This window comes from Geotrypetes seraphini, chromosome 3 (genome assembly GCF_902459505.1).
Source record: "Geotrypetes seraphini chromosome 3, aGeoSer1.1, whole genome shotgun sequence".
Taxonomy (NCBI): Eukaryota; Metazoa; Chordata; class Amphibia; order Gymnophiona; family Dermophiidae; genus Geotrypetes; species Geotrypetes seraphini.
The window spans coordinates 218,663,905-218,952,262 of record NC_047086.1 but is presented as its reverse complement, the minus strand read 5'-3'; the positions used below and the strand labels follow the sequence as shown (position 1 = coordinate 218,952,262).

General features: G+C 46.1%; 3 protein-coding genes across 9 annotated transcripts; 2 read left to right on the top strand and 1 right to left on the bottom strand.

Annotated features, from left to right (window-relative positions):
- Positions 1–13,700: 13,700 nt before the first annotated feature.
- PRPH (peripherin) lies at positions 13,701–50,946 on the top strand. 2 transcript variants are annotated; one of them, XM_033939789.1, is made up of 9 exons: positions 13,701–14,278; positions 17,404–17,464; positions 28,374–28,469; positions 31,844–32,017; positions 32,683–32,808; positions 33,074–33,294; positions 33,418–33,467; positions 44,461–44,540; positions 46,954–50,946. In XM_033939789.1, the coding sequence occupies exons 1-9, from the start codon at positions 13,764–13,766 to the stop codon at positions 46,999–47,001; spliced, it is 1,371 nt and encodes a 456-aa protein (XP_033795680.1). In that variant the 5' UTR covers positions 13,701–13,763; the 3' UTR covers positions 47,002–50,946. The 2 variants fall into 2 exon arrangements, 1 of the variants encoding a protein (XP_033795680.1); XR_004538956.1 differs by lacking the exon at positions 33,418–33,467.
- A 24,334-nt stretch (positions 50,947–75,280) lies between these two features.
- Positions 75,281–217,502, top strand: TROAP (trophinin associated protein). 6 transcript variants are annotated; one of them, XM_033937858.1, is made up of 17 exons: positions 75,288–75,516; positions 101,998–102,208; positions 117,337–117,529; positions 118,077–118,213; positions 134,523–134,616; positions 136,434–136,531; positions 144,920–145,062; positions 145,163–145,374; positions 145,646–145,821; positions 146,142–146,226; positions 146,428–146,531; positions 165,320–165,397; positions 189,842–189,943; positions 190,297–190,407; positions 213,922–214,399; positions 214,671–214,888; positions 215,099–217,502. In XM_033937858.1, exons 2-17 carry the CDS (start codon positions 102,023–102,025, stop codon positions 215,129–215,131), a joined length of 2,448 nt encoding a protein of 815 aa, XP_033793749.1. In that variant the 5' UTR covers positions 75,288–75,516; positions 101,998–102,022; the 3' UTR covers positions 215,132–217,502. The 6 variants fall into 6 exon arrangements, with proteins under 6 accessions (XP_033793750.1, XP_033793751.1, XP_033793749.1 ...); XM_033937857.1 differs by having other exon boundaries at positions 75,289–75,516; positions 136,428–136,531; positions 165,323–165,397; XM_033937856.1 differs by having other exon boundaries at positions 75,290–75,569; positions 136,428–136,531.
- A 24,416-nt stretch (positions 217,503–241,918) lies between these two features.
- C1QL4 (complement C1q like 4) lies at positions 241,919–267,697 on the bottom strand. Its single transcript, XM_033938666.1, has 2 exons — positions 266,567–267,697; positions 241,919–242,305 (listed from the first exon to the last, which is right to left on the bottom strand). Exons 1-2 carry the CDS (start codon positions 267,119–267,121, stop codon positions 242,126–242,128), a joined length of 735 nt encoding a protein of 244 aa, XP_033794557.1. The 5' UTR covers positions 267,122–267,697; the 3' UTR covers positions 241,919–242,125.
- Between the last annotated feature and the right edge of the window lie 20,661 nt (positions 267,698–288,358).

Below are 288,358 nucleotides of genomic sequence, written 5' to 3'. Positions count from 1 at the left end.
AAAATTTGGATTATCGCCGATGTTACTAAATCCACTCAAGAGTAGAGGAAATTATTCCTGAGTATGAGGGAAGAGACAACAAAAATGGGAGCAACCTTCTTGTTGAGTTATCCTTGTAAATGTGTGATAAAGTTTGTAGGGAACAAATATATATATTCTATACTGGAACAGCTTCGTAGTTGTCTAGACTCAAAAAAAAAAAATATGACTAATTAATAAAAAGCACCTAGATAGATTATGCCGGGATTACCGTAATCATGTTAAGCCTTTTACCTATGGTTTATCAATATTATTATGAGATCTCCTTATCTTATTATCTTGTCCTCTTAGGAGAGGCTTTAGTGGTCTTAGGAAGAGTATATACAATTACTGGATAATATTGCATAATTTAAAAATTATTTTTACTTATTGTTTTATGTTTATTATTATGTAAACAATCAAGTATTATGCAATATATTATGCAAAGTATTATGCAAGTATCAAGTATTATGCAATATAATATTTTGATTCCTGTTTACTTATCTTTCTGATTTTCAGTAGCAAGAGGATTCTTGTGTTATATGTTGAAATCAATAAATAAATAATTAAAAAAATAATAATAATAATTAGCTGGTGGGTGCCTAACACTTCGAGGAAGGCGTCTACTCTGAGGCACCTACCAGAAAGTAGGCATGGTTAGGAGTAAATTCTGGGCAGATTTAGGCCATGATTTAGGCCAAGAAAACCCTGGCATAAATGGGTGTGCGCCATAGGTTTCAACGCCTACCAGTACTGCTTAGGCGCCACTAGGCGCTGTTCTATAAATGATGTCTAGATTGACAATTACGCTCCTGAGCTACTAGAAGTTAGGCGCTATTCATAGAATCATGGTCTAAGTGTAAAATAGTGTGCAAATATTTATAGAATTAGGATAATGGAATCAAGAGAGTAACCCTGGCTTGGGGAAGGATCAGAAGAAGTGAACTTAGGGCTAGATTCTCAAAACTTTGTGGTAAAAAACGATGGTCTGCTATTGCAGCCGTTATTGTAGCAATTTCAAAAAGCGAGTCATTCTTCAAAAAATGCGCATGCAAATGAGGTTGGCGGCGAGTAGTGAAGGTTCGCTAAATTTGCATGTGCCCATTGCTGGTGATAGTGATCGGCACATGCGCAGAATAAACGCACAAAAAAAAAATTGAAGATCGGCAGGAGGGATGCCCACTCCTTCCCGCCACCAAAGTCAAGCAACCCCCCCCTCACAGCAGCGGGAGAGATGCCCACTCCTTCCTGCCACCGAAGTCAAGCAACCCCCATGGTAGCGGGAGAGGGAGAGATGCCCACTCCCTCCACCGCCATGCAACCCCTCCCCAACACCCCCGTGCCTCCAACAACCCCCCGCCCCTTCCCCCTTACCTTGATGGCTGGCTAGAGGGATGCCTACTCCCCTTGGCCAGCAGGCTCAACTCTTCAAAATGGCAGGCCTTCCCCTCCCTGGTGCACCCTGGGATGCACCAGGGAGGGATCTAAGGCTCTGACTGGCCCAGGTTGTTTAAGGACCCTCCTTAGGTGTCCACAGCTTTGAGAAGTACGGCAGGGAGGAGGGAGCTGGCCAGAGGAGGTAAGACCCACAGGAGTGAAGCACGTGAGGAAGGCAGGAAGAGGGATGCCATGGGGCAGGAAGGGAGGAAGATGGTTGTGTTGGCACATGAAGAGAGAAGCAGGACCCTGGTTCATAAGTACAAGTCCGATGTAAGTCAGGCATTCTTAAACTGGGGACTACCTGTATAATATAATCATGCAAATTTTTAAAGTAATATACTGTGTAAAGTCTTAATGTAAACCACACCGAGCCCTCTTTTGCAAGGATGGTGCGGTATATAAAATGAAGGATTAGATTAAAGTTTCCATTCATGTGTTCAGGTTATTGGTGAGTCCTTTATTATGGTGAATTTCAAAATCAAGGTGAAACTTCTTCTGCTTCCACACTGGTACTGGTGGAACATGTGGTGCTCCTTCAAGAAGGGATTGGACCTAGAAGTCTTTTCTTTATTAAATTACTCCTGAAGGAATGTCCCTCAGTTCAGGTGGGAAAACTCCTCCCCTTCGTAACACAGTGTTTTCTAGCTTCCGGTTATGTTTCATCAAATATGTTTGCTTCTAATATAAATGAAGGGTAATGACTTCAAGTTTTTCTTTATCAAATTGGTCTACTAACTTTCACATGCAGGCTATTGTGACTATACTGTATGTCTTAATGACCTTAAAGTTCAAGATGTTGCAGAGGGTGGAGATGTTTCCTTAAGAGAGATTTGGAAGCTCATTAAGAGAATGGAAGATGTTCTGCAAGGTACTGTTTCACAGCTGTGTGCATATACATCAGAAGCTGTTTCTAAATTTCGTGAAATATATCAGAAATTGGATTTACTTCATAAGGGTTGTGCTACCTTGGACCATCTCTTCAAGCTATTGGGGCTAGAGAATGACACGGTGACAAAATTCATCACCGTTCCCGTTCCCGCTGATAACCGCGGGAAACCATCTTCATGTCATTCTTTAAGGAGAGAGGGTAGAATTAGAGTATAATTGGGCACAACCACTGACCCGCAAGCTTTGCTTTGAAGAATGCTGGTGTAGAAGGACTGAGGTTGAAATAGACACTAGAAAATGACATGGGATTATTTCCCGCGGTTATCCGCGGGGAGGGGGAACGGTGATGAATTTTGTCACCGTGTCATTCTCTAATTGGGGCATCAGCTATCAAGGATAGTTTAAGTGTCCATTATGAATTGGAGAATCTGGAAAATATGGAAACAAGAGATTTTCAAATTGTTCTAAGAGTCATTTGCTCCTTAGATATTACTAAAAAATGTATTTCTGAAACATTGTATGTGCCTGGCTCAGACAAGATTACTTTGAATGGTTAATATTATATTTCTAATCTACTTCATATAGTGTGTGTGTGTGGGGGGGGGGGGGGGGGGGGGGGGGACAGCGAATGGTGGCCTGGAGCATTTAGAAATGACTTCGAATCTGGATTTAACAGCATTCCTTGAGGATTCACAGGATAACATCAAAACCAGATCAATGCTCTTAGAAGTATATTCTATAAACAACGCCGAAACTTAGGTGCCCTACTGTCATCTAAGTTAATTGAGAAACACCATTTACAATGGCAAAATTAATGTGCCTACTGGCACCTAAAAAACAGGCACTGGAATCATGCCTACATAGGCACTTTATGGCACTTAATGCCACTTTGGGCGTGGCTAATGCAGGAAGTGGCTTTAGGCACCGTAATACACCTACATAGGCACAATTCACAACAAAGGTATATGCCGAAAATGTAGGCCCAGAAAACCCAGGCCTACATTTCCGGCATCTATCTTTCTCGGAGACAAAATTAAGGCGCTGTTGCATAATTGACGTGATTGGCAGTGCAAGAGGCACGTCTCGTAAGAGGTCAGCCGGCACCTTTTCTCCTCACCCGAATCTTGGAGCAGTTTGTGATACAATGTTTTAACGGCTTAAGGCCTGGGTAGGCTTGACACCATTTTTCTGAATCCATCTTTGCTGAGCCATAAGGAACTTGAAAGTGAATATTTCAGACTGAAATTCCTGATTTAATTTTGCACAGTTAATATCCAGCCATTGGGTTGGTGCAACAGGAATATGTTGAATCAGAAGAGCAGCTGTGTACCTTTATTTCCCCTTCCTGTGTTGTCTTCCTTTCTGTAGTTGATAATTTGGTGGTAGATATTATTATGATATGTGGTATATCACATAAACCTGAAATGATCACTTTTGCCCCTTCCCCAGCACACTCTATTACACCAGGCATTCTTGTGCTCTCTCCCCTATTTTCTTCTGAGTTCATCTCAACTCCTCACTCCAAAGTGCTGCCTGCTTCTTCTCTCCCCTCCCTCCACCTCTCTCTGGCAAGTGCAGCTTTACTGAGAAGAGAGATGATGACTGGTTATGGATTACAGTTTAAAGACCTTCTTTTTCATTAATACGCTCAGAGAAGTGCGCATTATGAAGATGTCAAATAACAGATCAATGATCACAGAAATAGCAAACAGTCCCATCAAATAAATAAAGGAATGGAAGGCTATGGGCTAACCTTTCCTTCTTTGGTACCAGCAGGAACCCTGGGGTGGGTGGAGGTGGGAGAAAATAGCTGTCGGAGGCAATTTTGGGGGAGAGGTGGGGTGTATAGGGGGCCAGAGGACCAGCGAGAAGAAGGCAGCGATTTAGAAAAGGAGGGATAAGGTTAATTGACAGAGCTGAACTGATGCAAGGTTTTGGTCATCCTCCTGGAGTGGAGGAGTAGCTTAATGGTGAACTAGGTTCGATTCCCACTTCAGCTCCTTGTGACTCTATGCAAATCATTGGATCTTCCATTGCCCCAGGTACAAAACTTATTTATTTATAACACTTTTATTCTGCACTATCAGCAAGTTTCTAGGCAGATCAGGAACTCAAGCATTTTTCCCTATCTGTCCCAGCAGGCTCACACTCTATCTAATATACCTGGGGCAATGGGGGATTAGATGAATTAAGAGGAAACAATAAATCCTGCCACTTTGAAAGAAGATCCCTGTGAAGCAAAAGACATGATTTATAACAACTTTTGAATTTGAAATCTTACTGGGAGTATATCGTTTTCTCGGTATTCTGCGTAATATATAATTTTTGGGATTAAGTGACTTGCCCATGGTCACAAGGAACAGCATAGTGCTTGAACCCACAACCTCAGGGTGCTGAGTCTTTAGCTCTAACCACTAGACCACACATTCCCCACTAGGGCCCCTTTTACTAAACTGTAGTAAAAAGTAGCCTTAGCACACGATAAATGGTCAATTTTCTTCTTTTTTTTAAAAATTATTGGCCACATGATACTTTTTCCCACTAGCACATGGCCTATATTGTAAGTGGTAAGGGCTGATGTAGCTGCGCTAACTGATAAGCACAGTACCAGCCTCAGTGCTAGAAAATAAAATCTATCTAACACGTGAGTAGAGCATGTTGGTGCCGCAATTACCACAGGACTCCTGAGCACACCCTGAAGGCATGTTAATTTTCAGTAAGCACAGTAGCACAGCGAGGATAGGAGGCACCCGGGGTGACGGCGCCCCCTGCGCCACACTTGCGCTCTCCCTTCCCACCCCCATACCTCTTTAAATCTTCATCAGTGCGAGCAGCTTCTCCGGCCTGCTGTTCGCACCAGCATTGGCTTTCCCTCTGATGTCACTTCCTGGCCCCACGACTCGGAAGTGATTTCAGAGGGAGCCAGGCCAGAGTAGTTGCTTACACTGGCGAAGATTTAAATAGGAATGGGGGGGGGGCAGGGAAGGGAATGAGTGAGCATGGCATGGGGGGTGGAGAGGTACCACTGCCTCCACAAAGAAGGCACTCATGTGGTCCCCCCTTACTACGTCACTGAGTATGCACATGTTAGTACTTACTGCAGCTTAGTCAAAGGACCATCTTAGATTGTCAGCCCACTGGGGACAGAGAAAGTATCTGCATATAATATATGTGAACCACTTTGGTTGTACCACAGAAAGGCAGTATATCAAATCTGTGACCCTTTACTTCAAAATTTGCCATTGTCCTACCCCTGGGGTTACCTGATGTCCAGGAAAACCCAGACACATGTCCTCTTTCTAGATGACTGTCTGGGTGCCCAGATGTAGGGTTACCAGATAATCCAGACCCATGGCCCCACCCCCAGGCCTGCCCAGTTCTGCCCGGCCCCGTTCCGCCAGAGTCACGCCCCGTTCTGCCCCAACCCTGTCCCCCTCAATCTGTTTGTCTGGATGGCGTCAAACACATATGCGCATGCACGCGTCGTCACCGCGTTGCATCCGTACATGCGCTGATGTCATCCTGACGTCGCTGCTAACTGGAAGCTTTTCAAAACCCGGACAAAGTGCTGGATTTTGAAAAGACATCCGGACCCCTGGACATGTCCTCAAAAAGGAGAACACCGGGGAAATCCGGACTTCTGGTAACCCTACCCAGATGGACTTTCAAAACCTGGCAGTTTTTCGGGTTTTGGAAGGCCCTGAGCTCAGGGCCGCATCTGAAGGGCCTCCAAGCTGGATGAGACAGGGCTACGTGTCCTTTTTTCTTTTTCATGAAGAAATCAGGTAACCCTACCTACCCCACCGTGACACCATTGTTAATGCCTCCTGCCATTATGCTGATGGTACTAGTTACTCCCTTTTCATCTCCTGATGAGGACAGTCAGGCCTCTAGTGCTGATGATGGGTCTTTTTTCACTCCAAGGACTGCTAATAAATGTGCTCAGCTCCCCAAATATGCCCTGGGCATTTGCCAGGTGCCCATGGCACTACCTCTTCCTCTAATTTTAGAAAGTGTGCAGAAGACAAAGGAGGACACTGCAGAGATTGACAATTCCACCGCTGTGACAAGGGAACATGAGTGAGAAGCTGGGGGAAAGTCTTTGGTGGAGGGGGTGCAACGGGAGACAGCAATTTTGGCACCCATTGAAACTTGTCACTTGGGTTATATCAGCTCTGAGATGGAACTCTCCAACCAGGGCTGGTGTTAGGAATTCATGGGCCCAGGACAGAAACCAGGGAGGGAGCCTGAATGTTGGCCTTTGGCCTATGCCTCCTTCAGCATGAGACAGGCTTGTTTGCCACCCTCTAATGCTGGCCCTGTCTACAACGCATGAATTTAAATCAATACAAATAAGATCATTTAAAACATTTAACTTGGAAAAAAAAACAAAACAATTAAAAACAAAGCATTTTTCCCTCACTTCATACTGTCACTTCTTTCATCTGCTCTTCTTGACTCATTTCCCTGTTTTATTTCCAGAATACAAATGCCGAATTAAATTAAACTGAAATGAAATTACTTGCCTTTCTTTGACCTTTCTTTCTCTCCAAGCTCTCCTCCTCCATTTGCCCTCTGCCTCCAGCTGGCATTTCTTTTCTTACCTGTCACATCTCCCAGTGCTTTTCCTCTACCCAGCAGCACTTGCAACCTTTCATTTTTTTTCACACAGTTCACACCTTTTGTTTTACCATTTAGCCATCTGTCTCTCATCCTTTTCCTCTATCACCCCATCTCAACTGTCTCTTACTTCTCCCGTTCTCTTAACCCTTCTCAGCCTTATGACCCCCTTCACCCTCACTTCTTGTTTTCATACACTTCCCTCTCCCTTTGTTCTTCATTTGTATTCTTCTCTTTTTTCCTTCGTACTGCTCTGTTCTTTTCTTCTTGTGGAACGGTCCAACTTTCCTGCGGAATTCCTGGAGGGTTCACCAATATTTTGAAAGGCCAAGGCCTCTGTTGCCCATACATTGCCTGACACCTGTTGCCCATACATTGCCTGTACCTGTTGCCTGACACCTATGGTTAAGCTCTAGAACTCTGCCAGATCAAGGATAATTCTGCATTTATTCCCTGGAATCCAAGTTTCCAAGTTTATTGTAAATTTGATTGAACGCTTATCAAATACTATGCGTTTTACAACTACAAAAATAGGGGTAAGAACAAAATTTAAAAACAACAATAATGAACAGTCCAAACTTACTCAAACAAACACAAAACACAAGGTAAACGTACTGAGAGCGAGCAGGAACTGAAAATATTGTTGATCTAAGGGTTGATCTGGAATAATCCACTGCTATGCCTTTTTCTTCCCTGCTCTCCAAACCTTTGCTTAATTTTCTACGTCATATTGTAACCAAGAAACCATGCCCAGAAATTGCCAACCTCTGAAAACCTGCTAATTGTGAGTACAATTGCTTATTTATACAATAAAGCATAATTCAGAAGATTATACGAGTATTATGCCAAATAACCCCCCTCCCCCCAGCAGTGGGAGAGATGCCCATTCTTTCCCGCTGCCACACAACACCCCCTTGCCTCCGACCCCTCTACCCCTTACCTTGAATTAGATGGCTGACCAAAGGGATGCCTACTCCCTCCAACCGGCTGGCCTGCCTCTTCAAAATGGGCCTTCCCCTCCCCGGTGTATCCTGGGATGCACTAGGGAGGGGCCTGAGGCTCTGATTGGCCCAGGTGGTTTAACGCTGACTGAATGCATACAGCTTATCGGCATTAAAAAAATTTTTTATAATAACATTGCGAGAATCCCACAGGAGAGGTCTTTATCACTCAGCCAACACTCCGCTTCACTTGTTCTTTATTTATAATTATGTACTGGTTCTATATAAATACTGTTTATTGTACCTGTTGAATATTAAATGAAAATATATGCAAATTGTTCTGTGAGCTCATTTTCTGGAACTATCCGCATTTGGAAAAATGGGAGCCATTTGTACATCTCGGCAGCAAAGTGACACTTCTAGAAGGTCCCGGGGACAGAAAAAAGCAGGCACAACCCCTTTAAGAATCAGTGCTGATGCTATGTCTGAAGGAGCCATGCTCCCTCGTAGACAGGAAAGTGCCCATTAGTGATATTCTGCAGCTGCCTGCAAAACCACATTAGCTGCTAATGGCCTGGTGCTGGCTGGGCAGCTTCTCCAGGGACATGTAATGCAGTTACTATTTCCTGCCTCATATGTTTTATTGTAGCCCATCTTTCTGTCTCATCTCTCTCTGATTCAGATTCAGAAAACTTTATTGGTCTGTCACTTACATATGTGGTGGGCCTAAGGAAAACATGAAATAGCAAAAAGGGTGGAATTACATAGTATGGAAGAGAACAGCAGACAGTTGTTTCTGGTCAGATTATGTTTCTGACCTGTTGGCAGTCTATGACATACTTTGCTACTAAAGCTGCTGCTGGTTCTGTTTCTCTCTGGATTATAGAGTTCTCATTCTTTTGTGTTTTTTGCCTTTTAGTATCTAAGATTCTCAGTGAGTCTGAGCGTGCTCTTTCTCAGGGCCTGAGCTTATACTCTGGGTGTTGTGTGCAAATATGTTAAGAACATAAGAACAGCCATACTGGGTCAGACCAATGGTCCTTCTAGTCCAGTTCCCTGTTTCCAACAGTAGCCAATTCAGGTCAAAGTACCTGGCAGAAACCCAAATAGTAGCAACATTTCATGCTATCGATCCCAGGGCAAGTAGTGGCATCCCTCATGTCTGTTTCAATAACAGACTATGGACTTTTCCTCCAGAAATGTGTCCAAAATATTTCTTAAGCTTAGCTATGCTAACTGCTTTAACCACATCCTCTGGCAACAAGTGCTAGAACTTAACTAAAGAAACTAGAGAAACTGGGCCTCTTCTCACTCGAACAGAGGAGATTGAGAGGGGACATGATCGAAACATTCAAGGCACTGAAGGGGATAGACTTAGTAGATAAGGACAGGTTGTTCACCCTCTCCAAGGTAGAGAGAACAAGAGGGCACTCTCTAAAGTTGAAAGGGGATAGATTCCGTACAAACGTAAGGAAGTTCTTCTTCACCCAGAGAGTGTAGAAAACTGGAACGCTCTTCCGGAGTTGGGGAAAACACCCTCCAGGGATTCAAGACAAAGTGACAAGTTCCTGCTGAACAAGAGCGTACATAGGTAGGGCTAGTCTCAGTTAGGGCACTGGTCTTTGATCTAGGGGCCACCGTGGGAGCGGACTGCTGGGTGCGATAGACCACTGGTCTGACCCAGCAGCGGCAATTCTTATGTTCTTAAGTATCCCCTGTTTTAGTAATTTGGAAAGGATGAAAAATTGATTCACTCTTACCCATTCTACACCACTCAGGATTTTGTAGACCTCCATCATATCCCTCTTTAACCGTCTCCTGCCCATGCTAAAGAGCCCCAACTTCTTTAGTCTTTCCTCGAACGAGAAGAGTTCCATCCCCTTGATCATTTTGGTCGCTCTTCTTTGAACCTTTTCTAATTCCACTATACCCTTTTTGAAATACGGTGACCAAAACTATGCACAGTACTCAGAGGTGGAGCAATACAAAGGCATTATAGTATTCTCAGTCTTATTTACCATCTCTTTCATTTTTTTTGTAGTTCAAAATATTTATTGAATTTTGTAATTTGAACATGAAATATCCATGAAATGATACAATTCCTATCATCCTGTTTACTTTTTTTTGCCGCAGCTGCACACTGGGCAGAAGATTTTAGCATAATGTCCACAATGACACCCAGATCTTTTTCTTGGGTGCTGACTCCTTAGGTGGACCCTAGTATACGGTAACAATGATTGCATCTGCCATTTTGGATGCTTGGTCTTGTATTGTTTAAGAGAAGAAGGACTAGGGTACCAGACGTCCGGATTTCCCCGGACATGTCCTCCTTTCGAGGACATGTCCAAGAGCCCGGTTGGCTTTTCATAACCCGGCACCTCCAGGGTTTTGAAAAGCTTTCCTCCACATTGCATCGGGTGGGAGGGCATCTGCACATGCGCGGATGTCCTGCCCGACGAGGGCAGTCAGCAGGGGGTGGGATTGTGGGCAAGACTGGGGCGTGATGGGGCGGGGATGGGTGAAACTGGGTGGGCCTGGAGGGCGGGTCTAGGGGTCCAGAATTTCCAAATGGAAAATCTGGTAACCCTATGAAGAGCTCAAATGGAATTTTTAAAGCCGAATAGATCCTGGAAAGTATTAATTTAGATCAATGACCAAGGTTCTGCATATCTTGTAGCTAACAAGTCTCTGCAGTGCCCTAGGGACAGGAGCGGTTCAAGGTAATCTGCTGCCTGAGATGAGGGATGAGCTGGCGCCACACCCCCAAGCATCCAAAATTGGGGGAGGGGGGAGTCAAGGGCACAAGGGCTGTACCAACTAGAAGGCTTTCCGCTTTCACCCTTCTCCCCCCAATCGGCATTTTACCCATTCCACCCCTGCCTCCCCGTGTCTACCTTCAATTTGTCGTAAAAGTTGCCAGGTGGCGGTAGAGATTCACAGAGCGTGTGGGGGAGAGTGTGGCGCAGTGGTTAAAGCTACAGCCTCAGCACCCTGAGGTTGTGGGTTCAAGCCCACACTGTTCCTTGTGACCTTGGGCAAGTCACTCAATCCCCCCATTCTCCCACATACATTAGATAGATTGTGAGCCCACTGGGACAGACAGGGAAAAATTGTTGAGTACCTGAATAAATTCAGGTAAACGGTTCCGAGCTCGAGAATAGTATGGAAAATTAAATAAATACCCTGCTGGCCCTGGCATCTTCTCTCCACTGTGGCCCGCCCCAGCAGAAACAGGAAGCTGTCAGAAAAGGCAGGCCACAGTGAAGAAAATACACTGGGTCTGGCAGCAGGTTAGCTCTGTGAATTGCTACCATCGCCTAGTAACTTTTATGACAAATTGAAGGAATGGGAAAATGCCGACTGCGGGGGAGGGTGAAAGCATTAGATGCCAGGAAGGGGTTCAGCAGAGAGCCCATCAGCAAGTAGGCTAGCCGGCAACAAGATGCCGCCTAAGGCCGCCGACTCAGTTGGCTTCATTATAGGGCAGTGGTCTCAAACTTGCGGCCCGCCAGGTACTATTTTGAGGCCCTCGGTATGTTTATCATAATCACAAAAGTAAAATAAAATAGTTTCATGATCATACGTCTCTTTAGCTATAAATTACAATATTATTATTATTATTAAGACTTAGCCAAAAGGAACGATTTATAAACTATAAAGAGTTTTACCTCATGCAAAATTTCTTTAATAAGACAATAACTATTTTTTCTGAGGCCCTCCAAGTACCTACAAATCCAAAATTTGGCCCTGCAAAGGGTTTGAGTTTGAGACCACTGTTATAGGGCCACCCCTGCCTAGGGGTTTAGGAGTCATTCCACATCTCCTCCTGTGCCTTGATCCCCATGGAAGAATTAAATGGCACCCTTGAGCTGACACGAGGCACTTTAAAGCCTTTTCTGTATGCTGTAACTCATGGGAGTCCATGATGTTACATGATTGCCTTAATACTGTGGCCACATGTTATATCCTTCTTCCAGCTACAAGGGAACCATCCTGCTAACAACACCGAGACCCATACATGCAGCTTCTTCAATGCATTCCAGTCCACACCTGCTATTCCAACACTTGGACCTATCCTTTCTCTGCCAAAGTACCTCAGTTCACCCCAGCTCTTCCAATGCACCTTAGTCCTACCTTGCAGCACCCCCTGAGACCCCTCCCTCCATAGCTCTCCCAATGCATTTTGCTTCCAACCTTGCAGCATCCTCTCCTGTTCCACTGCTGAGCTTCCTCTTCTCCCCCCCCCCCCCCCCCCCCCGGCCACCACATAATTGTATAACTATCCAAACTCACCTCGCATGTAAACTTTAAAATCTAGGTTCAGCCGGTGGCCCACTGGCAGCTCTGTATGCCACCATCTGAAGGAAATCTGGGTTTGCTCCCCAAGTGGCTTCTGGGCCGGCTGGAGCTTAGGAGCAGAGATGGGGTAAGAAAGAGAGTCTTGGCTATTATACGAGAGCAATACCTAGTAGCAAAATTCCGAGTAAAGATATGGTGAGCTATGGAAGGAACAACACACTATGGGGCTCATTTTCAAAGCACTTAAACACCTAAAATAACATAGAAACCTGTAGTACAATTGCTTGGAAAATGAGCCCCTAAGCTCCCAGCTGAGAACTTCCACTGCTACGTCTCAGGGAAATGATGGGAGGGGAGAGTGCTATAAAATGGGGAAACACCCCAGATAGCTATAAATGATGGCCTGAGTTGGAGATCCAAAAGGGAGCCTGCGGGCATTAAACCCTAGACTTAGGGTTCCTTTTACTAAGCCGCGTTAGGGCTTTAACCGCGCGCTAGACCTTAACGCCGGCATTGAGCTGGCGTTAGTTCTAGAAGCGTAGCGCGCGGTAATTTCCTGCGTGCGCTAAAAACGCTAGCGCACCTTAGTAAAAGGAACCCTTAGCATTCCTTAACAGAAATAGAATAAATATCTAAGCATTTACGTTATGGAATATAGAAAGCAAACAAAATCAAAATAATACTGTCCCTTGTTTTAAAAAAAATCCCTTTGCAAAACCTTGTTACTAAACAGTCGGATAACAGTTAAAAAGCTTAAAGGAATAAACCATGTTAAACATTCACCTAAACACCACGTAATCCTCTACACCGGTAAATTATTCCATCAGTTTTGGGACTGCTGCCCAATGTGTTCTTTGCCTCATCATTCACAATTGAATCTCTTTTTTTTTTTTTCAGTGGGCATGACAAAAAAAGACCCTGGTAATGAGCACAACTTCTACCCAGGCACAGCCCCAAACTCCTTCTGTCCGGCACAGACCTAAAAGAGGCCTCTTGATGACCCCTGTCCATCATGGGCCCAATGGCAAGGGAGGGCTCTGTATCTCACCGTGGAGATTTAATTTAGCTCTCTGCATCCTCACTCTCTCTATGCAGGCAGGCAATTGCAAAGCTTTTTAAGAGTTTGCTTTATGCCCAGCTGAGAATGGAAAGGAAACAGTACCTGCTAATCAATTCTCTACCCCAAAGGCAGCTAGATTTTAACCCTTATTGCACCCCCTCCACTTTTAGACAGTAAAGTCTACTGTGGTGTTTTTTCCCCCCCCCAGTAGAAGATAGAATCTCTGCTCCAGCTCTTGCTCTCCTGGCTTGCTCAGTTCTCGGATCCAGTCCCAGGCCAGCCTTGTAGCAGGAGAGCCAGACGGCATGCAGTAAGATCTGTGACTTTGGAATGTGTCCTGGGAAGGAGGGGCTTTGCTTGCACAATGGGTGGGGCAGAGCCTGGGCTATAAAGCATGGGCCAGGCAGAATCCAGCTTCTTGCTTCAGCCTCCTAGCTGTCCCCTGGTCCCATTCTCTCTGCCATCCTCCTCTCTGCGAAACAGCGACAGCTTTAATCATGAGTCATTCTGCCTCAAGGACCACATCTACCTCCTATCGGAGAACCTTTGGGGGTCCCCTGCTTTCCCCAGTCTCCTACCCCTCTTCTAGGTACTCTAGTTCCACCAGGCTATTGGGCACCCCCTCACCAGTGTCCTCTGCGCGCTCTACCAGTTACAGAGTGCGATCTAGTACCCCTCTCAGAGCGACCTATGACAAGGTGGACTTTGGGGTAGTGGATACCCTAAACCAGGAGTTTTTAACCACGCGCAGTAATGAGAAGGCGGAGCTGCAGGAGCTAAATGACCGCTTTGCCAGCTTCATCGAGAAAGTGCGCTACCTGGAGCAGCAGAATGCCGTGCTGGTGACCGAGCTCAACCAATCCAAATCCAAGGAACCCACCCGGGCTGCAGACCTCTTCCAGCAAGAGCTGCGTGAGCTGCGTAGGCAACTGGAGCTGCTCGGGAAGGATCGAGACCGCCTCCAGGTAGAGAGAGACAACCTGGCTGAAGACCTGGCAGCTGTGAAACAAAGGTGAGGGATAAAGGCAAGAGGGGGGACAAAAGTGATGGTTCAGGAGTGAGGCAGAAGCAGGGGTAGAATGCTAGGTCATTTCCTCTCTGGCCCTTTCTTGTATCTCTACCTAAACCTTTTCTCTTCTGGCCCCTCCTTAGCATCTGTATTGTGACTAGACAGCTTTTGTGACTTAAATACAAAATTGCTCAGGTGCTGGCAGCAGAGATTGCCCTTGTAAAAATGAGAAGGATATAATGGTTCCTTGTATGTTGCATAGGATGAGTTACAGTGAGCGAGGTGAAAGCCCTCCAGCTGTTGACCTGGGTGTGGCTGGGATTGGGGATGTAGGATGTTGCAGGAACATTAATATGTTGGGTATCAAAGGGAGATTTCCTCATAAACAGAGGGGAATAGAATGTGTGGTGTGACAGGGAAATGAGGGTGTGGTTAGGGAGAAAATAGGGAGTGCAATGACTAGAAGAAAAAGGGCGTGGCTGGGGTGAGGGATAGGGAGTTAGTATGCCTGGAAAATGGGGACACTTACAGGCAAGTGAAGAGATAGGAGGGCTCAGTTGGGATGTGGATACGGAGCACAGGTACTGAAAGATGAGGTTCTGTCAGGGGGAAGGGGTAACAGGGTGTGATAGTTCAGAAAGATAAAGCGTGGAGCAGGGCGTGTAGCGTTTTCATATAAAGATGAGGGTGAGGTGGCAGGCGGCTGGGAAGCAACTCTGGGAGGTTATAACCCACCATTTACCTGTTATTCTCTCCAACCTGAAGTTGGAAAGAATTACCGGTACACAAAAGCAGTCAAAAATGTCTGTCTGCAGGCAAAATAACTGAAAATTTAACAGAATAGTACGAAACTTGGCATGGGGGAGAAACCAGTAAAATCACATATCAAAACAATGGGCCAGTCCAGAAAAATACCCCCACCCAAAAAAAAGGCCAAGCAGATTTCTGCAGGAGCGGTGCCAGCTTCTGTAGCATAGGAAGTTATAGTGAAATACAAGTTAGAGATGAGTCCTCCTTTCAAACTGTTCTCTGCTTCCAACTCCCCCCCCCCTCCCCTCATAACCAGAAAAAAGTGTGGTTTTTTTTTTTTTTTTTTTTAGCTAATTAGCATCTTTAAAGAGAAGTAAAATATTTATCAGCAAACTAGCAGTGCAGTTTCTATTGGTGAGTTCTTTTTCTAGTGGAATTAACTGTATAGGTTTTTGTCATGTAAGATCTGCGAACACAAAAATACTGTAGTTCAAAAGCAGAGTGGAAAAAAGGCAGACAAAAGGAAGGGAGAGAAAGTATAGTACTAGGGAAAGGTTTAACCAATGGACACTTTTATTTACATTGTTTGCACAGGGAGTGTTTAAACAGGGTTGTCCAATGTTGGTCCTCGAGGGCCACAATCCAGTCAGGTTTTCAGGATTTCCCCACATGAATTTGCACGAGATCTATTAGCATGCACTGCTTCCATGGTATGTAAATAGATCTCATACATATTCATTTGTGAAAATCCTGAAAACCCGACCGGGTGAGGGCTAAGGTTGGATACCCCTGATCTAAAAACTAAAAATGGGAAGCCCTGTTTAATTTTTTGAAGCATGGTAAAGGAATGGGGGGGGGGAGGGGGTGCTGTTCTTACAAAGAAGTGCATGAGACATACAGTTGGCAGAAAAGAGACAGCTAGAGAAAGGGATGAGTGGATTAGCAGAGAGTGCGGGAAAGGAAGGAGGCGACAGTGCGAAGCAGGAACAGGGCTCCAGCAGCAGTCTGTGCCCAGGGTTTACTAAATTGATGCAGGGCCACTCCCTTTTTTTACTGCATCCCTGATGCTGCTGAAACGACGCTAACTGTTAGTCGAACCTTGTCCCGAGCCAAAGCTAAAATGTTTATTTTTCTTTCACTAGAAAAAAAAATCAATACTTTCCCCTCTCTTCAGCTTGTCAGGGTGGGGGGGTGGGATGCTCCATTAATCTTGCTTAGTAAGGCAAGTTAAACCAGCATCACGTGGCAGGGGGACAATAGCATCCATGACCCCTTTAGAAACTCAGAACTGAAGTGGTGAGATATCCTTTTCTTGCAAGTGAAAGGCGGAAAAAAAGATGGATGTACTGTGGGTTGCTGGGGTGACCCCCTTCCCCCTCCCCCATTCTGCTGCACCAGTCCACATATGTGCCTGTCGGCTTTCTAGGGTGTCTCTGTTCAGACCAACCTGGACAGAGAGAGAATGCCAGAAACAGAACTAGAGAAGAGATGGGGGAAAATGATAGACAAATGGAGAAAGAGATAAAATGAAAGAAACAGAGAGCAAGACAGGTCAGAAATGTGATACTGAACATGACAAAACCTGGGACTAGTCTTTGTCTCCTTTCTTTTTTCACCATTTTATTTAACTCTTTAGCAACATATGTACAAAGCATTAGGCCAGTAAAAGTTTATTGAAGGGTTTAAGAGAGGCCCTGGAAGGGCTTAAGTCCATGCCTTTATGGGACAATTTTCCGGTTTCTTTCTTTCTTTTTTGTCTGTCCTTGATGTGTCAGAGAAGGACAGAAGCTACCTACTCCCTGCAGAAAATCATAGGCCTTGATGGATAAGGTATTCTTACCTCTCCCTCCCCCATTTCTCCGCTGCGTCCAGCCCTGTATGGAAGCTGCTGACCTGTCTTGGCCTCCTGGCTCCCTGTGGAAAATAGTAGGCCTTGATGGATAAGGTATTCTTTCCTCTCCCTCCCCATCTCTCTGCTGCGTCCAGCCCTGTATGGAAGCTGCTGACCTGTCTTGGCCTCCTGCCGCAGCACCGTGGACAGATTAGAACATTTCTCTGGAGCTCTTCTGGAGTCATATGTGCTGGTGCTCATTGAGGGGGAGTTTGGCTCTATGCTGGGGGGTGGGATGGAGAAGACAGTTAGGAGCACATCCAAACAGAGAACAATTAGAAAGCATCTTCCATTTTGCTGCACTTCTAAACACCCTTTAGCACTGCCAATGGAAATGCCCTGGCTTCATACCTTCCACAAATGGACTCCCAAACTCAGAGCTTTGATGGCTGAGAATTCAACTGCCATGGGTGTAGTGCTGGCAGAGGGCAGCATGGGAACACATTCATTTATCACTAACGCTTTTCATATTTCTTCTGGTGCTCAGGTTGGAGGAGGAAATTCACAAGCGAGCAGATGCTGAGAATAACCTGGTTCTGTTCCGTAAGGTGAGCTATGGGACACATGTGCACAGAACATATTCCTGTTTTTTGTACCATGTATAAGAACTCAGGAGGCCATGCAGAAAGCTTTGTAGTTGGGCCGGCACTCTATGACCAAATTACCACTAAAAAATACTGCGGCATGCTGTAATCAACGAGCATACAGATTACCACTGTGTTAAAATCTCAGCAGTAATGTGTAGCTCATTGATAAATATCAGCATTCCTGTCAGTGTCTGATGGTGATTGCCTCAGCCACCAACAGAAATGGTGACATTGAAGAACAAAAACTGCCAACGCCCCAACCCAGTTTTCTGCAGGACCCCTAGTGGCCTTGCTTGTTCCTTCTCTTCGACCCAATGCGACTCCCATCCCCCAACAGTAATTATCTGGGGTCCAATATTCATCTTGCAGTGATCAGCGTTTTGCTGACTGCTGCTGGCGTTAAACCCAGCTATTCACTGCCAGGTCATGTCCAGGCACCAGCATCGAATTTCCAGATTTGCTGAGCTGATTAATGTATAGTGAAGCTAAATATAATATTCAGCATTTAACGGGCTAAGGGTTACCACTAGGGCTGTACATTTAATGTGTTAATAATGCAATTAACACATTAAATGTTTAACTGTGTTAAAAAAATTTTATGCAATCAACACAATTATCTCTCCTTCCCCTGTGCCTCTCCAGCATTGATCTCTTCCCTCTACCCCGCATTCTAAATTGCGCCATTTTGACTCTCAAAACCAGTTGCCTTGCTATCACTTGCCTATCCCCCCAGAGAGCTGCCCTTACTGCCATTGCCCTCTCTGGAGAGCTGTTTTGCTGCCTTTGCCACTTGCATCCACCTGTAGCTGCCTCTCCCCACCACCACACGAGGTCCTCTATATCCACCCCCACTTTCTCTCTCTCCTTCTTCCCTCCCTCCCCCCATGGTCTGGTCCAATGTGGTTCGGTCTGTTCTCTCTCCTCTCCTCCCTCCCTCCCACTGTGGTCAGCTCTCTCTCCTCCTTCTCTCCCTCTTTCTAACCTTTCATAGCCACTGGCAATGCTAACGATTAAATCAAAGCACTGCCTGCAGACTAGGCAACTCCAGTTTCTTGCAGTCTCTTCAGTCCTTGCTATATTGGCTTTAATTGCTAGCATTGCCGATGGCTATGAAAGGTTAGAGAAAGGGAGGGAAGGAGGAGAGAGAGATGACCAAACTGCACTGGGGGGGGGAGACCTGACCAAACTGCACTGTACTGAACCATGGGGGAAGGGCAAGAGGGAGGAAGAGAGATACCTGACCACAGGTGGGGTGGGGGGAAGGGGAGCAGGGAGAGAGATATCCAACCATGGGGAGGAAGAAGGGGGGAGAGAGAGCAAGAGATCCTATCATGGGGGGTAGGGAGAGGGAGAAAGAGATATTTGACCATGGCAGGGAGGGAAAGGGTAGGAGCATAGAAAGATTTGCTGGGAGAAAGAGGTGCAGGCAGGGGGGGTTAGGGTGATGTTTGAGAGGTCCAGATTATGGAAATAGGATAGACAAAACAGGGATATGGTAATGGAGGAGGGAAAGAGAGAAATGGTGAGCATGAAGTGGTGGGGCGAGGGAGGGGAGGGAAAAATGGTACCCATGGAAGGGAAAGGAAAAGAAGTGAAAGGGAGGGAGATGATGGTGCCCATGAATGGCAGAAAAGAGATGGAAACTAGACAGATTTGAAAAGGAAGAATAAAAATGGAAGAAAAGTTGATCATGAAAGATGGATATAGGGCAGGAAGAGGAGAAAAAAGAAAGAAAGAGTGAATAGACTGAGCACAGGGAAACAGAACCAGAGATGTGGAATGAGATGATTAGAAAAATAAAATCACCAGACAACAATGATAAGATTATTTTAGCTTTAGTTTAGTAAGGGGAGTAATGACAGAGGCATAGTAAGGGTGAGCGGCACTCAGGGTGATGGGGCACCCCGCCCTCCTCACTGCACGCACGCCCCCTTCCCTTTCGCCAGATCTTTTTAACTTCTCCAGTGTCAGCAGCATGCCCACATCGGTGTCAGCTCGCCCTTTGATGTCACTTCCTAGGTGCGGGTCCCAGAAGTGACATTGGGGAGATCGCCGATGCCAACGTGCCGGGGAAGTAAAAAAAAGGTACGGGGGAAGGCAAGGGATGTGTGCACACGGAAAGGAGAGGAGCAGTGGGGTGGGGGATGGAGAGGAAGAAGGGTGCCATACCCTTAGGAAGAACGCACCAGAGTGGACTCCCCCCATTACTATGCCACTGAGTAATGGGATTTGATATGCAGTACTCCCCCAAAATTCATGGGGGTTCCGTTCCAGGAGCCCCTGTGAATTTAAAAAAGCCACAAATGCAATTTTTCGCCTGTCAAAAGGCAGGACAGGCAGGCGAGGGCAGCTGGAGTGCCGGCGGGTGAAGAAAATCACTCGTGGTCTGCTCCGATCGCCTCTTCCTGTAGTAAAGTCAGGCTACACCAATCAGGAGCTGCTTTGACATCAGCTCCTGATTGGTGTAGCCCGACTTTACTACAGGAAGAGGCGGTTGGAGCGGAACGCGAATGAGCAAGTCCACGAACCACGAATTCGCGGGGGAACACTGTACTGCCTTTCTATGGGACAACTGAATTGAAATGTGTTGGTTTTGAGCATTTATGTCTGCTATGTATATATTGCACTATACAGGAGGAAATTTGAGTGGCACTTTATGCAATTATTCATGTGATTAAAAATTGTAATTGATGTACAGCTGTTACTACATAAGGAGGAGGTTGGGCATCCCAAGGGGGGTGGGGTGAGGGGGGTGGAGAGAGATTGTGGCAGTTGGAGGAGAGTTTCAGTTTCAACCAAAATCTGAACCCAGATTTTGGGTCAATTTTGATGCCAAATCCAAAACTGAAATTCGATTGGCCTCTAGTGTACACCTCTGATCTTAGATGCTATTCTTTCACCTGCAACTTCTAGGGTTGTGTGGCCATGAGTGAACATAAGAACATAAATGTAAACCACTTAGGCTATAAGTGGTCTATAAGTACTAAAATAAATAAATAAGAATTGCCATACTGGGACAGACCGAAGGTCCATCAAGTCCAGTATCCTGTTTCCAACAGTGGCCAACCCAGGTCCCAAGCACCTAGCTAGAACCCAAGTAGCAAACCAGACTTTATGCAGTTTATCCTATAAATAAGCAATGTATTTCCTCAAGCCATCTCAATAATGGCCTATGGACTTCTCTTTTAGGAAATTATACAAACCTTTTTTAAACCCTGCTAAGCTAACTGATTTCACCACATTCTCTGGATGGGTCAAGGGGGTAGCTACGAGTTACACACATTTATTATAGAATACTAGGGGTTACATGCCTAATTGCCAATGGCTAGACATGAGCACACAGCAGCTTTTGACATGGTGTAAGTGCATATGTCTAAATTTAGGTGCAAAATTATGAACCTATGCTAGTATTCTATAGCAGTAGCTCTGCACAGAAGTGCCATTATAGGATTCATGCTCAGCTTGCATCATCTCGGTACCGAAGTGGTGCCACTTATAGAATATACCCCATAAAAGTGCATTTACTTCTTTCTGCCATAGAGTAGAGTTGCGGGTAGAGTTACCAGATTTCTGGATTTACCCGGACATGTCCTCTTTTTAAAGGCTTGCCTGTGCGTCCAGACGGGTTTTCAAAACCCAGCAGTTTGTGTGGGTTTTGAAAAGCATTGAGCTTGGAGCCAGGTCTGGAGGGCCTCTCTACATGCAAAGGACCCCCAGCCACAAGAGGACATCCGCTCAAACTCAGGGGCGGGAAATTTCATGGTGACACCAGGAAATATTTCTTCACTGAGAGAGTGGTTGATTCTTGGAACGAGCTCCCGGTGCAGGTGATCGAGGCAAACAGCGTGCAAGAATTTAAGAGCATATGGGATGCCCATGTGGGATCCCTTAGAGCAGGGGTGTCAAAGTCCCTCCTCGAGGGCCGTAATCCAGTCGGGTTTTCAGGATTTCCCCAATGAATATGCATTGAAAGCAGTGCATGCACATAGATCTCATGCATATTCATTGGGGAAATCCTGAAAACCCGACTGGATTCCGGCCCTCGAGGACCGACTTTGACACCTGTGCCTTAGAGGGTTAAGCCAAGGGAACCTGTCACCAGGAGTGGGATCCCTAGGATAGTAGACTTGAGGTGGGTCAGTAGAGTGGGCAGACCTGATGGGCTATGGCCCTTATCTGCCGTCATCTTCTATGTTTCTATGCAAGCGACATCATTGTGTCACATCCACAGAGGCCCATCAGGCGTGGTGGCCCTGAAGAAATGAGGTTTATGTGGGGCTGGGGTTGGGGGGGTGTACAATTACACCCCTTCCCCGATCCAGCAGGGGAGAACACTTTAAAAGAAGCGGTGCCAATGGCTCACCGAGACCAGCAGCAGTATCGGGAGCCCCTCTCCAGCAGGGCACCTGATCACTGTTACACCCTCCCCTGATCCAGCAGGGGAGAACACTTTAAAAGAAGCGGTGCCAATGGCTCACCGAGACCTGCAGCAGTTTTCGGGAGCCCCTCTCTAGCAGGGCACAGTTACACCGCTCCCCCGATCCAGCAGGGGAGAATACTTTAAATATATATTTTTTATTTCTCTTGATATTTATTTTTTATCTCTATTTTTTATTTATTTTACTTATTTATTTTTAATTCTATCTTTAAATTTATTTATTCATTACTTGGTGGAATACTCATTTCTATCTCTATCTCTATCTCTGTCTTTATTTTTATCTTTATTTTTCATAAATTGTCTCTTCAGGTACTTTAGTTAGATTGTGAGCCTTTGGGACAGTTAGGGAATTTCCAAGTACCTATCTTATTTATTTTTATTTATTGCATTTTTTAACGCATTCATTTTTGTAAACCGCTTAGAAACCTCACGGTTATTAGCGGTATATAAGAATTAAATTAAATTAAATCATTGTGTCACATCCACAGAGGCCCACCAGGCGTGGTGGCCCTAAAGAAATGAGGTTTATGTGGGGCTGGGGTTGGGGGGGGGTGACATAGCAGGGCTGTGGGCACAACAGGATGGGGCAGTGTGTGGAATGGGATGGGGCCAGGGCAGAACGGGGCAGGACCACAGGTTTTTTTTTATTAACAAAAAATCTAGTAACCCTAATTTCGGGGTACAGTGGTTCTCAATAGAGAATGACAAGGGGACAAATTTTTTTCCTGTCCTTGCAGGAACTCAATTTCCCCGTGAGTTTTGTCCCTGTCCCTGCCTCATTCCTGTAAGCTCCGCCTTAACCGCACAAGCCTCAAACATTTGTGATTTTCAAGTGTTTGAGGATTGTGCGGATGAGGACGGAGCTTGCAGGAACGGGTCAGGGACAGAGCTTGCGAGGATGGGACGGGAAAATAAGTTCCTGCGGGGACATAGAAAAATGTGTCCCCCTTGTCATTCTCTAGTTCTCAACCCAGTCCTTAGAACACACACCAGTCAGGCTTTCAGGATGTCCACAATGAATATGCATGAGACAGATTTGAATGCAATTTCTCTGTTGTATGCAAATTTATCTCATACCTATTAATTGTAGAAATCCTGAACCCAGCTGGCTGGTGTGTCCTGAGGACTGGGTTAAGAACCTCTGCTCTAGCAACTTCCAGAACCCCATGATCTTGGGCCCCGAATCTAGCCGCTAATCCCCTCATTGTATAAACCTGTGCACATAATTTTATGTTTACTGCTAGGTTAATCCCCTCCCAACCCTGAAATGTCCCGCCTAAATTAGATTGTAAGCTCTTCTGAGCAGGGACTGTCTATTGTATGTTAAAATGTACAGCGCTGCGTACTCCTTTCAGCACTATAGAAATAATAAACAACAGTAGTAGTAGATTCTGTACAGATTGCCCAAAGTCAGGTCATTATAAAGTACAGAATCCTTATTATTGGAAATAGTCTCAGAAATTAGACTGGTTGTAGAGAATGACTCGGGGACAGAATTTGTCCCCGTGGTTAAATGTGGGAAACCATCTCCTTGTCATTCATTAAGGAAAGAGGGAAGAATCAGAGTATGGAATGGGTACAGCCACTGACCCTCAAGAACGCTGAGAGACACTAAAGAATTACACGGGATGGTTTCCCACAGTTATCCACAGGGACGGGGACAAATTCTGCTCCCGTGTCATTCTCTAGCTCAGTGCTCTCAAACGCAAACCCTTTGCAGGGCCATATTTTGGATTTGTAGGTACTTGGAGGGCTTCAGAAAAAACAGTTAATGTCTTATTGAAGAAATGACAATTTTGCATGAGGTAAAACTCTTTATAGTAGGGGTGTCCAACCCACGGCCCAACAAGGAATTTTGTGCAGCACCAGCTTCTCCCTCCCTCCGGCGGGTAGTTTTCTGGCCGGCTCCCTTGCTGTAGTTGTCCGTGGGCGGCGTCGGCTTCTCGTGTGCGATCTGTGGCTGTGTCAGAAGTGTGAATTGCGCGCGAAGACCTGACGCCGCCCGCAGACGATTGCAGCAAGAGAGCCGGCCAGAAAACTACTGGATCCAGGAGACCCTGAGAAGACTGAGGCTGCACCCCAGAGAGAGGCCCAGAATGAACGGCAGTGCTGGCTGCAGGAGGGAAAGCGCTATGGCGAGATGCATGGCAGACACAACGGGGAACAATATGGAGGACTTCAGATAGGATGTTGTGTCTTGCTCAAGAGTCTGAGAGTAACCCAGTGCTTTGGTTGTGATAGGGACAAGAGTCAGACTGAACAGGGCCACCTGACTCTGCTGGGATAGAAGAAGACTCCAGTTGTCCAGGACATATTGTACTTAAACAAGAAACACAGGTTTCAAAGAAAGAGACCTCCACTGATAAATGGAGAAAAGCTAGAGGCATTAGTGAGAGAAGCAAGTAATCGCGTTACGCTCTCATCTATAGAATTACCAGACATCACAGAAATGGGATAGAACCAGGACTCTCCCGCGTGAGGAGCCAGCCACCACCGCCCGCAGCTTTCACCAGAAAAACAATTGCAGCATAGGAGCCAGCCAGAAGGGAGGGAGGGAGAAGGTCGTGTTGGGACTTGACAGGGAAGGAGCATGAACTTTGGACAAACGATGAAAGAAGGAGGGAGGGCGCATGAGCCATAGGATTGAAGAATGGAGGGAGTGAGGGGGAGGGAACAGTAAGAGAGAATTGGGTGTCTGAGAAAGGGAAAGAGATGGTGCACATGGAGAGATGAAGAAAGAGGAGAACTGTTGGGCAGAGAGAGGATGGAGGGAGAGAGAGAGAATTATTGGACATGGCGGTGGGAGAGGAGTGAGGTAGAGATGCATGGGTGCAGAGAGTAGGGGGGAGAACATGCTGGGCCAAGGAAGCCTCCTGGACTGGTTTGGTTTTTTAAAAGTACAGAGGGGGAGGGTATTAAAAGAAGTGCTAGATTGGGCGTGGGGGGGAGAGCTTATGGAACCAGAAACAGAGGACAGAGAGAGAGATGGTGGGCAATGGTCTGAAGGGAGAGAAGTTGGACCTGGGGTGGTGTGGAGGAAGAGGGAAAGAGAGACTTGAAGGGAGAACTGTTGGGAAGAAAAAGGGAGAAATGGTTGACCTGGGGGAGGGAGGCAGGCAGGGGAAGAGATGGGGTGTGGGTAGTTGGGAAGAGAAAGGGAGAGAAGTTGGTTCCGGGGATGGAAGGGAGGTAGGGAGAAAATTTAGGCCTGTGGATGGAAGGCAGAGAGATACAGCATCTCTCTATTTTTTCCTCCATTTCATTGTTCAGCATCAAGGTGGGAGGGAAGAAGAAAAACAGAAAAGATAAGGAGCAAAATGTTGGACCATGGGGATAGAGGAGGAGAGATGGACCAATTGGAGGGTAGGAGGGAAGAGAGCTGGGATAAGAAAGGGACAGGGAGCTATAGCCTGACCAGTGGAGAGAGGGAGGGGAATTCTGAAAGTGGTGAGCCATGTGGATGAGGTCAAAAGGAAGACGACAAGATGAGTGAGAGAGCAGTGAATACAGTGGTAGAAATGTGGTAATGGGGAGTAGATAGCAGGAAAGGAGTGAGATGGGAAATGGGAGAGCTAGGGACTGAAAGAAGATGGAGAATTGAGAGGTAGCTGAACATTTAAAAAGAAGAAGAGTGAGAAAGAAGGCAAGATTTGAGTGGACAGAGGCAAAAAAGAAAAGAAAAAGTTAAGAAAGCTGAAAGGGAAAAATCAATACGTTGGAGACAAGCATAAGGAGGAAATGGAACAAGAGAGGAGAACAAAATGAACAGCAGACACTGGCAAGAGAATTAGTTGAAGATAGACCAAAAGCAGAAAGAGAAACTGGGACCAAGATGATGGAACAACAAAATATCCAGACAACAAGGTAGAAAAAATTGTTTTATTTTGAATTTATTAACTGGAATATGTTAGCTTTGGGATATGTGCATCACAATTATTTTTGTATTCAGTGGCGTAGTCATATACAGCTGATTTAGGGGAGGGACTGGAGCCCAAAATTAGTGGATGGACACCCTTGAGCTATTGGAGATTCCCAATCCCTGCCATCTGAAGACATCTTCCTCTAGTCTGGCAACCCAAAATCTCCAAGATTTGCAGCCAATGGCAATTATCCTCAAGCTGCCACTGCTTTCATGCATGCATGAAAGCCAAGGTGTGTGTGGGGGGGGGGGGGAAGGGAGGAGGGAAGGCAGTAACTCTGCTATATTGCTGCCAGCTCCAGAACTTGGGAAGTTGGAGGGGAGGAGGTGGCCATCAGTTGGTGAGGCTTCGGGATCCCTACTAGCTACAGCAGGGGAGATGTTCATTTTGAGGAAGCCTAAGCTCAAAGTGGGAGGCCCAAAAAAGCAGTAATATTTACCCTGACTGAAAGATCCTCCATGTGCACCGCTGACAGCTGATGCAGCATCACCGCTCTGATGAGGCTCACCTCTGAAGAGGCTCACCGTAGCTGTAATAGAAGTGAATGGGGAAAACCAGGAGGGCGCATCCTTGCTCATCAGAGTGGGGATGCGGAAGCCTGTGGCTGCTCCCACTGTCAGCGGTGTACGTGGAGGATCACTCAGTCAAGGTAAGCATTACTGCTTTTTTGGGTTCCTCTCCACAGAGTCCCTTTAATGAAGGTTTATTATTAGATATGTACATCTTCTATATTAGTGATTGCAAATTTGGGACCCGCTCAGCCTTTTTTTTTTGCTCATCAGCTAGTGTTTGTGTTTGTGCAGCCCCAGAAAAATTTTTTTTTTCGTCCAATGCGGCCCAGGGAAGCCAAAAGGTTGGACACCCCTGGTTTAGATGAATATATTCAGATGCTCAAGCATTTTGCCCTGTCTGTTCCGGCAAGCTCACAATCTATCTAATGTACCTGGGGCAATGGAGGGATTAAGTGACTTGCCCAGGGTCACAAGGAGCAGCGTAGGTTTGAACCCACATCCTCAGGGTGCTGAGGCTGTCGCTTTAACCACTGCGCCACATTCTCTTAATTGGCACTAAGCGGAGTTAATTGAAAGTTAGGCACGTAACTTGGTAGGCGTGGTCCGACAATAGGCACCTAGTGCAAAGCGCACAGTTCAAAGTGGGCATGATTAGGGGTCAGATCGTGAGTGTGTTTTTGAGTGAGGCGCTAATTGGGTGGCTAAGAGACGCAGGCGTTTATGAGGGGGTGCTGAAAAGATCTCAGCTCAACAATAGCGCGCGTGACATTTTGTAATTTTAAAAACTTTCCCTTCCCCTTTCTTTCCTTTTGTCCCATACCCATTGTAATCAAATCTTTGTTTTGATTTCAATCCCTCTATTTTTATTTAGACTTTTTTTGTTGTTGTTATGCATAATTTTAATTTTTAATTATTGTAAACCGACCAGATACTTGTGATGGTCGGTATATCAAAATATTAATAAACTTGAAACTTGTAGTGCTTAGGTTTGGGCGTAGTTCACTAGTTAACAGTTACACATGTAATTGTCCAAATCTGGTATTCTACAGCCTGTGTGTGCAGAATCCAAAGTGTGTAACTACAAGGGGAGGTAGGGGTGTGGGTGGGTCAGGGGGCGTGGCCTGCACTTACATACTCAGGTTACAGAAAACTAGTAGTTACATGCCTCACTGCCAGCAGTCAAGCACAAACTTTTGCACCAGCCATTGTAAGTGCTCAAGCCTCAAGCCCCCACTCCACCCATTGGTCTGCTGAGCATTTTCCGGTGCCTATCTTTCACATAGCCTCAATTCTGTAAATGCCACAACTGCATGATTGTGTTGTGTGTGTGCACTGGTGTATTACGTAGTGTGTATGTCGGTTAATGAATGGGTTCAAGACATTAAGAAGAAAGGGATCACAAAAAGTGCAAAAACAAACAACGTGCAAATAAAGAGCACAAACAGCCTGAAGAATAGAGGGCAAGATTATTTTAATTTAATGGTGACAAGACGTGTTAAGAGCTCTTCAATCGCATGCACTTGATTTTAAAGCTAGCGGATACTTAAGTGTGAGATTTTGCAATTTTCTTTTTTTTTTTTTTAATTCTTTATTGATTTTCAAATATTAACAGTGCAATACACAGGTATATTAACATATAATACATCTTAAGAAAAGTACATTCATCTTACAGACATACATGACTGTTCCATTTTAACCCACCCAATGATTAAAAACACAAATGCATATATTCTTTCAATAACTGTCCCTTATTTAAAATAGTAATGCAATCCCACCCTGGATGTGTGATTTTCTTGAGAAGCAAGAAGGGACTATGTAGCTGTATAGACCCCTGAAGTAGGCTTATTGCTGAAACACAGGCCACGTTCGGTCAATTCAATTGAAATGATCTTGGTCCCTGTTCGTGTGCTCTTTGTTTGCACGTTACTGATTGGGATGAGGAGGAGCAGATTGGTGTTTAATGCTTTGGTCATTCATTTCCTGGGCGTTTCTCCTCCTAGGATGTAGATGATGCTACTCTGGCGCGCCTGGAGCTGGAACGGAAGATTGAATCCCTAATGGATGAAATTGAGTTCCTGAAGAAGCTCCACGAGGAGGTAAAATTCTGAATGTGGAAACAGGGAGGCAGTAAGTACCTGCCTAGGAAGTAGTGGGTGGGAAGGGGGCTGAGGAAGTAGCAAATCCCAATGTAAGAATCTGACCCTCATTGGATAGGTATAAATGTCGGCTTTTCCTTGTTATGACCGGGATAGCCATGCAAATGATTACTCGTAACTGGAAAAATTGGGATCGCCTTAGTTTTTACTTTTTGGTGGGTGAATTTATGCTTAAGTTATAAGTATGAGAAAATGAATGCTGATATGCTAGGGCAGGGGTGCCCACACTTTTTGGGCTTGCGAGCTACTTTTTAAATGACCAAGTCAAAATGATCTACCAACAATAAAATTTTAAAAAAACACAAAGCACACTGTATGCATAGAAAATGTTAATCATCATTCCTATTCCAGGGTTTTTCAAAGAGGTCAAAGCAGATGACTCTAAGCACTATCACCTCAGTAACAACCATACAAAAATAGACAAATATACCCCCTCCCTTTTTACTAAACCACGATAGCAGTTTTTAAGTGCAGGGAGCTGCGCTGAATGCCCAGCGCTGCTCTCGACACTCATAGGCTCCCTGCGCTAAAAACCTCTATTGCGGTTTAGTAAAAGGGGACCTTAGTGTAAAATATAGACAGCAGATATAAATTCAGACACATTTTGATCACTAAATTTAAAATAAAATCATTTTCCCTACCTTGTCTGGTGATTTTCTGGTTGCACTTTCTTCTTCTGACTGTGCATACAATCTTTCTTCCCTTCTTTTAGCCTGTATGCTTCTTTTCCTCCAGACCTCATTCCTTCCCCCCAACTTTTCCTTCCTCTTCCCTGCCCTTTCTTTCTCTCTGCCTCCCTTTCATTTTTTTCTGTTTCTCTTCTTTCCTTCTGTCTCCCTGCCTGCCCTTTTTCTTTCTTTCTCCCTGCCCTCCCCCAAGCCACTGTCACTGCCATTACCATCGGGGACCAGGACCCAAACGCCACCAATAACAGGCCCCAAGCTCTCCCTGCTTCGGCCAACCAGCATTCCTCTCCCCGACGTCAATTCTGCTGTCGGGAAGAGGAAGGCTGATCAGCCCAAGATCGTGATCAACCTATTGGGGGAAATGCTGCCGGGTCCTGCCTTCGCGGAAACAGAAAGTAGGCAGGACCTGGCAGGAACAAGAACAAATGCTTCACTAACCTGTCTCCCGCATTAGCCCGTAGCGAACGCTTGCTTCAGGGCTCTCAACATGTGCGTGCAGGCTTCCCTTCTCCCCCCCCCCCCTCCCCGGACATAACTTCCGGTTTCGGAGGGAAGAGAAGAGAAGCCTGCACGCACACGTTAGAGCCCGGAGCATAAGTTCGCTAGGGGCTGAAATTTCCAAGCCGGTTTTTTGGGTTTTTTTTTTAATGTTCAGCAGCGGCAGATGACAGCTGGGTGGACCGCCCAGCTAAAAGGCCCTAGGGAGAACACTGGAGAGGAAGGCTGATCGGCCCGTAGATCAGGACGGCAACACGAGTGCGATCGACTCGAGTTGCCTTCCTGAGCTACTGGTCGATCGCGATCGACGCGTTGGGCACCCCTGTGCTAGGGCATACTAAGAAATTCAAATTAGTTTGGGGTCCATTCACGTCTTCTGTAGAGTTGTTATAGTTGTCCTTTTCTTTATTTCCTGTTGTTTCAGCTCCCACACATCCAAGGGAGGGTGGGTGGGTGGGAGGAGAGGGGGGTGTATCTTTTGTTCGGTATTATTCTCTGATGGAAAATGTTGGATGGGAGAGGGAGTTTTATTTTTGTATTAATACTGATTGATTATAAGTGCTTATCTGATTATTATTTGTATGTATAATGCATTGCACTTTTTGTTGGATTTGAAAACTAAATAACGAGTTAAAAAAAAAAAAAAGAATCTGACCCCTCACCTCACCATTAAACTTGAACAAGATATAGGATTGTAACTCCTTCAGATGATATATGGTTCCTGGGAAACAAGAGGCCTGATTTTACTCCTTTCCTAGTTGCAAAGATTAAAATCACCTTGAAGGTCCCAGGAACCATATATCATCTGAAGGAGTTACAATCCTATATCTTGTTCAAGTTTAATGGTGAGGTGAGGGGTCAGATTCTTTTTTTTTTTTTTTAACTCGTTATTTAGTTTTCAAATGCCTTTTATGCCTTTTACTTCCACCTTGCTGGTAAGTGCTGGAAGGAAACATGGTTGAGCCAGTTATGAGTTTACCCCATTGTATGCAGAGAGTTGTAGTTCTGATTTTCTAATTTTATTCATAAAAAAAAAGAAAAAAAAGCAAGGCTACAAATCCCTACATACAGTGGGATAAATTCAGGACTGGAACTGTCTTGGGCAAATCTGTAATTCGACAGAAAAAGAAATCTTCCTTTGCCCAGCACAGAGAGAAGCAAAACAAAAGAAAGGCAAAGCCGATATCACAGTACAACACAAGGGATTTTACTGAAAGTTCCTACAGGAAGTCCCAACTAGGAACCTGGTTTCGGTAGAACACTGCCTTCCTCAGGGGACATACCAAACTGATAACAGGATATTAAAGTGGTATCTCTATTTCAGGTAGTCTTAAAAAAGACCTTTAGGAAAGTACTGAAAGAAGTACTGACAGACAAACTTCTAAAAAAAAAAAAAAAAGTTTATTGATTTTGAAAAAAAACTGTAGATACAGATGTTCTAGAGATAATTTATTATACACTGACATATAAAAACATGAAAATTCAATGAAAAAAGTACAATGATAAAAAATACAGTGGTAAAAATCCACTGTATTTTTTATCATTGTATTTTTTTCATTGAATTTTCATGTTTTTATATGTCAGTATATAATAATTTATCTCCAGAACATCTGTATCCACGGTTTTTTGTTTTCATCGGAGGATTGTTTTCACTGTGGATCATTGGGTCTCCCCATTTTTCTTTATTGATTTTGTAAAACATCAATAACATTCCCTAAAAAACACTTATATATTATGTATGAAACACAAAATAACCCCCCCCTTCCCTCCCTCCCTCCCTCTCTGGATTTGTATGTAGAATAAGAAATCTCAGATTTGACAGGTTCGAGAATACCCGTTAAAATTTTTAAAGCTGTTTAACAAAAGAATCTAATGGACCCCAGATCTCTAAAGAAACTTGTCAAGGAACTCTCAGTGAGAACCAAACGTGTGTAGTCAAAATCTGTAGCCGGTTAGCAACTGTAGCAATAACACAGATGCAGCCTATGAGCAGTTTTCCTAATCTTTCTTCTCCTGTTCATTTTGTGGCGTGCGCAACTGTGGATATCCCGATTTTCTTTGTATATATGGGCCCACGCTTCTCTGTGCTTGCACAGTGTGACGCGTTCCTTCTCATTTGCATGTGCTCAGGAGCTTCAGGATGTGCAGGTGACTGTTCAGAGTCAGCCCCTGCAGCTGCAGATGCAGATGGAGGTCCAAGCTGCAAAGCCAGATCTGACAGCCGCTCTTCGAGACATCCGCACCCAGTATGAGAACATTGCAGCAAAGAACCTGCAGGAGTCGGAGGAATGGTATAAATCCAAGGTATCCACAGAGCTGGAGTAAGCAAGGAACATGGGGCAGGGAGACAGAAGTGGGCACTGTAAAGGCGGGAAGACTAGAGGTGAGTACAGCAAGGGCAAGCATGGGAGGCAAACAAGAGATACTTGCAGTTGGGGTGGGGTGGGCTGGACAGCAGGAGTTGGGAACAGATGGGGTTGGGAGAGGGTCACCAGATTTTCCTGAAGGAAAATCCAGACCCATGGCCATGCCCCCCAGGCCTGCCCAGTTCTGCCTGTGTCATGCCCCATTCCCACCCCCGCCCCAGACGGCATCTGCTCATGTGCGGATGCCCCTTCCCGACGTAATTTTGAGGGAAGCTTTTCAAAATCCAGACAAAGTGAAAAGCCGTCCAGACCCCAGACATGTCCTCGAAAGGAGATCATGTCCGGGGAAATCCGGATGTCTGGTAACCCTAGGTTGGGAGAGGGTGGTGGGAAGAAGAGGAGGGTATATATGGGGCAGGGAGCTAGAGGTAGGTATTACTGGGGCAGTGTAGGTGAGCTGCATTGAAGGTGGTAGAAGGAACAGAGTTTAAAGAGTAAAAGTTAAGCTAAGAGGAACTATGAAGAGCAAATGTTACTGGACAAAAGACTCAGAGGGGAGAAGAAAGAGACATATCCCAGTGAAAACATTTTTTTCTTCTGCAGTTTGCTGACTTGTCCGATGCTGCAAGTCGGAACAACGAAGCATTGCGCCAGGCCAAGCAAGAGATGAATGAGTCTCGGCGGCAAATCCAGAGCCTAACCTGTGAACTGGATGGATTAAGGGGAACTGTAAGTAATACCCACATCTTCACCCTCCCTCCAAACAACTCTGAGAGATTGTTACAGTATGTGCTGGCACAGATAAGTAAGCCCATGCTGCAGTCTTTGGAATGGAATTGGAAGACAAAAATTGCTCTCATGGTGATGAAAAGGTGAAACAGGAAGTAAAGTTATCTTTGCTGCTGCTTGAGGCAGGAAGTGATGTCATTGTTGATTGGGCAAGGCAGGATTTTAATATGGCTCACTAAATATGCATATGCTTTTCTTTCACAAGAATGAGGCGCTCTTGCGTCAGATGAGGGAGCTGGAAGATCAGTTTGGCGTGGAGGCCACCAGTTACCAGGATACCATTGGTCGACAAGAGCAGGAGGTGCAGCACCTGAAGGAGGAGATGGCTCGGCACTTGCGCGAGTACCAGGAACTGCTCAATGTCAAGATGGCACTGGACATTGAGATTGCAACATACCGTAAACTTCTGGAGGGTGAAGAAAGCAGGTACAACTTCTGTCTTAGGGCAAAGTTGGGAGATGGGAGATCAGACATTTTGTGTTTCTGGCGGCATGGGGTTGCATTTTGCTTGCTTTTTCTGCTCTCACTGTGCTGTTTACCTCCCCATAGGATTGCTGTCCCAATCCATTCTATGGCTTCCCTGAGCATCAAGAGCCCTAGTAAGTCTGTACTGAGGACAACATGCTTTCCTTTTTTCTCCATTCTGAATACTGAGCTCAATTCTATTATTCTGTGATATTGTCCTTTGGGGAAACAGAAGCACAGTGTTCACCTCAGGCTGCATTCCTGCATCTCCTAACTCAGAGCTTCCCAAACCCCTACCAAGGACCCCACAAACAGTTGGGGGTTTCAAGATGTCGACAATGAATCTGCATGAATTATTTAGGAAATGATTAAAGTATTATTTGTTCCTAATGTAAGATTACATACAGGATTTGATAGATACTGATGCGCTTTATATGTATGCATCTTTCCACTCCAATTTTGATATTGTAATTTATAGCTTAAGATATTATGTAAAACCATGGACAACCCAAAAAGAGAGTACATTTACATTTTTATAAATAAATAGAAGCATATGTAAGCTCCTTGCTTACCTGGCAGCAGGGAAGGGGTTACACAAAGTAGTTCAGTTTAGGGCCACGGGCCAGGACCTACTTCATGCTAGCAGGCCTCAGCAAGTGCACTCCACTCAGTCTTTTACTCCTCCAAAGAAATGCAGACCACACCAAAGGTTGCAACTTCTAACTGAGCTTTACTCTTCTACCACAATCCAATGGCAAATAACAATGAACAATGTCCAGCTTTGTATAAAAATCTCTTGGACGTGTAGAAATCTGTCAGATGGTAATGATCCTCTTGGTTGGATAGATCCTGGACTATTGGGTAGGAGATAAACCCAAAAAGACAAAATTCCCTCCCAAGAACCGATCTTGTCTTCTCTGGAGCGAGGTCATTGGTTACGAATCCCCCCTCCCCTGAAATCTCATGATCTGTCTTGGGCTCAGATGCTCTAAAATTGACATAAAAATCCTGTGGGTTGCTTTAGAGCCGACAAATAGTCCAAATTGAAAATGGCGAGCAATGTTCAAATGACTTTGCTTGCAAATGAGTTTCATGGAGGTCTGCTTTAGTCCTATCCAATCAGTCATTGGAAAAACGACTTTGACACATGTGCAGAGCCGGTAGGGGAAGCCCAAACAGCTAAACGACAGGAGAAGCCCCAAAGCAGCCTCCTCCCACTCAGCTATATGGACACAGATGTGCGTATATTACACTTGCACAATATCTGTCCCCATTAAAAAAAAAAGTTGTGCTGACCTCCCCCCCTCAAAGAAGGCCCCTCCCCTCCAAAAAGAGGCAGGAGAGATGTCCATCCCCTCCTGCCTTGAAAACCTGGATCCCCTACACTCCCAACTCCCCATCCCGCGAAGATCATTGGCAGGAGGGATGTCCACTCACTCATGTCTCAGCCACCTGAACCCCCCTGCATTCTGTCCCCTTCACGAAAATCATAGCCACCCAGATCCCTCCATACTCCCACTCCCATGACGATTGCATCCTGCTGGACCCCACACACACTTCCGACCCCAACAGCAGAGATCATTGGCAGGAAGGATGTCCACTCCCTCCTGCTTCAGCCACCTGGACTCCTTAATACTCCCCCGCCCTGCCCCCATATCTTGTATAAAAGAAGACTGCAGGAGGGATGCCCAGTCCCTCCTGCCGGGAGGCCTGCCTCTTAAAAATGATGGCCTTCCTCTTCCCGGTGCATCCTGGGATACACCGGGCAGAGCATAACGCCCTGATTGGCTCAGGTGCCTAAGGCCCCTCCCCCTGTTGGTAATTTTAGGTCATTAGAAATCGGTGCTAGATTTTGTGCTTGTTTTAATATTAATGATCTTGTTTTAATACTAATGAGCTAATTTGCATAGAAGAGTGGGAGGCTGCAATGACTGCACAGAAAAGCCCACGGGGAACCATTGTGTGCCTCAGTTGGTAAATTACTTTGACGCTAAATCAGTTCAAACTAGTTTAGCGATGATTGTTAAACAGATGGTGAGTTTAGTGCATCTGGGCCTTGGTCTCCTTCCAGTGCTCTGCTGCCTGAAACACCCAGTACTCATCCCCCCCTTGAACAAGGATCCTGACTGTTTACAGGCTCCAGCAAGTCTTCAGGCACTTACTTATCACTTTGGCAACCTCTCACTTCCAGGTGCATATCAATCAAATCCCAACTGTGGGCTAGATTCTCAAAAATCTGCATAAAAAACCAACAGGCCACTGTTGCAGCTGTTATAGTAGCGATTTATATTATATTACATTAGTGATTTCTATTCCGCCAATACCTTGTGGTTCAAGGTGGATTACAAAAGAAGTTATCTGGCCATTTCCAGAGGAATTGAAGAGAAGAGCGAGTTGCTTCAGAGAATTGGGGTGAGTCTTGCAGTGTTAGTTTGTCTTCAAGAATTTCTTGAATAGCATGGTTTTTATTTCTTTTCTGAACGATTTGTAGTCTGGGGTCGTTATCAGTAAATTAGAGAGCTGGTAGTCCAGTTTTGCTGCTTGTGAGGCTAGAGGGCCATCGTACAGTTTTTTTCGTTTGACGTCTCTGATTGGTTGATGCGTGAACGGTTTGTGGGTTCTCCTATGTCTGGTTGAGGTAGTTTGGATTAGGCGGCTGGTAGTTTGTTTAGGTAGGCTGGGCTGTCTCCATTTATGGTTTTATATAGTAGGCAGTAGAATTTGAATTGTACTTTTGCTTGTATTGGGAGCAAGTGTGAGTCAAGGTATGCCGCCATGATGTGGTCGTGTTTCCTCAGTGAATAGATAAGTCTTAGTGCTGTGATTTGAACTGTTTGTAGTTGTTTTTTCATGGTTGCGGGGCAGGGGAGATAGAGTATGTTGCAGTAGTCTAGAAGACCTAGGACTAGGGACTGGACCAAGAACTGGAATTGTGTTCTGTTGAAGAATTTTTGAACTTGCCTCAAGTTTCTCATGACCGCAAATTATTTTTGTATTGTTTTGTTGATTTGTGGTTGCATAGTACAGCATCTATCTATCATCATTCCTAGAAGCTTTAGAGTGGGTTGTATGGGGTATGTGATTGAGGTTTGGTTGTTTTTTTTTTTTTACTATATTTGTTATGGTTGGAGTTTTATTATTTTTGAGGAGAATGAATTTTGTCTTGTCTGGGTTCAGTTTCAGTTTGTGATTTTTCATCCATGTTGCTACTGCTTCAAGTGTCCTGTGTAGTGTGTCTGTCATGGAGGAAGTTGGTTGGTCAAAAGGAAGGAGAATGGTGATGTTGTCTGCATAGCTATAGGAGGTTAAGCCTAAATTGTCCAGGCAGGTGCCAAGGGATGCAATGTAGAGATTGAAGAGAGTTGGGGATAGTGGAGATCCTTGGGGTATGCCGCATTGGTTGGACCATGGTTCTGAATTTTTTTTGTTCAACTTTATTCTGTAAGTTCTGGATTGTAGGAATCCTTGAAACCACGTGTGTACCTTGTCTGTGATTCCTATTATTTCTAGTATTTGTAGTAGGATGTTGTGGTCCACCAGGTCAAATGCTGCAGTGAGATCCAGTTGTATAATCAGCATTTTTCTACCTGTGCTGAGGTGTTGTCTAGCTGTGTCTATGAGGGAACCCAGTAGTGTCTCTGTGCTGTAGTTGGTTCTGAAACCAGATTGTGTAGAGTGGAGTATGTTGTGGTCTTGTAGGCAGTTGGTGAGGAGTTTGGCTACTAGGCCTTCCATTAGTTTGACATAGAATGCTATTGAGGCTATGGGTCTGTAGTTGGATGGTTGATCCGTTGCTCCTTTAGGGTCTTTTAGGATCGGGGTGATGACGATTTTGCTGAGGTCTTGCGGGAAAAGGCAATCTGCGAGCATGGTTTGTATCTATTGTAAGAGGAGAGCGCAGAATTTGGTACTGGAGGATTGTAATAGATATGGAGGACAGTGGTTGAGGTCACAGGCTGCGTGGCTGTATTTTTTGTAGAGTTTATTAAGGTCAGACCATTATATAGTGGGGAAGTGAGACCAAGTTCTGTCTGCCGCAGCTGATTCTTTTTCTGTGGGGGGCATTGTGATCTCTTCTAGATGGGTTAAGAACATAAGAATTGCCGCTGCTGGGTCAAACCAGTGGTCCATCGTGCCCAGCAATCCGCTCACACAGCGGCCCCCAGGTCAAAGACCAGTGCTCTAAATGAGTCCAGCCTCACCTGCATACGTTCCAGTTTAGCAGGAACTTATCCAACTTTGTCTTGAATCCCTGGAGGGTGTTTTCCCCTATAACAGACTCCAGTTGGGGTTCCGGTGAGGGTAGTCCTGGCAATTGTGATTTTGTTTTTAAAGTATTTGGCTAAAAGGGTGGCTGAGGGGGGAAGGGTGTTGTTATTGGCCAGATAGGGTTTGGTGTCTGTGAGTTCTTTTAGTATTAGGAATAGTTTTTTTGTGTCTTGGGTTTCTTTGCCTATTAGGTTGGTGTAGTGTGTCTTTCTTTTAGTTTTAGCTTGTATTGTTGGTTTAGTTTTCTCCATGCTGTTTTCGTGGTTTCATGGTTATTCTTTCTCCATTTTCTTTCTAGTCGTCTGCATTGTCTTTTGAGTAGGAGTAGTTTGTTATCGAACCATTTGTCTGAACGTCTGCTAATTCTGGTTTTTGTTTGTATTGGTGCTAGCTCATCTAGGGTAGCTGTGCTTAGCCTGCACCATTGTGAGATGAAGTCCTTGGGGTTGCATTCTTGGATTGTTGTGTCTGTTGTAAGTTGTCGTTAGTGAATTTCGGTATATAAAAATCTTCAAATTCGGGTCTTGCTGTGTTCCAATTCCCTGGTGTTATATAGCAGAGCATGCAAGTTATGGATCCTTTTAGTGTAGTGTATGAAAGTTGGCAGGCTAGTAGATCCATGTAAAGGGTGGACGTTTTGTCTAGTATATTCAGATTTAGGGAATTTCTGACTAAGATTGCTAGACCTCCTCCTCTTTTTTTTTTTCCCTGAAGACCACTGTTATTTTGTATCTCTTAGGGCAGACTTCCGTTATCCTGGGATCCGAGTCTGATGTGAGCCAGGTTTCTGTGAGGAAGAGGCAATCCAGATTCTCATTTTCTATCCAGTCTTTTATTGTTTTGGGGTAGATGAGTGGTCTTGGGTGAGGGTGTGGTTTGGTCTTAGAGGGGTTTGTTGGTCGTCTTCCCCATGTTGGTGTGATGGTGTGGTGTGTATAGGTCTGGCAATTTATGTTCCTGTCCACTGTGATTCTCCTAGCTGGGTGGTGAATTCTGTTAGTAGTTGAAATAATTGGAATTGGGGAGATGTTGTTTGCTGTTGCCTTCCAGTTGGTTAGGAGCAGGATGATCAGTAGGATAATTTGCGTTTGTTTTTGTGTTGTAGGTTTCATTGTGAAAGATAGGAGGAAGGAGTTGGTGGGAATGCGGTTATAGGTGGTCTTTCGGGGTGGAGAGGTTGTTATTTTTTTGTGTGTATGGGTCTTGGAGGTTGTTGGTGGCAGGTGGTTGGGGTTTTTGTGTACTTGTATGTGTGATCAGTGTTGCAAGGGCCGTTGGGGGTGGAGCTGGTCTCCCACACCCGACCAACTCCTTCCCTTGCGGCTGCTGCAGTTGGGCTGGGTTGGGGCAGCTCCCGATTTAAGTGGAACTGCCCTGAAGAGGAAAATCTTTTGAAGCAAGTCATTCTCTAAAAAATTCTCCAAAAAATGCTCATGTAAATGAGGTTAGCGGAGAGTAGCGAAGATTCGCTAAATTTGCATATGCCCATCACTGGTGATAACGATGGGCACCTGCGCAGAAAAAACACAAACCCCCCTCATGGGGAGGGGTGTCTGATCAGACAGCTCAGACCTGTCGGAAAATTTTTGCTGCAAATGTGACACACCAAGGTTAGAGAATCACTCGGAGTGACCATTTCAGTATTAATGACCTCATTGTGCTACATTTGCATGGCAGTATTGGAGACTGCTAGAAAACTCAGGAAAGACCTCGGTAAGCCATTTTGATAATCTGCCACTAAAATACATGCATGCTAAATCAGTTAGAACCATTTAGCGAGCACATTAAAGACAGATTTTAGTTTTGAGAACTGGTCCTGTATACCTTCTACAACCATAAAACTAGGGATTACATGCAGTAATAATTTTAAACCCACAGTTACCTTGTACCACAGGCAGCCCCAATGTCTAGGGACTGCTACCACCATCTCTGCTCTATTTCTTCACCGCGGCTATTAGCAGTCACGGTGAGCATAATGGTCACCCTGACTACACATAGGAAAATGACAGCAGATAAAGGCCAAATTGCCCGTCCAGTCTGCCCATTCACAGCATCCCCTATCTCCTCCTCTCCCTAAGAGTTCCCATGTGCCTGTCCATTGCTTTCTTGAATTCAGACAGTGTTTGTCTCCACCACCTCTACTGGGAGCCTATTCCACACATCTACCACCCTTTCTGTAAAAAGATATTTCCTTAGATTACTCCTGTACCTGTCACCTCTTAATTTCATCACATGGCCTCTCATTCTGGAGTTTTCCTTTATTTGAAAAAGGCTCACCTCCTATACATTAAAGCCACAGAGATACTTAAACATCTCTATCATATCACTTCTCTCCCGCCTTTCTTCCAGAGAATAGCTATTGAGTTCTATGAGTGTGTCCCCATATGCTTTATGACAAAGGCCACTAGCCAGTTTTATAACAGCCCTCTGGACTGATTCCATCCTATTTATATCTTTTTTGAAGGTGCGATCTCCAGAATTGCACACAGTATTCCAAATTGGGCCTCACCAGAGACTTATATACCTCCTTTTTCCTACTGGTCATTTCTCTCTAGAGAATGACACGGTGGCGGTTTACCCGCGGCCATCGCATTTTAGCCGCGGGTCACCCGCCGAAAACGGGGAAGAAAACTAGCAGTCGCTGCGGCGACGGGGACAAGGCCATTCACCGCCCGCGGGGCGGTGAATGGTCTTGTCCCCGCAGTGAGGCATGAAGGATCGCGCGGTCCCCGCAGCTCACACCCGCCTGCCCAATCGATTCTAGTGTTTAGCCAGCTCTCTCCCTTCTCCTCACCTTAGTTTGTAGATTTTCTTTTTCGGCGACCCGCACGCTATCAGAGAGCCGCGCACCCGCTGCTGCTCAGTTTCGAACTTCTGCTCTGACGCAACCGGAAACAGGAAGTTGCAGCAGAGCAGAAGATTGAACACTGAGCAGCCGCGCGTGCGCGGCTCTTTGGGAAAGCGTGCAGGTCGCCGAAAAAGAAAACCTATAAACTAAGGTGAGGAGAAGGGAGAGAGCTGGCTAAACACTAGGATCGATTGGGCAGGTAGGTAGTGGCTGCGGGGACCGTGCGATCGCTAGTGTTCCCGGCTCAAATTGGAAGGAGGGAGTGAAAGGGAAAAGGATTCTGGGCCAAGAGGATGAAGTCGGAAAGAAAAACCCACAGCAGGAAAGAAAGGGAAGGACTGGCAGGTGAGCCAGATGCTAGAAGCAGGGGGGGGGGAAGAAAGAGGGAAAAAAGCTAGATGGGGTTGAAAAGAAGAGACACACTGGTATGGAAGAGGAAGATAGGGGAAATCTGGACACAGGAAGGTAACAGAAAGAGGGGAAATTATGTGCATGGGGCATAGGGACAGAGACATAAAGGGGACATGCCACGGGGATGGTATATGGACACAGGGGGAGGGGCAATGACAGATACATAGGGGAGATATTAGAAATGGAGAAAATAGGAGCACAGAAGCGAGATGGTTTGTGGGGATGGGACAGGGACCGAGCTCGCAGGCTCCAGTGGCTTGCACAAATTACATTGTAACGTGCCATGAAAATAAGAGGGAGGAAGGTAGATAGATAAGCCACGTGAGAGGAGCTGAAGGGTAGTAGAAAGGAACAGATGGTAAAGGAGGGAGGGAAGGGTGGTGGTGGAAAGGAATAGGACAGACATTGAAGGAGGGTGGAGAGAAACAGACCCCGAAGGGAAATGTGGAAGACAGAGTGGGAAGAAGACAGATGCCAGACTATGGGGGAGCGGAGGGAAGAAGATGGGTGCTAGACCAATTGGGGGGGGGGGTGAAGGGAGAGGCACAGTAACAGCAAATGGAAGACGTAGAGAGAAGACACACAGTGGATGGAAGGAATTGAATGAGAAGATGTGGAAAGCAGAAACCAGACAACAAAGGTAGAAAAAAAAATTATATTTATTTATTTATTTTTTGCTTTAGGATAAAATAGTATATTAATTGTGTTGATAAAAATTTATAAACAAAGCCCTGCCAGCTGAACATCTCTTTCTCTAGTTCAGCAGCAGGAACTTTGATTTATAAGAACGGAATAAGCTAAATATTACAGTACTAAGGCTTATATGGATGCAGCGGGGACGGTGACGGGGCGGTGAATGGGATGGCAGTGGCGGTGACGGGGCGGTGAAAGGGATGGCGGTGACAGTGACGGGGCGGTGAAGGGAACGGCGGTGACGGGGCGGTGCAGAGGATGGTGGGCCGGTGACGGGGCGGTGACGGGGACAGATTTTTTCCCCATGTCATTCTCTATTTCTCTCCCTATGCACCCGAGTATCCTCTTGGCTTTGACTTTCGCCTTTTCTACCTGTTTTGCCACCTTGAAATCATTAGACACAAATTACCCCCAAGTCCTGCTCTTCTTCCACACACAAAAGTACTTTGCCTCGTATACTATACTGTTCTCCTGGGGTGGTAGCCCAAGCCTGCATATTTTAGCATTAAATCTTAGTTGCCAATTAACAGACCGTTCTTCAAGCTTCACTAGATCTCGCCTCACGCTATCCATGCCTTCCGGGGTGTCTACCCTAGTACAGAGTTTGGTATCATTTGGAAAAAAAGACAAACTTTATCAGACAGTCTTTCCACAACATCACTCATGAAGATGCTAAAAAGAGCTGGCCCAAGGATGGATCCCTGTGGCACTCCACTAACAACATCCTTTTCCTCGGAGAAAATTCCTTTTATCGCTACTTTTTGCTTCCTTCCACTTAATCAATTTTTAATCCAGTCCGTCACTTTAGGTCCCATACCAGCTGGAGACCCAGGGCCAGGTTCTCAAAACTTAAGGTTGCCTTTAACGCGGTCACTACACCGATTCCATCCAGTTTAGCATGCATGCATTTTAGCGGTGGTTTATTAAAATGGCTTACCACAGTTTTTTTTCAAGCTTTTTAGCCATCTCCGATTCTGCTATGTAAATGGGCTTATCAATATTTAAACGAGCACTCCGGTAGATTCTTCAACATTGCCAAGTGATTTTCCAGGAGTGGCGTCGGCTTTTGGCGGCCAATAATTAGCAACTGGTCTGGGGATGCTGGTACTGTGCCAGTACTGTGAAAAGCGCATCTCTGGCATTTGTTTTGACTGTGGCTAATGAAACGAAATAAAAGTTACATGATTCACATAAATTATAATCTGTTTTTTTTAGGGGGTGGACAAAAGCACACTTCTTGAACGTGTTTACATTACATTAGTGACTTCTATTCCGCCTGTACCTTGCAGTTCTAAGCGGATTGCAGTATAAGATAGCTGGGCATTTCCAGGAAGTTACAATTTGGGGGACGCTTACACAGTAGATGCAGGGGGATTACAATGTAGGGGACGTTAAATAGAGGAGGCAGAGTGGAGAAATTGAGGAGGGAGGAGAATTGAGGATTACTAGTAGGGAAGATGAAGTTTAGGGTTGGTTACTTTTTAGGGTCGTTGAGGAGGTCTGCTGGTAGTTTGCATGGAGGGGGGGAGGATGCGAGGGGGGGATAGAAGGCTGTATAGTCTTAAGCTTGTGTATTATGGCCGTGTCTTATATGCTTCTGGCTGTGGTTCATGATAAAATTTGACATTAAAAACAAATTACAATAGTTACAGCTGCATGTGTTGTGCGCCTATGTCGTGAGCATATATAATGCTCAAATAAGGCATGTATGCGATATGTGTGCTTACGGCGTTGCTTTTCCTGGCACATGCGCACATTTAGGCCTTTTTCGTGATATATTCAAAACATGTGCTGATCGCTATCACCAGTGGCTCATCTCAGGTAAATTTAGCAAACCTTCGCTACTTTCCGCTAACTTCATTTGCATGTGCGGGTTTTTTTTTATTTTAAAGAATGACTCGCATTTTTGAAATCACTATAATATCGGCTGCGACAGCGGCCCATCGGTTTTTACCACAAAGCTTTGAGAATCTAGCCCCTAGTGCATACAAACTGATTTCAAGCATGTTTATTATTATCCCCCTCTTCTACGAAACTGTGCTAGTAGTTCCTAGCGTGGGGAGCCGTGCTGGATGGCCCGCGCTGCTCCCGACGCTCATAGGAACTCTATGAGCGTCGGGAGCAGCGCGGCCATTCAGCGCGGCTCCCTACACTAGAAACTGCTGGCGCAGTTTCATAGAAGAGGGGGTATGTGTCTCCTGCAAATCTGACTGGTGTGGAGATCCTGAACAGATTTCGGATGCCCTGTTCTAATGTATTAACTAAGCAGCTGAGGACATGGGGGAAAGGGAGATAATAATAATAATAATAACTTTATTCTTCTATACCGCCATAGTCCTGAGACTTCTAGGCGGTTCACACTTAAGATAGCTGGACAGTCAGCGAGTTACAATATGTAGAAATCCGGGATACAGTATGTAGAAAACTTACAAAAAAGCATATAGAATCTTACAAAAGGCAGTGAAATATAGCAAGCAGAATCTTAAACAGAGTCTTAAAAAGGCAGCAAAATTAATGTTAGGCATTTCAGACTTAAAAACAGGAGTGGATATAAGTAGTGTTAGGTGTAGATACTTTTTTAGGTGGTGATTTTGTTGAATAAGGCAGTTTTTATGGCTTTTCTAAAGGCATTATATGTCAGTCTTGCTCCATTTATGTAGCTGGGGAGAACTGTTGGTTAAGGTGAATGTGAAGGAGGTGGATCCTACGTACACTGCCTTCTTTTCCCTCCATCCCCCCTTTTATTCCCTTCTTTTTCCCTTGTCTTTCATCCTCTTGCCTATCTTTCTTCCCTACCCTTGTTGACTTTTCCTCTTTTCTCCCGCTCTATTCTCCCTGTTTTGACTTCCCTGTTCTTTCTTTCTTTTTTTTTAATTCTTTGTCTTTCTTACTGCTTTTCTTTTCAGGTCCAGAAATAGATCATACTCCTGAGATACACACAAGGAAAACGGTTCTAATCAAAACCATAGAGACGCAGGATGGTGAGGTGAGTCCCAAAGTTCGAGCGTTGCGAAGCCTGCATTGAGCTAAAGAGCCAAGCTTGGGGCATGGTGGAGAAAATGAGATTCACATTTTTATTTAACTTGTTAACCGTTGTGATGTTGTTTAAAAAAAATTCTAACCCACTTAAACCTAAGCGGTTTACAGAATACATACATAATCATCAATATATCAGTATAGCAACAGTCAACACATAGTCCTAAACTCTCCCAAATAATATAATGCATAGGCAGCGGAATGCTTTTTTGTTTGGGGGGACCCAAAAGCTCTGCCCTAGCCCCAGCAGGATCCTGCAGCATGATGACTCATTCACCTACCTTCCCCAGGCACTGCAATTTTAAATCTTCAAGCAGCTGCCACTCAGCGTCAACGAGCAGGCTTTCCCCGGAAGTCTTCATTCTACAGTGATGCTGCGTGGCAGCTATGTGGCAGATGCCTGCAGACTTAAAATTACAGCGACCGGGAGGTTGGAGTTGGGTGGGGGAGTAGAGCCATAACTGACTCTTCTGACTGCCAATTTTTGGGGAGGCCATGGCCCCTGTCGCTTCCCCCATTCTGACGCCTATGATATAATGATCATTCAATAAAAAGACTCTGCAAACATCTGAGAGTAACCTAAGTGGTCTTGTCAAATTGTTCCATAGTAATACAAATGAAAAAAAAAGAGAAAAAGAGAGACGATATATGCAAATACAGTGTATATGTATATGAACAAATGCTAGAAAATTATTTATTACGCAGAGGGTGGTAGACACATGGAACGCGCTTCCGGAGGAAGTGATAGGCCAGAACTCTGTACATGGATTCAAGAAGGGTTTGGATAGGTTCCTGGAGGATAAAGGGATAGAGGGGTACAGATAGAACTTGAGGTAGGTTATAGAAGTGGTCAGAAACCACTTCACAGGTCGCAGACCTGATGGGCCGCCGCGGGAGCGGACCGCTGGGCGAGATGGACCTCGGTCTGACCCAGTGGAGGCAACTTCTTATGTTCTTATAATAATTTATTTCATTATTGTTTTGAGTGTATTTTCTCAAAAGCTAAAAATCTATTGCAGTTATCCATAAAATGATCAAAAATTTACACTTAACTTATTGAAATCCAAATGGCTTGCACCTTAATAAAGTCCTTTTGAAGTCCTCAAGTGCATAAGTCCATATCAAGATCAAAAAGACATAAACGGATAGTAATCCAAAAGCTTGTAACTTAGAAATCCAAGGTTTCATTGAAATCCAGTCAAAAGTTAATTGGAAGTCCGACGGTGGCTCTACCGTTTCACAAGTTAATTGCTTCATCAGGGATGAGTTGTTGAAAGTGATAATCGTGCATAATGTGCAAATTGCCAGTAAACTTTATACTCTTCAGTGTTATTTGATATTCCGATCTGCAGGAATATATTGAATAACACTGAAGAGTATGAAGTTTACTGGCAATTTGCACATTATGCAAGATTATCAATTTCAACAACTCGTCCCTGATGAAACAATTAACTTGTGAAACGGTTGAGCCGCTGTCGGACTTCCAATGAACTTTTGACTGGATTTCAATGGAACCTTGGATTTCTAAAGGACTCTAACAAGTTGCTAGCTTTTGAATTACTATCCGTTTATGTCTTTTTGATCATGTTATGGATATATGCAATAGATTTTTGGCTTTTGAGAAAATACACTCAAAACAATAATGAAATAAACTATTATAAGTAACATAGACACTGTATTTGCATATACCGTCTCTCTTTTTCCCTTTTTTCATTTTAATTATTTGTTGAGAAGGTATTTCTTTTCTCGTTTTTTGTTGTCCGTAGTAACACCCCTGCCACCGAAATTATCGAGGCCTTTATATTTACGTAATGTACACTTAACTGCTCATCCCTAACCAATTGTAGCATCTCCTCTTACCTTAATGATCTGAGAGGCTGGTACACTTTCACCACTTGTGTCAAATACCAAGGGATCTTATAATGAATCACTTTAAAAATCAACAAAAGAACTTTGTAAACACTATGAAATTTGATAGGCAAATAGTGATACCATAAAACACAGGGCTTCTCAAAGCTGTCCTGGTGATTGTATAGTGGCTGTATTTGCAGGATATTCATAGCACATATGATGAGGTCTATATGCATACATTGAAGACCCAGTACATGCAAATGTATCTCCTGCATAGTCATTTTGTGCATGTCCTGGAAACCAGTGACTGTGGAGTCACCAGTACTAGACTGGGAAGCCCTGGCATAGACAAGAAAATGTACGATTGTATGAGTACATATTTATACTGTATGAAGAATTGCATAGATTTTTCTTTGTGTATAATGGTAGCACAGGCCAGTGACTTTAAGGAAACAAAGGATTCTGGAGGACGCTGAAGCTTATGTTGTCCTTTTCCTTATGTGATGAGACAGGTGGTCACTGAGTCAAAGAAAGAGAAGTCAGCAGAAGTGGGAAAATGACCCAAGATCCCAACATGGCATTCTGTGACAGAGAAAAAGCAACTGGATAACGCAAATAGAAGGACCTGTAAGGAAAACAGTGACAGTGAAGAAGAAGAAAAAGAACTCAAAGCAGCCTTGTGGTTTGTCCCCTCCAGTGTACATCTCAGCATTAACGCCACTTATCAGTGACGCAGAATCTCTCTCACTGGCCCTTCCTTGAGGTCTCCTGTACTTGTATTCTTTAGAACCTTCTCAAATCTTGATCTCCTTGACAGACTTCTCACATACTGACCTTCCCGTGATGACCTCTCGATGATCCCTGACCTGCCCAAATCTCGGTCTCTTATTGGCTCTCCCATGACACTCTTTTGGCGGTTGTCCCACTAACCTTCCTAACAGCCTTTCCATGTTTTAACCTCCTCCTGCACTCTTAGGCATTTGAATACCTTCAAAATTGAAGAAGCTCCTCAGCTCCCCAGTACTTTTGAAAAGTTGGCCTCTATGCTTGAATTAGGGCAATTTTCCCATACTGCTTGTCATACTTTTTCACTTTTTTCCTATCTGTTTCAGTAAACACTTCCCACTCACCCCTCCATGAAAAAAGGTTACTTTTTAAAAAACCTACAGTATACTGGAAGCATCCTTTGCCCCAGCACTCCGGTCTCAGATCTACACGAGAAGGGGTAATCGCCATGATCGTTTCTGATAAGTAAATGCTAGACCTTAGGAAGAAGGAAGAGCATATCCCCCTCCTCCTGTGCTGACCTTTTCTGTCTCTCTCCTATTACAAATTGTATTTCTCCCCCAATCCTTTTGTTTCAATATGGCACTTACGTCTTATTGTATTAATGTCTTCCCCTTTGATTTTAATAGTTATGGCCCTGTACACCGCTTAGACAATTTTTTTAAGCGGTATATCAAATTTTAAAAAAAACTTGAAAACTTGAAGTGAAGAGAAGTTAGTTGCCAGAGCAGATACTGGCATCTCATGTGACAACAAAAAAAATCTCTGTCCTCTACCTACAGTTGGAAGAGAGCCAGTCATGAACTTCTGCTCCTCTTCAAGTTGTTTTATTTGGCCAGTGCAAATTGAGAGGCCGATTTACTAAGCTGCTGTACAGCAATAATGTGCATTAAAAAGCAATTAACTATAATTTGTATTAAATGTACCTAATACATGTTATTTTACTATAATGCGCAGGGCCAGATTAAGGCAAACTAGGCATGCGCCTAGGGTCTGAATGTTTAGGGGGCCCCATTAGATATGCTCAGGATTCTGGAGGCCAGAATTTCCAACTGTCTGGATGTTTTCAGGATTCTACAGATTTGTAAATTAACTGTTATGAAGGCAGAAGGATGGCTAAGGTGTCTAGACATTTTTCAGAGTTTAACTCTCTATAGCTTTCTTCCCTTTTAGTGAAGAGACTGTAGTAGGATCCAGCCAAGGGGAACGCTGCTCTAATCAAGTTCATGTTCAGTTTATTTAATGTACCACATATATAAAATCAGGGTTAAAATCTAAGCAGTTGGCCAGTTCTGTTTTTGAACTTCCATCCCAATTCATTGTGCTATTTGTATTCCCTGATTTTATCCAATGGCGTTCTAAGGGGGTGGGGCAGGAGGTTGGCAGACTGTCCTGCGTGCCATCTTCACAAGGGCACCGGTGCTAGTGCCCCTCTTCCTCTTCGCCCCTCCCCCCCGGCATACCTCTTGAAATGTTCGCTGGTACAAGCAGCATCTTCCACCTTGATTTGCTTTTGGTTCTTTTAGGTATATGTTTTGTCAGTTAAATACTGGAGATGAAGGGGGGGGATTTGAACCCTTGACCAAACATGATGCAGAGAAAAAGCTTTTATTCCCTGTACAGTCTGACAAACTGCTCATGCACATATACACAAGTTAACTTCACACCAAATCACTCCTCCGGTGCTGAAAGGCAATTATCAGCACTAATTAAGATAAGTGATTAAATTATGAATGTATAAAAATACAAAAAATTAAAACATTGTATATAAAAGATCCAGTGACGATAATGGCTCATGCCTACAATGCATGAATGAAAAGCCAGCTGAGGATCATATAAAAATTCTGTGATAAATTGTGGAGGGGTGATTAGGTGCGAAGGTAACAATGCTAAGCCCCTATATAGAATAGCATGAAGAATAGTGATCTATAATGATTATTCATATACATAAGTTAAACATAAATTAAATATACATCGCCGTGGAGTTGTACACCTCATCTATGCCAGTGACTGGGAGATCCCGGTTGCAGTCAAGCACAGAGAACTCAGCGGGCCAAAACCCTGGATGTCCACAGAAATCTCTGAGTTTGAATGCCACCTGCTCCCGCCTTTTATAGATTATCCAAGCCGATAATTAACTGATATTTAATAAGGCTGGCATTTTGTGGACAGAACATTTACTGTGTTTGGACACACTGACAGGAAATGGCCAGATTTCAGACTGAACCAAAGACAGTGTCATTCCTGTTCCCAGGCTCTAATGTATCAAGTAATTAAGGGAGTTTATTGCACACATGGAATAAATATTGTACGTGTGTTTTCAACTATACTCAAAACTTTGCTTTCCAGAATAGCTTCTTTATGAGGTAATCAAGTTCAAAACTTATAATCAGTACTTTTAATCACTAAAACAGAAACTGTTACTGTCCACCTAACTAATTGTAATTATATTTCCTGCAGTAAGATATCATCAAACAAGCTCTTACTGCTTTTTTATGGCCCCTTTAATTTATCTAAATTGTCCATTTAGCTAACAAGATTTTTAAAATTCTGTATTAATGATGTATTTGAGCACAAAATGTTTGTTTTCAAAACTCCAGACTACACACAAAAATGGCTCCATGCTTTTTGCAATACATCCCACCCTTTAATACAGTTTTATCATCTATTGTAGCCCACCAGCATAAGCTCAAGTTAGGTAGGCATAAATTACAGAAGATAGTTAAGAGTGAAGGGACACACTGTATACAACAATAGAAAGCAATCAGCTTATTATGATTAGAATAATTCCAAGCACATATCTAATATTTTGCCAATTTGAAAGCCATTTAAAAATCCAGTCCCACCACCCTTGATCTTTATCTTGTGTAATATGATTCACCAAGTCATTTAAATAATTAATATATCTGTTAATACTTTGAGAATGATCATTTAGATTAAAACAACACATTCTTTTGAATTCCTGGCATCCATGATTATGTAATAAAAGCAAATAATCAGTAGCTGCTCTGTCTTCTAAAACTGCCTTTTGACTTTCTTGTCCATCTAAGAATAACTCGGTTAATGCTTGACTGGTACTATTAATACTCTTGGCCATCATACAAGCTTAGTTATTAACTGCTGGGCTGTATATACAGACAAACCGAGAACGCGCACAAAGCTAACCCCTAGGGCTACTCTCTCTGACTGTGATAATAAATTTACATCATAATTACAATCTACAGGGAGGTGTAAACTAGCCTCTCTCTTCCTACGTATTTCTTTCGTGGGAAGTAATGGGAACATTATTAAATTTAATCGTGTCAGAGCACATGGTCCACCAGTAATGTTTGCAGGAATGTACATGTAATATTTCCAGAAGACAACAACCATCCTTTGGGGAGTTTAACGTGATTAAAAATTACTTGGTGAGGTAACAGTGACATTACATTTCATAATATTTGAAACATCTTTACAAAGTTAGACTTACGATCACATCACATCGCAGTATCATTTCTAGCAGCTTGTTTTCTCTACTTTAATTGATTGCATTTTCCTATTAAGCTTGAATTACATGTCATATTATAACAGACATCTTCACTAATATTATAAGTAGTAATCTGTGTAAGATTTGACCAATTTTTTGTTGCAGTCTGTTGACAGTGGCAGACAACATAAGAACATAAGAAGTGCCTCTGCTGGGTCAGACCAGAGGTCCATCATGCCCAGCAGTCCGCTCACACAGGGGCCCACCAGGTCCAGGACCTGCATATTAATCCTCTATCTATATCCTTCAATCCCCTTTTCCTTCAGAAAATTGTCCAAACCCTTCTTGAACTCCAATACCGTACCTTGTCCTATCACGCCCTCTGGAAGCGCATTCCAGGTGTCCACCACCCGTTGGATGAAGAAGAACTTCCTAACATTGGTTCTGAATCTGTCCCCTCTTAATTTTTCCGAATGGCCTCTCATTCTTGTAGTTTTCGAAAGTTTGAAGAATCTGTCCCTCTCCACTTTCTCTATGCCCAAGATCTTGTAAGTCTCTATCATGTCCCCTCTAAGTCTCCGTTTCTCCAGAAAAGATTGGTTGAATATCTCATTATCATTGTTCTGAATTTGATATATCATTTTCAGTAAGGCTGTAGGTGTTGGCACTGCAACCAGACAAGTTATTAGAAGATCAGATGTACTCATCCTATTGGATAAACAAAAGTGTTGCTTATTAAGAACTTGGAGGGCAATATATTCCCACATGTTCGGAGGTTGATTCCATATTTTAAGATTTTGTTTACTCTTGTCGTTGACATTTACGTTGTTTTATTGGGTATTATCGCTGCCGAAATATAGTGTTCCTCCCACAACCATGACAAGGACATAACACTGTAAGGTAAAAAATTATGTTATTTATTTACTCTCGACTATAACATTTCTGCCTCTGTGTATATTCCCACTTTTCTATTCCGGGTTGCATGACCAACACAACATTGTCTGTGCCACTAGCTATTTCATCCACAGGAACAGGGGGATCAGTGGGCTGCTCAACCCAGACTTTGGTACCTGTAGCCAAGCCAGTGGAGCCAAATCCATCTTGGTCCCTAGTGGAAAGGACAGTGAGAGGGTCTGAGAAAGCAGGTGCCCCATAGAAAATAGGTATTACCAAAAGCTGCGCAACGTGGTCGCCTGCAGCAAAGGAGACAAGTGTAGAAGAGACATTACATTGTATAATAATGCCTTAATCTCTCTTTGAAAATCTGAGTCGCGCACACCCCCTATAACCTGGAGTTCGCATAATGCAAAGTTGGAACAAAGTGTAATCAGCCCTACATGATGGGGGAGAATTGACATACCTAATCCAGATGCTACCACTCTAATAACCTGGGGAGGAATCACAAGATCAATAGTAGGGCAAAGATCCAATCCGGCAGAGCTCATAGTGGCTCAGAAAGGCAATACGGCAGAGGGATGGATTTACCAACAATGCAACATAGATATAGTGAAACATTGTAAATCTGCAAATTGGGGATGAGCATGCAGCTCAAGGGCGTGTCCCCTGCTGTAAGAGAGCAATTATTAAGGATTTTGGAGAGCCATTTCTACATGGTCCCTCCATTGTGAATAACGAAGGCCAGCAAATTTACACAATTGATCTTTTAAAAGACCATTCATAAGCTCAATGAGGCCTAAGGCTTGAAGATAGTAAGGAATGTGAAAAAGCCATTGAATGTTGTGGTCATTCGTAAAAGCTTGGATGAGCTTGCCTGCAAAGTGAGAACTTTTATCATTTTGAATTTGCAATGGGACCCTATAGTACAAGATAATAAACTATAATGTTCCTATTGTACTCTGCTGAGTGACTTGTTTGCAAGGGTGAACCAGAAAATATCCATAATAAGTATCAATTGCAGTACACATGTATTCACAGCCTCAAGAATTAGGCAGAGGACCTACGAAATCAATTTGCCATACTTGCCCTGGCAATTTGCCTCGTGCAATCTCATCTTTCAATGTAGTGGGTTAGTTTCGCCTGTTAGTATGTTGGCATGGGTTAAGAAAGGATAATTGTTTTAATTATGTCAAGTGGTAAATTGATATCTCTATCTTGAGCCCACCTAAGTGTGGCTTTCTCTCCCATATGCCCACATTTCTGATGTGCCCAACGAGCCATACCCAGCTGGTCTGACGCAAGTTCCTCTTCGTCTTGTGTGTCAGCAAATGCAATTTTTGCATATCTATCTGTAATGGAATTACATTACGTTACATTAATGACTTCTATTCCGCCTGAACCTTGCAGTTCTAAGCGGATTACATCAAAAAGATAACTGGACGTTTCCAGGAAGAGGAATACAATTAAAGACGTTGGGCCTAATACATCAAAACGATAGCTGAACGTTTTCAGGAAGAGGAATACAATTAAAGACGTTGGGCCTAATACATCAAAACGATAGCTGGACGTTTTCAGGAAGAGGAATACAATTAAAGACGTTGGGCCTAATACATCAATACGATAGCTGGACGTTTTCAGGAAGAGGAATACAATTAAAGACGTTGGGCCTAATACATCAAAACGATAGCTGGACGTTTTCAGGAAGAGGAATATAATTAAAGACGTTGGGACTAATACATCAAAACGATAGCTGGACGTTTTCAGGAAGAGGAATACAATTAAAGACGTTGGGACTAATACATCAAAACGATAGCTGGACGTTTTCAGGAAGAGGAATACAATTAAAGACGTTGGGCCTAATACATCAAAACGATAGCTGGACGTTTTCAGGAAGAGGAATACAATTAAAGGCGTTGGGCCTAATACATCAAAACGATAGCTGGACGTTTTCAGGAAGAGGAATACAATTAAAGGCGTTGGGCCTAATACATCAAAACGATAGCTGGACGTTTTCAGGAAGAGGAATATAATTAAAGACGGACCTAATACATCAAAACGATAGCTGGACGTTTTCAGGAAGAGGAATACAATTAAAGGCGTTAGGTCTAAATCAATTACTGTATAAAATCTGCACGGGTATGGGCATCTACATGAAAGACGGTTCTGAACTAAATTATATATTTCTTGCTACAACGCCTTACCCCAAACATCTTTGGAGTGAATCCGCCAATTATTGTGCTGCCATGTGGCCATCCATGTGGTTAGTCCATTTGCCACGGACCATGAATCCGTATACAGGCGACAGGAGCTTGGAAGCTGAGCTTTTAGGGCTTGGTAGACAGCATATAATTCATCATATTGACTACTTTTCCCTTTACCACTGGTTTGTAAGATTTGCTTTGTGATGAGGTTATAAGCAATGACTTTCCATATGTGGGGTAGACCCTACATATTTTGTTGTGCTGTCTGTAAACCAAGCAACTGCACGCATATCTGATGATAATTCCGAAAATGGTTTTCCCCATTGTACTGGGCTGGATTTGGAATCATCATGTCGAGGATCGGGGGGGTTCAGGAAGAACCTCAGCTACCTTCTCATGTAGCATAATGGTTCCACCAAGACCAGATTTAGATCAGACTTGGATAGACCATTTCCACTTAATAATGCTAGACTCTTAGGTGTGAACTATTTTATATGTTTAGGTGCACTGTGAATCCATTGCATCCTTTGGATTTGAGAAAGTAGCAACATTTTATGTCTCAAAGTCATCAATTCTGTTCTCCATATCTCAAGAAAGATATAGCGGCACTAGAAAAGGTTCAAAGAAGAGCGACCAAGATGGTAAAGGCGATGGAACTCCTGTCGTATGAGGAAATACTAAAACGGTTAGGGCTCTTCAGCTTGGAAAAGAGACGGCTGAGGGGGAGATATGATTGAAGTCTACAAAATCCTGAGTGGAGTAGAACGGGTACAAGTGGATCGATTTTTCACTCCGTCAAAAATGACAAAGACTAGGGGGGGGACACTCGATGAAGTTACAGGGAAATACTTTTAAAACTAATAGGAGGAAATATTTTTTCACTCAGAGAATAGTTAAGCTCTGGAACACATTGCCAGAGGGTGTGGTAAGAGCAGATAGGGTAGCTGGTTTTAGGAAAGGTTTGAACAAGTTCCTGGTGGAAAAGTCCATAGTCTGTTATTGAGAAAGACACGGGGGAAGCCACTGCTTACCCTGCATTGGTAGCATGGAATATTGCTACACCTTGGGTTTTGGCCAGGTACTAGTGATCTGGATTGGCCACCTTGAGAACAGGCTACTGGGCTTGATGGACCAGTGGTCTGACCCAGTAAGGCTATTTTTATGTTCTTATTAAAGCCCAATAACATGCTAACAGTTGTTTTTCAAAGGGGGTGTATCGCATGCCAGCACTTGGTAGCATGCGACACCAAAACCCAAGGGGGTACCCCTTTATCTTGTTGTTTCTGCATAAACTCCAATTGGCATACTGGTCATTCACTGTGACATGCAATGCAATAGGCCCTTCCTGCAAGGGCCATAAATCTAAAGCAGTTTGTATATTATATTTGGCTAATTCAAACACTTGCTGCTGCTCGTCTAACCATTCAAACTGGTACTTTTTCCTAGTCACTCTATACAAGGGAGCTAGGATTTGGCTCAGATGGGGAATATGATTGCGCCAAAATCCAAACAATCCAATTAATTTTTGAGCCTCAGTTTTAGTGGTTGGTGTAAGAAATGACATAATTTTATCTTTAGCTTTTGGAAGGATCTCTCGATGTCCTTCATGCCATTGAATTCCCAAAAACTTAACTGTTTGGGCTGGAGTCTGTATTTTCTCTGGATTAATCTCCCATCCATATTGTTTCATATGGCAAATCAAGTTTTGCAGATATTGGTCTACCTGTTCTCGTGTCTGTCCCTGGATCATGATATCATCAATGTAATGGGAGATTTTGACATCTGGAGAGGTTGTAAAGGCATTTAAAGGCTCAGCTACAATTTTGTGATATAGGGTGGGATTATGCACATATCCCTGAGTGAGTCTGCCTTCCCAACCAAGTAAATGCAAATTGTTCCTGATTCTCTTCTGCAATAGGAATAGTAAAAAAGGCATTAGCTAAGTCAATTACAGCATACCAAGTCCCACTATGCTTCTGTATTTGTTCTTTATTGTAATAGTATTTGGTAAGCACCCTTACCTTTTGGACTTTCTTTTTCCAGTAGATTTCCATATTAACATGCATTTGTTCATCTTTTCTACATGTAGATACTGGGACTTGGCCAGTATCCTATTCTGTCTTAGAACGCTCTTGCAACAAATCATTGCGATCGGGGTATAAATGAGAGGTGTCTATTGAGGTCTTCTCTTTCTGGGCCTGCCTTTCACAAATCTCAGAAATGTTTTTTGGGGGAGTCCTGACCCCCTCTCTTTTGGCTAAATCCTGTTTTTTAATACAGTTCCCACATTTCCCGTGTAGTGATTCCATCAATTTCATTCTGAGACACCCCATCTTTAAGTAATGCTAAGAACATATCTCATTGGAATATATAATCATTATCTGTTTTCTTTTCAGGTCTAGACTCCCGTTCTGGTGTCCTACGTACAGTATAGGCATCCCAATCTCCCAACTCGCCTAATTGCATTACTTGGGTGCAAACTGCATTTAGATTTTTGCCATGTAAATTGACCAAGAGAGTCAAAATAATGGCTGTGTAAGTGGGAGGAGCTAATCACACAATTTTACTCCTCATAGGGACCGGGATTATCATTTCCATTAGTTGCCCAGACATCCCAACAGTTGTAGCATATTTCATCCCTTCCTCCTTGAGTTTCTGCACACAATCTTTCAAAGTATACCAAGGTTTATCATCAACTGGTCACTCCCCTGGAGAAGTATATTTTTGGCATAGGGCGTCTCTTGCTAAGGCTAGAAGAGTAACCATTTCCATACCATTAGGTAGTACTAAATGCATCTTGCACCTGTGACTCCTTGCTCAATGTAACAAATTTGCAAGCATCTATAGGGTCTAAATTAATTCCTCCAGCCCCTTGATCATATAACCGAACTGCCCACTTTATAAGAGATTCTCCTGTCCGTTGTGTAAATCTATCTAAATTATATGTCACCTCCTTTTGATTGTTTTTTCTACATGCAATTCTGGTCGCCCCCCCCCCCCCCCCATCCTGTTCAAGTGTCATTTTCTGTCTAGCAATTGGATCAATTTCCGGGGATGTCTTAGGTGGAGGACCATCCTCTGAGTCATCAGTCCCACAGTCCCAGAAGTATCTGATATATTAACATCCCAATATTCGGGATCCCAGTTTTCACTAGTAACTGCAGCTTGTACCTTTTTCAGACTTAGGGCTTTTCCAAAGGCACGCTAGCGGTTTAACATGCGTAATACCGTGCGCTAAACCGCCGGCCGCGCTAGCCGCTACCGCCTCCTCTTGAGCAGGCGGTAGTTTTTAGGCCAGCGCGCAATGGAAAGTCACGTGCGTTAACCCCGCTAGCGCAGCTTGATAAAAGGAGCCCTTATTTTTCCCTTCCTCTTTTTATTTTTATAGCTAGCAATTTTTATAGCTGCCTTCTCTGCATGCTGTTGTTGATAGTTTTCTAATTTATCATTTCAAAATTTTACTTGAATTTGAGCCGTATCAAGGCTTGCTTGCAAATTTACAATTTGTTTCTGTTCTTCAATTTTTTTGATGCATTGTTCTATAGGCAGACAACAGGATCCAGCCTCGCCTGCCTATGTCACTAACGCATAGTGTGAGTTTTAGCAGTGGCAGTAACTGCTCCGATGCTCATCGAATTCCTATTAACGTCGGAGCAGTTACTGCCGGTGCTAAAACCAGCGCTATGCGTTAGTAAAAGAGGGAATAAGTTCCCTTCCTTTCTCTCCTGGAACTTTCTGCAAACAGTCCAGTACGACTGTTGGCTCAGCATTCCCTAAATTCCCCACTCCAGGATTCATACAATCCGGCACGACAGGACCATTCATTTGCCAGCATCCGGTATGGTTGATCAGTCCATCCCGGTACGCTTTGAGAAACTACAGGCTTCTCGTTCCTGCATTTGCAAAACATTAAACATAGAAACATAGAAGATGACGGTAGAAAAGGGCTACAGCCCATCAAGTCTGCCCACTCTGCTTACCCACCCCCTGTCTATGCCCTAATGACCCAATTTCCTTATCTTGACCCTCGTAGGGATCCCATATGGGTATCCCATTTATTCTTAAAGTCTGGCACGCTGTCTGCCTCGATCACCTGCACTGGAAGCTTGTTCCAATGATCAACCACTCTCTCTGTGAAGAAATACTTTCTGGTGTCGCCATGAAATTTTCCGCCCCTGAGTTTGAGCGGGTGCCCTCTTGTGGCCGAGGGTCCCTTGAGAAAGAAAATATCATCTTCCAGTTCGACACGTCCCGTGAGGTACTTAAATGTTTCGATCATGTCTCCCCTCTCCCTACGTTCCTCAAGAGTGTAGAGCTGCAATTTGTTCAGTCTCTCTTCGTACGAGAGACCCTTGAGCCCCGAGATCATCCTGGTGGCCGTCCGTTGAACCGATTCAATTCTGCGCACATCTTTACTGTAATGTGGCCTCCAGAATTGCACACAGTACTCCAGATGAGGTCTCACCATGGCCCTGTACAATGGCATTATGACTTCAGGCGTCACAACTTGCGTCACAACTTAACAAAAGATACCCCACTTCTGGCACCAAATGTTTTGCTTTTGGATCTTTTAGGTATCTGTTTGTCAGTTAAATATGACACCAAACGTGATGCAAAGAACAAGCTTTTATTCCCTGTTCAGTCTGACAAACTGCTCATGCACATAAGTTACCTTCACACCAAATCACCCCTCCGGTGCTGAGAGGCAATTATCAGCACTAATTAAGATAAGTGATTAAATTATGAATGTATAAAAATACAAAAAATTAAAACATTGTATATAAAAGATCCAGTGACGATAATGGCTCATGCCTACAATGCATGAATGAAAAGCCAGCTGAGGATCATATAAAAATTCTGTGATAAATTGTGGAGGGGTGATTAGGTGCGAAGGTAACATTGCTAAGCCCCTATATAGAATAGCATGAAGAATAGTGATCTATAATGATTATTCATATACATAAGTTAAACATAAATTAAATATACATCGCCGCTGGAGTTGTACACCTCATCTATGCCAGTGACTGGGAGATCCCGGTTGCAGTCAAGCACAGAGAACTCAGCGGGCCAAAACCCTGGATGTCCACAGAAAAGATCTCTGAGTTTGAATGCCACCTGCTCCCGCCTTTTATAGATTATCCAAGCCGATAATTAACTGATATTTAATAAGGCTGGCATTTTGTGGACAGAACATTTACTGTGTTTGGACACACTCACAGGAAATGGCCAGATTCCAGACTGAACCAAAGACAGTGTCATTCCTGTTCCCAGGCTCTAATGTATCAAGTAATTAAGTGAGTTTATTGCACACATGGAATAAATATTGTACGTGTGTTTGCAACTATACTCAAAACTTTGCTTTTCAGAGTAGCTTGTATATGAGATAATCAAATTCAAAACTTATAATCAGTACTTTTAATCACTAAAACAGAAACTGTCACTGTCCACCTAACTAATTGTAATTATATTTCCTGCAGTAAGATATCATCAAACAAGCTCTTACTGCTTTATTACGGCCCCTTTAATTGATCTAAATTGTCCATTTAGCTAACAATATTTTTAAAACTCTGTATTAATGATGTATTTGAGCACAAAACTTTTGTTTTCAGAACTCCAGACTCCAGACAAAAATGGCTCCTTGCTTTTTGCAATACACACCTTTTGCTCACGCTGGCCTCAGCTCTCTTGTGACATCACTTCTAGTTGCAGGACCAGGACGTGATGTCAGAAGAGCACTGAGGCCAGTACGAGCAGCAGGTGGAAGATGCTTATGCCAGTGAACATTTCAAGAGATCCGTGGGGGCGGGGGGCACAAGACACCGTGATGCCGAGTGCCAGCACCTCAGGCACCAACCTCCCTTGTTACGCCACTGATTCTACCCACTGAAATCAGTACTATAGAACTGGCCTAACTCCTTCCTCTGGAATTGAATAACTTCCAGCTCTAAGTCCACTCAGTTCAAAGTATGTACTTCCCTAGTGTCCATGCTCACTCACAAACTATTACTGTTGCCACATCCACTGCTAAATAAACCCTGTACATTTTCCCTGCTATTTCTGCAGAAATAAAATATAGGGGGAGGGGGGGAGGAGGAAAGGCCATGAATGAAGATCTGGCAGGGGGAAGGGTGGGAAACGTAAATGCGGTCTTTGATAAGGGGGTTATAAATGTATGCTTGCCTAGGGCCCAAAACAGAGTTAATCTGATCCTAAGGTACAAATATCTGACCCAGTGTGCTACAAATGAGCTACACTGCATGCAAATAACTGCAAAGTAGCTCATTATTACTATGCAAATATATAATGCAGTTCCTGCCCTCATTAGACCCTTGAGATAGGCAGTAGTTGCTGGAAAAAGCAGGGATGAGGGATAGGTGCTGGGGTGGGGGGAGGGGGAGCTGCTGAATTTTGAAAACATGGGAAAGGGCTTCTGGTCAGGTACCACATTTACCTTACCCCCTCCACCCAACTGGTTGTCAAGTTGTTATAGGGATATTTTCTAGAGAATGACATGGGGACAAATTTTTGTTGTCCCTGTCCCTGCCCCATTCCTGGAAGATCTGCCTTAACCGCACAAGCCTCACATACTTATAATTTGAAAGTGTTTAAGGCTTGTGCAGATGAGGACAGAGCTTGCAGGAATGGGGCAGGGATAGGAAAAGAACTTGCCGGGATGGGATGGAAAAATTAGTTTACGCGGAGACGGGGAAAAATTTGTCCACGTATCATTCTCTAATATTTACTCCTTACTTCTGCCCTGACACTGGAAGAGAAGGGTATTTTTAAATCCATGAGTCAGCCCCTTTATAGGATGATAAGTATCATAGCTTAGTGAATCCTACCACAAAATAGTACACAAACTTACTGTTTTACTCCTGGTCTGTAATAGGCCCATCCCTAAATTTGGTGTTTAAAGATTTAAATGTATCCCAGTTGCTTTTCAGGAATCTTGGAAGTTCAGGACCACCGATTGTTCCTCTACATTCTGATTGTTGTGTAACTGTGCCATGTCTGCTTAACCAGCAAATAAAGATCATACTGAGAAATCATGTGTAATGTGTATAGAAAATATGTAATGTTTACTGTATTTGCTTGTTTCAGTGGCTCTTTCTAAACATCTATCCACATGTGCTTTTATTAGTCTAGTTGCATACAAGGAAGCTGACATTATAAAATCATGGTGAGGGGGTGTCTGTCTCTCCCCCAACCCCACCAATAATGTTTTAGCCAATAGCCAATTTCATTTAATTTTTACCCAGAGAGAAAGATGTCCATTGGCCCCCTTCTCACATATTTCATGTGCCCTCAACAAACACAAAACCTGGGGTTACCAGGCGTCCGGATTTCCCCGGATATGTCCTTTTGAGGACATGCCCTTTTGAGGACATGCCTGGAGATCCGCACGGCTTTTCACACCACGACACTTTATCTGGGTTTTGAAAAGCTTCTGGCAACGAGTGACATCGGGAAGGCATTCAAGCATGTGCGAATGCAATGCGATGGCATCGCATCACATCAATGCATGCGCGAATGCCGTCCGACGTCGCTTGTTGCTCATGCGGGTCGAGGGGGTGTGGCGGGGCCTGGGATCGGGGCCATGGGTTCGGATATTCCGTTTGGAAAATCTGGCAACCCTAACAAAACCTAAACTTTTATGGCCTATTGTGAACCATAAGAACATAAATGTTGCGATACTAAGACAGACCGAAGGTCCATCAAGCTGAGCATCCTGTTTCCAATAGTGTTCAACTCAGGTCACAAGTACCTAGCAAGTTCCCAGGGACAGGGCAGGATTAATTCGTCAAGGGCCCCTAAGCACACAAGTACACTGGGCCCCCTGCCCCGCCCCACCCCATCATGTGCCCAGACGGAAACAGGAAGCTGCGTCAAAGGGAAGCTTTGGGCAAGCAGCAACGCTTGCAAAATTACAGTTCCCATTGCCTTTCTTACCCGCGTTGCTTGCTTGTCTTACTTTCCATCGATGGGGAGGGGGGCCCGCGTTGCTGATCGGAGGAGGCCTGCTTTGCCGATCGGTGGGGGGGGGGGGGCCCGCATTGCCGATCGATGCTGGAGGGGCCCATCGCCGTTTTGAAAAAACAATGTTGATGCCCTCCTTCATCGGGCCACCCTGACCATTTCGGGCCCTAGGCACGTGCCTACTGGGCCTATTGGTTAATCCTGCCCTGCCCAGGGAGTACAACAGATTTTGTGCTGCTTATCCTAGGAAAAGCAGTGGATTTTCCCCAAGTCCATCTTAATAATGGCTTATGGACTTCTCTTTTAGGAAATTATCCAAACCTTTATTAAGCCGTGCTAACTGCTTTCACCACATTCTCTGCCAATAAATTCCAGTTTAATTATATATTGAGTAAAGAAATATTTTCTCTGGTTTGTTTTAAATCTACTACTTAGTAGCCTGATTGCATGCTCCCTTGTTCTAAAATTTTTAGAAAGAGTAAACAAGTGATTCACATATATCCATTTCACTCTATTCAGTATTTTATAGACCTCTATTATATCTCCCCTGAGCTCTCTTCTCCAGGCTGAAGAACCCCTAGCCACTTTAACCTTTCCACATAGGGAAGTTGTCCCATCCCCATCACCCCTCTCTGTATCTTTTTGCTAAGGGGCTCATTTAAAAAAAAAAAACATCCAAAAAGTGTCATTAAGGATCAGATGGACGTTTTCTTACCACACCCTCCCAATTTGCAATTTTCTAAACCAGTTTTTTAGACAGATTTTTATGCTGTTCATCTAAATCTCAAGGGAGCTTATGACCTGGATGTTTTTCTGGCATCAAACATTCCAGAATACATTCAGAGCATAATTTGGACATTTGTGGCTAGATCTGTTTTAATAACAAATAAGTGCCAAAGAGGTGCCCAAACTCCCCAGAAGTCTATGACCCCCTCCCACACCCAAATAGATAAATCAGTGAATCACAAACTGTGTGCTACAGCGAGATTACGGGTGTGCTGCCAGGGATTGAGTCACTTCCGGCATTGGTTTCTCTCCTCCGCTCCGCCCCCACACAAATATTGTCTCATTTTCCCTGAGCTCGGGGCTGTGTCTGGAGGGCTTCCAAGCATGCATGGACGTTGACATGATGACGTGTACATGCGTACAACATCTTCGCATCGATGGCCCCAAGCTCAGGGAAAATGAGGTGGGGCAAGGCTGTGAGTGTGCCACAAAAAAGCATTTGCTCCCTTAGTATGCCGGAGCAAAAAATGTTTGCAGGACAGTGATGTAAATGAAACAGTATATACCTGCCTGTATGACCACTTCAGATATTCTAGTGCAGGGGTGTCAAAGTCCCTCCTCGAGGGCCGGAATCCAGTCGGGTTTTCTGGATTTCCCCAATGAATATGCATTGAAAGCAGTGCATGCAAATAGATCTCATGCAGATTCATTGGGGAAATCCTGAAAACCCGACTGGATTCTGGCCCTCGAGGACCGACTTTGACACCTGTGTTCTAGTGTGACGGGCCGAGCGGTCACCTCCTGTCATTTCATCACCAGGCTCCTCTGGTCACATTTTCACTACCAGGCTCCTTTAAAGACAACCAGACTCAACACACTTCTCTGGTCAATTTGACCACCACAGATCTTACCAGTCTCCACCAGTCCCTCTGGTCACCACCGGTCCCTTCAACCATCAGTGGATGTCTGGGTCTTCTGGCTGTTTCCGGTATCAATACAAGTCTCTCAACTGGTTGCCACTGATCCTTCCACCAGTTACTCACCAGTTACCATCAGCCATTGATCACTGGTTCTTTGAGTTGCTTCCTTCTGGGTCTTCTGGCTGCTTCCAGTATCATTACCAGTCTCTCTTCTGGTTGCTACTGGTCCTTCCCCTGGTGACTCACCAGCCACCATCAGCCAGGATATCCCCAGTGCACTGGTCCCTGTGGACCTTCCAGGTACTGGTCAATCAGAGCCACAATACCTCCGGTGCACTGGTCCCTGTGGACCTTCCTACCACTGGTCACTCACTGAGTATACTGGTCAGTCATTCTCTGGTGACTCTCTGGTCACTCAGTCTCTCTGTGACCACAATGGCCTCTTGGTCTCCAGGGACTCTCTGGTCACTCAGTCTCTCCATGACACCACTGGCCTCTTGGTCTCTGGGGACTCTCTGGTTGCTTAATCTCCTCCTGAGGACTCTCCTGATCATTCAGCCACTCCATGAGGATTCTCCCAGTCACTCAGTCACCACCAGTCACGACTGGTCATTAATCTTGAGCAGTCTGTTCACTCTTTCCAAAAATACAAGGACTAGAGGACATGCAATGAAGCTACTAAGTAGTAGATTTAAAACAAAACAGAGAAAATTTTTCTTCATACAATGTGTAATTAAACTCTCTGGAATTTGTTGCCAGATAATGTGGTGAAATCAGTTAGTTTAGCGGGGTATTAAAAAGCTTGGGTAATTTCCTAAAAAAGAAGTCCATAGGCCATTATTGAGATGGTTTGGGGAAATCCAATGCTTATTCCTAGGATAAGCAGCATAAAATCTGTTTTGCTACTTGGGATCTAGCAAGGTACTTGGGACCTGGGTTGGCCACTGTTGGAAACAGGATACTGAGCTTGATGGATCTTCAGTCTGTCCCTGGATCTTATGTTCTTATGTGAGCCACGTATAGGATAATCACGCTATTGTGACATCCCTGATGAGCTTGGCTCTTAGGCATTGGTGGAATGAGGCATTATGACATCACAATCTCAGCTCTGAAATGTTGCTACTCTTTGGGTTCCTGCCAGGTACTTGGGACCTGGGTTGGCCAATGTTGGAAACAGGATGCTGAGCTTGATGGACCTTTGGTCTGTCCCAGTATGACAATTCTTATGTTAAGCTAAAAAAGATTTAGGGAGTAGAGCAGGAAAAGAGCTATTAAACTGCTTGCTCCCAAATATAAAACATCAAAATGGCAAGAGAGTAGAAAGGTAGTGAAAAAGGACAAGGAGGAGCAAGGAAGAAAAAGAAAATAGGGGAAGTGAAAAAAAAATTGAAGGAAATAAGTGTGGTATAGATAACGTGACCATTTATTTTTTTCATCAAAATGGGACATCTATTAATTTTCAGTCCTGCCCCCAATACCGCCCTAGCCCTGCTCCAGCCCTGCCCCCAATTTCTTTCATTCATTTTTCATGTACACACAATATCTTATTCATAATGATAACCATAAAATTAAAAACAAAACAAAACCACAAAGCACACTGTACGCAGAGAATACGTTAATTATCATTTACGAGTTTCGAGTTTTTTTCAAAGATGTCAAGGCAGATGAATTTAACATATTTAATGTCACCTCAGTAACTATAGAAAAATAGACAAATAAAGTGCAAAATATAGACAGCAGATATAAATTCTCAAAACTGATACATTTTGATCACTAAATTGAAAATAAAATCTTTTTTCATACCTTTGTTGTCTGGTGATTTCATGAGTCTCTGGTTGCACTTCCTTCTGACTGTGCATCCAATCTTTCTTTCTTTCGCATCCAACATTTCTTTCACAATCCAGCCCCATCCCTTTTGGGTCCAAGTTTCTCTCTCTCTTTTCCCTCTGTTACCCTCCCCAGATCCTGTGTCAGTTCTCCTTTGTACCTTTGTTCCAGGTCTCCCTCTCTCTCCATCCTCTGTTATGATCTTGCATCTCTCTGTTCTTCCTTAGGGTCTCTCCTCTTCTGTCTGAACCTCCCATAGTCCTGCATCTGCCTCCTGGCTTTCCCCTTTGGTCCAGGCCTTCCTTTTCTAGTCTTTCTTCTGCTTACAACTCCCCCACCCCTTTCTCTGCCTCTTTCTCTCCTTCCTTCCTCCCTCCCTCCTTCCTATGTCCCCCTCACTGCCTTTCAGCCTTTGTCCCACCCCCTCCCCTGAAGCCAGCCAGCCAGTCTGCCTTACTCCCATGCCAAAGCCAGCCTGCCTACCTACATCCCCTTCACTGCCTTCCAGCCTTTGTCCCGCCCCCTTCCTCCCTGCTGCGCCAAATATGAGAAAGCTCAGCAACCAACAGCCTGCCTGTCTGTCTGCCTCCCTCCCTCTGAAGCCTGCCTCCCTCCCTCTAAAGCCTACCACCAATTCATCTGCTCCCCCCCCAGTCTGCCGCCACTGCCACCCGCTTCTACTTCCTGCCGCCGCAACAACCACAGGAAAAGCATGTCCAGGCACCGGCCCATAAGCCTTCTCCCCAACATCAATTCTGACATCAGAGAGGAAGTGCCGGGCCAATCAGGCAGCGATTGGCTGGTCCGGAACTTCCTCTCCGATGTCAGAATTGACATCGGGAAGAAGGCTTCTGGGCCGGCGCCTAGACATGCTTTTCCAGCTGTTGTTGCGGCAGCAGGCGGGGAAGCAGGGAGCACGATCGCCTATCCCGTTGTCCCCACACACAGCTTTGGGACGCCATTGCTGAAAACGGAGCATTTCGGTGTCCCGAAGCTGTGTGTGGGAACAACGGGACAGGGGATCTGAAAAAGGGATGGTCCCGTTCAAAACGGAACGTATGGTCACCTTAGATGATAAGCTGAGTGACTGGTTAGAGAGAGAGAGTGGCATGACCCTAGCTTTTCATTTGTCCACATTACCTGCCCTTCTTTTGACATTTAGATATAGGCTGGTCATTCACTACCAGATGTATTTTGGTTTTCTCTGCTGGGTGAGTGGAAATTTGTAGTGAGTTTTCAGTTCAGCACCCCATTTCAAAAGTTGGCTCCTAGGAATCTTGCCATAAACACCATGTGAACTACCAAGATTCTGAGGGCCGGGTTTTGGCCCCAGGACCATAGGCTAGACAAATTTGTTCTACAATATATAATCAGTTTAGGGGACCTTTGGTTGGAACAATCAGGTAGAGCCACATCAGATGACTGAGACCAACATCAGAATAAAAACAGGAAGAGGCCTGCACTCATTTCTTATTTATTTAAATAAATTCTGTTCTTCTCTATCTACTATTCTATTCTAGGCAGATTACAAAGTTAAAACATGCACAAGCCATTCAACAAAAACCACTTTGAAAACAAAAACTAATCTTTAACAAAAGTTTAAACAATACACTTATGGTGTGTCATTCATTTATCAGCAAGTATATTGATGGCATGCTTAGGTTCCACTAAGGCCCAGATTCTATAAATGGCGCCAGTGGTGGCAGACGCCTTAAAAATGGCCGCTAATCATGTGTCAATCACACGACGGCGCTGTTTATAGAATTGTGGCTTCAGGAAAGGTAGGTCAGGGTTTTCAAAGCCTATATTTCTGATGCCTTTTACATTAATTGTGCTTTATGATGCCTAACGCCACTTCCAGCGTTAGTAGGGTTACCAGACGTCCGTGAAAACCCGGACACGTCCTCTTTTTAGAGGACTGCCCGGGTGCCTGGACCGACCTTCCAAAACCTGGCAGTTTGTCCAGGTTTAGAAAGCTCTGATCGTGTCTGGAGGGTCTCTGAGCATGCATAGATGACGTCCCCTCCCCACACGTCCCGCGCATGCTCAGAGGCCTTTGGACGCGGCCCGGAGATCAGAAAGGAAAAGCTTTCTGGGGGCGGGACTAGAGGCAAAACAGGGCAAGGCTAGAGGCAGAATGAGGTGGGACTAGAGGTTGAATGGGGTGGGACTGGGGCAGAATGAGGCGGGGCTGGGGGACAGAACAGGGCGTGACCATGCATCCGGGATTTTACACAGCAAAATATGATAACCCTAAACATTAGTCACACCTACAGTGATGTTAGGTGTCATTAAGCACCTCCGTAGGCACGATGCAGGTGCCAATTTTTTAGGCGATAGTAGGGCTCATTGAATTTAAAACAAACCCTGCTTTTAAATGGCATTTTGCACTTAACTTAGGCACCGGTAGGGCAGTTATTAGCATCTAAGTTAAGACACTGTTTATAGAATCCGGGCCTGAATACCTGCATGGTAGAGAATGACACGGTGACAAAATTCATCACCGTTCCCGTCCCCGCGGATAACTGCAGGAAATAATCCCATGTCATTTTCTAGTGTCTATTTCAACCTCGGTCCTTCTACACCAGCATTCTTCAAAGCAAAGCTTGTGGGTCAGTGGTTGTGCCCAATTATACTCTGATTCTTTCCTCTCTCCTTAAAGAATGACATGAATATGGTTTCCCGCGGTTATCCGCGGGGACGGGAACGGTGATGAATTTTGTCACCGTGTCATTCTCTACTGCATGGTTCCTCTGAAGTAAGTGTATGAAACAGGGTCCTTCCTGTCCAATATTTATAAGGGTTCAGATTTTAGAGTTTAACCAATAAACACTGATACAACACACTAGATAACTTATAAATAGAAAAAAATAATTACATGAATAAAATGTACAAAATGGATCTATGATGATTTGTCAGCAGTACAAGTAACAAACTGGAAAAATCTCTGTGTGGGTCCTGAAGCTGGCATAGAATCTCGGGCACTGAGGAATCCCTGTCTCTGCATAGGTTTCTCTGTGTTATTGCTGGGTAAGTATTCTGGTAGAATAAAATGTGGAAAAAGCACAAAACCAGAATGGAGAATCCAAAGCAGGCCAATGGAATGGTGTAAGAATATTAGAAAAAGTGGTGACTTTCTATGTTTGTATAATAAACTCCTATTTAAGGTGTTTTTTTGTACACCAAGGGCTAGATTCTCAAAACTTTGCATTACAAAACGATGGGCTGCTGTCGTAGCTGTGATTGTAGCAATTTTAAAAGGCAAGTCATTCTCCAAGAAACATGCATACAAATGAGGATGGCGGAGAGTAGTGAAGGTTCCCTAAATTTGCATGTGCCCATCCCTGGTGATAGCGATTGGCCTATGCGCAGAATAGACGCACATAAAAAAAAAAACAAATCTAAGATCGGCAGGAGGGATGCCCACTCCCTTCCGCCACCAAAGTCAAGCAATCCTTCCCCCCCCCAGCAGTGAAGTTTTTAAATGAAATAGATAACTTATAAATAGAAAAAATAATTATGTGAATAAAATGTGCAAAATGGATCTATGATGATTTGCCAGCAGTCTTCCTAAATGAAAAATATTTGAAAAATTAATGCATAAGTTTCCGATGATCCGAGTCAAAAAATAAGAGTATTATATAGAGGTTGCACAACTGGATTGTTTGTATGATAAGGTGTGACCAGTAAATGATATAGCCATAATTAGAGACTTATTATGCAAGTACATTCATAATGGTGGCCCTATATATTTATCTCCCTGTTCTATAATATTGCACACACAGTTTTACGCGTGGAGGGACATAATCAAAACATATGACTAAGTCCGATTTGGTTGTAAGGTGCTAGATGCCCAAAGTCGACAGTGGGAAAATGCCCATTCTCAAAAAATACATCTAGAATTTTTTTTTTCTCAAAAATCATCTATCTGGATGTGCAGGCTATTGTTCATCCAGACTGCCAGTACATCTATCTTTATATCACATTTTCGACCAAAATTTTGTCCTAATTCCCAAACACCCAGAACAAGACCATTTGGATGTGGGAGGGGCCAATCTTGTAAGAGACTGGCCACCCAAACATGGCAATAAAGCAGTGAAGCACTGCTGTGAACTTCACAAAAAGAATGTCACAGAAACATCTCACCAGAACTCCCTTATAGGTTATGGTGAACCCTCAAAATACCCCCATAACACACTATACCCACCTGTCTACAACCCCAATAGCCCTTATGGCTGCAGGTGGCATCTATATGACAGTAGAGTAGGGTTTGAGGGATTTTGGTGGGCGCACATGTTCCACCATAAATGTAGTGGATAAAGTGGCTTATGGGCCTGGGTCCTCCTCTCAATGGTTCACTAGCCCACCCCCAGGCTATTTAAGACACCTCTGTGCAGCTCTACTATGTTTCCTTTACCAGGTGCTGATGTTCTGCAGACAGATATGTACGTTTTTATTCTGATCTTTGTGGGGGGGAGGTGAGGGGAGTCAGTGAACACTGGGGGAGTGTATGTGGGTCTTTACTTTGTCTCTGCAGTGGTTATCTGGCCACTGTGGATATCTTTTTGGCACTTATACTTGTTTTACATTGTCTAACTCACAATGTTTAAGTTTCGTCTAGTAAAACCTTTGATTATCCCTGAAGGACGACTAAGTCTAGGTTGGCCCCCATCCCGCCCACACCACTTCTCCAGATACACCCATTTTAGCTCTGGATGGACAGCGGCATTCAGAGGCTTAAAAAGTCCCATAGCACATCCAGAAAGTTGGTTTGATTATAGGCACTTGTACGACCAAGTGCCGACTTGGGCGGATTTTAGATGTGTTTAAGTTTTGATTACGAGTCCCTTAGTGTGCAGAATTGCAGGCACATTACTGTTATTCAAGAAACTTAATTGACAAATTAGCTGCTAATTGGCAGTAACAAGCCAAGAAAAAGCCAATAAACAACAACTTAGGGCCCCTTTTATGAAGCTGCTCTAGAGGTTTTTAGAGCAAGCTGGAGCAGTAAATGCTCCGACGCTCATAAAATTCCTACGAACGTCGGAGCACTTACCTCGACGGCCAGCACTTAAAATATCTATCACAGCTTGATAAAAGGGGGGAGGGATTAGATTGTGAGCCCACTAGGGACAGAGAAAGTACCTGCACATAATGTGTATAGCACTACATATGTCTTCCCTGGGTGCAAGCGCTAAGGGGGTGCATAGTCAGCACACTGGGACCTTTTGCCTTTCTCTGCCACTTTCCTGAACCTGCAGTAGTGGCAGTAAACTTAAATGCAACCATTGTGGCTTCAGGCACCTCCCCGCAACTGCTGGTCCACCCCCTCCAACATCACTTCCTTGTTCCAGAGCAGAGCCATAAGCCACGGGAAGGTGTATGAAGGTCCCGCAATGGCTATATTTAAGTTTACTGCTGCTGCTGCTGCTGATTCAGGAAAATAGCAGCAGTGATACGGAGGTGAGAGGGCAGGATATTGGATGGAATTAGGGTGGAAGGAGAGGGAAGGGGGCAGATGCTGATAGAAGTGGGGTGGAGGGAGAGAGAAGGAGGAAGGATACTGGATGGAATTGGGGTAGAGATAGGAGTGATGGAGAGAGAGAAGTAAAAGACATTAGATGTTAGAGAGGAGAGAGGGGGAGCAGACGCTGGATGGAAGTGGGGAGGAGAGAGGGGTAGCAGACACAGGACAGAAGTGGGGAGGAGAGAGAGAGAGAGAGAGGGGAACAGATGCTAGAAGGAAGTAGTAAGGAGAGAGAGAGAAGGAAGACTGGAAGGAAGTGGGGAGGAGAAAGAGAGGGGAGCAGATACTAGAAGGAAGTGGGGAGTAAAGAGGGAAAACAGACACTGGATTGAAGTGGATTGGAGAGGAGAGGTGAAAGATGCCAGATGCAAGAGGGTAGAGAGAGAGAGGGCACATACAGGATGCAAGGAGATAAAGAAAAAAGGGCACATGCTGGATGGGGGAAGAGGACAGAGTCAGATACTGGAGGGGGGTGAGGGAAAGAAATGGTAATCTGTAGGTAGACACAGTGAAAAGAGGGGAACTGAGGTCTGGATAGTAAGAAAGAATGTAATCTAGAAAGAGGCAGAAAATAAATTGGAAGGAAGATCAGGGAAGAAAAGAAAAGGGAAGGGAAAGGAGAGAGAAAGATGCCAGATCATTTTGAGGGGGGGGGGGGGAGAGAGAAGAGAGAGCATGGGGAAAAGGGGGAGATGACAGATGCCAGATCTGAGGGGAGGAAAAGAGAAGAGAGATGCTAAAAACCACTGGGAGGGGGCAGAGATGCCAACCATGGGGTGGGGAAGGAAAAAGATAGATTTCAGACCATGGGTGGGGGGGGGGGGGTGATGAGAGATGGAAGGGGAAGGCAGACAGTTTCTGGATAGGGCAGAGGGAGGGCAGACAGTGAATGGAAGAGACTGACATGAAGACGAGGACAGCAGAAACCAGAGACAACAAAGGTGGGAAAACTGTTCTATTTATTTGTTTATTTTAGGATAAAGTCGTATTGTAGCTTGTTGATAAATATTTATAAATAGAAAATGGAAATAAAGTGATCCTTTTATTGGACTAATTTTAATACAGTTTTCACTAACTTTCAGAGACCAATACCCCCTTCCTAGGTCAGGACATGATACTGTAACAGCAGTATTTTTTACTGACCTGAGGAAGGAGGCTTGGCCTCTGAAGGCTAATTGAAAAATGTATTAGTCCAATAAACCCCCTCTTTTACAAAACAGTAGTGTGTTGTTTAGCACCAGCTGCAGCGGTAACAGCTCTGACATTCATAGGAATGGGCATCGGAGCCTTTATTGCCATAGCTGGTGCTAAAATATGTGCTATGGTTTTGTAAAAGGGGGGGGGAATGTGTTATCTTAATTTCCATTTTTTTGTTGTATTTTTATTTAATTTGTAAAGTGATGATTGTTATTTCTCATTTTTTTTCAAATTTACATCTGCTGTTTTTATATTTTGCACAATATTAGGGAACATGCATCACTATTTCCGTTTTTGTAATATTGCATTGCATGCAAAGTCTGGCTTCTTGGTGGTTCAGTTTAACTTTTGTCTATATATTTCCATTTTTAACTTGTGATTACTTATTCCATACCGAGTGAGGGTGCTTCTGTGTTCTTTGTTTATGAAAAACATGTGCTGGGTTTTACTAAAATGTGGAAGCGCTTCTTACAGCTCGCCAGTGAGGTAAATGATATTCTAGGGAATTGAAGGAGTGTTGGAGCATTTATCTTGCTGGTCCATGGGAAGAAGCTCTTCTGTGGTTTGGTTTAGTAAAATGAGCCCATGGTTTTCTGTTAGCATTGACTGTGTGCAGGATTGATCTGTATTAATCTGGCTTGCCTTGTTTTACAAAGGGTGTATAGATGTTCTAGTGCTCACTGCCATATATAAGATGCTACCTTTTCCTAGGTACACTCTTGTTGTGTGACTTGTGAATTATCACTAAAATCATGATTTTCATATAGAGAAGGGGGGTGTTAAAAAATGATCAGCCCTGGATGTCACATATAGTGTGCATGCCACTGATTGCTTGTGATAAGTTAGGTATTAAAATGTGAACTTAGGCTAGTATTCTGTAACAGGAATTACATGCATAATTACCAATATAGAATTTGCACTTAGAGCATTTTAGTGACTAGGTGACTTTTACAGACTTTTTCAAAGAGGTCAAGGCAGATGGCTTTATGCAATGTCACCTCAGTAACAACTATACAAAAATAGACAAATATACCCCTCCTTTTTACTAAACCGTGATAGCAGAGAAACGATGTCAAAGTTAATTGGATATAGTAAAAAAAATTTACTTAGCTTGTGACAACAATTTGAGGGGTCTCAACGCGGCCCCGTTTTGGAATCTGCTTCAGGAGACCCGATAAAGATTGTCAAAAGAACTTCATTGTCAAAAGAACGTCACTGCTGAATATCCATGCTTACTATGATTACTTAATCACTGCTCACTGTCAAACCTTCAGAGTGAGCTTTGACAGTGAGCAGTGATTAAGTAATCATAGTAAGCATGGATATTCAGCAGTGACGTGATTGTACAATTTGATTTTTCCAGCTTGTCGTATGAAGTTCTTTTGACAATCTTTATCGGGTCTCCTGAAGCAGATTCCGAAATGGGGCCGCGTTGGGACCCCTCAAATTGTTGTCACAAGCTAAGTAATTTTTTTTTTACTATATCCAATTAACTTTGACATCGTTTCTCTGCATACTATGGACTTTGATCCATTTAAACATATGAAGATATAAACATATGAAGACAAGAAATGTTGTCTGTTGAAACATTTTTGAAACTATTTATTGGATCAGCATTAGATACATTGGTCCATCAAGTCTCAGAGAGTGATTATTCATATATGAATTGCAATGACTGGAAGGTGAACTCTTATTGCAAAGGTGGCTTTTTAGCCTTCCTTTTTGGAGTTTCATATCTCTGAGCGTACTATACAAGTACTGATCACTCTCTGTAGATAGTCTTTAATTGAAGTCAGTCTGTTTAATATATAGCACACTCTTTTCCGACTTCCTCCTTATTACATTTGATCCCTGGTTTTCTAAGAAAAAGATGGACGTACGGCAGAAAGTGAAGGAAAACAGCAAATGGATAAGAAGGCCTTGGGAACAGAGTTAAGAGCACAGACAGAAGGAAGTTCAACCAGAGCCTGGGAAAAGATGAGTAGAAAAATAAAATCACCAGACAACAAAGGTAGGAGAAATGATTTTATTTTAAATTTAGTGATTGAAATGTGTCAGTTTTCAGGATTTACATCGGCTGTCTATATTTTGCACTACTTGCAAAGTCTGGTATCTTAGGATTTCATTTCTTTATATTAGGAGTTTTAGTTTGTGGCCCTGTTTCTGCATAAGGTTTATCTGTGTTCTGCACGTGTGACCAAGGTCAGGTAGGAATGAATGTCATGAAACATTATTGGTGTCATGGCCCCAAGTAGAAAGATATTTGTCGGCAGTATGTCCAAGTTTTGGAAGGCCCCTGAGCTGGAGGCCGCGTCTGGAGTGTGATGAGTGCGAGCATGAGTATGATGTCAATTCGTCGACGTCCACGCATGCACAGAGGCTCTCTAGACACTGGATGGAGCTTGGGGATGGAGATACGAGGTTCATGTGAGAGTGGGGCCATGTGTCTCTTTTTTTAACAGGAAATCTGGTAACCCTAGCCCAGTATCCCTTGTTCATGGTGGCCAATCCAGATCACAAGTACCTGGCAAATCCCCAAGTAGTAGCAACATTGCATGTGTACTGATTCAGTGCAAGCTGTGGCTTCCCCATGCCTCTCTCAATAGCAGACTATGGACTTTTCCTCCAGTAACTTGTCTATAGTCTTTTTTAAACCCATCTATACTCACCGCTGTTACCACATTGTCTGACAATGGGTTCTGGAGCTTAACTATTCTCTAAGTGAAAAAATATTTCCTCCTATTGGTTATAGAAGTATTTCCTTGTAACTTCATTGAGTGTCACCTAGTCTTTGTAAGTCCCCTTTGCTCTTTAACTTTTATGGAGCATGGTTGATCAGAACTAAGCCCATATAACAGCCGCTCTTTTGCTTACGCAAGCTACCCCAGGGCAACTCAAACTTTCAGTGGCCAAAATAAACTGCAGCAGTTTTTTTTTTCCCCATTTAGGTTCCAGTCTACTAAGCTTCTGGACGCAAAATGTTCAGCGCATTGATTACAAAACTGAACGACAATGTTAAGGCAAAACAAAACAAAAAAGTAAAGTACTGTACTGTATAATGGAATATAACAGAGCGGTCTATTCGTCATATTTTTGAAAGGAAGCTGGTCTTTAAACACACCCTACTGTCTGCACAAAAAGGAAGAACTACACTTCCCACAATGCTCAGAGAAAAGAATGCAACTAACCCGTTCCTGCGGTCCTCTACATTCTCGCGAGATGAGTACAGGCGGTGGTTTCCAAGGCGACTTTTTAATGCTCCCCCCCCCCCACTTGCCTGTGCCTATAGATTTTCTAGACTCCACGCTGACCAATCCGTTTGCTACCTCGCATAAAAGCGCCCCCCCTCCTCTTCTAATTTTTTACACTCGATTGGTCAGTCGATATGTCTCTGCTGTACTTCCTGGCTGCTACCAACCAATCCGGGCTGTTGCTTTTTTACAAACTGGGGATGTGATGGAAGGAAGAGCGGTGATTGCGGCGTAGAACGCGAGTGTTGCATGGGACTATAGCCGTGGAGAAGCTGGATAACTGGAGTTCGATAGAGATCGGTGAGTGTGCACGAGGACAGGCTTGGAAGCTGGGCTTGAGAGGCTGATCACAGGTATTACACCTACCACTCCTCCCCCTTGCAGTCAGGGCTTATTGGTAGGGGTGTAGGGCACACTTGGATGGTGGGGAAGGGTGGCTCTAGCAATTCAAGAGCTAATTATTTTATTTGATAAACTGCAATTAGTAACAAGAAAAGTTCATTTTGCTCTCGTCCTCCTCCAACTCCGTGGTACTTAGGCCCTGCTCTCTGTAGACATATGATTCTTCTTCTCTTTTCGGTTGGTCATGAAGTAGGTGTGGCAGCAGCAGGAAAAAATATTGCAGAGCCCAGAGTTGCTCCATTTGTAGGGTTACCATATTTGTGAAGACAAAAAATAAAAAAGGACACATGGTCCCACCCCCACATACGCCATTGGATCAGGTGACTGCAGTGGTGTACCTAGGAAAAAACATCTTTAAAAACTGCAATGAGCACTAGAGCATAGGGTTACCATATTGCTCCAGAAAAAGGAGGACGGATTGAGACATCTGGGTTTTACTTCTACTGAATGCAGTGGCAGTAAGGGGGACAGATAGGCGTCTGGGCTTTACTTCTATTGAAAGCAATGGAAGTAAAACCCGGATGTCTCAATCTGTCCTTTTTCTGGAGCCATATGGTAACCCTATGTTCTAGTGCTCATTGCAGTGTTTAAAGATGTTGTTTTTTTCCGAAGTACACTACTGCAGTCACCTGATATAATGGCTATGTGGAGATGGGACCATGTGCTCTTTTTTATTTTTTGTCTTCACAAATATGGTAACCCTACATATGGAGCAACTCTGGGCTCTGCAATATTTTTCCTGCTGCTGCCACACCTACTTCAAGACCAACCAAAAAGAGAAGAAGAAGGTCTGGAGGGATGCTAAAGAAGGAGAAATGAGGTCCTTACCTGCCAATTTTATTTCTTTTAGTTCCTCTAGACTGGCACAGACCCCGCCCTGTCGTTTTTTTAATTGTTTTTCACAGTGTAAGTATTTTTTCTGCAGGAGTTGGTGGTGGTTAAGGGAGTTTAAAAGAGTAGTGGCATTTGGTTTAGCTGGTGAACTGTGGGGTGCTGCTGAAAAGTTCTTGTTCTAATCAGTAGCCAACAGTGTTTTTCCTTGTTTTCTCCATGTGAGTGTGGAGTTGGGATATTGTTGTTTTCAACCTAGTTATTTTTTGCTTGGCTATTCGTTAAGACTGATTGTATTAGGGACTGCACAGCCCACTTGTACTATAGTAGAGAACGACACGGGGAAAAAAATCTGTCCCCGTCACTGCCCCGTCCCCGGCCCACCGTCTCCTTCACCGCTGTCCCCTTCACCGCCCCGTCACCATCCCCGCAGCATCCATATAAGCCTTAGTACTGCAATATTTAGCTTATTCCTTCCTTATAAATCAAAGTTCTGGCTGCTGAACTAGAGAAAGATGTTAGCTGGCAGGGCTTTGTTTATAAATTTTTATCAACACAACTAATATACTACTTTATCCTAAAGCAAAAAAAAGAAAATAAATATAATTTTTTTTTTTTCTACCTTTGTTATCTGGTTTCTGCTTTCCTCATCTTCTCATTCAATTCCTTCCATCCACTGTGTCTTCTCTCTGCATCTTCCATTTGCTGTTACTGTGCCTCTCTCTTCACTCCCCCCTCCAATTGGTCTAGCACCCATCTTCTTCCCTCCACTCCCCCATAGTCTGGCATCTGTCTTCCTTCCAGCGTCTTCTCCCCACTATGTCTTCCACATTTCCCTTCAGGGTCTGTATCTCTACACTCCTTCAATGTCTGTTCTATTCCTTTCCACCACCACCCTTCCCTCCCTCCTTTACCACCACCCTTCAGCTCCTCTCGCGTGGCCTGCCTATCTACCTCCCTCCCTCCCTCTTACTTTTGTACATGTTACAATGTAATTTGTGCAAGCCGCTGGAGCCTGCGAGCTTGGTCCCCAAACAATATCACTTCTGTGTTCCTATTTTCCCCATTTCTAATATCTCCCCTATGTATTTGGCATTGCCCCCCCCTATGTCCATATACCAACCCCATGGCATGTCCCCTTTATGTCTCTGTCCCTATGCCCCATGCACATAATTTCCCCTCTTTCTGTTACTTTCCTGTGTCCAGATTTCCCCTATCTTCCTCTTCGACACCAATGTGTCTCTTCTCTTCAACCCCATCTAGCTTCTTTCCCTCTTTCTTACCCCCCCCCCCTGCTTCCAGCATCTGGCTCACCTGCCTATCCTCCCCTTTCTTTCCTGCTGTGGGTTTCTTTATCTCCCACTTCATCCCCTTGGCCCAGAATCTCTTTCCCTTTCACTTCCTCCTTCCTAGTGTGAGCCGGGAACACGTGCGGTCCAGCAGCCCCCTCCTGCCTGATTGCAGCATTCCGTCAGCTCCCTCCCTCCCTCCACCTCACCTTAGATGCCGAGTTTGCCGGTTTCTTTTTCACCCAGCCGCACGCAATCAAAAAGCCGCGCATGCGCGGCTGCTCAGTTGTTCAATCTTCTGCTCTGATGCAACCGGAAACAGGAAGTTGCAGCAGCGGAGAAGATTGAACAATTGAGCAGCCGCTTGTGCGGCTGGGTGAAAAAGAAAGCTGGCAAACTCTGTATATAAGATGAGGTGGAGGGAGGGAGCTGGCTGAACGCTGCGATCGGGCGGGTGGGGGCTGCTGGACCGTGCGATCCTTGATTGCCTCACTGCGGAGACAAGACCATTCACTTCTCCACAGGGCGGTGAATGGCCTTGTCCTCGTCCCTGCAGCGACTACTATTTTTAGCCGCGGGTAACAACCACTGTGTCATTCTCTATACTGTAGTTAATATCTCAGTCTTCACCTGCTGGCAGAGGAGTGTAAACCCATCCATTTCTGTGCCGGTCTGTAGGGACTAAAAGAAACAAAATTTAGCAGGACCTAATTTCTTCTTTCTTTTTCATTGCTCAACATCAAGTCATATCATGACCTTGTGTGGGGACACTGTATTGTTAGGTGACTTCAATATGCCTGATGTAGACTGGACCACACTTTCCTCTGCGCCAACAGCAGCAGAAGGCTATTAAACTCTATTCAGGGAGCACGACTCAGGCAACTGGTATTGGAGCCAACAAGGGATCGGGCAATACTGGACCTGATACTTACCAATGGAGAAAGTGTCACAGAGGTCTCGGTGGGCAACAGGTTGGCCTCCAGTGACCACAACATGGTATGGTTCAATCTCAGGAAAGGTTTCACAAAATCTAACACATTAACCAAGGTCCTCAGCTTCAAGGACGCCAACTTCGAGGGCATGGGGGATTTCATCCATCAGGCGCTGCATAACCGAGCAGAAACAGATAATGTGGAAGTATTATCCCAGGACAAGCAGGCATGATATTCTCACATGTGGGTGACGTCATCTACGGAGCCCCGATGCGGAAGCATTTTCAAGCAAACTTGATTGAAGATTTAAGTTTGCTCTGCTGCTCCACGCATGCGTGCCTTCCTGCTCCACTAGGGGGTGCATCCCCTCGTGGTCTCCAGTTCAAAATTTTTCCGCGAGCCTAGAAGACGTGTTTTTCAGGCTCTGCCCCAACTGCCTTCTAGCACCGCGATTTTTTCTTGTTTTTTCACGATTAAGTCGCTGTGCGCGAATTCTTTACTCCTTTACTTGATTCCTGCTTCGTTTTCGACGACCCGGAGGCTTCCGGGTCCCCGTGGCCGCGTGGCTAATCGACCCGCGGCTACTTTCGATTTAATGTCCCGGCCTCTGACCGGATTTAAAAAGTGCACCCGGTGCGAGCGGCTTCTTTCTCTCACAGATCCGCATCGCCGGTGCATCCTCTGTCTGGGGGCGGCTCATCCAACCGACTCCTGCCCCCAGTGCGCTATTTTCCAAAAACGGGCCCTCCGCCGAAGAAAAGCCCGCATGGCGGATCTCTTCACCCCGGACCAACCCTCCACCTCGGCCTCGAGGTCGGCCCCGGCCTCGGCCCCGGAAACCTCAGCATCGCCTCGAGACTCGACCCCGAAGTCCTCGGGACAACAAAAAGCCTCGGCTCCGGGTAAGTCCCCTCTTCCCTCTTCAGGTTCTGTAACAGCGAAGAAGCCAACCTCGGGGACAGCGGCGACGCATGGCGGAAGCCCCATGCTTACAGCCCCGTCTAAGCCCTCCAAGCCTTCGGGCCGTGCCTCCACCACACGGGAATACTCTAATACGAGGTCGCCCCCGGTGGAGCGCACCGAGGCAGTGGACATGCCTTCGATGCTGTCCGTGCCCGTCTTCCAGGACCTACTCCGAGCGATGATCACGTCGGAGCTGTCCGCTGCAATGGCCCAGTTTCAATCGGCCTCGACCTCGAATGTGCCAGACCAGCCTGAGCCTCACACCGAACAACCTCGAGGAAAGGTGCGCAACCCTCGCCGCATCCCATCCTCCTCGGACTCCTCGCCGAGACGCCCGAGACGTTCCCCCCCCGCAGACCGCAGAGGGGCAAAACGTCGGGTTAGAACTACAGAAACCTCGAACCGCCGTACCTCCAAGAGGGCACGAGGTTCACCAACTCTACGAGGCCGTTCTCCCACACCTCGTACGGGACCACTAAGGGTGGCTGAGTTATCACTCTCCAACCCGCACATCCTCCGAACTCCCCCTCGGACGCATTCTCCGAGGGAGTCCGGATCAAGGTCACCAATCCGACATCGATCGGTACCCCTAACCCCGGCATCGTCTCCGAGGGGCTCCTCGAGACGCCGAAGATCGACAACCCCGGAACACTCTCACAGTGCTTCCCCAGCCTCGGAGCATGGATCAGAGCATGAACCTCGATACTCGAGGGAAGCCTCCTTATCCTTCTCCAACCGACGAAGGTCTCGTTCCCCGACCCCGCACGGGGCCCCGGGGACATCTCGCCCATCCTTCACTCGCTTTGTCCAAGACATGGGCCACGCATTGGACTTAGACCTCCAGTCCGACTCCAGATACTCTAAGGAATACCTGGCGGAGCTGGATATGCCATCACTGCCCAGAGAGTCCCTTCGCTTACCACCTAACCCGGTACTCCAACAGGCCTTCTTCAGAAACCTGGAGACCCCCTACATGGTCACGGCCGTACCCTCCAAAATGGAGGCCAAGTACCGCACAGTACCTTACCCGGGATTCGAGCAACCACAGCTCTCCCACCAATCGCTGCTAGTAGAATCCTCCTTGAAAAAGGCTCACCCGTCCCGGGTCTCAGCAGCGGTCCCCCCAGGCCGAGAAGGCCGAACCCTGGACAAGTTCGGCAGGAGGCTATACCAAAACGCAATGATGGCCTCTAGGGTGCAAAGCTACACTTTCACCTTCACATCATACCTCAAACACCTCATTGGACTATTGAGAGCCTTTGAGATTGACCTACCGGCCTCCCGGCAGGGAACGTTCGGCCTGCTCTTAGAGTCCCTCTCCAACCTGCGCCTTCATCTATTCCACGCGGCCTACGATGGCTTCGAACTCTCCTCCAGAGAAGCAGCCTTCGCTATCGCCATGCGCCGACTAGCTTGGCTGCGCCTGGTCGACATGGACCCCAACTTACAGGACCGGTTGGCTAACCTCCCCTGCGTGGGAAAGGAATTGTTCGATGACACTATCGAGGCGGCGACAAAACGCCTCTCCGAACATGAACGCTCGTTTGCCTCCCTTGTCCGGCAAAAGCCCAAACCGCCAGCGTCCAGGCCATACAGGGCCCCTCCGCGCCGCTACCCACAAAAGTCCACCCCTGCTTTCTCGCGGCCCCCACCCAGACGTCCGCAAGCCCACCACAGGGCCATGCCCAAGTCTCAACCGCCCGCGAACACCAAACCATCCCCGTCCTTTTGACGGGACACGCGGAAGGGGGCGGGCCCCCTCCGCCATAGTCCCAGGCCTCCTTCCCATCGGGGGTCGACTCAAAGCCTTTTACCCTCGCTGGGAACAAATCACGTCGGACGCATGGGTCCTTGGCGTGATCTCATCAGGGTACTCTCTCAACTTTCGGGCCATTCCCCCAGACAATCCACCAAGGAATTGCCCTCCCAACCGGACTCAGCTACCTCTACTCCTCTCCGAGGCTCGAGACCTGCTCCGCCTGAGAGCAGTGGAGAAGGTCCCCCCCGACCAACGGGGGAAGGGCTTCTACTCCCGTTACTTCCTGGTACCGAAAAAAACGGGAGACCTACGCCCAATACTAGACTTGAGACGCCTCAACAAATTCCTGGTACGGGAAAAGTTTCGGATGCTCTCACTACCAACACTCTACCCCCTGATCGACGAGGGCGACTGGCTCTGCTCCCTCGATCTCAAGGAGGCGTACACACATGTCCCAGTGCACCCCGCTCACCGCAAGTTCTTGCGTTTCCAGGTAGGGGACTGGCACCTACAATACCGAGTCCTCCCCTTCGGACTAGCATCATCACCTCGGGTCTTCACCAAGTGCCTCGTGGTGGTAGCAGCAACCTTACGTTCCCAGGGCCTCCAGGTATTCCCCTACCTGGACGACTGGCTAATCAAAGCCCCGTCCAAGGAAGGGGTTATCTCAGCGACCCAACAGACTATTACCTACCTACAAAGTCTGGGGTTCGAAATAAACTTCCCAAAATCTCAACTACGCCCCTCGCAGTCCCTACAGTTCATCGGGGCCACGCTGGACACGGTTCGCCTCCGTTCCTTCCTCCCCCCTCCGCGCCTGGAGGCGTTAGTAAGTCTGAGCCGAAGGATCTCTCGGCTGACCTCAGTATCAGCTCGACAGATGATGACCCTCCTGGGCCACATGGCCTCCACCGTCCATGTCACACCCTTCGCCCGCCTCCATCTGAGAATCCCTCAATGGACCCTGGCGTCTCAATGGCGTCAAGACCGGGACCCGATCGACCGCTCCGTGACAGTGACTCCTTCATTGCAACGATCGCTCCGCTGGTGGGCCGACTCTTCAAATCTTTCCAAAGGTTTGCTCTTCCTCACCCCACCCCACAGCAAGGTACTCACCACGGACTCGTCGGAGTACGCTTGGGGAGCCCATCTGGACGGCCTACGCACCCAAGGAATGTGGTCAGCACAAGACCGTCGCTGCCACATCAACGTGCTAGAACTTCGGGCCATCTACCTCGCAACTGTAGCCTTTCAACATCTGCTCCGCGACCGAGTGGTTCTCATCCGAACCGACAACCAGGTAGCGATGTACTACATAAACAAACAAGGGGGCACAGGGTCTTGGCCCCTTTGTCGGGAAGCCCTGCGCCTCTGGAAATGGGCAATCTCCAACAACACCTTCCTTCGGGCGGTGTACATACAAGGAGAACAAAACTGCCTGGCGGACAGACTCAGCCGCCTCCTCCAGCCACACGAGTGGTCACTACACTCTCAGGCACTACGAGGAGTGTTCGAACGGTGGGGGACGCCTCAAATAGACCTGTTCGCGTCCCCTCACAATCACAAGCTACCTCTCTTCTGCTCCCGGATATACTCCCCGGACCGGCTCGAGGCCGACGCCTTCCTCCTCAACTGGGAGGGAAGGTTCTTGTACGCGTTCCCGCCGTTTCCTCTGATACTGCGGACGCTTGTCCACCTGAAAACAGTACAAGCCACCCTGATCCTGATTGACCCTCGCTGGCCACGCCAGCCGTGGTTTTCCCTGCTACTTCAACTCAGTGTCAGAGATCCACTGCCTCTGCCTCTGTTTCCCTCTCTACTGTCACAGGGTCAGGGTTCACTGTTACATCCCAATCTTCAGTCTCTTCATCTGAATGCTTGGTTTCTCTCCCCCTGACTGTTCTCCCCGTGTCTCAATCAGTCAAGGAGATATTGGAGGCCTCCAGAAAAACCTCAACGAGAACCTGCTACTCACAAAAGTGGACCAGATTCTCAACCTGGTGCTCCTCCCACAGCCAGGACCCGGTGTCGGTCCCCGTCCCCCTGGTCCTTGACTATCTACTTCAACTATCTCATTCCGGCCTAAAGACCAACTCCATTCGAGTACACCTCAGTGCAATTGCGGCCTTTCATCAGCCCCTGGAAGGGAAAGCCCTCTCGCTCCATCCCTTAGTCACTCGCTTCATGAAGGGTCTGCTAAACGTCCACCCCCCTCTCAAACCTTCCCCGGTGGTTTGGGACCTTAACGTGGTTCTGGCTCAACTAATGAAACCTCCATTTGAGCCATTAGACAAATGCCATCCAAAATTCCTCACTTGGAAGGTAATTTTCTTACTCGCGCTCACGTCCGCACGGCGGGTTAGTGAGCTACAAGCGTTGGTAGCGGACCCACCCTTCACGGTATTCCATCACGACAAGGTGGTACTCCGCACCCATCCAAAGTTCCTACCTAAAGTAGTGTCTGATTTCCATCTAAATCAGTCCATCGTCTTACCCGTGTTTTTTCCCAAGCCCCACTCTCACCCAGGAGAAGTGGCGCTCCACACTCTTGACTGCAAAAGAGCGTTAGCCTTTTACCTCCAACGCACTCAGCCACACCGGAAAGTCCCACAACTGTTCCTGTCCTTCGACCCAAACCGGTTAGGCCACCCAGTTTCCAAACGCACCTTATCCAACTGGTTGGCCGATTGCATCTCCTTTTGCTACGCTCAGACTGGTCTCGCGCTGCATGGTCGAGTAACGGGACACAAAGTCCGAGCGATGGCAGCCTCCGTAGCCTTCCTCAGGTCCACACCTATCGAGGAAATCTGCAAAGCTGCCACATGGTCTTCGGTTCATACCTTCACCTCCCACTACTGTCTGGACTCCCTGTCCAGAAGCGATGGCCGGTTCGGCCAATCGGTATTGCGAAATCTATTTGCTTAAATTGCCAACTTCCCTCCATCCCTCTTCAGTAAGCTTGGAGGTCACCCACATGTGAGAATATCATGCCTGCTTGTCCTGGGATAAAGCACAGTTACTTACCGTAACAGGTGTTATCCAGGGACAGCAGGCATATATTCTCACAACCCACCCACCTCCCCGAGGTTGGCTCCTTGGCTAGTTAAGTGAACTGGAGACCACGAGGGGATGCACCCCCTAGTGGAGCAGGAAGGCACGCATGCGTGGAGCAGCAGAGCAAACTTAAATCTTCAATCAAGTTTGCTTGAAAATGCTTCCGCATCGGGGCTCCGTAGATGACGTCACCCACATGTGAGAATATATGCCTGCTGTCCCTGGATAACACCTGTTACGGTAAGTAACTGTGCTTTGTGGTCAACTCTAAAAGCTACCATACTAGAAGCAACCAACCGCTTTATTAAATTGGTAAGTAAACGGCGAAGAAACAATAAGCCACAGTGGTTCTCTGCAGAGATCTCAGACCTCATAAAAGAAAAGAAAAGAGCGTTCATATCTTATAAACAATCAGGGAAGCAGGACTCTAGGGAAGACTATCTGGCCAAGTCAAGAGCAGTCAAAACAAAGGTCAAAGAGGCCAAATTTAGAATGGAGGAGAATCTAGCGAAGAACATCAAGAAGGGCAATAAACCCCTCTTCAGGTATATTAGTGATAGAAACAGAAACACAGGCGGGATAGTACGCCTTAAGAAACCAGACAGGAACTATGTAGAATCGGACTCTGAAAAGGCTGAACTATTAAATGAATACTTCTGCTCAGTCTTCACCCGTGAGGCGCCGGGATCCGGCCCTCAGCTGCAGACAAGGGATAGCTCTGCAGACCCATTTTGAAATTTCAAGTTTTCACCCAGCACTGTCCACTTTGAACTATCTAATCTCAAGGTTAACAAAGCAATGGGACCAGACAACCTACACCCCAGGGTACTCAGGGAATTAAGTGACGTCTTGGCAGAACCGCTATCCGCGCTCTTCAATCTCTCCCTTAGTACAGGTAAAGTCCCCATTGGACTGGAAAACGGCTAACGTCATTCCACTCCACAAAAAAGGTTGCAGGACGGAGGCTGCTAACTACAGACCAGTGAGTCTCACATCAATAGTGAGCAAGCTAATGGAAACTCTAATCAAACGCCAATTGGCTACGATCTTAGATGAGGAGAATCTATGAGATACGCGTCAACATGGATTTACTAAGGGGAGGTCCTGCCAATCTAACCTAATCAGCTTCTTTGACTGGGTGACAGGGAAGCTGGATGTTGGGGAGTCCCTAGATATCATATACTTGGATTTCAGCAAAGCATTCGATAGCGTGCCACACCGCAGGTTGTTGAACAAGATGAGCTCTATAGGATTAGGAGACACATTGACAGCATGGGTTAGGGACTGGCTTGGAGGTAGGCTTCAGAGGGTGATGGTGAACGGCACCCCCTCCGAAAAGACGGAGGTGATCAGTGGAGTGCCGCAGGGCTTGGTCTTGGGCCCGATCCTATTCAACATCTTCATAAGGGACTTGGCTGAGGGACTTCAAGGTAAAATAGCGCTATTCGCCGATGACGCCAAACTATGCAATGTAGTAGGCAGGAACACGTCAGACCAAAGCACAGGGCCAGACGGAAACTCAATGCCTGACAGTATGGTGCACAACCTACTCCTACTGGAGCACTGGTCCAGGACCTGGCAACTCAGTTTCAATACCGAAAAATGTAAAGTCATGCACCTGGGCAGCCAAAATCCATGCAAGACGTACACCTTTAATGGTAAAATCCTACAAAGGACTGTAGCAGAACGTGACTTAGGGGTGATCATCAGTGAGGACATGAAGACTGCCAAGCAAGTGGAGAAAGCTTCATCTAAGGCTAGACAAATCATAGGTTGTATACATAGGGGTTTCGTCAGCCGGAAGCCCGAAGTCATTATGCCATTGTACAGATCCATGGTGAGACCCCATCTGGAGTACTGTGTACAATTTTGGAGGCCGCATTACCGCAAAGATGTGCTGAGACTTGAGTCGGTCCAGTGTATGGCCACCCGGATGGTCTCGGGGCTCAAGGATCTCCCGTATGAGGAAAGGCTGAAAAAATTGCAGCTATACTCACTCGAGCGCAGAGAGAGGGGGGACATGATCGAGACGTTTAAATATCTCACGGGCCGTATAGAGGTGGAGGAGGATATCTTCTTTTTCAAAGGCCCCACGGCAACAAGAGGGCATCCGTGGAAAATCAGGGACGGAAAACTACACGGTGACACCAGGAAATACTTCTTCACCGAGAGGGTGGTTGATCACTGGAATAATCTTCCATTGCAGGTGGTCGAGGCCAGGAGCGTGCCTGATTTTAAGTCAAAATGGGATTGCCACGTGGGATCTCTTCACAGAGAAAGGTAGGGGAGGGTTATTGGGGTGGGCAGACTTGGTGGGCCGTGGCCCTTATCTGCCGTCTATTTTTATGTTTCTACTTTTTACTTCTCTCTCACAAACTGCAGAGTTGCACTGTTTCATGGCCCTAGGAGAGTGGTCCTTTTTCATGTAAAACATCCCAATGTGAATATGAGAAAGCTCAGGGCCATTAAAAGATTTCAATCTTACACATACTAATTTTTGTAAACCGCCTTGACCTGCTAGTTCAGATTCAGTGTTAAACTTTAAAAACTACTATTACTAATGATTCTACAACACTTTGAGGATATATTTTAGTTTCAAACCATTTTATTAAGTGAAACGGCGCAAAGAGAAATACAACCTAAAAACACAATACAGCACACATACAAAAATGATGAGGACCAGCCAGCACGATTTCAGCAAAGGCAGATCTTGTTTGATGAACTTGCTGCACTTCTTCGAGGGAGTAAACAGGCAGATAGACAAGGGCGACCCGGTCGACAGTGTATATCTGGACTTTCAGAAGGCGTTCGACAAGGTTCCGCATGAACGACTACTTCGGAAAATTGCGAGCCATGGAATCGAGGGTGAAATACTCACGTGGTTTAAAAACTGGCTGGAGCATAGGAAACAGAGTGTGTGTGTGTGTGTGTGTGGGGGGGGTAAATGGACAATACTTGAACTGGAAGAGTGCCACCAGTGGGGTGCCGCAGGGCTCGGTGCTTGGACCCATGCTCTTCAACATCTTTATAAATGATCTGGAATAAGTACGACGTGCGAGGTGATTAAATTTGCAGACGATACGAAGTTATTCAGAGTAGTGAAGGCACAGAGGGATTGCGAAGATCTGCAACATGATATAATCAGGCTCGAGGAATGGGCATCAACATGGCAGATGAGGTTCAACGTGGACAAGTGTAAAGTGATGCTTGTCGGTAACAAAATCTCATACATGAATACAGGATGTCCGGGGCGGTACTTGAAGAGACCTCCCAGGAAAGGGACTTGGGAGTTCTGATCGACAGGTCGATGAAGCCGTCCATGCAATGTGTGGCAGGGCGAAAAGGGCAAACAGAATGCTAGGAATGATAAAGAAGGGGATTACGAACAGATCGGAGAAGGTTATCGTGCCACCATACCGGGCCATGATGCACCCTCACTTGAAGTACTGCGTCCAGCACTAGTCACCGTACGTGAAGAATGACATGGTATTACTCGAAAGGGTCCAGAGAAGAGCGACTAAGATGGTTAAGGGGTGGAGGAGCTGCCATACAACGGAAGATTAGAGAAACTGGGCCTCTTCTCCCTCAAACAGAGGAGATTGAGAGGGGACATGATCGAAACATTCAAGGTACTGAAGGGAATAGACTTAGTAGATAAGGGCAGGTTGTTCACCCTCTCCAAGGTAGGGAGAATGAGAGGGCACTCTCTAAAGTTGAAAGGGGATAGATTACATATGAACGTAAGGAAGTTCTTCTTCACCCAGAGAGTGGTAGAAAACTGGAACGCTCTTTTGGAGTCTGTCATAGGGGAAAACACCCTCCAGGGATTCAAGACAGTTAGACAAGTTTCTCCTGAACCAGAACGTACACAGGTAGGGCTAGTCTCAGTTAGGGCACTGGTCTTTGACCAGAGGGCTGCTGCATGAGCGGACTGCTGGGCACGATGGACTACTGGTCTGACCCAGCAGCGGCAATTCTTAGTTCTTAAATGTAGCTCATTGGCCTTGTTATCATATAACTCAAAGCATTGCGTGCTAACTACAAAATGAATATACAAAGTAACAAGTATTGGAAACATCCATTTCATTTTCAATTACATCCATACATATCCCCCCCTCCCTCTGTTACACCGTTCCTCTGGCCTTTTAAGAATCGTGTGAACATAAGGCCTACGATAACTCATTTAATAGTAAACTACGTCCCCTAGGATGTAGTTGGTTTATATAGGGCTGCCATACCATACCAGCAAATATGCATCCCTACTTTCCTTAGTTCCCTGTGCCTCCCAATAAGCCAATTGGTGAAGTTGATTTCTCCATCACCAGAAGTCAGGGGGATCCCCCACAGTCCAATATACCTAGTAGTACTAGGTATATTTTACTACTAGGTATATTTTATGTCACAGGGTCTTTGCACCACCTGACATTGGCCCATGCGCTCCCTGTACGTCAAGCACTTTATCCCAGAACAAGCAGGCATGATATTCTCACATGTGGGTGACGTCATCTACGGAGCCCCGATGCGGAAGCATTTTCAAGCAAACTTGATTGAAGATTTAAGTTTGCTCTGCTGCTCCACGCATGCGTGCCTTCCTGCTCCACTAGGGGGCGCATCCCCTCGTGGTCTCAAGTTCAAAATTTTCCGCTGAGCCTAGAAGTCGTGTTTTTTCAGGCTCTGCCCCAACTGCCTTCTAGCACCGCGATTTTTTCTTATTTTTCTCGATTAAGTCGCTGTGCGCAAATTTTTTCTTGTTCCTGCTTCATTTTTGATCGACCCGGAGGCTTCCGGGTCCCCGTGGCCGCGTGGCTACTCGAGCCGCGGCCAGTTTCGATTCTATGTCCCGGCCTTTGACCGGCTTTAAAAAGTGCACCCGGTGCGAGCGGCTTCTTTCCATCACAGACCCGCATCGCCGGTGCATCCTCTGCCTGGGGGCCGCTCATCCAACCGACTCCTGCCCCCAGTGTGCTACTTTCCAGAACCGGGCCCTCCGCCGAAGAAAAGCCCGTATGGCGGATCTCTTCGTCGCCGACCAACCCTCTACCTCGGCCTCGAGGTCGGCCCCGGCCTCGGCCCCGAATACCTCGGCATCGCCTCGAGACTCGAATCCGAAGTCCTCGGGACAACAGAAAGCCTCTGCTCCGGGTAAGTCCCCTCTTCAGGTTCCGTAACAGCGAAGAAGCCAGCCTCGGGGACACCGGCGACGCATGGCGGAAGTCCCATGCTTACAGCCCCGGCGAAGCCCTCCAAGCCTTCGGGCCGTGCCTCCACCACACGGGAATACTCTGATACGAGGTCGCCCCCGGTGGAGTGCACCGAGGCAGTGGACATGCCCTCGATGCTGTCCGTGTCCGTTTTCCTGGACCTACTCCGAGCGATGATCTCATCGGAGCTGTCAGCTGCAATGGCCCATCTACAACCGGCCTCGACCCCGCATGTGCCAGACCAGCCTGAGCCTCGCGTCGAGCCACCTCGGGGGGAAAGCGCACAAGCTTCGCCGCATCCCATCCTCCTCGGACTCCTCGCCGAGACACCCGAGGCGCTCTCCCTCCACAGACCGCCGCAGGGCAAAACGTCGTGCTAAAACGACAGAAACCTCGAACCGCCGTACCTCCAAGAAGGCCCGGGGTTCCCCCACTCTACGAGGCCGTTCACCTACACCTCGTACGGGACCGCTGAGGGTGGCGGAGCTATCACTCTCCAACCCGTGCATCCTCCGAACTCCCCCTCGGACCGGGGCTCCGATCCGAGGTTTCAGGCTTTCACCGCGGGAGTCCGGGTCGAGGTCATCGATTCGACATCGATCGGTACCCCGAACCCTGGCATCGTCTCAAAGGGGCTCCTCGAGACGTCGGAGATCCACGACCCCGGAACACTTTCACAGTGCTTCCCCGGTCTCGGAGCGTGGATCGGAGCAGGAGCCTCGATACTCGAGGGAAGCCTCCCCATCCTTCTCCACCCGACGGAGGTCTCGTTCACCGACCCCGCACGAGGCCTCGAACATCCCGCCCATCCTTCTCTCGCTTTGTCCAGGACATGGGCCACGCTTTGGACTTAGACCTCCAGTCCGACTCCAGATACTCTAAGGAGTACCTAGCGGAGCTGGATATGCCATCACTGCCCAGAGAGTCCCTTCGCTTACCACCTAACCCGGTACTCCAACAGGCTTTCTTCAGGAATCTGGAGACCCCCTATATGGTCACAGCAGTACCCTCCAAAATGGAGGCCAAGTACCGTACAGTACCCTTCCCGGGATTTGAACAACCGCAGCTCTCCCACCAGTCGCTGTTAGTAGAATCCTCCTTGAAAAAGGCTCACCCCTCCAGGGTCTCAGCGGCGGTCCCCCCAGGTCGAGAAGGCCGAACCCTAGACAAGTTCGGTAGGAGACTATATCAAAATGCGATGATGGCCTCTAGGGTGCAAAGCTACACTTTCACCTTCACATCCTACCTCAAACACCTCATTGGACTACTGAGAGCCTTTGAGACTGACTTACCGGCCTCCCGCCAAGGAGCGTTTAGCCTGCTTTCAGAGTCCCTCTCCAACCTACGCCTCCATCTATTCCACGCGGCCTACGATGGCTTCGAACTCTCCTCCAGAGAGGCAGCCTTTGCTATCGCCATGCGCCGACTAGCTTGGCTGCGCCTGGTCGACATGGACCCCAACTTACAGGACCGGTTGGCTAACCTCCCCTGCGTGGGTAAAGAACTGTTCGATGACACTATCGAGGCGGCTACAAAACGCCTCTCCGAACACGAACGCTCGTTTGCCTCCCTCGTGCGGCAAAAGCCTAAACCGCCCGCGTCCAGGCCGTTCAGGGCTCCTCCGCGCCGCTACCCACAAAAATCCACTCCTGCCTTCTCGCGGCCTCCGCCCAGGCGTCCGCAAGCCCACCATCGGGCTCTGCCCAAGTCCCAACCGCCTGCGACTACCAAACCATCCCCGTCCTTTTGACGGGATACGCGGAAGGGAGCGGGCCCCCTCCGCCATAGTCCCAGGCCTCCTTCCCATCGGGGGTCGCCTCAAAGTCTTTTACCCTCGCTGGGAACAAGTCACGTCGGACACATGGGTCCTTGGCGTGATCTCATCAGGATACTCTCTCAACTTTCGGGCCATTCCTCCAGACAACCCCCCAAGGAATAGCCCTCAACCGGACGCAGCTACCCCTACTCCTCTCCGAAGCTCGAGATCTGCTTCACCTGAGAGCAGTGGAGGAGGTTCCCCCCGGCCAACGGGGGAAGGGCTTCTACTCCCGTTACTTCCTGGTACCGAAAAAAACGGGAGACCTACGCCCAATACTAGACTTGAGACGCCTCAACAAATTTCTGGTACGGGAAAAATTTTGGATGCTTTCCCTACCGACCCTCTACCCCCTGATTGACGAGGGCAACTGGCTCTGCTCCCTCGATCTGAAGGAGGCGTACACACATGTTCCAGTGCACCCTGCTCACCGCAAGTTCTTGCGTTTTCAGGTGGGAGACCTGCACCTGCAATACCGAGTCCTCCCCTTCGGCCTAGCATCGTCACCTCGGGTCTTCACCAAGTGCCTTGTGGTGGTCGCAGCTACCTTACGCTCCCAAGGTCTTCAGGTATTCCCCTACCTGGACGACTGGCTGATCAAAGCCCCGTCCAGGGAAGGGGTTATCTCAGCGACCCAACAGACTATTATCTACCTACAGAGTCTGGGGTTCGAGATAAACTTCCCAAAATCCCAACTACGCCCCTCGCAGTCCCTACAATTCATCGGGGCCATGCTGGACACGGTTCGCCTCCGTTCCTTCCTCCCCCCTCCGCGTCTAGAGGCATTAGTAAGTCTGAGCCGAAGGATCTCACTGCTGACCTCGGTATCAGCTCGACAGATGATGACTCTCCTGGGCCACATGGCCTCCACCGTCCATGTCACACCCTTCGCCCGTCTCCATCCGAGAATCCCTAAATGGACCCTGGCCTCTCAATGGCGTCAAGACCGGGACCCGATCGATCGTCCCGTGACAGTGACTCCTTCCTTGCAACGATCGCTCCGCTGGTGGGCCGACTCTTCAAATCTTTCCAAAGGTTTGCTCTTCCTCGCCCCTCCTCACAGCAAGGTATTCACCACGGACTCGTCGGAGTACGCTTGGGGAGTCCACCTAGATGGCCTCCGCACTCAGGGAATGTGGTCAGCAGAAGACCGCCGCTGTCACATCAACGTGCTAGAGCTCCGGGCCATCTATCTCGCAGCTGTAGCTTTTCAACATCTGCTTCACGACCGGGTGGTCCTCATCCGAACCGACAACCAGGTTGCAATGTACTACGTAAACAAACAAGGGGGGACAGGGTCTTGGTCCCTCTGTCGGGAAGCCATGTGCCTCTGGAAATGGGCAATCTCCAACAACACCTTCCTTCGAGCGGTGTACATACAAGGAGAACAAAACTGTCTGGCGGACAGACTCAGTCGCCTCCTCCAGCCACACGAGTGGTCACTGCACTCTCAGACCCTACGACAGGTGTTCGAAAAGTGGGGGACGCCTCAAATAGATCTGTTTGCATCCCCCCACAATCACAAACTGCCCCTCTTCTGCTCCCGGATACACTCCCCGGACCGACTCTAGGCCGACGCCTTCCTCCTCGACTGGGAGGGAAGGTTTCTGTACGCGTTTCCGCCGTTTCCTCTGATCCTGCGTACGCTGGTCCACCTGAAAACGGTGAAAGCCACCCTGATCCTGATTGCTCCTCGCTGGCCACGCCAGCCTTGGTTTTCCCTTCTACTTCAACTCAGTGTCAGAGATCCACTGCCTCTGCCTCGGTTTCCCTCTCTACTATCACAGAGTCAGGGTTCGCTGTTACATCCCAATCTTCAATCTCTTCATCTGAATGCTTGGTTTCTTTCCCCCTGACTTCTCTCCCCGTGTCTCAATCAGTCAAGGAGATATTGGAGGCCTCTAGAAAGACCTCGACGAGAACCTGCTATTCCCAAAAGTGGACCAGATTCTCAGCCTGGTGCTCCTCTCACAGCCAGGACCCGGTGTTGGTCCCCGTCCCTCTGGTCCTTGACTATTTACTTCAATTATCTCACTCCGGCCTAAAGACCAACTCCATTCGAGTACATCTCAGTGCGATTGCGGCCTTTCATCAGCCCCTGGAAAGAAAAGCCCTCTCGCTCCACCCCTTAGTCTCTCGCTTCATGAAGGGTCTTCTGAATGTCCACCCTCCTCTCAAACCCCCTCCGGTGGTTTGGGACCTTAACGTGGTTCTGGCTCAACTAATGAAACCTCCATTTGAGCCCCTAGACAAATGCCATCCTAAATTCCTCACTTGGAAGGTGATTTTCCTGCTTGCACTCACTTCCGCCCGGCGAGTTAGTGAGCTACAGGCTCTGGTAGCGGACCCACCCTTCACTGTATTCCACCATGACAAGGTGGTACTCCGCACACATCCAAAGTTCTTGCCTAAAGTAGTGTCTGATTTTCACCTCAATCAGTCCATCGTCTTGCCCGTGTTTTTCCCCAAGCCCCACTCTCACCCCGGAGAGGTGGCGCTTCACACTCTTGACTGTAAGAGAGCGTTGGCCTTTTACCTCCAAAACACTCAACCACACCGGAAAGTCCCACAATTGATTTTGTCCTTCGACCCAAACCGGTTAGGCCACCCAGTTTCCAAGCGCACCTTGTCCAACTGGTTGGCCGATTGCATCACCTTTTGCTACGCTCAGGCTGGTCTCGCGCTGCATAGTCGAGTAACGGGACACAAGGTCCGAGCGATGGCAGCCTCCGTAGCGTTCCTCAGATCCACACCTATTGAGGAAATCTGCAAGGCTGCCACGTGGTCTTCGGTTTACACTTTCACCTCCCACTACTGTCTGGACTCACTGTCCAGAAGCAATGGCCGGTTCGGCCAATCGGTATTGCGAAATCTATTTGCTTAAATTGCCAACTTCCCTCCATCCCTTTTCAGTTAGCTTGGAGGTCACCCACATATGAGAATATCATGCCTGCTTGTCCTGGGATAAAGCACAGTTACTTACCGTAACAGGTGTTATCCAGGGACAGCAGGCATATATTCTCACAACCCGCCCACCTCCCCGAGGTTGGCTTCTTTGCTAGTTAAGTGAACTGGAGACCACGAGGGGATGCGCCCCCTAGTGGAGCAGGAAGGCACGCATGCGTGGAGCAGCAGAGCAAACTTAAATCTTTAATCAAGTTTGCTTGAAAATGCTTCCGCATCGGGGCTCCGTAGATGACGTCACCCACATGTGAGAATATATGCCTGCTGTCCCTGGATAACACCTGTTACGGTAAGTAACTGTGCTTTTTTGCCAGATGAAATACAGGTTATAAGTCTGTGTTAATGAGGAGGAGATGATGACAGTAAAGTGCTGGTTGCCTATGTATTTTATTCTTTGTATCTGTTGCTCTGTTTTGTGGATGTATTTATTGTCGATCTTGTATGTATTTTTGTATGTAAGTCTGTAACCCACCCTGGGTAAGGGCGGAATATAAATAAATAACCTTTAGAACAGGGGTCTCAAAGTCCCTCCTTGAGGGCCGCAATCCAGGTTTTCAGGATTTCCCCAATGAATATTCATGAGATCTATGTGCATCCACTGCTTTCAATACATATTCTTTGGGGAAATCCTGAAAACCCGACTGGATTGCAGCCCTCGAGGAGGGACTTGGAGATCCCTGCTTTAGAGGCACTGCGACTCAATTGGTTTGGTTTATGTCCAGCAGAGACTCTATATAATCTGCTATACGGCGCCAAAAGCGTTGTATAACAGGGCACAACCACAAAGCATGTCCAAAGGTATTGTCACCCTGCCCACATTTAAGGCACTTTGCTGTGGGCAAGCCCCCACAATAGTACAGCTGTTGCTGGGTAAAATAGGCTCTAAGCAATATTCTATAACCACTTTCATGAAGCTGCGCACTTGAAGTCAGCCGGGGTATTCCACAGATATTCTCAATGAAATTCCTTTGCGTTAGTCACATGCAGCTCCTTCTCTTACCCAGCAATATATCTCTGAACATCCTGAGGTGGTAAAAGATGGAATAAGGCTTTATAAATCCCTGATACTGTTACCTCCTGCTCATTGCCCTGTATAAAGAAGGCACGAAGGTGAGTACCCACCCACTGAGCAGTAAGTTCCGGATGGAATGTGGACCAGTAATGTAGCAGTTGATGATAAGCAAATTGGGTTCCCCCAACTATAACCCACCTTATTACTAACCATCTCTAGGGACAGCAAGTCTCCTAATATGCTCCAACCGCATAGTGCCCGCTCTGTCCTGACTCATGAAGGATCGATTCCCATCTCCCGGGAGAAATATCACATTATCCCTTAAGGACAGGAGCTCAGTTTGACCAGGATTCCCCCCCCCCCCCAACAATTTGACCCACCATCTCCACATCTCCTGTAATGGGCGCAACAGGATGCTATCTCAACTTTACTGGGGTCTGCTCCCTCTTCAAATGTAATGAGCTCAGAAACGGATAAGAATAATATTGCTCCATGTCGGGGGTGGGGGGGAGGAATACCTGTTCTGATTGTGTAGCCATTCCCCTCACATGGTGCAAAAGACGAGCCTTATTATAAAGTTGTATTTGTGGTAGTCCCAATCCATTCTGGCGCAAACCCCCAAACATATTGCTAAACTTCAATTTTGTGGGTGTTTGTTTTTGTGTGGGGTGTTTTTTTTTTTTGGGGCCCAACAAAATATACCCATACAGTTGTGGAGTTTTCTTAGATCTTTCCAGAGCGAAGTAAGGGGCAAAGTCTGAAGCACATACAAACATTTTGGCAAGATCATTATCTGATTCCGAATCAAGCCAATCCTACCCAAACGCGAAATGGGTAAATCTCTCCAACTCTCTAGCAACAATCTCATTTCCTGAAGGAAGCGCGGAACATTCAGCGCATATAGCGATGCAGTCTCCATTCCCATTTGCACACCCAAATATTTAAACAAATTCTCTGCCCAATGGCGGGGAAAGTGTGTATCCCACCCCAAATGCAGATCTAGACCCAAAATAATGGCTTCTGATTTGTCCAAATTCAAACGGAATCCCCCATAATCCCCATATTCTTTCATCACCTCGAAGATCTGCCAAAACTACTCCGGACTCGTGAGGTATACCAAAAGATCGTCGGCAAATGCTGCCATCTTAAACTCCTGTGAACCAACTGACACCCCTCTTACGGAGGGCAAAGCATATACATCCCTCAACAATGGATCCAGTGTCAAAACAAACAGGAATGGCGAAAGCAGGCAGCTCTACCTACTGCCTCCTATAATGTTAATTTGCTTGGAATCAGTCATTAACACTATCACCTGTGGGAGGACATACAATGCATGTAGCTGACACAAAAAAATCCATCAAACTCATAGTCCGCTAGAGTATCATATATAAAAACTCTCAGCGTACACTGTGAAAGGCCTTTCTGCGTCGAAACTAATAATAATAATAATAATAACTTTATTCTTGTATACCGCCATACCCAGAGAGTTCTAGGCGGTTCACAGCAATTTATCAAATTATAAACATATCAGAGTTTACAGATAACAACAATAAAGAACAATTGACATAGAATGATGTCGTTAAGGTTAGCTGGAGAGGGAAGAAAAGGTTGAGGGTAGTGGGAAGGGATATTACAGTAAGAAGGAGAGAGAGGGGATTTCAGTGCATAGTAGAGAGGGGAGTTCAGTGCATTGTAGAGGATAGGGTATCAGGGGTTGTGTCCATGGAAAAGGTGAGTTTTGAGTAGCTTTCTGAAGTCGAGGTAGGTGGGGGCCTCGAGCACCATTTGGGCTAGCCATGGGTTCAGTTTAGCCGCTTGAAAAGCGAAGGTTTTGTCGAAGAACCTTTTGAGGTGACATAGTTTTAGTGAGGAGCAGTGTTCCCTCTAAGCGGGCGGGTGTTGTGAGCAAACTTTTTTCACCGTGAGCCAAAAATATCGGGCGCCAGCAAGTTATGAGCCAACTCGCCCGATTCTCCTCTCGCCGCCCTGCCATCTGCCGTACGCCTCTTCCGATCGTGCGCTGTGACGAGAAACGTGTGCGCTGCGATGTAATATTTTGTGCGCCAGCGCACGCCAGCGCAGCTTAGCGGGAACACTGGTTCAAATGGTTTTATTTATTTCCCCAAATTTATTTTTGTTATACGCATTGAAAATATTTGATATTGCGTTTAAATCAAAATCTCAATAAACTTGAAACGAGTGCCCGTGAGATTGTGGGAGGGTTAAATACTCAAAACTTAGAAGTTTTTGCTACGCCAGCTTTCTGGTATCTTTACATACAGTGGCGTACCTAGCATATGTAACATCCGGGGCCCATCATTTTTTGGCACCCCCCCCCATCTGTAAGAAAAACATGATTTTTAGTAACAAACCACACGTCACACATGAGTACCTAGGAAAAGGCAGCATCTTACATATTGCAGTGAGCAGTACATCAATACACCCATTGTAAAACTAAACAAGCCAGACCAGCACAGATCAATCCTACACCGTCAATCCTAACAGAAAACCATGTCTTTCGAACACACAGAACACAGAAAACACCTTCGCCTAGTAAGGAATATGTAATCACAAACTAACCCCTCCCTCTTTTACAAAACTGTAGTGTGGATTTTAGCTACGGAGGTAACAGCTCTGATGCTCATAAAATTCTGAGCATCAGAGCTGCTACCACCAAGGCTGGTGCTAAAAACGCTTCACAGTTTTGTAAAAGGGGGGATAAAATAAAAATACATAGACAAAGGTTAAATTGAACCAGCAAGAAGCTGGACTCTGCATACAATGCTTCACAGAAACAGTGACACATGTCTCCTAAAGCAATAAATAAATAGAAATTTTTTTCTACCTTTGTCTTCTGTGGTTTCTCCTTTCCTCATCTTCTTGTAACTCTCTTCCTTCCATTCACTGTCTGCCGTCTCTCTTCCCCTATATGGCATCTTCTCTCCTTCTATGCCCCTTCCAGAAACTGTATGCCTCCCCCTTCATCTCTCCTTTCACCCCATTGGTCTGGCATCTCTCTCCTCGCCTTCCCTCTCCCACACCTCTCCTCATAGTCTGGTATCTCCCCTTCCCTGATTCTCTGGCATCTCTCTCCTTTCCTTTTCTTCCATCTTTCGCTCCCCCTCCATGCTCTCACATCTCCCCCTTCCTTTTCCCTTAGACTGGCATACCTTCCTCCTATGCTCCAAGCCCTGGCATCTCCTTTAATTCCCTCCCTCATCTTCCTTCTCCCTCCAGCTGGGTACCGCAACACTCTTCCCTGCAGCTCTGCACTTCCCCACAATTGCCATGCTTCGGTTCCTCTTCTTCCTTCCTTCCTCCCCCCCCCATCCCCCCCCGCGGGACCCTGCGGCACCATCAACTCTTACTCCCTCTAATGTCGGCCCTGCAGCTCCAGACTTCCTCGCACCTTCTCCCCTCCCCCTTTGGATCGCTATTATTTTAAATGTTATAGCCGCGGAGCTGTATCCATCAGTGGAGATGTCTAACCTCGGCCTGCCCCGGAACTCTTACTGCAACAGTGACTTCCTGTTCCTGCCTAGACGGGCGGCTGCTGCAGTAAGAGTTCCGGGGCAGGCCGAGGTTAGACATCTCCACTGATGGATACAGCTCCGCGGCTATAACATTTAAAATAATAGCGATCCAAAGGGGGAGGGGAGAAGGTGCGAGGAAGTCTGGAGCTGCAGGGCCGACATTAGAGGGAGTAAGAGTTGATGGTGCCGCAGGGTCCCGCGGGGGGGGGGGTGGGGGGGGGGAGGAAGGAAGGAAGAAGAGGAACCGAAGCATGGCAATTGTGGGGAAGTGCAATCCCCCCAATGCGTCCCCTTACCTTACCTCCCCTTACCTTTGCGACGCGTGTGTGCGCTGTGAAGAGAAACTTTGCGCTGCGATGTAATATTTTGTGCGCGAGCGCAGGCCAGCGCACCTTAGCGGGAACACTGGTGAGGAGGGAGTCCAAGTGTAGCCGTTGTCTCTGCTCTAATGATATTAAGAGTTGTCTCATATTCTTAGCAATAGAGCACCCTCTTACAAACTCCACTTGGGCTTCATGTATTAGACTGGGTAGCAAAGTCACCAATCTGTTAGCCAGTATCTTAGCTAACAGTTTTACTTCTGTGTTTAACAATGAAATGGGTCTATAAGACCCCGTCAAAAGGGGAACCCTCCCTGACTTGGGCAGCACTAGTATGCAAGCCATATTTAGATGTTCCGACATTGCCTCAGCCTGTACCATCACATTAAACACTTGCACTAACTGGTCCACTGTAGACTCCCCCCCCCCCCCCATGGTTTAGTAACTGCAAGCAAAGTGGGCAAGATTAAATCCTGTAACTGCATTCATTTCAAAGAGCATTTCAGCCAACTGTTTTTAGGCCACAATGGAGAACTTTGGGGGCTGCAAGTTGGAAACCGTTGCCCTAGAGCAGGGCTGTCAAACTCAATCACATAATGGGCCAAAATCTAAAACATAAGCTAAGTCGCAGGCCAAATTTTTTATTAAAATACTTAGGGGTCCTTTTATTAAGGTACACTAACCGATTTAGTGTGCGATAAATGCGCACCTAAATAAAAGGACCCCTTAGTCTTAGTAGAAGTACAGGGTTACAACTTCTTCAACCCCACACTGGCTCTGTGGTGTAAACAAAAATAAATAAAAGACTTTTCCTTTCTCTTTTAGGTCCTAGTTCACGCCAGTCAGCTATAGCGATCCTAGCAGGCTGCCGTCAGTAGCAGGCTGCCGTCAGCCTCCGCAGTATGTTCCCTCTGCCGTGGTCCTGCCCCTCCTCTGACTTATGGGACTGCGGCAGAGGTAACATGCTGCTGAGGCTACAGCAGCCTGCTAGGACCCCAGAACGGGTTACAAGGATATATACACAAAGTGCACCCTCAAAAAAAAACAAACCAAAAAAACCCCACAAATAATTTTTGCCTGTACCAAAAGGCAGAAAAGCAAAATACGTGAAATGATATTTATACAGATGAAATTGAATAAACAAGGTGAGTAAAACAATAGCAAGATTTCAAAAAAGACAAGAGAGCAGTAATGAGAGGCAAAATTTAAAAAAAAAACCAAAACAATAGAAAAATTAAAATAAATGAAGTCCAAGGACTCCTTTTACAAAGTTGCGCTAGACCTTAACCCCAGCATTGAGCTGGCGTTCTTCTAGAAGCGTACCATGTGGTAATTTTGTGCGTGCGCTAAACGCTAGCACACTTTAGTAAAAGGAGTCCTAAGTTTCCAAGTTTATTAAAATTTTTGATAGAACGCCAATCATACATTCTAAGCATTTAACAGTTAAAACTTTAAAATGGAGGTCAATTAACAGATTTGTTAATGACACGACAGTACTTACATGGAAACAACGGGATGGTAGGGAGAAATACAATTTTTAAAGAAAAGAGAACTACTAAGATTAAAACCAAGAGGAAAAGGAAGGGATCATGTCAGAGTTAAATATAAATAAACAGCATTTGGCATGGAAGGACACCAAGATCATTTAACATGAGCGTCTTTAAATAAGAAGCTTTTAAGACCATCTTTAAATTTATCAAGGATCTGTCCATTGATTCATCGACACAGAAGTCAGACTAATGCTGAAGATGGGAGAGCAGGTAGGCCACAAGAGGTCTCCTGATGTCCAACCATTGGTTCCCAATGACAGGGGAATGGTGCATAATAGCCTCAGGATGCTTGATCGCGACGGAGGAATAGCTTCCCGGCTCATGGCCAGCCGGTCTGCAGAGATGAAGCACAACGCTGACATCTAAAAGGAAGCCTCCATTCTCTCTCCGAGTGGGAAACTGCTTTGGTCTTCGACTTTCCTGCCTTCCCTCCAGCCTTAAATTGGCAACCTGGGGGCCATTGACAACTTTTTGTGATGATTAAACACCAGTTTCTTCTCTTGATATATACACCATGATAATGATGAAGAGGAGGATGGGTTTATGTTGTATTTCTGAATATTAATAATAAGATTGGGGAGGGAGGGTGGGTTATAGGTTTATATATATATATATATATATATATATATATATATATATATATACATATACATACATACATACAATCGTTGTTTATTTTGATAGATCTTCCAAGTGTTGTTTATGAGACAATGTATGGTTTCTGTACACTTGTTGATTGATTAAAATTGAATAAAGAATAAAAAAAAATTGGCAACCTGCTGTGGAGCTCATGCAACTCACACTGTCAGCAGCACCTTACCAAGCTCCGGCATCCTCCCCGCAGTGACAAGAGGGGGAGGATCGCAAAATGAGGTAGGTGGTGGGAAGGATGGCGGGCCAGCTTTACTGAAATTTTTTAATTGTCTGGCAGGCCAAATTTTATTACACTGCGGACCAGATTTTGACATGTCTGCCAAAGGGTCTCTGCCGTCCTTTATAACTATCCTTGCTTGTTATAGAAACATGACTGCAAATAAAGACCTAGTGGCCCATCCAGTCTGCCCTTCCCCACCATCCATTATCGTCTCTTCTCTCTATGAAGTTACTTTGTTATATATCTTATGAATGTTTCCTCTGCATTGCTGTTTTGACTAGCTGACTTTTCACGGACAACGAAGCAATGCAGTCAGAAAGAGCGAGCCATCTGGGGCTGATGAAAAACCAACTGATTGACAAGGAGAACATTCCTTACACTGAAGATGGGACAGATATTATCTTCAAGAGCAAAATCCCTGTGCCGGTAAAAGTCAGGCCAATGCCAGACTTCAACAATATTCACCAGAGCTTTCAAAACAAATTCCAGAAGGTAACTTTTACATTTGTTTAGTTTCTTCACATACCACATTTCTGTTGTATGACAAAGCACTAGGGTAGAGAATGACACAGGGTAAAAATTTGTCCCCATCACCACCCTGTCCCCCCCCCCCCCGTCCCTGCGACTACTATCCCCGCAGTATCCATACAAGCCTCAGTACTGCAATATTTAGCTTATTCCTTACTTATAAATCAAAGTTCTGGCTGCTGAACTAGAGAAAGAGATGTTCAGCTGGCAGGGCTTTGTTTATAAATTTTTATCAACACAACTAATATACTACTTTATCCTAAAGCAAATAAAATAAATAAATATAAATTTTTTTTCTACCTTTTTGTTGTCTGGTTTTTGCTTCCCTCATCTTCATTCAATTCCTTCCATCTACTGTCTGTCTTCTCTCTGTTTCTTCCATTTGCTCTATTACTGTGCCTCTCCCTTCACCCCTCCCCCCAATTGGTCTGGCACCCATCTTCTTCCCTCGGCTCCCCCATAGTCTGGCATCTGTCTTCTTCCCTTCCAGCGTCTTCTCTCCACTCTGTCTTCCCCATTTCCTTTCAGTGTCTGTTCCTCTCCACCCCCCTTCAGCGTCTGCTCCTTTCCTCCACCACCCTTCCCTCTCGCCAGCTCTCTGCCCTTCGGCACTCCTCACTCGGCCCCCTCCCTCCTTCCTACCTACCCGAATCTATCTCCCTCCCTCCCCTTTACCTTCGCGACGCATTTTGAGTAACTTCTTCAAAGCCAACGGAGCCTGCAAGCAGTAGCGTGCATGTGTGCATCAGAGGAGAAGCTTCCGCCTACACACGCATGCTACTGCTTGCAGGCTCCGACGGTTTTGAAGAAGTTACTCAAAACGCGCTGCGAATGTAAAGGGGAGGGAGGGAGATAGATTCGGGAAGGTAGGAAGAAGGGAGGGGGGCCGACTGCGATTGGTGACCACGTGCGTTCCGTCCATTAACTGCGGGGACAAGGCCATTCACCGTTCCATGGGGCGGTGGATGGCCTTGTCCCTGTAACCGTAATGAGCACTGTTCCCTCTTACAGTTTAGGCGGGTAACAGCCACCATGTCATTCTCTACACTAGGGTTACCATATGATTCCAGAAGATGGAGGACGGATTGAGACACTTGAGTTTTACTTACTGAAAGCAATGGAAGTAAAATCCAAATGTCTCAATCTGTCTTCCTTTTTCTGGAGCCATATGGTAACCCATTAGGTTCGGGTACTTTATTTCTGTCCCTAGGTACTTTATTTCTGTTCCTAGTGGGCTCACAATCTGTTTTGTTACCTGAAGCAATATAGGATTAAGTCACTTGCCCAGGGTCACAAGGAACTGCAGATGGAATGGCATCTGAATCTCTGGTTCTTAGCCCACTGCACTAACCATTAGACTACTTCTACTTATTTCTATAATGCTGCTAGACATTTGCAGGGCTGTACATTAAAACGAGCCCCTTCTCAGTAGAGCTTACAGTCTAAACAAACAGGATAAGTAGAGGATTAGGGAGTGTCTTAGGCATGGTTACTCTATTGCAGGGGTAGGGAACTCCGGTCTTTGAGAGCCATATTCAAGTCGGGTTTTCAGGATTTCCCCAATGAATATGCAGGAGATCTATTTGCATGCACTGCTTTCAATGCATATTCATTGGGGAAATCCTGAAAACCTGACAGGAATACGGCTCTTGAGGACCGGAGTACCCTACCCCTGCTCTATAGTGAGTGGGGTTTAGGAGTTAAATACAGTCTCTCAGTCTGGATTTGTATAATGCTAGGGACGGAGCTTCACATATTGACTTGGGTAGTCTGTTCCAGATGTATAGTGCAGCAAGGGAGAAGGAACATAGTCTGGCATTTGCAGTAGAGGAGAAGGGTACAGATAAGAGACTTGCTCGATGAATAGAGTTTCTGGGGAGAAGTATAGGGAAAGATAAGAGAGGAGAGAGACAGAGCAACTGCAGAATAAATGCACTTGTGAGTCAGTATGAGTTTGAACTGTATGCAGAAATGGATGCAGTAATTTGAGGCTTGGTGTTGGAGTAGGAGAGGCACGGGTGCCATGCCCCCTTACCCCCCCACAAAAAAAAAAAAAAAAATTGATGACATCATCATCCGGAGCAGGGGCTATCCTGTCTTCATTTGCAACCCAGAGGCAGCCAATTGCATATGCTGCCCTGCTGCTGGCACTGGCATCTTTTCACCACTGCGGCCTGCCCTCTCTGACACAACTTCTGTACAATCAGTCTGTCCTCAGTCTTCAGCAGGTGGAGGTGGTAAGCCTGTGCAGTCTTTACCTGATTTAGTGTAGGGCTATTAGATTTTGTTTAAATTGGCCTTCTTGTCCCTGTTTGTGGTGCTGGATTGAGCTTGGGGGACCCTCAGGGGTGCCACACTTGACTGGTTGAGTCCCTCCTCCCATTTCTCACACCTCCCCCTTCTTTTTTTTTTTTAAGAGGTGCCTTAGTTGTAAGCCTTGCCACCAAATACAGGCAAGGCATATAGCATTTAGTTGTATTGGGGGGGGGGGGGGCGGCGGGGGGTTCCTGAGGCAGTGCCAGTCTGAAAAGAAGCCTTCAATTAAGGTTAATTGAGTTTTATTGCTAACCAGCACTTTTCCTATTCCCTGTAGCGATTTTCACAAAGAGCACTTTTTTTTTTTTTTTTTAATTCTTTATTCCTTTTTAATCATTCAACAAATGTACAATAAAAAGTAATACAAAAGTGCTCATTGTGCTCCAGGCACACAGTTGATGTGGCTGGCGTGTGCCATTAGCAATTCTGTCTACTTTAGTTTTAACATTGTTACAATTACCTATATATAGATTAGAGAAAACAATTTTATTGATGGTAACAATCAGGCAATAATATACAAGCTCCAAGCAGGAAAAAAAACCAAACCCAACCAATACTACAATAACAAGTAAAAACTGACCAATAAAGAAAGGACTTTAAATAAATAACTCTCAAATTTTAATTTTTTGTTGATTTTGAAATTTTATCATTTCAGTTGTGTGCCACAAAAATATTTGCTCTGTATAGTGAGCCAGAGTTAAAAAGGTTTGAGACACTTATAGAGAAAGATATGACAGGTTTTGGTGGTCTGTAGGATTTGATCAGAGAAAGAGTCTGAGGTTGCGGGCTGGCGAGATAGGGAGGATGAGTGTTACCCACTGAGATAGTGGGGGGAGAGGAGAGGTAGGTTTATAGGAGAAGGATAAGAGTTCAGTCTGGCTGTGGATTGACTGGCAGTTGAAGAATCAGAAGATATAAACGAGAACTGACTATAATATAAACCAGTTAAGAGAGAGTGAAGATTACTTTGAAAAATATGCTCAGAAAAGTGAAACTCTGAAGAGGGGGTGAAAAAAAAAATTTTAATTGAGTCAGGTTGGGCAGACTGGATGGACCATTCGGGTCTTTATCTGCCGTCATCTACTATGTTACTCTCTCTGAACACTGGTAATGATGTAAAACTGGTCTTGATGCTTCAAAATTGTTAATTCTGATATTTCAATACATCTCGCTGGAACACTAATGCACTTATCTTGTAGATATAGAATGTAGATATAGATTTTTGATATTTGATTTTTGGGGGTCTCAAACTCCCAAAGACCCCCCTGAGACCCCCAAAAATCAAATATCAAAAATCTATATCTACATTCTATATCTACAAGATAAGTGCATTAGTGTTCCAGCGAGATGTATTGAAATATCAGAATTAACAATTTTGAAGCATCAAGACCAGTTTTACATCATTACCAGTGTTCAGAGAGAGTGATCATTTAAACAAGACATGCAATGACTGGACGGTAAACTCTTACCCTAAGAGAGGGTTTTCACCCCCTCTTCAGAGTTTCACTTTTCTGAGCATATTTTTCAAAGTAATCTTCACTCTCTCTTAACTGGTTTATATTATAATCAGTTCTTGTTTATATATTCATAGATTTTTACTGACTTTTGTTTAAATATTGTCCCTGTGTTTGGTCAAAACGAAGAATCAGAAGAGGCAGCTTTCCTGGTAGCAGAGGCCTAATTCCAGCTACCCTGAGAGGAGCTGTGGCAAGCTGCAACACATCTTCCCAGCATCTGATCTGTGAATAGGGCTGACGCAGCCCACAGGGCAGTTGGGAGGGGGGTCTGAAACTCTGGTTCCCCCATCCCAGAAATCCTCTGGTGATGTCAGCTGTTTTTTCAGTGGGAAATCTTGGTAGTGGCCATCTTGGATTTTTCTCAAACTTCTTCAAAAAAACATTTTTAATTCCAACCACCTGGGATGGAGTCCTCATGCTCCAATGATATAAGTTAATGTGAAGTTTGTACCAGTTGGGCATCCGAAGAGTGCCCTTGCGCTGTGTGTTCCACTGTGCATGCTGGGGAGGCAGGAACCTTGGGTTCAGCTTCTGCCCACCTTATTAATGCTATCCATCCCAACAGGCGTTTGGCAGGGGATGATTTTACCCTCTTGGGGTCCTGTGATGTGACGTCGGTGCCTAGTAAAGGTTCTGAAGGCTCCAAGACGAAAAGAAAGCCTATAACCTTCCACTTGAAGGGGGTTTCTCAAGTCCTTTATGCCCTTTACTTGCAAACTTGCTCTGGCAAGGCTATGTTGGCGGTGCTGCAGCACCTTCTGGGTCAGCTAGTGAGCGACTACCCGCACAGCCTCCTCATGTTCAGCATCTGCTTCTCCATGAAGGCCCGTGTCTTCCCCGGACATTGACAGCTGGACAGATCCCTGAAGATCATGATCTGAACGTTTCTCCCTTATCCCGGGGAGAAGCCTTGTTCAGAGATGATGTGATACTAGGTGAAGTGGATCAGGGTGGACCAGAGTGAGGATCCCTCATTTTGCAGGCTTTTCCAAGTCTGATGGATCTTTTCTGTCAAATTGGACTTTTTGTGTTAAGGTGGGTCAGAATCGATCAAATTGGTCAACCCTTAAGAGTGGGGTTCCTCAAGGCTCTGCATTATCTACCGTTTTGTTCAACATTTGTTTGGTTCCATTATGTCATGAATTGAAGACGTTGGGAGTATCATACTGGTTATATGTGGATGATATTCATTTTCTGGTGCCAGTGGAAGACTCGATAGCTGATGCTTTGTCAGAGATGAAAAATTCCTGTTTTGTGGTTATCAAGAAATGGATGATGGAGAACCAACTAAAACTGAATATTGCAAAAAGAGGTTTTATGTATAGGCTAAGAAACTATTTATTTAAGCATTTATATACCACTTATAGTCTAAGTGGTTTACATTCAGATACTCAAGCATTCTTCCCCTATCTGTCCTGGCAGGCTCACACTCTTATCTAATGTACCTGGGGCAATGGGGGGACTAAGTGACTTGTCCAGGGTCACAAAGAGCAGTGTGGGATATGAACCTACAACCTCAGGGTGCTGATGCTGTGGCTCTAACCACTGCACCACACACTCCCCACATGTTGTGCTGTTTCCCGCTGAGATTGCATTAGATGGTGTAGTTCCTATATCCAGACAATGCAGGTATTTGGATGCAAATGGAAGAAAAAATAGCTGACACGGTTAAACAGGGAGACAAGACAATTTTTTTTAGTTATATTAGTGATCGGAAGAAGTGCAAAGTGGCACTGAGACTCAAAGGTGAAAGGGAGGCATATGTAGAAGCTGATAAAGAAAAGGCCGAATTGATTAACAGATATTTCTAACATAGTAACATAGTTGATGACGGCAGATAAAGACCCGAATGGTCCATCCAGTCTGCCCAACCTGATTCAATTTTTAAATTTTTTTTTTTTTTTTTTTTAATTTTTTTCTTCTTAGCTATTTCTGGGCAAGAATCCAAAGCTTTACCCGGTACTGTGCTTGGGTTCCAACTGCCGAAATCTCTGTTAAGACTTACTCCAGCCCATCTACACCCTCCCAGCCATTGAAGTCCTCCCCTGCCCATCCTCCACCAAACGGCCATACACAGACACAGACCTGCAAGTCTGCCCAGTAACTGGCCTAGTTCAATATTTAATATTATTTTCTGATTCTAAATCTTCTGTGTTCATCCCACGCTTCTTTGAACTCAGTCACAGTTTTACTCTCCACCACCTCTCTCGGGAGCGCATTCCAGGCGTCCGTAAAGTAGAATTTCCTAACATTGCCCCTGAATCTACCACCCCTCAACCTCAAATTATGTCCTCTGGTTTTACCATTTTCCTTTCTCTGGAAAATATTTTGTTCTACGTTAATACCCTTCAAGTATTTGAACGTCTGAATCATATCTCCCCTCTCTCTCTCTCCTTTCCTCTAGGGCAGGGGTGTCCAATGTCGGTCCTCGAGGGCCGCAGTCCAGTCGGGTTTTCAGGATTTCCCCAATGAATATGCATGAGATCTGTGTGCATGCACTGCTTTCAATGCATATTCATTAGGGAAATCCTGAAAACCCGACTGGACTGCGGCCCTCGAGGACCGACATTGGACACCCCTGTTCTAGGGTATACATATTCAGGGCTTCCAGTCTCTCCTCATACGTCTTCTGGTGCAAGCCTCCTATCATTTTCGTCGCCCTCCTCTGGACCGCCTCAAGTCTTCTTACGTCTTTTGCCAGATACGGTCTCCAAAACTGAACACAATACTCCAAGTGGGGCCTCACCAATGACCTGTACAGGGCATCAACACCTTCTACTGACTACGCCTCTCATTATACAGCCCAGCATCCTTCTGGCAGCAGCCACTGCCTTGTCACACTGTTTTTTTGCCTTTAGATCTTCGGACACTATCACCCCAAGATCCCTCTGTTCTATGTTCATGGCTGAAGCGCTGGGAGAGGGACCGCAGAAGACAAACATAAATAGGGATGGAGGAGTAATAGACCCTGATCGATTTTCAGAGTGTTGTGTTTATGAGGAGCTAGCTAAAATAAAGGTAGACAAAGCAATGGGGCCTGATGGTGTACATCCGAAGGTGCAGAAGGAACTTGGGGAAGTTCTGGTAGCTCCGCTGACTGACCTTTTCAGGAGTGGTATCGGAGGACTGGCGAAGGGCGAATGTGGTCCCTCTCCACAAAAGTAAGTCTGACTTCTGTGGTAAGCAAATTAATGGAAACACTTTTTTAAAACAGGGAATGGTCAAGTTTGTGGAATCCTGTGGGTTACAGGACCAGAGGCAACATGGATTCACTAGAGGTAGGTCTTGTCAGACAAATCTGATCAATTTCTTTGGGTGACCAGAGATTTTAGAAAAGCCTCTGACAGTGTTCCACACACGTCTAATAAAGTGGTTCCCAACCCTGTCCTGGAGGACCACCAGGCCAATCGGGTTTTCAGGCTAGCCCTAATGAATATGCATGAGAGAGATTTGCATATAATGGAAGTGATAGGCATGCAAATCTGATCCATGCATATTCATTAGGGCTAGCCTGAAAACCCGATTGGCCTGGTGGTCCTCCAGGACAGGGTTGGGAACCACTGATCTAATAAATAAACTGAGTATCCTCGGGATGGGTCCCAAAGTGACAGGCTGGGTCAAGAACTGGTTGAGTGGAAGGTGACGGAGCGTAGTGATCAATGGAGATCGCTCTGAGGAAAGATTTGCCTCTTTGCGAATGATACAAAAATCTGCAATAGAGTAGACATGCCAGATGGTGTGAATAACGTGAAGAAGCTTGAAGAATGGTTTGAAATTTGGCAGCTAATATTTAATGCTAAGAAATGCAAGGTCATGCACTTGGGCTGCAAAAACCCGAGGGAACGGTACAGTTTAGGGAGTGAAGAGCTTATGCGCACAGAAGAGCGGGACTTGGGTGTGATTGTATGTGATGATCTTAAGGTGTCCGAATAGTTTGAAAAGGTGATGGCGAAAGCTAGAAGGATGCTAGGTTGCATAGGGAGAGGTATGGCTAGTAGGAAAAAGGAGGTATTGATGCCCCTGTATAAGACTTTGGTGAGACCTCATTTACAATATTGTGTACAATTCTGGAGGCCACACCTTCAAAAAGATATATAAAAAGGATGGAGTCGGTCCAGAGAAAGGCTACTAAAATGGTATGTGGTCTTCATCATAAGGTGTATGGGGACGGACTTAAAGATCTCAATCTGTATACTTTTGGAGGAAAGGCGGGAGAGAGGAGATATGATAGCCGTTTAAATACCTATGTAATATAAATGTGCATGAGTCGAGTCTCTTTAATTTGAAAGGAAACTGCAATGAGGGCAAAGGATGAAGTTAAGAGGTGATAGTCTCCGGAGTAATCTAAGGAAATACTTTTTTACAGAAAGGGTGGTAGATGGATGGAACAGTCTCCCAGAAGAGGTGGTAGAGACAGACTGTGTCTGAATTCAAAAGGGCCCGAGATCTCTCGGAGAAAGAGATAATGGTTACTGCGGATGGGCAGACTAGATGGGCCATTTGGACTTTATCTGCCATCATGTTTCTATGTTCAGCTTGATGCAACATTATCTATCTTATTATTTATTTATTTTTTTAATCTTAGTTTTCAAAGCTAACAAAGTGCAAAACAATAAACATACATATATTAATAATCATAATAAGCACTTATAATCATTCAATAACAATACAGAAAGGATAAAACCCCCCTCTTCTTCCAGTGTTTTCGATCGGGGAATAAAACCAAACAGAGATACCCTCCCCTGGATGCGTGTGCTAAAACAACCAAAAATAAAGATAAAGACAACTAACAAAGCCACAAAAGTCGTCAATGGACCCCAAACTAATTTAAATAACTTATTATGCCCCAGCATGTCAGCGTTCATCTTCTCATACTTATAACATAAGCATAAATTCACCCACCAAAAAGTAAAACTAAAGTGATCCAAATTTTTCCAATTGCGAGTAACCATAATAATAAGGAAAAGCCGACATTTATATCTGTCCAATGGGGGTTTAAGATGCAATATCATCCCATATATGACTACATCATATGTCAATGGAATCGATGACTCCAGTATGGTATTAATTTGTCCCCATATTGACTTCCAAAAATTGAGTACCAAAGGACAATAGAACAACAGATGATCCAGTGTCCCTATTTCAAGATGACAGTGCCAGCATCTATTAGATTTAGAACTATCTAATTTCTGCAAACGAACAGGGGTCCAGAAACTTCTATGTAACAAAAAAAGCATTTTTGTCTCATAGATGCTGACGCTGTACATCTCATCTTCCAAGTCCAAATCCGTGGCCATTGAGAAGCAGAAATCTGCTGCTTAATCTCAATGCTCCAAATGTCTCTCAGACTAGTTTTTGGTTTTTTGTTCAAATATTCCAATATTATTTTATACCACTTGGCGGCCTGATGCCCTAGGAAATCTGCCTGGAAGCATAGGCCTGGCAAGCTATACTGATTTTTTAAATTATGCCCTTCTGAATGGCCTGCTTCAACTGCAACCACTTATATGCTTGAGACTTTGAGATACCGAATGATTGTTGTAGTCGTGAAAAATCAAGCATTTTTCCATTTGATAGTACATCATTAATGTGCTTATGCCTGCCTGCAGCCAATGCTTCCAGAGGATATTAGACTCGCCAATATGAATCTTGGAGTGCAACCATAAGGATTGACACGTGGATTGTTGTACTGGTACAGATGTTAAATTATCAAATACATTTTAAGGTTTTCCAAGTGGTAAAAATAATGCTATTATCCTTATAAATTCTGGGTAATTTGATACTCAACACATGACATAATCATATTGAGAAGAAAATTGATATATGATACTTTCAGCCAAAGAACATGAAAGCTAAGTAATTTCTATTAAAACGGAAGAGCATTATATTAGTATTTCAGCTGTGCTAAATATGGGAAATAGCACAAAAAGGCATAAAAAATAAAAAAATAATAATAAAAAAACAAAATATATATAAATATAAAAACAACTATAAATTACTGGTATAGAGAGCATAAACGGGACCGATGATAGCTCCCCGAATAAGCCACTAGCTTTGTAATACATATCGGGCTTCTGGCTGGGAGCACTTGAGACCCCTGGTTTCTCTCTAAAATACCTGTTTATGTGATTATATATTTGTGTGATAGCCTATTCTTATAAGATTTTAGTGATAATCATAATGGGGACATGAGTTGCCATTCTAAATAAAGCCAATCTGGAAGATGATCCAATACAAACCCTGACGCAGAATAAATGCTTGATAGTATCTAAAAATTTATGTTAAATGCTATCTTTCAAGCTGTAGGTTAAGATGGTGATTTCTAATGTGTTTGTTTTTTGTTTTTTTTTTAAACTTCAATTATTTTGGAAATTCAGGGATTATCTAACTTCGGGCAACTTTTGTTCTGTGATTAGTGCTATGATAACCCCAGTTTTTGATTTATTGTAGCTCTCTTTACAAGTTTGTGGATTACAGGACCAGATTATTTGATCCAAGCTTTGCAATTGGCACAGAATGCCTCTGCATGGTTAATATTGGGTGCATCAAAATTTGATCATAATGATCCAATTTTGCTTGATCTGCACTGGTTACCTCACATATTGAGTTTTAAAGTTGCATGCTTGATCTTCAAGCTACTGAATGACAAGCATCTGGCAGTGTTAAGTTCTCTATTGAATATGTATCATCCTTCTCGAGTATTAAGATCTGAAAATAAAGGTTTTTTGATTGTCTCTTCTTCGTAATGTATGCAATTGACGAGTAATTGTCAATCGATGTTTACTGTGCAGGAGGCTCTTTTGTGGCATTCCTTGCCTGAAGAAATGAAGTGCATCTAGTTTACTGTAGGAAACTGGTTAAAACTATTTTATTGAAGAAATGTTTTTCTCGAATGATGGATTTGCTTTCTGTTTCTTGGTTTGTTTGCTGTAAAGCTATATTATGTTGTGCTGTCAGTGTTATTTGATTATGTATGTTTTTCTGTAACTCGTTCAGAATGGTAGGATGACTGCGAGGAAATACATTTTATAAATAAATAAATCTCTTCTCATTGAGTCTCTAAAGGAGCTCAAAATTGATCCTCCTCAGCTTACTTCCCACTGTTCCCTGTTGAGCGGGGTTCGCTCTCATCCTACCGCCTTTCTGTGGCACCTGAATATGAAAATCCTGATTTCTAAGCACTGAAAGAACCCAGAGGGCTCCCTTAAAGTGGTAAAAGCAATGTCCAAGCTATATCCTATGGATCAGAAGTTCAGAAAATGTTTGTTATGCCTAAAGTGAAAACTCTGGTGACCAAGCACATATCCCTTTCCATTGATTTGGGGGGGAATAGTACTTAAGGATCAACAGGATTTCAAATTGGACTTGTTGCTCAAGAGCAATTTGAAGCCTTGTCTCTGGCAGTGTGGGCTGCTGTGGCAGCCTTCTTTGTGACTTGAGCATGCCATTGTGGTGTACTTTTGGTTCCCCCCTCCCAGCCGGTGGGAGTGGACTATGGCTGATGCTTTGTATGATCTGCATTGGGTAGTGGGCAAGGTCTCAGCTTATTCTGTCTGCTCGCGGAATCCTGTGGATCAGACATTGGGCTTGTGGTTCTACCTCCAAAGCCACATTCAGCAGGCTTCCTTTCATGGGCAATATGCTGTTTGGTCAGGGGTTGGATGACCCCTGTCCAGGATCGCTGCCCAAAGTCTCTCCCAGACAGTAGGCCTAGGACCTCGGGCAAGCCCATGGGACTTTTTGCGGCTCCCACCATTCCCACGTTTTCTTCTCTTTGTTTCCTTGTCCCAGAGGTCCTTTCGGAGCCCACGGCAGAGCTTTTCCGGATATAAAAAAAATCACAGGACTCCACCTCTCGCCCAGAGGTTCAGCCCAAGAGTTGCAATGATGCCAGATCCCCAACTTCCCTGAGCAAGGTCAGAGGCAGGCTGCAGGACTTCCTGGCAGCTTGGGATGCTATCGCAACTGACCAAAGGGTCCTGGAAATCATCAGGGATGGCTACATGTTGAAGCTTGCTCATCCTCTCTACCTGGTTCGTGGACTCACCTGCAGACAGACCGGAGAAAGCAGTCCAGGTTAAGGCAACCGTCCAAAGGTTGCTCACCATTCAGGTGATAGAATGGGTGCCAGCCACAGATTAGGGCTCCAGCAGATTCTCCATATACTTCTTAGTGCCCAAGAAAGGTTTCAAGGATTAAAGGCCCATTCTGGATTTCAAGTACGTCAATGTGGCTCTCAAAAGTGCCTCATTTTCATATGGAGACTCTCTGTCGGTGATTGCCTCTTTGCAGCCGGGTGAGTTCCTGGCACTGCAGGACCTGACAGAGTCATATCTCCACATCCCAATATTTCCAGATTACAGGCGCTTCCTTCAGTTTCGTGTCCTGGAACAGCATTTTCAATTCAAAGCTCTCCTATTCGGTCTAGCTACAGCCCCTCCCCCCCCCCAACCTTCACCAAGATGATGGTTGTAGTGGTGCCTCACCTCCGCAAACTGGGTTGGCTAGTCCACCCTTATTTGGATGACTGGCTCATCAGGGTGCCTTTGCGGGAGGAAGCAGAAAGCATGTTAAACCATCTTGATGACCCTTCAAGACCTGAGATGGATTGTCAACCTGAAAAAGAGCCAGCTGCAGCCCATTCAGTCCCTGGAATATCTGGGTGTCCAATTAGACATGGAGAAAGGCTGAGTGAAACTTGGAGCCAAATTTCAGCCTGGGATTATCTTCAGGCCTGGGCTTGATGGTGGTCACGATAGAGGTTCTTTGGGTGCGAGCACATATGCGCCCCTTCAGCACTCTTCTTTCTTGCTGGTCTCTGCAGAGAGATTCTCTGCATGTTTGACTGCCCTGGATGATGGAGGCCCACAGCAGCATGTCCCAGTGGCTTCACCCTTAGTTGCTGTCCTCGGGGATGCTTCCAAGGATCTTGGACCATGCTGACAACCGATGCCAGCCTGCTGGGTTGGGGAGCGCACTGCAAGGATCACCCAGTGCAGGGACAGTGGGTCCCCATTGCAGCATCATTGGTTCATCAACAGTCTGGAGCTCCGAGCCATCCAGTTAGTGCTAATTCAGTTTCAGCTCTGGTTGTCAAACAAAGCGATCAATATGTTTTCTGACCACGCGATGGCAGTGGCTTACATCAAGCAAGGATGCACCAGGAGTGTCAGCCTCCAGAAGGAGGTGAAAGCTCTCCTCTGCTGGGCAGAGATTCATCTGGTCCCTTTCCCCTCGGGCCTTTCAGAGCATTGTTAACCGTTGGGGAAGCCTTACGTTCGATCTCACGGTGATGGCGAGCAACAAAGTAGTGTGATTCTTCAACTGCTGATATGAGCATGGAAGTTCTGGATTAATACACTGGTTCAGCTTTGGCTGATAGATGAACTCCTGTACATGTTCCTTCCTGGCCCTTGATAGGGTGAGTCCCGAGAAGAGTGGCCAGGCATCAAGGACTGGTTATCCTAGTGGCCCCGGACTGGCCTTGATGTCCCTGGTACTCAGACCTAGTGTCTTCAGATTAACCGTCCTCTGAGACTTCAGCCGTTTCTGGGTTTCCTCTCCAAGTCCAATCGTCCTGCAAGATCTGGAGCGCTTTGGTCTCGTGGCATGGCTCTTGAGTGCTTGGCTTTGAGATGGAAAAGCTACTCAGATCTGGTTGTATGCACTCTTTTGAAAGCCAAGAAGCCTGCCACATTCATGGAATACGCCAAGGCATGTCTTCTAACGTTGGTGCTGTAAGTAGCAGCTGGATCTTGCCTTGGCTTTGATATCTACTGTCTTGTCCTTTCTTCAGGAAGGTTTGGATATGGGGCTGGTAGTTTCATTCCTAAAAGTTCAAGTAGCTGGAAATCTCTGTTTTAGGTCCCAGGGTGCCAGATGTTCTTTCTGCACATCTGAATGTTGTCTGGTACTTCAAGGGTGCTCTATAGCTGCAGCCCCTGGTTTGCCAGCCCTGTCCGTCCTGAAATCTGAACATTGTGTTGGAAGGGCTTTCAAGAGCCCCATTTGAACCCTTACAGGATGCCACCCTAATGGACTTTACTATCCAGATGCCGTTTCTGGTTGCGATCACTTCTATGCGGCGAGTCTCCAAACTGCAAGCCTTGTCATGCAGGAATCCAGACCTGTATATTACAGAAGCTGGGATCTCCTTGAGGACTATTCCCTATTTCTTGCCGAAGGTGGTCTTGTCATTTCACATCAACCAAGAAGTTCGCCTTCCAGCTTTCCAACCCTTGCGTTCTAAGAAGGGTAAAGTCCTGAAGGTGCTGGTTGTTTGGAGGGTTATCTTGCGTTACTGGGAGGTTACTAATTACTTTTGTCTCTGATCATCTCTTCATGTTGATAAATCTGGCTAAGAAGGGGAGGCCAGCTTCCAAGACTACAGTTTCAAGATGGGTCATGTCGGTATTTTGACCTGCTACATTGTCTGCGGAAGGCAGCCTCCCTTTGTTCTTCAGTCGCACTCAGTGAGAGGGATTGCCTCTTCTTGGGCAGAAGTTAGGGCAATCTGGATGAGATTTGCAGGGAGGCGCCTTGCTCGTCCTTTAACACTTTCTCCAAATTTTATAGGATGAGCATATCCATGCAAGAGGACTCCTTCTTTGGAGCCTTGGTTTTGAAGGTAGACTTATCTCTCCCACCCGTGGTTTTGGGACTGCTTAGGTATGTTCCTTGATTCACCATACCATCCCTATTGCACTGGAAAAAGAGATTAGGTTCTTACCTTGATAATCTTTTCCAGTAGATAGGGATGGTTTGCTGAACTCCCAGCCCATCATTGTTGATGTGCCTGCTTGGACCTCCTGCTACATGAAGGCTGCATCTCTGACTGTTCTGCCAGCTAATGTAAATTGGAAGACATTGTATATTGAAAGTATATACTTACTTGGGGTTTTTTCCAGAGTTCCACAGTTTATTATGGCTTTTTGCTAATAAAAGATTGATATTTCTTTCTTTCCTCTCCATGGCATGTCTCTGAGCTATGTGTTTATATTTATGAGCAGATCAAAGTCTTGTTGGGGGGGGGGGGGGAGATCTCCTGTTCTCTCCTGTAGGCCTGTCACCGACTTTGAAACTAACTGACTGGGTGTAGCAGGGAGAAGGAGGAGATGCTGAAAACAGTATTCACTATCTCCTGCAACGGACTCACGGGAGCTGATGCAAGTCCCTTGATTCAGTATACCATCCCTATCTACTTGAAAAGATGTTGAGGTAAGAACCTAATTTCTTTACATTGCTGTTTTCCTTTTTCAGGGTAAGGCAGTAAGAAAGAAGGCATGCACACGTCCCTGCCCCTTCAACCTGACAAAAAAAGGTGAGCGGTTCCAGCTGCAGCCAGTCACAGATGTCGGCCACCAGCCTCTTCCAAAATCTGATAGGACCCTACTTCCCTCAAATAGTTGCCTGCAAGGACCTTTGGTGGAGAATCAGCAGCAAGCAAAGTGTGGTAAGAGTATTGCACCTTCAGTGAGCTATGGGCATGCTGGCTATGTTCTGAGATGTGGATTGAGTTGCCACAGTTGTTAGGTTACAAGGAGCTACCCCTTTCTATTTAGTGCTGGGAAGAGGCATCCTGATCAGTGGTGGCAGTGGGAATCAGTCCGATGACTGGATACAGTTCAGTTACTGTAGAAAGCAGTGGCTGAATAATTTGTGAATACATTACTCCCCTGAAATTCGCAAGGGTTCCATTCCGGGAACACCCATGAATTTTGAAAAACCGCAAATGCAGTTTTCAGTGTGTAAAAAGGCAGGAGAGGGCAGCTGGGGGCGCTGGCGGGTGCAGTAAATCATAATTGGTATGCTCCAAGGGGGCGAGGAGGAGGAATTGGCTGTGCAGAAGGCTGATTTGAGGACTCATTCCCTTTATTTTCTGACCGGAAGAGGTAGTCAGAAAATATCGCGAATAACTGAGTCTGCGAGTCACAAATTCACAGGGGAACACTAAATGCAAAGCTTAGAACTGACCTAATGCTGAATTGAATCTTTTATAGGTGCAACAGCTGAGAGTTTCAAGGCAGATCCTGCAGCTTTAGCAAGCATTCTCTCTAATAGCGGTCTCAGCAGCAAGGCCATGGGCATCAGCAGAGCAGCCAGTCTGGTACAGAGAGTGCCAGTGAGGGGGAACAGGGTAAGTATACCGCAATCTCATGAGGCAGCAAAAACACTACATGCTAGCTGCAGCTTGTGATAAAGAAATGGCAGTGGGGTACTGCATAGAGCAGTAATGGAGGTGTTGGTGTACACCAGGGTTGTCCAACGTTGATCCTTAAGGGCCGCAATGCCCTCTTCAGGATTTCTCCAGTGAATTTGCACGAGATCTATTTGCATGCACTGTTTCCATTGTATGCAAATAGATATCATGCATATTCATTTGGAAAATCTTGAAAACCTGACCTGATGAGGGCTGAGTTTGGACACCTGGTGTACACTGTGCTTATCTATAGGCAAGCAGAAGGGCATTGAGGGAGTATTAATGTACACACCATTGCACATGTGCCCAAATTACTAGTATGACAAACTCTATTCCTGAACCTGTTGGCAGTCAACCTCTTCCTATGAAAACTCGAAGGGAGCTTCATTTCCATTCTTTTGCTCCTCCTTTCATCCCTCTGAGCTGTCCTTCAACTTCTTAGTTGTCTTCTACAAACGAGACGGTGGGCTTGTTTTTTTCTGCTTGTGTTTTTAATTTTAAACTACCTTTTTTGCTAACTGTTTGCAAGGCTTTTTGGTACTGCAGAGGATCCCCTCTGTGGAACAGCTCTGGCTGCAGGAGAGTGCAGACTCTGAGTTCAAAGGAAATCTTGCCTCACCAATCTACTCCATTTCTTTGAAGGGGTGAATGAACATGTGGATAAAGGTGAGCCGGTTGATATTGTGTATTTGGATTTTCAAAAGGCATTTGACAAAAGTGCCTCATTAAAGACTTTTGAGGAAATTAGAAAGTCATGGGATAGGAGCTAATGTCCTTTTTCTTTCAGCATCTCTCCATACCTGCACAGTTCACTGATGGGTAATAGCTCACCATGACCAGCAGGTGGAGACTGAGACTGAGACTGTGCATTCCCCAGTACACTCAGTCTGTTCCAGTCTCCAGCAGGTGCATTCCCCAGTACACACAGTCTGTTCTCAGTCTCCAGCAGGTGGGGGTTGGTAAGCTTGGGCAGTCTTCCTGGCTTAGTGTAGGCTTTTTGGATTTTGTTTAGGCCTTCTTGTCCCATCTGGTGCCAGATTGAGCTTGGGGGACCCTTTGGAGGGTCCATCCGACTCAGGGGATGTCACACCCAATGGGTCGCGTCCCTCTCTCCCATTTTCCCCCACCTCCTCCAAAATTTATTTTGGGTAGAGGTGCCTCAGCTTTAAGGCTTACTACCAATACTGGTAAGGCATATAGCTTTGAGAGCCATGTGGGGTCTGTTCCAATTCAATTAAATTTTAATTGAAAGAAAAAAAATCCTGAGGCAGAGCCAGTTTGAAGGGAAGCTTTCAATTGCCCTTAATTGACTAATTGCTAACTGGCACTTTACTTTTTAGCTTAGTAGCGGTATTGTGCAATGAGTCCAAATCCAAGGACAGACTAGCAGTTCACTGAGTGATCTAAGTGCTGCAGAACTTCATATGGGTGGTCAACTTGGGAAAAACCACCTAGAACCAATGCAGAGCCTGGAATACTAGAGTCCGGTTCAAGACAAAGTAAAACAGTGTTCTTTCGAGAAGCTCATGGAGAAAAGCTTCTGTATCGGACACGGGAGTTTGGAGTGAGCCTGTTCCGACAGCCTAGCAGTATTTGCAGGCTCTGTAGTCCCCTAGGTAAGTGTGCACTTGTGCCTGCTATAAGAGATGCTCCTTTCTCGATGGTGCCCACAGAGGGATGCACTGCACCAGCAACTTCTTAGACAGCGGAAGCCTATTGCAATCTGATCTGGTGGTTGAATCTTCACACTCTCACCAGAGGGGGTTCTCCTCTGCATCTCTTCATGGATGATTCTGATGACAGACGCCAGCCTTTAAGGCTGGAGGGGGGCACATTGTGAGGGACATCCAGTTCAGGAATGCTGGCCCCCTTCCCAGAGAAAGTAGTTAATCAACCGTTTGGAACTTCAGGCCAATCACCTGATACTCCAGAGTCATGGAGCGCTTTACACAACAAAGCAGTTAAAGTTTTCTTCGACAACACAACGGTGGTAGCCTATGTCAAATGCCAAGGGGGTACCAAGAGTGCTCCACTATGCTTGGAAGCCAAGATACTGTTTCAATGGGTGGAGGCCCTTCTTCTGGCACTCTCGGCATTGCATGTGGTAGGAGTGGACAGTGTGCAAGTTGGAAGACCCTAGATCCCACAGAGTGGTTCTTGTCCCAGGAAGCCTTCACCTGCATAGTGAATTGGTGGGGGCTACCAACATTTGACCTGATACCATCAGCTACCAACAAGAAAGTGGATTGATTCTTCAATCGAAGATGTGAGCTAGGAAGCGAAGGCCTGGGGGACACCATGGTTCCAACTCTCCCACAAACCCCTGTATAATTTTACAAACCTTTCTATTGGATAGGAAGGTTTGTAAATTATACAGGGGTTTGTGAGAGAGTTGATTAGTTTGTTCCCCTGAGTTTGTTGAATTGTAGTTAGACACCATGGTTCAGCCCTGGCCAAAGGCAGATCTTCTATATGCCTTCTCTCCATGTCCCATGATAGGCTGTCTTCTATGTAGGTTCATGGTGTTCCAGGGAAGGGCGATTATAGTGGTGCCAGACTGTCTGAGAGGCCCATGGTTTAAAGACTAGTCCGTCTGCAAAAGTATCCAGTCTCAAACTTCCCTGTCATCCTCGGCTATTCACGCAGGATCCAGTTGTCCTGTAGGATCCAGAATGTTTTGGTCTTATGGCATGGATCTTGTGCACCACAGCACTAGCACACAAAGGCTACTCGGATGGAGTGATCTCCACTGTTCTTAGGTATAGGAAAAAGTCAACTGTAGCAACGTATGCAAAGGCCTGGAAGTGTTTCAGAGGAGTGAAGACCTGAGCTCGACTTCAATCTTGGTGATACTTGACTTTCTCCAAGAAGTTCTAGAAAAGGGCCCCTAGCGTTTGGCTCCCTGAGAGTTCAGATAGCTGGGCTCTCCTATTTTGGGCCCAGGATCAATAAGAGCACCCTTTGTTACACATTCATTATGGCTTCACCCTCCAGTGTGATGGCCTTTTCCGACATGGAATATTAATCTGCTTATCTGGGCGCTAGCTAGACCATCCTATAAACCTTTGGATCAAGCTTCCTTGATAGACCTTACCATCAAGATGGCGTTTTGGTGGTGATTGCCTTTCTCTGTTAAGTGTTGGAACTTCAGGCTTTGTCCTGCAGAGATCCTTTTCTTAGGATTATGGATTCAGGTGTGATCTTGTGCATAGTCCAGTCTTTCTTGCTGAAAGTGACTTCCAGCTTCCACATCAACCGCAAAGTATACTTGCCTGTTTCACACCCTATGGTTCGAGAAAAACGATTGGGTGTTAAAATCATTGGGTATCCGTAGACTTTTGCTGCGGTATCTAGAAGTTACGGATGAGGTTAGTGTCAGATCATCTGTTCTGGCTGGAGAAGCCCGTAAAGATCCAGCCAGCATCGAAACGACTATTTCAAGGTGGATCTGTATGGTTATTTCTTCCACCTATATCTGTGAAGGCACATTCCATGAGACATGTTTCCTTGTGGGCAGAATCATCTGCAGTTTCCCCAGAAGATTGGCCCTGTCAGCCGTAGATGTGGTCTGTCTTCAGAGGGACCAATGTCTCAAACTGCAACTTCATTCAATTCTTCTATCAAAGAGTCCAGTTGCCTGGGGGATCAGGAACACTTTGGGCTTATGGCATGGTTCTTGAGCGCACAGCCTTAGCGCAGCAGGGTTACTTGGAGGTGGCCATGGCTACCTTTTCTAAGATCTAAGAAACAGGTGACTTGTGGCCTAATGCTAAGGCTTGGAAGACTTTTTTTTTTTTCCCCCCCCCCAGGGCTGGTGTGCTAAACAGAATGTGGAGCCTTTTCGGATTCCCTTGTTGGTGGTCCTAGCATTTCATCTAGACGGGCTTGAGAAGAGCCTAGCGATTGATTCCCTCAAGATACAGGTGGCAGGCCTCTTTGCTTTAGAGTTTTAGTGGAAAAAGTTTTTATCCCAGGACAAGCAGGCATGATATTCTCACATGTGGGTTTCGTCATCTACGGAGCCCCAGCGCGGACAGCTTTTCAAGCAAACTTGCTAGAAGTTTCAAGTTTGCACACTGCACCACGCATGTGCTAGCCTTCTTGTCCACTAGAGGGCGCATCCCCACCTCGTGGTCCTCAGTTCATTTTCATCCGCGGAGCCAGAAGCCCTGTGGAGAATTTGTGCTAAATTGTGCCTTCTGTCGCCGCGGCTGTGTAGGGATTTTCGCGCGGTCGCTGCGTTTTTTGTCTTCTTTCTTACTTTCTTTTCTTTCTTTTCCAAAAAAAAAAAAAAAAATTTTCGTTTTCGTTGCTACCGGGGGCTCCCGGTAGCCGTGGCCGAGGAACCTCGCTTGTTCCCGGCTCTATTTTGGGCCCATGTCCCGGCCCGTAACGGGCTTTAAAAAGTGCGGGCGCTGTGAACGGCTTCTATCAATTACTGATCCGCACGGGTGCTGCTTGCGGTGTTTGGGGCCCCAACACCCGACAGCGTCCTGCGAGAAGTGTGCCACCTTCCAGAAGCGGGCACTTAAACGCCGCAAAGCCCGCATGGCTGAACTTTTCTCGGTCGAGTCCCCTCCGGGGAAGGCCTCGAGTTCGGCCTTGGCTTCGGCCCCGGCCTTGACCTCGGCCTCGACATCGGCCTCGACCTCAGCTTCGGGACCGTCGGCTTCGCCTCGGGCCTCGATGCCGTCGAAGCAGCTGGCCTCTTCCAAGGCCTCGGGTAAGTCTCCACTTCCCTCCTCAGCTCCAGGATCGTCCAAAAAGCCATCCTCGGGCTCGTCGGCGGGTGGGTCCGCCTCGGTTAAAGCCAAGATGCCCGCGTCCGCCGCCCCGAGGGAATACTCGAGACTGAGGTCGCCCTCTGAGGAGCAGCGGCAGGTCTTGCCACAGGGAATGTCAATCCCCGTGTTTCAAGAATTACTCCGGGCGTTAATCGCCTCGGAGCTCACCGGGGCCATTGACCAGCTGCAGCAGGCTTCGGCCTCGGCTACTTCGGCCTCGGCTGCTTCGGCCTCGGTGGCCCCGCAGTTGGCGACCTCGGCCTCGGGTACCGGGGCTTCGGCTCCCGAGGCGCCCACGGCCTCGACCTCGGCGGTACCCTCAGACCCGGCTTCGCGGGATCCGCCGGAGCGTAGCGTGCGCCCAAAGGACAAGGTGCGCCGAGTGCGAAGAATCTCGTCTTCGTCCTCGGGGTCCTCGCGAGGTGCATCGCCCTCGGGCAGGTCTCGGGCGAGGCGCCGTCCGAGGAAGGCCAAGCGGTCTCGGACCTCGCCTCGGCGGCGTGGTCGCTCGTCGCCGGCCGGGGCCGATGCCTTGCAGGTGCGGGACCTGCGAGTCGATAACCCTATTTTGTTCCGGTCTCCGGCCAGGGAGAGCTCTCGGGCTTCCTCGCCGGGGCCGAAGGGTCGGGCTTCGGTGCCTCGGACCCCGGGGGGATCCCCGAAGGGTTCCTTCAGACACACCCGGTCTCCGACTCCGTCGAGGTCGCAGGACTGTGCCTCGTTGGGGTCGGGGTCGGGTAGGGAGCCAAGATACTCCCACGAGGCCTCTCCCTTCGGCTCTGCCGGGAAGTCTCGGTCTCCCTCTCCTCCTGCTAAACCCTCGTCCTTTACGAGGTTTGTGCAGGATATGGCGGCGGCTTTGGGTGTTGACTTGTCTGAAGGGTCCACTTACACCAAGGAGTTCTTGGAGGAGCAGGATCTTCCTGCCCCCCCTAGAGAGTCCCCGCGCCTTCCGATTAACAGGGTCCTCTGTCAGACCTTCCTAAGGAATCTTGAGGCTCCATTGACGGTCGCGGTGGTCCCCTCCAAAATGGAGTCTTAAGTATCGCACCCTCCCCATCAAGGGGTTCGAGAAGGGCCAACTTTCCCATACTTCGCTCCTAGTGGAATCGGCGGTCAAGAAATCGCAGCCCTCCAGAGTCTCGGCGACGGTCCCGCCGAGTAGGGAGGGCCGGACCCTAGACAAATTTGGGCGTCGTCTCTATGCGAACTCTCTGATGGCTACAAGGGTCCTGAACTACGCATTTTCGTACTCTTCCTTCCTCCGTACGATGGTGAAGGACCTCCCCTCTTTTCGTGAGGTGATGCCTGAGTCGCATAGGGACCGGTTCGCCACCTTTAGTTCGAATCTGGCCCAGCTGCGCCTATATTTATTCCACGCAGTTTATGATGCGTTTGAACTCGCCTCGAGGGTGTCAGCCTGTGCGGTGGCCATGCGCCGGCTGGCGTGGCTTCGTACCCTCGAGATGGAGTCAAATTTACAGGAACGCCTGGCAAACTTGCCTTGCGTTGGGGTGGAGTTATTTGATGACTCTTTGGATGCGGCGACGGAGCGCCTGTCCAAACAGGAACGCTCCCTGGCCTCTCTGGTACGGCCGAAGCCTAAGGCTCCTGCCCAGCGTCCTTTCCGGCAGCCCCCGAGGAGGTACCCTCAGAAGTCGACGCCGGCCTTCTCCAGACCGCCGCCACGGCGACAGCCCCAACAGAGTAGGGGTGGCCCCTCTAAACCTGCCGCGCAGGGGGCCGCCAAGGCCGCGCCGTCCTTTTGACGGGATAGGCGGTTGGGGGCGGGCCCTCACCGCAATATCGCTCCATCCCCTCCCCATCGGGGGTCGGCTGACGACCTTTGCCGGGGCCTGGTCGGCGATTACGTCGGACGCATGGGTGCTCCGGACAATCTCAGAGGGCTATTCGCTCAACTTCTCCAGTCAGCCTCCAGACTTGCCACCCGGGGCTTGCCCTCCCAATCGGAACCAGTTGGCCCTTCTCCAGGAAGAAGCCAGGGCCTTGTTGACCCTCCGGGCGGTCGAAGTGGTTCCTCCCGATCAGAGGGGACGGGGGTTTTACTCCCGTTACTTTTTGGTCCCAAAAAAGACCGGGGACTTGCGCCCCATTTTGGACCTACGGAAGCTCAACAAGTTCCTGGTCCGGGAGAAGTTCCGTATGTTATCGCTTCCGATTCTCTATCCGCTGCTGGAGGAGGGGGATTGGATGTGCTCCCTGGACTTGAAGGAAGCATACACCCATGTTCCGGTGCATCCCGTTTACCGCAGGTTCTTGCGCTTTCAAGTGGGGGATTTGCACCTGCAGTATCGGGTTCTTCCGTTCGGTCTGGCGTCGTCCCCTCGGGTGTTCACCAAGTGTATGGTAGTGGTGGCGGCGGCCCTGCGCACGCGGGGTCTACAGGTCTTTCCCTACCTGGACGATTGGCTAATCAAGGCCCCGTCCAGGGAGGGGGTTATCTTAGCGACCCAACAGACTATCAATCTTCTACAAGGCCTGGGGTTCGAAGTGAACTTTCCCAAGTCTCAATTGTGCCCGGCGCAGTCTCTCCAGTTTATCGGCGCCGTGCTGGACACGGTTCGCCTCCGCGCCTTTCTCCCCCCTCTTCGGCGGGATACCCTGCTTCGGTGGGGCCGCCACTGTCAGGGGCAGCGGGAAGTGTCGGCCCAGCACATGATGGTTTTGCTGGGTCACATGGCGTCGACGGTTCACGTCACGCCTTTCGCTCGCTTGCGCCTGAGGCTCGCGCAGTGGACTCTGGCGTCGCAATGGCGACAGGATCGCGACCCGGTGTCTTCTCGGATATCGGTGACCCCTTGTTTACGTCGATCGCTCCGTTGGTGGACCGACTCTTCCAATTTGTCAGGGGGTTTGCTGTTTCTCGTTCCTCCTCACACCAAGGTCTTGACGACGGACTCCTCCGAGTACGCGTGGGGAGCTCACCTGGACGGTCTGAGGACGCAGGCTCTGTGGTCGGCCGAGGACCGTCGTTGTCACATCAATGTACTGGAGCTTCGCGCCATTTTTCTAGCTGCGCGAGCTTTTGTCCACCTACTGCACGACCAGGTGGTACTCGTGCGGACGGACAACCAGGTAGCGATGTACTATGTCAACAAACAGGGGGGTACGGGCTCTTGGCCTCTGTGTCAGGAGGCTCTCCGCCTTTGGGACTGGGCGATCTCGCAGAACATATTCCTGCGGGCGGTTTACATTCAGGGAGAGCAGAACCGGCTGGCGGACAAGCTCAGTCGTCTTCTCCAGCCGCACGAGTGGTCTCTGAATTCCCGGGTCCTTCGCATGGTCTTCGACCGCTGGGGAACTCCTCAGGTGGATCTTTTTGCCTCACCGGAGACCCACAAACTGCCCCTCTATTGTTCTCGGATTTACTCTCCGGATCGTCTCGAGGCGGATGCCTTCCTTCTCGATTGGGAGGGGAAGTTCCTTTATGCGTTTCCGCCGTTTCCGCTGATTTTGAGAACGTTGGTTCATCTCAGATCGACCGGAGCCTCCATGATCCTCATTGCGCCTCGTTGGGCCAGGCAGCCCTGGTTCTCCCTACTTCTTCAACTCAGTACCAGGGAACCTCTGCTTCTGCCGGTGTTTCCCTCTCTGCTGTCTCAGAGTCGGGGTTCGCTGTTGCATCCCAATCTTCAGTCTTTACATCTGACTGCTTGGTTTCTCTCCCCCTGACTTCGATTCCGGTGTCTCGGGCTGTGAGGGACATTTTAGAGGCCTCGCGTAAGGTCTCGACTCGGCTTTGCTATGCTCAGAAATGGACCAGGTTTACATCCTGGTGTTCTTTGAATCGTCTGGAACCGGATTCGGTCCCTGTGGCTTCGGTTCTGGAGTATCTTTTGCATTTGTCTGAGTCTGGCCTGAAAACGACTTCCATTCGGGTACATCTCAGTGCCATTGCAGCATTCCATCGGCATCTTGAGGGTCGTTCTCTCTCTCTTCATCCTCTGGTGACGCGTTTCATGAAGGGGCTAGTGAATATCCATCCTCCTCTGAAACCTCCTCCGGTGGTGTGGGATCTTAATGTGGTCTTGGCTCAGCTGATGAAGCCTCCCTTTGAGCCCATCGACAAGTCGCATCTTAAGTTTCTTACTTGGAAAGTAGTCTTTTTGATTGCACTCACGTCTGCTCGTCGAATCAGTGAACTACAGTCCTTGGTGGCGGATCCTCCTTTCACGGTGTTTCATCATGATAAGGTGGTTCTTCGCACCCATCCCAAATTTTTACCTAAAGTTGTGTCTGATTTCCACCTCAATCAGTCTATTGTCCTTCCGGTGTTTTTTCCGAAGCCCCATTCTCATCCTGGTGAGGCGGCGCTTCATACCCTTGACTGTAAGAGGGCGTTGGCCTTTTATCTCCAACGCTCCAAGTCTTATCGGAAGGTTCCTCAATTATTTTTGTCCTTTGATCCTAATCGTTTGGGACACCCGGTTTCAAAGCGCACCTTGTCAAACTGGTTAGCTGCTTGTATTTCTTTTTGCTACGCTCAGGCTGGTCTCCCGCTTGCGGGTCGTGTTACGGGTCATAAAGTCCGAGCGATGGCAGCTTCTGTGGCTTTCCTCCGATCTACACCTATGGAGGACATTTGTAAAGCTGCCACTTGGTCTTCGGTTCATACGTTCACCTCCCACTACTGTCTGGACACTTTGTCCAGAAGCGATGGCCGGTTTGGCCAGTCGGTGTTACGTAATCTGTTTTCATAATTTGCCATCCTCCCACCTGCCCTTGTTTGGTTGGCTTGGAGGTCACCCACATGTGAGAATATCATGCCTGCTTGTCCTGGGATAAAGCACAGTTACTTACCGTAACAGGTGTTATCCAGGGACAGCAGGCATATATTCTCACAACCCGCCCACCTCCCCGGGGATGGCTTCTTTGCTATGATATGGAACTGAGGACCACGAGGTGGGGATGCGCCCTCTAGTGGACAAGAAGGCTAGCACATGCGTGGTGCAGTGTGCAAACTTGAAACTTCTAGCAAGTTTGCTTGAAAAGCTGTCCGCGCTGGGGCTCCGTAGATGACGTCACCCACATGTGAGAATATATGCCTGCTGTCCCTGGATAACACCTGTTACGGTAAGTAACTGTGCTATTTTGCTTCACATCCTAATATAGCAAGTTTTTTGAAGGGAGTGATGTGACTGCATCCTCCTGTGCAATGGTCGCTCCTGACTTGGAATCTTAACGTTGTTTTGCTGATGGATCTTAACCATTTTTATTTTTTCTGGTAGCTATCGTCTCGGCAAGAAGGGTCTTGGAGCTACAAACCCTGTCATGCAGAGAGCCTTTCCTCAGATTTATGGAGGCAAGGGTCTTGCTATGCACGGTGTATCTTTTTTTATTTTTTTTGTCAAAAGTGGTCTTGGCCTTCCACATAAATCGGGAAGTCTAGCTACCCACATTCCATGTCACGGGTTGGAAAAAAAAGGACAAAGTCTTAGTGTTGCTGAATGTTAGGAGAGCTCTTCGTTACGAGGTGATGAATGATTTTTGTCTCCTTTTGATCATTTTTTGTAGTAATGAGTCCTAGTTGCCAGGGGAAGCCAGTTTCTAAGGCTTGCATTTCAAGATGAATTCATATGGCTACTTCAGCATATATCGGGTGTGGTAAGAATCACTGATTTCTTTGAGAGCCCTCTCTGAGAAGTGTAGCTTCTTCATGGGTGGAGTCCTGGGCAGTTCCACCTGAGGAGATTTGTAGAGTGGCTACTTGGTCTACCCTATGTACTCTTATAAAATTTTACAGAGTGGGTGTGGTGTGGCATGAATGGACACCTCTTTTGGGTTCTCAGTGCTAGCAGCAGGCTCATCTTTCCTGCCCTAGATTTAGGGGACTACTTTGGTATGTTGATGTTCACTAGTTCAAGACTTGTATGCCTTTTTGCACTAAAAGGGAAGATAGGGTCTTCTATAATCTTATTTCTAGTAGAAAGGCATAAGAGTCTTGAAGGCCCACCCTGTCAGATTTTGATTTAGCCTGCTTACTATCTGACGTGTGTGTTTTCTGACCTCCAGTCAAACAGGTATGAATAGTGATGAATATATAGAAGGATTCCACAGTATCAATAGTTATCCCAGGACAAGCAGGCATGATATTCTCACATGTGGGTGACGTCATCTACGGACAGCTTTTCAAGCAAACTTGATTGAAGTTTCAAGTTTGCTACACTGCACCACGCATGTGCATGCCTTCTTGCCCACTAGAGGGCGCATCCCCACCTCGTGGTCCTCAGTTCATTTTTTTCCGCGGAGCCAGAAGCCCTGTGGAAATCGTGCTCTTAGCAATTTGCCTTCTGACACCGCGGCGGAGTGTATTTGCTCGGTCGCTGTGCTTGTTTTGTTGTTTTATTAGTTGTCGGTTGTTTTTCTTAAAAAAAAAAAAAAATTTCTTCGTTCGGCTCCGGGGGCTCCCGGTAGCCGCGGCCGTGGGACCTCTTTCGTTCCCGGCCTTTTTTTGATTTCATGTCCCGTCCCTTGACGGGTTTTAAGAAGTGCTCCCGGTGTGATCGGTTGCTCTCGATTACCGATCCACACCGGTGGTGCTTGATTTGCCTTGGTCCTGAGCACCCTACAGACACTTGTGATAGGTGCTCGACTTTTCAGTCTAGAGCGCTCCGCCGTCGCCGTGCCCGAATGGCGGAGCTCTTCGCTGTGGACCCCGCGGCGGGGAAGGCCTCGACGTCGGCCTCGGCTTCGGCCCCGGCCTTGACCTCGGCCTCGGGTCCCTCGACTTCGTCCAAGCCTGCTACCTCGACGAAGCCTGTCCAGGATAAGTCTTCGCTTCCCTCCTCGACTCCAGGATCTGCGAAGAAGCCATCCTTGGGCTCCTCGACGGCGGGTGGGTCGTCCTCGGCCCCGCCCCGAGTGCCGAAGTCGGGTACCCCGAGGGAATACTCGAGACCGAGGTCACCCTCCAGGGAGCACCCGACGGCCCTGGACCTACCCGCCATGATGGGGGTACCGGTCTTCCAGGACCTGCTCCGAGCGCTGATTGCCTCGGAGCTGTCCGGGGCCCTCTCGCACCTGCAGCAGGCTTCGGCCTCGACTGCCCTGGCATCGACCTCGGCTGCATCGGCGGCCTCGGTCTCGGTGCCCTCGGCTTTGGCCCCCGGGGTGCTCCCGGCCTCGACCCCGACCTTGCCCTCGGCCTCGGTCGACCAACCTGACGTGCGGCCTCGGGACAAGGTGCGTCGGGTTAGGAGGATCTCTTCCTCTTCGTCGAGGTCCTCCCGGGGCTCCTCGCCCTCGGGTCGGCCTCGGGCGAGGCGCCGGCCGAGGAAGCCCAAGCGTTCTCGGGGTTCTCCTCAGAGACGCGGTCGCTCCTCGCCGACCGGGGGTGAGACATTGCGTGTCTCGGAGCTCCGCCTCGACAATCCGAGGCTTTTTCGGTCCTCCGAGGGAAGGGGTTCGAGAGACTCCTCGCCGAGACGGAGGGGGGCGTGCCTCGGTGCCTCGTACCCCAGGGACTTCCCCCAAGGGCTCCTCGGGGCATAGGCGATCCCCGACCCCCCTCCAGGTCGCTGGGTGTGGCCTCCTGGGGATCGGGGTCTGGTAGGGAGCCTCGTTATTCCCGCGAGGCCTCCCCCTCTTTCTTGGCGGCACGGGTTTCGCGAACTCCTTCCCCGCCTTCCAAGTCCTCTTCCTTTTCAAAATTCGTGCAGGATATGGGACGTGCTTTGGACCTGGACTTACTCGCAGGTTCTCAGTATACGAAGGAGTTTTTGAAGGAGCGGGCCAACCGAAACCTCAGGCGCAGGGGGCGTCCAAGCCGGCGCCGTCTTTTTGACGTGATGTGCGGATGGGGGCGGGCCCCCTCCGCACTCTCGCCGGACCCCCTTCCCATCGAGGGTCGGCTGCGGGCCTTTCATGCGGCCTGGACCGGGATCACCTCAGATGCTTGGGTGCTCCGGATCGTCTCCGAGGGCTACTCGCTCAATTTCTTAGCCACGCCGCCGGAACATCCGCCGGGGGCTTCTCCATGCAATCGAGCCCAGCTTCCTTTACTCCTCGCGGAAGCCAGGGCCTTGTTGAGCCTTCGGGCGGTGGAGCCGGTACCCCCCGACCAGCGGGGGCAGGGGTTTTACTCCCGTTACTTTTTGGTCCCAAAGAAGACCGGGGACTTACGCCCCATTTTGGACCTCCGGAAGCTCAACAAGTTCCTGGTCCGGGAGAAGTTCCGTATGTTGTCGCTTCCGGTTTTGTACCCTCTTTTGGAGGAAGGGGACTGGATGTGCTCCCTGGACTTGAAGGAAACATATACTCATGTTCCGGTGCATCCCGCCTTCCGCAAGTTCTTACGGTTTCAGGTGGGGGAGTCGCACCTTCAATATCGGGTCCTCCCCTTCGGACTGGCTTCGTCCCCTCGAGTCTTCACAAAGTGTATGGTGGTAGTCGCTGCAGCCCTGAGATCTCGGGGGCTACAGGTCTTTCCCTACCTGGACGATTGGCTGATCAAGGCATCGACCAGGGAGGGGGTTATCTCAGCGACCCAACAGACTATCATCTTCCTTCAACGTCTGGGGTTCGAAGTGAACTTTCCCAAGTCTCAATTGTGCCCGACTCAATCCCTTCAGTTTATCGGAGCCGTGCTGGACACAGTTCGCCTTCGTTCGTTCCTCCCCCCCCCTCGGTTGGAGGCCCTGCTTCGATTGAGTCGCCAGGTTTCGCTGATGCCCTTAGTATCGGCTCAGTGCATGATGGTTCTTCTGGGCCACATGGCATCGACGGTCCACGTTACTCCGTTCGCCCGCTTGCATCTGAGGCTTCCTCAGTGGACCTTGGCCTCGCAGTGGCGTCAGGATCGCGACCCAGTCTCTTGTCCGATAACGGTGACGCCTTCTTTGAGACGCTCGCTCCGTTGGTGGACCAACTCTTCCAATCTTTCCGGGGGTTTGCTCTTTCTCGTTCCTCCGCATCGCAAGGTCCTGACCACGGACTCCTCGGAGTACGCGTGGGGGGCTCATCTCGACGGTCTGCGGACTCAGGGTCTATGGTCGGCAGAGGACCGTCTTTGTCACATCAATGTGTTGGAGCTTCGGGCCATTTTACTGGCGGCTCGAGCGTTCTGCCACTTGCTACACGATCAGGTAGTCCTCATGCGGACGGACAACCAGGTGGCAATGTATTATGTGAACAAACAGGGCGGAACGGGCTCTTGGTCCCTGTGCCAGGAAGCCCTGCGCCTTTGGGAATGGGCGGTCTCCCAGAACATCTTCCTACGTGCGGTTTACATTCAGGGAGAGAGGAACTGTCTGGCAGACAAACTCAGTCGTCTTCTCCAGCCGCACGAGTGGTCGTTGAACTCCCGGGTTCTGCGCGAGGTCTTCGACCGCTGGGGGACTCCTCAGGTGGATCTGTTTGCCTCCCCGGAGACTCGCAAACTGCCCCTCTATTGTTCTCGAATGTACTCCCCGGATCGTCTCGAGGCGGACGCTTTTCTTCTTGACTGGGGAGGGAGGTTCCTTTATGCGTTCCCTCCTTTTCCTCTAATCTTGCGAACGTTGGTACATCTCAAATCGACCAGAGCCACTATGATTCTCGTTGGCCCAGACAGAACTGGTTCTCCCTGCTCCTTCAACTCAGTGTCAGGGACCCTCTACTTCTGCCTGTTTTTCCCTCTCTGCTGTCTCAGAGTCGAGGTTCGCTGTTGCATCCCAATCTGCAGTCGTTGCATCTGACCGCTTGGTTCCTTTCCCCTTGACTTCGATCCCTGTTTCTCAGTCGGTGAGGGAGATTTTGGAAGCCTCGCGCAAAGTCTCGACTAGGCTTTGTTATTCCCAGAAGTGGACCAGATTTTCATCCTGGTGTTCCTCTAACCATCTGGACGCGAGTTCAGTTCCAGTGTCTTCGGTGTTGGAATATTTGCTGCATCTGTCTGAGTCTGGACTGAAGACGACGTCCATTCGGGTGCATCTCAGTGCCATTGCGGCATTTCATCGGCATCTCGAGGGTAGATCTCTCTCTCTTCATCCTCTGGTGACTCGTTTCATGAGGGGTCTCGTGAATGTTCACCCTCCTCTGAAACCTCTTCCTGTAGTTTGGGATCTAAATGTGGTCTTAGCTCAACTGATGAAGCCTCCTTTTGAGCCTATCGACAAATCTCTTCTTAAGTTTCTCACTTGGAAGGTGGTCTTTTTGCTTGCGCTCACGTCCGCTCGTCGGATTAGTGAGCTGCAGGCTTTGGTTGCGGATCCACCTTTTACTGTGTTTCATCATGACAAAGTGGTTCTTCGCACCCATCCAAAATTTTTGCCTAAAATTGTGTCTGATTTCCACCTCAATCAGTCCATTGTTCTTCCGGTGTTCTTCCCGAAGCCCCACTCTCATCCTGGTGAGACGGCGCTTCACACGCTTGACTGTAAGAGGGCGTTGGCCTTTTATCTCCAACGTACCAAGTCTCATCGGAAGGTTCCTCAATTGTTTTTGTCCTTTGATCCTAATCGGTTGGGACATCCTGTTTCCAAGCGCACCTTGTCCAACTGGTTGGCTGCTTGTATTTCTTTTTGCTACGCTCAGGCTGGTCTCGCGCTCCATGGTCGAGTCACGGGGCATAAGGTCAGGGCTATGGCAGCTTCTGTTGCTTTCCTCCGGTCTACTCCTGTGGAGGACATATGTAAAGCTGCCACTTGGTCTTCGGTTCATACGTTCACCTCCCACTACTGTCTGGATACTTTGTCCAGAAGCGACGGCCGGTTTGGCCAGTCGGTGTTACGTAACCTGTTTTCCTAAATTGCCATCCTCCCACCTGCCCTTTTTTGGTCGGCTTGGAGGTCACCCACATGTGAGAATATCATGCCTGCTTGTCCTGGGATAAAGCACAGTTACTTACCGTAACAGGTGTTATCCAGGGACAGCAGGCATATATTCTCACAACCCGCCCACCTCCCCGGGGATGGCTTCTTTGCTTGTTATGGAACTGAGGACCACGAGGTGGGGATGCGCCCTCTAGTGGGCAAGAAGGCATGCACATGCGTGGTGCAGTGTAGCAAACTTGAAACTTCAATCAAGTTTGCTTGAAAAGCTGTCTGCGCTGGGGCTCCGTAGATGACGTCACCCACATGTGAGAATATATGCCGGCTGTCCCTGGATAACACCTGTTACGGTAAGTAACTGTGCTTTTTCTGCATCCTTGGTTTTTACTTTAATGGAGTCCCCTTCTGTTGATCTGATCCCCCCCCGCCCTTTCCTCTTTAAATTAATGCTGTCATTTTTACACCTGGTTTCCAGTGTATCCACTGTTATAGGAATTATGTACTTACTGCTTTCTTTGGACCATCATACAATAATGCTCTCTCCCACTTCTACCTTTATGAAAATTTCTCAAATATTAATTCAAGATATTCAGAATATCCCTTAATTTCATCCCCCTATCCTAGCTTTACTTTCACCCCCTACCCCCAATGTTGAAGTGGCAGACTTGATCCAGATATTTTTCTCTTTTACAGAATGACAGAGCATCTACGTATGTGAGCTGTGGTAGTTCTGTATCGAGGGTGGAGTCTGTGTATTCATCCTGCACATCTAGACGGATGGACAAAGGTACTGTACAGTAAACTGAGGTCAGTTAGACCTCTGAGCTAATCATGGCAGATGTGGGAAGAGTATGCTGAGCTACAAGTGATGCTGCAGTCATGGACCTCACCTTTCTTAAAGGTTGCAAGTCTGAAATTGGAGGAGTAATGAGGATTCTGAGACGAGCCAGCAAACTGCAGTTTGAGTGATTTTGTATGTCCTCCTACAAAATGCAGTTTGTGTTTGGGGCCTTGGAAAAATGGGATGGGAGAATATCTGCAGATTCTCTCCCCAAAGTTTTGCCTGGGCTTTTGCCAGCTGTATGTAAGGCTTCATGTTTAAGAGTTCCTTTCTCAACCCTCCAATGCAATTTAGAGCATTTCATCATTCATGAGGTGTGACAGTCTCATCCTCCCAGCTGTTTTCTTGTTAGCGTTAAAAGAACAGTTTAAAGCACAGTTTAAGAGCCTAACAAACATGACCTATTGTATTGTGGTGTCTGTGGGACTGACACTTCTGAGTACGGAACAAAACCCCGTAGAATACCCAACATTACCTGTGCTGTGTTGCTCTTGGGTAAGATTCATTAGCCTTTGACGGCTGCCATAATGTGATTTGGGCTGCAAGACTTGGTTCCAATGAAGTGAGAAGGGGATTGGGAAGAGGGGTGGTGCTTCTAGTGCTCTGGATTTTATGCAGCTTCTCATTAGGTAATGCCATTGTATTTATTTTATGCATCTTTTTTTTTTTTTTTTTTTTTCCAAAGAAACTAGCCATAATTCATGACAGACCTACAGAAGTTTTGTATTGAACTAAGATATTAAAATGTTAAACCAAAGCAGGTCATTCAGGTGGGGTTCCCTGAATGGAAAAATCAATATAGTTTGGAATTGTTATGCTTTCAGGTGGACTTCCTGGGACATCAGGCCGCACAGTGGTATAAATTGATAGCTGGATTTATAAACAAGAAACCAAAAACTGGGCTTAGGAACATTTGGAGTATTGAGATTAAGCACCAAATTTCTGCATCTCAATGGCCACAAATTTGGACTTGGAGGTTGAGATGTACAAAATCAGCATCTACGAGACAAGCTTGGTTTTTTCTGTTACATAGAGCATTATGGACCCCTGTTCGGGTACAAAAGTTAGATAGCTCTAAGTCAAATAAATGTTGGCATTGTCATCTTGAAGTAGGGACTTTAGATCATTTATTGTTCTATTGTCCACTTATATTGGCTTTTTGGAAATCAATATGGGACCAAATAAATTTTTTATTGGAAAATCATGTGGCATTATCCTATGATACTGTGCTATTTGGTATATCAATGAGAGCTAAAAGTCAAATATCAGCTAAGAATAACAGGCTTTTATTAATGACAGGAGTCGCCATACAACAAATTACGAGCAATTGGAAGAATTGGAAAAGGCTTAACTATAGTTTTTGGTGGAGTTCATTGTGTCATATATATAAAATGGAAAGAACATTAGCCATTCAGAAAGGAAATTTTAAAAAATTTCAAGAGACCTGGGAGCCATTAGCAAAATATTGTAACGTCTAATATTGTTTTCCCTTATAAACATGCACATCCGGGAGGGGGGAGGTTGGGGGTCTGATAGGATAATAAATTTGTATACATTAGAATGAGGGTCAATATAGAAATTTTATATGTTGAACATTGTGATTGTTTAGGAGGGAGGGGGGAATTAATTCTGAAATAAGATATTAATAGAGTATTAAGTATGGTATTGAAGAAAATGTTGTATTTTATTGTTACTTATTGTAAGTTTTGAAAATAATAAAGAATTGGGGGAAAAAAATGTTAAACTTCTTCTGTAAGCATTAGAAGAGAGACTCCAGCAACCCCAAGACCTGAAGCCTGCATTCCTCTCTAGACCTCTACCATCCTTGCTCATGGGAATGAGCTCAACTGCCCAGCCTAAGGTGAGTTTCCTTCCCTCAGTGGATGCTAATGAAGCAGGGCCCAGAGTCAGTATGGAGATAGGGGGAAAGATGAAAATTAAAAGCCACCAGTAGGTTAAGATGGGATACCCACTGCTCAAAGTGGGAAAACCTTTTTTTATTTTTAAGGTCGTTAGCAATATTTAGTGGGTGGGTTCTTATGATTGTATGAATAAATCACAAAAACACACATTGAATGACGCCCAAAATAAGAAGCAATTTATGCCTTTATTGGTGTGCAAAAACCATCAGATAAGGCACTTTGCAGATCTCAGAAGCGGTACAATGGCAAGTTATAGCATTCACAGAAACTCTTAAAGTCTGAGCTAGAGCAGCAGGACTGTCAAGGCAAGGTAGGTGCTGGAGGGACACACAAATGTGGAGTTGTGGAACCTCTCTATCCTACGGGTAGATACCTCTAACAAATACCCATACCTAGCATAGTTATAACTTCTGCCTATGTAGTAGAGGGCATTGGCTAGCATTGGAGCAGATAAAAACAAAAGGAGGAAAAGATTATTACTAGGCTTGAGAAAGATAGCCTATGAAGTGGAAAGGACAAACAAGTAATATGGATTATAAAGGGATAGATAGAATCCTATGGAAGTAATGGGTGATGGCAGGTATACGTATTCTAGAAGATGATATATCTAATGGTAAACTGCTTGACTTTTCACAGTTACAACGGAAATTTGGTCTTAATAAATCACAAAGTTTTAAATGGTTGCAACTGAAGCAGGCCATTCAGGCGGGGTTCCCTGAATGGAAAAATCTTAATAGTCAATATTGTTTAGAGATCCTATGCTTTCAGGTGGATTTCCTGGGTCACCAGGCCGCACAGTGGTATAAATTTTTTTTAATTTTTTTTTTTTATAATTCTTTATTCATTTTTGTATGTTACAACAAGTGTATCAATTAAACTCATATAAAACTTAAAGATACACACTTGATTAACTCACATATTAGCATCAAATTTAACATTTCATTAGGAAATTAGTATTCTATAATGTTAAAATATTATGTAAGAAATCTAAATTTATATAATTCTTATTGAATATAATAATCCCCATCCCTCCCTCCCAATTCAATAATACATAAAATCATCTTTATTGTGAATTCATTCAAATATTGATATATTATGTAATAATCAGAAATAAAATCCCACCCCTTTTCCCCTCTAATCAAATATCTTATCATGGGAAAAGTTAATCATTCATTACAAAAATCTGTTAATGGTCCCCAGACTTTCTGAAATTTACTCACATAACCTTTTTGCGTTGCAATGGTGAGTTCCATTTTGTACATATGACATACAGAATTCCACCAGAAATTGTAATTTAACCTGTCATATTTTTTCCAATTGTATGTTATTTGTTGTATTGCTATTCCAGTTAAAATAAACAAAAGTTTGTTGTTATTTGACGAAATTTGACTTCTTGCTCTCATAGTTGTTCCAAATAAAATAGTATCATATGTCAAGGCTACTGGGTTTTCTAACATCCTATTAATTTGAGGCCAAATGATTTCCAGAATGATAAAATAAATGGACAATAGAATAAAAGATGATCTAATGTCCCAGCTTCAATATGACAGTGCCAGCATCTATTAGACTTAGAACTATCTATCTTTTGTAAACGAACAGGGGTCCAAAAAGCTCTATGCAAAAGAAAAAACCAAGTTTGTCTCATAGATGCTGACACTGTACATCTTAACCTCCAAGACCAAAGTCGTGGCCATTGAGATGCATTAATTTGATGCTTTATCTCAATGCTCCAAATGTCTCTAACAGTATTAACAGTGGTATAAATTGATAACTCAATGCTCCAAATGTCTTTGGGACATTTGGAGCATTGAGATTAAGCATCAAATTACTGCATCTCAATGGCCACAAATTTGGTCTTGGAGGATGAGATGTACAATTTCTTCATCTATGAGACACACTTGGTTTTTTCTGTTACATAGAGTATTCTGGACCCCTGTTCGTTTACAAAAATTAGATAGCTCTAAATCTAATAGATGTTGGCATTGTCATCTCGAAGCAGGGACTTTAGATCATTTATTGTTCTACTGTCCATTTATCTTGGTTTTTTTGGAAATCAATATAGGGCCAAATTAATTGGCATGTCAATAACGGCAAAGAGTCAAATATCTTCAAAAAATAATAAGCTCTTACTAATTATGACAGGAGTCGCCATACAACAGATTACAGTTAATTGGAAAAATTGGAGTAGATGAACTACAGTTTTTGGTGGAATTCTTTGTGTCATATTTATAAGATGATATCTTATGTCTCGAGGGAATTTAATTATCCAAAGTGATATACTTAAATATATTCTACTGACTCACTTTGTAATTCTAAACATTATCAAATCATTCAATCAACGAATAACTGAAGTTATTTAGTGAACACTCAGACCCACAGCTGAGGTCTCAGTGAATTTTTTTCACTGAGACCTCAGCTGTGGGTCTGAGTGTTCACTAAATAACTTCAGTTATTCGTTGATTGAATGATTTGATAATGTTTAGAATTACAAAGTGAGTCAGTAGAATATATTTATAAGATGGAAAGAACAATAGCTACACAGAAAGGAAATTTTAGTAAATTTCAGGATGTTTGGGGGCCATTAACAGAATACTGTAATGAGTAGATAACATTTTTCCCTTAATAGTACAATTATGAAAGATGGGATGGGAGGGTTTCTGATCTTTTACTAAAGGTTTAGAATAACAGGAACAATATATTATACGGTATAAGTGAATGCATATGTTATGGTAGGGGTGGGAGGGAAGGGGTTAAATTTCAGTAATTTAAGCTGATTGTGATAGAAATTCAAGTTATATACAAGTTCAATTGTCATTTCTTGATACACTTGTTGTAAGAGATAAAAATGAATAAAGAATTTATAAAAAAAAAGAAACCTATGGTAGAGGGATTCAACACCAAAGCAGTGTAAACACGGGCATATAAAAAAAGTCTTTAGCTAAGAGAAAAACACAAAAACACTTTAAGGTAGAAAAGGATTGAATGAAGACATAACAACATAAGAATTGCCGCTGCTGGGTCAGACCAGTGGTCCATCATACCCAGCAGTCCTCTCACATTGCGGCCCTTAGGTTAGAGACAAGTGCCCTATTTGAGTCTAGCCTTAGCTGTGTATGTTCTGGTTCAGCAGGAACTTATCTAACCTTTTCTTGAATCCCTGGAGGGTGCTTTCCCCTATAACAGCCTCCAGAAGAGCGTTCCAGATATCTACCACTCTCTGGGTGAAGAAGAACTTCCTTACGTTTGTATGGAATCTATCCCCTTTAACTTTAGAGAGTGCCCTCTCGTTCTTTTCACCTTGGAGAGGGTGAACAATCTCTCTTTCTCCACTAAGTCAATATCTTGAATGTCTCTATCATGTTCCCTCTGTCTCCTCTTTTTTCAAGGGAAAAGAGGCCCAGTTTCTCTAGCCTCTCATTGTATACATAGGAAGCCATCTAGATCTCTGAACAGAGTTTTGGTTCTACCTGCTCATAGATGCACTGTAATAATGATAATTGAACAAATATTTCCAATCAAATATTGCTTATTAAATTTAACAGAAATCTTGGTTCAAAAAGGTATTTGTACAATGGAGGCACATTACAAGTCAGATAGTGTACTGTAAATGCAACTTCCCTGACTTCCCTCAAAATTCCATCCTGCTAGGGTTACTTATATACCCAATATATGATGACATTTTACTGCCTGCATATAATTGGTCAAAAATACTTGATACCATATACGCTTGCATGCATATTGGGGGAGTGTCTTTCCCTCTCACACAAGAATTCCTAAAAGTTACATTATAAAGAAAAATACAGAAGAAACCAAGAAAAAGTATTGCAATATACATTATCCATATAATTATCCATATATACAGCTTTAAATAATTCCCTTAAAAGTTAAACTGCTGCTCCCATGTTACTGAGTGATTTTGCATCGTACACTGAGATCCTTTGTCTCAGTGAAAGAGAAGGGGAGTGGCCCATCCACTCCCACAAAATCTACTTTTACCTAGATAAATCCTCCAGTACATTTTTGAGGTAATTATATTCTAAAATAGGGGTGTCCAACATGCGGCCTGAGGGCCACATGCGGCCCCGTGAAGTATTTTGTGCGGCCCCGGTTGAGGGCGATGCAGTGTTTTCCTCTGCTGCCCCAGGGTGTTTACCGTCTTGCTGTCTCCCTCCTCTGTCTTGCTGCAGCGTTTGCGCGGCCCCAGAAACATTTTTTTTCGGCCAATGCAGCCCAGGGAAGCCAAAAGGTTGGACACCCCTATTCTAAAATAAAAGTTCCTACATTTGTATTGTAATAGTTTTACTAAAATTTAATTCATCATATATGCATTTTGTATATCCAATTAGCATTTCTAACTTTACTCTGCAAAAAAGGGAGAGGGAGCCCCCTTCCCCTGGAATGCAATCTCTGTAGTAAGAAGAAAAGTCCATCTCTATAGCAACCAGGTCAAAAACCAAACCTTATCTACCACAGGGCTCTGGAGACCAGACTGGGCACACATTAAAACAATGGAACTTCATAAAGCTAAGCTACCACCCCTGGTTTATCTTCTCTGGCCTTCAACAGAGCTTATTAATTAATTCTAGTGTCCTAAGAGAATGCTGCGTGTTCCCTGTTTCAGTGACCTCAGCACAAAACACATATTTAGATCAATATGTTATCCTATATTTGTCTTAACTGGTTTGTGTTCTGTTCATCCTATTGTGATTTTATATAGCCACTCATAAAACCTTCTCCTCTGCTCTTGGATTAAGTCCCTATCTTATCAATCAAACCCTAACTAGTAAATCCGAAACAATGGGAGTAAAATATAATGGCTATTTTATTTCATGTTTGCCCTATCCACCATGTATCTGTCCATTTTTATTAGGTTGCCACCCCCAGGCTCATTTGAACCAAAGGGTCTTAATTCCCAGCATAGCCTTGTGAGTCCAGTTTCCAATAGCAGAAGCAGGATAGTTTCCTTATACTTCAGTCCACTCCTGTGTTGGTGTGGTCGGAATAATCCATTTGGAATGAGGGATTGGGAAGGTGAGAGTACTGAAAGGAGACAGTCCTTGGCTTGTGCCATTTGGGGGGGAGGGGTTTGAAAGGATAGTGAGGCCTTGATAAGATATACAGTGACAATTGAAGAGGAGTAGCTTAGTCTTTAACAGCTGGAATGCGGGGTAGTTGCCAATCTTTAGATGTGATGGGAGAGTGGAGGAGATAGGTTGATAGTGGGAGGAACTCTGTGTCCGTGGCTGTTTTCATTACATGTGGTGATTTCCTTTACAGAAATATATTCTCTTAGGGCTGAACAATTAACACGCTAAATTTAATGGGATTAATACAGTCAGGTTTACCTTCTTTCACAGTCACAGCATTCTTCATCTGACTATCACTTCTGGTGCGCTCCGTTGGAAGTGAAGTCAGGCAGAAGATGATGTTGGAGAAACGTTGCCTCTCTACTGTTGCCACTGCTGTCGCCACCATTGAGAGCAACCCTTGCTGCCACAGCCCTCCATGGAGAGCTGCCTTGCCACCACTGTCTTAGCCCCACCCCTAAGAGCTACCCTTGCTGCTGCTGCCCTCCCAGAAGAGCAATCTTGCCACTACACACCACTTGACTCCACTTTCGGCCACCACTGACTACCACCTGATGCCGCTGCTGCTGCAGTCCACTATATACTCTCTCCCTCCAACTTTTCATATCCTGCCAGCAGTGCTAGCGATTAAAGTAGAACACTGCCTGCAGGCTAGCTGGCTCCAGTCTTTCACGATCTCTTCAGTCCCTGCTACACTGCAACAGGTAGTTACAGCAACTGTTCTGGTGTAACATGGACTAAAGAGACAATAAAGAGACTGGAACTGGCTAGCCTGCCACAATGCTCTGCTTTAATCGCTAGCACTGCTGGCAGACTGTGAAAGGTTAGAAGGAGGGGAGAGAGACCCAACCCAATATGGGGGAGGGGGAGAGAGAGACCTGACCAGGGGAGAGTAGGGTGATGTTTGAGACTCCAGGTTCTGGAAATAGGGATGGGAAAAAAACAAGGGAGATGGTGATAGAGGAAGGTAGGAGAAAAATAGTAAGGACAGTGGTGGGGGAGGGAAGAGAGGGTAAGGAAGTGTAAAGGAAGGTGAGGGAGATGATGCTGCCCATGAATAGCAGGGATAAGAACATAAGCAGTGCCTCTGCCGGATCAGACCACAGGTCCATCTTGCCCAGCAGTCTGCTCCCGCGGCGGCCAAAAACAGGTCAAGGCCTGTCTGAATCATCAGAAGGGGCTCCCTTGCCACCTTGGTTTCCCATTTAAGTTCTGCCCTCCTATCGAAGTCCTAGCCCTCCGGTCTTGCACATGCACGACCAGGTTGGTTTACTCAGTACCCCACGATCCCTCTATCCCTCAGGAATCCATCCAATCCCTGCTTGAATCCCTGTACCGTACTCTGCCTGATCACTTCCTCTGGTAGCGCATTCCAAGTGTCCACGACCCTTTGGGTGAAAAAAAACTTCCTTGCATTTGTTTTGAACCTGTCTCCCTTCAGTTTCTCAGAATGCCCCCTCGTATTTGCTGTCCCCTTCAGTCTGAAGAATCTGTCCCTATCCACCCTCTCTATGCCCCTCATGATCTTGAAGGTCTCTATCATATCTCCCCTGAGTCTCCTTTTCTCCAGAGAGAAGAGCCCCAGCCTATCCAGCCTCTCGGCGTATGAGCAGTGTTCCAGCTCTTTTACCATTTTCGTTGCTCTCCTTTGGACTCTCTCAAGTACCGCCATGTCCTTCTTGAGGTGCGGCGACCAATACTGAACGCAGTATTCCAGATGCGGACGCACCATCGCTCGATACAATGGCATGATGACTTCCCGTGTTCTGGTTGTTATGCCCTTCTTTATGATGCCCAGCATCCTGTTGGCTTTTTTCGAGGCTGCTGCGCACTGTGCAGATGGCTTCAGTGATGCATCCACCAGCACACCCAAGTCTCTCTCGAGTCTGCTGTCTCCCAACAATACCCCCCCCCAATTTGTAGTTGAACAACGGGTTCTTTTTCCCTATATGCATGACCTTGCATTTGTCCACGTTGAAGCGCATTTGCCATTTGTTTGCCCAGTCTTCCAGCTTGTCCAGGTCCCTTTGTAGGTCCTCACACTCCTCCCTGGTCCTAACTCTGCCGCACAGTTTGGTATCGTCTGCGAATTTTATAACCTCACACTTTGCCTCCTTTTCCAGGTCATTGATGAATATGTTAAAGAGTAAAGGCCCCAGCACCGATCCCTGTGGCACACCGCTCGTGACTCCCCGCCAGTCAGAATATTGGCCCTTTACTCCAACCCTCTGCAGTCTACCCGACAGCCAGTGCTTGATCCATCTGTGCACATCCCCTCCCACCCCGTGGCTCCACAGTTTCTTAAGTAGCCTTTCATGTGGCACCTTGTCGAAAGCCTTTTGAAAGTCGAGGTAAATGATGTCTATGGGCTCCCCATTGTCCATCCGACTGCTTATTCCCTCAAAGAAGTACAGAAGGTTCGTTAGGCACGACCTTCCCTTACAGAATCCGTGCTGGCTTGTTCTCAGTAGGCCATTCCTCTCGATGTGCTCGCAAATGCCGTCCTTGATCATAGCTTCCACCATCTTCCCTATTATTGAAGTCAGGCTCACCGGCCTGTAGTTCCCGGGGTCACCCCTCGATCCCTTCTTGAAGATCGGTGTGACATTTGCCAATTTCCAGTCCTCTGGCACCTCACCAGTTTTCAAGGATAGGTTGCAAACATGTTGGATTGTGCCCGCTATTTCCTGTCTTAGTTCTTTCAGCACCCTTGGGTGGATCCCGTCCAGGCCCGGTGATTTGCCGCATTTTAACCTGTCTATCTGTTTGAGGATGAGAAGAGATAAACTAGACAGATTTGAAAAAAAGAGAAAGAAAAAACATTGGAAAGATGGATATAGGGCAGGAAGTAAAGAGGTAGAAAAAGAGTGAATAGAGCACAGGGAAGCAGAACCAGAGATGTGGAACAGGATGATTAAAAGATAGTCACCATACAACATAAGTAAGATAAATGATTTTATGTTTAGTTTAGTAAGGGGGGAGGGAGGTAATGGGATTTGATATACCGCCGTTTTATGAGACAATTGTATTGAAATGTCAGTTTGAGCATTTACATTTATGTATATATAGCACTATATAGGAGGAAATGTGAGGGGGTGCTTTGTGAGATTAATTTTTAATTGCGATTCATTGTATGATTAAAAACTTTAATCAATGTGCAGCCCTAATTTTCAGTGATCTGATTGGCTGCTCCATAATTAATGGGGGCAGGGAGAATACTGAATGGTTTCTGCTTTGTAGCCTAACTTGGAGGTGCAGTCGACTGGAGCAGTGCCAGAGACCGAGGAGCTATGCAGAGCTGGGCAAGGAGGAACTGGTGAGAGAAGAGCAGACATGCCTAGTGGGGCGGGGCATAGTGCTGAGGATGGGACTCCTGTGATTCAGTAAGTACAAGGCTTGGAAGAGGGTGAGGGGATTCCTCTGCCTTAGACAGCTGGATCATGCTGCACTTTTTCATTAACTGCTGCTGTCTTTGACCTGCAGAAATGCCCTTGCAGTGGGCCTTGCGTGTCCTGTGGTTCCCAAGGATTTCTGTTTGCTAGACACAGTGGCTTCAACTCAAAGCACTTGTCCTTCAGTCCCTAACAGTTTACCTTGCTCAGGGACTGTTCCAAGCATCAGCTTGGTGGCTTCAAAGAATCTGGCTCGCCCAGCTGTGGCTTCAATAGGCCCAAATGGAGTGCTCTCCAAAACAGGTTAGAGGTCTCTCTAGAAGCTGGTAATATCCCACTAATCAAATATATATATATTTTTTTTTTTTTTGCTAAAGGGAAGGGGAGCAGAATGGGTTGTGGCTGTTCCCTAGGGGTAGTTGATTGTGCTGAATGAGAGTGGGAGATGCTGACACTTGCCCAGATGTATTGAGGGGGGTGGGGGTGGGGGTGGGGGTGGGTGTTTATGCTATCCTTGTACTGGTATGTGGGATATACCCCTCATTAAGATTCTCCCATTTGCTTTCCTTTAAAGGTGAGGATTCCAAAGATTTTGTTCCTGACTTGGAAGCTTTGGCAAGTATCCTGTCCAATACTGGAATTACCAGCAGTGGAAAGGCTGCCATCAAGAAGACTAGCATGGCCCAGAGAGTTCCAGTAAGGGGCAGGGCCATGACCTCTCTGTATAGTGCTGCTAACAGCAGCAGCATGGTAAGAATCTGACACTGTGTACTGGGGGAGTGGGAGACTTTGTGATGAAAGCAGCTAGATTAACAGGGTTTTAAAAAAAGACTTAGATAATATCCTAAAACAAAGTCCATAAGCCATTATTAAGATGGCTTTTGGGAAATCCCACCACTTATTCTATTCCTAGAATAAGCAGCATAAAATCTGTTTTACTTCTTGGGTTCTTGCCAGGTACTTTTGACTGAGGTTGGCCACTGTTAGAAATAGGATACTGGGCTGGATGGACCTTTGGTCTGTACCAATATGGCAACTCTTATTCTTATTTCTTGCTGCTTTCTGCCTAGGTTAAGAGAGGTTCCTTGTTTGGTCAGCGGATGAGTTTTGACCCCAAGATGAATTCGGGTCACATGTCCAGGCTGGAATTTAAAGGTATGGTATTTGTTTTAAACCCCTTGGGCAGGGCCAGATGTGGATTTAGCACTGCGGGAGCAATGTCTCTTTAGGTAGGGTGGGTGAGGAGAAGCACATCAAATGTGAACCTCCCTTCCAGTGTTCACTTTTCTGGTTTTATTTCCTCCCCCTACCCCCCAAACACTTGTACTAGACAACTGTTTCATTTTTCTTGGGTAGAAAAAGAAATGTGTGGCACACCCTTCAGAGTTCCGAAGCCCAGCACTGAGCTCTTACCGCAATGTTCTGCCCAGCGAGTGGCCATCCAGCACCCTCTGTATCCGGTGCGTATTTCTCAACAATAACTTGATTGCGATTCTGAGAGAGTTGATGAGTAACACTTAATTTTTTCTGTCTTGATAGTGACATTTTTGCTTTAATTTCCTTTCTTTAGTTCATGTTAAACTATCACAGATGCATGGGTTTATGCTACCCTGTCAGCAGATGGAGATGGAGAACACAACTCTTCCAGTAACCACATCCATTTCTGTATTCTCTCCAGACCGGCACAGCAACTGATAGGTAATAGCTTACCTTGACCAGCAGGTGGAGACTGAGACACAAACTATTGGCTGTAGTATAAGTGGGCTGCGCAGTCCCAAGTACAATCTGTTCTCGGTTTCCAGCAGGTGGAGCTGGTAAGCCTGTGCAAGCTTCCCTGGTTAGTGTAGGGCTTATGTACGAGTTTGAGTATCTTTGAGGAGCGTCGTTCCATACATGTCATGGTTCCCCTTCACGCTTCTTTGCCTCACATCTTGGAGTTCTTACAGGATGGCCTGGAAAGGGGCCTTGTCTGGTCTTCCCTCTGGGTTCAGCTTGAGGCTTTGTCTACCTTTTGCAGTTTGGCCTCTTCTCCGGATGTGATTCGTTTTTTGCTGGTGGCTAACCTGCTTCAACCTCTGGTGCAGCCTTCGGTTCCAGCTTGTGATCTCAACATGGTACTTTCCATGCTAGTGCGCCCTCCGTTTGAGCCTCTGGGCTTCTACATATTGAAGGACCTTACTTTTAAGGCAGTCTTCCTGGTGGCCATTACTTTGGCGAGATGCGTTTCTGAGCTGTAGACTTTCTCTTGTAGACCTCCCTTTCTAGAGTTCTCTAGGGAGCGGGTCGTGCTGCGGCCGGTTCCTTCTTTTCAGCCGAAGGTTGTCTCGCCTTTTCATGTTAACCAGTCTGTGGTCCTCCTGGTATTGGGTAGTCCAGGAGGACTCTTTGGAGCAGAGGAAGGTTGCGCAAGTTGGATGTCTGTCGGGTCCTTTCTTATGTTCAGTGGACCCAGGAGTGTAGGAAGTCTGATCGTCTTTTTGACCTTTTAGTGGGCCCTCGTAAAGGGGCAGTGCGTCTAAGGTTACCATTGCGCGATAGATTAAGGGAGCTATCGTTTCTGCGTACCTTCAGAACAAATTAGACTTTCACAAAGCTCATTTCACTTGGGGTCAGGCAGCTTCTTGGGTGGTCTTCTCTTGTACCTCTGGTGGATATCTGTAAAGCTGCGGTTTAGACTTCTCTCCATTCTTTTGTTAGACACTACTGTGTGGACTTTCGAGGAGCGTGTTTTTGAGGCGGCCCTTCGGAAGTCCCACCCATGATAGGTACTGCTTTGGTAAGTCCCATCAGTTGCTGTGCCAGTCTGGAGAGACGATAAAGAAGGAGAAACTAGGTTCTTGCCTGCTAATTTTCTTTCTTCTTTAGCATCTCTTCAGACTGGTACAGTTCACTGATGGGTAATAGCTCACTATGACCAGCAGGTGGAGACTGAGACAAAACTTTGGCTTCCTTCTAGACAAAACTTTGTGCTTCCTTCTAGTCAAACCAGTCTGCTGTCTCCAGCAGGTGTGGTAAGCTCTGCCAGTCTTCCCTGAAAATGGTTAGTGTAGCCCTGTTGGAAGTTGTTTAGTGGCCTTCTTTTCCCTGTTTTGTGCCGGATTGAGTTTGGAGGGGTCCTTTCGGGGGTCCATCCAACCTCTGGGGTGTCGCACTCGATGGGTCATAAGTTGAGTCCCTCCTCCCATTTCCTCCACCTCCCCAAATTGTTTCTAGAGGTGCCTCAGCTGTAAGCCTTTCCACCGATACCGGCAAGGCATATGGCTTAGAAAGCCAGTAGAGTCTTTTCTGACAGAAAAAAAGAAAAAAAATCCTGCAGCAGTGCCGGTCTGAAGGGAGCCTTCAGTTCATTGTTGTTCCTTTTTATTGCTAACCGGCACGTTTTCCCTTAGCTAGGTTGCGTATTGTGCAATGAGCACTTTTAAAGGGAAAAAGTGCTCATTGTGCTCCAGACATGAGGTTGATGCGGCCAACCTGTGCTTGCGGTGTACCGGCAACCAAGAAGGGGAATTCTCATTGACTTCAGGTGCCAGTGTCCAGGGATCCCTTTTACGAGTGCCTTGCACGCTGGCAGCTGCCAGCGGCGAAGCCCGGACTTCCCTCGCTGCCCACACAGGGATTCCCCCAGCCACTGATGGTCAGGAAAATAAGATTTCCCTTACTGCTGATGCAGCTGGAGGCTCTCTTATGCTGCTGCCGGCTTGCCCGCTTTAGTGACCAGTTCTGACTTTTTCGGTTCCGTCAGTTGGTGAGGATTTTGGTGTCCATCTTTCAGCGAGAAGAGCTCCAGGAACTTATTCTTCAGGTCTCCTTAGTGTTTTGTTTCATAAGAACTTAAGAATTGCCATCTCCGGCTCAGACCCTGGGTCCATCAAGACCGGTGATCCGCATACGCGGAGGCCCCACCAGGTGAACCTTGGCATAGTTTTAGTCCCCATATCACTGTATGCTTCTCAAGGGAGATGTGCATCTAATTTACCCTTACCCGTATCACTCTATGCCACTCTTAAGGAGATGTGCATCTAGTTTACCCTTAAATCCTAGAACGGTGGATTCTGCAATTACTTCCTCTGGGAGAGCATTCCAGGTGTTCACCGCTCGCTGCGTGAAACAGAACTTCCTGATATTCGTCCTGGATCTATCCCCCCTCAGCTTCAGTCTATGTCCTCTTGTCCGTGTCACATTGGACATTGTAAATAACTGCTTTCCCTGCTCTATTTTGTCGAATCCTTTCAGTATTTTGAAAGTTGATCAGATCCCCTCGCAGTCTTCTCTTCTCAAGGGAGAACAACCCCAGTCTCCTAAGTCGTTCCTCCTAGTCCAGGTTCTCCATACCTTTCACTAGCTTCGTTGCTCGTCTCTGCACCCTCTCTAGCAGTTTTATATCCTTCTTTAGGTATGGAGACCAATGCTGGATGCAGTATTCCAGGTGCGGTCTGACCATGGCTTTGTAGAGCTGTATTATAACTTTCTCTGATCTACTTGTAATTCCCTTCTTTATCATGCCTAGCATTCTATTTGCTTTCTTCACCGCCGCCACACATTGCGCCGATGGTTTCAGGGTCCTATCTATCAGTGCACCCAGGTCCTTTTCCTGTTCGGTCTTTCCCAGAGTTACACCTGACATACTATACTTCTGATCTTTATTTTTTCTGCCTAAATGCATCACTTTACATTTCTCCACATTAAACTTCGAGGAAGACATGAAGGAGCCCCTGTGTGTGGTGGACTCTGCTTCAGGGGATCTGCTCAGCATCTTGCTCTTTTCCTAAGCATCAGGATATTGTGCTTGTGCAGTGGAAAGCGCCAGAGGCGCCTTTTTGTTTTGCGTGCTCTATGGCTCCCATCCCATCCCAGAGGGGGATAGGGATACCTTGAAGTCGCCTGTGCTGGACGTGGTGGTCTCGGCCATCGTGAAGTGGCATATGGTGCTCGTTGAGGAATGTCGGTTAAGCAGAATTTTGATGTCACTGCCCTTACGGTCCAGGCGGCGATGTGTGGTGGTCTGGTAGCTCGGGCTTTTTTTCAGTGAGCCAAGCGTGTCTTTGACCGTGAGTCTGATAACTGGTCCTTGGTGGAACAGGAAGTAGCCAAAATTGAGATGGGTGCTTCTTATCTCTCTCATTCTATGTGTGACCTGTTGTGAGCGTCGGCTAAGTTCATGGCTCTTGAGTAGGCCGTTCATCGTACCTTGTGACTCCGGACTTGGTCGGTGATTTCAGCTGAAGAAATTTCCCTTTTGGGAGGTCTCTTTTTGAAAACCGTGCCAACCTGTGTGGGGTGGCATTGCTCAGGGGCGTTTGTGTGATTTCTGCAGAAATCGCCCTGGTCGAGGGGCTGCTGCTTTTCCTGCTACTGTGTCTCCCCGGGGCCGTTTCTTTCAGTGCATGCAGCCCTTTCGGGGGGCCATTGGGGGATGATTTCTCTGCCAGTTCCTCCGTCGCCTGTTCTGCCCAATGATTTCTTGTCAGTGCCTCCCTTGGTGCCGGTGGGTGCTCGGTTGCGAGACTTTTCCAGGGGTAGGCTGAGATCACAACAGATCAGTGGGTCCTGGAGGTGATTCAGAACGGTTATGCTTTGGAGTTTCCCACTTCTTGCCAGATCACTTTCTCGCTTCTTATCAGGTGGCATGGAAGAAGTGGGCCTTTTGCCGGATGCTTCAAAGATTGCTAGATCTCAAAGCAGTAGTATCCATGCCTCCAGCGGAGTGTGGAACCAGCCGGTATTTGATTTACTTCGTGGTGCCCAAGAAAGAGGGGACTTTTCGGCCCATCTTGGATCTGAAGGGGGTCAACAGGGCTCTGTGAGTTCCATCTTTTTGCATGGAGACTTTGAGATCTGTCATTCTGGCGGTTCAGCTGGGGGAATTTCTGACCTCTCTCGATCAGAAGGAGGCCTACTTGCATGTTCTGATTCACACTTCCCATCAGCATTTCCTTCGTTTTTGATCTTGGTTCAGTTTTGTGTGCTTCCTTTTGGTTTGGCCGCTGCTCCGTGGATGTTCACCAAGATTATTGTGGTCATAGTGGTGGCATTGTGCTAGGATGGCATTCTGATTCACCCCTATCTGGACAATTGGTTGATCAGAGCAAAGTCTTTTCAGGAGAGTTCCTGAGTTACGGCTCGGGTTGTGGAGTTCTGCAGTCACTGGGATGGGTAGTGAACATGTCCAAGAGCTGGTTGGTTCTGTTTTGGTGCCTGGAGTACCTTGGGGTTCTTTTCGACACCAGCTTGGGGAAGGTCTTCCTGCCAGGGGCTCCAGTGGTCAAGTTGCAGTTGCAGATTTGTCTTCTGATGGTTTCCTGGTGTCCTTAGGCGCAAGTTTTTTTTTTTTTTCTCCAGGTCTTGAGGTCGATGGTGGCTTCCCTGGACGTGGTTTGGTGGGCCCGAGCTCAAATGCGCTTTAGCATGCTCTGCTTTAGCGGTGATTGCCCCAGGTGCATGATTTGGACTCTTCTGTTCCTCTTTGGGTGTTAGTTCGTCGCAGTTTCCGTTGGTGGCTAGTCTTGCAGTCTTGTGCATGGAGCGAGTCTGAATCAGCACCAGTGGACAGCGCTTCTTTTTTTTTTTTCTTCAAAATTCTTTATTCATTTTTCCATCTTACATCAAGAACACAATATTACATCATTTAAACCTTGTAAACATCACTTGTACTTCTTTTAACATCATCTTGAAAACATACATTTATACCCTCCCCTCCCTCCCTTCCCATAAATATTTTAATCAAAAATATATAAATATTATCAATTGATCAAACCTTAATATAACTTAATACCCACCCCCTCCCCTATGTATACGTGTACTTTCAATGGATAATGGTGTCTACTCATTGCAATAATTTGTCAATGGCCCCCAAATCTTTTAAAAATTATTATAATTCCTTCTTTGTATGGCAAAAGAAAAAAACAAGTTTGTCTCATAGATGCAGACACCGTAGATCTCATTCTCCAAGACCAAATTCATGGCAATTGAGACTCAGTAATTTGATGCTTTATCTCAATGCTCCAGATGTCCCTAAGTCCATTTTTAGTTTTTTTATTTATAAATCCATTTATCAATTTATACTACTGTGCGGCCTGGTGACCCAAGAAGTCCACCTGAAAGCATAAGAACTCCAGACTATATTGATTATTTAGATTTTTCCATTCAGGGAACCCCTCCTGAATAGCCTGCTTCAGTTGCAACCATCTAAAGCTACTCTCCTCGGTTGGGGAGCTCAGTGTCTCTTGTCGTTCGGCTCAGGGTAGCTGATCACTGGAAGAGACATCTTGGTTGATCAATGTTCCTAGCATTTCAGACGTTGTTGATGGGCAGGCTTTTGGGTTCTCTTGAACAATGCCATGGCGGTGGCTTAAGTCAGTTGTCAAGGAGGAACCTGGAATCGTCTGGAGGCACAGGAGGCTGCTCTGTTCATGGTGTGGCAGAGACTCATCTCAGTCAACCAGTCCGTGGTCCTTCCGGTCTTGATTAGCCGGGAGAGGCAGTTGCATAAGTTGAATGTCTGTGGGGTTATTCTCTCTTATGTTCAGTGGACTTGGAAGTTCCAGAAGTCAGATCATCTTTTTGTCCGCTTAGCGGGCCCTTGGACAGCACTTCCAAGGCTACCATTGTGTGCTGGATCAAAGAGACTATCGCTTCCGCCTATCTTCTTCAGAAGAAGCCTGTTCCGGATTTCCACTCGGGGTCAGGCAGCTTCTTGGGCTGAGTCTTCTCTGTTGCCTCTAGTGCAGGGGTCTCAAAGTCCCTCCTTGAGGGACTCAATCCAGTCAGGTTTTCAGGATTTCCCTAATGAATATGCATGAGATCTATGTGCATGCACTGCTTTCAATGCATATTCATTGGGGAAATCCTGAAAACTCGATTGGATTGCGGCCCTCAAGGAGGGGCTTTGAGATCCCTGTTCTAGTGGATATCTGTAAGGCTGCGGTTTGTTCTTCTCTGCATTCATTTGTATGATGCTAATGTGTGGATGTCCAGGTGCGTTGGATGCAGTGTTCGGTGAGCGTGTTCTGGTGGCAGCCCTCCGGGGGTCCCACCCATGCTGGGTACTGCTTTGGATCGTCCCATCAGTGAACTGTACCACTGTGGAGAGATGCTAAAAAAGGAGAAATTAAGTTCTTACCTGCTAATTTTCTTTCTTTTAGACTCTGCAGACTGGTACAGTCCCCCCACCCTGTCTGTCTGTTCTTACGGGATTCGCGTGAAGAGTGTGTTTTGTTTTTTTTCTGCGGGTTCTAGTATTTTTATAGGGTCAGGGAGAAAAAAAACCAGTGGCTTTGGCTCAGCTGGCGAGCTGTGGGGACGTTTTGCTGAAGGGGTTTCTATGCAATTTCCAACAGTATTGCTTTGTTAGTTGTTACTCTTGTTAGGAATATTGTTACTGTTATAATTAGCACTTCTTAGTTTTGCTTGGCTATTTGGCAGACTGGTTAGACTAGAACAAAGGTGTCAAAGTACCTCCTTGAGGGACGCAATCCAGTCGGGGTTTTCAGGATTTCCCCAATGAATATGCATGAGATCTATTAGCATACAATGAAAGCAGTGCATGCAAATAGATCTCATGCATATTCATTGCGGAAATCCTGAAAACCCGACTGGATTGTTGCCCTCGAGGAGGGACTTTGACACCCCTGAACTAGATGAAAGTCCAGCTATTAGTATTTTACAGCCAAAGTTGACTGTCTCCACCTGCTGGTCATGGTGAGCTATTACCTATCAGTGAAGTGTACCGGTCTGGAGAGTCTAAAAGAGAGAAAATTAGCAGGTAAGAACTTAATTTCTCCTTTTAGTCTCTCCATACCAGTACAGACCCCCTCCCTGTCGTTTTCTTGTTCGGATTTATACGTGAACAGTGAGTTTATCTGTGGGTGTTTTGTTCGGAGAATTGGGGAGATTGATAAAACATGAATACAAAAAAACAAACAAACAGTAAAGAGAGAGAACAGCAGCATTTGGTTTGTCTGGCATGGCAGGTGAGCTGTGGGGATTTTTTTTTTTTTTTAAGGTTCTTATTCTATTCAATATCCAACAGTATTTCTCTGTTCCTGTTCTCCTGGGAGTGTTTTATTAGTTCTGCTTGGCTATTCATCAGACTGATTGTACTTGGGACTGCACATCCCACTTATACTACAGCCAAAAGTTTGTGACTCAGTTTCCACCTGCTGGTTAAGGTTTGCTATTACCCATCAGTTGCTGTGCTAGTCTGGAGAGACTAAAAGAGAGAAAATTAGCAGGTAAGAACCTAATTTTCCCATAAGGGGTAGAGCAGCCCTGGGACTTAATTTTAATGCTATTGACAAAGTTAATATACACACTGACCAATATTGAAACTACAAATGAAACCCATCACAGCTTGAAGGGACTCATTACCAATTCCTCTGTAGGAATAAGTTTGAGTTGCACATACTCAATTTTATGTGCTAGTATTGAGGGGAGCTCCACCAACAGCTGCATTCTTCCTGAGAGAGTCCTGGACTTTGTGTATTGGGTATAAAGAAAAGGGAATGAAAGGTAAGGTCAAATTTTACCTTCTTTATCCTGTTGGGCCAGTCCTATTGCACAGAACATTCTTCTCGGCTTCCACACGAGATATTACTCCTCAGTGTTTTCAGAGCGCTCAACAAGAGTGTCCCCTGAGGAAGGCGTTTCAATTATACTGAAACTAGGATCCTTGTTGGGACAACTTTTTTTTTTTTTTTTTTTTAGCAATGTCTCTGTCATTAAATAAAGACTCAGTCATTGGTTGAAAAAGACGTCTCCCTTGCCTTTTGTTGGATTGTATGTATCCAAAATCTGGCATCAGGTGGTAGGAAAACAAGCCTAGCCTGTAACACTTAATGAGAGTGCAATGACATCCACATACCCTGTAGGATATTTGTAGGGGGACTGATCTGCCCTGCATTGTGCTTATTACACTATTGGGCCCTTGTGCACCAAGACTGGTAGTGTTGATCAATGTTTTTTTGGTTTCTCCTGGTAGTGTTGACATCAGGTTATTCCCATTAGTTGCAAGGGTTGTAGAGAGCCCACTGTTTATTTTCATGCTCCATCTCTCTTCACTTTGGGATGAGTTCTACCTCTTCTACCTCACCTTACTATCTATAAGTGAGGAGTAGAGAGCCTGTCTGTTCTGCTTGAATTCAATCTTTTATCATTTTCATGTTTTTTTATTATCATTTTGGAGGCTTTCAGTGCTGCAGAGGATCCTGGTCACCCCGGAGCATCTTTGGCTGTGAGAAGATAATACTCTCAGAGCTGAGATCTGTAGTCCACAGGCACATGCAGACTGGCTACACAGAAATTGTGCAAGGCATCAGTAGTTTTCAGAGCTCAGAGTCATTGCCTTGGGAGCAATCTTGCCCCAGGTTCTGTCTACAGTGGGCTTGAGTACAGACTGAGTGGGTCGTTTATCCAGGGTCGGGACCAAATCTGAGGCTTTCCGATGCGGCTCCAGCACAGCAGCATGGCACTGTAAGTAAAGCTATTGCAGCCTATGGGAAAAATCGGGAGGGGGGTTCCTTAAAAATAATTTCTGAAAGGTTTGAGGTTAGGGCTCAGGTTCCTTGCCTCCTAAAACCCCTTCCCTACCTTTTTTTTGAGTTTGCATTTTTCTCCATGATTTAGAAGCCAGAATCTCTATTGCGGTGGTTATCTTTGATTTTCCATTTTTATTTTAAAGTCTCCATCTGCCTCAATACCCCCTTAATTTTGACAGAAAAAACAGTATAGATGGACTCCTCGGGTGGAGATACTTTGGATTCATGACAGATTTGCAGCGGATGCCTATCTCAAGGGGGGGGTCATCTTTCCAAGTGCCACTTGGCACATGAAGTGGGGAGATGGGAGCTTTGGACTTCGCCTCCTCTTCTGCTCAGTTGGAGCATTTTTTGGGCCAAAAATTCCAGCAGAAGCTAGAGAAAGCGGACTTGGTGTTCTCAGGGAAGCACAGCTGTGTGCCAGTGGACAAACACCAGAAGCCATCGTAGGAGACCCTTCCAGGATCTTCTGGGCCACCTGTGCTGTAGTTTGCTCCTGAATTCATACACATGTTGTATGAAGTCCTTTTTTATTTTTTTAGGTTTTAAAAGCTGACCTAACCCTGCAGGGTGGAGACAGCACCAGGATTTTAGCTAAAGGCGCAGGGTCCACTTCAAGGAGCCATGCTGATGTCTCAGGAAACCAAGCTCTGGTGGACTAAGGATGAAGATTTAGAGTCCATATCTTTAATTTCTCATTCGGGGGTCCTTAATATTGGGAGATTCAGCATCTCATCTCTGAGATGATACGACGGTGCAAAGGCTATTGAAATCCTCTGGCCCACAAGGTTTGATTGCGGAGACGCTTCAGGAATTAAAGTTGCAGCTGCCTCATCCACGGCTCAGTGCTTGCTCACAGGCAGCACCAAGGAACAGAATGCCTGCTTTCCCTGCCAGAATTCCTTTTCCAGAGATTCTTCTTCTTTAGGTGCCATCGACTCATGCCCGAGTCCTAGCAACTTGATGAATTACATTACATTACGTGTTTCTATTCTGCCATTACCTTGCGGTTCAAGGCGGATTACATAAGATTTACCAGGAGGTTACAAGAATTGTAACTTTATATAAGAATTGTCATAGGAATTATATAGGAATTGTCGGGACTTGAGGTGATACATATTGGGTAATTGGAAACATTTTAGATTTGAAAGGGGTAGAGATTGTGGTAGGTGGAGTTTGGGAAGGAACTGGTCGTATTAAATAGGTTTTATGTATTTTTTGAAGAGTAGGGTTTTAGTTTCTTTCTTGAAGGTTTTGTAGTCTAAAATCTAAAAAGAAATTGGTTTTGTGCTAGTCTGGTAAGGTTCTCCAGCATCATCCCTATGGTTGTATTCATTGTGCCCAGCCATCTGATTGCAAGTCTCCTTCACCTGGTTCCTTCGCTCTTCCAAAAAACATGATGTCCTTCTCCAATGAACTTACCCTTCTTCAGTATGACAAAAATGAGACAATCGTAATTTCATTATTTGGGCTTCTAGTGACATAGACGGTTTGATCTCTTCTAGAATCGATTTCTTAGTCCTTCTGGTTTTCCACTGCTGTTTCCGTAGGGGAATGCGGTATCTTTCATTGAGCTTTTTGCATGCTGCTTTTTTTTTTTTTTTTTCAATATTATAAAAGTGCTAAATGCTTTGTGCAAAAAAACATATATAAAGTGCCTAATGCTTAGTGCAAAAACTAAAGTCACAGTGACCAGCACTTATCTTTTGTTTCATCTTTGTTGCCGGTACAACTGCTATTTGAAGGTAGCTCTTTATGGCCATGTATTTTTTTTGCAAAAAGCATTTAGCACTTTATAATATTGAAAAAAAGCTCAATGAAAGATACCACATTCCTGCTAAAGCTGATTTAAAACTCTTTGATCAATCAGCGCAGGTGTCTGAGAGCTTAGTAGCATATTGATTTACATCAGGGCTGCCCAAGTCCGGTCCTCGAGATCTACTGGCAGGCCAGGTTTTCTGGATATCCACAATGAATATGCATGAGAGAGATTTGCCTGCACTGCCTTCTTGGTATGTAAATCTCTCTCATGCATGTTCATTGTGGATATCCAGAAAACCTGGCCTGCCAGTAGATCTCGAGGACTGGACTTGGACAGCCCTGATTTACATATATTGATGACAATTATATGTAGAAGTCCTGTTGATATGCTAGTTTGTTGATGAGGAGGACTATTTCCATTGTTTGCTCATTGTTTCCGTAGTGTCCAGCTTTTGCATCCATAATTGACCACTGAGAAAATGTGTGTGGACAAGTCTGATCTTTGTTTGGAATGTTATTTCCTTGCCTTTGAATACTTTGTCAGGAGCCTTCATCGAAGAGCAACCAAGTGCTATTCTGCAGAGTGTTTCTTCCCTGCTAGTTGCATCTTTATTTACAAAAGAGCCCAAGAGATTGAAATCCTGAAATCCTTTACAACTTCTATTCTTTTACCTTCAAGCTCAAAATCTTCATCATTTTCCACGTTTATGTTCAGTTCTAAACCCATGTTATGACTTTCAGCTTTGACTTTTCTCAGTAGATACAATGCAGTAAAGAAGACATACTGTATCATGTACATAGTGCAGGTTGTTTTTATTTTGACCACCAACTAAAATGTTAACAGATCACTGGAGTATTCTCAAGTGACCATTGGAGGATAGCTAAATCCATGGCTAAGCTTTACCTGATGGATGCTGAGTTTCAGCAATGGTTTGCTACACCTAAAGTGGATTTGTTGGTGGCACAGGTTATGAAGCAAACTTCACTCTGTAGTGAAGGGGGTATAGACCTCGAGGATGCACAGGACTGCAGTATAGATTTTGTCCTTAAAAGACAATTTGAGGCTGCTACGCTCAAACTGAAAGTGGCAGCATCTTATATTGCCCAGGCATGTCACTCTCAGCTAAGTCGGACAGCAGCACTAGCCCCCAATTCCTCTTGGAGGGGGTTGACTATGTTGCAGATGCTCTCTGACCTTTTCAGGATCCTGAACAAAGTCTCAGCTTATGCCATTTCCGTCCGCAGAATGCTCTGGATTAGGCAGTGGTTGGAAGATTGGGCCTCCAAAGCAACCCTTAGCAAACTCGCTTTTCAAGGACAGTTGTTCTTTTGCAAGGGCCTGTATGATCTTATGGCTTATGTGGTGGATTGTAAGGCGAAATCCCAACCAGATAGCAGACTCCAGAATACCAGGAGATCCGGTAGGGTAAATTTTCATGGCTCTGCTGGTTTTGCCAGTATTCAGGAATGCTCTCCAATCAGAGGACATTCCAGAGCCAGAGACAAAGGTTTGGGAACACCAGGCGTCCCCAATGGTACAGATCCTGTTCAGTGTTCCCTCTAAGGATTGATGAGGTGTGTGCAAAAAAAAATATGCATGAGCGACAAGTTACATACTCCACAAATTTATGAGCAGGCGCGGAGGACGCATTTTTAAACAAATGCAGTTTATCCTTATACTCCTTATGTAATTTTAATCATCTGTGGATATGTTTGTATGTTTATTGTTCAAATGGTTTTATTTATTTCCCCAAATTTATTTTTGTTATACGTATTGAAAATATTTGATATTGCATTTAAATCAAAATCTCAATAAACTTGAAACGAGTGCCCATGAGATTGTGGGAGGGTTAAATACTCAAAGCTTAGAAGAATAACAATTTACTTGAAGTTTTTGCTACGCCAGCTTTCTGGTATCTTTACATACAGTGGCGTACCTAGCATATGTAACACCCGGGGCCCATCATTTTTTGACACCCCCCCCCCCCCATCTGTAAGAAAAACATGATTTTTAGTAACAAACCACACGTCGCACATGAGTACCTAGGAAAAGGCAGCATCTTACATATTGCAGTGAGCAGTACATCATTACACCCATTGTAAAACTAAACAAGCCAGACCAGCACAGATCAATCCTACACCTTCAATCCTAACAGAAAACCATGTCTTTCGAACACACAGAACACAGAAAACACCTTCGCCTAGTATGGAATATGTCATCGCAAACTAACCCCTCACCCTTTTACAAAACTGTAGTGTGGATTTTAGCCACAGTGGTAACAACCCTGACGCTCATAGAATTCTGAGCATCAGAGCTGCTACCACCACGGCTGGTGCTAAAAAACGCTCCACAGTTTTGTAAAAGGGGGGATAAAATAGAAATACACAGCTTCAACGCTCTAGCTCAGAGGTGCCCAAACTTTTTGGGCTTGCAAGCTACTTTAAAATGACCAAGTCAAAATGATCTACCAACAATAAAATTAAAAAACACAAAGCACACTATACGCTGAGAAAATGTTAATTATCATTCCTTTTCTGGGTTTTTTTCAAAGAGGTCAAGGCAGATGACTCTATGCATTGTCACCTCAGTAACAAAAATACAAAAATAGACAAATATACCCCCAATCCTTTTTATTAAACCACAATAGCAGTTTTTAGCGCAGGGAACTGCGCTAAATGCCCAGCGCTGCTCTCGAAGCTCATAGGCTCCCTGCGCTAAAAAACACTTGCGATTTAGTAAAAGGGGGCCATAGTGCAAAATATAGACAGCATATATAAATTCAGACACATTTTGATCACTAAATTTAAAATAAAATCATTTTTCCTACCTTGTCTGGTGATTTTCATGAGTCTCTGGTTGCACTTTCATCTTCTGACTGTGCATCCAATCTTTCTTCCCTTCTTTCAGCCTGTATGCTTCCTCTCCTCCAGACCTCATTCCCTCCCCTAACTTTTTCTTCCTCTCTCCTTGCCCTTTCTTCCTTTTTTTTCCCTCTTGATGCCCCCTTTCTTTTTTCTGTTTCCCTTCTGTCTCTCTGCCTGCCCCCTTTCTTTCTCCCTACCCTCCACAAAGCCACTGCTGACATCATCGGGGGAAACAGGCCCCAAAGCCACCGCCGCGACTCTCCCGAAGCTCTCTCTGCTTCACACCGGGCCGACCAGCTTCCCCCGACGTCAATTCTGCCGTCGGAGAGGAAGTTCCGCCCAGCCAGGCAGCGATTGGCTGGCCCGAACTTCCTCTCCGACTGCAGCCTTAGGGTGGGTGCACAGCCGGGGCGGACCCCCCCCCCCCCCCCCGTTTGGAGGACACTGAAGACGTGGCAGCGGCTCTTCTCACGAATCCCCACCTGCGTCGGGAAGTCCGATGCAGTCGAGGATCTTGAGAGGAGCCGCCGCTGCATCTTTTAACTTTAAACTACAGGCCGCTTCCTCTCACCTCTGCCCGCCCTCGAGTGAGCGACAGGGGAAAGCATATGAGCGACGCCACTGAAAATAGTGAGTGATCGCTCATGCGCTCACCTTAGAGGGAACACTTCCTGTTCTTCTGCGGCTTCCAAGAAACAGCAATGTCACCAGGAAAACTGTTCACCTGAGGTTGGGGGCAGGCTGGTATAGAGTAATGTTAGGCTTGGACCCAGATCTCTTCAGATCAGTGGGTGCTGGAAGTCATTTGGAAGAGGTACAAGCTAGAATTCTACTGGCCCCTTCCGGACCTCCGGCAGGGAAGCCAAAAAGGTGGCCTGGGTGTGGGCGATTAGTTCAAAGATCTATAGAGCCTGTACTACAAGGAGGAATGGGACTTGGGCAGATACTTCATCGTGCCCAAAAGACTCGAAAAACACGAGACAGATTCTGGATCTAAAGTCAGTTAATGCAACCCTCAAAATTCCCCACTTCATATGGAAATGGTGCGGTCGATCATTGTGCCAGGAGAATACGTTGCCTCTCTGGATCTCAGATGCATACTTGCATGTTCCCATCTTTCCGACTCACAGAAAGTTCTTGAGGTTCCATATTCTGGACAAGCATTTTCAATTCTCTACTTCTCCATTTGCCTTAGCAACAGCTCCATGAATTGTTACCAAGGTGATGGTGGTTGTGGCAACCCACTTCTGCAAGGTGGGAATTCTGGTGCATTCTTACCTGAACGATTGGCTCATAAGAGCACTCTTGAACGAGGAAGCGACAGCAATAGAGTAAGTGGTCCAGGTCACTACAGACATTGGGCTGGGTAGTCAACTTCAGGAAGAGTCGTTTGATCCCCATTCAATCCCTGGAATACTTGGGAATCCATTTCAAGACATCATAGAACAAGGTCTTCCTCCCGGAAACAAGCAAAATGAAGCTCTTGAGGCAAATTTGGGAGATTTGTGGCCTGCAGGCCCCCACTGCTTTGGCAGTATTTTCAACTACTGGCATCCATGGTAGCCATAGTAGATGTGGTTCCCTAGGCAAGAGCACACTTTGTGCCCACTTCAGGAATCGCTTCTCTCAAGATGGTCTCTGCAAGTAGATACCCTGGACCTCCCGCTGCTGTGATAAGGCAAGGTATGGACCAGCCTGGACTAGTGGTTGGAGCCACAGTTCTTGAACAGAGGAATGCCGCTGTGCATCTCAGTGGACAGTCCTGATCATAGATGCCAGCCTATTTGGCTGGGGAGCTCATTGCAAGAGATGCCCACTACAAGAGCGTTGGTCCCCATCTCAGAGGAAGTGGTTGATCAGTCACTTGGAGCTGAGAACGCTATAGTTAGCTCTGCAAGCCCTGAGCAGCATTCTAGAGGGAAGGGCAGTTGGAGTCTTCTCAGACAACGCAACTGCATTAGCCTGTGTCAACAGGCAAGGAGGCACCAGGAGTGCATTGCTGAGCTTGGAAGTTTGCCTGCTCCTCTAGTGGGGGGAAGCCCATCTCATCTCAGTGGCTCACATAGCCAGAGTGGAAAATGTGCAGGCAGACTTCCTAATCAGCAGACCTTGGATCCTGGGGAGTGGTCTCTCTCTCAGGGCTTTTGGTTTCATAATCAGAAGTTGGGGGACATCAACTTTCAACCTCATGGCCTTAGCATCCAACAAAAAGGTGGCTCATTTCTTCAGTCGAAGGTATGAGCCCAGAAGTGGCGGAGCTCCAGTATACGTTTCCCCTGTGGTCAATGATAGGCAGAGTGTTTCGGTGAGTCAGAACGCACCCAGGTTGAGTGTTCTGGTAGCTCCATAATTGACCGAGGCAGCTGTTGTATGCAGACTTAGTATGTCTGCAGAGGGATAAGACTCTCGGGTGTCCTTTTTATCTGAATATTCTCTTGCAGGGTCCTGTCACCCTGGAGGATCCGGAGCGCTTGGTCTTACGGCATGGCTTTTTGAGTGCAAAAACCATTAATAGCATAGAGGCTGTTGACCTGAAATTGTCACCATACTCCTGAGGGCTAAGAAGCAATCCACGTTAATGGCCTACATGAATGTCGAAGTGTTTTTTTTAGAACCTGATGTGAAGAACATTGCTTGGACCCGGTGACCACACTAGTTTTGGTGATGCTCGACTTCTGCATGAAGGTCTGAAGAAGGGCCTGGCAGTTGGCTCTTTCAATGTACAGGTAGCCAAACTTTGCTGCTTCAGAGCACAGTTCAAGTGCACATTGGCATCCCATCCAGATTTTTGAAGGGAGCCTTAAGTCTTCACCCTTCAGTACGACGGCCTTTTCTATCTTACAACCTTAATCTGGTCCTGCTGGCACTTGCAAAAGCCCTGTATGAGCCTTTGGAGGCGGCATCCATGTCTTGATTGGTCTGACAGTTAAGACAGGTTTTTTTTAATGACTTGATGTTGGCTCTGTCCTGCAGGGAACCCTTTCTTTGCATCTCGGAGACTAGAATCTTGATTCAAATTTTCTCTTCCTTCCTACTAAAAGTCATGTTCAGTTTTCATGTGAACTAGGAGGTATAACTCCAGCTTTCACACTGACGGAAGTGAAGAAAACTGTGTGTTGAAAGTTCTGGATGTGCAATGAATTTGATTTGTGTTACTTGGAGATAAACAAGTTCTGGCTGTCTGATTACTTCTTCGTGCTTATAAATGCGGCATGTAGGGGGAGTCTAGTGTATAAAGCAACTATATCCAGGTGGCTCAGGATGGCCATAGCTTCTGCTTTCATTGGGAGTGGAAAACAGTCAGCAATGGCATTGAAGGTGCACTCCATTCGCAGAGTGTAGAGCAATCTCACCTTCATAGATTTGCAGGGTGGCTACTTGGTCTAATCTTCACAATCACTAAACTTTACAGGGTGGATATGGCAACTTTTGGGTCCTCTGTATCGGCAGCAGCTGTCCAACCCTAGGAACTGGGGACTGCTTTTTCACGTCCCAAGGTTCAAGACTTGACACATGCCCTGTCTGATATATCTTAGCTTAGATTAGATGTGTTTCTAAAGCCTGACTGGTAGGGTCAAGAATGAAGACTAATTCACTCATATAAGTAGCAGAACTATTGGTGCTGCAGATGGGCACACAGGTAGGTGGTTCTATTTTTTACCACCTTGTTTTTCATTTAGTTTGTGGCTTTAAAAGCATTTTAATATTTGTATTTAGAACAGACTTTGTAGTTTTGGGGAGTTTTCCCCACTTCTCTCTTATGTTTGTACTCTAGGACTCACTAAAAGCTTTGGTACCGACTGAAATGATGGAGCTCATCCCAGGGTGATGGGAGGTGGAGCATGAAAACAAACTGGGACCTATGAGAGACATGTAGTCTAAAAACACAGATGTCATTGTTAACCAGTGTGCGATTCGAGGCTGAAATGAGAGGCATGACATAACCCAGATTCAGCACCATCCTGTGAGCTTTTAAAAGCCATCAACACTTGCCTTTCACCATTGCTATCTATCACACAAGGGTCAGAAGGAGCTGGTCATTCTACTTATGATCTAGCTTACACAGACCTTACCACCAACTCAGTCGGGCATGAGACACTGTCCTCCGATGCAGTACTTACCACTTCACTTGCTGTCGGAAGTGCCGTGCCTCCTCTCCCCCCCCCACACACCTACACACACAATGGAGAGAAGTTAAGAGACTCTAGTGCAGGAGTGTCAAAGTCCCTCCTCAAGGGCCGCAATCCAGTTGGATTTTCAGGATTTCCCCAATGCACTGCTTTGAATGTATACTAATAAATCTCATGCATATTCATTGGGGAAATCCTGAAAACCTGACTGGATTGTGGTCCTCAAGGAGGGACTTTAACACCCCTGCCCTAGTGCCTTCATTATCCCAACTCACCATCCCCACAAGTCTTCAAAGGGAGAGATGCTGCCAGGGCCCAGTTTACTAAACAGATACCTGTAGGCTACCTCTGGAAGCTGAATACAGATCTACTAGCTTGATCATGGTAAAGGCTTGTAGGCCATGGATCAATCTACATTCCAGGGAGGCAACTAACTATACTACTGTACCAATTCTAACTTCTGTCTGCTAGAAACAGAATACTGGCCAGTACCAGGGCTGCATTGCCCCTTATACTGGTGATGTAATTGGAAGAGTCTTATTCTGTCTATCTGCTGGCATGCTGGCCTAAACCCATGCATCTGGCCTGGTCTAGCAGGACAAAGAAGGTATAGTTCAGGGGTGGGTAACTTTGGATCTCAAGGGCTGCAACTCGGTCCAGTTTTCAGGATTTCTCAATGAATGTGCAGGAGATCAAATAATCTGATGTACTGTATATTCATTGGGGGAATCCTGAAAACCTGACTGAATGCGGTCCTTGAAGATCAAGGTTGTCCATACCTGGTATAATTGCCTCCCCCCAACTAAATTTTGTGTTATGCTGATACAGTAGACAATTCTGTGGCCTTATTTGAGTGTGGGGAAGAAGCCAGTTTCTCTTTCATATCAGAGCTCTGTACTTCAGATTTCATGTAAATTTCCCCATGCAATTTTTGTCTTGTAAATTTATTTTTCTGTATAGCAGCTTCACACAGCCTCCAGACGCAGACCCATTTTCCCCAAAACTCGAGACAAGGCAAAAGTAGCAGAGACTCAGCAGGTAAAAAGGGGAATGATTATAGAAGGGGCTAAAACCTTTGATCAGATATTGGGGAGCGTAGGCTGAAATTTTGTAAGGATGTTTATCCCAGGACAAGCAGGCAGCATGAAGAGATACTGAACAAATTGCAGCTCTACACTCTCGAGGAACGTAGGGAGAGGGGAGACATGATCGAGACATTTAAGTACCTCACGGGATGTGTCGAAGTGGAGGATGATATTTTCTTTCTCAAGGGACCCTCGGCCACAAGAGGGCACCCACTCAAACTCAGGGGTGGAAAATTTCATGGCGACACCAGAAAGTATTTCTTCACATAGAGAGTGGTTGATCATTGGAACAAGCTTCCAGTGCATGTGATCGAGGCAGACAGCGTGCCAGACTTTAAGAATAAATGGGATACCCATGTGGGATCCCTACGAGGGTCAAGATAAGAAAATTGGGTCATTAGGGCATAGACTGGGGGTGGGAAAGCAGAGTGGGCAGACTTGATGGGCTGTAGCCCTTTTCTGCCGTCATCTTCTATGTTTCTATATTCTTAACTGATGGGCGATGGCACCGACGGAGCCCCGGTACGGACAATTTTAGAGTGATTGCACTCTAAGAACTTAGAAAGTTCCAGTAGGCCGCACCGCGCATGTGCCTTCCCGCCCGACGGAGGCACGCGGTCCCCAGTTTCTTAGTTTCCGTGGAGCTAAGAAGACGCGTGTTTTTCAACGGCTGTTGAAATTTTTTCCTTGCCTTCCCACTCGCGTATTTTTCTACAGAAAACTTTTTTTTTTTTTTTTCTCTTATTTGTCTTTTTTTTTTTAAAAAAAAAAACAAAGCAGAAAACTTTTCTTTTGTTTTTCTCGGGTTCGCCTCGGCAGGGCCTGGTGTCACCATCGAGTCCTCCGCTTTCGATTTAGCGGAGGCCGTGTTCACCTTCATGCCCCCTCAGCCTGGTTTTAAAAAGTGCCAACGGTGTGCTAGGCCCATCTCGGTGACTGACCCGCACAATTGGTGTCTTCAGTGCTTGGGTCCAGATCACAGGGCTTCCACCTGCACCCGTTGTGCTACTTTAAAAAAGCGCACTTTAAAAAACAGGAAAATTCAACAAGAACTCCTATTCGGTCCTGCGATGGCTGATCCCTCGGCATCGATACCGGTGTCGACTGCTTCTCAGCCGGCGCCCACTTCATCGATGCCGTATGACACCGCACCGGCGTCGCACCCGACAGGTAAGCCGGCTAAGAAGCCTTCCTCCTTGGAGCGTCCTCCGGTCGCTGTGGCAGAGAGTCCAGTCCTGCCGACCTTGAGACGTCCCTGTAAACGCTCCGCCCCTATAGAGGTGAGTGCATCCTCCTCGGCCTCCTCATCTTCTGGGCGTCGAGCGGCACCACAGGTACCGCAGAAAAAGAAAGCGATACCGGTGCCTTCCTTGGATGTCCTTCAAGTCCAACTTAAAGAGCAGTTGCAGCAACTCCTTCCTGCTCTGTTGGCGCCGAACCTTCCTGCCCCAGTCCGGTCTGAGCCACCGGTACCGGTTGTGGAGCAGCCCCTATTGTCGGCTTCCACTCTGTCGGTACCGGTCCATTCTGCCTCTTCCGCTTCCATGCCGATACTTGCTGTGGAACCGAGAGGTCTTCATCGGGCTGTTCAAACATCTGAGTCATTGCCTATCTCTGATCAGTCCCGGCATCGACAACCTTTGACTTCTCCCGGTGCTGCCTCCTTACGGTTCGGGAAGTCGGCACGTAAGACCCGACACACTGAGCCTTCGATGCCGGATTCCCGAGGTCGAGGTTCCCAGATAAGAGATCCTGATCTCTGGGATGATTCTGAGGAGCCCTTGCTCTCTGAGGATGAGGGTTCTTTGGGTGAGGAGGACCCCTCTCTACAGGACCCTTCCTCTAAGCCGGACCATTCCTCCTTTACTTCTTTTCTAAAGGAGATGTGTGATTCTCTTTCAATTCCTTTGGAGGCTGAATCCAAGAAATCTAAGGCATTTCTTGAAGCTTTGGACTTTGATCAGCCTCCAAAGGAATTCCTTAAATTGCCCCTTCATGATATTATGAGGGAGACTTTTTATAAAAATCTAGAGACACCCTTAACAATCCCGGGTGCTCCTCGCAAGTTGGATACCTTATACAAGGTAATTCCCATTCCAGGTTTTGATAAACCACAATTACCACATGAATCTTTGTTGGTTGAGTCCACCCTTAAAAAATCTGCGAGCACTAGTGTCTATGCTTCTGTCCCTCCTGGCAGAGAGTGGAAGGCCATGGACAAGTTTGGCAAGCGTTTGTATCAAAATGCTATGCTTGCCAACCGCTCAGGCAATTATGCATTTCATTTTTCCTTCTATTTGAAGCACCTTATTCAACAACTGGCTTCCTTTGAGAAGTACTTGCCTGACCGTAAACTTCCCTCTTTCCAACACTGCACTTCCAGCCTATTGCAGCTTCGGAAATTTATGGTACATTCAATTTACGACACCTTTGAACTCACCTCGAGGGCTACTGCGATTGCTGTGGCTATGCGCCGTCTTGCTTGGCTTAGGGTTTCGGAGCTTGACAACCACCAGGATCGCCTTGCCAATGCTCCTTGCCTTGGAGATGAGTTATTTGGTGAATCTCTCGATTCTACCACATAGAAACTGTCGGCCCATGAGACTCGCTGGGACACTCTTCTCAAGAACAAGAAGAAGCCTCCCCCTGCGCGACCCTTTCGTCCACAGTCTTCTTATCAGCGCCAATACTCTGCTAGACCCTTAACATCTGCTCCTCAGCAGCCTAGGCGTCCACGTCAGCAGCAACGTCAACAACCTCGTGTTCGGTTGCACAGCAGGTTTTACTTGCTGCTGCTGCTGAAGTCAACTCAACCCTTTTTGACTCCATTCTCCAGGGCCTAGCCAGTCTTCCATCATCTTCCCTTCTGTCTCAACCCATAGGAGGACGTCTTTCCCTTTTCATCAGCCGTTGGGAACTCATCATTTCAGACCAGTGGGTTCTAAACATCATTCGCCACGGCTATTCTCTCAATTTTCAGACTCTTCCCTCCCAAAGTCCTCCAAAAGAGTCTGCTTTGAACACATCTCAGTCCTCCCTCCTCCTTCAAGAGGTCCAATCCCTTCTTCTGAACGCCATAGAGGAAGTTCCTCTAGATCAGAAGGGGCGGGGATTCTACTCCCGCTACTTTCTGGTTCCCAAAAAAACTAGGGACCTCAGACCCATACTAGATCTCTGAGATCTCAACAAATGCTTGGTAAGGAAAAGTTCAAAATGCTTTCTCTGGCCACACTTTATCCTCTTCTCACTCAGGGCGACTGGCTATGCTCCCTCGATCTCAAAGAGGCCTACACTCACATCCCAGTCAATCTGGCCTCCAGACAGTATCTCCGCTTCATGATCAATCGCTGTTATTACCAGTACAAAGTGTTACCCTTTGGTCTTGCCTCCTCTCCAAAGGTATTCACAAAGTGTCTCATTGTGGTGGCCGCTTTACTACGTTCTCACCATCTTCAAGTCTTCCCTTACCTGGACGACTGGTTGATCAAGGCTCCTTCATCTCAGGAAGTCCTTCAAGCCACCAACCAGACCATCCTTTTTCTCCAACTTCTGGGTTTCGAGATCAATCTGTCCAAGTCGCACCTCATCCCCACTCAGCGGCTTCAGTTCATTGGAGTGATCTTGGATACTGTTCTCATGAGGGCGTTTCTTCCTCCCAATCGCCTTCAAACCATTCTTCATCTTTGTCAGCAGATGCTTTCACAGCTGTCCATCTCTGCAAAACAAATGATGATACTCTTGGGTCACATGGCCTCGACAGTTCATGTCACCCCCTTTGCACGTCTTCACCTGCGCACTCCTCAATGGACCCTAGCTACCCAGTGGTCCCAGGCGATGGATCCTTGTTCGCGAAACATCTGTGACATCGTCTCTTCAACAATCTCTGCAATGGTGGTTGAAATCTTACAATCTATCCAGGGGGCCTTCTGTTCCATCTGCCTCCTCATCATCTAGTCATCACCACAGACGCGTCCCCCTATGCTTGGGGAGCTCACTTGAATGAATTCCAAACTCAGGGTCTTTGGACTGCCCAGGAAAAGAAACACCACATCAATTTCCTGGAACTCCGAGCGATGTTTTATGCCCTCAAGGCTTTCCAGCATCTCCTCTTTTCTCAAGTTCTACTACTTTGCACAGACAATCAAGTTGCAATGTACTACATCAACAAACAAGGTGGGACGGGCTCTCGCCTGTTGTGTCAAGAGGCCCAGAAGATTTGGTCTTGGGCAGCAGCTCGTCATTTATTCCTGAAAGCAGTCTACATTCAGGGAGAGCAGAATTCCTTGGCAGACAATCTCAGCTGAATTCTCCAACCACACGAATGGACTCTCGATCCCCTGACCCTCCAATCCATTTTCGATCACTGGGGCACTCCTCAGGTGGACCTATTTGCAGCTCCTCACAATCATCAACTGCCCCAATTTTGCTCCAGACTCTACTCTCCTCTCCGTCTGGCAGCAGATGCGTTTCTCCTGGATTGGACCAATCTATTCCTTTATGCATTTCCTCCTCTGCCTCTCATGTTGAGGACCTTGTTCAAGCTCAAGAGGGAACACGCCACCATGATTCTTATCGCTCCATGGTGGCCCAGGCAACATTGGTTCTCCCTTCTACTTCAACTCAGTTCCAGGGAGCCCATACTTCTTCCACTGTTTCCTTCTCTGCTTACTCAGCATCAGCAGTCCCTCCTACATCCCAACCTACCGTCTCTGCACCTGACAGCTTGGTATCTCTCGGGCTGACCTCGGCTCATTCACTTCTTTCTCAGCCTGTCCGTTCTATTCTTGATGCTTCCAGGAAGCCGGCCACTCTTCAATGCTATTAACAGAAGTGGACCCGGTTTTCTTCCTGGTGCCTTCTGCATCATCATGATCCAACTTCGCTAGCAGTAGAACTAGTGTTGGATTATCTCCTTTCTTTGTCTAATTCTGGTCTCAAATCTACTTCTACTTCTATCAGAATCCACCTTAGTGCCATTACTGCTTTTCATGAGCCAGTTCACGGAAAACCTCTTACTGCTCATCCTTTGGTTTCCAGATTCATGCGGGGACTTTTCAATGTGAAACCACCTCTCAAGCCCCCTCCTGTGGTCTGGGATCTTAATGTGGTTCTTTCCGCCTTAATGAAGCCTCCTTTCGAACCATTGGCCACAGCTCATTTCAGATTTCTCACTTGGAAAGTGGTCTTCCTTATTGCTCTCACCTCTGCCAGGAGGGTCAGTGAATTGCATGCACTAGTAGCCGATCCACCTTTCACAGTCTTTCACCATGACAAGGTGGTTCTACATACACATCCAAAGTTCCTTCCTAAGGTTGTATCTGACTTTCATCTTAACCAGTCTATTGTCCTGCCTGTATTCTTCCCGAAACCTCATTCTCATCCTGGAGAACAGGCTTTGCATACTTTGGACTGTAAGCGTGCTTTGGCTTATTATTTAGAGCGCACTAAGCCTCACAGATCGTCTCATCAACTTTTCCTATCCTTTGATCCAAATAAGTTGGGACATCCTGTTTCTAAACGTACGTTATCCAATTGGCTTGCTGCTTGCATCTCGTTCTGTTATGCTCAGACCGGACTCGCACTGGAAGGTTCTGTCACGGCCCATAAGGTTAGAGCTATGGCAGCATCTGTAGCTTTCCTCAGATCAACTCCTATTGAGGAAATCTGCAAGGCTGCTACTTGGTCCTCAGTTCATACTTTCACATCTCATTATTGTCTGGATGCATTCTCCAGACGGGATGGACACTTCGGCCAATCTGTTTTACAAAATGTATTTTCCTAATGGCCAACCTTCCCTCCATCCCTCTTTTTCTTAGCTTGGAGGTCACCCATCAGTTAAGAATATGCTGCCTGCTTGTCCTGGGATAAAGCACAGTTACTTACCAGGTGTTATCCAGGGACAGCAGGCAGATATTCTTACGTCCCACCCACCTCCCCGGGTTGGCTTCTTAGCTGGCTTATCTTAACTGGGGACCGCGCGCCTCCGTCGGGCAAGAAGGCACTCGCGCGTACGCGGTGCGGCCTACTGGAACTTTCTAAGTTCTTAGAGTGCAATCACTCTAAAATTGTCCGTACCGAGGCTCCGTCGGTGCCGTCGCCCATCAGTTAAGAATATCTGCCTGCTGTCCCTGGATAACACCTGTTACGGTAAGTAACTGTGCTTTATAGCTGTTCTGCATTCTATTTTAGGTTCATGTTTGTAATTTTTAAAATTTCTTTCTTCATTTTATTGCCCTTTCTTTAGGGCTGCATTTCAACTAAAATTTCTAATTGTGATTGTTTAGGTTTATTTAGCATTTGATATACTGCCCTTATTGAAAAAACAGGCCAGAGTGGTGGACAAACATAAATAAAACTTCTAGTGCAAAAGGCATACGAGTCTTGAATCAGTGGTTATTCACCTCTAGTTGTGAGTTGTGTATAAGGCATCTGCATTTCTCTGTCTGTCTCTGTCCTGCCAAGTCTCTGGCCTTAGGAGTGGCAGCATGCCGTACCTTGTGGCTTCGCGCTTGGTTGGCTGATTTGGCGTCCAAAGCTAAGTTGACAAAGTTTCCTTTTAAAGGATCTTTCTTGTTTGGTGAGGACCTGGACAAGTTGGTTCAGACTCTCACTGATTCTAAAGTGCCTTGTTTGCTTGAGGATAGGCCTAGGCTGCTGGCTTGAGGTGGCGCTGCTCGTGGGTGTTGGTGTGATTTTTGCCCTTTCCACTCCGGTCGAGGGACTGCTTCTTTTCAGTCTCCTGGGATCTCAAGAGGCGGGTTCTTCCAGCGCATGCAGTCCTTTTGTGGGGCCCACCGGGGTGCGGGTAGGGTTCCCTGCCATCCGTCCTGCACAATGACTCCTTGCCGGTGCCCGTCTTGGTTCCAGTGGGCGCCCGGTTGAGAGACTTGTATCCACAGTGGGCAGACATCACGTCCGATCAGTGGGTTCTGGAAGTGATCCGGGACGGCTATGCTCTGAAATTCATCCGGTCCTTGCCAGACCGTTTTCTCGCTTTTCCCTTGCAGGTGGCGTGGAAGCAGCAGGTCTTTCGCCAGACCCTTCAGATATTGTTGGATCTTCATGCAGTGGTTCCAGTTCCCCCAATAGAGTGGGGCCACAGTTGGTACTTGATTTACTTTGTGGTGCCAAAGAAAGAACGAACCTTTCGACCCATCCTGGATTTGAAGGGGGTCAACAGGACTCTTAATGTGCTTTCCTTCTGCATGGAAACTCTGCAGTCTGTGATTCTGGTGGTTCAGCCGGGGGAAGTTTCTGACCTCTCTCGATCTGACCAAGGCCTACTTACACATTCCTATTCGGGCCTCCCATCATTGCTTCCTGCGCTTTGCAATCTTGGGGCAACACTATCAATTCTGTGCACTTCCATTTGGTCTGGCCATGGCTCCATGGACATTCACCAAGGTGATGGTGGTCGTCGCGGTGGCGTTGGGCAATGAGGGCATTCTTGTTCATCCTTATCTGGACGACTGGTTGATTCGAGCCAAGTCATTCCAGGAGAGCACTGGTCACAGCTCAGGTGGTGGAGTTTCTGCAGTCGCTAGGATGGGTAGTCAACCTTGCAAAGAGCCAGTTGTTTCCATCTCAGTGCCTGGAATATCTTGGGATCCTGTTCGACACCTCCTTGGGAAAGGTCTTCCTTCCGGAAGCCTGAGCAAATTGCAATCTCAAATTCGCCTGCTTATGACGTGTGTGGCGCAGTGGTTGGATCTACAGCCTCAGCACCCTGGGGTTGTGGGTTCAAACCCCGCGCTGCTCCTTGTGACCCTGGGCAAGTCACTTAATCCTCTATAGCCCCAGGTACATTAGATAGATTGTGAGCCCACCGGGACAGAGAGGGACAATGCTTGAGTGCCTGATTGTAAAAACCGCTTAGATAACCTTGATAGGCGGTATATAAAATCCTAATAAACTTAAAAAAAAAAAACTTTAAAAAAAACGTCCCGGTGTCCTTGGGCGCAGGATTTCCTCCAAGTCTTGGGGTCAATGGCAGCCTCCCTTGATTTAGTGAGGTGGTCACGGGCCCACATATGTCCTCTTCAGTATGCTCTTCTTCGGAGGTGGGTGCCTCAGAGGTACAGTTTGTATCACCCTGTTCCACTTCTGGGCTTAGCTTCGCTGGTGGCTTCAGACCCCCCATCTTGTACAAGGGGCAAGTCTGGATCATCCACAGTGGACGGTGCTGCTCACGGATGCCAGTCTTCTCGGTTGGGGGGCTCAGTATCTAGGTCACTCAGCTCAGGGCTCCTGGTCCAAGGAGGAGGCTTCTTGGTTGATTAATGTTTTGGAGATCAGAGACATCTTGTCTGGCGCTGCTAGCCTTCCAGTCCTTTCTGATGGGCAAGTTAGTCAGGGTTCTGTCGGACAGTGCCACGTTGGTGGCCTATGTCAATCATCAGGGGGGCACCAGGAGCACTTTGGTGGTGCAGGAGGCGACTCTGCTCATGGTCTGGGCGGAGTTGCAACTTCAAGAGATCTGAGTGGAGCTGGAGTGGAGAATGATCAGGCGGACTTCCTAAGTCATCACGTACTAGATCCCAGAGAGTGGTATCTAAGCTCTGTGGCCTTTCAGGTGTTAGTACAGTCTTGGTCAGCTCCTCATGGCCACAAGTGTCAATGCCAAAACACCCTGCTTCTTCAGTCATCACGGAGACGGTCAGGCCGAGGGCCTGGGTGCTCTGGTTCCACCATGGCCAACGGAGGGGCTGTTGTATGTGTTCCCTCCATGGCCATTAGGGGGCAGAATTCTTCTCCGCATAATTTGACATCCGGGCCTCGTGGTTTTAGTGGCTCCAGATTTGCCTTGACCATGGTACGCGGATCTGGTGAGGCATCTGGTGGCGGATCCTCTGCCTCTGCCTCTCTTGGACGATCTTCTAACTCAGGGTCCCTTTTGTCTTCTGGCTCGGCTCTTGAAAGGGGTCGCCTAGGTAAGAATGGGTATTCAGATAAAGTGAACTCAGTGCTTTTGGGGTCCCGGAGGCTTTCCACCTCTTGGGCTTATGTGAGGGTTTGGCGTCTATTTGAGGAGTGGTGTGATGCATGTGGAGTGGTCTCTTTTTGCGCTTCCCTGCCTAACTTCTTAGAGTTCTTGTAGGATGGCTTGGCAAGGGGATTGGCTTGGTCTTCTCTCCGGTTTCAGCTTGCGGCCTTGTCAGCCTTTCGGGGGTTCTTGAAAGGCCAGCGTTTGACTGCCTTTCCTGATGTGATTCGCTTCTTGCGGGCGATCAAGTTGGCTCAGTCCTCCCATACGACCCTCTGTTCCATCTTGGGATCTGAATCTGGTTCTGTCCATTCTGGTGTGCCCTCCTTTTGAACCATTGTGTGACTGCTCTTTGAAGGACCTTACTCTTAAGGCGGTCTTCTTGGTGGCCATTACTTCAGCCAGACATGTTTCTGAGCTGCAGGCTTTCTCTTGTAGGCTCCTTTCTTGGAGTTTTCTAGGGAGCGGGTTGTCTTGAGGCCTGTTCTTCCTTTCTGCCAAAATTGGTTTCTCCTTTTAATGTCAATCAATCTGTAGCCCTCCCGGTGTTGGGTTGTCGGGAGGGCTCTTCTGAGCAGAGACAGCTACGCAAGTTGGATGTCAGTCGGGTCCTTCGCTCTTATGTGCAGAGGATCCAGGAGATCAGGAAATCAGATCATCTTTGTCCTTCTAGCGCAGTGGTCTCAAACTCAGACCCTTTGCAGGACCGAATTTTGGATTTGTAGGTACTTGGAGGGCCTCAGATAAAATAGTTAATGTCTTATTAAAGAAATGACAATTTTGCATGAGGTAAAACTCTTTATCCCAGGACAAGCAGGCATGATATTCTCACATGTGGGTGACGTCATCTACGGAGCCCCGATGCGGAAGCATTTTCAAGCAAACTTGATTGAAGATTTAAGTTTGCTCTGCTGCTCCACGCATGCGTGCCTTCCTGCTCCACTAGGGGGTGCATCCCCTCGTGGTCTCCAGTTCAAAATTTTCCGCGAGCCTAGAAGCCGTGTTTTTCAGGCTCTGCCCCAACTGCCTTCTAGCACCGCGATTTTTCTTGTTTTTTCACGATTAAGTCGCTGTGCGCGAATTCTTTACCTTTTTACTTGATTCCTGCTTCGTTCTCAACGACCCGGAGGCTTCCGGGTCCCCGTGGCCGCGTGGCTAATCGAGCCGCGGCTACTTTCGATTTAATGTCCCGGCCTTTGACCGGCTTTAAAAAGTGCACCCGGTGCGAGCGGCTTCTTTCTCTCACAGATCCGCATCGCCGGTGCATCCTCTGTCTGGGGGCGGCTCATCCAACCGACTCCTGCCCCCAGTGCGCTATTTTCCAAAACCGGGCCCTCCGCCGAAGAAAAGCCCGCATGGCGGATCTCTTCACCCCGGACCAACCCTCCGCCTCGGCCTCGAGGTCGGCCCCGGCCTCGGCCCCGGCCTTGACCTCGGCCCCGGATACCTCGGCATCGCCTCGAGACTCGACCCCGAAGTCCTCGGGACAACAGAAAGCCTCGGCTCCGGGTAAGTCCCCTCTTCCCTCTTCAGGTTCTGTAACAGTGAAGAAACCAGCCTCGGGGACAACGGCGACGCATGGCGGAAGCCCCATGCTTACAGCCCCGTCTAAGCCCTCCAAGCCTTCGGGCCGTGCCTCCACCACACGGGAATACTCTGATACGAGGTCGCCCCCGGTGGAGCGCACCGAGGCAGTGGACATGCCTTCGATGCTGTCCGTGCCCGTCTTCCAGGACCTACTCCGAGCGATGATCACGTCAGAACTGTCCACTGCAATGGCCCAGTTTCAATCGGCCTCGACCTCGAATGTGCCAGACCAGCCTGAGCCTCGCACCAAACAACCTCGAGGAAAAGTGCGCAATCCTCGCCGCATCCCATCCTCCTCGGACTCCTCGCCGAGACGCCCGAGACGTTCCCCCTCCGCAGACCGCCGAGGGGCAAAACGTCGGGCTAAAACCACAGAAACCTCGAACCGCCGTACCTCCAAGAAGGCCCGAGGTCCACCAACTCTACGAGGCCGTTCTCCCACACCTCGTACGGAACCACTAAGGGTGGCTGAGTTATCACTCTCCAACCCGCGCATCCTCCGAACTCCCCCTCGGACGTATTCCCCGAGGGAGTCCGGATCGAGGTCACCAATCCGACATCAATCGGTACCCCTAACCCCGGCATCGTCTCCGAGGGGCTCCTCGAGACGCCGAAGATCGACAACCCCGGAACACTCTCACAGTGCTTCCCCAGTCTCGGAGCATGGATCAGAGCATGAACCTCGATACTCGAGGGAAGCCTCCTTATCCTTCTCCACCCGACGAAGGTCTCGTTCCCCGACCCCGCACGGGGCCCCGGGGACATCTCGCCCATCCTTCACTCGCTTTGTCCAAGACATGGGCCACGCATTGGACTTAGACCTCCAGTCCGACTCCAGATACTCTAAGGAGTACCTGGCGGAGCTGGATATGCCATCACTGCCCAGAGTCACTTCGCTTACCACCTAACCCGGTACTCCAACAGGCCTTCTTCAGGAACCTGGAGACCCCCTACATGGTCACGGCCGTACCCTCCAAAATGGAGGCCAAGTACCGCACAGTACCTTACCCGGGATTCGAGCAACCACAGCTCTCCCACCAATCGCTGCTAGTGGAATCCTCCTTGAAAAAGGCTCACCCGTCCCGGGTCTCAGCAGCGGTCCCCCCAGGCCGAGAAGGCCGAACCCTGGACAAGTTCGGCAGGAGATTATACCAAAACGCAATGATGGCCTCTAGGGTGCAAAGCTACACTTTCACCTTCACATCATACCTCAAACACCTCATTGGACTATTGAGAGCCTTTGAGACTGACGTACCGGCCTCCCGGCAGGGAACGTTCGGCCTGCTGTTAGAGTCCCTCTCCAACCTGCGCCTTCATCTATTCCACGCGGCCTACGATGGCTTCGAACTCTCCTCCAGAGAAGCAGCCTTTGCTATCGCCATGCGCCGACTAGCTTGGCTGCGCCTGGTCGACATGGACCCCAACTTACAGGACCGGTTGGCTAACCTCCCCTGCGTGGGAAAGGAATTGTTCGATGACACTATCGAGGCGGCGACAAAACGCCTCTCCGAACATGAACGCTCGTTTGCCTCCCTTGTCCGGCAAAAGCCCAAACCGCCAGCGTCCAGGCCATACAGGGCCCCTCCGCGCCGCTACCCACAAAAGTCCACCCCTGCTTTCTCGCGGCCCCCACCCAGACGTCCGCAAGCCCACCACAGGGCCATGCCCAAGTCTCAACCGCCCGCGACCACCAAACCATCCCCGTCCTTTTGACGGGACACGCGGAAGGGGGCGGGCCCCCTCCGCCATAGTCCCAGGCCGCCTTCCCATCGGGGGTCGACTCAAAGCCTTTTACCCTCGCTGGGAACAACTCACGTCGGACGCATGGGTCCTTGGCGTGATCTCATCAGGGTACTCTCTCAACTTTCGGGCCATTCCCCCGGACAATCCCCCAAGGAATTGCCCTCCCAACTGGACTCAGCTACCCCTACTCCTCTCCGAAGCTCGAGACCTGCTTCGCCTGAGAGCAGTGGAGAAGGTCCCCCCCGACCAACGGGGGAAGGGCTTCTACTCCCGTTACTTCCTGGTACCGAAAAAAACGGGAGACCTACCCCCAATACTGGACTTGAGACGCCTCAACAAATTCCTGGTACGGGAAAAGTTTCGGATGCTCTCATTACCAACACTCTACCCCCTGATCGACGAGGGCGACTGGCTCTGCTCCCTCGATCTCAAGGAGGCGTACACACATGTCCCAGTGCACCCCGCTCACCGCAAGTTCTTGCGTTTCCAGGTAGGGGACTGGCACCTACAATACCGAGTCCTCCCCTTCGGACTAGCATCATCACCTCGGGTCTTCACCAAGTGCCTCGTGGTGGTAGCAGCAACCTTACGTTCCCAGGGCCTCCAGGTATTCCCCTACCTGGACGACTGGCTAATCAAAGCCCCGTCCAGGGAAGGGGCTATCTCAGCGACCCAACAGACTATTACCTACCTACAAAGTCTGGGGTTCGAAATAAACTTCCCAAAATCTCAACTACGCCCCTCGCAGTCCCTACAGTTCATCGGGGCCACGCTGGACACGGTTCGCCTCCGTTCCTTCCTCCCCCCTCCGCGCCTGGAGGCGTTAGTAAGTCTGAGCCGAAGGATCTCCCTGCTGACCTCGGTATCAGCTCGACAGATGATGACCCTCCTGGGCCACATGGCCTCCACCGTCCATGTCACACCCTTCGCCCGCCTCCATCTGAGAATCCCTCAATGGACCCTGGCGTCTCAATGGCGTCAAGACCGGGACCCGATCGACCGCTCCGTGACAGTGACTCCTTCATTGCAACGATCGCTCCGCTGGTGGGCCGACTCTTCAAATCTTTCCAAAGGTTTGCTCTTCCTCACCCCACCCCACAGCAAGGTACTCACCACGGACTCGTCGGAGTACGCTTGGGGAGCCCATCTGGACGGCCTACGCACCCAAGGAATGTGGTCAGCACAAGACCGTTGCTGCCACATCAACGTGCTAGAACTTCGGGCCATCTACCTCGCAGCTGTAGCCTTCCAACATCTGCTCCACGACCGAGTGGTTCTCATCCGAACCGACAACCAGGTAGCGATGTACTACGTAAACAAACAAGGGGGGACAGGGTCTTGGCCCCTTTGTCGGGAAGCCCTGCGCTTCTGAAAATGGGCAATCTCCAACAACACCTTCCTTCGAGCGGTGTACATACAAGGAGAACAAAACTGCCTGGCGGACAGACTCAGCCGCCTCCTCCAGCCACACGAGTGGTCACTACACTCGCAAATCCTACGAGGAGTGTTCGAACAGTGGGGAACGCCTCAAATAGACCTGTTCGCGTCCCCTCACAATCACAAGCTGCCTCTCTTCTGCTCCCGTATATACTCCCCGGACCGGCTCGAGGCCGACGCCTTCCTCCTCGACTGGGAGGGAAGGTTCTTGTACGCGTTCCCGCCGTTTCCTCTGATACTGCGGACACTTGTCCACCTGAAAACAGTACAAGCCACCCTGATCCTAATTGCCCCTCGCTGGCCACGCCAGCCGTGGTTTTCCCTGCTACTTCAACTCAGTGTCAGAGATCCACTGCCTCTGCCTCTGTTTCCCTCTCTACTGTCACAGGGTCAGGGTTCATTGTTACATCCCAATCTTCAGTCTCTTCATCTGAATGCTTGGTTTCTCTCCCCCTGACTGCTCTCCCCGTGTCTCAATCAGTCAAGGAGATATTGGAGGCCTCTAGAAAAACCTCGACGAGAACCTGCTACTCCCAAAAGTGGACCAGATTCTCAACCTGGTGCTCCTCCCACAGCCAGGACCCGGTGTCTATCCCCATCCCCCTGGTCCTCGACTATCTACTTCAACTATCTCATTCCGGCCTAAAGACCAACTCCATTCGAGTACACCTCAGTGCGATTGCGGCCTTTCATCAGCCCCTGGAAGGGAAAGCCCTCTCGCTCCATCCCTTAGTCACTCGCTTCATGAAGGGTCTGCTAAACGTCCACCCCCTCTCAAACCTCCCCCGGTGGTTTGGGACCTTAACGTGGTTCTGGCTCAATTAATGAAACCACCATTTGAGCCACTAGACAAATGCCATCCAAAATTCCTCACTTGGAAGGTAATTTTCTTACTCGCGCTCACGTCCGCACGGCGGGTTAGTGAGCTACAAGCGCTGGTAGCGGACCCACCCTTCACGGTATTCCATCACGACAAGGTGGTACTCCGCACCCATCCAAAGTTTCTACCTAAAGTAGTGTCTGATTTCCATCTCAATCAGTCCATCGTCTTACTCGTGTTTTTTCCCAAGCCCCACTCTCACCCCGGAGAAGTGGCGCTCCACACTCTTGACTGCAAAAGAGCGTTGGCCTTTTACCTCCAACGCACTCAGCCACACCGGAAAGTCCCACAACTGTTTCTGTCCTTCGACCCAAACCGGTTAGGCCACCCAGTTTCCAAACGCACCTTGTCCAACTGGTTGGCCGATTGCATCTCCTTTTGCTACGTTCAGACTGGTCTCGCGCTGCATGGTCGAGTAACGGGACACAAAGTCCGAGCGATGGCAGCCTCCGTAGCTTTCCTCAGGTCCACACCTATTGAGGAAATCTGCAAGGCTGCCACGTGGTCTTCGGTTCATACCTTCACCTCCCACTACTGTCTGGACTCCCTGTCCAGAAGCGATGGCCGGTTCGGCCAATCGGTATTGCGAAATCTATTTGCTTAAATTGCCAACTTCCCTCCATCCCTCTTCAGTAAGCTTGGAGGTCACCCACATGTGAGAATATCATGCCTGCTTGTCCTGGGATAAAGCACAGTTACTTACCGTAACAGGTGTTATCCAGGGACAGCAGGCATATATTCTCACAACCCGCCCACCTCCCCGAGGTAGGCTTCTTGGCTAGTTAAGTGAACTGGAGACCACGAGGGGATGCACCCCCTAGTGGAGCAGGAAGGCACGCATGCGTGGAGCAGCAGAGCAAACTTAAATCTTCAATCAAGTTTGCTTGAAAATGCTTCCGCATCGGGGCTCCGTAGATGACGTCACCCACATGTGAGAATATATGCCTGCTGTCCCTGGATAACACCTGTTACGGTAAGTAACTGTGCTTTATAGTTTAAATCTTTCCTTTTGGCTAAGTCTTAATAATAATATTATAACTTATAGCTAAAGAGCCTATGATCAAGAAATTGTTTTATTTTACTTTTGTGATTATGATAAACATACTGAGGGCCTCAAAATAGTACCTGGCGGGCCGCATGTGGCTGCCGGGCCACGAGTTTGAGACCACTGTTCTAGCGGGTCCTCATAAGGGGGATGGCGCTTCTAAGGCTACTATTGCGCACTGGATCAATAAGACTATTGCTTCCACTTATCTTCTGAAGAAGAAGCCTGTTCCAGACTTTCTCAAGGCTCATTCCACTAGGGATCAGGCAGCTTCTTGGGCTGAGTCTTCTCTAGTGCCTCCAGTGGATATTTGCAAAGCTGCAGTTTGGTCTTCTCTGCATTCCTTTGTCAGACACTACTGTGTGGATGTTCACACGCGTCGGGACGCAGTATTTGGCGAACGTGTTCTGGTGCTGGCCCTTCAGGGGTCCCACCCTTGATGGGTACTGCTTTGGTACGTCCCATTCGTAAGGACTGTACCAGTTTACCAAGTGATACAGAAGGTGAATTAGAAGCTGTGGCACAAAAGGATAACGTTGATGTCGTCAGCATCACGGAAACATGGTAGACTGAGGAAAATGTCTGGGACACGGTGCTACAGGGATACAAACTATACCGCAGAGACAGAGTGACTCAAAAAGGAGGAGGCATTGCCATATACATCAAAGAGGGAGTTGAATCTACTGGAGAGAACATGCCACAACAGACGGACAAGTTAGAGTCTCTATGGGTCAAAATTCCGGGAACAAATGGACCAGAAACGCGGATAGGCATCTACTACCGACCCCCAGGGCAGTCCGAAGAAATTGATGGAGAAATGACGGATGAGATTAAACGCAACTGCAAGGGAGGCAAAGCAGTTATCATGGGCGACTTCAACTATCCGGGGATAAAATGGAACCTAGGCACCTCCAGCTGTGCTAGAGAGACCAAGTTCCTGGAAGCTCTAGGCAATTGCTTCCTGGAACAACTTCTCAAAGAAAACACGAGAGGAAATGCAATTCTGGACTTAATTCTAAATGGTCTGTGAGGACCGGCACAGGATGTAGAAGTAGAAGGGACGCCGGGAAACAGCAATCACAATATGATCTGCTTCAACCTGGAAATATTGGCGGAACATCGGTCCAGAATGACAGCCACTGCGCTAAACTTCCAAAAAGGGAATTACGAAGGGATGAGGCGCATGGTGGGGAAGAAAATTAAGAAGAGGATAAACACTGTAAAGACGCTACAGCAAGCTTGGTCTCTTTTTAAGGATACAGTTACCAAGGTGCAAAATCTATATATACCGCATATCAACAAGGGATCAAAAAGGAAAAAGCCTAAAGAACCTGCGTGGCTCACTGTAGAGGTTAAGGAAATGATCAGAGACAAAAAAAACCTCATTCAAGGAATGGAAAAGATCAAAAACGGACGAAAACTGGAATAAGCACAAACATTAACGCAGGTGCCATAAGGCAGTAAAAGGGGCCAAAAGAGACTATGAGGAAAAAATAGCCAAGGAGGCGAGAAACTTCAAGCCATTCTTTAGATATATTAAAGGGAAACGGCCCATGAAGAAAGCGGTGGGACCATTAGATGACCAAGGAATAAAGGGAGCGTTAAAGGAGGACAAAGCAATCGCCGACAGACTGAACACATTTTTTTGCATCTGTGTTTACCAAAGAGGATATACATAGCATACCAGAACCCATCAGGCTATATGCTGGAAGTGAAAACGGGAAACTGACAGGGTTAACGGTTGGTCTAGAAGAGGTATGCAGGCAGATTGATAGGCTTAAGAGCAATAAATCCCCGGGACTGGATGGCATCCATCAGAGGGTCATCAAGGAGCTGAAAGAGACCATAGCTGAACTGCTTCAACTAATAGCCATTCTGTCGATCGAATCGGGAAAGATTCCGGAGGACTGGAAGATGGCGAATGTTACGCCGATCTTCAAAAAAGGTTCGCGGGGAGACCAGGAAACTACAGACCGGTGAGTCTGACCTCGGTACCGGGAAAGATGGTAGAGGCGCTGATAAAGGACCGCATCATTGATCACCTGGACGATCTGAGGACCAGTCAGTACGGTTTCAGTAAAGGCAAATCTTGTTTGACAAACTTGCTGCACTTCTTCGAGGGAGTAAACAGGCAGATAGACAAAGGCGACCCGGTTGACATTGTATATCTAGACTTTCAGAAGGTGTTCGACAAGGTTCCGCATGAACGACTACTTTGGAAAATTGTGAGCCATGGAATCAAGGGTGAAATACTCACATGGATTAAAAACTGGCTGGAGCATAAAAATCAGAGAGTGGGGGTAAATGGACAATACTCGGACTGGAAGAGCGTCACCGGTAGGGTGCCGCAGGGCTCGGTGCTTGGACCCATGCTCTTCAACATCTTTATAAACGATCTGGACATAGGTACGACGAGCGAGGTGATTACATTTGCGGATGATACGAAGCTATTCAGAGTAGTGAAGATACAGGGGGATTGCGAAGATCTGCAACGTGACATAATCAGGCTTGAGGAATGGGTATCGATGTGGCATATGAGGTTCAACGTGGATAAATGTAAAGTGATGCATGTTTGTTAGTATCAAAAATCTCATGCACGAATACAGGATGTCTGGGGCCAGTCTTCCCTAAAAATGGTTAGTGTAAACCTGTTGGAAGTTGTTTAATGGCCTTCTTGTCCCTGTTTGGTGCCAGATTGATCTTGGGGGACCCTTTCAAGGGTCCATCCTACCTCAGGGGTGTCACACTCAATGGCTCACGAGTTGAGTCCCTCCCTCCCATTTTTTTTTTTTTTTTTTTAGAGGTACCTCAGCTGTAAGCTGATTTTGTTTTTGCCTTGTGTAAAGCTTATCTTCAGGCAGCCGTGGGTCCTGCTTCCATTCTGGGGTCTCAGGGTTTTTTCCCCCCTCTGTATCCACTCCAGTTCGGCCCTCCTTGACGCCGGTTTTGTCCCTGTCTCCTCCTTTCTCGTCCAAGCAGCCGAGGGTCTTGGGATGATTTTTTCTGTGGGGAGCAGTTTTCTCTTGATGAGGATCTGGACCCTTTGGGAGACCTCCAGGATCTTCTCGGGACGGATGCTACTGGCGGCAGTTTTTCGGTTCCGTCAGCTAGCGAGGATGCGTTGGTGGTGCACATTATTCAGCAGGAAGAGCTCCAGGAGCTTATTCTTCAGGTCTCCTCTGTGTTATGTTTCGAGGAAACATAGAAACAATATGGTAGATAAAGGCCAAATGGCCCATCTAGTCTGCCCATTAGTGCTGCCTGATTCAGGAAAAAAAAAATTTGATTTGATTCAGTCTATTGAATCGATTTTTCAATTCGATTTTCCTGCCCAAATGAGTTTTTTTCAAACATCCTGGTGGGTTTATTTTATAGCCTCTTCACCCCCTTTGATCTCTCCTACTCACACTGGCGCTGTGGTGTAAACAAAAAAGACCATAAATCTGACCGCAATACCTTAAAATGTAGAACGCTGAGGGTTGGAACTGCTATAACCAAGAAGAAGGAAATTAGAATCTCAACGGGGAAAGCACACCATATCATCATACTAAAAGTAAAGGAGTAAAAATAAAAATAAAGAGATGAAAACAATAGGTGAACCTTACTGTGGGTAGGCAAGTAGTACTATCAAACGCAATGAAAGTGAAAGTAAAAAATGGCGTGAGAGACGCTAAAGCTTAAAAGTAAAAGGAGTGATTGGTTATGTGACCGTGGTGGAAAGACAACGAAAGGCGTGAAAATTGAAAGAGGAACTTGGGTAGGCAGGGAAACGTCAAATATTGAAAAGGAAATAGTGATGACCAAGCAAGAAAAATCAATTAAAAAAAGAAGCAAAAATGAAAAATAGGGAGGTAGCATAGACAAAACCAACAAGGATCTAAACGGGAAAGGAGAGGGAAACCACAAAATAAAACTACAATGCACGGAGCATTGGTTAACTACAACATAAAAACACAATGCACGGAGCATTTGCCTGTAAGTAAGAAATCGGCTTGTGTATGCTAAGGAACAAGCAGCATGGAACCTCTGCAGTTGCAGGAATTGCAGGCCTTGGACTTGTTTTCGGTGGGCCAAGTGCGTCCTTGATCATGAGTCTGATGACTGGTCCTTGGTGGAATAGGAAATAGCCAAAATTGAGATAGGTGCTTCTTATTTCTCTGATGCCATATATGACCTGTTGCGGGTGTTGGCCAAATCCATGGCTCCGGGGTGACCGCTCATCATACCTTGTGGCTCCGGGCTTGGTCGGCAGATGCAGCATCTTAAGTCTAAGCTGATGAAATTTCCCTTTCGGGAGTCTTTTTTGTTTGGCGAGGATTTGGACAAGTTGGTTTAGACCTTAATGGTCTCTAAGGTGCCCCGTTGACCTGAAGACCGTGTTTGCCCGCCTGCGCGGTGTGGCATTGTTCGGGGGTATTTGCATGATTTCTGCAGATATCGCCCTGGTTGAAAGGCTGCTTCTTTTCCTACTTCTGGGTCTCTGGGTCATTTCTTTCAGTGCATGCAGTCCTTTCGGGGGGGATGCGATTCCTCCGCCGGTTCCCCCATTGCCCATCCCGCCCAATGACTCCTTGCTGGCGCCTCCCTTGGTTCCAGTGGGCGCTCAGTTGCAAGACTTTTACCAGGAGTGGGCTGAGATCACAACGGATCAGTGGGTCCTGGAGATGATTTGGGACAATTATGCTCTGGAGTTTTCCCGCTCCTTGCCAGATCACTTTCTCGCTTCTCCTTGTCAGGAGGCATGGAAGAAGTGGGCCTTTCACCAGACGCTTTAGATTGCTAGACCTCAAAGCAGTAGTGTCCATGCCTACGCAGGAGTGTGGCACCAGCCAGTACTCGATTTACTTTGTGGTGCTCAAGAAAGAGGGGACTTTTCAGCTCATCTTGGATCTGAAGGGGGTCAACAGGGCTCTGTTGAGTTCCGTCTTTTCACATGGAAACCCTGAGATCTGTCTGGCGGTTCAGCCGGGGTAATTTCTGACCCGATCTGATGGCCTACTTGCATATTCTGATTCGCGCCTCTCATCTGCAGTTCCTTCGCTTTGCGATCTTGGGACAGCCCATCAGCGGTTCCTTCGCTTTGCGATCTTGGGACAGCCCATCAGCGGTTCATTCACTTTGCGATCTTGGGACGCACTATCAGTTTTGTGCGCTTCCTTTTGGTCTGACCACAGCTCCGCTGACATTCACCAAGATTATTATTGTCGTTGTGGTGGCGAGCTTGTGAAAGGAGGGCATTCTGGCTCACTCCTATCTCAATAACTGGTTGATCCGAGCAAAGTCTTTTCAGGAGAGTTCCTGCATTACGGCTCGGGATGGGTAGTCAACCTGTTCAAGAGCCGGATGGCTCTGTCTCAGTGCCTGGAGTACCTTGGGATTCTTTTCGACACCAGCTTGGGGAAGGTCTTCTGCCAGAGGCCCGAGTGGTCAAGCTACAGTCGCAGATTCGTCTTCTGATGGCTTCCCGGTGTCCTTGGGCACAAGGTTTTTTGTTTTGTTTTGGTGTTCTGTTTTTTTTTGGGGGGTGGTGTTTTTTTTTTTCTCCAGGTCTTGGGGGTCGATGGCGGCTTCATTGGATGTGGTTCAGTGGGCCCAAGCTCACATGCGTCCATGTCGGCATGCTCTGCTTCAGCGGTGGTCGCCCCAGGTGCACAACAATTTGGACTGTCCCATTCCCCTTCGGGGGTTAGTTCATAGCAGTCTTCGTTGGTGGCTACAGTCTTCCAATCTGGTGCAGGGTATGAGTCTGGATCAGCCCCAGTGGACATTGCTTCTCAGGGATGCCAGTTTCCTCAGTTGGGGAGCTCGGCTCAGGGCAGCTGGTTTCCTGAGGAAGCATCTTGGTCGATCAATGTTCTGGAGACCAGAGCCATCCGGCTGGCGATGCTAGCATTCCAGACATTCTTGACGGGCAAGTTTTTGGGTTCTCTTGGACAACGCCACAGCAGTGGCTTATGTCAATTGTGGGGTGGGGGGGGAGCCAGGAGTCGGGAGTCATCTGGTGGCAGAGGAGGTTATTCTGCTCATGGTGTGGACAGAGGCTCATCTCAGTCCCGCAGTCTTGGGGGCCACCAGTCATGGATCTGATGGCCACGAATGCCAATGCCAAAGCAGTTGGCGCAGGGATGTTCAGGCCGAGGGGCTGGATGCTCTGGTACAACCTTGGCCAGTGGTGGGCCTCCTGTACGTGTTTTTTCCTTGGCCGATGGTGGGCAGAGTCCTTCTTCGCATTGATCGACACCCCCGTTCATGTGATCCTAGTGGCTCTGGACTGGCCCAGGCGCCCGTGGTACGCGGGTCTGGTTCGTCTTATGGCAGATCCTCTTCTGCTGTCCCTCTCGCCTGACCTTCTGACTCGGGACCCCATTCTAATATTCAATCCAGGTCCCTTTTGTCTCACGATGTGGCTTTTGAGCGGGGACACCTAGGTAAGAAAGACTATTCCGATAAAGTGATTTCTACTCTCTTGGGGACCTGGAGGCTTTCCACTTCTCGGGCTTATGTGCGAGTTTGAAGAGTGGTGTGCTACGCGTGGAGTGGCTTCCTTTCATGCCTCTTTGCCTCACATCTTGGAGTTCTTGCAAGATGACCTGGATAGGAGCCTGGCCTGGTCTTCTCTCAGGGTTCAGCTTGCAGCTTTGTCTGCATTTCACGGTTTGCTGCAGGGTAAGTGATTAACTTATTTTCTGAACGTGGTTCGCTTTTTGAGGGTGGCTAAATTGCTTCAGCCTCCAGTGTGGCCTTCGGTTCTGGCCTGGTACCTCAATCTGGTCCTGTCTGTGCTAATGTGCCCTCCCTTTGAGTCCCTGGGTTCCTGCTCGTTGAAGGACCTTATTCTCTAGGCGGTTTTCCTGGTGGCCATTACTTCTGCAAGATGCGTTTCTGAACTGCAGGCTTTCTGTTCTAGGCCTCCCTTCCTGGAGTTGTCTAAGAAGCGGGTGGTGCTACGGTCTGTTCCTTCCTTTCTACTGAAGGTGGTCTTGCCTTTTCGTGTCAACCAGTCCATGGTCCTCTGGGTCTTGGGTAGCCAGGAGGGCTCTTCGGAACAGAGGCCGTTGCGCAAGTTGGATGTCTTGTCAGGTACCTTCGCTCTTATGTTCAGCGGACCCAGGAGTTCCAGAAGTCGGATCATCTTTTTGCCCTCTTAGTGGGTCCTCGTAAGAGGTACGGTGCTTCCAAGGCTACCATTGCGCAACTGGATCAAAGAGACTATCGCTTCCGCTTATCTTCTTCAGAAGAAGCCTGTTCTGGATTTTCTAAATGAATTCCACTCGGGGTCAGACAGCTTCTTGGTCTGAGATTTCTCTGGTGCCTCCAGTGGATACCTGTAAGGCTGCAGTTTGATCTTCTCTGCATTCATTTGTGTGACACTACCATGTGGATGTCCAGGCAAGTTGGGATGCAGTGTTCGGTGAGCGTGTTCTGGTGGCGGCCCTCCAGGGGTCCCACCCATGATGGGTACTGCTTTGGTACGTCCCATCAGTGAACTGTACCGCTCTGGAGAGATGCTTAAGAAGGAGAAATTAGGTTCTTACCTGCTAATTTTCTTTCTTTTAGACTCTCCAGACCGGTACAGTCCCTAACCTGTTTGTCTGTCTGTCTGTCTGGTATTCTTATGGGATTCGTGTGAAGAGGTTTTTTTTTTGTTTGTTTGTTTTTTCTGCTGGTTTTAGTATAGTGTGGGAGAGATTAAAAGAACAACGGTTTTGGCACAGCTGGTGAGCTGTGGGGACATTTTGCTGAAGGGGCTTCAATGCAATTTCCAACAGTATTGCTCTGTTAGATGTTGTTCCTGTTGGGAGTATTGTTACTGTTATAATTAGCTCTTCTTAGTTTTGCTTGGCTATTTGGCAGACTGGTTAGACTAGAGCAGGGGTAGGCAATTCCGGTCCTCGAGAGCCGGAGCCAGGCAAGGTTTTCTGGATATCCACAATAAAAATGCATGAGATAGATTTGCATTTCAAGGAGGCAGTGCAATCGGTCTCCATTCTCCACCACAAACTTGTATTTTTCAAATTTCTTTTGAGTTGACATCCCATCGCCTCTTGCTCCACCAATCCAGAGCAAGGATTGCATTGGAGCAGAGTCGCGGTGCAGTTAAAACTTTCTTCAAGCTGCCATCTTAGTACCTGATGTCACTTCCTCCTCCTGCACCCTTTCTTATACTGGTGATACCACTGGAAGCTGCAATCGCTCGTCTAGTAGGGCTTAAGTAAAGGAAATTAACATGTATGATTTCACCTCATGCATGGAGATACTTTTAAAGATTTAACCACTAAAAGGATAACTTTTGAAAGCTTGTGCTGATGTCATGGGCTGAAATAAGAAATTAACCCTTGTATTTGTGTGTGATGCTTTTGCCAAAGTGAGAGTAGTGACTGAGATTTTAATTGGATGTAAAGGTTTTTTAATTTGTATGTTTGTATATATGTGCTGTATATTAATTGTTCATTTTGAACTTGTATATTTAATGTGCTGTTAGCAGCTTTAGACTGGTTTTATTGGACTGAAAAGGAAGATGTAAACGAAAGAACTGAGTAAGGTTGGGCATAACCTAAATTAGGAAACAGATGTAAGCTGATAAGGACTGGTTGATTGAGAAGGGTAGTGCTTGGTATTTGGTAGTCATGTGGGAGGTATTTCTGTGTTGGAACATAGGGGAAGAAATGTTTTCATGGTTGGATTGTGGGGTACATTGCTAGCTTCCTGTTTCTGTTCCTAGACCCTATCCCAGGCTTGCAGAGAGTGGACGAATGTCGAGTCCCCACTTTCTCTGGATTCTGGCAGGGCTGAAGAGGTGGAAGACCCTATTGGGTTGCCTATGGTAAGTGTCAATCAAAGAAGGGTTTGTGTATTAGGACAGTAGCAGCAGCCAGTGTTTAATATTAGCTGGAGCAGCACTGCACTTGTGTGTGTGTGTGTTCTTGTTCTGGAGACTTTCAGAATCTGCACACAGTAGCTCATTCTGTGTACGGTAATGCCTTTGCAACTAATGGATGAAAAATAATCTTAATGCATCGGATTAGATATGTAACAATGTCTGTGCATGAGGGAGGGGAGCGGGCGTCTGTAAGGTAGATGTTTGTGTATGAGGGGTTGGTAGATGTTAGGGTATTTGTAGGAGGATAGGGATTGGGGTATATTCAATCTCTCTGCCTCTGCTTTTTTTTTTTCTAGGAGAAGATAGCTGTGCAGCTCTTTCCTGATGTGGGAGATGCAGCTGGTGATTTAGGGCAAGAGATGGCATTGCCCTCTGTGGAAACTAACCAGGATATGAATAAACTAAAGGTGAGGAGCCTCCTCCTATGCTATGTGCCATATTCCATAGTCTATAGTAAGGTCACTCAATATTGAACAATAGCAGCCCCCAGAGCTGATAGGAGGAGGTGCTCTGACATATGTGAAACTCATTTCCTCTACATTCTTAACTAGACAGGTGGGTTATATTCCTCTGCCAGCAGATGAGGACAGAGAAAAATATGCCAAAGGAACGCTGGTACTAGTCTTAAAGCCAGCAGGAATTACCATACTGGATCAAACCAAAGATGGAGACGAGCAGAGAGTGATCGTTGGGAGGAGGGAGGGGAGTTTTGCTTTTAGCCAAAAATGCACTGGCATTTTCAGCCAAAACCAAAGCATGATTGAACATGGATTTTGGGCTGGCTTCAGTGCCGAAACTGAAACAAATTCTGTCGGCCTCTAATCTGTGGGATTGGTTATTGAAATATTCCTCGGCATAGATCCCTTCCTAATGGTGGTAACTCCCAACACTTTAAATCTGGCAGAAAAGAGCAGGTTTAAAGGATCCTCAGAATTACAGGAGGGGTGTGTGTGTGTGCAAGATTACAAGGAGCGACAGGTGCTGCAGCTTCTAGAATGCTTAGGAGATTGAGCCTTCAGGGATATGAGATTGATACTGCTTTGAGTCAGATGTGGTCTTTTTAGGCAGATTCTTTCTGACTTTGTCTGGAACTTTGGCTAAGTAAGTGATCACTGCAGTGTCGGCACACTGGTCACTTTGACTGACACTGGGTGGTGAATACAGGTTCCAACATTTCTAGTGCAGTGTGTCTAGTGGTTATGCAGAATGCTGTTGTTCAACTTTTGAACTCCACCTCCTTCCCAGGGAGCTGCTCCTGCCCACTCATTTTATTATAATTTTTTTTTTCTGCAAGCAAGTTGTTCAGATGTGTTTGTGCTCTGCTCTGCAGTTTTATTTTTTTTGGGTATTTTTCTCTTAAGCTGCATTGTAGAGTAGAGCACACTTATGTTTTTCTATCTCTACTTGCTGGCTGATGGATGCAACACTTGCAAGTTCTGGACTAATCTGGTGGGACTAAAGGAAAAAAAAATTAGGAGGTTAGATTTAACTTCTCCATACTCAGTTTAGCTCTTGAAAGAAGGTTCAAGAAAAAAATATTTCACAACTATAATAGTTGCCTTTGAGGACTAGGAGAAGATCCACCACCTTAGATGGTGGTGAGAGTATGGAAACCCTTTGGGTGATGGTGCAGGTTGGTCTCGGTAGTCTGTGGTGAAGCTTTTAGCTTTCTTTTTTTTTTTTTTTAATTAATTTTCCATTCTTACAGCAATTAATTCACATATAATTAATTATTACATAACATTTGTAATTACAATCAATACATCATATCATAAATAATAAATCCCTCCCCTTTTTTCAATTCTTATTTCCAAAAAATTATACAATTCCCTCCCCAATCCTATATATCTACTACCAATGTGCTAAGAAATCTGATCAGTAGAATAATTAGTCAATGGTTGCCATATTTTCTTAAAATTATTAAGATTCCTTTGTTGTAACGCTATTACTTTTTCCATTTTGTATATATGACAGACAGAGTTCCACCAGAATGTATAATTTAATTTGGTATAGTCCTTCCAATTTTGAGTTATTTGTTGCATGGCGACTCCTGTCAATATTAATAGCAGCTTATTATTATTTGCTGAGATCGGACTCTGAGTTCTCATTGCAGTGCCAAATAGTATGGTGTCATATGAGAGTCCTACATGATTTTCTAATAACTTATTAATTTGGGGCCAAATTAAATTCCAAAAGGCATTTACACAGGGACAGAAAAAAATTAAATGATCTAACGTCCCTACTTCTATTCTACAATGCCAGCATCTATTGGATCTAGATCTAGATCTAGATCTTTTGCAGGCGCGTAGGGGTCCATAACACTCTTATGTAACAAGAACATCCATGTTTGATTCATAGATGCTGACCTTGTAGACCTTAATCTCCAGGACCAAAATCGTGGCCATTGAGAAGCAGAAATTGTCTGTCCAATCTCAATACTCCAAATATCCCTAAGTCCAGTTTTCTTTTTTTAATTTAAAAATCCATATAACAATTTATACCATTTTGCGACTTGGTGACCCAAAAAATCCGCCTGGAAACATAAAACCTGCAGACTATATTGAGTATTAAGATCTTTCCAATCAGGGAACCCTGCCTGAATGGCCTGCTTCAATTGCATCCATTTAAAATATTGTGTTTTATTTAAACCGAATTTATTTTGCAATTGTGAAAAACTAAGCATTGATCCTTCTGAAATGACATCATTCAATGTCCGTATACCTGCAATTATCCATTGTTTCTAGACGATCTTAAATCCGCCAATCTTGATCCTGGAGTTTACCCAAATAGATTGATTTAGTGATTTAGCTATTGGTTCTGGTGATAGATTACTGATATATCTTAATGTTTTCCAAGTATCTAATAAAATTCTGTTATCTTTGTATCTTCTAGGCTTTTAGCTTTCAAGAAGGCATTGGCCAGGATCTATGGCTCAATTTGCTTAAAGTGAGATGGCAGCCCTTACATGTTTCTGTGAAAAATTCAGGACAGGTCATTGGGTCTGCATTTGGATGTGGAGAAATTTGTCATTGGAATGAGGAGGATTCACCATAAGACATTTTTAAACCTATGTTTCACCTTTCAGACTTCACTGATGCTGAGGGCATTGGTGACTGCTTCCTTGGATCCTCTTTGAGGTGCATCTTTTGAAGGTCTTGTTACTAAGATAAGTGTTCTGGTACAAGAATATAGGACTCTGTACTCTAGGTGATTATTCCCTGGTCGAGAATTGATTGCAGAAGGATGTTATACATATCTTTCGACTTCGCTTCATTCCCCAGCAGGCTGTACTGTTGCCTTCAGTTTTTCCTTCTTCAAGCAAATTGAGGTGATTGTGTTTGCAAGAAGGGTCTCTGAGTTACAAGCACTCTCGTACAGAGAACCATTTCTCAGGATCATAGAATCAGGGATTTCTCTGCACACTGTCCCTTCTTTCTTGTCGAAGGTTGTTTCGGCCTTCTATCTCAACCAGGAAGTTTGTGTGCCAGTGTCATTTCCTAGGTTCGGTGAAGCAAGATAAGGTTTTGCAAGTGCTATTTCTAGATTGATTTTGATGTCGATTTCATTGACGTACATTGGCTGTGGCAAACAGCTGCCGGTCTCGCTGAGAGCTCATTCTACCAGGAGTTTGGCTTCATCATAGACAGAGACCCGGGCAGTTCTACCTGAAGAGATCTGCTGGGCAGCTATATTATCTACTCTCTATACTTGTACAAAGTTTTACAGAGTGGACGTAGTGGCACTAGAGGACACCGCTTTTGGATGTTTGGTTTTAAGGGCAGGCTCATCCAGGGCAGGATATAGGAATCTGGATGTTTACCCTGTCAGTTTACAGTTCACATGTTTATTGCCTCGGACAGACGTTGGGATCCTGAGATGGCGTTCTTTTCCATCCAGCCAGATAAGAATTTAATGACTCATTAACAAGACAAATGAAATAAAGTTTAGGAGCCTGTAAGAGCTCCAAAGGTGTTGGTGCTGATTGCACATAGAGAGGTGTCTTGCGTGGTCCACCTAGTGTTTGGGTCGAATGAGGCATTATCCCAGGACAAGTAGGCAGGGATTCTCACTAATGGGTGACGTGATCCAACGGAGCCCCGATGCGGACGCCTCACAAGCATTTTTGCTTGAAGAAACTCGGAAGTTTCAAGTCGCCTGCACCGCGCATGCGCGAGTTCCTTCCCGCCCAGATCAGGGCGCGTCTCCTCAGTTCTTACTTTTCTGCAGAGCCGAGAAGTCCGTCTTCAACTCTCTGCGTGAAGATTTTTCACTTGTGCCTTCTAAAGTCTGCGGTTTGGGGTTATTTTTCTCTTAATCGCTGATTTTCGTTGTTCTTTATTGTTGTGTTTTTTGTTTTTTTTTTTTATTTCTTCCATCCGTTAAAACAATTTTCTAGAAACTTAACAGAATGGGATGATACTTTGGCACACGGAGGATATGGAGGGTTGGAAAAAGTTGGATGAGGATATGGGAGGGTGGCTCGAAAGTTGGATGAGTGGTGGGCCCTCTATAAGTTGTAAAATATCAGAGATTGGGTCGCTTCAGATATTGGAAAGATTTGAGCTGTGGAGACAATCTCAAACTTTGTGAATACTGAGGCAGGCTGGGTGGAAGGGTGGGCAGGGAGTGTGGGGTCTCTGCGGTTTTGATTGTTGACTGTTCATAGCTAGCCACCGCTGTTAGTAATTTCAGGCGTTTTGTGCTTGCTTTTGTGTGCTTATTGGAAGCATTGTATGTTGCTTGTTGTTTTCAGTTTGTTCTTTTGTACCATTTATTATGCCTGAAGCCTTAAAGCTTTTTAAAAAAAAAAAAGACACATGAAGTTCAAAAATAGGTCAAGTTGGACTCGGAGTTCCAGAGAAATGAGCCCTGCTTCCCTGCAACATCACCCCCCCCCCAAAAAAAAATAAAACAACCCAACAAACAAACAAAAAAACCCCCAATGCATTTCTGTGAGGGAAGGCATTTCAGCTTTTGTGGCGTACAAACTTTCACTCAGTTAGCAGTTAGGCAGTTTAAAGTAGTATTCCCTTTCTTGTAGTCTTCCAACCCCAGATGGTACATAACTTCCCTGTTTTTCCTCCTCCCCCCAACACTAAGGTATTAACTGCTCCAACACACACATGCGCATATGCAAAAGAATTCCATGAGCCATACTTTACATGCTTCACTTGTTTGTTTTTTCTCCAGGGAAGCAGTGACTAGTCACTCTACTCCATCCCCTTTTGCCAACGGTAGTATTTGTTTTCATGTAAACAAGATCACTGCCAGCTTTCCACAGGCAAGAGCTGCTGGATACATGAAAGAAGCATTTTTTTTTTTTTTTTTTTAAATGTGCACCAAGTCCTGTTCAGATATTTAAAGATCACTAATTTTCAGGAAGATTGATAAGGCTGTTCACACATTGGGGGTATGAAGTATGTGCCTGTACAGTGGATCAAGGAGGCAATAGCTTCTGCATATATCCAAAAAGTGTCATTATAGAAATTATACATGTCGGTCATTGGCATGGTTTAGGTGGGAGGGGAGGGATTAATTCTGAAATAGATATTAATAGAATATTAAGTGTGGTATTGAAGTAAAAAATGTTGTATTTATTGTTACACTTATTGTAAGATTTGAAAATCATAAAGAATTGCAAAAAGGGTGACAGATTTCAGAGGGGTTGCAAGCCCACTCCACCAGACCATATGTTGTGAGCACATTGGGCAATTCTGGCAGTTGACATTTGCAAGGCATGTCTGCATTTTCTTCTTGAAGCGTTATAGACTTGACTGTGCAGGAGCTCAGAACGGTTTACCATGAATTTATTCAGGCACTCAAGCATTTTTCCCTGCCCCACTTTCTCAAGTAGTTCAGGAGCTTTGCTATATCCCAGTCATCTAGACTGGTCTGGTAAGGACATACATGAAGGTAAAAACAGTCGGTGGCACAGTTTGATTTGCATGTTTAGGCTAACCAACTCTTGGGGTTGGTTTGTTTTATACTGCCTTGTTACACTGTTTAGAAGCTCGTTACTTGTGTTAGGTTTATATTGGCTAAGGCAGTGGTAGGCAAACTCATTAGTCAAAAGAGCCAAAGATCAGCAGTACAACGATTTAAGATTTCTTTTGAGAGCCATACCCCGCACCCGCTTGCACTACGACAGCTATGTCAACACGACTAAACCCCGCTTGCCCGCACGTAGTCGAAATCGGTTTGTGGCAGAGCCTAGAGAATGACACAGGGAAAAAATTTGTCTTGGTCCCCATCCCCGCAAGCCATCTGATCCCCTCCACACAAGCCTCAAATAGTTTTATACTAAATTTATTATATTAAAGTATAAAAAGAAACAATATTCTGTACAATTGTCAATTTATAAATCAGCGTCTTCTCCCTACTCTCTCTTCCCCATTTCCCTTCAGTGTCCTCAGCCCACTCTCTCTCCATTTCCCTTCAGCACACGCATATAAAAACAAGCAAGCAATTTTATATCATTTTCATTCTATTCATGCATAGAAATTAAAGTCTAAATAATGCCAGTCACATAACAAAACATGATTTTACAAAAATAATTCCCTGCACAGTCAAGCCTGCAAGGATTACTAGATGTCTTTCAGCAGCTCCTTTCCCTCCCCCCTTACCTTCGTGGCCAAGTCAAAATGATCTACCAACAATAAAATTTTTAAAATGGCATAAAATGTAGGGCATGAAATCATAAAATGTAGGGTTCCCTGAATGGAAAAATCTTAAAACCCAATATAGTTTGGAATTTTTATGCTTTCAGGTGGACTTCTTGGGACACCAGGCCGCACAGTGGTATAAATTGATAAACGGATTTGTAAATAAAAAGCCTAAAAATGGACTTAGGGATATTTGGAGCATTGAGATTAAGCATCAAATTTCTGCATCTCAATGGCCACGAATTTGGTCTTGGAGAATGAAATGTACAGTGTACGCATCTATGAGACAAACCTGTTTTTTTCTTTTACATAGAGCATTTTGGACCCCAGTTAGATTACAGCTCTAAGTCTAATAGATGCTGGCAATGTAATTTTTGATATTGGAACACTAGATCATTTGTTATACAATTGTCCCTTTATCTTGACCTTTTGGAAATCAATTTGGACCCAAATAAATTGTTTATTGAAGAATCCTGTGACTTTATTGTATGATACGATTCTATATGGTATGTCAATGAGAACAAAGAGCCAAATTTCATCAAACAATAATAAGCTTTTATTGATTATGACAGGAGTCTCCATACAACATATCACAAGTAATTGGAAGAATTGCAGTAGACTCAATTACAGTTTTTGGTGGAATTCATTATGTCACATTTATAAAATGGAAAGAGCAATAGCCATACAAAAAGGAAATTATAAGAAATTTAATGAGATTTGGGGGCCATTGACAAATTATTGTAATGAATAGATAACCATTTTTCCATTATAAGTACAATGTAAATGAGGGGGAGGGAGGGATTTTAGAATTTTATTAGATGTTTAGATTAATAGGAAAGAAAATTGTATAGGATATATGTGACTGCATAGGTTATGGGAGGGAGGGGGTTAAATTTTATGATTTAATATTAAACATGATGGAGATTAAAGTGATGTATTTAATTTCAATTGTCATTTATTGAAACACTTGTTGTAAGATGTAAAAAATGAATAAAGATTAAAAAAAAATTTTTTTTAAACACAAAGCACATTGTACGCAGAGAAAATGTTAATTATCATTTATATTCCGCGGGTTTTCAAAGAGGTCAAGGCAGATGACTTTATGCAATGTCACCTCAGTAACAACTATATATCCCCTCCCTTTTTACTAAACCGCGATAGCTTTTTTTTTTGTTTGTTTTTTTTTAACGTTCTTTATTCATTTTCAAATTAAACAAGTGCGCAAAAAAATATTTTATACAATTTATTTCACAATAGCACATTAATCTCTACCACATAATATTCTAGTGATATAATAACCCCCCCCCCCAATCACCCACCCTTTATCACCTTTTCAGTAAGATAGCGGTTTTTAGTGAAGGGAGCTGCGCTGAATGCCCTGCGTTGTTCTCGATGTTCATAGGCTACCTGCACTAAAAACCGCTATTGCGGTTTAGTAAAAGGGGGCCATAGTGCAAAATATAGACAGCAGGTATAAATTCTCAAAACGGGCACATTTTGATAACTAAATTGAAAATAAAATAATTTTTCCTACCTTTGTTGTCTGGTAATTGTATCAGTCTCTGATTGCACTTTATTCTTCTGACTGTGCATCCAATATTTCTTTCCTTCTTTCAGCCTCCTGTATGCTTCCTCTCCTCCAGACCTCATTCCCTCCCCCAACTTTTTCTTTCTTTCACCCTGACCCCTTCTTTCTTTCTCTCTCCATGCCCCCTTTCTTTCTGTATGTCTCTCTCTCTCTCTCCCCATGCCCCCTTTCTGTCTGTCTCCCTGTCTTTGTCTCCCCTTCTTTCTTTCTATCTTCCTGCCCCTCCCTTTCTTTTTTTCTCCATGCCTTCCCCCAAGCCGCTGCCATCGGGGAACAGGCCACTGCCGAGTTCTGAGCTCTCCCTGCTTCCCTTCCCCATAAAGAGGATGCTGAAGCGCCGGGCCGACCATCCTTCCCCACCCGATGTCAATTCTAACGTTGGAGAGGAAGTTCCGGGCCAGCCAGGCAGCGATTGGCTGGCCTAGAACTTCCTCTCAGACATCGGAATTGATGTCGGGTGGTGAAGGTTGGTCGGCCTGGTGCTTCAGCGCCCTCTTTACGGGGAAGGGAAGCAGGTTGGACCCCCTGCTCTAGACGAGCCACGAGCTGCACTCAAGTAGCTAAAGAGCTGTATGCGGCTCTTGAGCCGCGGTTTGCCGACCACTGGGCTAAGGAGTTCTTCTACCAGCTTTATAGGGGAGGATTTATCGTGGCCTAATGCCTCCTACCACATCAATTTACCTCATGGGGAAAAAGTTGGTCAGTTGCCCTTACTTTTAATATCTAGGTGTCATTTTTGATGCAACTTTAGATTTGATCAGCAGGTGACCAATATTAACCCTTTATTTGCATTGTCGCTCAGAAGCAAAAGCAACATGTCTTCTATGGCTCTTATGGGAGGTCTGCATCTCCAAATGCCTGTTACTTAGCACCGGTGCTCTTGTTCAACATCAAGTTACATAAAGTGGCCATTTCACCATCTGCTAGTTAAAGGGTTAAGCGGGGCTTCATGTTTTTGGGAATGCTGAAAGCTGTGAAGGGTTCTTTGAATAGAGCATATTTTCTAATGTTGGTTCATTCTTTGTCAAAACTTGATTATGCAAATTCATTGCTGATCGGTCTTGCCAAAAGTAATATGAAGAAGCTGCAAATGCTTCAAAATGTAGAGGGTTTTGGGGTTTGTTTTTTTTTTGTTTTTTTTAATTCTTTATTCATTTTTAGAACATCAATTGTGCACAAAAGAAGATGCATTTACATAAATTATTATCATTACAGCACAATATACTTAATAGAATAAAAACAAGACTTATTTTCTCCCACCCACTTTCCAATTTACAAACACCTCATAAAAATACTTGTAATCAACCCTTCTATATTTCTTAACAAATGCCAAAACATATCTCCCTCCCCGGATGTTCATGTTTCCCTCAGTTTATACAATAACCCTTATGAATGGCCATAAACTTTTCCATTTTAAAGATATAACATAGGGATTCCCACCAGAATGAATAATTTTATCTATCCCAATTTTTCAAGTTCTTTAAAATAAGCTGCATGGTAACTCCCGTCATTATAAACAAAAGTACAAACAAAATGTAGCGATTTAAGATGATCACTGGTAATAGTAGTTATCCCAGGACAAGCAGGCAGCATATTCTCACATGTGGGTGACGTCATCTACGGAGCCCCAGCGCGGACAGCTTTTCAAGCAAACTTGATTGAAGTTTCAAGTTTGCTACACTGCACCACGCATGTGCATGCCTTCTCGCCCACTAGAGGGCGCATCCCACCTCGTGGTCCTCAGTTCAGTTTTTTCCGCGGAGCCAGAAGCCCTGTGGAAATTGAGCTCCTATTTTTCGGCCTTCTGACACAGTGTCTGGGTTATTTAGCTCGGTCGCTGTGCTTTAATTCTTCTTTTTTAGTTATTGGCTGTCGTTTTTCGTCAAAAAAAAAAAAAGTTTTATTTCTTCCGTTCGGCTCCGGGGGCTCCCGAGAGCCGTGGCCGCGGAGCGTCGTTCGTTCCCGGCCCCTTTTCAGTTTCATGTCCCGTCCCTTGACGGGCTTTAAGAAATGCACCCGGTGTGAGCGGTTACTATCCATCACTGACCCCCACCGGTGGTGCTTGCTCTGCCTTGGACCCGAGCATCCGACTAATTCCTGCGATCGGTGTTCCACTTTTCAGGCCAGAGCGCTCCGTCGACGTCGCGCCAGGATGGCGGAGCTTTTCGCAGTTGACTCCGCGCCCGGGAAGGCCTCGGCTTCGGCCCCGGCGCCTTCGGCTTCGCCGCGTCCCTCGACCTCGAAGCCGACGTCTGCGACCAAACCTGCCTCGGGTAAGTCCTCTTTTCCATCTCCAGGGTCGTCGAAGAAGCCATCCTCGAGTTCCTCTGCGGCGGGTGGGTCGGCCTCGGCCCCGCCCAGGACTCCGGCCACTAATGCCCCGAGGGAATACTCGAGACCGAGGTCGCCCTCCAGGGAGCATCCCCCGGCCTCGGACCTGCCTACCATGGTCGGGATTCCGTCGTTCCAGGACCTGCTCCGAGCATTGATTTCCTCGGAGCTGTCTGGCGCCCTCGAACAACTGCAGCGGGCTGCGACCTCGACTGCTTTGGCCTCGGGGGCACCGACCTCGGCGACCTCGGTCCCGACTCCCTCGGTTTCGGCTACCGGGGCACCACCGACCTCGGCCTCGACCTTGCCCTCGACCTCGGCCTCGGGGGCCCCACCTGAGAGCAGCGTACGGCCCCGGGACAAGGTACGCAGAGTGAGACGGATTTCCTCCTCCTCCTCCTCGAGGTCCTCCCGGGGTTCTTCGCCCTCGGGCCGGCCTCGGGCGAGGTGTCGCCCGAGGAAGCCGAAGCGTTCGCGAGGCTCTCCTCGGCGGCGTGGTCGCTCCTCGCCGCTCGGGGACGAGGCCTTGCGGGTTTCGGAGCTTCGTCTCGATAACCCGAGGCTGCTCCGTTCCCCTGCGAGAGGGGGTTCTCGTGACTCCTCGCCGAGGAAAAGGGGGCGTGCCTCGGTCCCTCGGACGCCTGGGACTTCTCCCAGGGGTTCTTCGAGGCGGAGACGTTCCCCGACCCCCTCGAGGCCATTGGATCTGGCCTCATGTGGCTCGGGGTCCAGTAGGGAACCACGATATTCTCACGAGGCTTCCCCCTTCTGTTCGGCGGAGAGGTCGAGAACTCCCTCGCCGCCTGCCAGACCGTCCTCCTTCTCCAGCTTTGTGCAGGACATGGCGCGTGCCTTGGGTCTGGACCTCATGGCTGGATCTCAGTATACTAAAGAGTTCCTCGAGGAGCAGGACCTCCCCACTCCACCAAGGGAATCCCCTCGGCTGCCCTTGAATAAGGTCCTTCATCAGACCTTACTTAAGAACCTGGCTTCACCTCTTACAGTCACTGCGGTCCCGTCCAAGATGGAGTCCAAATATAGGACGATTCCACCCAAGGGTTTTGAGAAGGCTCAACTCTCCCACCAGTCCCTACTGGTCGAGTCTGCGCTCAAAAAGACGCAACCCTCCCGAGTTTCTGCGGCAGTCCCGCCCGGCAGGGAGGGTCGGACCCTTGACAAATTTGGTCGTTGCCTCTATGCGAATTCCTTCATGGCAACCAGGGTCTTAAATTATGCCTTTACCTTTTCATCCTATCTGCGTGGCATGGTAAAGGATCTGCCCCAATATCGTGAAGCCTTGCCGGATTCCCGCAAGGAAGGGTTCGACAGGTTTATGTCCAACCTGTCTCAATTACGTTTGTACCTTTTTCATGCGGTGTACGATACGTTTGAGCTGGTATCGAGGGTGTCGGCTTTTGCGGTAGCTATGCGCCGGTTGGCGTGGCTACGCACCCTCGATATGGACCCAAACCTGCAAGAACGCCTTGCGGACTTACCTTGCGTGGGGTCCGAATTATTTGATGAATCCCTGGAGGCGGCGACCAAACGGCTCTTGGAACAGGAGCGCTCGTTGGCCTCCTTGGTCCGACCGAAACCTCGAGCCACGCCGCAGAAACCCTTCCGGCCTCCCCCGAGGCGGTACCCTCAAAAGTCGACCCCGGCTTTTTCTAGGCCACCGCCTCGGCGCCCCCCTCGACAGGGCAGATGGGGACAAACCAAAACTCCAGCGCAGGGTCCTGCCAAGCCAGCGCCGTCCTTTTGACGGGCTAGGTGGATGGGGCCGGCCCCCCTCCGCGATCGCGCCGGACCCCCTTCCCATAGGGGGTCGACTCTGGTCCTTTTACGCGGCTTGGACCGAGATAACATCCGACGCTTGGGTGCTCCGGACCGTCTCCGAGGGCTATTCTCTCAACTGTGCTGCCGGAACAGTCCCCGGGGGCTTGCCCATACAATCGGACCCAGCTCCCCATCCTCATGGCTGAGGCCAGGGCCTTGTTGAAGCTTCGGGCGGTGGAACCTGTACCCCCCGACCAGCAGGGGTGGGGGTTTTATTCCCGTTACTTTTTGGTCCCAAAAAAGACCGGGGACTTGCGTCCCATTCTAGACCTCAGGAAGCTCAACAAGTTCCTGGTCCGGGAGAAGTTCCGGATGTTGTCACTTCCGGTATTATATCCTCTTTTGGAGGAAGGGGACTGGATGTGCTCCCTGGACCTGAAGGAAGCGTACACCCATGTTCCGGTGCATCCTGCCTTCCGCAAATTCTTACGGTTCCAGGTGGGCGAGCTCCACCTGCAGTACAGGGTCCTCCCCTTCGGCCTGGCTTCGTCCCCTCGAGTATTCACGAAGTGTATGGTGGTAGTCGCTGCAGCCCTGAGGTCTCGGGGGCTTCAGGTCTTCCCTTACCTGGACGATTGGCTGATCAAGGCCCCGACCAGGGAGGGGGTTATCTCAGCGACCCAACAGTCTATCGCCTTCCTTCAGCGACTAGGGTCCGAAGTGAATTTTCCCAAGTCACAGTTGTGCCCGGCCCAATCACTTCAGTTCATAGGCGCAGTGCTGGACACTGTTCGCCTCCGTTCATTCCTCCCTCCTCCTCGGTTGGAGGCTTTGGTTCGGTTGGGCCGTCTGATCTCTCGGCTTCCTGTGGTGTCAGCTCAGCGCATGATGATGCTTCTGGGCCACATGGCGTCTACGGTCCACGTCACTCCATTCGCCAGACTGCACCTGAGAATTCCTCAATGGACTCTGGCCTCTCAGTGGCGCCAGGAGTGCGATCCTGTCTCTCGTTGCATAGCAGTGACTCCTTCTTTGAGACGTTCGCTCCGTTGGTGGACCGACTCTTCGAATCTTTCCGGAGGTTTGCTCTTTCTCATCCCTCCTCATCGCAAAGTTCTGACCACGGACTCCTCGGAGTACGCGTGGGGGGCCCACATCGACGGTCTGCGGACCCAGGGACTGTGGTCGGCGGAGGATCGCCGCTGTCACATCAATGTGTTGGAGCTTCGTGCCATTTTTCTGGCGACTCGAGCGTTCTGCCACCTACTCCGAGATCAAGTAGTCCTAGTGCGAACGGACAACCAGGTGGCCATGTATTATGTCAACAAGCAAGGTGGGACAGGCTCTTGGTCCCTTTGCCGGGAAGCTCTGCGCCTTTGGGAATGGGCGATCTCCCAGAACATCTTCCTACAGGCTGTCTATATCCAGGGAGAACGGAACTGCTTGGCAGACAAACTCAGTCGGCTTCTCCAGCCGCACGAGTGGTCACTCAACTCCAGAGTCCTACGCGACGTCTTCGACCGCTGGGGGACTCCGCAGGTGGATCTGTTTGCCTCCCCGGAGACTCGCAAACTTCCCCTGCATTGTTCTCGAATGTACTCCCTGGACCGTCTAGAAGCGGATGCCTTTCTTCTCGACTGGGGAGGGAGGTTCCTTTACGCGTTTCCTCCTTTTCCCCTGATCTTGAGGATGTTGGTTCGTCTCAAATCATCCAGAGCCACTATGATTCTCATTGCGCCTTGGTGGCCTCGTCAACACTGGTTCTCCCTGCTTCTTCAACTCAGTGTCAGGGAGCCTCTGCTACTGCCTATGTTTCCCTCTCTGCTATCTCAGAGTCGGGGTTCGCTGTTGCATCCCAATCTTCAGTCCTTACACCTGACCGCTTGGTTCCTTTCCCCTTGACTTCGGTCCAGGTTTCTCAGTCGGTGAGGGAAGTTTTGGAAGCCTCGTGCAAGGTCTCGACCAGGCTTTGTTATTCCCAGAAATGGACCAGGTTTTCCTCCTGGTGCTCCTCGCGTCATCTGGACCCGGATTCGGTCCCGGTGTCTTCGGTACTGGACTACTTGTTACATCTGTCTAATTCCGGCCTGAAGACGACATCTATTCGGGTGCATCTCAGTGCCATTTCTGCTTTCCATCGTCACTTGGACGGATGTTCTCTTTCGCTTCATCCTCTGGTGACACGTTTCATGAAGGGTCTAATCAATGTTTGTCCCCCTCTGAAGCCTCCTCCCGTAGTTTGGGATTTGAATGTTGTCTTAGCTCAACTGATGAAACCTCCCTTTGAGCCTATCGACAAGTCTCTCCTGAAATTTCTTACTTGGAAAGTGGTATTTCTGATTGCCCTCACATCTGCTCGACGGATTAGTGAGCTGCAAGCTTTGGTTGCGGACCCGCCTTTCACTGTGTTTCATCATGACAAGGTGGTTATCCGCACCCATCCTAAATTTTTGCCTAAGGTTGTGTCTGATTTCCACCTCAATCAATCCATTGTCCTTCCTGTGTTCTTTCCTAAGCCCCACTCCCATCCTGGCGAGACGGCGCTCCACACGCTTGACTGTAAGAGGGCGTTGGCATTTTATCTCCAACGTACCAGGTCTCATCGGAAGGTTCCTCAATTATTTTTGTCCTTTGATCCTAATCGTTTAGGACACCCTGTTTCCAAGCGCACCTTGTCCAACTGGTTGGCTGCTTGTATTTCTTTTTGCTACGCTCAGGCTGGTCTTCCGCTCCCGGGTCGAGTCACGGGGCATAAGGTCCGGGCGATGGCAGCTTCGGTTGCTTTCCTCCGATCCACTCCTATGGAGGACATATGCAAAGCTGCCACTTGGTCTTCGGTTCATACGTTCACCTCCCACTACTGTCTGGACACTTTGTCCAGAAGCGACGGCCGGTTTGGCCAGTCGGTGTTACGTAATCTGTTTTCCTAAATTGCCATCCTCCCACCTGCCCTTTTTTGGTTGGCTTGGAGGTCACCCACATGTGAGAATATGCTGCCTGCTTGTCCTGGGATAAAGCACAGTTACTTACCGTAACAGGTGTTATCCAGGGACAGCAGGCAGATATTCTCACAACCCGCCCGCCTCCCCGGGGATGGCTTCTTTGCTAGTGATGGAACTGAGGACCACGAGGTGGGATGCGCCCTCTAGTGGGCGAGAAGGCATGCACATGCGTGGTGCAGTGTAGCAAACTTGAAACTTCAATCAAATTTGCTTGAAAAGCTGTCCGCGCTGGGGCTCCGTAGATGACGTCACCCACATGTGAGAATATCTGCCTGCTGTCCCTGGATAACACCTGTTACGGTAAGTAACTGTGCTTTTTGATCATGCTACTACGCTTTTGATGCGTAATCATTGGTGTATTATCGTGTCTGTGTTAAGATTGTTTTGACAGTTTTGGGGGTTTTTTGTAAGTTTTTTACAATCTGGAATTCCAATTACATTGTCTAGACTTTTTTTTAAAGATTTACAATCCAGAAAGGTTCCTACATTCTAGCCAGAGATATTTGTTAGTGGTTCCAGGATTACATGAAGCTAGATTAGATTGCACCAGAAAAGGGGCATTCTTTAGCATCCCTACGCTATTGTGGAATTCCCTTCCACAGATGCTAAAGAAGAGGCATCATTGCCAAGATTTAAAAGGGGTTTAAAAACTCATTTATTCCAGCAGGCTTTTGGTTGCACTTTAACAGATAATTAATGTGGTCATTGGATTTTTCAAAAGATATTAGAATGTTTGTGTGTGTATTTGGTACTTTGAGCTGTCTTTGAGGTAGTTTTAGGATTGGACTTTTACTTGAATTTATGGAGTTACTTTCTCTAATTTTTTTAAATTGTTATGAAAACCTCTTTACTGTATTGTAAGATATACGGTATATGAAATAATAAAGTAAACTGTAACCACTGCTTCTTTAGCACTCTCCAGAGGTTAATCTTTACGAGTGGGTAACCTCTCGTAGAGGTTAATCTTTACGAGTGGGTATATATATCCCAATCATGACCAGTAGGTGGAGGCTGAAAACAAAACTGTGGAATAGTACATAAGAGATACCTTCCCCTATTCCTATCAGTCTTCTTTCAGTCTGCAGCAGGTGTTGAGTGAGCTGTACCCATCTCCCTTAGGGCTGTTGGAATTTGTTTAGGGGTTTCTAGTCCCTGTTTTTGGCTGGATTGAGCTTGGGGGTCTGTCTGACCTCGGGGGAGTGATACCCGGTGGTCTCGAGCGGGGTCCCTCCCCCATTTCCTTCACCTTCCCACATTTTTTTTAGAGTTGCCTCAGCAGTAAGCCTTGCCCCCTAAATCAAGCAAGGCATATTGCTTTGAGAGCCTGTGGAGTCTGTTCTGAGATTTTAAAAAAAAAAAAAAAAATCATGAGGTAGTGCCGGTCTGAAGGGCTGCTTCCCTTTAACTTTAATATATTTTTGTACTAACCAGCACTTTTTTTCTAGCTAGATCACGTATGAAGCCCTTCTCAGGGGGAGTGGGGTACAATTTGGTCCAGACGCGAGGCACTCGCGGCCGGCCTGAAATCTGTGTTTGGGCCGGTGCGGTGCACCACCTCCAGGACCCACTGATCGGACAGGATCTCGGCCCACTTGGGGAAAGGTCACGCAGCTGGGCACCCACCAGAACCAAAGGGAGCACTGGAAATGAGTCACTGTGCAGGACAGGCAGCGGGGGAACCAGTGGAGGGATTCCCAGCCTCCCGACGGGCCTCCAAAAGGACTGCATGCACTAATAAAACTGACCCCAGGAAAACCCGGAAGCCTGGAATGTAGCAGTCCCATGCCCAGGGCGATACTTATGGAACTCCCGCAGATGCCCATGGGCAGTGCCACCCTGAGACGCTGGGCGGGCACAGTCCTCAGGAAGGAAGGGCACCTTAGAGTCTGGCAGAGTCTGAACCAACTTATCTAAGTCCTCTCCAAACAAAAAAGACCCCCGAAAGAGAAATATGGTAAGCTGAGTTTTGGATGTGGCATCCGCTGACCAAGTGCGAAGCCACAAGGTACATCGCGCGGCTATTTCAAAAGCCGGAGACTTAGCCGACGTCCACACCAAGTCATAGACAGAATCTGAGAGGAACGAGGCAGCCATCTCAATCTTTGCCACCTCCTGTTCCACCAAGGATCAGTCAAACTCACGATCTAGGACACGCTCAGTCCACCGAAACGGCGTGAGCCACCAGCCCTCCACAAATACCCACCTGGACCCCCAAGGCAAAGACTTCAAAATTCTGCTTAAGAATGGTCTTCAACTTACGCTCCTCAATCCCGTAAGGCAAAATTGCTCTCAACAGGTATGGTATGCCACTTAGAAATTGCTAAGACCACCGTGTACACCACTGGCGACTTTAAATTAGCCCTATGCCCCTCTGGGATGGGATACCAACAAGCCATGGCATGCACAAACCAAAACAGCGCCTCCGGCGTTTTCCACTGCGCCAATACAATATCCCGAAAATCCTGATGCAGAGGAAAAGAGCGGGAAACAGTACAGATCCCCCTTAGAAGAGGGTCCCCCACACACAGGGTCTCCGGTGGCGCTTCCTCAAAATGCAGCACCGAGACCTGCTTAAACAGGTCTAGGAGCTCATCTCTATGAAAAAGGCGCACCACAGATGCTTCGTCGCCAGAAGGCGGGAAACCCAATGCCCGCCGCCAACGGCTGTCCCCTCGGGAGGATCCTGGAATTCCTAAAAAGGGTCCAAGTCCTCATCCAGGCCAACACGCTCCTCTGACCACCAATCCGTAACCCAAGGCACCCACAGGCGCTTGGACGAGGGAGGAGGAAGAGGGGATGCCAAAGGAGAAGAGGGAGGCAAAGCCACAAGGGGTGCAGAGGGAAACCCCCCCTCCTCGAAACCCCCGGGCGTATGTGGAACCCCCAGCTGCCTGAAAATAGGCTCTGCGCAAAAAAAAAATAAAATAAAGTAAATCAAGGGAAACCCCCCCCCCTCAGGGGACCCAGCTGAAACCTGCCCCTGTGTTTCCAATACAGGGGGAAGGTCACCTGAGGTTGCAGACAAAATGGAGCGGCCAAACAGAGAAAATGGCGAAGTTCCCAGCAAAAAACAACCCCTCCTGGGCCTGTAGTGGCTGGGACTTTTCAGGCGGCTGGAAGCCTGAACAGTCCCAACCCCTAAAGCAGGCAAGCCGGCATCAGCTGTTTATAAAAAAAAAACCAACAAAACAAACAGCTGAAAGGTAATCTTTTGTACCCTGACCGTCGGTGGTCAAGGGAATCCCTCCGTGGGTGGTGAAAGAAGAACGGGCCTCCCCACCGCTCCCTACCGACTCGCAAAGCACTATCGGCAGGGAGCTCTGGGCGCCTGCAGCCGCTGCGATGGAAACACTGCAGTCTGTCATTGTGGCAGTTCATCCGGGGGAATTCATGACTTTTTTGGCAGAGACCTACTTGCATGTTCCCATTCGGGCCTCCCATCAGTGCTTCCTTCGCTTTGCGATCTTGGGTCAGCACTTTCTGTTCTGTCAGCTTCCCTTTGGTCATGGCTCGCTGGACATTCACCATGGTTATGGTGATCGTCGCGGCAGCCTTGCGGTCAGAGGGCATTCTGGTGCATCCCTACCTGGATGACTGGTTGATTCAGGCGTAGTCGTTGCAGGAGAGCACCCGAGTTACGGCTTGGGGTGGTGGAGTTTGTCCAGTCACTGGGCTGGGTGGTCAACTTTTCCCCAGAGTTGGTTGGTCCCATCTCAGCATCTGGAGTACCTTGGGATTCTGTTAGACACCTCCTTGGGGAAGGTCTTCTTTCCAGAGGCCCGGGTAAGCAAATTGCAATCTTAGTTTTGCCTCCTTATGGTGTCCCGGTGTCCTCGGGCGCAAGATTTCCTCCAAGTCTTGGAGTCAATGGCAGCTTCCCTAGATGTAGTGATGTGGGCACAGGCCCACAGGCGTCCTCTTCAGTTTGCTCTGCTCTGGAGGTAGTCGCCCCAGAGGTACAGTTTGGTTCTCCTTGTTCCTCTGCGAGGCTTGGCGCACTGCAGTCTTCGTTGGTGGCTCAAGACCTCTCATCTTGTTCAGGGGGCAAGTCTGGATCAACCACAGTGGACAGTGTTTCTCACAGATGCCAGTCTCCTCGGTTGGGGAACTCAGTGTCTAGGTCACTGAGCTCAGGGCATCCTGGTTGATCAATGTGTTGGAGACCAGAGCCCTCCATCTGGTGCTGTTAGCCTTCCGCTCCTTGTCAGGCAAGTCAGTCAGAGTGCTGTCAGACAATGACACGGCGGTGGTTTACGTCAATCGGCAGGGAGGCACCAAGAGCACTCGGGTAGCGCGGGAGGCAGCTCTGCTCATGCTCTGGGCAGAGTTGCATCTTCAGGACATCTCGGCCTCCCACATAGCCGGAGTGGAGAATGTTCAAGCGGACTTCCTCGGTCATCACACACTAGATCCCGGAGAGTGGTGTCTCAGCCCCGTGGCCTTTCAGTTGATAGTTCAGTCTTGGGACCTGCCCCTGATGGCCACAAGTGGCAACGCCAAATGCTCCGTTTCTTCAGTCGTCGCACAGACGGTCAGGCTAAGGGTCTGGATGCTCTGGTTCAACCATGGCCAACGGTGGAGTTGTTGTATGTGTTCCCTCTGTGGCCATTAGTTGTTAGAGTTCTCCGCATCATTTGCCATCCAGGTCTAGTTCTGGTGGCTCTGGATTGACCTCGACAACCGTGGTACGCGGATCTGGTGAGGCATCTGGTGGCGGATCCTCTGCTTCTCTTGGATGACGTGACGTAGGGTCCCATTCCAATGTTTGATCCAGGTCCCTTCTGTTTTACAGCTTGGCTCTTGAATGGGGTCGCCTAGGTAAGAAGGGGTATTCCGTTAAAGTAGTCTCTACTCTCTTGGGGTCCCGGAGGCTGTCTACTCTCGGGTTTATGTGGTATTTGAGGAGTGCTGTCATGCGCGTAGAGTGGTCTCTTTTCATGCTTCCCTGTCTACCATCCTAGAGTTCTTGCAGGATGGCCTGGGCAGGGGACTGGCTTGGTCTTCTCTACGGGTTCAGCTTGCGGCCTTGTCAGCCTTTCGTGGGTTGTTGTAAGGTCAGCGTTTGACTGCCATTCCTGATGTGATTCGCTTCTTGCGGGTGGCCAAATTGTTCCAGCCTCCCGATCGACCCTCTATTCCATCTTGGGATCTGAATCTGGTTCTTTCAGTGCTAGTGTGCCCTCCCTTTGCACCGTTGGGCGCCTGCTCTTTGAAGGACCTAACTCTTAAAGCGGTTTTCGTGGTGGCCATTTCTTCTGCTAGACGTGTTTTCTGAGCTGCAGGCTTTCTCTTGTAGGGCTCCCTTCTTGGAGTGTTCTAGGGAACGGGTTGTCTTGCGGCCTGTTCTTCCTTTCTGCCAAAGGTAGTTTCTCCTTTTCCTGTCAATAAGGCAGTGGTCCTCTCGATGTTTGGTCGTCGGAAGGGCTTTTCTGAGCAGAAGCAGTTGCGCAAATTAGATATCGGTCGGGTTAAGACTTTACGTTATGTTAGTAATTTATCGCCAGACCCAATTTCCAAATCATTAAATCAATCCATTTGGGTAAACTCCAAGATCAAAATTGGCGGGTTTAAAATCATTTGGAAGCATTGGATTATTGCAGGTATACGAACTTTAAATGATGCGATTATAAATGGATCATTGCTTAGTTTTTCACAATTGCAACATAAATTTGGTTTTTGTTTTGTTTTTTTGTTTTTAATTCTTTATTCATTTTAAAACTTTCATCAAGTGTACAAAAATTTATAATAAATAAAATAAATCTAAGCACTTGTGCATCTTATCATTATATCTTATAATTATAAATATAACCCTCCCCCTCCCACCCTCGAATCCCTCTATTTATTATATTTTCATATAATGGAAACCCACCCCCCACCCAACCAAAGCCAAATTTCAGCGAATAATAATAAACTTCTATTAATATTAACAGGGGTTGCCATTCAGCAAATTACAGGAAATTGGAAAGATTATACTAAACTAAATTATACTTTCTGGTGGAATTCAGTATGCCATATTTATAAAATGGAAAGGGTGCTTGCTATGCAACAAGGTAATTATAATACGTTTAAAAAGATTTTGGGGCCATTGATTATTTATTCTAATGATCAGACATCTTAAACACCTCAGTATTGGTTAAGATAAAGGGGAGTGGGAATATGAATGACAATAATTGATAATTGTTAATTATTAATATATGGGTGGGAGGGAAGGGATTCTTTTATATTTATATATTTGGAGGATTACAAATAAGATTGTCAAGTGATTAATTAATATATTTCTGAGTGATTATTGTACACTTGTTGTAATTTCTGAAAATGAATAAAGATTTTTTTTTAAAAAAGATATCGGTCGGGTTCTTCGCTCTTATGTGCAGAGGACCCAGGAAATCGGATCATCTTTGTCCTTCTAGCGGGTCCTCGTAAGGGGGATGGCGCATCTAGGGCTTCTATTGCGCGCTGGATTAAGGAAACTATTGCTTCCACCTATCTTCTGAGGCAGAAGCCTGTTCTGGAATTTCTCAAGGCTCATTCCACTCGGGGGTCAGGCGGCTTCTTGGGCTGAGTCTTTGCTTGTGCCTCCAGTGGACATTTGTAAAGCTATGGTTTGGCCTTCCTTGCATTCCTTTGCCGGACACTTCCGGGTAGACGTTCAGGCATGTCGTGACACAGTGTTTGGTGAACGTGTTCTGGTGTTGGCTCTTCGGGGGTCCCACCCTTGATGGGGACTGCTTTGGTAAGTCCCACTCGTAAAGATTAACCTCTACCGGTCTGGAGAGTGCTAAAGAAGGAGAAATTAGGTTCTTACCTGCTAATTTACTTTCTTTTAGCTTCTTTAGACTGGTAGAGGTTCCCACCCTATCTGCTGTTGTGGCTGTTGTGCGGGCAGTGTTTGTTTTTTGCTACGGTTCCAGTATTTTTCTAGGGCTGGGGAGAATTGAAGCACAGCGGCTGTACCTCGGCTGGCTTAGCTGGCGAGCTGTGGGGCCATTTTCTTTCTGGTATCTCTTCTCTGCATTTTCTAACAGTATTTGGGTATGTTAGTTATTACTTCTGTTTGGAGTATTGTTTATTTATGTTTCCAGTTCTTTGTGCTGCTTGGCTATTCAGCAGACTGATAGGAATAGGGCAGGGATCTCAAAGTCCCTCCTTGAGGGCCGCAATCCAGTCAGGTTTTCAGGATTTCCCCAATGAATATGCATTGAAAGCAGTACATGCACATAGATCTCATGCATATTCATTGGGGAAATCTTGAAAACCCGACTGGATTGTGGCCCTCAAGGAGGGACTTTGAGATCCCTGAAATAGGGGAAGGTATCTTATGTACTATTCCACAGTTCTGTTTTCAGTCTCCACCAGCTGGTCATGATTGGGATATATACCCACACGTAAAGATTAACCTCTACCGGTCTGGAGAAGCTAAAAGAAAGTAAATTAGCAGGTAAGAACTTAATTTGTCTTTTTTTTTTGTTGTTGTCTTTTTTTTTTTCCCCTCTATCCTTCTCTGCTGGCAAGAGTACAAAGCACATTTATTTGGATTTGTCTGGTAAGACTCATGATAATAGAAAGATAATTTTACATTTACTGTATGTACTCGAATATAAGTTGATCTGAGTATAAGATAAGGTACCTTCCCCCCCCCCAAAAAAAAAAATAAAATAAAAGGAGGAAAAAAGGTTGACTAATATAAAACAGGGGGGAGGGGTTTGATATTCATGTGCCCTGTCCCCCTCACTCCCTCCCTTGCCAGGTGCTGCACTGTGCCCTGTCAAGCTATCCACCTTCTTCCTCCCTCCCTGCCAGGCTCTGCACTAAGCTCCACTCCCTGCCCTTTACCCTGTTCCCCTCTGCCAATTTCCTGCAGGCCTCCACCGTGCCTACCATATGACCTGGTGGGCCTGTCTCAGCTGACTTTGCCAATTTTATTTTATTTATTTTTTTAACCTCCCTCCCGCCTCCCCTCACGTACCTTTTTAAATCCTGTGAGAACTCGGGACAGCCATTCAGTGAGCAACTGAGCGCTGGGCAGGAGCGAGGAAAGTTCGCTCATGCCTGGTACACCGTTGGGCTGTGAGAACTTGAGGTGACCATTCGGGGAGGGGCTCATTGTGGGGCAGGAGCGTGGAAAGCTCACTCTTGCGTGGGACACCGATGGATCGCCAAGGATTCAAAAAGGCATACGGGGGGAGGCGGGAAGGAAGTAAAAAAAATATTTGCAGAGTCAGCTGGGACAGGAGAGGGTAAGGATCCCTCCTATCTCGGCCCACCCCACCAGGCCATATGGCAGGCCAAGCAGGGAGGCCTGCAACAAGTCCGGGAGATGGGCGGGTGGGCGTTGGCCTGAATATAAGCAGAGACCCCCATTTTTTGACCCAAAAATCTGTTTATATTTAGAGTATATATGGTACCTTTTTCTTTCCCTTTGCCATCCTAAGCTTCGAGGCTTAATTGGCAGCACCATCCTACTTAGACAGTCACCACTTAGATTGATATCCTATCCACAGATCCTGCAGATCTTATGAAATTTGCTCATAGAGTGACAGTGTGGTGGTCTTTGTTTTCCAGCGCATTGAGCTTTTGGCCAAACTCATCCTTCAGGAGATGAAAGGTATCTCGCATCCAGGAGCTGGTGCTAGCCAAGACCTGGATACCTTTATCAAAAGCATCAAGAACTCACCAGCTTCATCAGATACCTTGTCCAAGCAGAAAAGTGCTGTGGTAGACCATAAACAGTGCCCTGCATCTTCTCAACTGAATCAACCAATGGCAGAATCTGGACATGGAACTTGTATGGTACAGAACAGGGTTCCAAGTGGTGGTCTTGCAGCTGGACTATGGGACACTGGGGGCTCCAGCACAAAACAGAGTGGTATTCCCCCTTGTCGCCCTGTGCCAGCAGTAGCTTCTGACTCCTTTCTTGGTGTGGACAAAAATCTTGTGCACGCTTCTCGGAGACCTTTGTGTTCCAACTTCACTTCCCAATCCCAGGGGCCACTACTGGACCCAGGCCCTGTCCCCCAATCCCTTACGGCTATATCTATAGGTAGGATATGCATCTTTGTTTCATCTCTTAAGTTGTGGTCTACTCATGTTTCAGTAATTGAATGATAGCATACATGAGGGAGGAGATAAAAATAAAAAAAATAATGTTTTGTTTGTTTTTAGTGACGGGGGGTGGTCTCATGCTGGCTTTTCTTTGAGGCATACTAGGAGTTGTAGCTGCCCTCCCTGTTGCAGGCTTGTGTATCTTTTTGAGGCAAACAAGGTTCTCATACTGTGTTGGGTTTTTGGTTTTTTTTATTCTGGGAATGCAGACAGAGCTGTGCCTGGTCGCAGGTTTCCCACAACCTCTCAAGTGAAGCAGAGGATGTATCGGCTGGCTACTTCATCACGTTTTGTGGACTCCTGCTTGGATGATGAGTGTGCATTTTATACATCACGTGTCGCCAAACCACCACAGGACAACAGGCCAGACTCCCGGGCACACTGCTTAAACCCTATTGCCCAGACATTGGCCTTGCAAGAAGCTGTGGTAAGGATTACAATGCAGAGATGATAAATTCTGAGGTGTGTAGAGGGGGGAGGGATGTGATTTATAAGAAGTTCTGAAGGAAGGAATGGTTATTTTGGGAGTCTGATTTTTAATAGGGGAGGTGTTGGGAGTAAAGTAGATCTTGCTGGGGGAGAGGTTTGGGGAAAAATGATGATTTTGTTAAGATGAATTGATGAATTCTCTCCTCAGTGTTTTATCCCCATTACACACGGAGAAGTTTGATCTGGGCTTGCACAAGGATTCACAAGCAACTGTTCCTTACAGCACTGTTTTGCACAAGAGCTGGATTCCCTGCTACAGAGAAGCCAAATGCATAGAGACCTAGGACATTTGGCATTCCCATGCTTCTCTGTTCTCTGGATGTGAGGAAAGGCAACCTCACCAGGACTAGTCTCTGGCATTAAGCAACAGATGGCTCTGGACCTCTCACTGGATCATACTTTTTTTTACAGTGTTGCCAAAGACCAGTTGAATTTTAGGAGTTTGAGAGTTGGTGACATGACATCTATAGCATGTAGTGTTCTAGATATTTTCTTACTCTTAATGGATGCCCCTGTGCCCTGATCCAGAGGTCTGTGACTGAGGATTGTCCCTGTGATGCTGGAGGACAGGTGAAAATGGGAAAAATATTCAAATAGGTGTGAATGAATATTCATGGTGCCATAGTCAACACGATGGGTTCCAATTGAACTGGACTTCAAAAAAAGCCAGAGAATGGCTAGGCTCAAGTATTTCAAGCCCTCTGCCACACCTATGAGAAGCATAAGGGTTGTTTCTTTCTTGGGTGACAACTGATCTTCCACTGGTGTCTCTCTGCTGATGTGACTTTATCGGTACCTTTTTTTAAAAAAATTCTTTTGAGATGAATGAAATGGTCTGAGGACTTGATGAGGCTGAGATTGTCAACCCTGGTCCACAGGGAAAGTGCGCTCTTAAAGATAGGGTAAGTCAGGAGGGATTTCTTTGTAATTCCAAAACCATTCTTCCAGAGGGTTTTTATTGGAGCATTTCAAAGATCCTCCTCCATACTTGTGGAAGAACTTATTTCAACATTGGATTGTGTGTCAGCATAAGTGATAGTTCCAATAGAGCAACTTGTAATATGATAGAAAGCTATCACTTTACTTACTGGCTTGGTGAAGCAGTGTGCTGTATCCAAGTTTCCGTTATCTGTCTGAAGGGTTTTATTAGAATAGTGTGACCAATGGTAGACAGAAATGTTCAAGCCAAGGTCTAGCCCTGCCCTTCCTAAACTGATGTATCAGGCTTTTTCTCGTGTGTGTGAGAGAATATTTTTAGTTTGACGTTCTGAATGAAGTAGTATGGTTGATGTGTTAGAGGTCACTCAGATATGTAGAAATAAAGGTCAATGCGATAATAAGTAAGGATGCTAGTCTATATCTTTAATTGCCAAGGATTTTATTTCTTTATTTAAAAAAAAAAAAAAATCCTATCAATCAATTTTGTTATCTGAGTTCCTTGTACATTATAATGCTGCCTCCCTCCATATTTTTTGTTTGTTTGTTTTAGGGAGGAGGGAGGTCAGAAGGGAGGTATAGGTAGGCAGTACTTGGAACTAGTTGAGTGGTACCCAAAGCAAGCTGCATATCGGTATACGCTCTTCTCAGTCCCAGAAACCACAGGCCTTCAAAACTACGGCACCTGGGATAACATCCTGTTTGTCTCACACTAGGTGTGGCTGTGTTCAGAGGTGGTGCGCTATTAGGAGGTTAAATGGCTCAAAACTCATGATCAGGAACTCAAACAGCAGGGCTGCAGTTCCACAGTGTGGTCACCAGATGGCACTGGTAATCTACTAGTTCAGATGCTGTCTCTGCAAGGGAATAAAGGGGCAGTATGTTTTTATTTCTTTTGTTTAAGGAAATGGCTATTAAATAACAGAAGCCTTGCCAGCTCGGTCCAGCATGTCACATCCAGCACCTCTAAGGTGCTTTTCTTTCCACTCATGCACTTTCACTTCAGACAGCTGTATTTGTAATCTTGACCTCGAAGGTTTTGCTTGTACTTCCAGCGCAGTTAGAGCCAGGGCTGGGATCTGGTGCCATGCGTATTAATTTCATTTACAACTCCTCATGGATTTTCCCTATATTATATCCCTCTCACTCCTAATATGCATAGTATGGTCATTGCAGCAAGAGTCCTTAGCCAGGTACCACGGCTCCTTTCAAAACCTTGTAATCATGAGTTCTGAATCTGGCCACCAGGTTTCACTGACATAACTGAGTTCTAGATGTGCTTGGCTTGATGAATGGAATATGTGAGATGAGACTTGAACCCAGGTCCTAGTGAACTGCTAGCCTTGAACAGTTTGCATTGCTGACAGTGTAGCAGTGGATAAATGGGGCATACTTGGAAAACCTAACACTTACCATATACTGAATTTTATATACAGCTAACAGCGCCATTTTGTCAATTGCACTTTTTATAAGTTGTATTAAGTTATTATATGCTGTTTAAAACATTATCTGTGTAAAATAAAGATGGTTTTAATAGTGAACTTTTGGTTAGTGGGGGTGTTCTGCTTTTATTTTTGATTAAATATGTCTTCATTTAATAAAGAACCTGTTCCATCTTTTCTGTACCTCTATCGTCATTTCTGTACTCTCTCCCCTCCCTCTCAAAACTTCAACCTTCCTGTCCTAGCTTGTGTCCATCTGTTCACATTTTCATCTCCCTCTACCTCAATCTTTTGTAAGCTCTTGCATTTCCTTTTCCTGCTGCTTCTTTTAAACCTGAAAAGTTAGGTGAGCACAGGGAGAGGGTAGATTACAATGGCCATAATTGCATTTGACTGTTAAGTTGCTAGTATGGGAACATGGCAGGGATGTGCATATTGTCCCAGGACTGTACTTCCCTTGCCCCTTCCTCTTTTTTGTTTTTGTTTTAAGAGTAGGTAGAGCACAGCATAGACTGGGAGCAGGTTTATTGTATTTCTAGGTTTCCTGCCACTGCTAACTTCTCTCTGAATGATTGGGGGGGAGGGGGTTTGAAGAGACATACAGGCACAACCTTATTGGCATGCAATGCCAGTTTTCAGGCTTTGGGTAATTCAGTAGACTCAGGCCTAGATTCTCAAAATTCACCATGCATTTTATAATGGAAGCTAAACCAGTTCTAGCCAGTTTAGCATCCAAGTATTGTACCTGTTGATTCTCACAATGGCTCACCGTGGTCATTTCTGTGCTTCCTAGCAGCCTCTAATTGTACTATGCAAATGTAGTACAATGAGGTCATTAATCACAAACAATACAAATCACAATTAAAGGACAAGAGAAAAGCACACTCCACCAACCTGATAGGCACTGAAACCCAAGACACCAAAAAACTATTCCAAATTCTAAAAACCCTAACTGACACCAAACTTTACCTGACCACTAACAATACTACCCACCTAAGCCACTCTATTAGCAGAACACATCCAAAATAAAATTACTAATGCAAGAGCTTCCCTCAATGACACCTCTACCCATCCTAACGAATTCACAATTCTCCCCACAGATAGATTCTACTGCAGCAGACAGAATATGGTCTCAATTCTCCAACATTCAATGGCCCGAATTCAACAAATACTACAAAAAATACAGCCATGCATCCTGTGACCTCAACAACCGTCCACCATATCTCCTAAAAACATCCAGCACAAAATTCCGCGCTCTTCTTCTAAATTGGATACAAATCTCGCTAATAAACGGCCACTACCCAACCAACCTCAGCAAAATCATCATCACCCTGATCCTCAAAGACCCCAAAGGACCAATAGACCAAACAGCCAACTAGATAGATTGTGAGCCCGCCGGGACAGATAGGAAAAATTTTTGAGTACCTGATTGTAGACCTGCTTAGATAACCTTGATGGCCGGTATTTAAAAACCTAATAAACTTGAAACTTGAACCCATTGCTCTATTCCACTCTAAGTCAAAATAATAGAAGGACTAGTTGCCAAATTCCTCTCCAATTACCTAGAAAACCATAACATACTCCATCCCACACAATCCAGCTTCAGAAACAACTTCAGTACAGAAACACTACTAGGATCTCTCTTGGACACAGCCAGACAACATCTCAGCACAGGAAAAAAATGATGCTCATACAACTAGACCTGACCGCTGCATTCGACCTGGTGGACCATAACATACTACTACAAATCCTAGATACAATAGGTATCACAGATAAGGAATCCTTCAAACCATGTGTATACTTTAAGTCAAGAACCTATAGAGTAAAATCAGACAAAGAAAAATCTGAACCTGCGGAGTTCCCCAAGGATCCCCCTCTATCTCCGACTCTCTTCAATCTCTATACAGCCTCCCTCAGCTCTCACCTGGATAAACAAGGCATAACCTCCTACAGCTATACAGATGACATTACCATTCTCATACCCTTCGATCAACCAAAACTCTCCATGACAAACACAATATACCAAACACTAAAATCAGTAGCAACCTGGATGAAAGATCACAAACTGAAATTGAACCCAGATAAAACTAAATCCATCCTTCAGAAAACAACAAAATACCAACCATAACCAACAATGAAATCAACGCAATCAACTACCCCATACAAGCCACCCTAAAACTACCAAATCAATAAAACCAAATCAACCGCAAATCAATAAAACAATACAAAAATCTTTCTCAGTCATGAGAAACTTAAGACAAGTCTGGAAATTCTTCGAGAAAACACAATTCCAGCTCATAGTTCAGTCCCTAATACTAGGCCTACTTGACTACTGTAACATCCTCTATCTCCCTCGCCCTACAACCATAACAAAACTACAAACTATCCAAAACACAGCACTAAGACTCATCTACTCATTAAAGAAACATGACCACATTACAGAAGAGTGGGCCAAAAAGTGGCAAATGAGCTTCAACACAGGGAAATGCAAGGTCATGCATGTAGGGAAAAAGAACCCGATGTTCACTTACAAAATGGGGGGATCACCGCTAGGGGTGAGTAACCTTGAAAGAGACCTGGGAGTGATGGTAGACACATCATTGAAGGCGTCGGCGCAGTGCGCCACAGCCTCAAGGAAGGCAAACAGAATGTTGGGCATCATTAAGAAGGGTATCACGACCAGGACGAAGGAAGTCATCCTGCCACTGTATCGTGCAATGGTGCGCCCGTACCTGGAGTACTGTGTCCAGTACTGGTCGCCGTACCTCAAGAAGGACATGACGGTACTTGAGAGAGTCCAGAAAAGAGCAACTAATCTAATAAAGGGTATGGAAGACCTCTCATATACTGACAGACTGAAGAAGCTGGGGCTTTTCTCCCTGGAAAAGCGGAGACTTAGAGGAGACATGATAGAAACCTTCAAGATCATGAAGGGCATAGAAAGAGTAGACAGGGACAGATTTTTCAAATTACGGGGAACCACAAGTATAAGGGGGCACTCAGAGAAATTGAAAGGGGAAAGATTTAGAACAAACGCCAGGAAGTTCTTTTTCACTCAGAGGGTGGTGGATACATGGAATGCGCTATCGGAGGATGTGATAAGCAGGAGCACGCTACAGGGCTTCAAAGAGGGTCTGGACAGGTACCTGGAGGACAAAGGGATTGAGGGGTACAGATAGGAGTAGAGGTAGGTAATAGGGATAGGACTAGAGGCAGTTACAAAATTAGTCAGGGACACTGTTCAGGCAATTAGGCCTGATGGGCCGCCGCGAGAGCGGACTGCTGGGCAGGATGGACCTCTGGTCTGACTCAGCGGAGGCAACTTCTTATGTTCTTATGGCCTCCTGGCCACCCAAGCAGCCAAACTAGACAACCAAATCGCCAATCTATTGACAGCATCCCTCGACTTCAAGACTTTTAGAAAAGAAATAAAGACCTTACTCTTCAAGAAAACCCTGAAAAAAGAAATAACACAGCAAGTTTCAAACACCAGCTCTCACTAAAGCCAACTACCCCAAACAAATAACCATACTCATTTCTTACTCTCTTTGAAAATGACCAAATTTTTATTTATTTCCTGGTAAGTTCTTGTTGTAATACATCCTTGATAATTCTTTTGTAATCCACCTTGAACTGCAAGGTAATGGCGGAATAGAAATCCCTAATGTAATGTAATATTGAACACTCCGGGTGATTTTCTAAACTTCTTGCCTACTTTTTATGGGCAAAATTTTCCTGCAGGGTTTGAGCTGCAGTGGCCTTAAATTTCTGTCAGCACCTGCATACTGATTGGCTCAGGCACTGACAGGAAAATAAGGCTTAACAGCTCAGACCCCACCACAAAAGATCCCCTCCTGCCCACAAATTTAAAAAAATGCACCCCCCCCCCCCAGTACTTAAAAAAAAAAAAAAAAATTGGCAGGAAGGATGCCCACTCCCTCCTTCTATTAGGCCATTGGGGGCCCCCCAACAGCTTCCACCCTCCATACTTTTAAGTTGAAGGATGGCAGGAGGGATGGCCACTCCCTCTGTCCAGCAGGCCCTGATTGGCTCAGGTTGTAAGGCTCCTCCCAGGTGCCAGAACCAATACACTGGGAAGGGGAAGGCTCACCATTTTGAAGAGGTGGGCCTGCCGGAAGGAGGGAGTAGGCATCCGTCCTGCCAAGCTGCAGGTATGGGTAGCAGCGACCAAGGCAGGAAGGAGTTGGCATCCCTTCTGCCGATCATGTACAGGGCAGTGGCAGGTGAGTGGGAGTGTTGGAGGAAGGGAGACTTTTCCTTCTGCTGCTCTCCCTGTTGGTCAATCGGCTGAGCTGGCAGGACTCAGGGAGACCTGCAGCTCAGTTGATCAGGATAGGGGCAGCAGCCTTGACAGGAGGGAGGAGCTGTACCTAGTGATTACTCTTCTGAGCAAGCGCCAGGCATAGTTCCTCTCCCCCTTTACCAGTGATTCTCCATCCAAATAGTGTGCATATAATTTGAATGCTATCATGCTGAGAATCGCCAGTAAAAGAAAAATTGCTCCCACTACTGCCCTTACATTGACCTGCCGCATTTTACCAGTGAGTTTTGAGAATCCGGCCCTGAGTCTGGAGGTAGAAGAGGCAGAGGCTCAGGAGTTTCTAAAAAATCTCACTGCAGCTAATGCTGCTTGACAGCAACAACATAATAAAAAGGTTCACCCCATTGGAAGAGTAGCCAAAGAGAGCAGGAGTATTTATGGTCTCCACACCTTGGCTTAAACAGGGCCCTGAGGAGATGAAGGCAATCTGACTGTTCCTTTCCATCTTCTGCCTCCTCCCTAAAGTTACTCTATCTTTTTATAGAAAGTGGAAGATGGAGAATAGGAGGAATTTGGGTAGACAGTGTGACACATCTCATTTCCCTCATCTGCCCTATTGCCCGCTCTCTGCAGTTCCCCTCCCTCTTTTTAAAACTCTTGTGAGAGAGTAAGGGGTTTTCCCTCAGTTGTGTTATCATTTCACCAGGCAGTAAGGGGTGCTGGCCTAAAAATGGAAGAACTATAGGTCCCAGAATTTACTGAGCTCTATAGCTCAGTGTTGAGCCATCTTAAGGAGAGGAAGGGAACTCTGATGAGTCAGAAGAGTGGGACTCAGGCAGGGAGGAGTATATCTGCTCAGAGAGAGAGGTCCCATGGAAGAAACTTTCTTAGCTGTGAGATAGTTCGTAGAGAGGGAGCCCTGGAAGGGAATGTAAGTGTCTGAGAGTGCCAAGCTGACAAGATGTTTCCAGAGAGAGACCGGCAGGGTGAGAAGCCTGCTAAATGTATCAAAGATTTTGATGTTAATGGTGTTAGCTAAGTAATAAATGACAGCAGATACCTGAATTGTCCATCCAGTCTGCCCTGTAATTATATGCATTATAATTTCATGATTCAAATTCAAATGTCTACCTGGTACTGCCCTTAAGTAAGCCAAATACTGGTTGATGGAATAGTATTGTGCTGAAGAGACTTATACTGCTGAGATATGTGGATATCCTTTGACCCAAGAGAGACTTTTGCCTACCCCAAGTCAGTGCAATGACAGGACTCCGGTTTATGAACCAATGAAGTGTTTTGCTGTATCGTATCGATGTGTTTGTATGTGAGTGTGCACAGGGCACGTGTAGATTTCATGGCTCCACATCATTCTCCTCTTAGTTGGGCTGAGAACTTTTCAGCAGCTCCTCGTATATATGTATATTTAAAGTGTCCCCTGTAGGATCTCCCTACTCAACAGATGTAAACTACCTTTTGACCTTGAAAGGTCTATGGAGGAAGAGACTAATAGAGCTACATTTATTAGCAGCTTTTATTTTTTAAGCAAGATAAGGATAGAATATTTAACTTGTAGTGTTGTAACTATTCTGCTCATTTCCTTGACCTGAAATTGTGAGTTTTTTTTGATTTATGTAAAATAACACAAGAGAGAAGGAAAAAGAACTGCCCAAAGAGGCTCATTCTCTTGGGATGCAAGTATTTTTGAAATTTCCATGTAAGATTATTGTGACGCTCATGGGTATTTGTTTATTAAACCATCACAATTGCAATCGTTTATTGCTAATATTGTATTGAAAACCATCTCAAAAAAGGCTAACACCTTTACAGAAACAAACTCATGTAAGTTCATTTAAACTGCTCTAAATTGATTCCCAAGCCATTAGTAGTGGTATAGAAGCTTTCAATAAACATAATTTTTTAAAAAAACCATAACACTTTCAGGGGTCAGCCAGAAGCTTCTTGAATGAGAGAATAGAGTATCACATCTGATTCTGTAGTTGCCCTTTTATAAATATTTGTGGGAAGTTCTGACTATTTTATTTTGATATTTATCTTCTAGCTTTTTCTTTTCTTTGATCGCTTTTGCAACTTAGATGAATCTTGCTGGGTTTTACTTAATGACAGTAGAGGTTTCTATCGTGGGCTGGTGAGATAATTGCTCCAAGGCCTTGAAGGTCATGGAATGGGCTAAGGTACTTTTTTCTGCCTCTTCAGAGAGCTCTGTTGTTCCTGTAGATTTGGGCTGGATGTGTGGCTCCTCCTTAGAGATGTGGCTGTAGTAAACCATACTAGGGAAGAGGAGTGAACTACAAACTCCTGGAATCAATTGTGGCAACCATAGCTGCCTGTCGCAGGGGTTGGGGTACATTGGCAGGGATAAGGGTTACAGAAATGCTGGACTTGAGAGAAGAGACGTTGGATGATAAAACATGCTGGAGACCAGCACAATTCCCTTGCAGTCTGACAATATGACAGCCATGTCTTATGTGAAGCACATAAGAGTCTACAGGTTACAGTAGAGGCGATGACGCTGTGAAGAAAAACATCTAGTTTTCCTCCATGGACAATGTTAAAGCAATTTTTTTTCATCAGAAAGTAGTTGAACCTGAGAGAATGGAGCCCAGAGAAGGAAGCCTTCACAGACATTGTGTGCTGCTTCGGCTCACGAATCATGGACCTGATGGCATTGGTATCCAGTGTGAGTTCCCCAGTTCCCTACTGGCACAAGGTCTGATACCAGTGCTAGATCTGTCTTGATACTGGCTTATGGCTTCCTCTTAAAGAGGGCATGGTTACAAAGGAGAGACTATTTTGATAAAGTAATTCTTACCATCCTGTAAAGTAAATGAATTACAAGACTTCTCTGTATGTGCAAGACATCTCCAGCATGATGGGGGGGGGGGGGGGGTGTTCATGTTCATTAAGTCTCTCATGAATCTGAGGCTTAATGAGTATATTGAGATGGGCTTTCTGCTGATACAGTGATAGGCTATGAAGGTGCGGAGGTGTGTGCACACCAGATTAATCTTCATCCCAATAAAGGATAGGAATAGCAATCTGTAGCAAAAAGGGTGCTTATACTGGTCTTCACACCATCTAATGATACAAACAATTTGCAAAGATACTGTTGTCTTGTGGATTTTTCTTCCCTAGAGACAAGGAAGTTTTCCTAAATTTCTTGCAAGCTTGAAAAAATCAGTTGCTTTTCCCACTCTGAAATATTTTTCATCTTGGTGTGACTGCTGAAAGGCAACATTTCTGTTCTGTCAGGAGAGAGGAGTGGGGTATCAGGAGGATGGAATAGTCTTTTACCAGTGAAATACCATACAGGAACAAAATCTGCTGTGGCAGTGGAGGGGTTTTAGTTATATTTGGGCTAGATAAATGAACTGGGATATGAGGAAGGAGGGTGGGAAGCAAAAAGGGAATCCCTGACTCCACATTAAGAAGAGGGCATTCTAGGCTAAGCCGTTCACTGCAGGGCTTGAACTGAATGTTGAGTATCTGTTGTGTTGAGTTGCAAAAATATCTGTGTTGGGAGACACCCCATCACCCTGAATAGCCTACGAGTGATGTCCTGGTTGAGAGATCATTCATGGAGATCAGTTTCTAGTTTAGATTGTCCACAAGCAGATTTGGGTCATCTGGGAAGTAGGTTACATGGAAAATGCAGTTTCAAATCATGATTGCTTCCTGACATAGCTTTTAAAAAATTGGAGCCACCCTGCCTGTTTTAACCCAGTCTCTGAAGAAGTTAGGCCATGTGGATAAGGAGCACCTTTCCTATGCACCAGTCTTGAAAGCTTGTAATAAATAAGTGATGATTCCTAACTCCAGATGATTGATGTGTAAAGAGTTTCTCATGATGTGTCCATGTGCTTTGAGTATGAAAAGGTGTAGAAGTTGGGTACCCTTGCTCAAGTGGAGGTGTTGAGATTGTTGAAAGGTGCAACCTTACTGGATAATATCAGCAACCATTCCAAGTAGTTGCCATGGTTGGAGTTACAGCTATTTCTTCGGGGACAATCACTGAATACATTTTGTGTATGTACCATGACAGAACTGAAGCTCAATGCTAAGCCAGCGTAGCTGGAGTACGATTTCTCACACACAGGTTTGGCCCAGTGCAAGTACTATGACAAGTATTAGCGATAAAAGAGAGCTGCCTCCTGGAGATCATAAGATGTAACATGTATAGGCAACCCATCCAGGTATGCTTGAAATTTCTTTTTGATTGAGCTTGTGGCTTCTGCTACAAAAGGAAATATTTTTGTATCTTTCTGCCACATTTTCTTGATTCCTTGACTGCATATCTTGGAACTTTAAGGATAATCTCACTGAACACCTGATTTGCAGAATAATCACTTGGAACTAAGACTTCTATGCCATTCTGGTGTGTTTTCTCCTTTATCATGATGTCTGATTTTCTTGCAGAAAGCTAGAACTGGAATGGCTCTGGTGATCATAAACTCTCTTTCTCTTAGAGCTATAATTCCAATGTGTTTCTGATACAGTGCTCCTGTAATATTTACACTTCTCCCTCCGTATTCGTGGTTTCAGCATTCATGGTTTCGATTATTCATGGTTTTTAGCTTGCTGGCTCCTCCCCAAAAATTACATCAGCTTGCATAGAGAAATCGCTGATTCCCAGCACTTTCTTCAGCGTGTTTTGCCTCTCCTTCAGGAACAGGCCAGGTCTCCCGCCATATTATTCGCGGTTTCACCATATTCACGATGGTGTTTAATAGAAAACAGCGAATAATGTATGAAAAAGTTATTTGCAGTTTTTCTGTATTTGCGGTTCTGTTAATCCCCTATCACAGCGAATACAGAGGGAGAAGTGTACAAAGGTTCTAGTGGATGGGATGTACCACCTATATTGTACTTTTCTAATGGCAGAAAGAAATTTTATACAGATCTTGGTAACCATTCCCAACTGTTCCTTACAGAATATATCCTCCCCCCCAATTATTTTTTCTAGGTTTGTATTCCAGGGCCAATATTGCTAATGTGAGAGTTTTGGTGTTGGCTTCATTTGAACTTTGCAGTTGCTTAACAGCTAGTTTTGTGAAGAGGATGATGACTAAAGCCCCCTGTGCCCAGCAGAATGTTCTGGGCCAAGGTGGACTGGATAGGTGGAGTAGATCCGGGTACAAGTGGATCGATTTTTTTTTTTTTTTTTTTTTTTTTTTTTTTTTTTATTTAATTTTTTTTTTCAATCGGTCAAAAATTACAAAGACTAGGGGATGCTCGATGAAGTTACAAGGAAATACTTTTAAAACCAAAAGGAGAAAATATTTTTTCACTCAGAAAATAGTTGAGCTGTGGAATGCATTGCCAAAGGTGGTAAGAGTGGATGGCATATTAGGTTTTAAGAAAGGTTTGGACAAGTTCCTGGAGGAAAAGTCCATATGCTATTGAGACAGATATAGGGCAACCACTGCTTGCCCTGCATTGGTAACATGGAATGTTGTTACAATTTGGGTTTTTGCCAGGTACTTAGTGACCTGGATTGGCCCAGGATACTGAGCTAGATGAACCATTAGTCTAACCCAATAAGGCTATTATTATGTTCTCTGGCTCTATGTAGTACAGGAAGAGCAACCTTATACACAAGGGGCTGTATGAATGTCAGTACTACCCAAGCGGGCGGTAACATTACATAATGTCAGAACCAGAAATGCACAGAGCTCTCTAGATAACCTGTGATAAATAGGTAAAAACTTAACTGAAATTGATGGAAACAAACTGCGCGAGTGGCAATTTGAAAAATATTAGCAAAATACAGTATTCAAAATTGCCAAAAGGGAAGACTGAGAAGGGGACATGATCGAAACATTCAAAATACTGAAGAGAATAGACTTAGTAGATAAAGACAGGTTGTTCACCCTCTCCAAGGTAGGGAGATCGAGAGGGCATTCTCTGAAGTTAAAAGTGGATAGATTCCGCACTAATGTAAGGAAGTTCTTCACCCAGAGAATGGTGGAAAACTGGAATGCTCTGCCGGAGGTTGTTATAGGGGAAAACACCCTCCAGTTATTCAAGAGAAAGTTGGACAAGTTCCTGCTGAACCAAAATGTACGCAGGTAGGGCTGGTTGCAGTTAGGGCGCTGGTCTTTGACCTAGGAGCCGCTGCGGGAGGGGACTGCTGGGCACGATGGACCACTGGTCTGACCCAGCAGTGGCAATTCTTATGCCACAACTCGGACATTTTTGTCGCTGGAGCTGCATAAAATTCAATGGTGAGTTGCAGGTTGCCCACACCTGGTGTAGTGAGAGTGCAGTCTGGCATTAGGAAAGAACTCCTTCCCATGGGTACATCGTGAGATGTGCCCTTATGAATGTCAAAGATTGTGGGGTGAGAGCAGAGCTTTACATGCTTCTTGTTCTGTCTTCAATAGGGAGGGTTTTTGTGGTAGTTGTTAAAGAATGATGCATGTCCTGCCATTAATGTACCAAAACTGGTTAGTTAAAATAAGACGAAGGTCTCCAGTTCGGAGGGTCAGCAAATTATTTCAAGCTTACACATACTACTAATCTTATTGCTTGTTCAGACTGGGTATTAAACATTAAAAAATTTACACTAATATTGATTCTATAACACTTCAAGTATATATTTTAAAAATTCACTTTATTTTGGATTGTCAACAGTAGCAAATTCCAAAAATGAGACACTCAAGTAACACACTTAAGAGATTGTTTGCAGTTACTATATTAAGTGAGCAAGTTGGAAATGAATGCATTTACAGGATTTTAAGAGCATTTCAGTCAACTGTGGTTGAGGGCCACAATGGAGGACCTCAGTGGCCACACTTTGGAGCCCACTGAAGTAAAGGAATATGAACAGGCCTGTTTTGTGCAGGTGAGCCTAATGCACCAGCAAGACACTTTATGAAAACATGGGTGTTACCACCAGCAGTGGTTACCTCAAAAGGTGGAATGTAGGACCTTCTAGAGATGGAAATGTAGGTAGAGTTGTTCCCGTCCCCACAGGAACTCATTTTCCTATCCCGAGGAGTTCTTTTCCTGTGCCTGCCCCATTCCTGTAAGCTCTGTCCTCATCTGCACAAGCCTCAAACACTTTAAAATCATAAGTGTTCGAGGCTTGGGTGGGTAGCCCTTTCAGGACCAAGGGACATATTTGTCCTATAACTTTAAAATCCTATAAATTTTGATTGGGATAGTCTACAGTTCTAAATTTAATATGTACGGATTCCATATGATACTGCCTTTATGTAAACAAACTGGTTCCGACATTCATTCATTAGCGTCGTTGCCAGATTGACGAGAAGATTCACTTGCCACACTGTCCATAAGCCAGAAGTTTGATTTTTATTTTTTTTTTAAATGATATTTCACAAAAAAAAAATCAATTTTTTGGCATCTGCAAGCCCTTTTTACCATAAAAATGTCGTCAAAACCACAAAAATTGGCCTACGATCCTTATGGTCCTGAAAGGGTTAAGGCAGAGCTTTTAGGAATGGGGCTGGGACAGTGACAAACGACATGGGATGGGGAAATTGAGTTCCTGCAGGGAGGGGGGCAGCGGTGGTCATCCCAACTTTTGAAGTGGAATGGGCCGATCTAGTGTGGCCGTTTCAGCGTGGGGAATTGATAATTTTGTAGTAAAAGGAAATGTCAAAAAAGTGCAACAGTGAAACTTAAAAAAAACATTTTATTGAAGTAATTGACATTTTTGTCATAAAAATGTTGGCAAGGGGGTACTGTTTCTGACCGCTCCCTAGAGCTTATTGTCACCATCACCCTGAGTCCCTCTGTATTCGCTGTGATAGGAGATTAACAGAACCGCAAATACACCGTGAATAACTTTTTCATATGTTATTCGCTGTTTTCTATTAAAAACCATTGTGCGTATGGTGAAACCGTGAATAACATGGCAGGAGACCTGGCCTGTTCCTGAAGGAGAGGCAAAACACGGTGAAGAAAGTGCTGGGAATCAGCGATTTCTCTATGCAAGCTGATGTAATTTGGGGGGAGGAGCCAGCAAGCTAAAAACCATGAATAATCAAAACCGCGATTACTGAAACCGTGAATACGGAGGGAAAAGTGTATTACTTTAATAAAATGGTTTTTAAATTTCACTATTGCACTTTTTTGACATTTCCTTTTCTTACAAAATTGTCAATTTGCCTTGCTGAAACGGGTGGGATGAAACGGCCACACTGAATCAGCCTATTCCAATTTAAAAGTTGGGATGACCAAAGGGACCTGACCACCCCCCCCCCCCAAAAAAAAAAAAAACCAAACAAACAACAAATCATCAAACAAACTAATTCTTACATGGACAGCCACCATCCTAATGCCCAATCAAACATCGGCCTATTGGCACCTTCTAGACCCTCATCCTGTGGTCATGCCACCTGGCTTGCGTGCACCTGTAGGCTGGAGGACTGGTGGGGGGTGAGCATGGGAGGTTTCAACACTTAACCGGGGAATAAAACAGGCAGAGAAGCTAAAGTGTGCGGCAGAGGTATCTCAGAGCTAGCGTCTTCCCATTTGCTTGGGTGCAGGGTTAGCAGTTTTTGTAAGGTTGCTCTTTTGCTCCAGTCACTTGTACTTGGGCTTACATAGTGCCACGGGCTATGTGAGCGATGTCAGTCTCATCGTCCCGCCCTCCCCACTTCCACCTGTTGTGAATAAACCTTTCTTCTCAAGGGTCTCCCCCTTCCTATTATTATTTTTGGGTTTAAATTTATTTTGTTTAGTTGGTTTCAGTGTTACAAATGCTTGCCTTTAAATTCAGGAGTGCAGGAGACAGGGTGTAGTTTAAACCACTGTACCATATTCCCGACCCCCCACCCCATGATAAAAAATTGGCAAGAGGGATGCCCACTCCCTCCTGCAAATGGAGGACCCCCCTGTGCTAGGTGCCACCTGCCGAACCATCACTTCCCCCCCCTAAAAAAAAAAGGCAGGAGGGATGCCCACTACCTCCTGCCACCGGATGCTCCCGAGGGGCCTTAGACATCTGAGCCAATCAGGGCCTTAGATTCCTCCTTCTATGTACTGCCTCCATTGTATGCAAATTTCTTTCTTGCATATTCAGTGGATATCCTGAAAATTTGACTGGCAAGGGACTATTTTTTTTTTTATATTTTTATATTCAATTTTCTATACAGTTCTCCCAAGGGAGCTCAGAACGGTTTACATTAACTTATTCAGGTACTCAAGCATTTTTCCCTGTCCGTCCCGGTGGGCTCACAATCTCTCTAATGTACCCGGGGCAATGGTGGGATTAAGTGACTTGCCCAGGGTCACAAGGAGCAGCATGGGTTTGAACCCACAACCTCAGGGTGCTGAGGCTGTAGCTTTAACCACTGCGCCACACTCTCTCCCAGCACTGAGTTGAAAAAACTGTCCTAGTACAATGTTGCTGCAGGACTTGGAACTCTTACCTTGTCTGACTGCTGTGGCCGGTTACTGAGATTTTTAAGTTCTAGTCTAGTCTGGATGTTACCATAGGGGAGAAGGAGGGTCTGCCAGCCATTTGCTTTCAATCCCTCTGAAACGGGAAGAAACAGAGCCACTTGTGCCCTTGCAATGTGTATGAATTGCTGAAGTCTCCATAATTTTGTCAAACTTTTGGAACATTGAGCCTTTTGCCAATTTCAAAGAAACATTGAATGGCATCTTAAAAAGGACATCCAGCTCAGTACATCACTGGTGATGGTAGTATTTTAGAAAAGGATCTGTCAACATACAGACTATTCAAAATAGATGAGAAATGAATATAACCAGCACATGAACATCCATTTTACAGATCAATGCATGGGCCAACCCAAGGACCATGGATGGCACTGTGACAGTACAGGAATGGCCAGGTGGAAGAGGAGTAATTAATGGTTAAAGCAGCACACTGAGAACTAGGGGACTCCTTTTCAAGTCCCACTGCAGCTCCTCCTTGTGCTTTTTGGGAAATACATTGAACCCTTCATTGTAGGTAAAGACTTAAGGGCCATTTCACTTATTTAGTATGTTTAGTACATTGTGAATGCTCCATGTCCTTCCTTCTGGCTGTGGCCCGTATGACACCTTAATGTCTATTGGTGCATGCTAAGTTTTAGTAAAAGGGCCAAACACTAGATTTGCTGTGAGCTCTCCAGGGACAGAAATATACTAAGACATTTAGTTAAAATAAAAAAAATGTTAGTACTAGGAGAAGCATTGCTCCTGATCCTGTTGTCCCCTGCTAATTTCACATTTGGGGAAGGGGGAGGGGTAGTAACCATGGGGGTGGAGTGTACTCAATTGCAGCACCTTTCTGTTACCTGGACACAACAAGTACCAGCAAGGGTGGCAGTGGAACACTGTTTTGTTTGGGAGTGACTTAGCTCTGCTGTCCCTTAACCACAACCTGACCCTACTGTGCCATCCAACATTTCTCTTCTTACTTCACTCCTAACCCCCATCTCTCTCCATGCATCGAGCATTTTTTTCTCTTCCTCCTCCCTATCCTCTCCTTCCCTATCTCTCCCTTCTCCCCCTCCTCCCTGTCATATGCAACATTTTTCTCCCTCCCCCATTTTCAGCATTTCTCTTCTTACATCATTCCTAATCCCTCTCCCCATGTATTGAACATTTCTTTCTCCTTCCTTTCACCATCTTCCCTTCCACCCTGCCAGATGCAGCGTTCTACCCCCCATTTTCAGCATTTCTTCTTACATTACTCCTAATCCCACTCCCCATGTATTAAACATTTCTTTCTGCTCCTTGTCTTCTTTCTCCTTCCTTTCACCATCTTCCCCTCCTCCCTGTCATATGCAGCATTCTACTCCCCCCCCCCCCATCTTCAGCATTTCTCCTCTTGTATTGCTCCTACTCCTGTTGACAGGTTTTAATCTCTTCCTTACATAGGCAGCAGTGCTGTTACTAGACAGAAAGAATTGGGGTAGCAACTGTGGGGCAATCTAGGTATGGGTGGGGGGAATCAAGCCAGCATTTCTGCACATTATATACTCCTTCCCTATCCTTTAAAATTAGCAAATACAGTATAAGGCACCATGGCCTTCTCTGCATAAAGAAATACTCCCCCTTCCTGCCAGTGTCAGTTCCCCAATAAAAACATCATAACCAATAGCATCATTCTCAAAATATAAAAAAAACCCTTGAAGCTCCAATTCTGAATTTCAAACTCTTGTTTACCTAGTTCCAAAGTATTAATAATACACAAGCAACTAACCTCATCCGAGAGCAGCTTTATAACTAGGGTCTATGAGCTGAAGTTGTAACAAGTAGACAAGGGGCTAATAGCAGGCACTAGTTTTGAGGAAAGAATGAAGGATGCTTGAACTATCCTCACAGCGAAATCAGTGAAGACAAGTTAAAAAGGTGATGGGAATTAAGTTTCAGTTGTTGCTCTTCAGCTTCCTTGCTGGCAAGTATCCACTCCCTGTACATCTTTCATTATTCAGTCACCTGGGAGGGGCTTTTTCTTTATTTTATTTCTTTATTCAATTTTCTATACCGTTCTCCCAGAAGAGCTCAGAACGGTTTACATGAGTTTATTCAGGTACACAAGCATTTACAGCATGGGACAATCTAAGGTCCAAAGTGACAATAGGAAATTAAAGGCACATGAGCTGAAGCCAGCTTTCCAAAATGGTATTGCTAAATTTGACACAAACTCCCCCTCCCTGGACAAAGTGAAGGCATTTGTTCACTGTATGGGATACATCTACAGAGCTGACACACATGGTGTGCACTCTGCCTCCAGGTTTTTCATCTCATATTGCAGCCAAAAAGGGCTGTGTCACCCGAGAATCTGGGACCTATGAAGGGATGCAGTTCTGATACATGGCAAGATCAGCACACTGATCTTAAGCCCCTGTGAATGAATACTGAATCGTTCCCTCTCTCCCCCTTACCTGTCACAAATTAACCCTTATCTTATTCCTTATCTTGTTTAAGTAGTCCTTCTATGGGCAGCAGACAGACATTGCCCACGTGCAAAAGCAGGCCTCTGTCACGCGCTGAGCTTAAGGATGATCACGAGGTGCATGCATTATAACTTTTAGAATGTCACGTGCTATGGTAAGCTTTAAGAAGTATTAGATGTGTAAACAAGGGAATCACTTTATTGTAACCGTTATAATGTATTCAGATGTCACGTGAGATGGTAGCTTTGAGAATCACATTAGATATGTAAATAAGGGAGTTACCTTGGTATAATCTGCACTGTAAATGCATGATGAGACTGTAACCTTGCAAAGCATTAGATAAGTAAATAAAGGAGTTAAGATATTCAATAAAAGAGTTAGAGGCCTTCCATTTGGGGACGCCTCATCCCAATCTGAGTCCTGTGTGAAGCCTCATCCCTACAGACCTAATGCACATTCTCTCCAGCTCTCAGAGCTAGGGCTGTGATGTCATCTGAAACTAAAGGCCATCTACCACTGTGTGTCCTGTTTGCACATACTGCATGCTTTTTACGAACAGAATGGTTCAAGTGTGCACAGCTTTGGGTAAAGAAGCTGCATTATCTGTGCTAGTGTAATTTAATATCATTTGTTTCCATATACAAAAATACAATGAAAGCTTTCTAAATGGCCACCCCCTACCCACTTCTTCAACCTTTCACTAGTGTCAGGTTGTAAATAGAGAGCTGCACGGGAATGGGGCTGATGGGAATCTGCGGGGATCCCATGAGTGTGTTAATCTCACTCATCCAAGCTTCCTGCCATCCAGCTGCACTCGGCCCTCCACAAAACTGCGTGCAGCACTCTCCATATGCTGCCTGCAGCTGACCCGAAAGTCTTCCCTCCTTGTCATCCATGTGCAGAGTGTAGGAATGTGGCCCTGCGAAGAAGCAATGTGCCAGAAGAAAGGAAGATGGAGACCCAACTGGATGGCGCTGGTACACACCCTCAGGAGAGGGGGGGGGCACAGACTTGAGCCACAGAAAGGAGGGAGGGAACGAGCGAGCACATTGGGACAAAGAAGAGGGAGGGGGAGGGAGTGTATTGGAACATGGGAGGAGCACATAAGTGGGACAAAGGCAGAAAGGAAGATAAGGGGGAGGGGGAGGGAGTGCATTGGGACATGGGAGGAGCACATAAGTGGGACAAAGGCAGAAAGGAAGATAAGAGGGGAATGAACAGGACATGGGAGGGAGGGAGGGGACATGAACTTGGGACACAAGGGAGGGAGAAAGGGGGCACAAACTGGGCACATAGGGTGGAAGGAGGGCAGCAAAGATGCTGAGGAGGGGGGAGAAAATAAGAGTTGCATTGTTGGGCATAGGGAGGGGGAGGCGTGAGGTAGAGATGCTTGTGGAAGAGAAGGGGAAAATGCTGGATGTGGTGGAGAGGAAACAGTGGGACAGATTAAAAGGGATGCAAGAGGGAGGCATATAATGGATATAATGGTGGTGGAGGAAATGGAGGGAGAGGTGGTGTGGTGCTGGAGAGGGGTGATAGAAGGAGAAATGTTTGGCATGCTGCACATTGTCCAGGGGATGAGAGAGGGAGAAATGTTGGATGTGGCAGTAGAGAGGGTGGGAGAGATGCACCCTGGATCCCTCTCCCCATTCCCTTTGCAGCAAGGGAGGAATTGAGAGAAAGAGAGGGAATCATGTTGCACATGGGGGTGGAGAAGAGAGGAAGAAATGCTGTGCAGGAATGGGGAGGGGGAAAATAGGGAGAATGATCCAGGTTAGAAGGGATTGAGGATACTGTACAATAGGAGGCAGGGAAGAGAGAAATGCTGGACCATGAAGGAGGACAGCAAACACTTGAAGAAGAATTTGCAGAAAATAGGAGAAACTGAAACCAACTTGATGGAAAAATAAATCTCCAGACATCAAAGGTTAAAAAAAAGTTAGCTGAAAAGAAAATGTATTTATTTTTATTTTGCCAGAATTGAAGTACTTGCTGACCCTTGTTGTGGCTAGTGGGGATCCTCAAGCACCGCCTGCTGAGGACCTCTTCCAAAGACAGCCATAACTTCCCTCCACCAAGCCTAGCAGTTGCTGGCAGCATCCTTGAGCCACTGAGGTGCCAGCATCTGTGACTCGGACGCTCTTGTCTGCCAAGCAAAATGGATCCCCCCCACCCCACCCCACCCCACCACCTTCAGAAGTCCTCAGCTGACATTGCTTGAAGGTCCTCATCAGCTAGAATATTTATATTTTATATTTACATTAGAGGCTCTGGCAGAGACTCATTTACAAAGTATTTATTCTTACCAATTTTAAATTTCCAACTTAAAAAAGTGTCTTTGCTTATTTGTAAATGGGTCTGTACCATAATTAAATGAAATAACTATTTCTGAAGTTATTGGGGCAGGTGGGAACAGAAGATATTATTTGCAGGGACAGATTCTATTCCAGTGGAGACAAGTTTGATTTCTGTCCCTGCGCAACTCTCTAGTTGTAAACTGGCCCTTGCCTTTACCTCTCCCTTTTTTAATTTTTTGTACTTTAAAAGGTTTGGGGTCAGAGGGCATGGGCAGACAACGGTGGTTTGCTCTGTCAGCAGCAGTAGAGGCATTTTTACTTAAGAACTAAGCATATTATTTCATTTGATCTCAGAGGCTACATATTATATTACAGTCTATTATATTATAGTCTTTATATTACATGTAGTCTCACTTAGCTGAAACACAGACCGTGCTGGGTCGGAATACATATTCTCTCAACAATAAAGTTTGCCCAGAAGATATCATTATTGGTTGGGTTTTTTTTTTTATTTTGGTTCTTTATCGTTGTGGAAGTTTGGTTTCTTTTTTTATGCTTTGTTTTTAATTTTTTATGAAATTGTTAACTCAATTTACATTTCTTCTTCCCCCCTCTCCTACCCCCAAGTTGCTCCTATCCCAGCTTGTTAAACTCCCTCCATTCTGTAATACCGGCTTATGACCAGTGTGGCTTTATATAACATAGAGGCAGTAATTGGGAGGGGGGATCACACACCATACTGCCAGCAGCTGGTTGACTGGATCTCTGAAGGTGGATCCCCCCACCCCCTCTACTCTTTCTCACACTTTCCAGAGCGAGGAGGAGGGGGGATGAACTATCTTGTCCCTTCCCTTGCCTGAAACTGCAGCTTGCTTTGAGTTACTCTGTCACTCCTTCTTCCTTTTAGATGTGGACAGTATTATGAAATCCTGGAGCAAAGAGTTTGCATACAGATGAGATGCAGAAGCAGCAAGGACCCTGCACAGGAGAAAGGGGAAAGCAGGGAGCCGGGGCACTCTTGTCTTAAAACTAGAATTCCCACTCTTAATATAATTATTTCTGCACCTACATATGCAGAATGAAAACCTTAATTCTTATGTTGTGTGAGACATGAAGACATGTGTGATGGAGTGACAGTGCCCAGGGATCTCAAAGTCCTTCCTTGAGAGCCGCAATCCAGTCGGGTTTTCAGGATTTCCCCAATGAATATGCATTGAAAGTAATGCATGCAAATAGATCTCATGCATATTCATTGGGGAAATCCTGAAAACCCGACTGGATTGCGGCCCTCAAGGAGGGACAGACTTTGAGACCCCTGGCTGTGGAGGGTTGTTGGATGGTGACTGTATGAAAAGGGTGTGACCCACAGTCTCTCACTGCTGTATCATTTTTTTTCTTTTTATTTGTTCTTTTCAATTGCTCTGTCTTTTCCTTTTATCCATTTTGCCTGCCTTCCTTCAGTCCCTGGCCCCTCCGCTTCCGCCTTTAATCCTCCAGCACCCCTCTCTGTTGATCTGAAGAAAGGGGATCAATGACACACACGCAGGGCTAATGCAGAACTGTGGATTTATGGAGGGGATTGTAAACAATTGACATTTCCCCGTAAGGGTGGCTCGTGTCGACTGATCTCAGATGACAAGGAGGAACATCGATCTCATTTTATCTGTCCTTGTTTATTTATCTCTCTTCGTGCTGCGAGCAGAGTAATTCCAGAAAGTTATTCCTTTCCCTTCCCCGTCTGGCTGCATTTTGTCGGGGGTGGAGAGGTTTGTCATCAGTCAAACGTCGAAGGATGTATTGGAGAGCGTGTGTGTGATGTTTTAATAAGATCCCTGGATGGAAGCAGCTCGCAGCTCTGCCTTCAACCTCGAATCAATCCCAGGGCTGAGAGCTGCTGTGGCAGGAGCCCCATACTGATGGGACAGACAATCATATACATAATCCCCCCTCCCCCCCCCCCCATGTGCTAAGAGCAGTTATGACATGAAGTTTATACTAATTCTTTCTCTGCAGGAAGTTGTTACTGCATCCTGTGTGTAATAGATTTTATTTTTAACATCACTGCCTCAGATTGTAGGTTCTCAATATCAATCTGAGGAGCAAGGTGAGGACTCGTCTCAACTCCTAGCTTAGACAACCTGCGTTGGATCTTAACTAAATATATATATAAAAGACTTTCACTTCTCCCCCCCCAAAAAAAAACTAAAAGTGTGTACAAGTCTATAGGCTGAAACAGGCAGTTTTCACGAGCTAGTACTGATGGATGAGAGAGACCCTGCAATGTCTTCTTTTAAAATCTCCTATAGGATTTTTTCATTAATAAAACATACGAGTACGCGATTTTGTATAACAATGCAAATGTCTCAGCTGCTCTAGGGGGAAAGAAAGGTCAAGGGCAAAGGTTTCCGTATGCAGATCTGGGATAGCTGGCTGTACTTTACTGCTACGTGTCTTTGGTAGGCATGTGTTTTTATTGGGGGGAGGGGTGTTCAAGGGCAGGGAGGATAGGGCGTGTGACCTACCTATTTGCCCTTTTGATCATTTTTGGGACTTGTCAATGAATATAACTTCCTTGGTGTAACTTAAAGAAACATTTCAAATTGTCCTAGAGTACTGAAATGGGGAGGAGACACAACGGGGCTTTGAAAGGACCACTTCATTTTGTTAAAAAGTCAATGGTATCTGGGACTGCACCTATACGGCCACTCGAGCCATTCTTAGGGTCCTAATCTGCAAGTGTCACATTGCTCTTGATGGTGGCTTGGCTTAGTGGGCTGTCGGTGAATACCTCATCCCTTACTCAGATTAGGTCCCATCCCCCCCCCAACCTGTGCCTCTGGGTGGGAGTCCTGGGATCTCTGCCATTACATTACATTAGAGATTCATATTCTGCCATTGCCTTGCGGTTCAAGGCAGATTACAGAAGAATTACAAAAAATGTAATACAAGAAGATATCTGGTAATTTCTAGAGGAGATAAAGAGTGGATGAGGTTGCTTTGGGGAATTGGGAAGGTATTGGAAAGTGGTATCTCTACCTTTTCTCCCAGAGATCTGAGCACAGCCTGGGAGAAGGGGATGAAGCAATGTGGCACAGGAGGGAACCTGAGCTCAACACTAAAATCCCTTCTCAGCACTCTCTCCTCCTATCTCTGGGTTTTACTCGTTGCTCTTTTCCGAGCACCAACGGCATTAGAATCCAGGTCCTCAGTACCAGAAGTACTAGAGTTTCTTCCTTCAATCGATCAACCCAGGGAGGCTGATCCAGCTCTGGATTTGCAGCACTGAATATGAGATGTAGTTCCTGTTCCTCCTTTGCCTGCACTGAGGACCGGGACAGACTGCTTTGAGCGATTTGGATGGGGTCAGGCAGGTAGGGCCTTCTGTACTGAATCTGTTCCACGACAAAGTCAGAAACGTATTTACAGGACGTTGCTAGCAATGCATTTTAATCACAAATAACTGGAATACTTGTGGCATTCAGACACTTGGGGGATGGTGGGAGTGATCCCCATCTTGGGTCCTCGCAGCCTGACCCAGGCCCCAGGAACTCTGCTTCCCTGGAAGGTTTGTTTTTTTTTACATACTGTCCACGGACACACCACCAAAGATTTTGATCACTTGAGTGTCAAATGTACAAAACACAATGTTTAGTTACACTTCAGATTATTTTAAACACTGGGAGGCACCAAGGACAAAGGGATCGAGTCTAGCTACAGATCTGGGGAATCTGTCTCTTGTCAAATCCCCGGCTCTGTTCCTGCTTTTTTTTTTTTCCCCTGAATATGGGCTAAACATTGAGGGTCCACCTGCAGGTAGCTCAGATGTGCTTGCAAGCAAGCAACTATCACCCCTCTAAGTTACTTTAATCCAGCAATAAACGAAAAGAAAATTTAAATTAAAGTGGTGTATAATGAGTTAGGAATACAAATATCGCTTCCTGATTTTAGTCAAGCTATTCATCGGTTGCCTAAAATTATTACGGGCTATGTTTGGAGGGAATGTACCTATAGAATGTTAAATAGGGCGTATTTTTAACAGGTGCAAGCTTTTCATGCGGGCTTAGTTAATTCTCCCAATTGTATTAAATGTATTCTCCCAATTGTATTAAAAGTTCTTAATACGCTATCTCATGCATTGTGGCAATGTCCTCTTAATAAGTCATTCTGGTCTGCCATCCTATTATATTTGGGTTCATTATGGGATAGTTCATTAGTGGAATCTCCAAGGGGGGGGGTTATTTGGTAAAGCTGCTGCTTGTGGGGTATATGGAGATGCATTTTATTTCAAAAGGCATGCATGATTGGTCATAAATGTATTTTGCAATATTGGTTACAGAAAGAGCCTCCTAGTTTTTGGCATTGGAGGAATCAATTCCATCGTTTATTGTTAGTTGAAGTTTGGGAGGTTCATAGATTTCCTAGATGAACTCGTCTCTTTTTGAAAATTTGGGACCCTTATATTCAAAATCTTTCATCTAGAGCACGAAGTATGATTATTAATGTTTTACACTGAAGCTTTGGAAACATTCATTGCTTCCCAATACTTAGTATTTTCTGTCACCTTCCATTCGGGGGGGGGGGAGGGAACTGGGGGGGGTGTATGAATAGGATGGAATTGGTTATATGGAAATGTATTACAATGTAATAAATTGAATATAAAATAAAAAGAATGGGGTAGGGAAGGGGGATGGGGAAGGGAATAAGGGGTGTAGGGGGGGTTGAAATTGGTCATATGGAGATATATTTTGGAGGAATGAATAGAAATATGTATGGAAATATCATTATTGTGAATTTAATCGTAATGCATATCTATTTGTATTATATTATTGTATATTTTCTTGTTTCCTTCAATAAAATGTTATAAAGTAAATTAAAGTGGAAGAGAAAGAAATGTGCAAAAACTGATTAGACTTTTGGGCCAAATTTAGATACATTTAGCCGGACAGAAATGTAACCGAGTGTTGCTCTACAGGTGAGTGTCTACATGACTCCCAATAGGGCAGTGTCTCTCAAACATTTTAAGCTTCAGCACGCTAAACGGAGCAATTTTTTTTTTGTGGCACAGTTATAATTGAAATTTTAAAATTCCCAAACCAACATATTAAATTTGAGTGTTATTTATTTAAAGTACTTTAAGCTATATATAGGTAATTGTAACAACGGTGAGACTAAAGTAGATAGAAAAGAACTGCTAATTAATGCAATGGATGTGCTTGTTTTTGTGTGCAAATTAACTCAAAATGCGGCTTGATAGTGGACAAGCAAACACACATTTCATCATTCTCCATCTACAGTGGTTCTATTTTTTTCAATTTAATTTCTGTCAGAGCTGAAAATCCAAATTCGCAAAGATAAGACGATCCAAATGGTAACAAAGCCTTGATTGCTTTGTTGCTCATATTAGGATAACTACTGCATAAAAAAATAAAACTAAAATGACTTGCCATTAGTTTTCAAGGACCAATCATATCAAAGAATGATGCTTGTCTGGGTGGTTGTATCCTTATGGACACACACACTAATAACATTGACAGACTCTTGCATACATGATGTATATGTAATCTATTCTAGTGTATACTTATGAAGGAAATTTTTTAAAATAAAGTAAAATTCTGGACGCTTGTGGCACACCTGGAATCTCTTTGGGGCACACCACTGTGCCGCGGCACACAGTTTGAGAGACACTGCAATAGGGGGAAGGGACAAAGAACTGGCCTCGTACTTTTCTGGGATCGGTAAGGAGGGCTGGAAGAGAGCTCTGATCCCACACCTGTCAAGGAAGGGATACAGAAAGCTTCCCCAATACTTGTTTTTTGTGTTTAAGCAGGTGGATGCAAGAGGTGGCCCCCATACCGTGGCTAGGAAGAGAAGTGAGAAGAGAAATGTTCTTTGTTTCCACATTTGGCACAGGCTGAGGTACATGAAATTTCTAATGCTAGGTCTGTTTTTTTGCTGCCTACCCCTATCCTCCTCTCCCTCCCTCCCCTCCCCCCAATCCAGAGTTCAACAGAGCAGCCCTGAAGAACAGCAACTTTTGGAATACCATGTTGTGCCTTGTCTCACTACATCCAGGAATAGAATAAAATACAAGCCCCCCCCCCACCCCCCTGCACACATTGGAGGTCTAGGTTTATGGTCTGCCCGTGTCACCTCCTTCAGTGCAGACCCTAGGAAAATGTCTCCTGCGAGCCCTTCAGCAGGGTAGCGCCTGCCTTCTGCACCTCAGCCTGGCTTAGCAATAGGGTTAGAAACAGTACTTATTGACTGCAGCAAACAAAGGTGTGGAGCGATCCATCCATAAAGCGCCGGAGGGGAGGCGGTTCAGTCCGGGTAAATGATGAACCCTGAGAAGGTGCTGTACTTGTTAGTGTTGCCCCCGTGAACCTTGCCCCCATCCAGTTTGATGTAAATCTCGTCGCCCACCTCCAGGTGCAGAATGACACTGTTGCTGGCGTAGTCATAATTCTGGTCTGCGTCCTGCGCGATGGCACTGGCTCGGACCTGCAGGACAAAGAAGGGAGAAGGAGCAATAGGCACAGGCAGCATCACCCTTGTTCTAGACAGAATCAGCAATGACCACACTCAGCTTTATTCTTGTTCTTAGTAGAGATGCAGAAGCAGCATCACCCTTGGGCTGGGGCAGAGGCAGACAGCAAACAGAACATTACCAGCTGCCTCCATGTCATAAGGAACAGGCAATCTTGGCTTTACCCTATTGAATGAATTGGTAGTTTTGCTTTCTTTGCTTGGGCAGCAGCAGTCTACATGGAAGAAGTGAGACAAATCCACCCTCTGTAAGTCTTGAGGACACATTTTTGAGTAAACCTATCAGCTCCTGATTCTCTTCTGCCAAGCATACAGATATCTCTCCCTCTTGCCTTTCCTTTTAGATTTTTGGTTTTCCTGAACACAGTTTTTTTTTTTAGCTTGAATTACTGTGATCTATTCAAGGCCATTGCAAAGGTACTGAACATGGTAGATAAATCAGGGGACTGGGTAAAATGTGGACCTCATGGCCTGCAAGGATCTTAGCCACACGCCCTTAAAAATCTGCTCATCTCGGGGTGAGCGGAAACCGTGAGGTCCGTGGGCATTAAAATGAGGATCTCTGCAGACCCCACATCACGGCCACATTCTTTTTAAGGCCATGCACTTTAACTCCGTGGGGCCTCCAGGTAGACCTGGGGGTGCAGAAAAGCTGGGCACCACAAAAGGAAGAACTAGGGTGAGACTCCAGTATTGAGTAACAGCAATCCCAACCACCAACAGAAAAGAAGCCAGCAAAGGTTGAGGTTAAAAAAGAGGATCTTGCAGACCCCACAGAACTAACAGGGGTCCTCAAAGCCAGTCTTATTTATTGATTCCATTTTCTATACTATTCTCCCAAGGGAGCTCAGAACAGTTTACGCAAACATTTTGCCCTCTCTGTCCCAGCAGGCTCACACTCTATCTAATATATAGGGGGTAATGGGGGGATTAGGTGACTTACCCAGGGTCACAAGGAACAGCATGGGTTTGAACCCACAACCTCAGGGGACGGAGGCTGTAGCTGCGCCACACTCTCCTCCTAAATTCACTGCTTCTATTGTATGCAAATAGATCTCACACATATTCACTGTGGAACTCCTAAAAACAGGCTGAGTTATGGGGAAGACTGGATTGGAGGACCCCCTGCCTTATAAAACAGAAACTTCTAAAAGAGGGACTAAAGCAGTGGCATGACTTTTAAGAATCAAACAATTTGGAAGCCATTACTTGGAGAGCTCTGGGACAAAGAAATGCATGTTTTAGAGTGAGGGAAATAGGGGAACAAAGGAAGAGAAAACATTTGGATTATCAGGTTCCTAAATGTAAGTGACTAGAATGTAGAGGCTTAAGTCACACATAATATACTGGCAGTCTTTGAATCCAGACCATGGCCTGGATGCATTAAATTCACCGTGCATCTAATGAATGTTGGTAAACCAGCTTAGCGTCGGATGTAATTTACCGACCAATGTACACGATGGCTCACCGTGGGCTTTTCTGTGTGTTCATTGCAGCCTCCGACTCTGCCATGCAAACGACCTCATTAGTATTAAAATGAGGTCATTAATATTAAAACAAACATTCCAATCAATGCCCTAACATCGTTTAGAAGACACCAGGAGGAATATCCAATCCCTCCTGCCCTGCAGTCTTGCCTCTCTAGGATGCACTGGAAAGGGGAAGGCCTACCATTTTGGAGAGGCGGGCCTGCAGGGAAGGAGGGACTGGGCATCCCTCCTGCTCTCTTCACTATAAGGTTTGGGGGCAGATTGAGGGGTCTTGGTGGCCGAGGCAGGAGGGAGTGTGCATCTATCCTGCTGATGATCTTTGGGGGGGTGAGGGAGGGGCGGGTGGCCATGATCTTTATGGGAGGTTGTTTTGGGAGTGTTGGGGGGATCTGGGTTTCCAAGGCAGGAGGAAGAGGGCATTTCTCCTGCTTCTCTTTTTTTCAGGGGCCATCATTGGGGGGGGGAAGCACAACTTTTTTTTAGGGTCAGAAACTGGCTGTCGGACAGACGCCTGAGGGTGGTGGTTAATGAAAGTCACTCGAAGGAAGGAAAGATGAGTAGTGGAGTCCCTCAGGGATCGGTGCTGGGGCCAATCCTGTTCAATATGTTTGTGAGTGACATTGCTGAAGGGTTAGAAGGAAAGGTGTTCCTTTTTGCAGATGATACCAAGATTTGTAACAGAGTGGACACCGAAGAGGGAGTGGAAAATATGAAAAAGGATCTGCAAAAGTTAGAGGAATGGTCTAATGCCTGGCAACTAAAATTCAATGCAAAGAAATGCAGAGTAATGCATTTGGGGATTAATAATAGGAAGGAACCGTATATGCCGGGAGGAGAGAAGCTGATATGCACGGACGGGGAGAGGGACCTTGGGGTGATAGTGTCCGAAGATCTAAAGGCGAATAAACAGTGTGACAAGGCAGTGGCTGCTGCCAGAAGGATGCTGGGCTGTATAAAGAGAGGTGTAGTCAGTAGAAGGAAGAAGGTGTTGATGCCCCTGTACGGGTCATTGGTAAGGCCCCACTTAGAGTATTGTGTTCAGTTTTGGAGACCGTATCTGGCGAAAGACGTAAGAAGACTTGAGGTCCAGAGGAGGGCGACGAAAATGATAGGAGGCTTGCACCAGAAGACGTATGAGGAGAGACTGGAAGCCCTGAATATGTATACCCTGGAGGAAAGGAGAGACAGGGGAGACATGATTCAGACGTTCAAATACTTGAAGGGTATTAATGTAGAACAAAATATTTTCCAGAGAAAGGAAAATGGTAAAACCAGAGGACATAATTTGAGGTTGAGGGGTGGTAGATTCAGGGGAAATGTTAGGAAATTCTACTTTATGGAGAGGGTAGTGGATACCTGGAATACGCTCATGAGAGAGGTGGTGGAGAGTAAAACTGTGACTGAGTTCAAAGAAGCGTGGGATGAACACAGAGGATTTAGAATCAGAAAATAATATTAAATATTGAACTAAGGCCAGTACTGGGCAGACTTGCACAGTCTGTGTCTGTATATGGCCGTTTGGTGGAGGATGGGCTGGGGAGGGCTTCAATGGCTGGGAGGGTGTAGATGGGTTGGAGTAAGTAAGTCTTAACAGAGATTTCGGCAGCTGGAACCCAAGCACAGTACCGGGTAAAGCTTTGGATTCTTGCCCAGAAATAGCTAAGAAGAAAAAATTTTAAAATTTAAATTGAATTAGGTTGGGCTGACTGGATGGACTATTTGGGTCTTTATCTGCCGTCATCTACTATGTTACTATGTTCAAACAATTTTTATTGATGCAAACAACAGTAAAGATAACTCCAGTGCACCCCACAGGTGCACAGTACAAACAATGATGCATCATATACAATAATATAACAAGCCTGTACAAAAGAAGAGTAACAGCAACCAAACTCCCCCCTTCCTACTCTACATAGGGCAAGCGAGACTAAAGGGGCGGAAACTAGCCACTCCGAGGCCCTGGACTCTTATGAGCCCTAAAGATGCCACACCACCCCTCCCCCCACCTAACCCCATATCCGTGACTAAGTGCTAGAACCTTTCAATACACCCCCCACCTCCCTTCCCCAAACCCCCCTCCCCTCCCCAGTGGTACTCTCCACCCCGCCCCACCAGTACTCACCATTGCTCTCCCAGCCCTTTAGATAGTGCGCCCAGATTAGGACACCCATTCTTAAAACTGCACTGCGTCCCTTTGGATGCAAAGATTGCAGATATGGCTCCCAGATATTCAAGAACAACATCTTTCGCTTCCTAGCTCCTCCGGCATCCCGCGCCTCCCAGATGGCCAACTGATGCAAATGGTTCCGCCAATGCCAAAATCATCCAGCACTGAAGAATACATTTCCTGGCCAATAAACTCATCTTCCTACACAAAGCCCGATGCCCCCTAGGCAAATGGCCATAAGCCTCTGGAAAATCCAAGACAAAGTGGGCCAGAGTACTGCGCAAGGCTCTCCCAATTAACCTTGACATGTAAGAGATTATACGCCTCCAGAAGCGCTGAATAATGGGACAGGACCAAAAGGCATGTCCCAAAGTGTGTCCTCCCTTCCCACATTTATGACACAGTGGTGTAGGGAGACCTCCACTGTAATACAACTGTGTACGAGTGTAATAAGTGCATAAGGTCACCCTATGATATGTTTCTCGCAACCAAGCACATGGGGTCACCACAGGCGTTGCCCTCAAGGTACGGGCTACATCCCAATGTCCCAAAATTAATCTGCAATTCCCTCTCCCGGATGATCTGGTAGTCCTTGGCTGGTTGTAACTCTTGCAAACTAGCATGAATGCTAGACACCGAGAGGGACACCCCCTCCTCCCGAGCAAACAACTCCCGCAGCCTGGCCCCCAAATGCATGCGCAATTGTGCTCTGTCGAGGGATCCCACATAATGTTCCACTTGATGACACGCGAATTGTACTCCCCAGGCCTCCCCCGACCTTAGCCAGCAAATCTGCACGGGTCAACATCTCCCCATCAACCCCCAAAATATGTTCTAAACTTGTGACTCCTCTCACTCCCCTAGACAGGTACTCCCTGGATTCCCTACCTAGAGGAAATGCCGGATTACCCCGCAATGGCAAGAGATCAGTGACCGTTGGATCCCCTCCCAGGGCTTGTACAAGCCAACGCCAGGCCACTTGCAATGTGCTAAATAATACACTGGGTTGGATAGAAGAGGGCAATGCCCTCCGGGGACTATGTAATAACGCAAACACATCATAGGGAGCAAAAAACTCACATTCCATCTGAAGAGGGGTGTAGCTGCTGGTCATATTCACCCAATCTCCCAAATGGCGAAGCAAACACGCATAATTATAGACCCGCACATCCGGTAATCCTAATCCCCCCCAAGCCAATTCCCTAGCAACTGAGACAACTGCACTTTCGGTTTCTTGGCCGCCCAACAGAAACGAGTAATCCCCTTATAAAAAATGTGCAAATCTTTCTTCAATTTGTGTATTACTAAATTTCACAGTTATTATATCTATATATTCTATTCATTGATAATTTTGTATTAAAATTATTGCGGTGATGTGCTCAGACCTGTAACCCAATAAATAGTGAAGTCACTACAATGAGTTTAACAAGGGGACCATCATTGCAACCACCTGTCCCCGACCCTCCCTGAATGAACTTGAACTTATTCAGATACTATATTTGTACTTATCTGAATTTTAATACAAAATTATCAATGAATAGAATATATAGATATAATAACTGTGAAATTTAGTAATACACAAATTGTTAGTTATTCACAATATTGTATATTTCCCTATTATTGTTCGACAAATCTTTCTTCAGCAAGCACAACGGCAGGGTCTGCAAAACATACAGCCATTTGGGAAAGATAAACATCTTAACTAAGCAAATGTGCCCCATCAGAGAAAGAGGCAATGCCCTCCAGGTATCCAGCAAGAGCTTTTCCACATTAAGGCGATACAAAAGGGGAATCTGCATGGTCATCAAAGTCCCCAAGTACACTGCCCCGGCGCCCATGTCAACGGAAACCCATTCCCCCATAAGGCCTGAACCGCCGCAGAGGATGCTAATGCCTCCGATTTTTCCAAATTTAAGCAGAACCCTGCATAGTCACCATATTCTTTAATCAATTCCAATAAGGCTATTAAGGAGGGCAAAGGATCTGTAAGGTGTACTAAGATATCATCAGCAAAGGCCGATAACTTAAAAGAAGTAGCTTCAATGTCAATCCCCCATATAGATGGCATTGCATATATATCCCGAATTAGGGGGTCCAATGTAAGCACAAACAACAACGGTGATAAGAGGCAACCCTGTCTCGTCCCCCTAGAAATCGGGAACCGGTCTGTTTCAAAATCTTTCAACACCAATTTAGCCTGTGGAAGAGCATACAATGCTCGCACCGCCAATACAAAAAAACCATAGGCCGCTAAACTATCATAAAGAAAATCCCACTGCACCCTATCAAACACCTTTTCGGCATCAAAGCTAACCAGCACAGACGGGAGATTGCACACCGCCCGCAAAGACAGCAACAATTTTCTTACATTTTTGGCTATGGTTCGTCCTTTCACAAATCCCACCTGAGCTTTGTGGATAAGTGAGGGAAGCACAACAGCCATCTGATTTGCCATGATTTTCGCTAACAGTTTTAACCTCCATATTCAATAAGGAAATAGGACGATAGGAGCCCGCTTTTTCGGGGTCTTTTAGGCAACATCAATATGCATGCCGTGTTCATACCCTCCGGTAAAGCCTCTGCGCCAACCATGATATTAACCATCCGAGCGAGCGGCTGGATGATCTCCTCACCTAAGATTTTATAAAATTCATTGCGCAAGCCATCCTCACCCGGTGCCTTCAGCAGAGGACTGTTCCCTATTGCCCAATACACTTTCTTCAGCATTATTGGTGCATTCAGACGCTCCTTGTCTGTTTCAGAGATACGGGGCAACGTTAACCCATCCAAATAGGGCCCCACCGTTACTCCCTCCTCTGACAGGGGGGCATAGAGGTTCTTAAAATAGCGAAAAAATATGTCTTTGATCTCCGGGTCGGTTGTAACTCTCTCCCCCTGCTTGTTCCTCAAGGCTTGAGCCCTATGTGGGTTCATCCTGGTAGAAACCAGTCGGGCCAATAGTTCTCTCCACCCCCCCTTATTCCCATATCTATACAGCTGGTACTTATAGTAAGGGAGGGATCTGAGTGCCCGCTGATGTAGTAGGGAATTGAGAGCCACTTGATATTCCATCAACTCCTGTCTGTGCATGGTGTCGCCAGACTGGCCATACCTCCTCCGGGCCCTAGCAACGTCCCTCTCTAAACGTAGAATTTCCCTATCTCGAGCTTTTTTTACATGACTACTATAACTAAGGGTATCCCCCCTCAACACCGCCTTCGCCTCTTCCCAGAATAAGATGGGGTCACTTTCCGCGTGAACATTATGCCGTTTGTAGTCGTTTCATGTACCCAACAACCATTCCCTATAATTCGGATCCCCATACAATGCAAGCGGAAATACCCAGCGCCACTTCCCCGGAGGCACCCCTATGTCTTGCCACGTCACTTGAACCCAGGCGTGATCAGAGATTGTATGTGGACCTAAATTCACCCGCTCCAGCTTTCGAAACACTGGTTCCGTCACCCAAATATAGTCTACGCGGGACTGCATACCGTGCGCCCGGGACATATGGGTGTAATCCCTCTCGGTGCTTTGCAGTACCCTCCAGGGGTCGATTAACTCCAGGTTATCACTAAATTTTTGGAGCTCCCTCTCCCCTGCCCGACGTAAAGCACCCTCTGTCCCCGTGCAATCCAAACTAGAATCACGAACAGCATTAAAGTCTCCAACAATCAGGGAGACCTGGGCGAAGGGCAACAACAAGCGGGTCAATTTAGCATAGAATTCCGGGTCACTTTCATTATAAGCATAGACACGGCAAAATACCATGTCCTGTTGCGCAATCACCCCTCGACAGAGCACACATCTGCCCTCCCCATCCTTAGCCAAAATTTGTAAATTGTCTAGGAGGCCCTTATGGAACAGAATCACTACCCCCCTGTGTTTCCCCTTCGCAGAAGCCGTAACACCCCCCCACCCACCCACCATTGCTTCAATTTAGTATGTTCAAGATCAGTCAAATGGGTCTCCTGGAGAAAGGCCACATCCACCTTATGGCGCTGTAAGTGTTGTAAAATTTTGGAGCGCTTAATGGGGAATTTATCCCCCCCACATTCCAAGTTACAAAGTTAACCAGGATCCACTGTCACTAACCACTCCACATACTCCACCATTAGTACCCTTGGGACCCGGCCACCCCAGCCCCTGACCAGGCCCCACCAGAGCATCAGCTGACCATCCAGTACCACATCTAGGCAGAGAGTACTATCTCCCCCACACACCCCAACTCCCAAGCCTTCCCCCACCACCCATCTTCCCCCCTCCCCCCCTAACATCCCCCTCCCCCTGTCCCCAACCCAAAACTGCATCTCGAGACCATCCAAACAGATCTCAAGATCCCGTGAGGAAGAAGCAACTCCACTACCCCAGCCACCCCAATGCACACCCCCACCACCCCAAATATATATACCAAATATATGCAATACACTCCACCCGGGTCCCCATTGCAAACAACCCTCACCAACAGAACCTCCGTCCCTCCCTTCAGCACTCACCAAGTACATAACCACAGCACAGCCCCCCATAATAGACCCCCTGGCCAGACTGCAACAGACTGTCCAGGCCCACCATGCAGGCCCCATGCTGGCAGCTGCCCTCTATATCACCTGGCCCTCCTCCCGAATCCCCTCCACACACAGACTCCCCGACCTATTCTCCAACCCTCCCAAAAACACACTCACCCAGCACACACACACACCGCCCACCTCCCAATTAAAGACCCCACGGCCTCTGAACAGCAGAAGCCATCCAGGCCAACAGTTAAGTCCAATGGTGTCAACAACCCTCTCACGTGGATTGTCCCAGAGGCTCACTGCTCCCAGAACTCCGCACCGTTGCTCCTCTGGTCCGTCGTCACCATCCGGAAGGTCCAGCTCTCTCCTCCCCTCGCTCTCCAGCAGTTCCCCTCTCAGGAAGGTTAGGAACACCTAGTTCTTGTAGCACTGACCAGGCCTCCGCCACTGTATGAACCCGTCTTGTCGCACTCCCCACCGTCACCTTAAACTCTACTGTATATGCTGTCATCTGACTGCCCTACCATCCTAGCACTTGTGGTCACTCTGAAGCAAACTGATTGAGTTCCAAACTGGGGAGGAACACTGAGAATATGAGGGGGGGGGGGGAAAACCAACAGTTCCCTGATTCTCCATGCACCTGAGATTGCATGTGAAAAAACACTGCCTTAAACAAGCTCACCTAAGAAGGAGCAGCGGTAGGCAAACCTACTACCATTTAATAGCAGATCAGGTGTGCTAGGAAATCTACCATCTGGTTGCGCAGGGGTAATCCCTCCCCATCACAGAGAGCGCCAAAACTCACAAGCTGGGCTCACCAGCTGATCTGCCATCATCCCTTGGGCAGACCCCAAGGGATTGGATTCCATTACAAATCAGCTAACCAGGTATCGGGCACTGAGCTGGAACTCCCACCTAGCCCCTACAAAAGGTCCAAAACTCATAAAGCCCACCATGTAGTGTGGCCTAATAGAAGGGCCTCTGAATGTCTTAACATCCCACCAGCAGAGTGGACGCCATCTGCACAGAGGAACTGGGATCTCCAGTCCTGCCTCCTATGCCTCCGGCTCCAATCAACGAACTGCAGAACTAAGAATAAGTTAAAGCATTAGCAAGTTCCTTATCTTTACCCCAGTACATGTTAAGGAAAATAACAGACGTAATATGCATCATGAAGCCCCGATTCATCTGTGGTTACCCCCAGTAATGTCAGACTCTCCATTTTCTGAAGTAGATTGTGCGCAATGGTAGGAACCAATAAAACGCAGCATAACCACCCCTTCAGTAGCCAACAGACACACAATTTCCAAGTAGTAAAGGATGATCCCATTGAAAAAGAGCCCGTCCCTTAGGAAGCACTCTGCGAGCTTAAACCTAAGACCCAGCAGGAGCCCTATGTTGTCTTGGATCTTGTAACAAAAACAAGGAAACTGCAGAAACACATACAATGATACAGGCTAAATTTATTTGTACAAAATAATTGAGTGCGGTTAATAATGCCATCTTAAAAACAAACCTAGGGCCCAATTAATTGTCTGATTTGAAAACAGCGATCAACGTTCAAATGACTTTGTGTATAAATTTAGTTTTGCAGAGGTCTGCCATAATCCCACCCTATCAGTTATTGGAAAAGCGACTTTGACACATGTACAGACCTGGCAGGGAAAGCCCCGACAGCTGGGCGTCACATGCACAAAATCTGACCCCATTAAAAAAAGTGTGGGGGAGGAAGTGACATCATCGATGAAGAAGGCAGCCTAGAACGGAGGCTCCGTCTTCAGCCGCTAAATATCCCGCTTTACCTTCTGCTGGCTGAGGCTCTGAACCTCCTCGTTAGGCGTCCAGAAAAGAGAGCGCAAAGGATAAACCTGGATTGCAACTGGGAGACGGCTCGTCGGCCCGCTGACCACATGGTATATGTGCGACTGCAGGGCTTGCTTCTTCCCTGACGGCGCGCTGAGCAGCGGACGGCAAGTAAATCATGATCGGGACTTAGTAAGCAGACTGTAGCACTCACCGGAGCGAATATGCAGCCCTAAATCACGGAGATTAGCAGCCAGATTTTGGGGGAGAGCAATTCCTCATAGCCGCTTGAATGACAGGCTCTGTGCTCCTCCCACGAATGATCGCGCTGTTCCGGTGCTGTACCCACTGCTAAATTGAGTTAGCCCTTTGCCTCGTACTCCCTTCGTGTTGTTTTGTGCATTCTCCCCTACCCCCGGCTGGCTCCATAGGGAAACCGTCTCCTGAAAGCTTTCACCTCCCAGACTCGAGCGGTAGATCACTCGACGCCATTTGTAGCTCCGCTGAGTGCAGGCCCTGGCCCCAAAACTGCCTTATCAGATTGGAGTGCTGGATATCTCGTCGTTGGTGGACATTGTGGCGTAACAATGGGGTATGTTGCTGGAGATCCGGAGTGTTTTGCAGGCGGCTTGTGGGATTTTTTTTTTTTTTTTAAGGTGGTGAGGAGCTGAGGCGCAGTTTGGTGTTAGAAGAGCCAAACGGAAGAGACTCTGGCACCAGTTTCCAGCCCAAGCACAGCCTTAGTCGGTCTTGAATGTTAGCGGAGAACACCTGAGCGGGGTGGTGGAGTGGAGAGTGCACTGGAGACTTGTTCCAGAGGAGGAGATCCTGAGTGGGGCTCCAGTGGAGTCGCTGTAACAATAGCATCAACCACCCCAATAGCTGTACCTGCGACCCCCGACCTTCCATGACTGGCTACCAGACACATAGGATGTCCATGAGGAGAAAGTTGGACAGCTACGGGTTCGCAGGAAAGAAGCAAGGAGCCCCAAAGGCAGCAGGAGTAAGCCTGATGCAGGCAGCCAAGCTGGCGGGGTCAGAGGCCGCTCTGGGGGGTGGTATGGAGCTCCAGGATCGGCCAGGCAGTGGTGTGCAGGGGGGCTCCCTGGAGACGCCGGACTCCCTGAAAGATTTGTTCCTGGACATTCATAAAGAAATGCAGTCCCTGCGCCATGATTCACAAACGCAGTTACAGACTTAAAGCAGGACCTGGGAGAGCTGGTAAAAAGGCAAGATGCGGTGGAGGCACACCGTGAAAGAGGACATCATAACAGTGCAGCAGGCTGTGGCATGAGTGTGTGCGGAGGAGTTGGCGATGTGGGACAAGCTGGAAGATCTGGAAAACAGATCCAGGCGGTGTAATCTCCGGATCCGGGGAGTGCTGGAAGAAAGTGCCTATCAGGATGCCCGCCAGACAGCCTTGGACATCTGTACAGATGTCCTCACTAGTGCACTGGCAGGTGAGGGACGGGTGCCGGAAATAGAAATAGAACGAGCGCATCAAGCTTTGGGGCGCCCTAAATCCAATTTACCCCATGATATTGTTCTGTGCCTGGGCAGCTTTCGGGTGAAGGAGGAAATATTCCATGCAGCGCGGAAGCAGAGGGATTACAAATGGAATAATTTGCGGGTGGACATTTATCAGGATGTGGCGGCTGCCACCTTGCGGAAGCGGAAGGATATGCAAACGGTGACCACCTATCTCCACAGAGAGGGCCTCATTTCGGTGACTTTACACATTCGCCTTAGCACTGACGGTGGGGAGTGCGACAAGACAGGTTCATACAGTGGCGGAGGCCTGGTCAGTGCTACAAGATAGGTGAGAGATAAGGGTGCAGGGGGAATAGTGATATATTAGCGGAAAAGTTCCGAGTTGGGGTGTGTAGGCTTTCATAGTGTCCAGTGGAGTCTGTTACAGTTTGGCATGCTTACTGACTGTAACCTTTTACTACACATTTTAGCATAGGAAATGTTAATGGATTCTATCAAAGGTGACCTGTGCCTTATATTTGCATGGTATCTGGCTGTGTGTTTAGTGGTTGGACATCATTCCTAGATAGAGATGGCTTGATGCAAGGAATCCAGCGCACTTATCCATTGCAGGATTGGATCTGCTGTGGGGATTTGTCTGTATGTTGAAAGGTTGATTATCCCCGGGACACTTGGTCACAGCTTTGCCGAGTGTGTATGTGGGTGGGGGGTGGGGGGGCTGTATGTTTTACAGGCCTAGGGCGGTAATCCCAAGCTACAGCGTATTTGGCTCATCAGGTGATGAGCGGTTATTTGGAAGTGTGCTCAGGTGAGCGGTTACACTTTGTGTCAGGTAACATGGGAGCATGGAGGTTCATGCCAACCCCCAGGCTCCAGCTGACATGGTGGGACCAGGGGACCATAATTGGCCTTTTCAAGTTCTACTGTGTTTGTAGTTCAGGAGGTTTTAATTGTTTATTCAATTGTATTTCCTCAATAAACAAAGCTGGCCAGCTCTGTTGCCTAATTATTCTAGTCTCTATTGTTCAGGTTTGTCTAAAGCTTTATATTGACAAGGATAGAAGGAGCACTGGCAATTTAAGGGTAACAAAGAGGTGGGGGTAGGGCTGTATGGGCAACTGTCATTCCAGATCCATATGCTAATGTTTTAAGACCACACAATACTCAAGGTGAAGTGCAACATGGAGCGATACAGACTTAGAATAATCTTTGTCTTTTCTATTATTTTCCTTATAATCCCTAACATTCTGTTTGCTGTTTTGACTGTCACCGCATAATGTTTCTAGGTGTTGAAACTAGAAGGTGGAGGTAACATATTTATGCAGGACACTTATGGTGGCCACCCCCAGCAATAGACAAGACGTGATGGTGGTAATGATAGGAGGAAAGAGTGGTGTAGTAGTTAGAGCATTAGCCTTGGCACCCTGAGATTGTGGGTTCAAATCCCACACTGCTCCCTTGTGACCCTGGACAAGTCATTCAATCCTCCACTGCCCCAGGTACATTAGACAGATTGTGAGCCCACCGGGACAGATATGGAAAAATGCTTGAGTACCCGATTGTAAACTGCTTAGATAATTTGATAGGTAGTATATAAATACCTAAAAAAAAAATAGCAATGCGGACAACAATATTAGCAATACAGTTGTTAGTAAGGCAACAGGAAGTGAGACTCAACAAAAAATGAAATTGCCACTGAAAAGTAGCTGGAAAGCAATGAGCACAATTGCTCGCAGTCTAGTTAACAAAAATCGTGATCTGCAAGCCCTAATGTTAGAGGCAGATTGGATATCGTAGCAATCACAGACAAGGTTTAGCGATTCCCATGGATGGGACAGAAACATAATGGGCTATAATCTTTCTAGGAAGGACAGACGGTCACAAAGGTGGAGGAGTAGGTCTCTATGTAAAGACCAATATCCAAGCGACTGAAATGGAGGGAGCCTGAGGAAATAAGAAGCAATATGGATAGCTTTGAAAAGAGAAGAAGGAACTTCTATCTACATGGGTGTTGTCCACAGACCTCCAACTCAAGCATAGGAAATTGATAAAGATCTTGTTGCCGATATCCAAAAGCTGGGGAAGAAAGGAGAGGTGCTGTTGCTGGGTGATTTAAATCCTGCCAGATGTGGATTATAAAGTTTTCAAGTCCGCAAAATCAGAAAGAAGTAGAGATAGTGGATGACCTTTAAGGGGCTCTGCTTAGATAAATGGTGACGGAACCAATCGGGGAAAAAGCGATTCAGGATTTGGTGTCTCTAATGTCCAAGTGGGTGGTAGCGGGCGGTAGTGATCAAACAGTTTGGTTTGCTATAACAACTAAAGGGTGGCCACACAAAAAGTCCTGGATTTCAAACGTGTGGACTTTAGTAAATGGAGGAGTATCTGAAGAAAGAGCTAATAGGATTGGAGGGCATAAGGGAAGTAGAAAAATAGTGGTCCAAGTTGAAAAAAACCAATAAAAATGTCTACTGACCTTTATGTAAGTAAAGTAAATAGAAACAAGAGAAAAAGGAAACCAATATGGTTCTCCAAACTAGTGGCAGAGAAAATAAATAAGAGTTGGCATTCATGAAATATTACAATACTCAAAAAGAGGAGCACAAAATGGAATACCGGTTAAAATTAAAAGAATCCAAGAGAGTGATACATCTGGCAAAAGCATAGGCAAAAGACCAAATGGCTAGAAATAAAGAAAAAGATGATAAAATTTTATTCAGGTATATTAGTGAAAGAAGGAAGTCGGAAAATGGACTTGCGAGACTGAAAGAAGCTATGAACTGCTATGTGGGAGCGATGAGGAAAAATCAAATGTGCTAAACAAATACTTCTGTTCTGTCTTCAAGGAAGAAAATCCTGGAGGACTGCGATGGGCAGGTAAAATTACACATGAAAATGGAGCGGACACCGTGCCGTTCACGGAAGAAAGTGTTTATGAACAACTTGGAGACCGAATGGGATCCATCCCAAGATATTGAAGGAGCTCAGCCATAATTTGTGGTACTCTATTACATATTAAACCTTTGGATCGACATAAAAGCGGGCTTTTCTTGATAATGATGGCAATAGCCATCCAGATGGTTACACGTAACTGGAAGAGTTATGATTGACTGAATTACACTTTCTGGTGGGCAAACCTATGTTCCAGTTACAAGTATGAAAGAATGAACGCAGAATGTTTGGGATATAGTAACGCATTCAAAATGGTGTGCATTTATTGAGTCACAATAACTGTCATGTACCTTTCCTTTTATTTGACTTCCTTACACATCCAGGGTGGGTGGGTGGGGAGAGGGGAATGTATTATTGTTTGCTATACTTAATTATCTATATTATTGAAATTAAATATGTACTTCTTCTATTAATTTTGGGGAGGAAGGGGGAGAAAATATTTTTTGAATTATGTATTTAAAGTGCGTTCTGTGTAGTGTTTATGTTTAAATTCATTGTATGGCACTGTTAACATTTGAAAATTAATAAAGATTTATTTAAAAAAAAAAAAGCTCAAAGAGGTTCTGGTGGCTCTACTTAAAAGATCTGTTCAATAAATCCCTGGAAATAGGAGTGGTTCTGTGGGATTGGAGAAGAGCGAATGTGGTTCCTCTTCACAAAAGTGATCACAGAGAGAAGCTGGAAACTACATGCCAGTAATCCTCATTTTGGTTACTGGAAAAATAATGGAAGTGTTGCTGAAGAAGAGAACAGTGAAATTCCTAGAATCTAATGGGTTACAAGATCCAAGACAACATAGGGCTCATTTTACTAAGCTGCACTAGTGGTTTTAGCGCACGCTAGACGCTAACGCCAGCATTGAGCTGGCGTTAGTCCTTGGCGTGTAGCATGGTGCAGCGCGCGCTAAAAATGCTAGCGCACCTTAGTAAAAGGAGCCCATGGCTTTACTAAAGGTAAATTGTGCCAAACAAATCTGATTGAATTCTTTGACTGGGTGATCAGAGAATTAGATCGAGGAAGTGGGCTAGATATAATTTACTTAGAATTCAGCAAAGCCTTTGACACGTCCTCATAGGAGACTTTTGAACAAACTTGACTGGCTGAAGTTAGGACCCAAAGTAGTGAACTGGATTAGAAACTGGTTGTCGGAAGGTGGTGCTTAATGGAATTTGCTTGAAGAAGGAAGTGGAGTACTTCAAGGATCGATGTTAGAACAGATTCTGTTCAATATGTTTGTGAGTGATATTGCCAAAGGGTTAGAAGGCCTTTTTGCTGATAATACCAAGACTGGTAACAGAGTGGACACTCCAGAAGGAGTGGAAAACATGAAAAAGGATCTTCAAAAGTTGGAAGAATGGTCTAATGCAGGGGTAGGGAACTCCGATCCTCGAGAGCCGTATTCCAGTCGGGTTTTCAGGATTTCCCCTATGAATATGCCTGAGATCTATTCGCATGCACTGCTTTCAATGCATATTCATTGGGGAAATCCTGAAAACCCGACTGGAATACGGCTCTCGAGGACCGGAGTGCCCTACCCCTGGTCTAATGTCTGGCAACTAAAATTCAGTGCAAAGAAGTGCAGACTGATGCATTTAGGGAGTACAAATCCAAGAGAGACCTATGTGCTGGGAGGTGAGAGGCTGATATGCATGGACAGGGAGAGAGACCTTGGGGTGATAGTGTCTGAGGATCTGAAGGCAATGAAGCAGTGTGACAAGGCAGTGGCTGTAGCCAGGATGCTAGGCTGCATAAAGAGAGGCATAACTAGTAGAAGAACGGAGGTGTTGATGCCCCTGTACAGGTCGTTGGTGAGGCCCCGCTTGAAATATTGTGTTCAGTTTTGGAGGCCATATCTGGCCAAGGATATAAGAAGACTTCATGTGGTCTAGATATGGGTTTTGCACTAGAGAATGACACGGTGAAAAAATTGGTCCCCGTCACCGCCCCGTCCCCGTCTCACCATCCCCGTCACCGCCCCGTCCCCGTCTCACCATCCTCTTCACCGCCCCGTCACCGCCACTGCCACCCCATTCACCGCCCCGTCACCGCCACTGCAATCCCATTCACTTTTCTTTATTTACGTATAAAGGAAACATTCTTTAAAACTTTAAAACTTAGTTAAATATTAGTTAATAACTATACAAAAACAAAACACGCAGAGAAAAAATTAATTAATATAAATTCTCAAAACTGACACATTTTGATCACTAAATTTAAAATAGTTATTTTTCATACAGTTTTTCAATCACTAATCTTCCACCACCCCTGGGGCTAGCAATGCAAAAACAAACACGACATGTACTTTAAATGCTGCCGTGATTAGCATAGTGACCGCGGCTACGGCTGCAAGTCTCCCCTCCCCCCAGCGATCACGGCAGGAGGGCACCCAACCCCTCCTGTAGACCCCCCCAACGGCCCTCCCGACAATCGCAGCAGAAGGGTACCCAACCCCTCCTGCCGGTCCTCCCAATGGCCCCCCCCAAGATCGCCGGCAGGAGGGTACCCAACCCCTCCTGCTGGACCCCCCCCCAATGAACCCTCCCACCCCGGAACCCCCTTAGTCTTACTTTCCAAGTTGGACCGGACGGCTCCTCACACGTATGGCCAGCAGGCTTGCCTCCGTCCAAATGAGGCGGGCCCGCCCCTACCCTGCCCAACCCACAGGATCCTAGGGCCTGATTGGTCTAGGCACCTAAAGCCACTCCCGCTATAGGAGGGGCCTTAGGTGCTTGGGCCATTCAGGCCCTAGGATCCTGTGGGTTAGGCAGGGGAGGGGCGGGCCCGCCTCATTTGGACGGAGGCAGGCCTGCTGGCCAGACGAGCGAGGAGCTGTCCGGTCCAACTTGGAAAGTAAGACTAAGGGGGTTCCGGGGTGGGAGGGTTCGTTGGGGGGGGGGTCCAGCAGGAGGGGTTGGGTACCCTCCTGTCGGCGATCTTAGGGGAGGCCATTGGGAGGCAGGGGAGGGGAGGGGCGGGCCCGCCTCATTTGGACGGAGGCAGGCCTGCTGGCCGGACGAGCGAGGAGCGGTGAAACACAGGTAAATAGCGGTTCCTAGAAGGGGGTACATTGGCCCGCGGGGACAAACCTGTTCACCGTTTCCGCGGTCGATGAATGGCCTTGTCCCCGTCACCGCAGCGACTGCTAGTTTTCTTCCCCGTTTTCGGCGGTGACCCGCGGCTTAAATGCGGTGGCCGCGGGTAAACCGTCACCGTGTCATTCTCTATTTTGCACCAAAAGAAGTACGAGAAGAGACTAGAAGACCTCAACATATATACTCTGGAGGAGAGGAAGGACAGGGGTGATATGATACAGACATTTCAATATTTGAAATGTATTTAATATAGGACCACATTTTTTCCATAGAAGGGAAATTGGTAAAACTAGAGGACATAAATTGAGGTTGAAAGGTGGTAGACTTAAGAGTAATGTTATGAAATTCCTCCCCTGAGGAAAGTGGTGGAGAGGAAAATGGTGATGGGATTTAAAAAAGCATGGGATGAACACAGAGGATCTACTACTATTTATAGAAACATGATGGCAGATAAAGGCCAAATGGCCCATCTAGTCTGCCCATCCCAGAATATGAAAGCGATAACTTTCATGGTCTGAATCCCACAAAGGAGAGGATTTGGATAGGTTGGAGTGAGGTTCAAAAGCAACGCCAGTAGTTAGAACCTAATGACAGTACCGGGTGGACTTCCAAGGTCCATGGCCCAGAAATAACAAAGAAAGACGACATTTTAATTTCATCATGAAATTAAAATGCATATGATTACAGGGCAGACTGGATGGACCGTTCAGGTCTTTATCTGCTGTCATTTACTATGTTACAAAAAGTGTCAATGTATTGTCCTCAGAGACACACACATCTTTTTCTTGGGCGGCGACTCCTAATGTGGAACATAGCTTGGAAAACTATTAAACTTAGATTTTATTTCCTGCTTAACTGAGGGCAGCCTCTTAATTGTTACAGCTTAGGGGGCCACAATGTGCATTACTCCAGCCCAGACGATACGGGTGTGGTTGTCAGCGGTAAAGGAGATGTTCTGCAGGCCAGCACATCTGTACATTTCTTCACCCCTCACGGACTGTTCTTGTTTCCCTGGTATGCCAGTACTGCCCGTGAGCTTTCACCTTCCGTATTTTCCTAGTTTGCTAATTGTTATGAATCTTGTGCAAAATAACTAAAGCGATACAATTTAGATTCATGGCAACATTTGAATTCACAATACTAATGCATTATAATGCTGGAATTTCTGAATTCTTGTCCTGAACTGCTTGCGATTGGATCAGGAGCCTTGACTCAAGGGAAATGGAGCCAGGGATGGCAGCATCTGAATTGTAACACTGAACCTGGTGATCAGGTGACCCCCTAAACCCTGGTGGCCCCCTGCACCTTATAACTCTGTAATTGTATATCCTGTGACCCTGCATCTTGTGACTGTGACCCCCACTCTTGGAGTATTCTTTTCTTTCTTTTTCACGATCACTTGTGTGCCTTTGTTAAGATGAGATGAAGGATATTTTTTTTACAAAGAAATAGTGGATGAGACCGTCAAGTGCCTTAGCCACAGTGGAACTTAAAAGTGCTTTGTTATTATAGCTGCTATTGAAACCCCCCTTCCCTCTCCCCAAAGACCCTGTAAAAGCAGCCTATGCAAAATGAAATATCAGGGGAGGCCAGGCTGGTCTTTCTTAGGGACTGCAAAATCCCTTTTCTGCCAATTTATTGGCTAAAGCCCCTTTACAGAACAGCAGCTTCTGCAGCCCCTCCCTCTCCCTCTGTCTGCCACCACTCTCCACACCCCTCATTTCCCTCTAAAGAACATGAACACGGGCAAGCTCCTACAACGAGGAATTTTAATTAGTACAATATCTCAGTTCAGTTTTATTCAGTCTCCGGCCCCTAAATGGACTGTACAGTTCCAGCACCTCAGGGGTGTGCATGCAGCCACCTCAAAGATGGAAGTTCTTGAACACCGAGGAGTGGCTTAGTTGTTAAAGTAGTTGCTCAGCACCCTGAGGTTGCGAGTTCAATTCCCACCGCAGCTCCTAGTGACTCTGGTCAAGGTCACTTAACACTTGAGTGCCCCAGACACAAAATAAGTACCCGTCTAAGATATGTAATCTGTTTTGATTGTAACCACACAAAGAAAAGGCAGTATATCAAGTCCCATCTCTCTTTATCATATTAAAGGTTATGTAAACCATGACAAGGGGTCCGGGGAAATGGATCAGAGCAAGACGGTAGAAGACAGTCCCAGAAGAGGGAGGGATGCAGAGCAGTCACTTGGAAATTCACTCTGGGTCTGAGCCCCCAGGGAACATTTTAACACCTGCCCAGTTCACCTTGCAGTGGCAGCAAAAACAGCAAACAGAATGTTAGGAATTATAAGGAAAGGGATTGAAAAGGCAAAGATTATTATAAGATCTTTGTATCACTCCATGTTGCACTTGAGGCACTTGAAACTATAGGCTGAGGCATTCTTTGACTTTGTGCGGCTGTCAGAACTTATTATTTTGCTTAGATTGCATGCAGCTCCTCTTTGCTCCTTCCACCCCCAGGGGTTGGTGCCCTAGGCTACTGCCTAGTCATGCTTTATAGGTAGGCAAGCCCCACATAAATAATACATTAAAAAGCCGCATCGGTGTGAGATAGCTGAGGGAGGGGAGACGCAAGCGTGTGCGGGAGGCCGTGACCCCCAGAGCTCAGGGGAGATGCACAGTTTGGAAGGATAAAATTAACCCTGACATATTAACACCATAGATATCCCTCTGGATCAATTCGCCGGTTTCATAGTTACCTCCCCCCCTTCTCTGTTTACCAGACAGCCAACTAACCTGCTGCTCTTATTCCTCTGAATTAAGTCTGCTCCAAGGCAATGCATTTTGCGAACTGCTTTCTGTCTGTTCTATTATCCCAGAATTGACACTAAAAGTCCAGCAAGGACAGAGAAAATGCCTCATATAAACCAAGAATCATTTCTCACACGGCAGGGAAGGTTTCTTCATTTTTGCTTTCCAGCGGCACATGGGATGAATGCAAAAGAACACTTAAAATATGAATCACAATTTTTTTTACGATGGTGGGGTGGGGGGGATAGAAAGCGGAGAAACGTGCAGATTTATAATTGCAGGGAGTAAAGCACAGAGAAGGAAGTGTATTTGTAGCCCCCACTAAACAGCACAAGGCTTTCAACTACTGACTTCCTATATTACAGGTTGGCATTTACAAGGTTCCAGGTTTCGGTTTAATGCACAACAGTTGGGGTTTTAGGGTTGGTTTTTTTTCCTCCAGTGGTTGTCCTTTCAGAGCTGTTCTACAGGTTTGTAAGGCATGCTTTAACTCTTTGGAAATCTCTGGGTGCATAGGAGCCAGCTTTGTGGGTGCTTGAGCACCCCCAAAATTGACCAAACTCTTTGTATCCAGGGAAGGGTAATTTCCATTGGGTTTAGCACCCCCACTCATTCTGAAAAGTTGAGTCCCATGTCTGGGTATAGGGGCTGGAGAGAGAGGGGGGATTTTGTTACCCCCACCCCCAGAAGTGCTCCATGCTGTCTCTATTTCATCGGTACTTTTGATGACAGTGACTTCTTTGGACACTTTTGCTATGACGTTATAGAAAAATCCAGGACTTCCTAACAACCAAGGCAAGCGTTATTCGGAGAGAGCTTCGAACCCCTTTTAAAGATGAATGGACTCTTTGCTTGAGGCTTACCAGACTCCCCTGGGAGGGCGAGGGGCAGAAGCCATCCCCGAAGGGAGGCGGCCAGAAGACAGCAGTGCTTGGGTAGCTGCCAAAGAAGAATAGACGAAACCCACCCACCCCCGGCTTTGTTAAACTGGGGCTTTGGTTTTCCTTTTTGCAAATCCCGGTGGAGCTGCCCTTCTGCCCTCCAGGGATGAGAATGTAAAATAGGGATGGCAAGCAGCTTGCTGAGGACAGAGGCAGAGGCAGGGAGCTTCCTTAATTACTCGAGTTGGGCAACGGAACGAAAGAGTTTCGGCAGTAGCAGAAGGCTTGAGTCGGGTTATGGTGGGGGTGGCGAAGCGGGAGCATCACCAAACTGAAAATGAACATAAAACGAAATGCAGCGGGATACTTGGCACGCTGGAATTTGACAGAAAATTCCAGATATGTAAAATGGATGAAAAAGTAGCAACTCCCGGAGTGCTAGTATTTTTGTGTAAATCATCATCATAAATGCATATGTATGCTTTCAATATCATTAAAATTATTTTGATTTATAGCTTTCTGTCTGTCTTTCTTAAATGTTTGTGCACTTTGAACATTATCAGCCTGTTTACCACTTTTATCTTCTGATATAAATGTGTCCTTTCTCCTAGAGAGAACACAAAGTCCCCTTTGAAGACATGTAGGGTCTATTACCTAGAAATAAAAAGAAATAGTTCATACACATATGTCAGGAGAGTGGGACGCATTACTCGGGAATAATTTTTGTCCTACTAGTGAAGACTGTAAATGCGGGTTTCTTGCCAAACTAGAATTTGAAACCCACAGAACGGAATTAGTTATTGACAATTTAACAAAATACACCTCCCTACAAAGAAAAAAAAAAAAAAAAAAAGGTACAGGTAGTGCAATAATTTTTTAACTTAGAATTTAGATATAGTCTACCCCATGGTATAAAGCGTTGCACTATGAATCTCACATATTGTATTGATGTGGAAGAATTAAAAGAATTAGTTTTTGTGTTTATACAGTACACACTAAAACTCGTTCTTTTAATTCTTCCACATCAGTACAATATGTGAGATTCATAGTGCAACGCTTTATACCATGGGTAGACTATGTCACACACACACATATATATATTCACACACAAAGAGGGTGGTTTGAAAAGTTTGGTAAAAAAAAAAAAAAAGCAAGTTTAACAACCTAGTCTCCATCAAGGGTAGGTTCTTAGTCCAGCAAGTTTCCAGTTTTTTCATATTGAAGGAAAAAATAACTTACGAAAAACAAACAAACTGGAAACTCACTGCCTACCCTCGATGGAGACTAGGTTGTTTAACTTGCTTTTTTTTTTTTTTTACCAAACTTTTCAAACCACCTTCGTATTAACTTATATTCATACACACACAGAGATGCTTTTCTTTTGGAAGACGCTTCCTTTATGGTGGTGTTTCATTATGTCCCTGCTTCAAGTTGCCAAAGATTAAAATGCTTTCAAAAAGAAAATACAGTTCCACAAGGAAGCAGGAAATGCTATTTAACTCTACATAAATATTTAGAAAACTTCTTGCAGGGCAGAGGGGTGTGTTGGGGACTGGTTTGTTAGAAGAACACGAAAGCATAGTGTTCAAACATCGATAGATTTGCTAATGTAGGTTTGAATTATTGCTAAGAGAGTCGTGTCTGTTACTGGACTCGTCTCTCGACTACAGTAATGATTTTCCTGTTCTGAATACATGATAGGCAGATGTTTAAGTATCTATATGTTTATATACGAGTATAGATAGATAGTATACAATTCAACCCCCCCAAAAAATCCTGTAACAGACACGGCTCTCTTAGCAATAATACAAATATACATTAGGTGTGCTCTAATATACCTGCTCAGAAAACACAGACACATATTTAAAATGTATCTCTGTTTAGCAGAGAAGGGGCTTTATGTAGCAGAAAAAGAACCAATACAAAAAGACAAAGAGAAGGCTGAGAATTTCCAGTTTCTACTATAAATGCCGGCCAAAAAAAAAAAGAAAGAGTTGTTCTCGTCTGTCTTTTTGCTGCTGTCCTCGCAGACCCCTTTTGTTTCTTTGGAAGTTGAGAATCTCACCGACTTTGGAGATGCTGCCCAGCCCAGATCCCGCCGCTTCTCCCTCAACCTGTAGAAACCCCCGAAAGTCCCAAACTTTCTGCCAGACTCCGCCTGAAAGCACGAAGGTTCCCCGTGGGCTCAGCAGTCAGCCTACACCCGGGTGCGTTTTGGGAAGCGTGCCCCTTAGGATTTCATAAAAATTTCCAATCGAGCCTGGAAATACAATAGGCTAAGAAAAGGCGCAATACGTATCCCACAGTGCGCGTTCTAATCACACATATATACGTGTATCAGAAACCCGATAGTACCTTCATTAATCAGTTGCCCCCTGAACTTTCTGACCGCGGGCTGGCATCAGAAGTGGGTCGGGATTATAGAGGTGTATGGAGGGGGTGGGGGGCGGGCTTAGAGGTTAAGTTTGGAAAAATCCACCGGATAAGCGGCATAAAATCAGTTTTAATACTAGGGATCTGTTGGAAACAGGATACTGGGCTTGATGGGATCTGTAACTGTATATAATAACTCTCTGTAAGTCACTTTAATAATTAAGATGTGGACCAGTGATCTGACGGGATCTGTCCCAGTGGGGCAATTCTTATGCTCTTAATTAGTACGAGGGGCCGCTGAAAAGTTCTCAGCCCAAACAACAAAGTTGGGCCAGTCTCCATCGAGGGCTACACACTTTAGTCCAGCGATTTCCCACTTTTTTTTTTTTTTTTTTCGTTCCGTCGGCAAATACGGAACGAAACAACGACAACAAAAAGGTGGAAATCGCTGAACTAAAGTGTGTAGCCCTCGATGGAGACTGGCCCAACTTTGTTGTTTGGGCTGAGAATTTTTCAGCGTCCCCTCCTAAGAGTTATTATTTAGGAGGGAGTGGTAAAAAAAAAAAAAACCCCAAACCTAAACTCTCAGGTAACTTCAATTTAGGGGAGAGCCAGGGCCCGCGAAATGGGTCTTAAACGTAGCAGACCTGGTGGAGTCCAGGTGTGTGGCGGGGCGGGGCTGCCTTACCTGCGCGTTCTTCATCAGATCCGCCCACATGCTGGTGCCGTCCCCGCCCCTCATCAGCACATGGTAGGTGAAGAAGTACATCCCGGGCAGCGGGCACGTGAACTTGCCGCTGGCGGGCTCGTACGAGTTGCCCACGTTGGTGACCACGTCGTCGAACTTCAGCACCTCGTTGCCCTCGTGGGGTTTCCGGAGGCCGGCGTAGAAGGCGATCTTGGGGTTGTAATAGGGGGGCACGTAGCCCCCCGGCCCCGGCCCCGGCGGCCCGGGGAGGCCCGGCCTGCCCGGCTCCCCGGGGGGGCCCTTGGGGCCGGGGGGCCCCGGGGGGCCTTTGATCCCCGACTTGCCTCTTTTGCCCGGCTCCCCCTTGCCCCCTTGCAAGTAGGGAGGGGAAGAGATGACGGCCAGCTCCTGGCTGGACTCGGCCGACGCTGCCCCGTGGGTCTGGGCGGTGTAGGGGTCGCAGACCATCTTGCAGCTGCCCAGCATCTCGTAGTGGCCGCCGCTTTTCGAGCTGTGCACCAGCAGCGGGATGGCGATCAGGAGCACCAGGACCATGGCCACCCCGATGGCCGCCCCGATCACCCTCTTCTTGTGGCTCAGCCTGGACGCGGCCAGGGCTAGGAAGTCGGCTTCTCCTTTGGAAGCAATGGTGAAAGCCTCTCTCGGGAACTTCCTTCCAGAGAGGGAGAAAAAAAAAAAAAGAGGCGCTAGGAAGGCAGGAGCTGATGGGACCCGCCGCGGGCTTTGGAAAGTTGAGAGGAAAAGAAAAAAAAAGTCCCCGCTTTTAGGTCGCTTTCCGTCACCGCGAGGAGAGGGCGGGAAACGCCGCGCGCGCGCGCGGGTGGGTGCGCCTCTCGGGAGAGCTCCGGGGGCTGCGGGCGCCACGCGGACACGGGCAGAGCGCCGGAGAAGTGTGAGCGGGCGATGGCGCGCGGAGAGGCTTTAAGAGAGTGAGCGACCTCTGGTGCCTCAGGAAGGAGGCAGAGCTGAGGCGGCCGCGGACCCGGAGCGCCCAAAGGGCTCTCGCAAACGCGCCGGACGTAGCCGTCGGTCGAGGCGCATCGCGCCCAGCTGTCGTTCTGCCGCTTGAGTTTCGGGGGCTTAAAGGGAGGGGGTGCCTTGAAGAGAATAGTTGTTGTTTTTTTTTTTGGGGGGGGCCGTTTGCCGAGGTGGCCTTTTAACGGCGCGCCTCCCCCCCTACATGCACTCGCCGGCCCGGGAGACTGGAAGAATGTTTTAAGAATGTGTTTTATATGCGGGCTTTGTAGCGTCCCAGCGCAATTAACTACTTTACCTTTCTGTAGCTTCAATTCAATCTCTTTCTCTGCAGAGATTGATTAACGGCTGAAAAAAAATCCAACAAGAATCACCCAGGGGTGCTGGGAAAGATCACAGACACCATTTCATTCCGCAGAATCGTTAATTAATCAATTAAATAGCCCTTGTCCGAGGAAAAGTGTTTTAGGTTCCATTTTATTTTTGCAAGTCCTACCATTTGTCAGCCTGCATGTGTCCACCTGTCAATCTATGCATATCTAATCAAAATGTTATACACATGGTAGGGTCATTATAGAATAGACTAGCTCCCTTATCTAATATCTATATTTGTATGTTTTTATGGTATGTGTGTAATAGATAGATATAGGATATGTCCTCTATCCTATACTGGAATAATAAGGTCATAGGCACTAAAGATGCATTCATCTGCTATGTGTTTCTCCCACTCATGGTTGCAGGTCAATCTTAACAGGTTTGGTTTTTGCAAATGGAAGCCTTGGCTAGATTATCTTCCTTTTCAAATCTAATGTCAACAGCAGCAGGGCTTCAAACTGAATTTCCCCAGGGCAGGGGGGGTTCAGATCCTCTGTTTATCTGCTGTCCATAACAGGTGGCCTCCCCTCTGCTCCCTAGGCCTCCCAGGGCTTCCCTTTTTGTGTTGCTAACTCCAGGAATAATGTATTTAAATTGTTTCTACATTTGTAGAGCAGTCAGATACCTTGGAAAGGATGATAATCAATCAGGGTTGTGTATCTGGCAGATTTATAACTGCTTTATGTACTGGATCAATGTAATTCCACAAAAAATAAGAAAAGGAAAAGAAGCAATGTTTCTGCAAGAAATCCTTGTAGCCAACTCCTCCCCCCCCCCCCCTTTCCCTCTCTGCTGCCAGGTGTCAACCCTGACACTTACTGTTGGAATTCCTTTCCTGTCTTGGGCAATCAGAAGAGCAGTGTGGCTAGCACAGGCTCTCCCGCTGCTGGGCTTCTTGACAACATGACTGTCAGTGACATGAAGTCTACCAGGCAGAAAGACATTTTGGAAGTTATAGGACAGGTAGGGACAGATACTCGGGATAAAGAATGGCCTTGACCCTGAGTCCTTGCCCTCTGTTCTTTGCAAGTAAAGCAGTCTCTGAGTGAGGAGGAGAAGGAATCTCTGAATTGCGGAATAGATTTAGGAATTCATGTTGGTATGTCCTTCAGGTCCCTGGACACATCCTTAAACAGCTCTTCTTCCCCCTTGCTGCTTTCAAAGGCCTGGCCAGAGGGTTGAAGCTGTCCTCGGGCTGTGAACGGATTCAAAGTGAGAGATGCCCTCAGAATTTCATTCAGTCTGCGTCGGGGGGATTCAGGAGATTTTCTGAAGTATTAGAATTGCTCTCAGGACTGCCGTCTAGCCAGAAGGGGAAAGGGGGAGAGAGTGAGGGTTAAGGGACGAGAAAAGAAAGAAACAGGATCTTATGCCAAGCAATTTGGCTGCTCTCTTCTCGCCCTCCAGTCATATGCCATGCACAGGATGTATTTTTCTGCACATCTATTTAAAAAAAAAAAAAAATAGGATGTATGCAAATAGCATTGATGACCCCCATCCTTTCCACAACAATCCAGTCTTTTTCTCTCCTACTCTTATTAAACATTTGGAGTGGAGAAGTCGGCTAATGGTCAGGGCAGCAGTTGAGAGCCAGGGGAGCTCTGTTTAAATCCCACTGAAGCTCCTTGCAATCTTGGGCAAGTCACATAAGCCTCCAATGTCTCAAGGGTCAGACAAACACCTACTGCGTTTCTATTATTTATGGACTTGTAGAATGTATATTGGAACTAGGTCCTCTGTATAGGTTGAGTTAGGATGAACACATTGTTTTGTAAGTATAACAATTTATAACCCATTCTGACTGTATACTAACCTATGTTAACCTATAACCCGTTCTGAGCTTGTTGGGGAGAATGGGATTAAAAAGCAAAACAAGCAAATATATAAGAAATTAAAATAAATAAATATAACAGTACACCTAATTCAGGGATCTCAAAGTCCCTCCTTGAAGTCCGCAATCCAGTCGGGTTTTCAGGATTCCCCCAATGACTATACATTGAAAGCAGTGCGTGCACATAGATATCATGCATAATCATTGGGGAAATCTTGAAAACCTGACTGGATTGCGGCCCTCAAGGAGTGACTTTGAGACCCCTGACCTAATTGATGGTCTAACCTTTTCCACAACAATCCCATACATTCTCCTTTTTCTCTCACACTTTATGTGGAAGCTCAAGACGCACACAGCACTGATGGTCTTTTGGTTCCTCTCTGGGTCACGTGACAGCAATAATCTGGGAAGTGTGCGTGGGAGCTAGTTGCGGATTATGAATCCTCAGGAAAATCCTTCATTTGCAAATAAAAAAAAGATCAGTTTTGCCAGTTGCCAGCAGATGTCAGGAGGAAGATCAGGTTGCATGTTGTGGTAAGAAATACACATTTTTCCCTTCTCAGGGTGGACAAACGACTGCCACGAGTTCAATAATTTGCAATTGTTTTGTGGAGGAGTACCATAATGGTTAAATCCGTGGGCTGAAAACCTGGGGGAACTGGGTTTGAATCCCACTGTGCCTCCTTGTGACCCTAGGCAAGTTGCTTAACCCTTTATTTGGCATTGTTGCTCAGAAGTAACGTGTGTCTTCTCTGCAAAACAGTTACTGCATTTTCACACATATAACGCGCGCGTTAACACAATTTTTACAAACCGTGCATAACCTTGTGCGTTATACGCGTGAGCGCGTTGTACAATGTTTTTTTTTTTTATTCCGATCCGGTATCCCCCCTGCGAACCGGCATCCTCCCCCCCGCTCGCGTCACCCCCTCCCCCGCGATCCTACATCCCCCCCAGCACCGCAAAACATCTCTTACCCGATTGGGCACCGGAACCAGCACCAATGCACAGGACGTGCCAGTGCCAGTGCCCGAAGATCCTCCCTCGTTGGGCTGGGCTGGGCTGGGCGGTGTGAGGGAGATCCTCCTTCTTCCTTGTGCCGGGCTGGACTGGGCTTTGAGCATTTGCGCATGCTCAAAGCCTTCTGGTCTCGCTCTCTCCGAGATGGCGGTGTGAGGGAGATCCTCCTTCTTCCTTGTGCCGGGCTGGACTGGGCTTTGAGCATTTGCGCATGCTCAAAGCCTTCTGGTCTCGCTCTCTCCGAGATGGCGGTGTGAGGGAGATCCTCCTTCTTCCTTGTGCCGGGCTGGACTGGGCTTTGAGCATTTGCGCATGCTCAAAGCCTTCTGGTCTCGCTCTCTCCGAGATTCTCGAGAATCTCGGAGAGAGCGAGACCAGAAGGCTTTGAGCATGCGCAAATGCTCAAAGCCCAGTCCAGCCCGGCACAAGGAAGAAGGAGGATCTCCCTCACACCGCCCAGCCCAGCCCAACGAGGGAGGATCTTCGGGCACTGGCACGTCCTGTGCATTGGTGCTGATGCTGGTGCCCAATCGGGTAAGAGATGTTTTGCGGTGCTGGGGGGGATGTAGGATCGCGGGGGAGGGGGGTGATGCGAGCGGGGGGGGGGGGAGAATACCGGTTCACAGGCCAGAAGAGTAAGCGGTAGTGGGAGGAGGTTATAGCAGCATGCGCGATATACACGTGTGCGTGCTATATAAAAATTTTTTTACAGAAAAGCTTTGGACCCGCGTGCTATACGCGTATGCGTTTTATACATGTATGCGCGTTATATGCGTGAAAATACGGTATTTATACCCATATATTGTCCTACCACACGCAGTGATGAATTACACCCACAACACCTGCATTCCTCCCAAAATCTCTCCTATGGGAGATCTGCATCTCCAAATGCCTGCTACTTGGCACTGTTGCTCTCATTCAACATCAGGTTACATAAAACAGACATTTCACCAGCTAAAGGATTAACTCTCTTCACTGCTCCAGATACAAAATATAAGATTGTGAGCTCACTAGGGACAGAGAAAGTACCTGCACGTAAACTTCTTTAGTTGTACCACAGAAAGTCAGTATATCAAATCCATGGCCCACTTATTTAATTAATTTTCTATACTGTTCTCCCATTGGAGCTCAGAATGATTTATATAAATTTATTCAGGTACTCAAGCATTTTCCCCTGTCTGTCCTGATGGGCTCACAATCGGTCTAATGTTCCTGGGACATTGAGTGACTTGCCCATGGTCACAAGGCGTAGCATGGGTTTGAACCCACAATCTCAAAGTGTTGATGCTGTAGCTTTAACCACTGTACCACACTCTCCCCCCTGTAAAGGGCCTGTGATGGATAGTAAACGTCAGCTATAAGTTAATACAGCTTTTTACTATTTAACTCTTTATATATGCTGGAACTAGTTATTGTTTTATTCAGCCTGGGGTTATACCAGAATATGTATCGGCCCTTCCCCAGTATTGTTTGCATTACTTATGAGATAAATCCCTACTCACAAAGGAGAAAAGTTATAGAGCAGGACAAGGGAAATGTATCATTAACTCAAAGTCTTCAGGTCTTTGATCTTCCAGTAGAAAAGAGAGATTTTGGGAGGAATGCAGGGGTTGTGGGGGTAATTCATCACTGCGGACAAGATATGTGTATAAATAACTGCTTTGCTCTCTGGAATAATGATAGAAACCACGCCTTCTATTCAGCAGATTTTGTTCTCTAACCCCTCAAATATATACTGAAATAAGCGTCAAAAATACACATTACTGACAACAATAACAGTGATCAAGTCTCCCCTGACCCCTGGGTCAGGGGAGACTTGTTCTCTCGATATATTTTCAGTACTTCTCTTTCTGGGTCTTTTTGCTGTTTAAACAATAACAGTGAAACATTTCTTTACATGAATGGAATATAAACGAGCTAGGATATAAAAGATATGTAAAAGAAAAGTACCTTAAAAGCAAGAATAAACACTTGTCAGGAATCAGCTGGCATAAACATGCACTCCCTGCAGCACAAAAGCCTGCTGTTTGTTCCTTGAAACTGATTACAGATCCTGACCATAGAATCTGAATGAATGATACGTCTCTCTCAGGAACGGTTGGACCAGCAGATGGTTTCGTCACAGGCAGTGCTTACTCTGAAGTGTTACGACGACGAGTTGATGAGATGAGTGATGAGTATCTTTCTTGCCATGGCAGATGCCCTTTTATATCATGTCAACATTAGCAGTGTCTCCGATGATTAGGTCACTTCATGATAGGCGATTGGCCTGTGTCCTGATGTTATGGCTTAAGAAAACATGAAGGCATGTTTTTCTGATATTATTATGGAGGCTTTCCCCTGAATTCTGGGCTCCAAGCAGGCTGCGGTGAATATGACCAAGAGTCCTTGTCACAGTTGCCAATATTCCTTTGTCTTACATCAACCAGGAACACAGGTTCTTTTTCAGAAAAGGCATGATTAGGTAAGTTTTAATCTAGCAAAAGTTGTTTGATATTGGGTCATAAAATAGTGTGACCATATGATTCCAGAAAAAAGGGGACGGATTGAGACATCCGGGTTTTACTTCCATTGAAAGCAACCAAGATGTCTCAATCTGTTCTCCTTACTTCCATTGCTTTCAATGGAAGTAAAACCCGGATGTCTCAATCCGTCCCCTTTTTTCTGGAGCCATATGGTCCCACTAGCATAGAGCACTGCATGTTCTATGACCTATATAAGCTGTGACATAGCCAGTCTCTGTAATACACAAGTTTTATTGTGGAAGGGGCTTTTACCCCTTTAGGATAAAAACAAGTAATGTTGGTTCTGGTGCCCCAGAGGCACATAATAAATGAATTCAAAGCAGAGGTGACAAACTGCCTTTGATCTCTTGTCTATGTGTCCATATCCCAGTGCTAACAGACAGAGGGCAAGTGAAATGACGCTGACAGCAGTTCCAATTCTATAGCATATTCTTTCATGAGATTATATAATGCCCCTGTGCATAGCTTAATGTGGTCCCTTAGTGAGAAATTTTGTGTTTGGTAAAGACTGCTGATGGAGAATTAATGTTGCAGCCCTTGATAAAGCTGGAGGCGAAACAGGGCCAATGTTGGGCTATTTTTGTGAATCTATATATATAAAATCGGAGGTATGTATGTATGTATGTGTGAGTGTATGTGCCGCGATCACGCAAAAACGGCTTGACCGATTTGAACGAAACTTGGTATGCAGATCCCTCTCTACCTGGGGTGATATGTTCTGGGGGTCTCGCGGCCCACCTGCACACATGGGCGGAGCTACAAACAGAAAATCAGATTTCACCCATTCATGTCAATGGAAAAAATGTAAAAAGCTGCCATTCTCACTGTAATTCAAAAACGGCTTGACCGATTTGAACGAAACTTGGTATGCAGATCCCTCACTACCTGGGGTGATATGTTCTGGGGGTCTCACGGCCCACCTGCATACGTGGGCGGAGCTACAAACAGAAAATCAGATTTCACCCATTCATGTCAATGGAAAAAATGTAAAAAGCTGCCATTCTCACAGTAATTCAAAAACGGCTTGACCGATTTGAACAAAACTTGGTATGCAGATCCCTCACTATCTGGGGTGATATGTTCTCGGGGTCTCGCGGCCCACCTGCACACGTGGGCGGAGCTACAAACAAAATCAGATTTCACCCATTCATGTCAATGGAAAAAATGTAAAAAGCTGCCATTCTCACTGTAATTCAAAAACGGCTTGACCGATTTGAACGAAACTTGGTATGCAGATCCCTCACTACCTGGGGTGATATGTTCTGGGGGTCTCACGACCCACCTGCATACGTGGGCGGAGCTACAAACAGAAAATCAGATTTCACCCATTCATGTCAATGGAAAAAATGTAAAAAGCTGCCATTCTCACAGTAATTCAAAAACGGCTTGACCGATTTGAACGAAACTTGGTATGCAGATCCCTCACTACCTGGGGTGATATGTTCTGGGGGTCTCACGGCCCACCTGCATACGTGGGCGGAGCTACAAACAGAAAATCAGATTTCACCCATTCATGTCAATGGAAAAAATGTAAAAAGCTGCCATTCTCACAGTAATTCAAAAACGGCTTGACCGATTTGAACAAAACTTGGTATGCAGATCCCTCACTATCTGGGGTGATATGTTCTCGGGGTCTCGCGGCCCACCTGCACACGTGGGCGGAGCTACAAACAAAATCAGATTTCACCCATTCATGTCAATGGAAAAAATGTAAAAAGCTGCCATTCTCACTGTAATTCAAAAACGGCTTGACCGATTTGAACGAAACTTGGTATGCAGATCCCTCACTACCTGGGGTGATATGTTCTGGGGGTCTCACGACCCACCTGCATACGTGGGCGGAGCTACAAACAGAAAATCAGATTTCACCCATTCATGTCAATGGAAAAAATGTAAAAAGCTGCCATTCTCACAGTAATTCAAAAACGGCTTGACCGATTTGAACGAAACTTGGTATTCAGATCCCTCACTACCTGGGGTGATATGTTCTGGGGGTCTCGCAGCCCACCTGCACACGTGGGTGGAGCTACAAACAGAAAATCAGATTTCACCCATTCATCTCAATGGAAAAAATGTAAAAAGCTGCCAACGCAAAAACGTCTTGCCCGATTTGAACTAAACTTGGTATGCAGATCCCTCACTACCTGGGGTGATATGTTCTGGGGGTCTCGCGGCCCACAACTCTATGTTGCTTGCTCAAGGGTGGGTTCACCCAAGAATTTATATGTTCTTGCTCCAGGAGGTGAAACTAAAATTGTTGTTTATAATCACGTTTTGCGTTAGTTGTATTGTATTCATTTTGTCAAATATTTCACATTATAATTTGAATATTGTACTTTTTATTAAGCTGTAAAAAAATAATTTAATTCACCACTATAAAGTATCTTTATTTGAATCCATTTACAGTGTTATTGCTATAATTAAATACCCGTGCAACGCCGGGGCATCAGCTAGTGCTAGATAAAGAATACAGCTAGACTTTGCTTTTTTTTTTTTTCCAACCGCTGAGGTTGCAAGTTATGACTGATATGGGATTGTGTCCATGAAAACTGCTTAAAGACATATTTGTGCAATATTTTTTGAAGACTGCAATAGAGTGATATACCTAAAGTGGCGGTTCTTTTTGATCAATGACTGGAGAAGCTTATAGATAGATAGATTATTGGGTCTCCTTTCTTTGTTGTGATATATATATATATTCAGTCTCATGAAGTTGGGACTTGTTGGAGTGAAATATTGGAGGTCTCTTTTCTCCACTATTTGAAACTTGTGCAGTGTCTATTGATATAATTACTAATGTGCTTAGCCTGTTTTCTGGTTATTCTCTCTCTATCTTTTTAGGCTTTGCTAGTAAGATTATATAGTTTATTCCTCTTTATAACTATAGTGGTCTGTTGCCATCTGAGAGTTCAGCACACAAAGCATAATTAAAAAAAAAAAAAATTTATATATTGCATAAGCCTTGCGGTTCTATGCAGTTTACAAAAGTGGAAAGCTGACCAGTGTCAGCGAGCTACAATAAGACAGGAGATTAGCAGCAGAGTTACAAAGGAGGTTGACAGAAAGTAATTATAAAGTGGTAGAAGGTTAAGACAAAGCATCGGTAAAGCTGTAAGATTTGAGGTGTCTTCCAAGAGGATCTAGGAAGGACTGCTGAGTAAAGTGGAGGGTGTGTAAGGATGGCATTTGCCACTACTTGTCCCTGGCATTGCAGGGTAGGACAGACTGCCCGACTCATTGATACTGTGCAGGACACGAGGCACTAACCTACAGAGAATGGAAGACTGCCCCACTGCTTGATCCTGCAGGGTAAAGGACACCAACTCCACTTGTAAGACTGCTGCATACCCGGAGGCATTGCCCAACTGCCTGACCCTCACAAGCAGGGCTGTTTCTGCAGGGCTAGCTTAAGGCATGAGCCAGGTGAGACACTGGTTCAGAACGCCAAAGATTGGCTCACTGTTCATAGCCATGAGAGCGCGTTTCTTTGCTCTCTTATAGTTGGCTCAGGGTGCCACAACCCCTTGAGGTAGCCCTGAGTTGCCGGACAAAATGGCAGCCTGGCTCCCTTTCCTTTTGGGCTTACTTGCCTTGGCAATTGACTGCAGAGGGTGGGAGCATCCTCTAGCTTCATGTCCTGGGCATCTGCCCCCCATGGCAAATCTTTTCACCCGTCCACAAGAGAAGAAGCACTGCCCCGCTGTCAGGCTTCATAGGTGATGAGAAACGCTAGGGGCAATTTTTCCAATGGCTTCGTTTTGCTCATATTGCAATCAGTCAGTAACAATATAACTTTCACAATCTATATCAATGTTACTAGCCAGTCTTGTAAGGAAATCCAATGAAATTCCAGAAGTTAGGATTTATTGCTCCAAGAACTTAATCCTGCAGATTTGGTTGGATTTCTTTTTCTTGCTTTGTACTGCTGCACAACACTTTTTGGGGAAGAAGATTGCTTCTGAATTGATTAAAAGAAGAAATAAGGGTACACTGATAACATGGATATAATCTCAGTCAGTGGGGTGTAGTAAGGGTGGGGGGCGGTCTGCCTTGGTGAGGGTGCAGGCACCTGTCCTCCTCTCTGCCCCCCATTCCTTCCCCCCCATGCTGTGTGTGGAGGGCCGCTTCCCTTCCCCGGTACCTCTATAACATTCCTGGCGTGAGCAGCAACCCCAAGCTGCTGTTGCACCTGCGCCTGCACTTTCTCTAACATTGCTTCCTAGGTGCGGGTCCAGGAAGTGACATCAGAGGAAGAGCCGACGTTGGCACAACGGCAACTTGGGGGGGGGGGGATTCAGCTCGCATCAGGAACATTACAGAGCTATGGGGGAAGGGAAGCAGCGTGCACACTCAGTAGTGGGGAGGGGAGCGGGGTTGTGGAGAGGAGGACGGGTGCTTGCACCCTCGCCAAGATGGCACCCAGGGTGGACCGCCCCTCCCCCACCTTTCTACACCACTGATCTCAGCCTTCCAAGTGCACTAGTAGTGCATGCCTTAATACTTACATTTTACCAAAGAGATCTTCCTTATGTTTGTTTGTTTATCCCCCACCCTTATCCTGGGCGAGTTACACACTCGCATACAAAATAATAACATTACATTTAACATACAAGTCACATCAACAACAAACCTCACTTATAAAACAAATTACACACTTCCATAAAGAATATAAAATCACATATAACATACAAGTCACCTCAACGACAAACATCGTTATAACCAATAAAAATTAACCAGACCATGGCATACATCAGTGACCAGCACCCTGCACTTGACAGTCTCCACTCCTCCTCCCTAGATCAATCTCAGACCCTATATTTCATTTGACAGAGCAAGTGTCTTTTTTTTTTTTAAGTCCTTTCTTAAGGCTCTGGACTTCATAGGATGTGATATGTACAGAAAACTCATCGAAGATCTTTTCCAATTAAGCTGATGGCACTCAATATAATTATTTGGTTAGTTTTATATTCTGTCCTCCCCAACAAGCTTGGAACAGGAAACAAGGTTGACATACATAAAGCATAGACAAACAAATTTCGAATTTACATTTGTACAGTAATTTTAAATATACAGAGTCAAGTTTAGCATATAATTTGGTCTTTAAGTTAACATATGGTTATTTCCATCTTCAGTTGACAACCAGAGTGGATCTAGTTCTGCGTACATTAGAATCTAATCTAATCTTCAGTTTATATACTGGGTCATCTCCCGAAGGAGCTCTACTCGGTTCACAATTGATTAAAATTAGAATGACATAAAGAGTAGGCCTGAGAGAGAGAGTGCTATTGATGTATCATTTCCAGAAACAGCACTGGTAATTAAAATTGAAGGTGTAAAATTAAACAACTAAAAGAATAAAATATACTATTACTGCAGCACTTCAGCAGGTATGCTTTCAAGATATTGTGTAAACAACCAAGGGCTCCTTTTATGAAGGCGCGTTAGCGGTTTAACACACATAATAGCGTGGGTTAGACCGCCGGACGCACTGGCCGCTACCCCCTCCTCTTGAGCGGTAGTTTTTTGGCTAGCGCAAGGGTTAGCCCATTATGAAAAGTCGTGCGTGTTAAACCCGCTAGCGCGGCTTCGTATAAGGAGCCCCAAGTTTTTAGATTTTTCCGAAATTGTTGTAACTGACCTGTCAATCTGATAGTCAAGAAGCCTATTCTAAATTTCAACCAGTTTAAACGCCATAGATTTACTAAGCTTCCCAACATATTTAAGTCCTCTAAAACAGTGTTCTTCAACCACCGGTCCACAGAAATTTCCTGCTGGTCCATAGGGACAGCATGTACATCAGGCCCAAAACTGTGTTCTTCAACTGCCGGTCTGCAGTGCGATCGATGCGTTGTTAATAAGATTATATTGTGTGTATATATGAAAAATGAATGGAAAAAATAGTGTTACAATTAGGACTATGGGGGCGGGGTCTGGGGTGGAGATTGGGTAGAGATGGGTGGGGTCTGGCCCACGACTTAGCCCCGTGTTCTTCAACCGCCGGTCCACAAAATAATTCTTTTATTTCTGCCGGTCCATAGGTGTAAAAAGGTTGAAGAACACTGCTCTAAAAGAAGGTTTGAAGGGAGTGACTGGATTTATGGGAAGAGGTAAGTTTTTATTGCTTTCTTGAAATTCAGAAGCCCTTTGTGGAAGGACCATTTCTGTATTTTCTGCCTCATTTTCATGGTCTTTGAGCACCTCTTGAGACTTGATGATCTTTGTCTATACACATGGCACAGAAGAGTTACTATTAGTTTAGTTTATTTGATACACTGCGAATATATACAAAGGGGTAAAATCTATGCATTGTACAATTTAAAAGACAATACTAGAGAGGGAACTATAACATTTACATTGCATTTAAGATCCTTTTTGGTATTTTCAATACTCTTGTTCCCTTAGATTGGAATGTATACAGATCTCATCTTGCAAGAAGCTCTCAAAAACTGAAACTTTCTTTTCCTTCTCTTAAAGGGTAAATTTAAATCTTTCAGAAAATTTAGTCACTCTTTTTCTTGCAAATTGGCCGAACTTTGGAATAACTTGCTGCTTTCACTAAGAAGCTTAAGTCTCTTTCTATCATTTTGGAAAACTTTAAAGACAATTCTATTTGCCAAACATTTTGGAAATTAGTTATCAATCATTTTTTTAGCTTGTTTTTTTAAAATTTTCTATTTTTCTTATTGTCGACTGAGTCGAACTCCAATTTGTGACCAACTGACTTTCCCACCAAAATTCAAATTGGTGACCAACGGACTGCCTTGTTACCAATCAGGTCAGTGCAAAGCTGGATCAAGGCAATCTGCTGCCTGAGGCGAGAAATGAGATGACATGTCCTCTAAAAAGAGGACATGTCTGGGTAAATTCAGACATCTGGTAACCCTAGTTCTATGAGAGCTCTGTGGATGTGAGCCGTGAGGGGAGGGCATCAGAAACCGAACTAATATTAATTCTCCAGAGAGTAAACTATGAATAGGCAGCACTATAAATAGTGCATGGAGTGGCCTAGTGGTTAAAAGCAGCCACCTCAGCACCCTAAGGTTGTCAGTTCAATTCCCACTACAGCTCCTTGTGACTCTGAGCAAGTCACTTAACACTTCATTGCTCCAAGTACAAAATAATTTCCTGTCTAAATTTGTAAACCACATAGAAAAAGCAGCATATCAAGTCCCATCCTCTTTACTAGGCCTAAAGTACCAACACACCTACTTAAGGAATAAGACAATGTTTAGGAATTCAACATAAACACTTTTTTCTACCTTTGGATGTTTTTTTATTTTTTCATCATGTTGTTCAAAATTTCTCTCTTCTATGTTTTTCTGTATCTTCTGCAAATTCTGTTTCCAGTGGCCTATCTCCTCTTTGCCTTGTTCCATTTCCTCACTATACCTTTCTCTGACATGCTGATCTTTTCCTGAAAGCTCTCTCCTCCCTTCCTTTCAGCCTCTTGCTCCTCATTTTCAGTTTTCATCTACCTAGCAACTTTTAGTTTGCTCTTACTCCTTAGTTTTTCCATTTCCCATCTCACTTTTTTAACAGTGTCCTCTTCCCTTTTATCTACTTCCCATTACTACATTTCTACCATCTGTACTCACTACCATCCTCTCACTCATTTCTTTGACAGCCCTTCCATGGCTTTTAACACATGGTTCCACCACTCTTGGCATTTCTCCTTCCTATCCCCTGCTCCATATTGAAGCCTGATGTCTCCCTGTCTCTTCCCCTCCCTCCCACCCAGAACTGCAGCACTTGCTCACCTTTTTCCCCATTCCATCCCACCAACCCCAAAACTGCATTTCTTACTTTCCCTTTGTTCCCCCTCCCAGTACTGCATCTCTGGTTCACCCTTTGCCCCTTCCATGTCAGTACTACATTTCTTGCTCACCCTTTGCCTCCTCCCATCCAGTAACTCTCATTCTCTCATTCAGCCTTCACACCCTCCCACCCAGTAATGCATCTCTCACTCACCCTATGTCCCCCCTCCCTCCCAGTACTGTATATCTCCCTCCTTCTTTACCCCTTCCCACCCAGAAATGCATCTCTCCCTCCCCTTTCCCTCCTAGAACTGCACCTCTCACTCAATCTTTGTCCCACATATCACCTAGTACTGCATCTCTTACTCATTATCCCCCCCATTAGTTTTTCTCTCTTTCTCTAGTCTTTCCTGCCCTTGATCCGGAATCTTCTATGGCAGGGGTGCCCACACTTTATGGGCTTGCGAGCTACTTTTATAATGACTAAGTCAAAATGATCTACCAACAATAAAATTAAAAAAAAACACAAAGCACACTGAAAGGCAGAGAAAATGTTAATTATTCATATTCCGGGTTTTTTCAAAGAGGTCACAGCAGATGACTCTATGCAATGTCACCTCAGTAACAAAATACAAAAATAGACAAATACACCCCCTCCTTTTTTACTAAACCACAATAGTAGGTTTTAGCACAGCGAGTTACACTGAATGCCTTGCGCTGCTCTCAATGCTCATAGGCTCCCTGCGCAAAAAAACGCTATTGCGGTTTAGTAAAAGGGAGCCATAATGCAAAATATAGAAAGCAGATATAAATTCTCAAAACAAACACATTTTGATCACTAAATTGAAAATAAAATCATTTTTCCTACCTTTGCTGTTTGGTGATTTCATGAGTCTCTGGTTGCACTTTCTTCTTCTGACTGTGCATCCAATCTTTCTTCCTTTCTTTTAGCCTCCTGTATGTTTCCTCTCCTCCAGACCTCATTCTCTCCCCCAACTTTTTCTTTCTGTCTCCCTGTTCCCCCTTCTTTCTGCCTCCCTCTTTCCCCTTCTTTCTGCCTCCCTGTCTGCCCTCTTTCTTTCTTTTTCCGTGCCCTCCCCCAAGCCACTCGGTTTGCTGCCACCGCCATCGGGGAACAGCCCCCAAGCCACCGCCGTCCCAAGCTTTCCCTGCAGAAGCGTCACGCTGACCAGCATTCCGCTCCCTGATGTCAATTCTGACGTAGGAGAGGAAGTTCTGGGCCAACAAGGCATTTCTCCTCATTCCATCCAGCCTGAGCCCCATCTCTCCTTGATCCAGCATTTCCCTTCTGTGTCTGTCAGAATTACCTTTCCACCTATTTTCCAGCATCACCCTTCTTTGTGTCCATCTCACCTATATCCCTATCTCACCACTTTTTCAGAATCTTCATTTGTCTCTGTCCTTGTCTTTACCCCATGTTCACCATTTGCCCTTTCAATGTCTTTATCTCTCCCCCCCACACACTTTTTCAGCATTACTTCTATGTCTCTATTTCACCTCCTCTTCAAGTCCCCTCTGTATCTCTATCCTTATTCAGTAGGTCCTGTTTACCCTTTCTCTTCTTTGTGTCACTATCTCCATTTTCTGCTTTCCCCCCTTTTCCTATGTTACTGCACCCTGTAGCCAGAATCTTTCCACCCTCCCTCCACTCCGGTCCAGCCCAGTATGAAATATTTCCTTTTGTTTCCCTCCCCTCTCTCTTCTCCTCCCTCACCCACGAGTCCTGCATCTGGCCCTCTCCCTTCTACCTGCACCTGGCAACACCCCCCTGCTCCACGGCTCTCTTAAGCAACTCGTCAGCAGCGGTGATCAAGACAAGCTGCCGACATCGAGGCCTTCCCTCTACGAGTCCCGCCTTTGTGGAAAAAGGAAGTTGAAACAAGCGGGACTCGCAGAGGGTAGGCCCCGACGTCAGAAGCTTGTGTCGATCGCTGCTGCTGAGTTGCCGAAGAGAGCCGCGGAGCAGGGGGTGTGGTCGGAAGCAGGTAGAAGGGAGAGGGAGATAGGAAGGCTGTAGAAGCTCCAGAGCATGACACCGACCCCGGCCAGGATGATTTCTTTTTCAGGCTGCTGCTGCTGCCGCTGCTGCCACGCTCCCCCCCCCCCCCCCGAAATGACAAAAACAGCCTAATGCTCGGCGTCTTTGACGTCGGGGAGAGGAAGGCTGATAGGCCCAGTAGATCGGGACGGCAACACGAGTCTATCACGGAGCCCGGGATGGGCTCTGCGATCGACTCATGATGCCTTCCTGAGCTACTAGTCGATCGCGATCGACGTGTTGGGCACCCCTGTTCTATGGTCTCACTTTCTCTCTCACTCCCCCCCACCCTAATATTCCCTCCTGCCTGACTTTCAGGGCATACCTCCATGACGGTTCTTCCTCCTTTCCAATCCCAGATTCCCCAGTCCAACAGTTTTCCTTTCCCCCACCTTCCCTTGATCTGGTCATTCTTTTTTTTTGAGTGTCCTCCCTTTCCTATCTGGGTAGCTCTCCTTCCCTCCTGCCTAGTCTAACTTAACTAATTATGTGCTATCTATAGGTCGCGGAAGGCAGCCATTCAGATATGTTGCCTGCTTGGCTGCCGGCTCTGGCGTCTTCTCTGTATGGCGTCCCACTCTCTCTGAATTCATTTCCTGTTTCCTCAGGGGCGGAATGTTGTACAGAGAAGACGTCAGAGCCAACAGCCAGGCAGGCAACATATCAGAATAGCTGCCACTAGTGCTGCATGATTCAGGACAAAAAAATTTGATTCGATTCAGCCTAGTGAATCGATTTTTTTGGCCCAATTGGGTGGGTTTTTTTCCAGAGATCCTGGTGGGTTTATTTTATAGCCTCGTCACCCTCTTTGCCCTCTCCTACCCACACTGGTCCTGTGGTGTAAAATAAAATAAACAAAAAATACTTTTCCTCTCTCTATTAAATCCTAGCTCACATTTGCGGTCCAACACCAGCTCTGGAAGGATACACAATTTAAATCTGACATATTGTAATCAAAAAACAGAAAATAAAATTATTTTTCCTACCTTTTTGTTGTCTGGTCATTTTTCAAATCTTGTTGGTCCCATGTTGGTCTGGTTGTCTTCTGATCAGGCTCTCCTTTCTTCTTTCTCCGTGCTAACTTGAAGAGATTCATCAATGGCTTGACACAAATGAAACATCATGTTTTTCCCTTGGAAAGATAGTTCTAAAGTTTCTTTTCCAATTTCGATTAAAGGTACTGCCTTACAACTAATAAGTAATATCAAAATCTTAGGGGTGGTCTTTGATGAAAAACTGACTTACCATAATCATATTAGTAATATTGTTAAATCTTCCTTTTACAGACTTCGCCAAATTCGTTCACTATCCAAATTTCTATGCCCAAAGTCTTTTAATATACTAATTCATTCCCTGGTTATTTCGAAAATTGATTATTGTAATGCTTTACTTATGGGAGCCTGCAAGCTGCCCTATTAGCATAAAGGAGGTAAGAGCGGGGAAGCTGAGGAAGGTAAGAGCAAGGAGGCAAGAGTGGGCAAGCTGGGGGAGGCCTTTCTGACCGACCCTCCCCCCTCAAGCAGGAGCAGCAGCGGATGGCCAGCAAGAGGCAGCGCTGCAGCTCTTGCTTTAGGAAGGCATAGGGGAAGGGTTGGCCATTGAATCGGGAGGCCAATTTTTTTTAAAAATTGAATCGATTCGAATCGTGAATCGGGCAGCACTAGATGCCACTGGCGACCTCTAGATAGCACATAATTAGTGAAGGTAGGAGGGAAGGAGAGTTACCAGATGGGAAAGGGGCAGACTGGAAAAAAAGAATGACCAGGTTGAGGGAAAGTGGGGAAAGAGAACTGTTGAAATGAAGAAGCCAAGATTGGAAAGGAAGGAGAGCTGTCATGAAGGGAGGGGGGATCACACTATACATTTGCACAGAGGATGGGTAGGAACATCAGCTAAAGGCAGGAGCGGTGGCAGAATGCAGTTTGCTGTGCAGGGTACTGGCAGACTATCTGTCAAGCTGCTCTCTGAAACCTGCTGCCTGAGGCCACCACCTCAGTTGACCTCATTATAGGGCTGCCCCTGGGTCACTAGACCCACTATTTAGAAAGACATAAGAACATAAGAATTGCCGCTGCTGGGTCAGACCAGTGGTCCATCGTGCCCAGCAGTCCACTCACGCGGCGGCCCCCGGGTCAAAGACCAGTGCTCTAAAATGAGTCCAACTTCTCCTGTGTACGTCCCAGTTTAGCAGGAACTTGTCTAGCTTTGTCTTGAAACCCTGGAGGATGTTTTCCCCTACAACAGACTCCGGAAGAGCATTCCAGCTCTCCACCATTCTCTGGGTGAAGAAGAACTTCCTTAAGTTTGTATGGAATCTATCCGCTTTCAACTTTAGAGAGTGCCCTCTCGTTCTCCCCACCTTGGAGAGTGTGAACAGTCAGTCTTTATCTACTAAGTCTATTCCCTTCAGTATTTTGAATGTTTTGATCATGTCTCCTCTCCGTCTCCTCTTTTCAAGGGAGAAGAGGCTCAGTTTCTTTAATCTGTCACTGTACGGCAACTCCTCCAGCCCCTTAACCATTTTAGTCGCTCTTCTCTGGACCCTTTCGAGTAGTACTGTGTCTTTCTTCATGTACGGCGACCAGACAAACTGCAGACCTTACAATACACCTTGAAAAAAGCCACAGCATGATGGCTGAAATGTCAGTTTCTACCTAACAAGATGCAGCGAGACCCGGAAACCTGCAACAAGCAGAATAAGCTCTTAGTTGAGATTTCAAGTTTGCTGCAGATTGTCCAATTCAGAGATAAAAAGGGAGAGTATTGGCATGTCTATTCTTTGAAATGCCCATCCAGTGGTTCCTCCTCTCGCCTTTCTTGTGCCTTATCTCTTGAAACATACTTTCCTACATCCGTTCATCAGTAGTTTGTTTCCACTCAGGCCATTCCGTTGTCTTCTATCTGCTGGCAATCCCTTTTCTTCAAGGCTGGAAAATCTCCTACCATCCATGGCTAAGGAGCAGTGCTTCTAAGGACATGCACGATGAATATGCATGAGAGAGTTTTGCATTCACTGCTTCCCCAGTATGCAGATCTCTCTCATGCATATTCATTGTGGATATCCTGAAAACCCGCCTGGCCGGGTCAAGAAGCACTGCTCTAAATTAACATTATCCTTTTGGTACAGGTCATGTTATATTTGCTAATCCAAGACGCTCTGCACGTATTTTTTTGCATTGTTCACATTTCTGCCTGTTAAGGGTTGCACACATAAAATATATTTTTCATAGGCTGCTTTCTTACCAAGCTGCAATTAGGGACAAAGGCTTCAAATGTCTAATTTTTTGACTCTTCTTATTTACATTTTAGGAAATCTTTGAAAAATTTATTTGCCAAATTTTTGTAATATTCTGCCCATGCTTTGCTGTGTTTGTTTACAGCAGGAAAAAGAATCCTTGCGGAGAAGTTTAAACAACATGTTTCTAGGCATTTAAACTAGAAGGTGGGGGTGGTGTATGTATAAAGGATAATTATAGAGACCACCCCCAGCAAAAGACAAGATTGCAACGTAAACAATATCAGCAACTCACTTCTTAGCATTGCAACGGAAAGTGAAACAAAACAAAAAACTATACGAAAAAGATTATCACTGAAAAATAGTTGGAAAGCGATGATCACAAATGCTCGCAGTCTAAGCAACAAAGTTCATGATCTGCAAGCCCTGATGTTAGAGGCAGATCTGGATATTGGCACTATTGCAGAGACATGATGAAACCGCACCTGGAGTACTATGTCCAGTTCTGGAGGCCGCATTATCAAAAGGATGTGAAGAGGATGGAGTCGATTCAGAGAATGGCCACTAGGATGATCTCAGGACTTAAGGATCTCCCATATGAAGAACGTCTGACTAGACTGCGCTTATATTCTCTCGAAGAACGCAGAGAAAGAGGGGACATGATAGAAACATTCAAATACATCACGGGCCGCATTGAAGTGGAGGAAGAAATCTTTTTTCTTAAGGGTCCCACAGTGACAAGAGGGTATCCGCTAAAACTTAAAGGAGGAAGATTTCATGGAGACACCAGAAAATACTTCTTCACCGAAAGGGTGATTGATCGATGGAATGATCTACCATGCCAGGTGGTCGAGGCCAGTAGTGTACTCGACTTCAAGAAACGATGGGACAAACAAGTGGGGTCGCTACAGAGTTATGCTTGTAAGATAGATTCTCATGGGAGGGGGGACTCTTGAGTGGGCAGACTTGTTGAGGGAGGTTGAACTTGAGGAAGGGTTCTTGAGTGGGCAGACTTGTTGGGCCGCTGGCCCTTTTCTGCCGTCATACTCTGTTTCTATGTTCAGTGAATCCCATGGATGGTATGCAAACATACCGGGATATAATCTTTTTAGGAAGGACATAGATAGGAGTAGCTCTCTATGTAAAGATCGATATCCAAGAGACCGAAATGCAAAGGAACCTGGGGAGAGAAAGAAGCAATATGGATCGCTCTAAAAAGAGAAGATGGAACTTCTATGTATGTGGGTGTAGTCTACAGACCTCTGACTCAATCGCAGCAAATTGATAAGGATCCGATTGTGGATATCCAAAAGTTTGGAAGGAAAGAGGAGATGCTGCTGTTGGGAGATTTCAACTTGCCGGATGCAGACTGGAATGTTCTATCTGCAGAATCGGAAAGAAGCAGGGAGATTGTGGATGCCTTTCAAGAGGCTCTGCTCAGATAAATGGTGATGGAAGCCATGAGGGAAAAAGTGATATTGGATCTGTTCCTCACAAATGGAGAGAGCATCTCTAATGTTCGAGTGGGTGCTCACCTGGGAAGTAGCGATCATCAAACGGTTTGTTTGATATAACGGCTAAAGTGGAGAGTGGCTGCACGATACTTAAAGTCCTAGATTTCAAACATATGGACTTTATTAAAATGGGAGAGTACCTGAAGAAAGAGCTGTTAGTTTGGGAGGACATAAGAGAAGTGGAAAACCAGTGATCTAAGCTGAAAGGAGCGATAAAAATGGGTACGGACCTTTATGTGAAGAAAATAAATAAAACCAAGAGAAAAAGGAAATGGATATGGCTCTCCAAACGAGTGGCGGAGAAAATAAAGGCAATAGAGTTGGCATTCCTGAAACCCAAGATGAGGAGTGCAGAAAGGACTACCGGGTGAAACTGAATGAAGCCAAGAGAGAGATACGTCTGGAGAAAGCGCAGGCAGAACAAATGGCTAAAAATGTAAAAAAGGAGAAATTTTTTTTCAAATATATTAGTGAAAGGAGGAA

What these genes read in the sequence shown, in the direction of transcription:
- TROAP (XM_033937856.1), top strand. Translation starts at nt 102,023, where the DNA reads ATGCAGTCAGAAAGAGCGAGCCATCTGGGGCTGATGAAAAACCAACTG. An exon ending in TCAGCAGCAAGCAAAGTGTG is followed by an intron (nt 117,530 to 118,076) that starts GTAAGAGTATTG and finishes AATCTTTTATAG; the next exon opens with GTGCAACAGCTGAGAGTTTC. An exon ending in CCTTACGGCTATATCTATAG is followed by an intron (nt 214,400 to 214,670) that starts GTAGGATATGCA and finishes CTGGGAATGCAG; the next exon opens with ACAGAGCTGTGCCTGGTCGC.
- PRPH (XM_033939789.1), top strand. Translation starts at nt 13,764, where the DNA reads ATGAGTCATTCTGCCTCAAGGACCACATCTACCTCCTATCGGAGAACC. An exon ending in ACCTGGTTCTGTTCCGTAAG is followed by an intron (nt 17,465 to 28,373) that starts GTGAGCTATGGG and finishes TTCTCCTCCTAG; the next exon opens with GATGTAGATGATGCTACTCT. An exon ending in TAGAGACGCAGGATGGTGAG is followed by an intron (nt 44,541 to 46,953) that starts GTGAGTCCCAAA and finishes GTGATGAGACAG; the next exon opens with GTGGTCACTGAGTCAAAGAA.
- C1QL4 (XM_033938666.1), bottom strand. Translation starts at nt 267,121, where the DNA reads ATGGTCCTGGTGCTCCTGATCGCCATCCCGCTGCTGGTGCACAGCTCG. An exon ending in ATCTGATGAAGAACGCGCAG is followed by an intron (nt 242,306 to 266,566) that starts GTAAGGCAGCCC and finishes TTTGTCCTGCAG; the next exon opens with GTCCGAGCCAGTGCCATCGC.